At 38.6% G+C, this 280873-nt stretch overlaps 9 protein-coding genes across 16 annotated transcripts; 7 read left to right on the top strand and 2 right to left on the bottom strand.

Annotated features, from left to right (window-relative positions):
• Positions 1-6438: 6438 nt before the first annotated feature.
• On the top strand, positions 6439-61298 carry pbx4 (pre-B-cell leukemia transcription factor 4). Of its 2 annotated transcripts, XM_039686226.2 has the most exons (10): positions 6439-7671; positions 13099-13200; positions 16100-16173; positions 38385-38629; positions 40523-40713; positions 40814-40949; positions 45032-45188; positions 50979-51079; positions 57086-57172; positions 58474-61298. In XM_039686226.2, the coding sequence occupies exons 1-10, from the start codon at positions 7487-7489 to the stop codon at positions 58564-58566; spliced, it is 1371 nt and encodes a 456-aa protein (XP_039542160.2). In that variant the 5' UTR covers positions 6439-7486; the 3' UTR covers positions 58567-61298. The 2 variants fall into 2 exon arrangements, with proteins under 2 accessions (XP_039542160.2, XP_039542163.1); XM_039686229.2 differs by lacking the exon at positions 50979-51079 and having other exon boundaries at positions 6442-7671.
• A 5376-nt stretch (positions 61299-66674) lies between these two features.
• Positions 66675-71923, bottom strand: lpar2a (lysophosphatidic acid receptor 2a). The gene is made up of 3 exons (XM_039687817.2): positions 71778-71923; positions 70428-71354; positions 66675-67102 (listed from the first exon to the last, which is right to left on the bottom strand). Exons 2-3 carry the CDS (start codon positions 71179-71181, stop codon positions 66771-66773), a joined length of 1086 nt encoding a protein of 361 aa, XP_039543751.2. The 5' UTR covers positions 71182-71354; positions 71778-71923; the 3' UTR covers positions 66675-66770.
• A 2529-nt stretch (positions 71924-74452) lies between these two features.
• On the bottom strand, positions 74453-80295 carry unm_sa33314 (un-named sa33314). Its single transcript, XM_089128040.1, has 6 exons — positions 80289-80295; positions 78508-78696; positions 77728-77856; positions 77568-77611; positions 75643-75760; positions 74453-75554 (listed from the first exon to the last, which is right to left on the bottom strand). The coding sequence occupies exons 1-5, from the start codon at positions 80293-80295 to the stop codon at positions 75665-75667; spliced, it is 465 nt and encodes a 154-aa protein (XP_088984166.1). The 3' UTR covers positions 74453-75554; positions 75643-75664.
• A 3173-nt stretch (positions 80296-83468) lies between these two features.
• brd4 (bromodomain containing 4) lies at positions 83469-159554 on the top strand. 3 transcript variants are annotated; one of them, XM_039685692.2, is made up of 20 exons: positions 83469-83600; positions 93610-93758; positions 135366-135735; positions 137605-137742; positions 137834-137969; positions 140386-140750; positions 140834-141199; positions 141293-141421; positions 143325-143546; positions 143702-143922; positions 144071-144450; positions 147569-147679; positions 147791-148177; positions 150598-151299; positions 153940-154034; positions 154159-154315; positions 155384-155520; positions 155634-155839; positions 155922-156189; positions 159419-159554. In XM_039685692.2, the coding sequence occupies exons 3-20, from the start codon at positions 135496-135498 to the stop codon at positions 159485-159487; spliced, it is 4329 nt and encodes a 1442-aa protein (XP_039541626.2). In that variant the 5' UTR covers positions 83469-83600; positions 93610-93758; positions 135366-135495; the 3' UTR covers positions 159488-159554. The 3 variants fall into 3 exon arrangements, with proteins under 3 accessions (XP_039541626.2, XP_039541625.2, XP_039541623.2); XM_039685691.2 differs by lacking the exons at positions 83469-83600; positions 93610-93758 and adding an exon at positions 110603-111102 and having other exon boundaries at positions 155384-155514; XM_039685689.2 differs by lacking the exons at positions 83469-83600; positions 93610-93758 and adding an exon at positions 110603-111102.
• A 4813-nt stretch (positions 159555-164367) lies between these two features.
• Positions 164368-165707, top strand: pet100 (PET100 cytochrome c oxidase chaperone). Its single transcript, XM_089128785.1, has 4 exons — positions 164368-164526; positions 164747-164833; positions 165023-165055; positions 165616-165707. The coding sequence occupies exons 1-4, from the start codon at positions 164500-164502 to the stop codon at positions 165703-165705; spliced, it is 237 nt and encodes a 78-aa protein (XP_088984911.1). The 5' UTR covers positions 164368-164499; the 3' UTR covers positions 165706-165707.
• A 3459-nt stretch (positions 165708-169166) lies between these two features.
• stxbp2 (syntaxin binding protein 2) lies at positions 169167-189704 on the top strand. The gene is made up of 19 exons (XM_039686258.2): positions 169167-169279; positions 170130-170179; positions 170270-170351; positions 170799-170875; positions 171010-171085; positions 171175-171278; positions 174721-174875; positions 174956-175040; positions 177370-177500; positions 177964-178071; positions 178148-178205; positions 179973-180038; positions 180135-180215; positions 181817-181958; positions 182046-182152; positions 184152-184250; positions 184332-184420; positions 188603-188763; positions 188980-189704. The coding sequence occupies exons 1-19, from the start codon at positions 169243-169245 to the stop codon at positions 189051-189053; spliced, it is 1782 nt and encodes a 593-aa protein (XP_039542192.2). The 5' UTR covers positions 169167-169242; the 3' UTR covers positions 189054-189704.
• Positions 189705-191405: 1701 nt separating this feature from the next.
• Positions 191406-204647, top strand: LOC120489013 (uncharacterized). Its single transcript, XM_039685641.2, has 11 exons — positions 191406-192758; positions 192908-193031; positions 195637-195812; positions 196235-196411; positions 197717-197837; positions 197944-198104; positions 198745-198885; positions 200705-200846; positions 200940-201259; positions 201342-201380; positions 203935-204647. Exons 1-11 carry the CDS (start codon positions 192732-192734, stop codon positions 204334-204336), a joined length of 1830 nt encoding a protein of 609 aa, XP_039541575.2. The 5' UTR covers positions 191406-192731; the 3' UTR covers positions 204337-204647.
• Positions 204648-205817: 1170 nt separating this feature from the next.
• On the top strand, positions 205818-218195 carry xab2 (XPA binding protein 2). Its single transcript, XM_039687216.2, has 19 exons — positions 205818-205971; positions 206374-206522; positions 206599-206722; positions 206830-207027; positions 207185-207319; positions 208761-208925; positions 209188-209332; positions 209417-209568; positions 209642-209761; positions 209838-209969; positions 211918-212049; positions 212137-212250; positions 212342-212504; positions 213245-213435; positions 213524-213646; positions 213729-213900; positions 217460-217586; positions 217701-217807; positions 217916-218195. The coding sequence occupies exons 1-19, from the start codon at positions 205936-205938 to the stop codon at positions 217975-217977; spliced, it is 2547 nt and encodes an 848-aa protein (XP_039543150.2). The 5' UTR covers positions 205818-205935; the 3' UTR covers positions 217978-218195.
• An 861-nt stretch (positions 218196-219056) lies between these two features.
• camsap3 (calmodulin regulated spectrin associated protein family member 3) lies at positions 219057-278022 on the top strand. 5 transcript variants are annotated; one of them, XM_089128784.1, is made up of 18 exons: positions 219057-219564; positions 243867-244132; positions 259542-259682; positions 263523-263609; positions 263843-263875; positions 265137-265275; positions 265357-265496; positions 268165-268258; positions 268384-268429; positions 268567-268631; positions 268805-268877; positions 268968-271008; positions 271100-271221; positions 273541-273824; positions 273918-274011; positions 274098-274210; positions 275661-275779; positions 275898-278022. In XM_089128784.1, exons 1-18 carry the CDS (start codon positions 219432-219434, stop codon positions 276198-276200), a joined length of 4293 nt encoding a protein of 1430 aa, XP_088984910.1. In that variant the 5' UTR covers positions 219057-219431; the 3' UTR covers positions 276201-278022. The 5 variants fall into 5 exon arrangements, with proteins under 5 accessions (XP_088984910.1, XP_088984909.1, XP_039542234.2 ...); XM_089128783.1 differs by having other exon boundaries at positions 219058-219564; positions 271097-271221; positions 273544-273824; XM_039686300.2 differs by having other exon boundaries at positions 219060-219564; positions 268841-268877; positions 271097-271221.
• The last annotated feature ends 2851 nt before the right edge of the window (positions 278023-280873 follow it).

Raw genomic sequence — 280873 nt, 5'->3', positions numbered from 1 at the left:
GAGGGCCTTTTAGCCTCCTATTATGTTTGTTCTTGTGACCCCTTCCCCCACACACTTCCATCCCTTGTTCTCTATTCAACACAGCACAGGGCTGCTGAGCAAGAAACAGGCTTAGAAGATCTCTCCACTTCACATCCTCTCTGTTTATATCACATTTCCATGCCCACAAGACTAAACACGACCTGCTCTGAACTTCCGTGGCATAATAACAGTATTTGAGCTCGAACAAAGCCACGTTCACTCTCAATACTACGTCCACTGTGATCAAACACAGGCGTTTGGACAATCCCGAAAGAAAAGCTTTAACCGTTTCATCCTCAGCTGCTGGAAAACCAGGTCATTTTTCTCTGGTGTACATGTAGGCTGATTTGACTTGGCTTGTATTTAGTTTTCTCTGTTAATGTATATGGAGGTGGTTTAGCAGGAGAGTGGGGTTAAGCGTCAGAAGCACTGGGGGTGGCACAGCAAGAGGGATCGATTCTTATTTAGATGAAAATGAGGCTCAGCGCTTGTGGGCCGAGGGTGCATCTGCCTCAAACAGCTTTAAGAAGAATACCTATTCACAGTCAAGAGGGGGAAACACTATTCTCATGGTGGCAAATACTTTTAAATTAAATGTCTATTGACAAGGATTAATCTATGCACGTGGTGTGGTAGTTGTCTACGTTCGTATGGAGTAGAAATCAAATGGTCCTTTTGTTGCTGGGGATATTAAATCATGCTTTGTTTTCAGTTTCTGTCAGGAACTGGTTTGTATTGTTGTAAAAAATGTGATGAGCAGAACAGGTTCTTCATTAAACAATTAAAATACATTTCTGTATTATGCAAAATGGACATTTGGTCTCTTTACGGCATATAATCTACACACATATATATATATATATGTTTGACCCCCTTTCACCTTAATTATACGTGGCATTGATTCAACAAGGTGCTGAAAGCATTCTTTAGAAATGTTGGCCCATATTGATAGGATAGCATCTTGCAGTTGATGGAGATTTGTGGGATGCACATCCAGGGCACGAAGCTCCCGTTCCACCACATCCCAAAGATGCTCTATTGGGTTGAGATCTGGTGACCGTGGGGGCCATTTTAGTACAGTGAACTCACTGTCATGTTCTAGAAACCAATTTGAAATGATTCGAGCTTTGTGACATGGTGCATTATCCTGCTGGAAGTAGCCATCAGAGGATGGGGACATGGTGACCATAAAGAGATGGACATGGTCAGAAACAATCCTCAGGTAGGCCGTGGCATTTAAACGATGCCCAATTGGCACTAAGGGGCCTAAAGTGTGCCAAGAAAACATCCCCCACACCATTACACCACCACCACCAGCTGCACAGTGGTAACAAGGCATGATGGATCCATGTTCTCATTCTGTTTACACCAAATTCTGACTCTACCATCTGAATGTCTCAACAGAAATCGAGACTCATCAGACCAGGCAACATTTTTCCAGTCTTCAACTGTCCAATTTTGGATAATTGCCTCTTTTTCCTATTTGTAGTGGAGATGAGTGGTACCCGGTGGGGTCTTCTGCTGTTGTAGCCCATCCGCCTCAAGGTTGTGTGTGTTGTGGCTTCACAAATGCTTTGCTGCATACCTCGGTTGTAACGAGTGGTTATTTCAGTCAAAGTTGCTCTTCTATCAGCTTGAATCAGTCGGCCCATTCTCCTCTGACCTCTAGCATCAACAAGGCATTTTCGCCCACAGGACTGCCCCATACTGGATGTTTTTCCCTTTTCACACCATTCTCTGTAAACCCTAGAAATGGTTGTGCGTGAAAATCCCAGTAACTGAGCAGATTGTGAAATACTCAGACCGGCCCGTCTGGCACCAACAACCATGCTACGCTCAAAATTGCTTAAATCACCTTTCTTTCCCATTTTAACATTCAGTTTGGAGTTCAGAAGATTGTCTTGACCAGGACCACACCCATAAATGCATTAAAGCAACTGCCATGTGATTGGTTGATTAGATAATTGCGTTAATGAGAAATTGAACAGGTGTACATGCATGCATGTTTATATATAATGCATATATAATGTATGCAGTATACACGCGTGTATCTATGTATGTGCATATACTGTCTATATATATATAATGCATGTGTTTGTACATTTATATATATAGTAAATGTATATTGTATTATATGCAGTATACACAGAATATAAAATATAATATATAATACAATAAAAACGGTAATACATTACTGAAATATTTTAATATATTACAAAAATAATTGTATATATGTGTATATATACACACACACACACATGTAGTGGTACATTTTTCCACTGGGCCACATTGTCCATCATTTAGGAAATGAAAGGAGAAAGATTGAAAAAAATATAGATTTACAATTACTCAAAATCTCACTGTGCGAAAGCAACACTATGATAACGAGTTCAGGTTACAGTTTGTTCTCTAATATTCTCATTCTCACTTCAGATTGATTAGTGTTAGATTGTAGCCGAGAGATCCGCTACGCGTCAGCATAAACCAGGACCACTTTTGTCCCATTCCTCTCTTTGCACACACATCATCAAACTCCCATTGAAATGCTCCAGGCTGAGTCTCTCCCCGCCATGTATCCCAGCAGCCATTCGTCTGAGAAGCCTGTCTTTTCTCTCTGAGTGATGAACTGCCCCAAAACGTCCACGTTTGCAAAAAAAAATTGGGACCACTTATTTTTAATCTGCTCTGTCCGTGCACTAGCTAAAACACATTGATTTAAATAAAGGAATGTTATACTTAGGCATTTATATGGACAGACATGAAAATATGATTAGATCATGAATAGGTTCATTTAAATTTACTTTGTAATCAAGAAAATAATCTTTTTGAACAAGTTCTCTTTTCTCCAAAAACAATCCTCTTACACTCTAAAAAATGCTGGGTTGTTTTAACCCAACTTTGGGTCAAATATGGACTAACCCAGCCGTTGGGTTACATTTTTACATTACATTTTTAACCCAACATTTCGGGTTTGTCCATATTTGACCCAAAATTGGGTTAAAACAACCCAGCATTTTTTAGAGTGTAACATATGAATTTAAAAAACATCATTTTCTTAGACTACACATCTACACATTTAGATTCAATTTAAAAATTAGAAATCTTAACTCACTCCATATCCAACCCAATTGGTTTATTAATATAATTTTAAATGCTTTTAAGTTTTAAAACAGCTTGAATGTAACTCTACACCCCTGCCTCATTTAGTATATGTGGTTCTATGAATATGCAAATGAGCCCCGCCTCCACTCCCTCACACCAGCTCAGAGATCCACTGGTTGACGATCACACGTTAATCTGATTGGTAACAAGGTAGTTTGTGACACCAGAAACACCAGCGAATCAACATGGCATCATGACTTGCGTAAACTTGACTTGAAAGTCCCGTGTTATCTATACGCATTTTGAGCTATGCGCGTATGTCTATGCCGTTAAATGTCCGAGTGATTCCGTGTGTATGTACACTACACGCCGTTAAATTCCCGAGCGAAACGAAGCAAAATGTAGATCTACATCTGGGGAAACAATATTTTTTTTCCTAGGATGGTACGGGAAGACTCATAAATGCTATTAACTAGAGCCCGACCGATAAAGGATTTTGAAGGCCGATACCGATACAAATATAAATCCGATATTCCGATATATCGGCCGATATTTTTTTATTAAATATTGTTGGATTTCACGCACGTGTATAAGAAAAACTAACTTTTCTGCGCAAGATACGTTTGATACTTTTTCTCTATGTCTAAATGTTCACTCCTCGCAACTATAAGTTACGTTTTACAATGCAGGGACTGTAACTAGAGATATGCTAGTTATAAATACGGTAATCATTACTTTATTTAGGCAGAAAAAGTTCATTGTGGTTTCCAAGCTCATTAATGTTAACGTTAGCGGTCTTCCACTGATGATAGTGGCATTAGCTAGCTTTGTGGTTAGCTAGTCTATAATTTAGCAAAAGATAACATCATACTGCAAATTATAAAACATAGATTTTCAATATAACAGGCCAATGAGAGATGATTGAAGCGTGTTTCGTCCATTTTTATTTTATTTTTTAAATATTCATTTATCGGCCATTATAACTGCCGATACCGATATTATGGAAAATGCCTAATATCGGCTGATAATATCGGCCGGCCGATATATCGGTCTGGCTCTACTATTAACCCCAGTGACGGGTAGGTTTAGGGATGGGGTTGGGTTAGGTCATATATTTATACAGTAATGTAACGTTAAGTCAACGGCGTTCATAAACACGCTGAAAAGCGATTATGCGTGTTGATAGCACGGCAAAAATGGAAATACGAATTTGCGTGTCATACATACGCCATTTCATGTGATCATTGACTTATGAATTTACACTTGGGTTGTCTTAAAGCGCATTAAAAACACCACATAGACATATAAACAACATTAAAAGCTTGATTTTCACCACAGGGGGACTTTAAACCATATCAGTTCCTTGAAGCATTCCTTGTACATTGATGCGACTCAAAAACCTATAAAAAACCTCAGACTTTAATGTTGTCAGAGGATATTTTAAAGTTATAGTTCACCCAAAAAATAAACATTGTCATCATTTACTCACCCATTCTGTATGTCGTTCCAAACCTGTATGACTTGCTTTCTTCTGAGAGACATAAAAGAATATATTTTGAAGATTGTTTTTTGCTGCAGGACAAAAGCCATGCGTAATTCAAAATGCAGCGAAACCAACCCATGAGAAAAATCAATATTGAACATTCCTTCATATTAACAGTACATTTGGACCCTATTTCTACAGGCTTTTCTTTGAGTGCACCTGTAGCTCCTAATTTACCCAAAGACGTGTTTTAAAGCATTGTGTCGGGGAAAATAAAAGTAATGTATTGCGTTACTCCCTAAAAAGGTAAATAATTACATACTTTTTATGCAAAATAATGTGTTACGATACTGCCACGTTACCTGGGCTGGGCTGTACTGCTTTATAATCCCAATTTTTTTTATTTTTTGCATTTTTGGCTAATTTAGACGCCCTTTAAGATCAAAAGTGACATGAATAAGCACCAGGCTGGACTTTTTGCCATTCTGGATCACAGAAGAAAGTTCAACCCTCATACTTCAGCAATAAAAACTCAAAAAAATGTGATGTTTACCTAAAGTCATTTTTGCTTATATTATTATGGTTGAATTGGATTAATAAAGGTTAATAAAGTGAGATTAAATACATTGTGTTATTTAATATATTTAACCATTGCAGATTTGCATTACACTGTTCATTTTGTTCATTTAGAGGAATTGTGAATCTGTTTTCGTGCTGAATGTCATGATCACATTTAGTCTACAACAACCATCACGTTCACAAAGAACGTCTCCGCATCTCCTGATTTCACTCAACATGGGGACAGAAGAGGTGTCAGTCTAAGAATTAAGACAACTTATTTGAAAACCTAAAAAAGTAACTTAAATTTAGTTTTATATTTAAAAATAATGCGTTGCTTGTCACTTGAAAATGTAATCTGATTATGTTACCTGTAATGTGTTTCCCTCAATACTGGCAGCACTATCAAACATTATGAATGTTGGTTGTACAACCATTCAGACAGGCCTATGTTTGATTTGCATAGCTATTTCATTTGAGTAATGGAATAGTTTGTGAAATACGTTTTAAGACATTTTGGTCACATTTATGGGTTAATTATGCTTTGTAAGATACACTGAAATGCTGATAATAAAACTAAACCCCTAAGTGTCTTCATATATTGCAGGTTCCATTTCTTGGTTTAAACCTCCCTTACATAAACTTACCACGGTTTCACTACAGTAATGCTGTAGATTAATTCTAAATGTAAGCTATTAGGGGAAGAAGGGAGTGAATCCATAAAGGCTAATTAATTCAACTATGAAATTTTAATAATCAAAATTCCACAGCTTGTGTAACCGAAACCAAATCACAGCACTACAGCGCCAGCCATTGTTTCAGCTCTGGTTACTATGCGCCTAAAAGTACAAATGCCATAGTTCAGCTGTGGTAACTATACAAAGTCGCTTACATGATGAAATTACAGCATGCGGTTTGTTTGAAAGAGAGAGACGCGTTTAAAAAAATCTGTGAAATATTTACAATGCTATGATGCACTCTTCAATACCCCTGGTGTTTTGTAATACTCTTATTTGTTAAAATTGAATGTGAACTATGCTCTATTATTTATTTATGTATTTATTTTTGTTTTGGTTGTTTATGTTCTGTTATTGTCTGTATGTTACCTTTCTGCAATAAAAAAAAATAAAAAATAAAAAAAAAAGAGAGAGAGAGAGACGCGCAAGTTGTTTACTTGCCTAGGCGCGTGCGTGCGCGTCACTGGCGCCCCTAGAGGCTCCACACAGTAGCGGCTCTTTTGTGCGCGATGATGACGTACGCGCTCGTGTGTAGTAGCGTGAACGCGCGCAGTGGTGCGCTCGCTCAGAGGGGGAGAAAAGAGCCGCCGAGGAGGGCAGAAACACAAGAGAGGGGCAGTTTTTTTTTCTACCATAGCACCGCGGCTTGGGGAACAAACCAACTGTGTCGAGTTGGCTGGCATGGAGCTGAGCGTTGCCGTTCTGAGCCGTTTCGAGCCGTCCACCTAAAAAGCCGGGGCATTTCGGGGGCAGTTTGCTGTTGGTCCCGGGGGTTCGTGGAGCCCGTGTGAATCTGTTGCTAGCAGCGCTCGAATGCTAGTTAGCTCCGCTGCTAAGCAGCTAGCCAACACTGCGAATCAATTGTGTCGGAGATCTCGGATTTACGTTTAAAAGCGCTCGCGTTCGTCCGCTGCTCTCGGGATTCGTTTTGACCGTTGAGTTTTGTCTTTTTCCCAAGTGAGGAGACGTTAATAAGCGAACGCGTGAGTTTCTATTTCGATTTATTTTCAAGCAGGGACTTTTTTTTTCCTCCTCTCTATTAGCTTGTTAGCCGCTCTGGTTGGTTTAGTCCAGCTTGTTAGTAGTGTCTGAGATTTCTACTGTAATAGCTGTCAGCGACAACAGCCTCTTGACGAAAAGCCAGATTGTTGACATGAACGGTTTTATCGCGGACTGCGAGTTGTTTAGAGAGGCGATACTTTGAGATGCCGCGCGTGGGATACTTCATGTTTCCAGGGACGCTTTTATTTTCTTGTTAGACTGCTTTATGGGAGTGCTAGTGTGCAGCGTTTTGCTTTAGACAATACTGGTTTTTGCAGGAATTGCACGCGGTCTGATATTTTCTTTTCCCCCCCATGCAAACTAGTTATTCACCTTTTCCCATCAATCGCGCATCGTTTTGATGTGGTTAAATCCCACATTCCAGTCGCGCTCGCGTTGTTTTCTTTATCTAACGTTAGTGATTCCTTGAGCTCCACGGCTGTATTCACGCTGCTTGTGGTACATGGTCACCAAGACAGATCGCTGATACAGGTTTTCATTGGTTTGCGGTCGGGGAAACGGCGAGATTCGGCTTTAAAGTATTATGGATGAACAGACCCGAATGCTGGCTAGCATGGGCGGACTCGGCGGACTCTCTCAAGCCGACGTGGGTGACCCCGATTCGGTTCGGAAGCAGCAGTCCCTCGGTCAACCGCAGCAAGACATAGGGGATATTCTCCAGCAGATCATGGCCATCACCGACGAGAGCCTCGACGAAGCCCAGGCGAGGTAAGACCTGTGAGAGGATAGATAGATAGATAGATAGATAGATAGATAGATAGATAGATAGATAGATAGATAGATAGATAGATAGATAGATAGATAGATAGATAGATAGATAGATAGATAGATAGATAGATAGATAGATAGATAGATAGATAGATAGATAGATAGATAGATAGATAGTGTGCAATAGCAGCTGGACACAATCTTCACCTCATTGCTTTAAATGCAGTCAATCTAAATAGCGGCAATTTGTCTCCTGAAAATCGTGTGATAAAATGTCTTGCACCTTTTTCTTAATTTAAATCATATTTTATTGCATTGTCCCTTTTTAATGCAAGTATAACACAAGCTCACTTAAGGACTTGTTTATTAAGATTTCTACCAGATCATGTAAATGTTATAAATCTTGTGTGAAATCAATGGGGGTTTTCCCCCCTGTTTGCTTGGTTTTTGTTGTGTACTGTAGATATGCAACTCTTGTTTTTTTTGTAATTCAGTTTTTGCCAGGAATATAGCCACATGGCATTAAAGAAAACTATACTGATACTTTTCTTAATTTACGTTTGCGCATATTCTCATCTCACTAGAACTTGGTATGTTAATAGAGAAAAAAGTGTGTTCATTTATTTACCACATTGTTGGATTTTACCATTTCAAGTTAAGTTCTAAATGAATTGGCATTCGGGGGGAAAAAAAACCCTGAATATGCCTTAAATGATCGGTTCATGAGCAATCCGAACTTTCTCGTTGAAAGTTATTATAATGAAAAAGTTTTAGTACTATGAGTCCTTGTATTTGTAATCTCAATGCACTAAATATGCTCCAAATGGATAATGGGACTATAATTACTAAAACCTAAGGATCCAAGTCTTTTCCCCCTCCTAAATGGGGCCAAAAAGGTTTTAGAGGTCAACCAATAGGTTTGTTATCAGGAGCCCATGGGCTCTGTGAAGCCATTTGGTCTTCAGCGTGCGTCTGCCAGATTGAGGCCCCACTAGATAAATGAATTGGATTAATGTGCTACCTCGTCATTAGCATAGATAATCAGCGCGCGGTTAATTAAGTCATCGCCGTCAAACAGTGTCAGACTTAACCTCGAGACGAAAACACCCGATAGGATTGACGACTTTCCCGCCTTTACCCGCAGATCCTCCTCGGGTACAGTTCAGTGTGTTTCTATTGACCGCACTGAAATTGATCTCTTATGGATCGCTAGATTGCGCGCTGTGACCTGCGATCTGTTGAAAGGTCAAGCCGAGCCACGGATCCCGCACAAAAGCTGCCTTTTAATGAGGGATCGTATGTGCGCGTATGCCCTGTGATGTGTCATTAGCTTGTGATTTTCCACCAAGCCATTTGACCACCTGGTTCTCTTAATTAATTCACTTCTCTTTTACCCTCCTCCTCCTCCCTGGTGTTCATCCTTTTCATTGTGTGTTGGGCGCAATCAATTCTCCTATAATGCGTGCGCGTGTGCAGCTGTCCACAAATTGTGTTTCTATTAATGAGATGGAGGGTCGCTACTCGAGCAACTTAGAAACCCAGCGAAATTGCCTTTATATCTATACCGCATTTCTTGGGCGATATTGTGTGGTGACTTTGTTTCCCTTGTACAAAAGAATGATGAGTTGAATGATGATGTTGTGATGGGTGTGCATGACTGTTTTAAGAGGGGTTTTAGGTATTTGGTTGAAAATAAAGCGATCAGCGGTCTTAAGGAATAGGGAATTGTTCACCTAAAAATTACTTTTTCATTTTGCTGAGTAATGAAAGTGAACGGGGTGACCAGCAAGCTCAAAAAATGATAAAGTATAATAAATGTTGTCCATGTGACCTGTGCTCGAATCTCGAAGTCTCATGAAGTCATATTGCTTTGTTTGACGAACAGACCGAGATTGCAAACTCTCCAAAATTGTCATGGATGCCTAAAAACTATGCTTCTTGTAATAACATCAAAATTAAATGGTTTTGTTAAAGCCAAAAATATTATTGTCTACTTTTTTAGTAGGGGTGGGGAGTCACAGTGTACCTCACGATACGATACAAGGCTCATGATACCGATAGTATCACGATACAAGCTAGACAATCCTATGATACGACATCTGTCTAACTATGAAAACACAATGCCTGTGAAAAGGTTCTTTAAGTGCGAAATGTTTTTCAGTCTGTAAATCAAATTTAACATTAAGTAAATAAAAGATTTTATACTTTTTAAAAGCTTAAACGTTTCGTACACTTACACCTTTACCCGCTTATCGACTTGTTGTTTTATATAAACCTGGTACATTTAAATTATATTTACCAATAAAAAGCACAAACGCTCCTGTGTGCATCTGTGTAATTGACCTATGGCTAAGCAACGCCCCCAAACGTGATGAGCCAATCACAGTGCGCATAGCTAACCCAATACACTCGGACATTCTCTGCTTCCACATCCAGTTTCTTTGGTTTTTATGGTTTTTTTTCTTGTAATTTAAGTTTATAATGGTCAAGCGGTGTGCATGGGGTACATGCTACTCCGACACTGTCGCCCAGCCTCTCGGGGTACTAGTGATTTTTTTTATTTTTTTTTTATTTTTTATTACTCTTTCCTAAGCCACATCTCAGCTGAGATAAGTGTCTGCTCTAGTCTGGATTAAGTAATGCAATTAAGCTATGCAGTAGACCACAACACCAACACAAACAAGGATGTCTACATCTGTTCTAAGTTAAGTCAACAACGTATTTGAACGTTATCTTTAACATCTCTAATGTAACGTTAGCCTACATTACAAATTGTTAACGTTAGCTTCTAGCTGCATTGTACATCATGTCACTTAGCTTCATTAACGTATCTGTAAATAACCTAGATAACTAAATGTTAACAATGTTGTGCTGAATGAGTCATGTAAATACTGTAGCACCAAACAGAGATGGCAACGATATGCGGTTTATCACGTTTACACTGTGACCTGTAAATTCTTGCCTGGAACTGAATCGACCTTCTCAACAATAAAAATTATTAATATAACCCTTAATGCATAGTTAAAGCCCTTTAGGTGACTTCAAAATGATATATAATCTTTCTGTCTCCAAAAATCATCAATTGCCTCCAGTGAAATGTCTCCTACTGTGACAGTCACCTACCTGTCCCCGATTGTTGACTGTTTGTCCGAGTGAGTGGAGGGGGCGTGGCTTAGCCATAGGTCAATTGCTCGGTAAATAGACCTTATTCAGAGCAGCGCCATGACAGGTATGAAAGTGAGGCTGTGAGGGATAGACTTGCCGTGTTTCCAATGGCATCCGCTGTAAAAAGCTGAATAAAGCTCCTAGATTACTTACAATTTTCCACAGCTTACTTTGTCGGGAGTTTTTTTGTCAACTGACATTTCTTAGAAAGATGAAAGTGTTTAATGAGCAGAACAATCCGAGAACACATTAAATAACTGTACAGCCCATTGAAGAGATGCAAGTCTATCCCTCACAGCCTCGCTTTCATCAAAGATGGCGCTGCCGTGAATAAGGCGTATAGCGTCAAAGATGTCTCTTTACAACCTATTTGTCCCATCAATAGTATAAAAGCAGAAGTGTGTTAAATGTGGCTTGGCATCTTTTATTTTAGCACTAGCACTGCTGTCCGCCATCCTGTTAAACTCTTTTTCGTAGGCTAGTTAACTTATGTTCACGTTAACTCTACGTTAATATGGACAAACCCAAATGTTGGGTTAAAAATGTAATTCAAAAATATACTGTTGAAAGTGAAAGTTGAAGATTTTAAATTAAATTTGTAACCCAACATTTGGGTTTGTCCATTTGTGTTAAAACAACCCAGAATTAGCATTTTGCATAATTGCAGCCTTTTTTATTCATTAAAATATCAATATTTGGCGCCAGCGTATAGGTTCCCCGTATCGCATTCGCACAGTGAAGGACATGGATATATCGTCATATCAATATTTTGTCCCTAGTTTTTACCATATACAAAACAAGGGTACATTATGCTGACTTGCAGTTTGAAATTGACAATGTAGGCCTAAAAGTTAGGCTCAAAAGAAGGAATACCCTCCGTTCGTATAACATGAAACATTTCATTCAATTTTTGAAGGGGAGTCCGAAAATGTTTTTTTTTTTTTGGTTAGTTTTGTTGCAAGGATTGTCATCGTACCCAATAAAGATAACAAAATAGTTTTTTAAAAACTAGAAAATAGGTAGAAATGCCTCCTTAATCTATGCAGATGCTATTCTATACTGAAAGGTACATTGCAAAAATGTTCTCAAATCTGGAGTCTCTGCATCTTCAAACTGGCGTGAAGATTTGCCACAGCATGTGTCATGTTAATGATGCCAAACTCTATAAATTCTTGTCTTTCATAGCTGGTCATGGCAAGTTTAAATATGCAGAATCAAATTTGAGAGGAACGTTTTTGAACCATATGGAAAAAGGCGGTGTAAATAAACATTGTTCAAAGCTGAGTAAATGACAGAAACGTGTTTTCTTTTTTTGGTGAACTATTCCTTTAAGCTTAATGCAAGATATGGATAGTGATGGACGTAAATGCATTTTCTCTTTAGTCACTTCTTCTCTGTCACTGATATTCTACAGTTATTCTTGAGTATAAGCCCTTGCCACCTTCAGTTATGAAGCAAAGAAGCCCTTCGGTGCTTCCGCACAGACCTGAAATGGTTCAGATACCTGAGAGAAATATGCATTATTATTTTGTCAAGTGCGGGATGGTTTTAGGGCAGATAAGCCAGCTTCATTTGCGGAGTGGAGAGATTGTACCTAGTGCGGTCAGCAATCTTGGACATTATGAGACGTATTGCTTTTCTTTTTAATAAACAGATTTCCTTTATTTGATACTAATGAAATATGCACGGTTGTGGTATCTCATTAAATGGATTTGTGGCTCATCACAATGCCTCTTAAATTAATTGGTATAATGTGTCCCAAACCTGCATTGCTGAGTGGAGGCACGTGCATTGCTCAGAATTGTGCATTGCTGGATTGCTTATTCATGGCATGCTCAAAAATAAGTGTAATGCACATTCACAAGACTTGCTTTGCATTGGTAGATAAGGTCAATTGAATTGATTGGCTAGATTACATCAATCAGAAAAGAGCTAGCTAAGCATTTATAAAAGCACTTTCATGCATGCGTCCTAATTCATTAAGTAGGTTTGTATTATTTATAGATGTGAGATTTCTTTGCCTAGTTAGGGTTTTTGTTTTTCGACATCTTGAACATTTTCTTTTGGCAAAAATCAGACTTGTTCTGATTCCATATACTTGATTTCTGTTTTCTATTCTTCTCTTGATCTGCATTATTTACTGTGGGGGGTCTCTGGTCCCAGTTTAAGGGGTGGGATGTCATCGGTGGGACGGTGGGGGCAGATGCCAGCGCTGTCTGTGCCTGCCGCCCTCAGCCTCTCACCCTGTTGCCCTGTGTCCAGATGCTGGCCAGAGGAGGCACCGGCGCAGTGGACCCCACAGAGGGAGGGGGAGCTGGGGGGGAGCACAGCAGGGTGTGCCCTGCCGCTCAACTTCCAGCACAGGTCAGTACAGGAGCGCATGAGCACCCCCTCCTCTTCTCTCCCCCATCATCCCCTCCATGTTGATGACAAAGAGAAAAATGCACTCTCATACAGTTAAAGAAGCACTTCAGTGGGGCTAAACCTTTTGTTTTTATTTGAATTATGCGATTGCTTCTTAAAAGAACCAAATTCAGACCCTTTTGAATTGACCAAAATGTGAATCAAGTTCTTTTTTGCATTCACGTTGTCCCTGGTCCTAAAAATGGGCTTTTAGTCGGGGCTGTTTTAGTTGTGATTAGTCTACTCTTCAATAACCACTTCAATGTTTTATTGATTTTTTTTTTCTTTTTTCCTCCCTTTACATTTTTATTTATTATATCCTTATTAAATTGAATAATAAAATATTCAATAATAAAGTAAGCAGCTCAGATGATGCCTACATTTTCACAGGAAACTAGGGCTGTCAAACGATTAATCGCACCCAAAATAATAGTTTGTGTTTACATAATATATGTGGGTGCACTGTGTATAATTATATATACATACATATACAAAATAATTATACACAGTCCACCCACATATATTATGTAAACACAAACTTTTTTGTATGCGATTAATCGCAATTAATCGTTTGACAGCCCTACAGGAAACTAAATTAAAACATTTCTTTTGCTGTTTATTTAACAATAGATTAAAAATATGCCCCTCGTTATCTCTAGAAATGAGAATAAGTGACTTATCTCCTTGTTTGTTTCATTGCATGTCATCATTCTCTTTGCATAGTAACCTTTAATGGCCAAAATATTTCTGATTATGTGCATGAGGAGGTAAAGTAAACCCGATGGACGCCTTAAAGTAAAGCAAACTCAAAACGCCTCATGAGATGGTTTTCGTTTTAAGATTAGTTTGTATAAAAGCCACATATATTCACCCACTCTTAGGCCAAGAGAACCAAACGCTCTTAGATTTCACATAATACAATTGATAAAAAAGATCATCCACATGTCACATCCCAGGAAAGATTTTGGTTGCATCAGTTGTCTTTTCATGATCACCCATCCATTGAGACAAGTTTAGGTTTGTGCTTGTACTACCAGTTGTGATTCCTTGATGTTTTTGTGTTTGTCTTGCTCATATTTGCAAAAAGAAAGAAGCGATCTATTTTTACCTTTAAATGTTTGTGCGTCTTGCATTGAATTCTACATACCTGAAATATTTGGGTGTGAACGCATCAAAGCCAACAAAGAAGATTTTAGGCTGCGAATGAAGTCTTGGAAGCTAACTTCAGATTTACTTCAAGTTGGATAATACTCAAGACAATTGGAAAGCAGGCAATGTGATAAGACATGCTAACTAATCAACGCTAACCGATTCAGCATTGCCCAAGCTTGTGCCGTTGCCCATTTCCAACAAAATTACCCAATGAGTTGCACTGTGTGTCATCAGCTATAAGGCCTCATCCACAAAAAACAATCTTTTTTTGGGATTTCCCACGTTATCTGTTTGCCTCGGAGCAAAAGGGAAACATCCTAACTTTGTTTAGTTGCGGCCAACTGCAATATTAGGTAGCGAGTGCTGTTGAGTTCAGGACTTTCTCATAAAAGATTATTCAGGGTAGTTGGAGGGCTGAAATGCATTGCATTTTTTGATATGCAATGCCGAGAGAGTATTTTTAAGTGTGTGTCGCATGATTTGTGGGTTTACCATTTTAATCCCAGCTGTTAGTTGGACGGCTTTAACGAAAACACCTCGATTATTGGCATTTGTTCGGGGTTAACGATGCTCCTAGAAAGCATGCTTCATCTGCTCTCTAATACAGTAGCGCTGAAATCTGGCTGCGTGTAGATAAGCTTCCCCGGCATCAGAGCTCACCGAGCCTGGAAATAAAGTTTGCTGATGGGAGACTGCCCTGAAATGATCGATGATTGGATTTAGCACATATGATTCTGGCTTTGAGAAGAATGTTTCCTCTGCGAGACAGAGGGTCCTCGCTTGTTTTGATATTCTCCAGACCTGCTCGATAAATTAAGCACGTTCGGGGTGTAAAAAGGGCTGGATAATACCATTAAAGGGTGGAATGCTTTTCCCTGAAGACAAATGAGGACCACGTGTCAGTTACTCATTTAGCCGGAGTGAGCCGAGACTGCTGCTGTATCTTCTCAATCTACAGACACTGAGCTTTTTAAAAGACTCGCGTTTTAGTGTGTCCATTACGTCCTGATTGATTCTTGAGTAGATGTTTGCACCTGTGATTGTAATCATATTCTGCTGCGAATGTTAAAGGTTGTTGTTGGTATGTCTTCAATAACCATAAATCCTCTGGTTTGTTTGGCAGCGAAACGACGTGTGCTTTAAATTGAGACTTTGAAGAGTCTATCATTAATGATTCTCTAAAAAACAATGCTTAACCAATAGCTAGAGAGCAGAGTCAATGAAAGGATGGCGATTGAGAGCACTTGATATGCTCAAAATTCGCAAAAATGTGAAGCCATCATTGGGTTTTGTGTATGTTTTCTATTGATCGTGGCAGCAGTAGTTCAGCAAATGAAGTGTTGTAGATGCATGTCTGTTGAAATGTTGTAAATATCGTGGTAGATGGGGAACTGGATTTTGCACATTGTATTTGGAAAATTTTTGTGCCATGACCTTATTTGAATAATTTATTTAGCCTATCAGGCACTCAAATAACACACGTACACACAAAGTATGTAAATAAATGGCTCTGTCATTGGCCTTGAATTTCCCTCTACGGATTTATTTCTTATTGGTAGATTTCAAAACGGACAGAAGGGCAATTTGTTAATTGGGCACAGATGCCAATAAAGTTAAAATGGCCAAATACTGATCGATTGGTCGGTCTTTCACTGTTTGAAATGAAATCTAATCAGTCTCTCTCTAACGCTTTCCTTCTCTCTTCCAGAAAACACGCACTGAACTGCCACAGAATGAAGCCGGCTCTCTTCAGTGTTTTATGCGAGATCAAAGAAAAAACTGGTAAGTCGTTCGCTTGTGTCGTCAAGCCGCACTCCCACATTTCGAGGAGATCTTTTTCATTACGCTGTATTGATTCTGCATTGACCATATGCAGAGACAGGTGTTTAATAATCATCAGTCTGAATGTATCGAGTCCCCGTGCTTTCTGCGTCAGTAGGGTTCCTCTGGGCTTTCCAGGTGTCTTATTGTATCGCCCACTGCAATCATTAAGTGTCATAGCAATGGGTTCAATGTTTACAATGTGTGAGATCTCACTTGAATGCATTTCAGAGCTTTGAACTGGCAACAAGTGCATCTGCTTCACTCTCGTTGTTGCTTTCTCATTGTGAACCCAGTCCACACCATCCATCCCGGTCCGAACAGGTAACGGCTCTCGCATCTCAACTCGGAGATCCACAGTGGTCAGTTTTCTGGCAGATCTGCAGCTTTCCCTGCTCAAACGAGAGGCTGACAAATGATTAAATATTTATGGAGGTGTTGGCGTTGTCTTTGTGCCATGGTTTCTCTCGTTTCTTTCCTGTCATATCCTGCAGCTTGAATCCATCTCGGGTTCTGTAACAAGCATGCTCATGTGGAATTACAGTGCAAAAATGATGTGCAACGGTCTGTTTGTGGCAATCTGTCAATAACCCAGTCTTACTTTCCTATAATTGGATGCAAGTAAAGGGTAGGCTAGAGGAATGGGTATTGGGGGTTGTCCCTGTTGCCAAGGCAACCTGCTGTCTTATTTACCTAATGTCATTCACTTTGATTTTCACATTTAGCCTGCCAGTGGAGAAAGGGCCGGGGAGAAATGCAGCACTAAATGGAAGGTGTTGTCGGCAGTGCAGACAGGCGAAGTTAATGGTCAGAATTTTTCCATATATCACTTCGGTTATCGCCAAACTTAATCTAGAATTCGTGTTTTACCCTGAAGACTTCGGCGTAAATGAGCTGATTTACTAGATGACAGGAACAAGGCCATTAGTGTCTGATCCGAGCCGTGGTTTTGCGTTTAAGGCCTGTTTGTGGCAGTTTCGTTGCGACAGGATTATTTTTTTGCACCAAAACTTTGCAGTAAATGATGGAATCCTCAATTCAGTTATATGTAATTTATATTATATACATGTAATATCTTGTCTGAAATCTATTAGGGGTGGAAGAAAAATCAATTCACATATTAATTGCGATTCTATCTTCTGCCGATTCACAAATTAAAAAATCGATTTTCTTTTTTACACTTCTTTAACCTCGCAGTGTATATTAAAAAAAAAAAGTACCTCGGACACAGCCAAAGATGCATGTGATCTCGAGTTCTCATTCACAGCTTATTGCGCTTGAATGGTCAAATACACAAATGATTATGTAAAAATGCACACCGTGTGAAGTATTGACATAAATGCAGTCTGTTATGTCCTACGTGAACACAAACAGTTGGGAGCAAATCAGTCGTTTAACATTATATTAGATCGGTGCATTTGTTCTTAAAGGGACAGCAGCCTAAAAATATGTTGCTGACTGTTTTGTGAATTGAATTTTTTTTAAAAAAAACAGAAAATCACTCACTGTTTTTGTCTGAATCACTTTTGTATCTTAATTATGAATAAATTAAATTTAATCGTAAAGACTCAATTTATATACCATCTAGTGAAGACTACTATTTTATTTTTATGTTTGATTCAATCACACATCTGTTAGGCTAAATAAAATGAGGCTACTATATCTGAAAAACTAAATTTAATTTGTGTATTTTTTCTATTTTATTTTCCCTATTGTTGATTTATTTTCCAGCATTATATTTGCAAAAGTTTTTATTTTTGTATCAAGGAATTTATTTACAAAGTAAGCTGCCTTGCAGTCATTACACACACGACTGGTAGTCTTCTGTAATAAAGTAAGTTAGCTTAAATGACATTTGTTTTATAATAATGGGTTGACTAAAATAACAGTTTTGGGGGAAAAATTAAACCAGATCCCACCTGCGCATATGCAACTTCTTTCCACTTGACCCATACGTATGAAAATATCTGAGACCGAGGCCGTGAATTCTAATCTCTATCCCCCGGCGGGGGAAAAAAAAGTTAAAATTTGTAGTGTGGGAAGACTCTGGGTTTCCAAAAAACGAACGTGGGTTGTCCTTGAAGATGGATAATCAATTGTGTCCAGAAATGTGGACGAAGAGTGGCTGCAAAAGGAGGAAGTACCTCGAACATGTTGTCCCATATTCGCGAACACCATAAAGTTGAGTGCAGATTAAGTTAATTCCATTTATAACTTAAGGCCGTATTGTAAAAAAATATAGCTGTGCAATAAATCAAATCACTATATGCGTGCGTCTATGAATATACAGCGTAAAAGACTGCTATATTGAAATCTATATGTTCTGTGTGTCTGTGTGAATGAATGTGCAGCGCTGTTTTGCCTAGTAGCCTACATACTGGAGTATGTGTAACGCTCATGGTGTTTAAAGCGTCTGCCGTCTCACTCACTATACGAGAACATATCCAGAGCTGCTCTGAGAGAACTTAATGAGCATTTCATAAGTTTATTTATTTTAGTTTATGCTGCTATGATAATCTCAGGAAAATATAAACAAACATGGCCCTGGACTTTTTGTTCTTCCATTTATGCTGTCCAAGAGGAAGGCCAGTTTAATCTAAAGAGAAATAAGTTATTCCTTATTTTGTTCAAATGGGAGATGTGCAGCTTTGTTTGTATTTTTTCAAAAGGTAGACTCGTATACTTCATATACTACTTTTTTGTTGTTTTTATCATTTAAAAAAGTTTGAACTATATGTTCAACCAAAGAAGATCTGCATTCATTCATTTAAGGGCATTGTAGCTGATGATGATTATGATAATGACTGTTTAATAATGGATACCGTGATATTTTCTGAGACCATTATCATACCGTGAAAATCTTTACCTGTTACGTTAGGGATGCATCGATATGAAAATGTTGGCCGATACCGATATATTGGCCGATAAATCTAAATCCACATTTGTATATATTTTCGAGAGCCTGATTACAAAAACAAAAGTCTCATCATTATAATCCATGTCCCAAACACACACTTATAATGTTCCCATTGACTGTATTTTCACTGTATTTTCATTTTTTGCAGTGATTCCAATCCTATTTCAGGCAATTCAGAATCATCTTGTTGAACAGTGCGCATCTGAAGCTTCTCAGCTGAAGGAAATAATATTTTATTTATTAACTTTAATATATCAACCAGATTTCCTTATCGGGCCGATAATGATAACATTAAAAATGATTATTTATCGGCCGATACCGATATGGTGACCGATATATTGTGCGTCACTAGTTACAACTCTATTTATATCAATTCGATTTTTTTTCTTCTTCGAGACTGCAGTCAAATTGGAAAATAAATAAAACCCTAAACAAAATCAAATCTGTGCATAAATCTGATCGATTTTTAATCGAAATGTGAGGTACCGAAAGAAAATTCGAAATGTATTTACAAAAAGTTATATCTTTGATTTTTATTTATTTAATAATGGAGCCAAATGGTTTTCATAATGTTGCCTGTTCTACATTGATCCTATGAAGCATTTCTTGTGCTTCTGTTCACTGGTGAATGTTTAAATAAGTATAATTTAATGGAAACCATTTGGAAAATTCAGGAATTTTGCATCCAAAATCTATGGCAACAATTTTTTAAACATAAACGTTCTTGTATTATAATAGGAATAATGCGTAGTAGGGCTGGGTAATAAATATCGATTTCTTGATACTAATCGATTCTCATTTTTACGAAAACCGATATCGATTCTTAAATCTCAAGAATCGATTAGTCATCCTGTTTCATTACAATGAATGGAACATTGTATCGCGGCTGCGCGCATCCAAAAAATCGCATTAATCTTTGTCTTTGGTTACTATTGATATGAAACAAATTTCAAATTACGTCCATTTTCTTTAGAAATTCAAAAACATAAATAGCGTTTTGGCGCTGTGGCGTGAGATCCCTCTGGCGCAGCTCAAGAGAATACCAGTCGATAATACCAGTCACAGCGCCAAATAAACATGAATGAGCATCTGAAAGTGTGTTAAAAGATAGAGTACAACTTATCGAAATCAATATCATGTCACATTGATTCGCTCAATCAGCGTTTCAACCGAGGAAAGACGTCAGTTGAACAGCTTGTAATCAATGTCATCGTCATATTTACCTCAGAAAACCCACATAAACTCGTTCGTCAGCTAGAGAAAATAACTCTTGAGAGGAGCATTTTGCTAAATATACACCATATTACATATGCATTATAATCTTAATGTTCTTCAATATTTAATGCATATTTGAATAAATCTGGCAAGTTTCTATGACAGCCACCATTTAAATGTTTCTATTTTATATAATCTTCTTATTATAAAAATAAATAAAAGTGTAATTTAAGTGTTTGTAGCTACAAAACAGTTCATTATTACCTTCATATTAGGCTAATGAAGCCTAGTAGGCTACAACTAGAATCCCATAGTTCACAGCATTAGTTAAGAGATTTGATTTCCTTGAGAAAATTTGCCATTTATTGGAACTGATATCCAAAATAATCAATATTGAATCGAATCCGAATCGAATTGTAAGCTTGTGAATCGAAATCGAATCGAATTGTGAAATTTGTGTCAATACCCAGCCCTAATGCGTAGTCTTATTCATTGTATGCGTATAGATTATATCTTTTTTTGTCTTGTGCAAATTCCGAAAAGAGAAGTAACCATAAACGTTAGGTAGAATGTGAATCCTTACATTTCTTATCTATGGTATTGAGTGATTGGTGAGATCGAAACACATTTACAAAAGTCAGTTTAGCATTTGAATAAAAGCACAGGGTTGTCTCGCACTCTCTGTGCGATGGAGAAGAGATGTATTGTTTTGCTTTAAAATCAGTTTGGACTTCTAAACAGGCCTCTGAGTGTGCTTGTGTGGTGGATGGTGTCCATCATGGTGATCAGCACGTCCCCTATATATATATATATACCTGCACTGTTTTTCTCCAAGACTCCCCGCTGCTTTTATCTCCTGCCTCTGGAATGTGAATTAAAGAAGGCAGCCTCCTCTTCTGCACATGATTGTAGTGCTGATCAGTAGTCTTTACATCTGTTTTCTACAGTCTCGGTGTGTCTGCCTCGGTCTCACTCTCTCTCTGTCCTACACCGAACAGCAGGGATAAAAGCAAGCTGGAGCTCAGGCCTTTCCCTGGCGCTGCGGTCTTGTCCTCTCCTCCTCCTCCTCCCTCCTGATGCCTTGCTTCCATTCTTGAAAGAGAAGTCTTGCTCTGAACTCGGGGCTTTGATATGGTAATGGAGGTGGAGGGGAGGGTTAGGGAAGAGTGGGGGAGGGGCGTTGAATTCCTCTGAGTGCTGCTGCAGTTGGGAAGATTGTTTTTTATTGTTAAGGAAATGTTCTGCTCAAATGCAAGTCACACTAACCCCCCCTCAAATATTTCCATCTGTTTAACATAAACTTCATGTGCGTGAAATGTAAGATTTGTTAATTAATCTCCTTAGAAACAAATTAAGAGAGAGAGATGAGGTTTCTGAGCCAATTGTCTCTCCGGTCTTGTCCCTCCCCCATAGACTTAAAAAAAAATGGTTGCAGCAAGTTGATTCTCACCCTTTCCGGCACCCTGACTTTTGTTCTGGCGGCCCAGCTCGTCGCAGAGGTCACAAGCTTTTGTACGTTCTGTTTTTACTGGTTTTTGAATTGTAAATGAAGCGTAGCCAATAAAATTATAGGTAGTTGACATGAAACATGTACACGAGCCGTTTGGTTTTTTCTTCACCTTTAAGGTTTAAATGTATATAACCACAGTGAAAATCTGAGATTCAAACAGTTGTTTGAGTAAAAAATGAATTTAACAAAAACATTTGTGAGTATTGATCATGTGTTCTTGCCTCTGTTGAAGCACAAGATGCCCTTTTGATCATTCTCTCAAGTTACTGCAGATAAACAACAGGTTTACCCAAACGTCGGCGTTCTGAAATGATAATTCGGGTTACTTTTCCAACTTTTCGATTGTAGATGGGCCTAATATAACCGAATTACAAAATAGAACAATTATAACTAGTGGTCTCAGATCCTATTAAACATACTACGGGAGAAGTGTATATTTTATTTGCTGTTCCCTTGCATATGAACAAAAATTTAATGTCCTCTCTCAATATAATGTCCAAAAATCGCATGATCAATTATTAAGAGAAAAAAAGACCTTCAGAACAGTTTAAGATTAAATGTGTCGTGTCAATGACTTTTCGCACCGGGACGAATTTCGCGCACGTGATATTCACCTATGTTTAACGCCTCGTGACTAAACAAAGGGCACCAATGTGAGAGTACACACCGACGCGTAAATGCGTAAAAGCGTCATTTTTTTTAAAAACACCTAGGGTTTGTTTTTTTTAGTTTGGCGCTTTTGCTCACGTGTTTGGAGCTCCTGAAGTTACAGTAAAACACAACTTGGGGCCGCTTAAACACAAAACGGTCTTGCCAAAAAAAATGCTGGCGAATAACGCGCGCTGATATTCGTCCCGGTGTGTACGGGCCTTCAGACTGCAGGTTACCCAACCACCCAAATGCACTTTCTTGTGTCCTTCACTTACTGTTGAGGGACATATTGAACCGAATTGTACCATGCTGAGCTTAATCTTGCATTGTGAATTCATGTTGCTGAAGGATTCATGGTTGAATCTCTTAGCATTTCTACAGCCGTTAACTCCCTTGCTAATAGCTTATAATAGTGAAGTCATGTGATGTTTGTAGAGTACCTACCAGAAGAACCGGCCAGGTCAACTTTACCCTCGGTGCGTTGTTTCTTCTATTAAAATCACAGAAACAAATGCATGATTTGGCAGGACTAAGAATCCAATGGCCTCAAAGAAACCTAGCAATGCATGAATTAAATATGAGTTTTATTTTTTAATGTCTGAATGTGGTTAATGGTTTGTAAAACCATGTCTAATAGGCTTTAAAAGGACAAAATGTCCAGTATCTCTCCAGTGCAATGGTGAGTTATGACGTGTTAACATGAAATAATCATTTTTGGTCTCTTGAAGTACTTTTTTACTTGTGTTTTTTTCTAGTAACTAGCAACTAGGCCACATAAGAGTGGTCATAAGAAAAGTTTTAGATTCCAACTGGCTCAAACATATAAACTTGCCTTAGTGGTGTTTTACATGATGCATGATTTGGAGATGCCAGGCTTGATTGGTAACTTACCCTGTCAGTTTAAGTAGCAAACTATTCAAAGTGATCAAACAGTATGGCACCAACAAATGCCTTTCCAAGTAGCCTATTGAAAAACTTTACCATCAAGCTAGCGTGTAAAACTTGGAGATGGTTTGCATGTAGTTCTAAAACAAGCCCGTCTGGTTCTGACAAAAGGACTCAAATTCTTGTGTGTAACCAGCCTGTAGGATTTACATAACTCCAGTTTCTCAGTCTGGTCGGCCAAAGACCTAATTAAGGCTTTTTAATTATCATTCATTTTTGAAAGACCTTAATTTGAACCCTCTTGTAAAATTTTATGAGTTGTTGGAAATCTCTTGACTCGTTTTACGAGACAGAGCCTGCAGGCCTATGGGTAAAAGAGCCGGCGGAGTGTGAGACTTTTTACAACTTAAATAAACTGCGACGGAGATAAACTCAGACGAACCGTTACTCTAACAAACTAAACGTTTGTGCACCGCGACTAAAGCAATCAAGCTGGCCCCAGAATTAACGGCAAAAATGTCTGTTTTGAATATTTATAACAGGCAAACGTATAAAACTAGCATCCCGAACATCATCATTTGGTAGTGTCCCCTCCATTTCATTCGACATTTCTTGTGTGGCGCTCTGTCACTCAATCTGTTTTTCTCTCCTCTGTTCTAGGAGTGAGAAAGATAGAGTGTGAAGGGGGGAGAGAGAGAGAGAGAGACAGCGATAGAGAGAGATTGATGAGGCAGTAAGAGCAGCAGTAATTACTCTGTGTCCATTCCCCACGCCGGATTGGCAGACGGCTAATATCACACAGACCCCTGGCCCTGACAGGCGCCCCCCTTCCCCCCATCACAAGGTCCAGAATGGTGGGGGGGAGAGAGCGTCACCCCGAACACTCGGCTCTGTCCTAATGCTGTGTGGGCTGAGCGTCTTTCCTCTCATTACGTTGTTCCTCGAGGAATCAAGCCTTTTCTCAGGACTGGACAAGCAAAATTGGATGGTGCACTTGTGAATGCAAGGAAACGTTTAAAATGCGTCCAGGCCCTTCTTCGAGTTGATCAGCCCAAGTGCTTCCTCTGCTCTAATGGTTTAATTTATTGGAAAATGCAATTTGAAGATGACATGAAATCTTAATTGACCCTATTTACTAAATGATTGTGCCTGGTCCTATTGTGCACAATTCATCAGTGTGTGATGTTCTCATTTCATCAAAATGCAGTAATTTTACGCTTTGCATGTGTGGGCAGCAACGTTTCTGCTGACGTGACCAAAAATGTAAATACGGGGAGAAATTATATGAAGCATTAGCATTATAGACCAGTGGCTCGCGACCTTTTTGACACCAGTGCTTACCTTTGTTCACAACTATTATATTTAAAGGCCCCATTGCTTTTCCAATACTTTGTGATTTACTGGACGATACGCTTGGCTCAGGAGACGATGCACAGCATTGAGTTTAAATGAGAACGAGACGATATTTTTAAGAAACGCAACACTATTTCAGAAATATTCAATGAGAAATGAAAGTCTTTTAGTCACAAAATGCATTTTACTTAACTAATCTAGGGCTGTTACTAATGATTATTTTGGTAATTGGTCAATAGTTTTGGCATTTGAGTAATTTTTGTGGCGATTAAAAATAGACCTGAGTAGCCTTTTAAAATGACTTAAAATACATATATTATAATAATGAGACAATAATTGGTTTAAGTATCGAAATCAAGTGATTTTATGGTTTTATTGAAAAACACTGTTTATAATATTATGGATATTTAAAAAAAATCAACTTGTTTACGTTACGTATTATAACAAATGCCCTGCAAAGGGTGCCATCAGCCTGATGATAGTTGTTACACTTAACAGAATGATAAAATATTTGTTTAATATTGGCCAAACATTAATCTAATTAACATTTAATCCACTGAATCTTTAATATTTGGCCACCTCTTAATGATAGAAATGCAACATGAACATGTGGACATGAAAACATGCAAACTCAAAGCGAGGGTTTAAACTTTTATTTTCAAATTTCAATGAACAACATTTCACATATTTAGAAACATACTGCTGTGTTCCCTTGTTAGTGTAGGCGTATAAATAATAGCTCTATGCTATATTATGATTTTAATTGTTTTAATTGTATTGCCTTGAAAATGATCTAATAATGCAGTTCATGGATTGACAGCTTTTCACCTCAATAAGAAATATCATCATGTTTTAATTTCGCAAGAGTCACACCCCTATAATATGCCCTTTGCTTGAATCAGATTATTTATATATACCTTTCTCCACCCATGGTTTGACACACACTTGTACTGCGGTTCATCTCAAATCTGATGATGCATACATATTTATATTATGGTTTGTTGAAAATAACTTGTAAAACAGACTATCTATCGATGGCTTCCCCTAAAAATGTATCCTTTAATATGACCAGTCATTTACGCTGGTTTTTGAATTGGCACTTGTGCAGGTGAGACCTGACCAGCACACATTGCTAACTGTGTTTAAACAAAACTCATTTAAGCCTCGCCACTATAGTGCAAGAAGACACAAAAGAGGAGTCGCACACGGAAAGCCATGCCTCAGGGTTTACACGACACTTTTTTTTTTAGTTGAAAACGGAAAACTTTGTTAATTTTGCCCATTCGTTTACACGACAACTGCGTTTTGTGGGCCTGAAAACTCGCGCAAGTGCAAGATTTTGAAAACGATGCTTTTACTGTCTCCATGTAACACAAATGTGAATTTGTGAAAACGGTGACGTCATGCTTATTACGTGTTAATGGTAATCAAACGATAAAAGACAGAAAGAAATCACTCACTGCTCTTTACTGAATAGCTTTTGTGACTTTAATGATTCATATTGATTTAATTTCTACAGTGAAGATTATATGCATTTTATTACTTTATTTAATTTATGTACCTGAAAACTATTTACCTATTTTCTTTTTTATTTGAGAATAGTATGCCGAACCATACCCAAACCGTGACCTTAAAACCGAACCATGAGTTATTTGAACCGTTACCCTGGTGTGTGTGTGTGTGTGTACACAAACACACATCTTGCTTTTAAGTTGTTTGTTCGTTTTTAAACTAATTTTATCTTTATATTAAGTCATTTTAAAGCCTTTTGTTCGACCCCATTCTCCTGGTTGAGAGCCACTTCTATATACTGAATATTTCCTCTAAATATATTAAGTTTCATCCAGAAACATATCCAATTAGATGTTTGTGTTTTGAATGCTGTTATCTTTAATTAAATATAAAACAAATAAAAAAAAACAATTGACATAATGCTAACCAAAAATGTTGCGTTCTTATTTTTAAGCACTATGTGAATACATTTTGCCATCCACTTACTGAACTTCAGAATTCAGAGAGACTGAAGATCAGAATTCAGTTCAGTAGAACGTAGTTTTCGCTCTATTGAACACCCCAAATTTGTGTTGGGATTAAGCGCTCAAAAGGGGAGCGACAGCCGTATTTATCTGCGGTGTGTCAACTCATGGAGATGTCCCTCAGTCTGCTGGTCTAGGGAGCAGTGTTTGAAAGAAGCCCATGTCTCTTTAATTAAAGATATGTAAATGTGGCCTCAGCTGGATTACATTAGCTGGCGTGGCTTTGGTGGGGTGTAGAGAGTCAGAGCCCTACACCTAATCCAGACTAATTAAGGATTAATTACAATTGATGGGAGGCTTCCATCCCTGTGTGGAGGTCCTCACTGCAGTCTGTGACTAATCTAGAGCACTGGAGAAGGGATTTGAGCAGGGGTGATCTGTCAGAGTTTGCTCCGAGCTCCTCTCACTTTAAGCTTCTCTCGAGGGAGGGAGTTTCGAGTTTCTACGCATACCATTTGGATTGAGGCATTGGCCTTTTGTTAAGCTACAATAATCTGTTTGTCTCACGCGAAGGTGTTAATGCAAACTCGCTCTATAATGTAGGTTAAGATGGACACACAGGTTGCTAATACCCCAAGTATTCACCTTCGAGTAATATTACTTTCATAAAAATGGGTGGGCAAAATCCTTAGACCTAAGTAGTTTTTTAAAGGGTTAGTTTGGTATTTTACAATTAAAGTCCATTTTAAAGGAGAACTCTGGCGCAAAATGAACCTTTGGTCTAATAAAACATCGGTACCTAGTCGACCGTTCTCTGAGATTTGTTTTCATGATAATCGAATGTAAAGAGTTTAATCTCTAAAAACTGTTTAGTGTATAACGTTAGTAAATGGGGGCATTGACTAAGTAAAAATAAATCGCTAGTTTATACCTCTAACAAGGGTCAAAATAGCCCCACACTAACGCAGTAACATAATGAGGGTCCATACATGCAAAACGAAGCATTGAGAACGTTGTAAGTGTACAGACCGTTTAATAAGAAGATATTTCATAAAGACAGTTCACTTCGTGTATACAGGCGACGCCATCTTTGGAAAACAGTCTCAAGTCGAATCACAAATGCCGTTCATACAGTTCAGAAGTTCGCTTCCCCCCCCCCCCCCCCCCCCCACCTACACAATGGTTGTATATGTGCACTGGAACAATCATTCATAAAACACATTAAACTTTAGTTTACAAAGACGTGAAACTCACCGAGTGGTCTGGGGTGTTGCTCACACAAAAATCGCTGCAAAAGATGCTTTCCAACTAGGGCTGTCAAACGATTAATCGCGATTAATTGCATCCAAAATAAAAGTTTGTGTTTACATAATATATGTGGGTGCACTGTGTATAATTATTTTGTGTGTGTGTATGTGTGTGTGTGTGTATATATATATATATATATATATATGCATGTATGTATATTTAAGGAAAAAAAAATTATATATAAAATATTTATATGTATGTAATATAAATTATATATAAATCTATATACAGTATATACATGAAAATATTTCTTAAATATATACAAGCATGTGTGTATTTATATATATATATATATATATATATATATATATATATATAAATTAATTGTACACAGTGCACCCACATATATTATGTAAACACACACTTTTATTTTGGATGCGATTAATCACGATTAATCGTTTGACAGGCCTATTTCCAACAGGTTTTATCGCTTATTCTTCAATAAAACCAAATTTCCAAATGTCCAAATTTCAAGAAACGATCTCAAAACAGGGCTTTAAATGTAAAATATCGAACTAACCCTTTAAATAATTTGGAAAGAAGTCTCATATGCTCACCAAGGCTACAGTTATTTGTTCAAAGTACAGTGAACCAGTAATATTGTAAAATAATTTTAAAACATGGTTTATTCCTGTGATGCAAAGCTGAATTTTCAGTCTTCAGAAGTTTTCAGTGTCACATGATCTTTCAGAAATCGTTGTAATGGTGGATTGCTGCTCAAGAAACATTTCTGATCATTCTCGTGGTTCATACTTTTATAGATGATGATTATTTGACTCAAAAGCAGCATTTATTTGAAATAGAAATCTTTTGTAATTTTAATGTTTACCGTGACAATCAATTGAATGTGTCCTTGCTGAACTAAAGTATTAATTACTTACAAAAACAAACCGTACTGACCTTGATGACTATCAGTGAGGTTATTTTGACTTGGGCCAGTAAACAACCATCTAAAATACCTTTGCAACTTCATAACTTGTAAAACAACTCGGAAGTTTCAATGTGTTTTGCGTCATGGTTTGCGCCTCACCCTCCTGCTTTCTTCGCCAACATTTCCTGTCCTCTTTTCACTTTCCTATAAATAATAAAAGGGCTAAAATTACATTAAAAATGTAGTTTTATGGTTGCATGAAGAGCACTAGGTGACGCAGTCGAATGCTTCAGCGCTGCAGCTTGTGGCAGTCTCGTCGTCGTCGTCGCCTTGAACATGCTGTGCCGTTCACCTGTACACACACGGTACAATGCAGTGCTCTGTCTGTGTGTCTGTCAGCCTGAGCTGCAGTGGGCGAAGGTTAGTTTACACTCCCCCTCAGTGCAGCCAGCCGCCACTCTCCCCGGCCCTGTTTGCCTCTGTCATATTTCTCGTTCGCTCGTTATAAATGGGAGCTGCGCCTCTGATCTATTGCTTAATTGCCACCTAATTTGCATAACAGTGCAAATTAACGACCTCTCAAATGAGCGTTCATTTTTCACAAGGTCTTTAGGAGCTCCTTAAGAGGCGGTGCTAATTAGCACAGGAGGCAGCTGCGCTGATGAGCCAGGGAGCGCGCGCGCGAGAGGGGGGCGTGTCGCTAGGACGAATCGCCACAGCAACAGCCTTCCTCCTCCTCCTCTTCCTCCCGGAGTGAAGTCATCCGCAGAGGCTTCTTTTGTCCCCTGTGCGACGTTTCACCTGACCGCGTCGAGCTCGCGGAGGTGGGATGGTGTGTGTTCTCACCTGCGTGATCTTGTTTGACCGGTCCCTGCGTGCCTAGCGAAGCCTGTTGTACCGCCGCTCGGCTCTGTGAAACGCTAGTTGAGTTAATTAAGAGCTGATAAATGACAAGTTGGAGCAGACGCCGTGTTTGCCTAAGGTAGGAGCGCTGTTCACACCCTAATCACATCCTCCTGTGTTGACGCTGACCAATGGCCGCTCCTCACAGGGCGTGAACGCACGTCTGCCACCAGGTGCGCGCCACTGGGCGCCGGTAAATAGGCCCCCGCTTAACCTGAGCTGCTTACAACAGGAACATACTGGTGGATTTTGCAGCTTTATCCCACCTTGGCACTCACTCAAGATGCCCTCCTCTCGTAGTTTCTCCCGAGAAACCTTGCACTATTCTCGTCACATTGGATTTCTTTTGGTTTCTGGGTTTGAATGCCTCTCTGGTCGTGTTTTGTCTGTGTCGGGTTAAGTTGCTTAAGTGATTTTGCCAGTTTTCTCTGAACCATTAACCCCTATGCACTGGCTGTCCGTAAGCCTGTTATTCAGCGTTTATTCTGACGTTAGTGCTTGTTGTGGGCTCTTTTTCTAGCTTTTACCCACAACACAGCTGAAGGTCTTCATAATTTAAGTTGGAATGCGACTTACATTTTTGTGCTTAAAAAGGTCTACGTTTACTCTGATTGTTATTCCTGTTATGCAGCACCATTTGAACTCCAAGTTAAATATGCATGTGTTGTAATTTCAGTTTCAGAAATGTGCTTTGGTCAAGCTCAGGCACTTAATAAATGAATGGAGTGCATAACCAAGTCAAGATGTGAGGGGGTCATCTTGAGTTTCATTTTGAAGTAAAACATTTCTGTCACTTTATCACCAACTAATCCCATAAAACCTCAGTTTAAAGGAATATTGCAAAAGTTAACGAAATGAAAATTGATGTTGAGGACGCAGAAAAAAAACTGTTTTTGAAAGGAGTCTCTTGTACTCACCAAGGCTGCGTTTATTTGATCAAAAATACAGTAAAAACTGTGATATGGAAGATTTTTGCAACTAAAATGAACTGTTTTTTTATTTAAAAATATTGCAAAATGTAATTTATTAAATTTTTCAGCATCATTACTCCAGTCTTCAGTGTCACATGATCCTTCAGAAATCACTCTAATATGCTGATCTGATGCTTAATAAACATTTCTCATCATCAATTTTGAAAACGGTTAATATTTTTGTGGAAATACCTTTCAAAACGATAATTTATTTGAAATGGAAGTCTTTTGCAACCTTATAAATGTCTTTACTGGCTCTTTTGATCGATTGAATGCGTCCTTGCGGAGTATTAAAATAAGCTTTTGAACGGTAGTGTAAATTGACTATTTGTATAGGTGGAATAGAATGTATTTGTAGTATTTGCACTGGACGTTAAGACGTGGATGTGACGGGGACCTGAAAACGTATCGCAAAGCAGGAATGACCCTCGTATTTCACTTGGACTAATGGCACTGCAGTGGTTTGTGTTTTGAAGATAAATTCCCCTTATTTATATCCCACTTAGCTCTCAGGTTAGCATGTTTGTTTGCGTCCATGTGGGCGTGCTTTTCGGCGCGCACAGATCCCTCCCCCGCCGCGTTCGCCGTCCTCCTTTTGATTTATTGGCTGTTGCGGTCAGAGCGTTGTCATTTCCTAAGTGTCGCCCCACACTCGTTTGCAGCCCACCGCGATCATCTTCGACTCGTCCGACGCTTTCCTTTCCCGTCCTCTCGTTCTCGGCCTCCCTGCCCCCTCTATTTTTTCTCGTTCTGTCTGCTCTCCTCCTCGCTATTTTATCTCCTCCTGTGACTCCCTTTTGCTGTTTTCCCCCCACAATTCTCCTCTTTTCTCTCTCCTTACCTTCTCTTCCCCCCTTCTGCTCCCTCGCGCTCTCCCAGTGAAAGGCTGAGAATACCCAAGGGAGCTGATGCAATTAAAATGCTAATCCTGTCTGTCTACAGAGAGTGGTAGAGGGGGGGCTGACAGCATGAGGGATTGCGGCTCACATGGAGAACTCGACTGAAATGGAGAACAGAGGATGGGGGGAGGTGGCTGGGGGCACGGAGAGAAAAGGAGGCGGGGTATGACGGGAGAGCGGCCCAAGCCAAAGGAGGAGGGAGGGTGAGCGAGCGAGAGAGAGAGAGAGAGAGAGAATGTGTTAAGAGGTACAGAGAAAAAGACAGACGAGGCCCGAGCAAAGGCAGCCAACGCAGCCGTGATGGACTGTTTCTCCAGTAATGCAAAGAAAATGGCAGCATTAATGTACTGCTTCCAGCAGTGAACACAATACCTTTGTCTGCGCTTAACTCGTCACCTGTGCCGTACCTGGCCGCGTTCTGCGCCTGATTATGTATGCAGTCGAACCCAGCTGGGCGCTCTGAATATTTCATACGACTCGCCAGCTCTGTCTGCTAATGCCTGGACGTCTGCTGGCTTTTTCCACTCGGCCTCTCTTTGCGCGTTTTTTTTTTCTTCACCGACCCTTTACAAATGAGGGAATTCCTCCCCTCGAACGGGAGGGGCGCGCGTCGGCGTCGATCATTCATAAATTTAATGGAAGGATATTAGTGCAACTTGGACAGATGCAGCGCATTAAAATGTACATTATCTCATTAGCATGGCGGTGTGTTTGTATTAATGAAGTGTGCTAATTGAAAGATTTAACAGGCCGTCTTTATTAATCTTCTTAAAGCCGCACAAACATTGAGATGCGGTGGCTTTTCTGGTTAATATGGTCAGGATGCAGAACGTAGCTGTAAGCGTTTACCGCCAGGCTATTATAAAACGTATCCAGCCGTATAGTGAAATCACCACTTTATTCATGGATACATTATTATGGGTTTTAAAGTCAAGGTTGGTAATAAATCGAAATATAAAGGGGTGTTGGAAATTTAAAGGGGTCCATATCATCTAGTGCCGAATGTTGTGTAATTATCAGTAATCACGGCTTAATTGAGATAATTAGGCTGAAGAAAAGGCTGTATGCTTGAGGGATTCGGCTGGAGGCAGAGCTCGTAATGGATATTGTGGGTGATACTCTTTAGGGAGGTGGTAAATTTCACTCTATTGATTGTGGGGCTGTGGTCGTAAAAACAACAACCCTCCCCTCACCCATCATACCACACACACACACACACACACGGTGAGTAGGGTCACAATCCAGGACAACAGAGGTGCATTTTGAGTTTAGGCTGGACTCGTTACACAAGGACGTATTACAAGCGTACGTTTTGTTACTACGGCACTTAACAAACAAACTCTTCAGGGCAGTGATGTCATATTATATGTGATCGTTAGCTAGCTATAAACATGTCAGCGATTTTACGCAATTGTTTTCAAACTGTTGCTTCGACCTGAAAATGGTTGAAGGGAAAACTAAGAGGCAGAGCACTATAGCGCCCATTGTGGCAATTCTGAGAATGTCTTACAATAATTTTAATAATTATGGAAATAATTTACTATCAGAAGGAATGACAAAAGTTTTTAACCCCTTAACGGTCACGTCCCACAGGTGGGACTCTTGCCGTTATATTTTTAAAACAATAATATCCTAGAAAAGACATTAATATTGACAAACTATATATCATTTGAAAGCTTACAATCTCTAGTTTTCATATTTGGTGACTGATTTTCAAAATAAATTACACAGGAGCCATAATTTATCAATTTGCAACAAGAATATTTTCATACTCATAAAGTGTGTTCAGACCTTTATTTTAAAAGCAATGAAAAATCATGAAAAAAAGGTAGAAACCTCAGTTTTTCATGCCAAGAGTTTGAAAGATTGCATGCATTCAATTATTATAGAAAAAAGGTCTGAAAATGTTTGAAATATTTAGAAAAAATAAATAAATACACCATTTGTGATGTGGCAGGAAGCTTTAACGCACATGCGTGTTCTTTGTAAGTGTTTCTTAGAGGTTGAATTCATATCAACATCTGCCAAACTTCCCATACTACTACTGAATAGGATCTCTACTTCATAAATTGTATGAAGATTGTGGAAATGATGGTTCATATCACTCAAAACACATATGGAAATGTAGGCGCCCTTATATGGGCAGTAATGGAGTCTGGTTGTGCCCTAGTGGAAAAGTTTGGTACTGCGCCCAAACAAAATCTCACTGAAAGCTCATTTTTTGAGATATCAACCTAAAATTTTAAACACAACTTGTTCAGATTTTTGGCTTTGATTTTTCTGCAGTTTTAGAGTAGCCCAGGTTTTGAAAATATATATTTTAAATAAAAATATGAATAATTCTTTTTTTTTTCATTTACATTTACAACTTCAATAACTTGTTTTCTGTTTCACTTTCTTAATTTATTTCACTTTGACAAAAATCTGTCAAATGTCTTCTTTAAAACAAGACCAATTTGACGTCTATATTCCTTGAATTACAGCCATTTAATTTCGAAATGTGCATTTCCATGCCTATTCAAATAAAGGGGGGGGTGACAGTTAACAGGTTAATGGAAATTAAAAAGTAAAAAAAAAAAAACATATTTGTCAACATATTTGCTTTTCTCTCTTTTATTTTATTATAATAATTTAAATAATTATATAATTTACCACCAGATTGAGTGACACGTTTAATAAAAATACAAAACAGATTTGTTCTCCTCTTCTCTTTTATTTTATTATATTAATTTAAATAATTATTAATATAATTTACCACCAGAATGAGTGACGCTGTTTAATAAAAATACAAAACAGATTTGTTTTTCTCTTTTATTTTATTAGTAATTTAAATAAGTATTGAGATAATTTAGCACCAGAATGTCAGGCTTTAAAAAAAACTGATTTGCTTTTTTCTCTTTTGTTTTATTTTAATAATTTAAATAAGTTTTGAGAATTTACCACCAGAATGAACGTTTTTAATAGAAATGAAAATTCAACAGATTTGTTTTTCTCTTTTGTTTTAATAGAATAGTCACTTCAATATATTATACCGCTACAATGAAATTGCTAATAATAAAAATGAAGAGAAAAAAAACCTAACCAGGGAGAGTCAAGGGAATGTATGAACTTCTTATGCAACAGTGTTATTCTCTATTGTCTCTGTAATAAATAGCGCACATGTAAGCAACAGTATTCTCAAACTTTGTTGGTGTTAGTCACCGAAATAATCCTACGGCCGAGTTCACTTTGAGTCAAACTTAATGTACTTGAGGAAAAAGTGTTCTTCCTTTTTGTTTGACTTTGGGGAGTTTTGCTGGCTGAAAAAGAGAGAGGTAAAGAGGGAGGGATGGTGAATCGGGGTCATTAGTTCAGCCGGCTGGGTCTGCTGCATTCCTGAGCTCGGAGAGGGGGAGAAATGAAAGATGGAATGTGACTTGGAGAGAAAGAAAGAGGGAGGACCTGAGTGGAGGGACCCTGAAGGGGCAAGAGAGAACAAGAAAAAAAAAAGAGCGCTTGCCAAGGGAAAGAAAAAGTTTTCAAAAAGTACGAGCCGAAGGGGGAAAAAAAGACTGAGAGCTGGAAACAAATTCTGTGCTGTTATTGGGGGAGGGTAAGAGCTGAAGTCATTAAATGTGTTATCAGTTAAAGGGAGGATGGGAAATACAGCTTTGATTTCAGTGGGGATGGTACAGACAGAACATCCACAGATGTAACCTCTGATCATTTCCAACAAATGGCCTTTTATTTGCACTGTTTGTGTTTTGAAAGTTTCTCAAACAGAACAAACCCATTGCACTAGTCTGGGCACTGAAGGATCTACTGAGCGGTGAGCGGACACCCGAAATTTCGGACATTGAGATATTCCCTTGAGCAATGTTAATAGGTGAATTTGTAAATTTTGGTGAATCGTAATTTATTCACTCGTGTTTTATTATTATTTTCGTTTGCTTGCTTGTTGCTTGAAGTTCAAAGTGAAACATTTAGCAGAATGTCCAGCTTTTTTCCTCCCCATACATTGAAAGGGAATGGTGTTCACGACTGTCCCTGATTCCCATCCACTTTTGCTATAGAGAAATGGAAGATATTCTGCTAAATATCCTCCGGAAAGAAAGCTTTTCAGGTTTGGAATAACACAAGGGTGAGGAAATGATGACACACTGTAACACATTTGTTTGCTGAACTATCCCTTTATATATTCATTGTTCTTTCAGAACAGTCACTATATACATGCTCACTTGTGAAATACTTGTTTCTAGGGCTGGACGATGTGGCGAAATATACAGTATTATCACGATATTTTTGTCCATATTTATCGTTATTTGTTACGATATTTAATTTAATGATGCTATCCGTTTGAAGAGTATACTGATAATGATGCGTGAAGAAACCAGAAGGTTCAATACTGTATTCTGGACAAATGTGGGCAAAATAGTTTTGATACATTTTTTAAAAATACTTCCCTTGATCTGAGCGGTACAAGACTTGGCTACTTTTCCTAAGTTTGCCTCCTGCACAATTTTTTTTTGACTTAATTCTACAATGTTAAGTGGGTGAAAAAAAACTCCTTAATCTTGTATTTGGGTCAAAAATGGGCACCCATAGAAATGAATGGGAAAAACTGTCATTTAGAGCATTGTAAAATAAGCCAAAATAAGACACCAGGTGACAGAAAAGTCACTTCATCTTTAGGTTTTAGCTCTAAGAACTTATTGGAATTATATTTTAATATAGTTAAAAAATTAAAAAATAAAAATAAGCATAATTTACATAGAAAATATGATACTTTTTGACGTAAATACATTCAAAAATACCCCCAAAATAAAAATAAAAAAAAACACCATAAATGGATAGATAAAACTTTAGCGAAGACAGTGATATAACATTTATAATAAATAAAAATTAGGATCACACCTGAGTCCTCTGTGCCCACATTTGTCCACAATAATAGGATTAATGGCTATAAAGTGAATACGGTTTGAGGGCTATGTATATAAAAAAAAATAGAACAACATAATGAAATATGACATGGCTTGGTTGACAATATAGTTTGTTATTAAATAATATTGATAAATAAGATCTAACATTTTACTTCTAGCAAACATGCTTTATCTGCCTTGACAAAACGATGCAAGTTAGCTTGGCTCGTAACTTCTTATAAAAAGCTGTGACTACTATTGCATCAGATTTATTTGGCAGGGCAGCAAACGTTTCAAGTGTTTGTAGAGGTACAACCAATTCAGCAAGCGGACCACAAAGTCCCTGGCGCGTTTAGGTATTCAACTGACAGGTAGATAATACATTAATTGTGTACTGGTTTTACATATCTCAAATGTTTTAGAGGTAGATATCTGGTTAAAAAGTGGCCGCTGGGATGGTACCAACAAAAAGATTTTGAGTATCACCGACCGACGGCATATTTTGCAAACTGTCGCTTTTCAGATATCCAAAACACTTCCATATAATTAACATTTTACCTTTTTTGTCAACAATTTCCTCCGTTTTGGAAGATAGTGCGAGTTCACTTTCGTGTCCGTCAGTTTCTTTACATACACTTACTTCACTGCCGCTAGCTCAAACAGTGCTCTGCTAGCAAATGGGTGCGTGGGCGTTTTATCACCCAGCCCTACTTGTTATTTTATATATAGGCCCTGTTTACACCTGGTATTAAGATGGCGATGCTTAATACAGGTGTAAACAGGGTCTAAACCGGTTTGAGCTTGTCCACTTTCTACCACTTCCAGAGGTAGTCAAAAACACATTCGTAGTGTAAACTCTCATTTGGTCGAATGTGTTCGAACAGCCGAGAAAAGACCGTCTGCTCTCCGCATATTGACCTGATGGGTAAACATTATGGGAAGTGCATTAGCCAGATGGAAAGTTTGCTTTGAGAAACGTACCAAGCACGATGTTCTCTCACCATTGCTGATTTCTAACACACACACACACGCACAGCGTTCGGCTGGTCTTGCGACTGTCAGAACAGAAACAAAAGCTGATGCTCTCCATCTGTTTTTCCATCGTCTCCAGTCGTGTTCAGATGTAAATTGCCTAATTTTATTTTGTCCATTAGATCAAAAGATCTAAAAGATCATGGACCGTCTTCTCAAAGAAATCAGGACAGAAGGGGTTGGAAGCGGACGAAAGAGACAGATTAAAACACCAGGTGTAAACGGGTGATTTCCTCGTCTACTTGTGATTCGATTGACCAAAACGCATCTTAATACCAGGTGTAAACTAGGCCTTGCTTAGAAAGGAGTTAATGTGGAATTGGCATTTCTAGCACAATCTCGCAAACAACTGAGAGTCGTAAAATTGGCCTAAAGCAAAGACAAAGACCCTCTGGCTCATGTTTTCCTGTAAGTTATCTTTATTACACTTTGCCCTCAGACACTGCCCCAGCCTTACTTGTACATATGTACAGGAGTGTAGACGGTGCTCGTATGGGTGCGTGAGCGATGGGCCCATAACAGGAAGTTGACAGAGGTCTTGTTTTAATTCAGTGCCGGAGAGGTGTGTACCCATGGCTTTTTGTGCTTATAGTGACAGCACATGCTCTCCTATTATTGGACCCCTGCCACTGAGGTACCATGCTGCCCTCTGCTGGCCGAACCACAAATTGCACACTTAATTTGGAAGCTCTACCAGTTTCTGTGGCATAGAGAATGAAATGGCATTGATTCAACATGGTGTGACGTGACCAGTTTCTGAAAGCTCAGTTTTGTCTTCTGCAGTGCTGAGCATCAGAGGCGTACAGGAGGAGGACCCCCCGGACCCCCAGATCATGCGTCTGGATAACATGCTGCTGGCCGAGGGTGTGTCTGGGCCCGAGAAGGGTGGCGGATCAGCGGCGGCGGCAGCAGCTGCGGCAGCGGCCGGAGGATCACCCAACGACGGCAGCATCGAGCACTCCGACTACAGAGCCAAACTCGCACAGATCCGCCAGATCTACCACTCCGAACTAGAGAAATATGAACAGGTGAGAATCAGACACCTACCTGGCCCTTGTTTTTGTGTAAGATATTTTTATTTCTCACTGGTGGCGTGATAATGGGAGGGAAGTTATTTTCTGCGGATAGTGTTTTTCATTTACATATTTGCACTACCGTTCAATAGGGAGTCGGTAAGATTTTTTTCTTTTCTTTGAAAGAAATTAGTAGGATGCATTAAATTGATCAAAAGTGACAGAATTTCTTTTGTGACATTTATAATTGTCTTCGCTATTTTAAATAAATGACTGACTTTTCAACTTTCTTTTCATCAAAGAATCCTGAAAAAAATGTATCAAGGTTCCCATTAAAAATATTAAGCTGTTTTCAACATTGACGATAATAATAATTGTTTCTTGAGCAGCAAGTCATCATATTAGAATGATTTCTGAAGGATCATGTGACACTGAAGAGGGGAGTAATGATGCTGAAAATACAGCTTAGCAAACTGATATTGATATTTTGATCATATTTTAAATTTATCAAATGTATTTTGCAAAACTGTTTCACTGTGTTTTTGATCACATTAAGTGTGCATGAGAAACTTCATATCGACACCAACATTTTTAAACGTTGTATATTTGTACCAGTTCTGTCAAGCGATTAAAATCGAATCTATCTAATCGCATTAATGCCATCGTTGTCTATTCCAAATGTCCCTTGATTTCTCTTGGTCACATTATTTTTTTCTCATTTTAATGCTCTCATTAACAGGGAAAAGTGGATTGTCTTGTTTTGTGCTAATGTTTTTATTATTGAAAACCACATTGGCATACTGTAGTGTTCAATTTCACACTAACATTCTCACTTGGAGCAAATAATCTCTCACACAATGCAACACTGTCCATTAATAAAAGGGAGAAAAAAAATATTTTGTCACAAACAGCCCTTTCTAAGGGATCAAAACAGGGCGACACAAAATAAAATTACAAAGTGCACATGTAACATCCATTGTCGGCTGGCTTTGACGAGGGGGTGGAGAATTCGCATCAGCTGTGTGTGTGTGTGTACTTGGCCATCTAGTGGTATTTCAGACTGGACGTGCTGCGACGATAGCTCAGTTCACAACTACAAAACACAGATGACGATGGTCTTGTCAATGGAAACATTTGTCAACTTTTTAAAAGTTAAAGTCGGCGTGAAACGAAAGTTGAGATTGTCATTTTGTCCTTGTCGTGATGTACATCCGAGTGAAACGACTTCTTAAATTAGAAAAACTTGTTAGGCAGGGCTTGATTTCGTCCTTTCGGGAATTGATCGGATCGTTGGAGGTTGGGCGTTGCAAATAAAATGGTGGCGGTCTCTTAGAGGCAGTGCACCGATAGCCACACCCTCATCGGATCTGGCCACACCCTTTCGCCATTCCACGTGACCGAAATAGAAGAAAGGTCGTTTCGATGGGGGAGGGAAGGGTGACGTTTTTGATTAAAGATTATAAGGGTACATGAATTAAAAAAAATAATGACGTGCACAGATATACAATTTATAATAAACACTAGAATATCACAAATAAAAGAAGATTTGTCAAATTTGATTTCACACCGACTTTAAGTTTTCATTCAGAATATTATTGCCTTCCATTTCTGCGTCTCGCGCTCTTCATCCATTCAAAATTTAACATGCTACTCTTTGGCCTGTTTGCGGCGTGCCTGTTTTGTTTTCGGTCTAGCTAGATCCGGTGTCGTGTTGTAGTTTTTCTAACATTACTAGTTGTTGCAACAGCATGTAAAAAAAAAACTACAAAGTTTGCTAGGCCAAAAAGAGCGTTAATCTCGCGATTAAAAAAATTAAAATGGGTTTGCGTTATCGCCGTTAATAACGCGTTTAAACTGACAGCACTAATTTGTACATGTGTAATGATCCTGAATTGTGTTTGATAACAGGCCTGCAGTGAGTTCACCAATCACGTGATGAACCTGCTGAGGGAACAGTCCCGCACACGGCCTATCTCACCCAAAGAGATCGAGCGCATGGTGGCCATCATCCACCGCAAGTTCAGCTCTATCCAGATGCAGCTCAAGCAGAGCACCTGTGAGGCCGTCATGATCCTCCGCTCTCGCTTCCTCGATGCCAGGTGCGTGTCTCTGTGTTTGTCTATTCCACTAATTATTATTATTATTAACCCCCGTATCAATGAAACACTCGCCTGATTTCTCCACTTACTGTGTCCTCAGACGTAAGAGACGCAACTTCAATAAGCAAGCCACAGAGGTGCTGAACGAGTACTTCTACTCTCACCTGTCCAACCCTTACCCCAGTGAGGAAGCCAAGGAAGAGTTGGCCAAGAAATGTGGGATTACTGTCTCTCAGGTAAGGCCACTGCAAAATTTGGAATTTTGTTATCCAGTTTTCCAGCAATGGAGTGTAAGAAACCAAACGAAATGTCCTGGAAAATAATTAGTTATTCTGACCCATTTTTCATTTTAACTGAACCATGCAACTTTAACTAGGTTTTCATAAAATATAGAAATGATGTCGTTAAAGTCAATAAAGTTAACGTTGCACCATGTCTGAGTATCATCTGAGTATCAGGATGCAACAAGCAAAGCTCAAAGGCATATACAGATCATAATCTCTGCTTTCAGCATCATTTCCGTTTCCAATGAGTAGTTATTGATGGTAACTATTGATATTATATTGCAAAGATAAACACTTTTTGCACATATTACAGTGTCATCATTTACTCACCCACATATTCCAACACCATACTTTTTTTTTATGTCTCTTCGATAAACAAAAAAAGATATTTTTTGGATAACCTTTATTAAAGAGGACTCTGTCCATAAAGACATTTTTAAAGCAGTACTTATGAATTGAGTGATTTTTATATAATTAACAGATTCCATTTAAGCTTTTATTCACATATAAACATTGTTGGAGCACATCATATATAGTAAACGGAAGCTCAAACTTACTATCGTAATATCAATTGTAATATCTTCATTTGTGTTTCAAAGATAAACTAAAGTCTTATGGGTTTGGAATGACGTGAGGGTGAGTAATTGAAGAGAGAATTGTCCTCAACTGCATAGTTGAGTTGTGAACTTGTGCTGTGTTCACATCGTGACAGACTATATAATAATTACATGTTTCCTCACTTGTAATAATCGCTCATGTTTGTTGAACTCATAATTACAAGTTGGAAAGATTTTATGACAGCTCTGTCTCCTCCCACGTAACTGGTGTCAAAACAACTAAAACAGCGACAGCGACAGCTTTAAAAGTTAGAGTAGGCAACTTCTACACTTTTCTGTTTGATATGGGATTAGTGTGGACATTTTCACTTACAATAGAAGGAAACATTGAATCTAATGTTAGATAGAATTTGTGTGACCAGATAAGCTACTGCGATCATGTACAGTTGACATTAGACACAGTGCTCAGCATAAGTGCTAAACACACCCATGCTAAAGTTGACTAAAAAGAGGAATACACAATCAAAATCTAAGGCCGTGTGTCCACCAAAGTGTTTTTCCACGTGCCTGGCGTATGTTTTCAATTGTTTTCAATGGGAGCGCCACATTTTTTAAACGCCATGAGCGTACCGAGGCGCTGAGCGTTTTTTTTCACGCTGAAGCGCCGAGCACCCAGCGTTTTTTACTGGTCGCTGGGAGTTGAAAAATGTTCAACTTTGGATAAAACGCAGCGCTCATCACTGTCACTTTTTATCCAGCCGTCCAATCACAGCGTAGGAGGGGCGGGACTAACACCACACCGACCAACTGTCACAACATTCAAACTGCTGCGGATATTCTGTATCATAGCAACGAAACGTCTCAACGGAAAAAACGCTGCGTTGCCAAAACGCTCTCAAGCGCCCAAAGCACAGCGTCTTCAGCAGAGCGTCTTAACGTTTTCAGCTGGCTAAAAACGCTTTGGTGGACACATGGCCTTAATGCCTTAATTAAAAAATGAAGAGAAAATCCTAACTTTAAGGACACCAATTTTCTTTGTGAATGAGTAATGTAATGTTCTTCCTTAAAATACAGGGGGCATAAGTCAGTACATGGCATGGTTTTATTTCAGTTAGCCTAATGGCTGAATTGATTTGCATTGAGAGATGATTTAATGGAAAGTACCCCATGCCAATCTCTAGGTGTGGTGAATGGTGTGTGATGATGTGCGGATATTTTAAGTCCAAAGGCTAAGGGAACTTTATCAGGATGCACAGTGTCCTGGATCCATGAAATAACCAGCCTTTAAAAATAAAAATCTGCCTGACTCTATGGGAATTTAACATAGGGGTGTCCTGGCTTATGCACGCTGTATATTAAGGGCGGAAGAACTTTTATTTATTTACATTATTCGTTCCCAAAGAAAATTAGTGTCCTTAAAGTTTGGATTTTTCCACTTTTTTTAATTAAGGCATTAAGATCAATTTCCAAAAGATGATTTCTTTTAGTCAACTTTAGCATGGGTATGTTCAGGAAAGGTGACCGAGCCTTTTCGATAGCTGGTCCTAGGGTATGAAATAATTTACCTCTCGCCATCCGCTCCATCTCCACGTTGCATTCTTTTAAAACTGCTTTGAAAAAGCACTTCTAAAGCTTGGCATTTAACTCCCACCCAAGAAGAGAGACCTAAATATATTAATTTTGTGTTGTTTGGTTTATCCTTTCTGTTTGGTTTTATTGTTGGAATTGTACAGCACTTTGGGCTGCACTTGAGGCAATAGATATGTGCTATATAAAAAATAAACTAAACTAAACTTATGCTGAGCACTGTAAATGGATAGCTAGCTACATAATGGCATAATAAAACATTTTGATTAAACCCGCCAATAAATAATGATTTTGTTTACTTGATGTCACACAAAATGATTTTACATGAAATAAGTCTTATTCAAAGTTTCCAGTGTATGAAGCTATGGTGGAAATAAGGCATAGGAAGCACTGAACAGGAAACGTTGCAAAAATATTCATAAAAACAATCATAGTTAGGGGTTGGTAAAAAAAAAAACAACAACAAAAGTTTTTATTATGCTCACCAGGGTTTCATTAATTCGAAGGAAAAAACAGGACAAACGGATAAATTGTGAAATATTATTACAATTTAAAGTAACTGTTTTATAAAATGTAATTTATTCCTGTGAGTGATCAAAGCTGCATCATTACTCCAGTCGTCAGTGTCACATGATCCTTTAGAAATCACTCTAATATGATGATTTGATTTATCATAAATGTTAAACAGAGGTTCTGCTGATATTTTTTGGAAACGGTGATACATTTTCTTTCCAGATTTTTCAAAAGAACAGCATCGTTTTTTAATATACTTTATTTGAAATCAAAATATTTAGGCCCTGTTTACACTAGAACGCTCGCGGGTGAAAACGTAAAAATGTTTAATCGGATGTGCCTTTCGTTTACACGACGACGGAATTTTTGGGGCTTAAAAACGCAAAAAAGTGAAAATCAAAAAAGCTCCACCGCCGCGTTCCCGTCTAAAGGGTAAAAACGCAAAAGTCTGCTTGACAGTGAAGGTTGTACGCAGGCGCACTGACTTCACATTGCCACCTAGCCACCTGGAGTGCACACTACATCGAATTTCACACACTTTTGCGTCACCATATGCACGCGGATTTACCACCTATAACACTCGTCTAAACGCAGAATTAAAAGTGATAACGCAACACCACTTTTGCGTTTTCTCTTCAGATCGTTTCCGTGTAAACATAGTAAAAGACATTTATGATGTTACTAAGGCTATCACTTTTGATCAGCTGCATAATTAGGGATGCACGATATATCGGCCACATTATCGGTATCGGCCGATAAATTATTATTTTTAATGTTATCGTTATCGGCCCAACAAGAACATTTAGCCGATATCTAAAAGCCGATAACTAATGTATTATTTCCTTCAGCTGAGGCACTTTAGATGTGCACTGTTCAACATGATGCTTTTAAATTGCTTGAAATATGATTGAAATCACTTTAAAAAAGGAAAATCCAGTTAAAGTGCAAGTCTGCCATATCGGCTACACAATATTAAAATAATTGTGTTTGTATCTTGACTTTTTTTATAATCAGGCTCTCAGAAATTGTCCAAAAATTTGGATTTAGATTTATCGGCCAATATATCGGTTATCGGCTTTCAAATATAAAGAATTATCGGTTATCGGTATCAGCCAAAATTGTCATATCGGTGCATCCCTAGTTAATTTAAAGCAGTGAACAGTAGAGTAAACTATGCAGTTGAGTGAACATTATGCAGTGGCATCTGAAGGACAAATACATTTTCATGCAGATATTGAATTTCTGCATAGAGGATAAGCTTGAATCTTCAAAGGTTGCGATTAATGAACATCTTTTCTGCATAGGACTTGGTAGTGTTTTATTAGGCGTCGCTCACTGTGATGAAATCGTCGTCTAATTGGAGTGGTTTCTCCTCAGGTCTCGAATTGGTTTGGCAACAAGAGAATTCGGTACAAGAAGAACATTGGTAAGTTCCAGGAGGAAGCAAACCTGTACGCCGTTAAAACAGCCGTGGACGCTGCCAATGTGTCGGCACAGGCCAGCCAGGCAAACTCTCCAGCAACACCCAACTCAGGTAAAGTGCACAGCAGCCCTCCCGTCATCTCTAGACGACAGTAAAACCACACTGAGCTGATCACAATCTCACTCCTGCATTTCATCAGACTACTTTCTCACACTACATGTCTCATTTTCACTTGTTTTCCTGTCGTCCAGTCTGTTCTTGTCTGCCCATCATAAGATCTTTCTTTGTTTTCCAGTCATACGGATAATGCTTGTTTGTTGGTATTTGCACTACGCACTTGCTGGAAATATAAGATTTAGAGGATGTTTTTCCGGGTTGCGCTGCTGCAAAGTCGACCCGATTGTATCCAGGCAACAAATGTTTTGTAAACATCTGCAGGAAAAAAACGTCACGGTTCTGTTTTCTCTGGGCCGTGACGGTATATTGGTACACACCACGCGACAGCAGAAATGTTTATGAAGGGTGTTGGTCGGCACAACTTGAAGCAGAGTTTAGTTCACAGCTTTCAAACAACGTCGCAACATTAATGTAGAACTGTAGAGGGTAGTTGATGTGTGGTCACAGGTGTGTATGTGTGTGTGTGTGTGTATATAGCAAAACTGTATCAAACGAGGTTCATTCAGGCAGAATTCATCCCAAAAGCGTTCATTTGTTATGAGTAATCTTGTTTTGTTGTGCATCCATCATGTTACAAAGAAAAAAGCCTACTCATTTGATTACGATCAGAATAAAATGCTTACTAAAAAGATGTCTTGTTAAATTATTGCAATATTAACTTAAAGGGATTGTTCACCCAAAAATGAAAATTACCTCGTCATTTACTCGCTCTGATTTGAAAGAAAATGAGTCCATATAAGGCCATTGAATAGGTGCCGCTCGTTTGATGCTTAAGAAACCCCACACACAGTGATCATGACGGTTATCCATACGACCACACCACAGTGGATGAGTCAATGTCTTCTGAAACCATATGGAAGGAGTGTAAAGACAAATAATTTTTAAAGGAGTAGTTCACTTTTGAAAAAACCTTAGCTGATAATTTACTCACCCCCATGTCATCCAAGATGTCCATGTCTTTCTTTCTTCAGTCGAAAAGAAATAAACAGGGTTCGTACGGGTGCTTGAAATCCTTGAAAATGCTTGAATTTTGATGTTGTGTTTTCAAGGTTTGAAAAGTGCTTAAATTTGGAAAAAATGCTTGAAAGTGCTTGAAATTGTAACTGTTTCTTTCACAACAAATACCTATCTGACTGAATATTTTGTTTATTAAATGGCGAAATAAATAATGAAAATGAAATAAATCATTTGCTGCGGCCCGAGCGCGTTTGTTACCGGCGCCCCCCGCAGCGTTGGCCTGGTTTCACACTCAACTTGATTCTATCAAATCCTGGTGCGTTTGCGTGCATCTTACGTCAACACAAACGTGCACGACGCATGATAGAAAACAGAACACGGGTCAATATATTGTGTTGTTATTATGCGCAGCTGAGTGAACAACAGGTTTACTGTGTATCGCATTTGGCTCTCTGCTGCTTGCAAACGAGACAGTGGACTTCTAATAATTTGTTTGCCTGAGTCCACGCGCTATATGTGTGTGCACTGTAGACTTACTCTCGCTCGTATCCAAGGTAAATCATCAACACTATCATCCTTATACATGTGTTTTTATTTTACATCATAATCAGCTAAAAGTAAAACGCATGCACAGGTCACTTTACTAAGTGCGCACCCGAGTCCTGTCCGTGATTCTTTCACATTCACGCGAACCGCGGCACGGTTCGGGACCAGCCGAACTCGGAGCACCTCCTCCAGGTAGTCTCGGATCGGGACCTGAGGCAAAATTACTAAATATGCAGCGCGAATTATAAATTTCTAACTCTAAACAATTGGCCTCTGAACCAGCTGATAAAATCTTCATTTGATTCGATCCGTGATACAACCTGACGCTCAAATGAACCGATCGCATTTTACTGATGCAAAGGACGCGCGTGCACCGTGATCTTGGTGTTTCAGTGTGTACCGCGGCTGTTGTAAGTTGTAACATATTAAATAATGACGCAGTTACAAGGTGTGTATAATATAGGGGTGTATAACTGCTTAGTCAACATTAACAGTAGCTGCTGTATGGTTTTCATACTGCTGCTCTCCTTCTAGTCACTTCTGAACTTGACACAACTGATTCTGAACGTCTCTTGAAAGCTCCAGGTGACGGGTTGCCAGATATCACAAAAAGAGCAGAACAAGGCCCTTAAAAACGAAGTATAATAAGCAGACATGGCAAAAAATGTACCGGGGAACACATTTAAACATAATAGTATTGCTAATATTGTCCTACCAAATTAAAAGGAAGTTTCTAAATTATTATGAATAGAATAGTTCAAAATAAAATATTTAGATATTATAAACTGATTGATAAGGTAAAGCAATAACATGAGATTGAAAAATGATTCAGCAACACTTTATTTAAAGTTTAATTGCACCTATGAGTTGTATATTGAGTGCCTATGAGCACCTATGAGTGTTGTAATATCAGTCAGTTGGGGGAAGTTCTTCTAAAAGTTAATGTTTTTTCACTATATTTAGCTATCAAAATAGTTTGCCAAATAAATTATTTGCCAAATAAGAGTCAAACAAGGAAAATAACTTTTCATTTCTGAAGTATTTGGGTTTATTTAGTATACAAAGCCCTTTATGATGATTTTTGGAGAATAACTACATGTATAAATAACTATAACGTGAAATATATCGTTACCGTAAAATAAAATTAAACCGTGAAAAATAAACTGTGAAACAGAATTTTCGTCATACCGCCCACCCCTACTGCATGTCATTTGGATCAAATCCTCTAACAACATTTTGAAAAATAAAACCTGTGTTTTGCTTCAATATCTGATCCTTCTGCTATTACGAAACACAATTTTGCCTGTTTATTTCACACTATCTCTTTTAATGTGGAAAAACCGCAAAATAATATTTTTTTACTATGTATTGGTTTGTAATTTACGGTGAATAAGGTCCTGGAAAAAACTTTAAAATTGACCTTGAAAGTGCTTGAAAAGTGCTTGAATTTGACCTTGGAAAAGGTGTACGAACCCTGAATAAAGGTTTTTGATGAAAACATTCCAGGATTTTTCTCCATATAATGGACTTCAATGGGAACCAAACGGATCAAGGTCCAAATTACAGTTTCAGTGCAAACTGTTCAAAAGACTTCAGGCGATTCAGGCGATGAATAAGAGTCTTATCAAGCAAAACGATCACTCATTTAAAAAATAAATAACAAAGTTTAAGTTTTATAAGCTCAAATGCTCGCCTTACTCTGTTCTGTGATGCGCGTTCGTGACTCTCCTGTTCGAACTCATTTATCAAAATGAACAAATCTTTTTTCGAGTCAATTTGTTCGTTTCGTTCGTTGAATGAACCAAATGACTCCGAAAAAGATTTGTTCATTTTGGACCTTAATGAGTCCATTATATGGAGAAAAATCCTGGAATGTTTTCATCAAAAACCTTAATTTCTTTTCGACTGAAGAAAGAAAGACTTGGACATCTTGGATGACATGGGGGTGAGTAAATTATCAGCAAAAGTTTTTTCAAAAGTGATCATGACGGATATCCATATGACCACTGTGGATGAGTCAATGTCTTCTGAAACCAAACAGTAGGAGTGTAAAGACAAATACTGTTTAATCTTTTTAAACTAAACCATTGCTTCCAGTCTACTGTCATACAAGCGTTCACAGAGTGTCGTGAAGTTAGTGTGAGAAATCACGGTACTTCACAACCCACTTACGTCATGTGTCATAATGTCCTTCTCACGAATGCTTGCATGACAGACCGAAAGCAATGATTTAAAAAGCTACAAATATAAGTGGTTTTCCTACACGGACCGTTCCTTTGGCTTCAGAAGACATTGATTCATCCACTGTAGTCGTTTGTATTACCGTCACAATCTCTCTGTGTGGTTTTTCTAGCATCAGACAAGCGGTGCACATTCATTTGCATTATATGGACTCACAGATGATGGTTTATCTTCCTAAAAAGTGTTTATCTAAAAAAAAATAATTCATATGGGGTAGGGGTGTAACGGTACACAAAAATCACGATTCGGTGCGTACCTCGGTTTTAAAGTCACGGTTCGGTACGTTTTCGATACAGCAAAAAGAAAGAAATGCCAGAGAAATTTCCTATTTGTTTAAGGAAAAATATTTTTAAATAAGTGTGTTTTCCTGGATCTTGAAACTTTCAGGTTTATAAATGGGGGTCATCTTTGAAGGATGAACAAATAATGTTTTGGTCATCACATTAAAAATAACATTTAAATATATATTTATTTATATAATATTTGAATTTTGAAGTGCTGGAAAAAGATGTGTGAAGTACTTGAAAGCATTTCTCTATTCCAGCCAAACTGGTTCCAGTTAGTGTTACTATATTAAATCCATGGTGAATGTTGCTGGTCTGTGGACGTAAAGTACTAGTTCATTCACGGCACAATGTTTCTCCTGGTTTCCACGTCAGCGCTGTTTGATCTAATAGAGATCTACGGTTAAAAACGGAGAAATGTGAATGCATAGATCTCGCAGCGATGTTATTACCTCAGTGGCGAATTCAAATGTTTTCTTTACCGGATCTCTTAGCGCGGTGTGGTAACAGTGTTGCTTGATCGAGATCGGCTCGCGCTGCACAGATGTTGCTGGTCCGAACTGATAAACGATCCGTGAAGCACATAACGAGTAGCGCAGTTTCGTTCTGCTTTCATTACGCTTGCCATTTGATGTTGCGCAACGTTGTGTTGGCCGCGTCAGCACGAATTTTGCCGGCAGGAAAAATGGTCCAAGCAATCGTTCGGTTTGTATGCGTACCGAACCGGAAGCCTCGAACCGAAAATGGTTCAATACGAATACATGTACCGTTACACCCCTAATATGGGGTGTCTTGAGGGTGAGTAAATGATGAGAGGATTTTCCTTTTTGGGTCTCAGAGGACACTTATTTTAGCTCAAAGGGGTTTGGCTGGAAAAGTTCGGAGAATCCCCATGTTATAGTATTTAATCAGAATTGGATTGTCGTAATATAGATAGGCATGACCACATTGTTGTTAAGTTATTTTTTTATATAATATTTCCATCACGTTATATAAAGTAACTCACACCCTGATGGTTTAGCCTCTGGCCATGTGAACATTCACTTTCATTTCTGGTTCTGCATGATTGTTTTCCTCTAATCCTGTGGCGGTAACCCCCTCAATATTTGTCTTTCCGTTGATAACTAACATTGCCTCTTTTCTTGGCTTTGTTTGGATTATCAATGCTATGTTGGCTTCATGTTTGTAGTTTTATTTTCATATTCACATGTGACACATCCACACACACACACTTGGTTAGTGTAGTTGAACCTCTATTTGCTCAGGAAGCAGAATGGAGAAGGTAGGTGATTTAACTTGGTATTGTCATTTTTTTAACAATTCTCCGTCACTGCATACATTTTTTTTAAGCCTCACCTCCACATTTCCTGTTTTACATCCTGCAGCCAGCTTACCAACAATGCATTACATCATCTAGAGGAAGTAGGATGTTGAGTTGTACAGCTTCATGTAAAGGACCAGTCCACATAGCATATACTTTGTTGCTTCCCATTGTTCACCTGTTTTGTTCTGTCGTCTCTAGTCGGCGGATGCAGTTGAACTGTTTATCATGGCAGTCTTGAATTTGGGAATGTGGCTTGTCCTGATTTTCACGTCTTGCTCAGCCACACACAAACACACACACACCACTGTAGGCTTTTCCAAAACCAACCCGGGCAAAGTTGCGTGCCTGATCGGCTGCGTATATTGCCTGCAGGGTCATCTGGGTCGTACACCCTTTCTCACACAGGAGATGCCTACCTCGGGCTGCGGTCACTCAACGGGGATGGCGTCAACGTCACTCCCGCTGTGCAGCAGGTAGGCACTGAGGACGTCCCCTCAATGCCCTTCCTCTTCCTTACCTGCTCCTAGTGTAGTGCTCTCCTCCCCCCTCCTCAAAGCTACAGCCCCAACCCATGACATCCGCCTTAGCTCCCACCCCAGAGCGCCTCGGCTCAGTCGGACTCGTGGAGTCCTGAGCGTAGAGCTCTATCCTCCGCCATCTTCCCTGTGTGACACCGCTCAGTTTCATTTCTTCATCAGTCATCAACAGCTACGTCCTTTATCCACTTCCTGTTAAATGAATGAGTCACATCAAGACCCCCATTAGGGCTCAACAGAAAGGATGCACTGATGCCCACTGAGGGCGTTTTTACACTGGGCACATTTGCTGCGGTTTGTTTTGTTCCCGGCGCCCGCCAGAGCGTTGGTCTTGTTTAACACTCAACTTGATTCTGTTGAACCCTGGTGGATCTTACATTAGGGCTGTCAATCTTCCTCTATAATACTATTCGAATTCCATTCCTTATTTTTATGTAATATTCGAATAATATTCGAATATTAAATGCTCAAATTTATCCTATTATTAATATTTACGACATTACACATTCTTATGGATCGTCAATGCCACTATAGCCTGTGGTTGTTGTTACACGTTCGGCCCACTAGAGGGACATCTAACATTACTACAATAAACATTTAGGGGCTGTTTACATCTGGCCACTTCATGCGTTTTCTCAGATCAGATAGCTCTGATTTATCAAAACGATTCCATTTACACCTGCTCACGTAAATGTGTTTTTGCAAAACAGATATAAATCCGATCTTCAATTCCCGCGCTATATACAGATGTAATGAAGTGCACGTCACCGAAAGCAACAGATTTGAGCTGCATTTTATTGATCGGCTAATTTCAAAATCAGCAAAGACAGCAATAAGGGAGAGTGGCAACAGCCCTGGTAATATCATTTGGTTCCTTTACTTTTAATGAAGATGATAGTGTTAAGCGTCTGCGACTTACTTTCACTTTGATTTGCGATAGATTGCGGCGTGTTGGCTTGATGAAATGGGGCTCAGATTTGAGGTGATGTGATCGTCATATCAGTTCCAGGAGTCTCCCGCATATTGATAGCGTCTCCCTGATGGCCGCAAATTAGTTAAAATCTCCCGGAATTTGCGCATGACATACATAGCGCGCGGCACGTGCATGGCAGAGAGGGAGTGAACAAGAACTTGCGAATGTGCCACGCGGAAAGCTAGTCCCGCGCTCTCCTATTGTTAATAAGAAGGCGATAAGGGCCCGTTAACACCTGGTCACTTCGGAAGTATATTTATTTTTAAATATATATAAAAGCAGTATTCGAATAGTAACGTTAGTTAGCATTCGAATAGTATTTTTTTTTTTTTTAATATTCAAATTATATTCGAATTTTGGAATTCATTCCAACAGCCCTATCTTACATCATCACAAACATGCATGATGGAAAACTGTGGGGGTTTTTTTTCTGAATTTGGTGAATTCAGTGCCAGTGTAACCGAACTCTGACAACCTCCTACAGGTAGTCTCGGGTTCGGTACCTCGGTACTCTTATGACCGCTTTCACGTTACCAGTTTTTCATGCGAACCGTACCGCGTTCGAACTAAACTGCCAGTGTAAAAACACCCTGAGAGTGTTTAGTGTCAATGTTTTGGAACAGTCACTCGCCCCATCACACTAGTATTGCACGTCCCTCATAAAGCCAAACAATTGATGTTTTGTAACGCATCAAACTATTTTTTTTTACAAATAATGCTAATTGAAATATCACTGAGGTGAAGTTATCTCGCTGGATAATATGGATTAGGTGTAAGTTTTTTCTTTTTTTTTTTCTTTTTTTTTTTAAAGGAGTAGTTCACCTTTAAAAACCTTAGCTGATAATTTACTCACCCCCATGTCATCCAAGATGCCCACGTCTTTCTTTCTTCAGTCGAAAAGAAATAAAGGTTTTTGATTAAAACATTCCTGGATTTTCTCCATATAATAGACTTCAATGGGAACCAAACGGTTCAAGATCCAAATGAGAGTTTCAGTGCAGCTTCAAAGGGCTTTAAACGACTCCAGACAGTGAATAAGGGTCTTATCTAGTGAAACGATCACTCATTTAAAAAATAAAAAAAGTTTAAGTTTTATAAGCACAAATGGTCGCCTTGCTCTGTTCTGTGATGAGCGTTCGTGACTCTCCTGTTCGAACTCGTTCAACAAAATGAACAAATCTTTTTTCGAGTCATGACTCGAAGGGTCCTAGATAAGACCCTTATTCATCATCTGGTGTCGTTTAAAGCCCTTTGAAGCTGCACTGAAACTCTCATTTGGACCTTGAACCGTTTGCTGCCTAATGAAGTCCATTTATATGGAGAAAATCAAAAACCTTAATTTCTTTTCGACTGAAGAAAGAAAGACATGGACATCTTGGATGACATGGGGGTGAGTAAATTATCAGCAAAAGTTTTTTTTAAAAGTGAACTACTCTTTAAATTAGTAACAATTTGTTTGCTTTATATTTTTTTTGTAAATAGAATTTGCTCTTTTTATATGTTAAAATAGTAATTGTCATTCTTTTTTTGTGTGTGTGGTGGGATGAGTACAAATATCCACAAAAAAAAAATCCTTAATTTTGAGTCCTGTACATATTGTACTGTTGATTTAGGGGCCGTTCACACGGAACATGTTTTTGCGTTTCACTGCGCTGTTGGCAGAGTTTCTATGTACATGGGTTCGACATCACTGTTTGACCACATAACACGGCATTAAAAAACCGAGAAGCTCAAGTTAAAATGTCACAAGACCTTGTCATAAGATCTCGCAAAAACGGCTTCTGTGTGGAAGACCCCCTAGACCATATTTACACTCACCCAATTAGTTTTTATTGTTTTTATTTTCATGTGGAAAGGATCAAATGTGCGTGTAACATAAATCCATATATATGTGGTAATGTTCTGAACACTTATTTCTGATTCTCTTGTTAATTATTTAACTCCCAGCACCCATCATTGCTGTGTGACATTGACTAGGTCTGGTTTTAAAATCAAAATGTGTGTGAGCCACTAGAGCGAAGAATGGATCACTTTACAAGAGTGTCCCAAGATGGTGCAGCACAGAGCAGTTTAGACTAAAAGAGATTGTCCACTCAAAAATGACAATTGATTGACCTATGGCTAAGCCACGCCCTCAAACATAATGAGCCAATCACAGTGCGCAGCTAACCCAATACTCTCAGACATTCTCTGCTTCCACTTCCATTGAAATGCATTGCAGTTAGTCAGTTTTCATTAGTTTTTTCTTGTCATTTTAAGTTTAAAATGGTCAAACCGTGTGCATGAGCTCCGACACTAGGTTCCCGAGAGGCTGGGCGACAGTGTGTATTTTTTTTTTACCCTTTCCCAAGTCACATCTCAACCGAGATAAGTGTCTGCTCTGTGATTTATGCGGTAGACCACAACACCAACTAAACGCGGATAAATTAAACAAGGATGTCTACATCTGTTCTAAGTTAAGCCAACAACGTATTTGAACGTTATCTTTAAAATCTCTAACGTAACGTTAGCCTAACATTAGAAAACATTAACGTTAGCTTCTAGCTGCATTGTACATCATGTCACTTAGCTTCATTAACGCATCTGTAAATAACCGAGATAACAAACGCTAACGATGTTGTGCTGAATGAGTCATGTAAATACTGTAGCACCAAACGGTGATTGCAACGATAAGCGGGTTATCACGTTTACACTGTGACTTGTACGTTTTTGGCTGAAGCTTTTAATTGACCTTCTCAACAATAAAATTATTAATATAACCCTCCAACGCATAGTTAAGGCCCTTTAGGTGACTTCGAGACAGAGGTGGGGGACTCGAGTCACATGACTTGACTCGAGTCTGACTCGAGTCACAATTTTCAGGACTTGTGACTTGCTTGATTAAAGTACAAAAATGACTTGACTTGACTTTGACTTGAGAACAAGTTACTTGAGACTTGACTTGACTTGAAGTGGAAGACTCGACAATGACTTGAACATATAATAAACAAACAGCAATACAGTTAATTAAAATATATATTATGACGTCAGCATCAATATATCGACATCTGTGCCTTTACGCTGCTCAATTCAAACCGCGCCAAACGGAAGTTCCGGGAGTCTCACGCATATTGATAGCGTCTCCCTGATGCCCGCAAATGAGTTAAAATCTCCCGGAATCTAGAGCGAGATACTGCGCGTATAACATACATAGCGTGCGGCGTGTGCACGGCAGAGATATGGGAAGCCAAACAAACCAAAAGTGGGACGAGACAGCGGGGCTTTACAGAGCTCGTGCCGCGCAGACATGTCATCTGCACGGTTCAATGATCCGAGCCGCGCAGCCGATTCGTCAGCGCAGCGCGGACGTGTTTCCTAGCGACCCTCAATAGTCAGCGCTGTACTGACCAATTTAAAGCAACGCAAACCATATGCTACATACTACATGCAAATAAATGTACAATAAAGAAACCCCTCCTTCCTTACAAAGAATTGTTCTCTACTGAAGTTTAGGAGTTAATTATGGAGAATTCCATAATTAAAACAATCATTTGTTAATATTTATGTAAATTTAATATATAATATACATAATATTATTTAATATGTAATATTTATTAAATATAAAATATGTTAATATAACATATTACCATTTTTATTTTATATTTATTTTAAACATATTTTAAATATGTTAATATAACATATATTAACCCCCCCCCCCCCCCCTAACATTACATTCATTGAGATATACCTCCCTGAAATGAATTCTTGTAGGTTGGGATGTCTGTATATGCAGCATAGATATATACACGGCTGTGCAGCTGCAAATGCGTTTTACATATAGGTTTCAGTAAATCGAGGAAAAGGAGTTTCCGAAGACATTTGTTGGCTATGATAAGAACAACTACTGAATTAAAAAAAAAATTGCATTTTATATTCTCATACATTTCATACATTTTATATTTTACATTTATATAAGATATAAGATATTACATTTTAGATTTCATACATTTTAGACCGTTTCAATTAAATTGAATTAGACAGATTGGATTATACATCTTAGAATCGATACATCTTAGACTCTGAACGTTTTGTGTAAACAACACAATTTTATTTTATTTTCAGATATTAATGTAGCACAGAAATGCATATGATTAATATAGCAAATGTAAGATACATAATATATGTATAAAAGTTAATCTTTTCTGTGCAAAAATAAATATGTATCGAAAAAATGTACCTCTATTTATTTTAGTAGTGTGACTTGACTTTACTTGAAACTTATCAGGACTTGACTTGACTTGCTTAGGGTGAACCCTTGACTTGACTTGACTTGCTTGATTTATCTGAACTGCGACTTGAGACTTGACTCGAGACTTGATGGTTAAGACTTGAGACTTGCTTGGACTTGACCATGTGTGACTTGTCCCCACCTCTGCTTCGAGATGATATATAATCTTTCTGTCTCCTTTGAAATGTCTCCTACTGTGACCGCTGCCATAGCGCCTGTCCCCGAATCTTGACTGTTTGTCCGAGCGAGTGGAGGGGGCGTGGCTTAACCATAGGTCGATTGTCATCATTTACTCACCCTCATGTTGTTTCAAACCCAAAAGATCCATTAAATGTCCACACAACAAACATTTATGCTTCAAAAGGTCATGAAAGACAACATAATCCAAGTTTAATCCAAGTCTGAATAGACTAACGCTTTAAATGATGAACAGAGGCTTAAATTAAAATACAAACATGAAAACTGAGTGAACTATTCCTTCAAATACATGTAAACCGATGGGACGTGTCAGAATATCAGATGTGTGATATTAGGGACTGATGATAGATATGAGGCTGCATTGATGCATATTCAGACTCATTACACCTTTCAGTTTGTTAATATTTGATTTGTCGCATGTCTCTTTTAACATAAGTATGGCAAATCTAATGTAATGTGTTGCTTGTTTGTGGTTTGATACTCATGTGAAGTCTGTGTGCTACAGGGGGATATCCTGCACCGTGCTACACACCTGACGGCAGGCTATGAAGATCTGTCAGGAAGTCCTCTTTACACCCCACACCGTTTAGACGTGAGTGCAGCTCTTACACCCATACACACACTCTCAAGCTAAAAAACTATAGAAGAAATGGAGGAGGAAACCACTTTGGGGTTGCTTGGGGTCTATTGTGTATGACCTCATGTCTTCTGCGTGCAAACGGTGGCTTGTATGTTTCCTATTTCTACATTAAAAACTGCAATAGGAAACTTGTAGTGGTTAATAATGAGAGTTAGATGCATCTGAATGCTGCATGTTCGGCTAAAGTGAGTTTCGTTGGAAAGAGCGTCAAAGTACTATATTTCATCTATAAAGCAGTTCTGCTGAAAACAGTGACGTCATCGCTCTTTCAACATTATCAGTGCAGTAATATCAATAACATTGTTGAATATTAAATATCCCCAACTATGCAACCCAGAGGCGACAGTGGCAAGGAATCCGAAACTCCATCAGGTGACAGAAGGGAGAGGAAAAACCTTGATGCATTCAATCGTTTGATGTTTTGCATCTATTTAAACTAAACTTTTAAATCATCGTGTATAATCTTTAGTATAAACAAGCAACATTTGCATATATACAAGGACTTGAACTTAAAGGAGTAGTTCACTTTTAAAAAAAGCTTTTGCTGATAATTTACTCACCCCCATGTCATCCAAGATGTCCATGTCTTTCTTTCTTCAGTCGAAAAGAAATTAAGGTTTTTGATGAAAACATTCCAGGATTTTTCTCCATATAATGGACTTCAATGGGAACCAAATGGTTCAAGGTCCAAATGACAGTTTCAGTGCAACTTCAAAGGGCTTTAAACGACACCAGATGATGAATAAGGGTTTTATCAAACGAAACGATCACTCATTTAATAAATAAATTAAAAATTTAAGTTTTATAAGCACAAATGCTCGCCTTGCTCTGTTCTGTGATGAGCGTTCGTGACTCTCCTGTTCGAACTCGTTTATCAAAATGAACAAATCTAGGACCCTTCGAGTCATGACTCGACAAAATATAAGACCCTTATTCATCGTCTGGTGTCGTTTAAAACCTTTTGAAGCTGCACTGAAACTCTCATTTGGACCCATTGAAGTCCATTATATGGAGAAAATCCTGGAATGTTTTCATCAAAAACCTTAATTTCTTTTCGACTGAAGAAAGAAAGACGTGGACATCTTGGATGACATGGGGGTGAGTAAATTATCAGCAAAAGTTTTTTTTTTTTTTAAAGTGAACTACTCCTTTAATGACTCCTTTTTGTTTTGCTGTGGAAATTCATGTTGAAATGTCTACAGTGTCATTGCATGTTTCCTCACCTCATCCTGTTGTTGTGACTCTCTCCACAGGCTAACAACAGCTGGCAAGACAACACCAACCCTTCCTCCATCACCTCTCCACCAGGACCTCCTGGCAGCATCCACTCCGACACCTCCAGCTAATGCAGCTCGCGATACGCCACACACGCACACACACACACTGACACGCAGCATCTCATCATCCTGTCTCGCCTGTTCTCACAGCTTTCGTCCTTCACTCTAAAGGTCTTCCATAGTCCTCGTTCCTCTTCATGGTGTGCCAGGGTTCTTACGCTGAACCAGACTGACAAACACACACACACACACGCTCCTCTCGTGCAAAAGACGCAGAACGTCACATTTGCTGTGGATGAGTCTGAATAAACCCCACATCCTCTTCAGCAGTCTTTGTGTGGACCGTTTCCGCCCAACTCCACGTTACCTTTCCCGTTCCGACCCGTCATGATGGGGATTACGCAACAACTCCCTCCTTGCTTGTACCAAAGTGCTGTCAACGGTTGTCGCACCTTCCGCTCGTCGAAGAACAACCTCAGACAACTGACCCATGAGAACGCCATTTAGTCTGCTTTTTAAATATGGTTTCCAAAATCGCTAAGCGAAGCAAGCGTTTCTCTCAAAACAATCTGTCCTGCATTGTTCAACGTTGTGTTAAGCACAAATCCCATCAATCACGCTTTGAGCTGGTGGTCGGATGGAGAGGAATCCACCCGTGTAAAGGTACGCCGGATATTTGAACACTTGGGAGCGGAGGAGACGAAGGGCGATTGATTTCACGTTTCCTCGCTACTTGTCCACTTTCTCAACAGATGTTGACATCGACCTTCTTGTTTTTAATAGTTTAGCCAGTGTTTTTTATTATTTTTTCACCCCCCACAAAGATGCACCAGCCACCAAATAAAAGACTCGACAGGAACTCAACCTTGTTTGGGGGGAAAGGGGTTGGACGGATAGCTGGAGTGTTTGTTTAGATTGGGAGTGGGACATGGGGGTGGGTGTTTAGAAATATTTTTAAAGGGAAAGAAAAAAAGATATTCCACTGTCTTCCATGCATGTAGGGTGTTGAGATGTTTTAGTGATTCCATTTAGCCTAACGTTTGGTTTTGTTTTTAAAAAAAAAAAAAAAGATACTATAAAAGGAGGGGGGGGGTGTGTGTAAGTAAACAGACCAAATAAACAACTCCAGAAACAAAAAAACGACACGTCATACTGCCCGAACCAGCACTTCCAGCTGGCGTTTGGTTTCACTAGGACTTCCGTGGTATTTTATCGATCGCACGATTTCGTAACAGGCATCCGTGACACACTGACCACGATACCCGAACCTTTCTGAGGAGGCCATGCCAATAATTCTGACTAGGAGAAGCTTGTTACTTTTGATTAGCCGTGTGCGCCACGGCTGCTCACGTTACTGTGTTGTGTGTACGGGTGTCTGTTTTATAAGGGTCGGGTTGTCTCGTCACTCGCTCGTGCTTTTGAACTGATTGTATTGTACGTGCAATTGAAAGCACCTGTTCCTTGGTAAAGCATGCTGTCTTTTTATTTTTTTATTTTTTATTGTTGTTGCCTACAATTTCACTAAACAAAGGAACTCTTTTGTTTTTTTTTTGTTTTTTTAGTAATCAGTTGACATAGCCAAGCAACAAGGGCTTTTCTCCTTTCAAATTTAACCAAAAATAAGCACTGGATGTGTCGTGATTTGAAACAGATGGACTAAAGCTGGTAGAGGAACATCAAATGAATTTCTATTTAGTTTTTTCCAGACAAGACGGACGAGTTGTTTTTGTATCCCCGCTTTTTTTTTTTTCCTCTCTCTTCCCCCCCCCCCCCCCCCCAAGTTTACCTTTAGTCACGGAAGCACCAGGGCGTTTTGATAAATGAATGGAAATTCTATATATTACACAAAGGACTTAATAAGATTGAAATGTAAATTGGGGTTTTGTTTATATGTACACATGGAAAAACAAACTCTGAGGAGCTTTTCAAGCTATTATTCAGATCATTGTGTCCTCTATAGATTACTGCTAGTTCTAAACATTTCACATGGATATCTCCCAACTAATGCTATTACTACACCAAATTTCGTTTTTTTGTTTTGTTTTCTATCAGTCATCTATGGATGTCACTGTACAGATTGTGGAATGTTTCAGTGTATTTTCTCTTTTTGTACGCTTTTATTTTTTTGTTTGTTTTTTTTATCGCTGGGGGTTTTGGATTCGCTCATGAGCGAGAGTAATATTTGTTAGTCTTTGTAATATTCATTTTAGCGTTTCAGTTACATTTTATTGGGATCGGGAGTCTCGAGTTATTGTTTTTGTGTGTGGTTTTGTCCGAGCTGGTCGCATTTGTTTTGAGGTTGCTATGAAAATTCCCTCACACTACGAAATTGACAGATTGAGACGTTTTATTGGAGTACATGTAACAGATTGATGATTTTGAACACTACATATCTGGTAGATCTGGCTGAAATGTCTTTTTACCCCCATGACCTGTTTTACTTAAGTGAACCGATAAACTGTTTGCCAATTTGTGATTATGATCTGAGGTGGATTCCACAGCACCTTATCAAATGCCATCAGTGTTGTTTTTTTTCCTTTATTTTTTATCATTATTTTACTAGAATTGTAGTACACTCTTCCTTCTGTATTTACCATTCTCTCCCTCCTCTCTACCTCTCCTCTCTCCATTTCACTTGTATATAAACCCCACCATTTTCAGACTTGGTAGTCTGTATAAACTCCTTTTATACCTCAACTTTAGAACTGTTCTAGTGAGAGAGAAAAAAAGAAATATGAGAAAATTGTAGTGTTCCTTATTAGAAAAACAAAAACTAATAAAATAATCTAGTGTGCTTTTGAGCCTGTAGTTTTTCCTTGTTGCCGTTCATTACGGGTCTATTTGCATGTTACGATCGGTAAAATGATCTCGTTATGGCGGTTATGAATGAGCCAGCCGGTTTTCTCGCCGCCATGTCTGAATATTTATACGACGCGGGGACAATAATATGAGGATCACAATAAATCAGACCTTTTCTCCTCATCTCAAATTGATTATGTGCTCTGTAAATGGGGAAATGAAACAAAGCCCAAGTAAAATTAGAAACACTGCTAAACAAAACAGCATGGAATCAGTCATTGTTCCAGCAAGTCTGTGTTTCATGATCGTTAGAACCGCGGTTATCAATTACATTTTACATTTCATCTTGAAAAACGTCTGTAAAAAGTCACTTTCAATGCCAGAGCATTTAAACGTGGTTGCTAAGATTGTTGTCGAAAGGTTGCTTGGTTTCTACACTTTGCATAATGCGTGCCTGGTGTGGCGGCTTTGGCTCATCCACAAAGAACAGTTGGGTAAGTGATTTTGCCAAGTCGACGAGACGCTCACTGCACCCGAAATTGGAGACTTCCCTCCCTAATAGTATGCAAAAAAAAAGTAGGCTACACCAAAAGAGTGGTGCATTCAAGTCGTCCCTGATAGCACACGTACATCACAGAGACGTCTATTTGATGTAATGTTTACATCTGGAAGACGTATATTTTTTAGAGTGTTTGCACATCTCCAGTACGTCTATCCCAGATAGCACAATGGTATTTGATGTCCTATTTACATCTGGAAGACGTATTTTAGGACGTTTTCTGTCAGATGTCAAATAGATGTTTATAAGATGTCAGTTTAACATGCATTCTAAATCATTACATCTTAAAGACATCTAAACGTCTATTTGACATCTGCAGGAAACGTCTTATAGACGTCTTGCATATGAGCAAACACTCTTAAAAATACGTCTACCAGATGTAAATAGGAGATCAAACAGCCTTGTGCTAAGTCTATTTGATGTGATATTTACATCTGGAAGACGTATTTTTGCTCATCTGGGATACGTCGATAGGATGTTTCCTGTCGGATGTCAAATAGACATTTATAAGATGTCAGTTTAACGTGCTTTCTAAATCATTACATCTTAGAGACATCTTCTAAACGTCTATTTGACATCTGACAGGAAACGTCCTATAGACGTATTGCAGATGAGCAAAAATACGTCTTAAAAATACATCTTCCAGATGTAAACATCACATCAAATAGACTTGTGCTATCTGGGTAGGACATTTCCTGTCAGATGTCAAATAGACGTTTAGAAGATGTCTTTAAGATGTAATGATTTAGAATGTATATTAAACTGACATCTTAAAGATGTCTGTCAGATGTTAGTAAACAGCAGATGCTTTCCAGATAAAGTGATCTTTAACAGACATCTTGCAGACGTACGTATACTATCTGGGGTTTTACAAGTTGGGAAGTCGTGTTAATGACTGCAGTCACCGATATTATTATTTTTTTGTGCTGGGAATTAGCTTATTTTATTTTAAATTAAAAGCCTAATGACGTAGCTGCTAAATATCTCTAAATGTGGTCCGCCATGTTTCTGACACACCCCAACTCTTACACGATAGGGGTTAAAGAAAATTACGAGCTTCCCGCTCGTATTTACGACTTTGTGGTGGCATTCATGATGCGCTCAACCCGTAAATACAATCTTTTCAACCTGACTTGAATACACCACTTGTCCGATCCTTCGAAGGTCAGACCGAGCGTTGTTGAATGGGGCGAGCCTACAGAGGACTGTTCTTGTCGCCTAGCAACTGTGAGGGCTGCCGTTGACGACCGGCAGTAACGTTTGTTTTGGACATTTTTGAAAGTTATAAACTGTCTGAAAACATTACGGGGTTCACGAACTGTCTAAATGTGTTCACCATGGTCCATTACTGTATATTCCCAGATAGCACAAGTCTATATGATGTAATGTTTACATCTGGAAGACGTATTTTTAAGAGTGTTTGCTCATCTGTAATACCTCTATAGGACGTCAGATGTCAGTTTAACATACTTTCTAAATCATTACATCTTTAAGACATCTTCTAAACGTCTATTTGACATCTGACAGGAAACGTCCTATAGACGTCTTGCAGATGAGCAAACACTCTTAAAAAATACGTCTTCCAGATGTAAACACACACATCAAATAGACGTCTCTGTGATGTATGTGTGCTATCAGGGGTATATTCACATCTTAGTAAGATCCCAGCCCAGATAGCACAAGGCTGTTTGATCTGGTAGACGTATTTTTAAGAGTGTTTGCTCATCTGCAAGACGTCTATAGGACGTTTCCTGTCAGATGTCAAATGGACGTTTAGAAGATGTCTTTAAGATGTAATGATTTAGAAAGCACGTTAAACTGACATCTTATAAACATCTATTTGACATCTGACAGGAAACGTCCTATAGACGTCTTCCAGATGTAAATAGGACATCAAACAGCCTTTTGCTATCTGGGATGTCAATATTTGAACTGCATTAAACTTCTTTTTGTTTGTTTGTTTGTTTGTTTGTTTGGTGGTTTACATTTGTATCATATTTGAGGCAAGGCTGTGAAGGATCCATCTGTTTCCTTCATTGCATGAAAAACTAATGAAATGGGACAGCCTTCGAATGGGGCCTTCAAAGGATGGAGCCTCTGAATTGGGATAGCGCCATATTTTTCAAAAACAGTAGCGCTGCGTTCGAAATTGAATACTTTCCTACTATATTGTATGCAATAAACAGTGCGCCAACAGAGTAGTATGTCTGAATCAAGCGTGCCGCACAAGCCCTAAAAAGTGAAGCCAAAGTGTCTCGATCACCCTCCCGGTGAGACTGGTCCTAGTACCCAGATAGCACAAGGCTGCTTGATGTCCTATTTACATCTGGAAGACGTATTTTTAAGGTTGTTTGCTCATCTGCAATACGTCTATAGGACGTTTCCTGCAGATGTCAAATAGACGTTTAGAAGATGTCTCTAAGATGTAATGATTTAGAATGTATGTTAAACTGACATCTTCTAAACGTCTATTTGACATCTGACAGGAAACGTCCTATAGACGTCTTGCAGATGAGCAAACAACCTTAAAAATACGTCTTCCAGATGTAAATAGGACATCAAACAGCCTTGTGCTATCTGGGTATAGGTCATAAACCCCGCCTCCCCACCCTGATAGCACGCATACGTCTGCAAGTCTGTTAAAGATTACTTCATCTGGAAAGCATCTGCTGTTTACTAACATCTGATAGACATCTATAAGATGTCAGTTTAACATACATTCTAAATCATTACATCTTAAAGACGTCTTCTAAACATCTATTTGACATCTGACAGGAAACGTCATATAGACGTCTTGCAGATGAGCAAACATTCTAAAAAATACGTCTTCCAGATGTAAATAGGACATCAAATAGACGTTTCTGTGATGTACGTGTGCTATCGGCGTATGTTATTTAACAGCACGTGAGACCAACTAACAATTCAATTACACTTCAAATATCTTTTTTCCAAAGATGGTTTTCTGTCATTTACTATAGTTTCTATCACGCTGATTTAAGTTCAAGTGTTTGTTTTTTAAAGCAAGTTTGTTTGTGGTCAGTTATTTGATGCGGTGGTGTGATGTCATGATTGACAGGTTCTCTGAGCAAAGTAGTCACTGAAGCACCAACAGACTTTTTTCGGGATCTTCGGACTTTCGGACAGCTTTAAATTTAATATCTAAATTTCTATAATTAATTTTAAGAAAGTGCAGGAGCGATAGATAAGTGTTCACTATCCCATGAGGCCACAGGAGAGTATTTATGAATGGAGGTGAAGCGATGCAACTGACGCTGTTGGTGACCGTAACAACCCAGCTGATGTAAAACATTGAAAATGTAATACTTTTTTACCAAATCAAGTCGAATGTTGTACTTAGTATGCAATTTCATAACGAAGGCAAAAAGCATTGTATGGCCATAATGAAGCCAGTCACATGACACGCTCTAAGTGGTTGACCAATCAAAGCAGACTGGGCCGGCCGGCCAACCAATCAGAGCAGACTAGGCTTTTCGGAAAGGCGCATTTAAAGAGACAGGATCTAAAACAGCATTTCAAGAAAAGAGGTGCTGCAACAATGTAGAATATGATAGAAATGTTTTTTGAACTTTAACTTTCATGTAAATCAGAGGTCTCAAACTCGCGGCCCGCGGGATGATATTTTGTGGCCCCCTACTTGATATTAAAGTTTAATGTTAGTGCGGCCCGCCGTTGCGTTTGCCGCGTTTTTTTTATTATTATTATTTTTATCCCTTATGGGCTACCATATGTAGTCTCGTGACAGCTTACCGTAGGTTTGTTGTCATAGACAACCACGAAGTACAAATATACTGCGCCTGGAAAAAATGAGCGCGTCGCTTCAATTATGAGCGCGCTCGGCGCTTGATGCGCGCCTATTTGAAACCTAGGCTACTTGAGCATGCAAAATATGTGAGCGCGATATGTGAACAGGCATAAGGCGAGCTACCACCACCAAATCAGGCCACAGCTACTGATAGCTCGAGCGACGTGTTGGATAACGTTACCCCTGCTCTAAAACAATGAATGTGAGAATAATCATTTTGAGCTTGTAATATGTGTTGTGTCTGAACGCGTTCAATGACGATAGTTCATAAACTCGTTCATATTTTGGGCGAACGTGAACTGAACGTAACCTACTGTATTACTGCCTGATGAACGTTACAGTGAACTCGTTCATTCAAGTGTTTGTGAACCGAGGAGCGAGGAGGCGTCGTAAGATCATTTAAAAGGCTTTTATGAGGTCGGTGAGGATGGGGAAATCTTACATGTCTGTGCAAACTTTGCCCGTCGATAAAATGATTGTTATCTGTGGTTGTATATGGGCTGTGGCAATAATAATAGCCTAATAATAAAAAAGAAGCTCGCAGCAAAATATGGAAAAAAAGAACTAGTTCATTTTAAAATTTGTGAACTGAACTTTGAACTAGTTCATGTAATACTTGATGCGGCCCGGCCTGACCCAGACTCTATCTCCAGCGGCCCCCAGTTAATTTGAGTTTGAGACCCCTGATGTAAATGTATTCGATCATATTTCAAAACTTGTTAGTGAGCATAATTATAAGGGCACTTCACAATGAGAATCTAAATTTGATTAGAAACAACTGCACCACACTGTCGGTTTTAGACTTGGTATTTTTCCTGATCCGTCAGATCTCATTCCCAACAAAACAAAATGGTCCAAAAAGGGCCATTTTATGAATATTAATGCTTGTGCTTTGGGAAAAGAAAAACTTCCTGTGGGCAGCAGAGCAACTAACTGACTCAAAAGACCACTAATACATCTATTGTTAAAGAGACAAAAACACGCACCAAAACAAGCTTATCAAAAATGAAGTATTTACTCTTTGTACACGCTGTGATCATTTCACTAAGCAAATACAAAGTCATTTATTTACAACGAGAAATTCTTTTTCAATCATTTCAATAGGCTTTGTTCAGAAATGGGCTCTAAACTGGTGGAGTTATAGTTGTTTTTCTCAGGGGGAGCCCCTGTTTTCACAGACTCGAAGCGGATGCCAGAAGGCCCCTCATGCTGGCGCATTCTTCTCCAAGGGAAGCAGAGAATGCGTTTGTAAGTGTTCCTTATGTCCTCGTCCCGAAACGAGTAGATGATGGGGTTCATTAGAGAGTTACACTCAGCCAGAACCAGGCAGTACTTCTCATATTTAAGAACCTCACATTCACTGCAACGGAGACCATCCAGTAAGAGAATCATTAGACCCGGCGTCCAACAGATCACAAAGGCTCCTGTAGAGAGAAAAAAAAAAAGCGTTGATGTGAAAACCACCGCAGCCTGCAAAGTGCAAACCAAATATTACAACACCATGTGAGACGCTTTATAGAGTAATTTTGAAATGAGACATTTCGCGACATACAAAGTGGAATTGTCACACACACACACGGACAAAGTTTCAAATGATTCGAACGTAATGTAAAATTGTCACAAACTAACAATGACCAATATTTTTGCCAGCATTTCATTTCTATTTATAAAGTTTAGGGTCAGTAAGATAAGATGAATACTTTTATTCAGCAAAGACGCGTTAAAGTTGATCAAAAGCGATGGTAAAAAAAAAAAGAACTAAAAATGAACATAAAAAATCTAAAAAAAATTCAATTAAATTTAAAAATATATTAAATTATAGAATAGTTGGTTAAAATTGATATTTAATAATGTAAAAAAAATGTATTATATATATATAATGCATTAAAAATGCTGTAAATACAGCCTCTAATAAATACAGCCTTGGTGAGCAGCATAAACACACACAATGTATGCAGCAATATGCTTAATCACACACACACACACACGCATATGATTTATGCAGCAAAATGTAATAAAATTATTAGTACATGTAGATATGAACATTAACCGAGATCAATAAATGCTGTAAAAATGTATAATAACTAATGCATTAAATAATGTTATACCATGGTATGGGTGAATACTCGATTCTGATTGGCTGCAGGGTGTCCGTTAAAAAGTGATAGAGGACACCTAGTAAAGTAGTTCTGGTGAAACTGCCTGTTTACCATTCGAAATGAATAAATAAATGCGCTGCCTACAACGGCTGTGTGAGTAACCATAGCAACAGGCAGTCACATGCTCTATCATCTAACGTTAGATATTATAGCCTAATACAACAATGAGCGACTTCGTGCTATTTCTTTTAACATTTATGGAGACTATGGCAACTTTGACGACTGGTATGCTGCTGAAGAAAGAAAAAATGTAAATAAAACGGAGAAAATTACACCGCTGCTGCTCTGCTCCATTGAACTCTATTGGTAACGACGTAACTTGCGACCATAGTTGGATAACGATGCTTTCGGGAAACGCACCCCTGAATGAGACCCTGCGGGAGTTTTACGCAGCTGTCCAGACAACCAAGGCAGGAGAAGGCTGAACGTTACAGCGTTTCAAGCCTAAGGAGCCTGAGGCAAATCCTCTCTTTGATCTGATTAATTTATTGCCCTTTATAACGTTAAGCGCAAATCGCTGGAGATCAGAGCTAATTGTTTTTTTATTGTTGTTTGATTAATTGTTTTATGTGTAATAAAAAAAAAAAACTATGCCTACCTTTGTGTTTCATGAAAAAAAAAATGCATTTGTGAAACTGAAGGGATACGAGCTAAGCGGACTATATATCCGGTTGCTAAATAAACAGTCAGGCAGGCAAGGCAAGTTATTATTTGTAAAAACTAGATTTAGCCTAATTAAAATATAAACTAATGTTTTATTTTGCAAGTGACCATGGTATAAGCGGGTTAATGCCCTCCGAGGTGTCCATTGTCAGGTTTTAATGGACTTCGGCGGAGGCAACCGTCCTCCGCTGCGCGTCGGCCGGTTTACGCCTCGCCGTCGTCCATTAAAACCTGACAATGGACACCTCGTCGGGCATTAACCCTTACTTATACCATGGTATGGGTGAATACTCGATTCTGATTGGCTGCAGGGTGTCCGTTAAAAAGTGATAGAGGACACCTAGTAAAGTAGTTCTGGTGAAACTGCCTGTTTACCATTCGAAATGAATAAATAAATGCGCTGCCTACAACGGCTGTGTGAGTAACCATAGCAACAGGCAGTCACATGCTCTATCATCTAACGTTAGATATTATAGCCTAATACAACAATGAGCGACTTCGTGCTATTTCTTTTAACATTTATGGAGACTATGGCAACTTTGACGACTGGTATGCTGCTGAAGAAAGAAAAAATGTAAATAAAACGGAGAAAATTACACCGCTGCTGCTCTGCTCCATTGAACTCTATTGGTAACGACGTAACTTGCGACCATAGTTGGATAACGATGCTTTCGGGAAACGCACCCCTGAATGAGACCCTGCGGGAGTTTTACGCAGCTGTCCAGACAACCAAGGCAGGAGAAGGCTGAACGTTACAGCGTTTCAAGCCTAAGGAGCCTGAGGCAAATCCTCTCTTTGATCTGATTAATTTATTGCCCTTTATAACGTTAAGCGCAAATCGCTGGAGATCAGAGCTAATTGTTTTTTTATTGTTGTTTGATTAATTGTTTTATGTGTAATAAAAAAAAAAACTATGCCTACCTTTGTGTTTCATGAAAAAAAAAATGCATTTGTGAAACTGAAGGGATACGAGCTAAGCGGACTATATATCCGGTTGCTAAATAAACAGTCAGGCAGGCAAGGCAAGTTATTATTTGTAAAAACTAGATTTAGCCTAATTAAAATATAAACTAATGTTTTATTTTGCAAGTGACCATGGTATAAGCGGGTTAATGCCCTCCGAGGTGTCCATTGTCAGGTTTTAATGGACTTCGGCGGAGGCAACCGTCCTCCGCTGCGCGTCGGCCGGTTTACGCCTCGCCGTCGTCCATTAAAACCTGACAATGGACACCTCGTCGGGCATTAACCCTTACTTAACAAAATTAACTCTTATTGTAACAAGAGAAGTAATATATTTTCCTTTACACTTTGAGTGTGTGCTCATATCATACACTTCTTAAGAAACATATTGAACAAAACATTTGTATTTATTAAGTGATTATCAGTGTTTTCTTAATTTATAAATATCACCACATGCTGTTTTACAACCTGAACTAATCTTTCCTTGTCTGGCTTTATATTTGAAGATATTTATTATAGACCATTTTATGTTACGTTTTTAATATAACTTCAAAATGTCATGTTGACTCCCAATTCAAGATACTCTTTAGAATATTTTCAACATATTTAATTATTCTTCAGAATAAGTGTGTAAATCATTCTCTACTATATCATATAAAGTATAGATTTCATTTGATTTTTATGGACACATCCTCAAAATAACACAATGTGTTAACACAACCTACAGCCTTAGGGCAACTTAAATAACCGATTCATGTTCTAGGTACAAAAACAAGCGAGTGCTTGACAAGCAAACCGGTTTGGTTAACTTGTTTTGGGGGTTGACAGACTTGTTTGTCCTAAAAACAAGTTAACAGTACTCCTACTACAGTTAGAGATACCAACAACAACAACAAAAAAAGGTTTTAGGAGAGTTTCACTCAGATGGAGTAATCTCCCGAAGCCTACACAAGAGTCAAGGCCTTACCCAGAATCATGGACATGGTCTTCATGAGGCTGATAACGGTCTGGTTGTGCGTGGGCAGATCCGTGTGAGGCGACATCAGCCGATTCCGGCGGCGGACGTAGATGAAGATGTGCGTGTAGACGGCCACCATGATGAAGAAGGCCAGGAGGTTGAGGACGGCCCAGAACACCAAGAAGCTGCGGGAATACAGTGGCGCTACCGTGGAGCAGGTCGACAGGTCACAAACACAGTTCCAGCCCATGGTGGGCACCAGACCCATGACCACGGCCACCAACCAGATGAACACGATCAGCATCACCACACGCCACTTGGTCATGGTGCTGTGCAGCTGCATGGTGAAGATGGTCTGGTGGCGCTCCACCGCCACAGCCAGCAGGTTGACCACAGAGGCGGTCAGGCTCATGTTGATCAAGGCCCCGCGGACGAACCACTCTTTGATGGACAACTTGATGGTCCACGGCCCCGTGTGGAACACTAGGTAGAAATACGAGATGCCGGCGAAGAGGTCAGCGGCGGCCATGTTCCCAAGTAAGTAATAAATGGGAAAGTGGAACTGTCGGTTAATGATTACGGCCGTTATGACCAACATATTTGCCAGGATAATAAAGATGCAAATCGGGAGCCCGAGACCGACCACCACATAGTCGTGCGCGCGCCAGTCAGCGCTGATGTTCTTGCCAGTCTTGTTGTAGAAGTAGTACACAGGATTGTCATAAGCCTCGCAGGTAGAGTTGAACAGCATTATTAGAGACATTCATTCATTCATGTAAATCCCTTGAGCTGTTCAGTTGTCGCCAGTTTGGCCAGTTCTCCCTGATGCTGTAGTCCTAAAGATGCGACTAGCCACCATTTGAAATTGTGCTTTTACATGTCAAAAGTGTGCCAATGTTGCTGCTTACAAGGCGTGTCTTTTATTGTTTTCCAACCCTAAAACACAGGAAGCATGAGGACAGCATCGTTATTTGTCCGTACAAGTCCAAGACAAGTGGAAAAGTTAATCTTTAACCAGGGGAAATGATGGTAACCAGATTAACATTGGACACGCGAGCACTAACAAATGTAAACATTAAAAATTAACCGCAAAGTAAACGTTTGGCCCCATTACAATCACAATTACTCAAATTTAAGCCTACTTATCGAATCGGTTTTAGAGAACGGGAAGTAAAACTGGTTGCGGTTAATGAGATGTTTAGTGAAACCTAGACGCCGACATGTCTTGCAGAAACACGCGGAATTTATTGGCCCCTGCAGCGTTAACTTAGCCTACACTGTACAGTTTGGCTTTGTTGTCACTAGGCACAAAAACAACTACTACTTTCTTCTAAAACAACATTAGAGAAACACACTTACCGTTGCCAAAGTTTCAGAGCAAACAAAGAAAAGACACATAACAGCAGCTGTGTGTCGATGTTTTGGCACTCGCCGCCGGAAACGCTCATCTGGCGGAGGAGTTCGATGAGAAATCTTGATCTTCGAGAGGAACAAGAGAAGACTGAGATCTGCAGATCAGATCACACCTCCCTTAAGCCTGATTTGACGGAATCACTGCCCCAAGACCCAATGAACACGAGACTATTGTTCAAAACCTTTGACGACAGGTTTAGAAACCAGATAGTGGATTCATTTCCCAGAATTTTGCAAGACAGCGTGTATGGCAAGCCGTTTTTATAATTATTCATAACAATTATGGCTTATCATGTCACGCTCGTGTTACAGTGTCGATCTTAACGTTTTTATTAGGGTAAAACAAGGCACATCTTGTTTTAAAATAAAAATGAGCTTTTTATTAATCCCTAAATGATTGGATAAAAATATTGATGTTTTTATTGAACATTGATGGAGTAACAGTTTGTGTGAAAATAAATCATAAAAGGGGGTTGTTTGTTTAAAAGTATTTACCCAAAAACTTAAAGGAGTAGTTCACTTTTAAAAAAAAAACTTTTGCTGATAATTTACTCACCCCCATGTAATGTCCATCTATAGTCGAAAAGAATAAAGGTTTTTGATGAAAACATTCCAGGATTTTCTCCATATAGCCTAATGCACTTCAATGGGAACCAATCAAATGAGAGTTTCAGTGCAGCTTCAAAGGGCTTTAAACGATTCCAGACGATGAATAAGGGTCTTATTTAGCGAAACGATCGCTCATTTAAAAAATAAATAACAAAGTTTAAGTTTTATAAGCTCAAATGCTCGCCTTGCTCTGTTCTGTGATGAGCGTTCGTGACTCTCCTGTTCGAACTCGTTCATCAAAATGAACGAATCTTTTTCCGAGTCATGACTCGAAGGGTCCTAGCCCTAGATAAGACCCTTATTCATAGTCTGGTGTCGTTTAAAGCCCTTTGAAGCTGCACCGAAACTCATTTGGACCTTGAACCGTTTGGTTCCCAATGACGTCCATTATATGAAGAAAATGCTGTAATGTTTTCATCAAAAACCTTAATTTCTTTTCGACTGAAAAAAGAGAGACATGGACATCTTGGATGACATGGGGGTGAGTAAATTATCAGCAAAAGTTTTTTTAAAAGTGAACTACTCCTTTAAATGAATACTTGTTCAAAATAATTACTTTAGCGAAGTTTGTACAATTTTCTGTTCATTTTGATAAAAAAAATAATTCATTTTTGTTCAATATATTGATGCTAAAATATGTTGATTTAAAATAAATAAATAAACAAAAAGATTCTGAAAGAATCTACAAGATCCCATAATAATTTAACACCCGTTTTACCATGTCATGTCAACAAGTGGAAAAGTCATTTAGCTGTTATTATCATGTTAACTATTGTGCGTCAGTTTCGCCCCAACAGCAAGGCCACCTTTTACACCAAATCCCATCGTTTTACATATTCCTCTTTTATTGAAAAACTGTTGATTCTGAAAAACTGAAAATCATTAAGACATGTGTCTCAAAATATATTCAATAAGTTCATTTCATTTGCTACTTAAACCTACAACACAACAAATTAGCACAGAATCCACTTTGCACTGCTGTCTGCGATCGCGTCAAGGATCCGCCAAATTTCCATGTGCATCATGAAAAGCATCTAGTGGTTTAAAGGAAAATCAAATCAAAGGCGCCCTTTACCCCATTGCGCCTTTAGTTCCACTGTGCCCTACAAATTGACTAGTCACTAGACAGTATAACATATTTACTACACTGAAATGAATAGTTGATATCTGAACCACAGATCCTCAGAATTCAATAAACAAATCCACTACTTGCTACCAGTAAAAACTGAATGTTACTTAACAGGATACTTCTGGATTAAGCTTTGTAGTAGAAAACCTGTTTTTCAAATTACCATGCTTTTTACCCTCATATCCCCCTGAGAGGAGAGAATTATGTATTTTTTTGTCTAGAAAAAATCCTCAGATGACGCAAAAAACGTCGGAGGATTTTTTGTCCAGAGGCTAAAGACTACAGTCAGTAGGGGCTGTCCCGCATGTTCTCAACCCGCCCATAGAGGGTGTGATCTCACTCACATAATGAACACATAGTGTCAGACATCTTTTTTTGGAAGCTAAGCTAGCAGGCTCTTGTTCTGTGGAGAAAACAGAGTAGTAGGGGTTACCATCCTCTTTTTCCCAGACATGTCCGGCCGTTAGACTGTAGAACGCAAAAGCCGAATCCCGGACATTTTAGGCGATCTCGAATTCCCGGGCAGACTCGGAAATCACAGAAACTCACTAGTAGCCTAGACTTGTTGTTTACCTACTGCGCTCTGTTACCGGTAGGCGTGGCCTCCAAGGGCAGCAAAGCAAGTGCATTCTGGGAGTTGTTGTCTTTCATCCACATAAGCCAAAAATGGCTTTTCTCAGTCTAAAAATCTCCAAATTCATTTCTTCTAAATGACCCATTTTAAATACACATTCATCTCTCCAGAGGTGAAGTATACCTTTAACTTATAAGTATTTGGATAGTGACTACAAGCTACTTTTATACTGTTATATGGCTTGCCACATGAGGTGAGTACATAACGAAAGTCACAGAGAAATTGATTTCACAATAATCACTGTAGGACTTCACAACAAAATGAATTTTTATTTACAATTATTTTCTAGACGAAACAGAAAACGAAAGCACACAAAAAAGGTCAATTTAGTAGAATGTCCTGCTCAGACTGTCTGGCTCCAAATCATCATAAAACCATCATATAAGTACCATAAAAGTCTTACAAAAGTAATCTGTATGACACATGCACTATAATCAACGTCTTCCAAAGCAATATTTTATGTGTGAAACAAACTTAAAGTTTGAGCAATCAATTAAAATAAATGTTAACGATGACAGACTAAAATGGCCTTTAAAGAATCTCAACTGTATTGTGCAACAAAGGTTTCTGTTTTTAACTGTGATAATCATAATCATATGCAGTATGCATCATCCTCAAGAATCTGGGTTTATTGGCATCACTAATGCTGAGATAATTAAACACATTGAGAAGTTAACATGCCGTCCAAAACTCACATACTAAAAAAACAAAAAAACGGGACAAGCATATCAGGCATTTTGATGTGGTTAAACTGTATTTAGTCACATTCAATTGTAGGAAGTGACAAGCTACATAGGCTATTTTTGATAACTCCGTTGGATTTTCAGTTAAAGAAAAAGGAAAGACGCTATGGCATAGTTATGATATATTATAATATATACCATCCTTGATGTCCTCATTTGTCAAAGAGTCACATAAAATGCATTATTATATATTCGTAGTTTCAAATATTTACCGATTGTAGAACATACATTTCCTCCCTTACCTTTGTTTATTTAATTAATAAAAGGCAAATCAGTCTAAAGCCACATAGTTTTTTTTTTCAGTGAAAATCTGAAACCTTGTCGGAGAAAAAAGAAAAATTTGTCATTGCGCCAAGTGATCCAAAGGCAATCAATGAGTGTGTTTTATGATGTCTTTTTCCAGAACAAAGTCCCATATGAGTTTGTTGACTATCTCAGGTTGATCCTGCTGAAGCCAGTGCCTGCATTCGGGAATCGTGTGAATGACGACGGGACCCCTTACGTAAGCCCTCGTTCCACCGGACATACCCTCCACCAGTATATTGTCTGCCTCACCCCAAATTAACATTCAGGGCCCACCAACTTCTTGATGCTTGTACAGAGTGTTACTGTAGAAAGACAGGTACACAGTAACCACTTCAAGCAATGCACTGCAGTATAAGCTCAAGTGTGCTGGAAGTGTGCTGTGTTTTAAACCTGAGGAGAGAGCGGAAGTAGCTCAGAGGGGCTGTGAGACCTCCAGCTGGGACTCCGTCAGTCTGCTGGCTTTGTTCTTGATGCCCACGTTCGTGCCACAAAATAGACCTCGAACCAACTATGCACAGTGTTGGAGAAAGTTACTTTATAAGCATTATATTAAGTTACTCCCTTAAAAAAGTAACTAGTTACTTTTTAAAAAGTAACTAATAGTTACTTTTTATGGAAAGTAATGCGTTACAATACTTTCGCATTATATTTTCTCATTTGGGCTGGGTTTGCTTGTTTGTTTTTATTTTTAAAAGTAAATGTAAAGGACCAAAAGTTACCAAAAGTACAAAAAAAGGAAATGAAAATGTAGGTCTTTACAGTAGAGGGCGCTGCTCAAACAAACCTTTCTGGGTCACAGAAGAATAGGGCGCAGTAAAAGAAATTCAACTCTATTACTTCAGCAATGAAAACAAAAAGATGAAACCCAAATGTCATGTAAATCCGAAGTCATTTTAGCTTATTCGTATGGTTGAATTGGATCATCGAAGACATTGGATTAAATACATGAAGTATTTTTGTATTATTTACATCTTTAAAGGGATAGTTCACTTTGAAATTATTTTTTTGATATATTTTAGCTTACCTCAAGGGCATCCAAGATGTAGGTGTCTTTGTTTCCACAGTATTTTCAATTTTGATATTTTTTAGGTCAAACCGTTCGTGTCTGTCAGTCATATAATGGAGGTCTATGGTCACCACCTCAAAGAGCATGCACAGAGAAGTCCAAATTAAACATGATTTAATGACTCGTAAATGTAAGTACACATTGATGGCCTAAGACACGAAACGAGCGGTTTGTGTGAGAAAACAAACAGTATTTATATCATATACCACAGCCACAAACCGCTGTGGTTATAAGGGAATAGGGACCCTCAGATCACTTGAACATGACTGTGGTTACAAGAGGTTACAAATACTGTTCGTTTTCTCACACAAACCACTCATTTCGTGTCTTAGTCCATCAATGTGTACTTCCATTTACGAGTCATTAAATCATGTTTAATTTGGACTTCTCTGTGCATGCTCTTTGAGGTGGTGACCATAGACCTCCATTATATGACTGACAGACACGAACGGTTTGACCTAAAAATATCAAAATTGAAAATAGTGCAGAAACAAAGACACCTACATCTTGGATGCCCTTGAGGCAAGCTAAAATATATCAAAAAATTAATTTCAAAGTGAACTATCCCTTTAATAGTAATATTCTGAGTTTTTCATTCATTTTGAGGAATACTGAATTCTGTTTTCTGAAAACACAGAACTTGTGTTAATTATGTGAAAATGTAACATATTAAGTTGAAAATTCAAAAGCAATGCATTCTTTTACTGGTTACTTGGAAAAAAAAACGGATTATAACTCGCATTACTTATAATGAGTTACCCCCACATGACGGAAACCAGCTGTAACTATAGGTGCGTTCCATTCGACAGGGTCCCTACGCAGTGTTCACTGCTCCCTACTCCCTGAACACGGTATATCATTTGAAGTGGACTTCACTGACTTCCTGTGAAGTGATGTATCGATGTTCCCTTATTCCCTATGCAGTTTGCAGTGCCCTTCGAACTGAACATGTTCGTTCCCTTCGAATTGGAATCTCACTAAGGATGGCGAAATACCCTGTGAAGTCCACTTCGCAGTCCATTTACAGTCGAATGGAATGCACCTCCTGAGACTGGGGATAGGAAGTGAACCCAGAACGTGTATTTAGTGTTTCCTGTTGAAAGAAGTGTCGAGACATAAGCAGAAACTGTTAACCACAGAGTCAAGCCGTTTGAGCATCAAGAGTAAAGGTTAAAAGTTTTCACACCTTAAAATATTCAAGAGACAAAACAAATTCGGGCAGCAGCGGTAACTGTTCAAAGAAACATACATGTCCTGAGCGCAGCAGCTGAGATTGTCTTCTCAAAACTGCATCTGGGTTTCACAGAAAGAAGTATAAATGGCCTGTAACCACATTTCAATTTCACTTCAGATTCAGAGTCAAAGCAGTACTTAGAAAAAGAAGTGAAACAATGACCTGTCTGGGATACCCAGCCATGAGGCAGGGTGAGGGGCGTTCATGACGATGAGGAGCTGCACCATGTCGGGCCGCTCCAGTGCAAAATGCCATGCCAGCATCCCACCCCAGTCATGGCCCACCAAGATACATCTCGTGTGACCTGTGAGTTAACAAATCCCAAAGGCAGTTTATTTCTCACACTGTGATCAGTGTTGGGTGTAACTAATTACTAAGTAATTACTGTAATTTCATTACTTTTCCCTTGAAAATGTAAAGTAAGGGATTACTCTTCATTTATCTGTAATTTAATTACAGTTACTTCTGATGTAATTTAGGTAAATACTATATATAGATCAATCTGATCTCACAGCGATCCGTATGCATTTTATGAGGAATCTAAATATGACGACTGCACTCGTACAAATTCGTATGAATTATCGTAAAATATGTAGGCTATGAAAAAAGTGTGAAATGTCATGAGATCAGACATAAAACAATAGTGGGTTTAACATTAAAATGTAGCCTATTGTCTGATGCTAAAAAAGTATGTTTTTATAATGTAACCTTCTCCACCATGGTCAGTTTAGGGATAATTCATGCAATTTTATTATTTATTTGAAAGAATTAAAACAGATTCATGTCTATCCTTGTATTTTTCAGCTGGTTGAGATTGATATGGGATTTTGAAAGTAATTAGTAATTAAAAGTAATTACATACTTTTTAGAGAGAGTAATTAGTAGGCTACGGTAATCTAATTACACTGTTGAAGAGGTTTAGTTACTAATTAATTACTTTTTTAGAGTAACTTACCCAACACTGACTGTGATTTAGTCAGGCCTACCCAATTCATCGATGGTGTCTCTGATGTCATGAGTGTCTCCAGTGAGTATTCCTCCAGCCGGTCTGGTGCGTCCGACTCTCCACAGCCGCGCAGATCTAGCGCCACCGTGTGGTAATGACTGCTGAATTCATTTATTTGGTAGCGCCATGAAGAAGTACCTGCAGGTCACACTGATACCCTAGAACACACAAACTCGCTACACTAGTGCTCAAATGAAACTATTTCTATTTGTAATGTTTTTTGAAATAAGTGTCTTATGCTCATTATGCATTCATTTGATCAAAAATACAGATAAAAACTGCCATATTATGAAATATAACCACAATTTAAAATAGTGGATTATAAAACTTGACTTAATCATCTGATTGGATCTCCTTCCTGCATCAATTATGATGTAATAAAAGAATAAAGACATGTATATTTTAACCTATAAGCACAGCCAGACAGTATCGGAGTACATTTACTTGAGTACAGTATTTAGTAGTTCACTTTTTAAAAAAAACTTTTGCTGATAATTTACTCACCCCCATGTCATCCAAGATGTCCACGTCTTTCTTTCTTCAGTCGAAAATAAATAAAGGTTTTTGATGAAAACGTTCCAGGGGACTTCATTGGGAACCAAATTGTTCAAGGTCCAAATGAGTTTCAGTGCAGCTTCAAAGGGTTTTAAACGACTCCAGGCGATGAATAAGGGTCTTATCAAGGACCCTTCGAGTCATGATTCGAAAAAAGATTCGTTTGAACTGGAGAGTCACAAACGCTCATCACAGAACAGAGCAAGACGAGCATTTGAGCTTATAAAACTTAAACTTTTTTATTTTATTTTTTTAAATGAGCGATTGTGTCGCTTGATAAGACCCTTATTCATCGTCTGGAGTCGTTTAAAGCCCTTTGAAGCTGCACTGAAACTCTCATTTGGACCTTGAACCGTTTGGTTCCCATTGAAGTCCATTATATGGAGAAAATCCTCGAATGTTTTCATCAAAAACCTTAATTTCTTTTCGACTGAAGAAAGAAAGACATGGACATCTTGGATGACATGGGGGTGAGTAAATTATCAGCAAAAGTTTTTTCATCTGCAAAACATTTTTCATAAATCCATATAGGACGTTTCTGTATATGTAAGCACTGTGGCAGTAGTAATGCAATATTTAGAAAATGTACTCTTGATACTCAATACTTTTAAAAACAATTACTTCAGTACTTTTACTCAAGTAGACACCTGACTGTAGTACTTTTACGTACTGGAGTAAAATTCAGCAAGGGGTACCTTTTCCTCAAGTAGCTAATTAAGCTGTGTACTCAGTCCGCCCATAAGAAAACAATATGTAGAAAACACTTTACAAAAGTGATTACAGCAGCATATGTACAATTGTAAATAAGCAGAAAGGGAAAATGAATTTGTAACTAAAGGAGACCCCAGAAAGCCTCTAATGCTGTTTCTTCATGGATTCCCAGAGAACTGGTGACTTCTTGTGAAAAGTGGTGACTTACTGGTGACTAATGAAACCTCAAGCCTGAGCTCTGAAACGTAAAGAAAGACCAAAAGAAGTTACAAAACGTTATTTGATAGTAAAGAAAGAAAGACATAATTTGGTGAAAGATGGCAATATTGCCATTTGACATAGACTGTAACATCACAGGGCTTGTGTGTCCCGTTAAAAACAAAGGAATGTGAAATATATAGTGAACGCCGTGTTCTCTTTTTAAACACAGGTGGCGCAAGAACACAAGATATTCGTTCATTCACCTCTCATTACGACCTCGTACAGATTACGTTGTTTTATGTTTTTAAAGGCATCAGATAAATTGTTGTTCACATTTGTTCATTATGAATCATCTCACCCTGCCCTTCAGATATGCATGGTGACCAAGTGCAGGGTCTTGGAGGCAGTCTGGGGGTTTCTTTCGGATGGTCCATTGAAAAGTTCTAGATGGATCCCTAAATCCAGTTCAGGCAATTCGGAACAAAAATCAAACAAGCAGTGATTCCAGTTGTGCCATACACAACGATATAATACACCAAAGAGAGAATCCATAAACTTAGCCGAGTTGGTAATAAAAGCAAGTCCATCAAAGAATGGCTCATGGTGATTACTCTGAGACATGTCAAAGAAAGCACAGGCTCGGTGTTGCAACTGTCCCTCGAGCCGAGGGTCTTAAGTTCAGCTTTTAAAATACACAACATGTGACTGTGTGGAAACAACTGTGACTGTCGCTGAGCTATTTTTGTAACACAAAAAAAATTGTCTGGGAGCTTGACTTGTGCGTGAACCGGAAGTTGTGACCTACTTCACTTCAGGATTATGATGTATAATGGAATATAATGAGAGAAGTGCATGAGTTTCGCGTTTGGAATAGACTGAAAAGTTCTAAAAGTTCCATTTCGTTCCATTCAGCTCGCTGTCAGTGTTCCCTGCATTCTGAATCTGACTGACAGTTGGAGGAATGTTCTACACACACACAAACAGGCCATCAAACTGACGTCATCAGCGGAGGACGGCCCTTCTAGAGGGGACGTAGCCAGAGCCATATGGCTATTGAGATATATTATACATATCTCTATATATTATACATATCTCTCTCCATGACTCTGGACATAGCCTTCCTTTTCAGATTTTGTTCAAAGATTACAAACAGATATCTCTTGGGATAAAGCATGGAAATTACCAAATAAGTTTTGTGTCAATAACAAAATTAAAGAAATGTCTTACAAAATACTTTACAGAATTTATACTGCTAAACATGTTTTGGAAAGATTTAATCTTAATATTTCGTATACGTGTGAATTCTGTGCACTAGAGAAAGAAACAATTTTACATTTGTTTTTTTCACTGTATTTACTCAAGATTATTTTGGAAAGATTTAGAAACCTTTATAACTGAAGTGTATGATGGAAATTTGTGTTTTTGATGTGGCAGAGAGACAATTTGGAATGTAAAGAACAGCATATTATACAGTTATTTATTTTATTAGGAAGATACCACATAAAAAAGAAGTGGGCTCAAGGTAAACCAAATTTTCCACATTTTATAAATGACTTTAAATTATAGGTACATCTTTTGGAACAAACTAAAAACAAAAAAGCAATGAAAACATGTAATGCTTAAAACACTTGATTTTATGTAATTTTCTATTTATTTATTTTTCTCTCTTTTTGGCAGTGAATGTAATATTGTGAATATGTGATACCTCTGTTCTTAAGGCATTGAATAAAAAAAAAACAACTATAAACTTCCAACTAAAAATTATAAAAAAAAGATTACAAACACAATTTGTGTTTGTGTGTGTGTGTGTGTGTGTGTGTGTGTGGGGGGGGGGGGGCAACGGTTAATTTAGAAGTAAATGCCTGTATTTGTTGTCAAGTTGACATAGAGACAACTGATCAACTTTTTTTTCTTTTTACTTGTGTTTCTTTAAATATTTTTTGGGGAACATATGTCTTGTTGGTTGAATCAAAGATTCATTCACTGCCCACTTTTGCTAGGAAACATATTATCCTTGGAATGCTGTTAGACAAGAAAATAAATGCATTTTTTATCAATGTAATGTTGGTTCTGGGCAAATTTTTCTGTCATTAATGCAAATGTATGAAGACGAAACCTTATTTTTCTGTATCTAAAAGAGACTTGATTTGTAATTTCTTAAAAAGGCCCAGAAGAGACTCATTACAAGAGACCTTGATCTCTTATACGATTAATATATTAAACTGATATGTGCCTTGCTTAATAAACATTTTCCCGTATTTACCAATGCCATTGTAGATGTATATTCTGTTTTTCTTCTGTTCGTGGTGTTAAAAATGTGTGTGTGAATCAACTTCATCACAAGACTAGTAATGTGCATCAACGAAGTAAAAGTGCATGACATTTAAGGGCAAATTCCTTGCAATTAAAGTTCCTGGCTTTAATTGCAAGACACTATATAATGTAGCCTACCAACATATTAATGAAGTCATGTAGTTTTGTACCAATAGCCTAACTCTATTATTATTATTATTATTATTATTAAAACATTATTAAAACATTTAATACTGGCTATTATTAAAACATAAGGCTATTATAACATAAACTCAACTTCTCCTTATAAAAATGATCGTAGGTGTTATTTACCATAAATGTTAATCTATAAACAACATAGGCTACTTAATATTAAAGTATACTAATATAATACCACAAAATAAACTGAATAAACCCCAAACAAACTTTTCTCCACTGAGTAAGAAAGTGTTCTTATTTGTTCTCTTTCTCTGTCTCGTGGTGTGTTCACTTATGAGTCTCAGTGCCAATTTCATAATCCATTGTAGCCTATAGGCTACACATTACGCCATGTTCCTACTCCGTAAATAATAAATGCACGTCCTTAAAGTGACAGTTCTCCCAAAAATGAATTTTCTCACCCTCAAGTTTTTCGAAACCTGTCTGAATTTATTTCTTCACTTGAACAGAAAATAAGATATTTTTAAGAATATGGGTACACAAACAATGATGGTTGACCATCGACTTCAACAGTCAATGGGGTCCATCAACTGTTTGGGTTAAACAGAAGAAACAAAATTCATAGAGGTTTGGAACAATATGAGCGTGAGTAGCCTAAATGATGACAGAAATTTCATTTTTGGGTGAACTACCACTTTAAATGGGTTTTCTATGTTACGACACATTTCAGTGGAGGCCAAAATCAGTCAGAGCTGTAAAATGAATATTTATATATATACAGGTAACGCTTAATATTTTTAATATTTCATAAAATGAATAATATAATTACTAAAGGTATTTTAGAGCGGATGTGTTTTTTATTTAAATATTTATATTAGCACATATTTTATTGTTCTCGTTACTTCAGAGAGTGTTTAAATGACACCGATCAAAGGGCAAACGGAAGAGATCGGACTTGAGAGGGGTTTTAGGTGATCTTTCACACGTGTGACAGACAGGAGCGCTCGCTGTCCTCCCACGTCCTGTGCGTCCTCCGCGCGCATGACGTCACCGACGTCTCGAGCTGTTTGTTCTGGATTGTGGGAGAGAAAGAGCCCGCGCGCCCTCACAACAAAATAAAGAAGGTAAATAAACAAGCAGCCTTTACACTTATGCAAAGCAATTATATTTTATTAACGGTCCCGGCATGTGCTGCGTCCTTTCGTGTAACGGTCAAGCGCGCTAATCAGCGCTGAAATGATTGTCTGGTGCGCGCGCGGTGAAAGCGGCCTGTGTGTCGCCGAATGCTAACGCTAGCTGCTAGGAAAGACAAACTCATTCATGACAACGGGTCAGTCTGGATATCATTTTGCTCTTGGGCTCGTTGCATGTGTGTTTTAGCGTTGAATTACTACACCTACATCGCGTGTGCGTCAAAGAAAGCGAGTAATGCAGGGCCCCGAGGTTGTTTATTAGCATTAGGCCGTTGGCTGGTTGAAGCTAGCACAGCATCGCATCCCTGCTCTGCGCAGCTTCGCTAAAATCTCACGTTTCCCTGTACGGGAATGCTTGTGGATTTAACGTAGAATTGTACGAGAATGTACGTACACTGACGCACGGTCAGATTAATTAACTCGGGGTTCATTTGATCTACGCTCGTTTCAAGCGTCTGACATTGACAGATGTGTATTAATGTGGACCGTGGTTGTTTCACGCTTTTGGTCTGGGGTGAGAGTGTGTGTTTTGATCGTGTGCACACACACACACACATTGAGATACGTGCACGACACCGGACGAGTCCGTGTCACACACCGCTAGCATTGATAGCGGGTCGGAGGAAATATGTGGCTTATTTTAATGCTTTTAAGGCCTATTAGAGTGCCGTAACCTCATTAAACCCTCCTAGTAAATGTTTTAATTCGACATGAACTCGTTTAACGTTAATATAACAGCATGGCCTCGGTGTTTAGCCACTTTGCGTGTTAAGGACTCATCCGAGCTGCCCGCAGTCGCCATTTTGTATTTGCTTCTCAGTCAGTGTAACGGAGAAACACACAACCTGGCTTTACGTTTACTTGAAAATGTGAGCGAGTCAATTGACATTTGAATTAGATTTTTACGTGGTTGGTGGTAACATTATTATTCTTATAGTAAAGTGTGTTTTGTTTAAAACGGTGTCGATGATAGAGCTCTTGTCAGTCGCGTTATTAGCCGCGCAGCGCTTTCGGTTTGCCCTCAGAGTCAGTGAATCTTCAGATTTTGTTGCAGAAATATAATTTAAATGATTATTGCGCGGTTTAGATATTCTGAATATTAAATGCAGCCAGTAAACACACTTTGTTAAACATGTAAACTTGTGTGAAGAGCAAATATTTGTGGTATGTTTGTTTACTGACATCATAGCTCTGTGATTGACAGCTATGACTGACAGGTTGCCTTGCGTGATTTGCTTTTGTGTTCGGGTGTGATTTTAGTTACTTGGTAATTTTGGTCGCTTATTAAAGGCACCATGAAATCAAAAACGACTTTTTTATGGGATATTGCAAAGAAAAATAATAATAATTTATTAATGCACACATTTTTTTTTTTAATTTATGTATCCTGGTAATCTATAATCGAAATAACTTGCAACTATATCTTTTCTCTGATGACTTGTTTACTGGCACTAGTGCGGAACAACCCATCACTCACACAAGATCACAGCAATAGCAAACCACAATGATTCATTCAATTCCTGATGGATAATATCAAGTCGTGTTTTTTTTTATTTTTAGTTTGTTTGGGGAGCCGTTTCACTCGGATATGCGTCACAATGGGGAAGAAAATACTATTGCATCTTCAATTTCATGCTGATTTAAAGTGATTTTTGGGAGTAATTTTTATCACTTTGAAGTCGAAGAAATGTGACTTCTCCACTGTAATCACTAATCAATCATGAAATGGAGGTGCTATTTACGTAGTTCAAGTACTTAAATATCTACTTATCTCAAACTGAGCTTGTTGAAGGGCCATTGTCCTTCAGTTTGGCTTTAACTCGCCTGCCTGGAAGTGTCTAATCTTGAAGACCTTGATTAGCTGGATCAGGTGTGTTTATTAGGGTCGTTGGAGCTAGGCCGGTCACAATAACTTCTTTTTGTTGAGTGATTATATTGTTACTGAAATAGTTGCGATAAACAATATTGTCATTTTAAGACCACTTCATGCCCCTTAATATATAATCATAATAAAACAACACTAATACAAGTAGGCCTACACAAGTTCAAATTTCTCCCTTTTAAAAAAAAATTAAGAATATTTAGATACTGGTCTTGCTCTTGCACATGTTTACATAGAAAAACAATGGAAAAACGTGTTCTCTATGAAGTGGTGAAAGTGCTCTGTTTCGCGCTGTCAGGTTTATATTTGCACCAGAACAGTGGATGCTGGTTTTAAAACTGAGTGAATTTACCGTCTGTTATTGTCAGTAAAACATTATAGTACCTCGAATGACATCTGTCAGTGTCCTCTCTGTGTATGAAGGAGCTGCCTGAGCCCCGCTTTTGCCTCCAACATGGAGAGCTGATAATATGACAGAGGTAGCGCAGTCCACAAAATATTGGTGACGTTAATTTTTATGTAAACAATGGTCATTGTATTTGTGTCACCAAAAATTAGTCAGGTCCACAGAATTTGGCATTGAGTCAAACACACAAACTCACTCTTCATTTAAATATTCAAAGCATCAAGGGGAAAATGACAAGTCAAAGTAGCTTTGCAGTGTTATGGATTACTTTTTGTGATCAGCCAAATGTGAGACCTCCTATGAACAGTGTCAACCAGCCCCCTGACAAAACACCCCTATCATGAGCCTCTTTCGCACTGGGTATTTCTAGGAATGAGCCGCCAGAATGGTTCTCCGAGAACTAAGTGTTCCCATAGGGCCATTTTCCTGGTTGTAGGATTTCTGAAGTGACGTAAAGGCAAGTTCACACTACATGATTGTAAAACGTCGGGCTGGACTGTGCGGTTCACACTACATGACTTGCTCTCAGTGAAATCGGGAGTGTTCAAGTTGTTTAGCCGTTCACACGACACAACGTGATTGATCCACAACAGGAGGTAACTCATTATACGAGTTGAAAACGCACTACATAGAGATACAACCACGATCGGATGATAAGAGCAAATCATTTGTGACTCTAATGAGAGCTGTTTCAGTACTATGGTACGGTCTAAATCCTGAAAATAAGTTGACAACAACTCTGTCACCCAACGATTCTATCTTGTCTACAAACCACGCAATGATTTGCTCTGAGAAAAAAATGCAAAAAAAGAAAAAATAAGATTTACCCTGTGACCTCAACCCATGCCTTGCTCTGATTTGCTGTAGCTCATGATATCAATGAGGTTGAAGTCGTGTGATAGCTCTGGATATCTAGCATGCTAGATTTTTTTTCTGGTCTCTGTGACGCGTCTGTGAGCGTCTTCGCTGCGTTGTTGGCTCTTTCATACTAACAGATTGGCAAGCGTTCACAGGGCTCCAGACTAACTTTACTAGGAGCGCTGTTGCCCTGACTGAAAATTTTAGGAGCGCAAGCAGAAAATTTAGGGGCACACCTTAAATCAGCTTGCAATGCAATTATTCTAATTTCCCCCAAAATAACTGTAATACTGACATTCTTTAATAATAAATACACTTAACATTATGATATGCTGTTTTATTTTAAATTCACAGGGCTCCAGACCCAAATTTGAAAGCAGCACCTCCTCAAATGAGAACTCGCACCAAGTTCTATAAAAAAAAAATAAAAAATAAATCTGGTAGCACTGGGGCTGATAATAAATCACTAAGCTTAATTTAGGGTGTAGTCCATGATATTAACTTTAGTTATTATTATCATTCATAATGTGTTAATATAAATTTTAAAAAAAGTAGTGAAACATGTATATGGATTGAAAAGAGCCAATAAACATGAATATTTTTCATATTCAATACATTTACAATGGTATTATTATTATTTTTTTTAAATAAATGTTTAAATAAGAGTTTTCCAACATCTCAAAATTTTTCGTTTTAGGACAAACTTTAAAAAATACAAAAAAATAAAACATTTATATATGATATTATAATTATAGTATTGAAGTGCTGGAAAAAGATGTGTAGTAGGCTACTTGTAAGTTTGACTATTTCTTCCACATTATCATATTTATGGTTGGTTAAGTTACTACGTTAGCCTAAATCTAATGGTAAATGTTGCTGATCTGTGGACTGAAAGCCTTCTATAAGTGTTTCTCCTGGTTTCCACGTCAGCGCTGTGTGATCTGATATCTATGGTTTATAACGGAGTGTTTCTCACTGGATCTCGTAGTGAGGATGTTATTAATTCTGAGGTGAATTCAATTGATTTCTTCGCTGGATCTCCTTGTAACAGTGTTGCGTGATCGAAATCGGCCCGCGACTGGCAAGTCTGGGGCTTTATTTTACTGTCAGAGGTTCGGGTCGCTGCTGCTGCTCCATGGTCGTAATTTAGGCCAGCCCGTTCTCATCCTTTAACGTCATATAGAACGCTATATGCAAAAACGGTGTATTACTACGCACATGGCACCCTTTATCGTTAATATAACACGCGAACCCAAGACGTCATAAATCCTTTAGCGTGAATATGACACGCACACCCTACCCCACTCCTAAACTTAGCCCTCACAGCGCGTGTTATATTAACGATAACTAGGGTTGGGTATCGTTTGAATTTGAACGATTCTGATTCCTTGTTTCGATTCCGGTTCCTAACGATTCTCGATTTCGTTTCTTTTAAGAGGCAGGGTCAAAAAAGTTTAGCTAACCTTGCTAACCAACGGTCTTTCTGAAGGAAATACTCCTTCTGTCACAAATACTTGTCACAAATTTTGCATTTTGCCGAGATTTCGTTAATTTTTAGAAAAGTGAAGCCGCACTTTGGACCGCCGACGTAAGCTACTCATGTTTGACTCGCGCGGTTATGCCAAGACTTCCGGTAGACGCTTCTTCGTTGGTGTTGTTCAGCGGTTTCTTCTTCCGCTCGGCGGACTGTGAATATCGAAACTAGGAATTGAAATTTTAACTTTTGAACGATTCCGGGAAAAACGAAAAGTTAGTCCCGGTTCCAATCGATACTCGATACCCAACCCTAATGATAACGGGTGCCATGTGCGTAGTATAGCGCCGTTTTTGCATATAGCGTTCTATATGACGTTAAAGGATGAGAATGCGTTGTGTAGGCCTATGAGTAGCGTATTTACGTTCCACTTTCATTTTGTTTGCATTCGCTGCTAGGTAACGACTAACGAGTCGATCGATAGATCGCTTGTTGCTCAGACGCACATTACTACTTCACTTTGCTGAAATGAAAATAGCGGCAGTAGGACGTCTGACGTAGTCAGGCTAGACGCACATAGCAGGTTGTGATATTTGTCTCCGTCTCCTTCCCACTGACGTTTACGCGCGCTATTCTTGTCACGGATTCATTGACGCGCCGCTTCCACGCTTAACCATGCGTTTAACGTGTGGCAAATTTACTGATCGCGCATGTGCGACTGGATATAAAATTCAGTCACACACTCTCAAATTTTGGTCGCAGTCTGGAGCCCTGGTTCATCGTCCACTAATCCCCCTCGATTTGCACACGATAACACCCTGACCTGTCGGCGAGCTCAACGATTTGCAAATCAGGCTTAAAATCCTGTAGTGTGAACTTGACTTAAGCCGCGCTTATGACTTTTATTTTGACTGCGCTGTGTTCCCATTCTCGGTCAACCACTAGTTTAATTGACTGACTTTAGTATAACTAACACACAGGGACGGTAACCTCTGTACCTTTCATACTCATAGGCTGAGTGTCTGTACATCGCCCTTAGGCAGCATGAAGTGCAGCGAGATAGCAGGGGAGAGGTCAGGCTAGGGGATAAACACAAACAGCATTAGACGTGTCTTAATGTACACATGACTCTAGGTCAGTGTTTTTTGCTTGGTTGTAACGTTACGGTGATCTTGTAGAGTTCTGCACACTCCTCTCTCTGTGTGTTTGTGTGTGTGTGTGTGTGCAGGTCTGGTTGTTTTTCCTGCTCGTGGTTTTTGTTGCCATAGAAACTCCATCTTTGGCCTCATTTAGGATGTGACCTCTGCTCTGAATGAGGGGAACAGGAGTGAATGGATTGGAGAAGAGAAACAGAAATTTCCTTATCTGTGTTTCTTTCTTTCGTTGCATTGTACATCAGAAATGCCAAGTTATCCCGTATTTGATGGCATTTAGTATCACTGAGACACTATTACAGTTTTTGTTTTATTTCTTTTTATTGTTGTAGTTTAATATTTAGTTTTCTGTTTTGGTAATTTTGTGTCTGTCATTTTTTTCAGTTATTGTTTTTTTTTTTTTTAAATCTAGTTTTTGTTAGTGCTAAGCATATTGGAAAACTGTTGCGATATATTTTGTTTTTCCACACGATATGTATTCTGATAGGGCTGGGTATCGATTCACATTTCAATTTCGATTCGATTTCGATTCGCAAGCTCTCAGTTCGATTCGATTCTCGATTCGATTTTCGATTCTCGATTCCTGATTTGATTCTTGATTCAACTATAATGAAGATGTAATAAAAATCCTATATTTATAATTTATAAAAAAGAACAGTGGACATAAGTTTACTAGTGGTTAATTAATACAAGAAAATTAAGAGCCATAAACCTGTATATAAAACTCTTTTTATTTTAGGTACACTAAATGCATACAAAGATTTTGATGCAATATGCAAAAAAGAGTCGCACAGTCGCACAGAACAGTCGCACAGCTTGATCAAACAGTATCATGTTATTTTATGTTTAAGATAGATAAATATATAAATATTTAGACATTTTTTACATTGATCTTACCTAAATGTTAATGTATTTTTTTTGTTAAGAGTTTATGTATGGATGCTTGATTTCAATCTTTGAATTAAATTGAAAAAAGTAGCACAAATAAATACAATAGAATAAAGACAAAAATTAAGAGACATTTTGGGGTAGTTTTTTGGGTATGTCAGAAATACTACAGAAAATGACTAAAGTAATCCAATGTAAAATAACACTGGATAGTCTTTTTAGTCCAGACTGAATTAAATACAAAGGCTATTAATTCTGATTGCTTACAATTATTACTATATTCTGTTGTTATGACAACAGAATTAATGACTGACACAAATGGCTGCGTTCACTTTAAGAACTAGTGCGCGAATCCATTACTGTTTCATAAACTTTCTGTCACACACGTTTAATGCTAATTTAAGACATTACCGACTGTCTTTAGGAGGTTACTCACCAAGACTAGAGTTTTGACATAATGTCGCGTGTTTTAACTGTTAAAGTGATATAATCCAGGGATAAAACTTTTGTTTCTAGCGAGCTGTTTGTGAGGCAGATTTAGGCTGTAACGTTACTGTGCACGCAGTGAGACATCTCTGAGAGTGCGCGAGCACGGGATAGTTTAACATTGCTTGTAAAACTTAAAAAGACGTGAAAATGATAAACGTTAGTTACGATCATAGGTTACGATGCAATGCTGGCCCGATTGTTAAGTGAATATTCTGTCATGTCCCGACTCCTAAACGCGTGTGTGTATCGACAGCTGCAGCGCTTAGCGCTTGCCTAGTGCAGAGAGACGAGAAGATGCAGCACCGCGTCCGCGAGCCCTTTATATGGAAAAAAATCGATTCGTGGCCGTTGAGAATCGATTTTGAATCGACCACATTTTAAAAAACGATTAATCGAAAAATCGATTTTTTTGCCCAGCCCTATATTCTGATATGAATGTTCAGGAATTTTCACCAGATGACAATCTGTGTTTGGTTGATTTTCTTGAGGAGTGCACAAGAACAAAGCTGAAACATTACTTTTTTTTTACTCGAAGATGTTTTAAACAGAAAAATCCTTTTAGGGCTGAATTATTTAGGAAAAGCTCTTTCTTTAAGTTATAAATAAAATAAAGATAACTGGAAACACTGCAACTAAACCCAAAGAATTCACAAGATTTCTAAAAAGAACTTTACTGTACTATTCTCTTTACAATGGTATGTAATATGACAGTCCCAATCATGGTAATTAACGTTGTGCATTGCTGTTTGAGCTGCATGCGCTGGAGGTGATCACTGAAGTGCTTTGCCACCGCGCTAATTAACTTAACCTAACGCATTCTATATGACACACCAAACATTTATACATTAGTGCTGTCAAACGATTAAAATATTTAATCTCGATTTATCACATTAATGTCGTAGTTAACTCACGATTAATCGCACGTTTTTATCTATTATAAAAGTCACTTTTTCTTTTTGTCCCATTATTTTTTTCCCCTCATTTTAATGCTCTCATCAACATGGAAAAGTGGATCGGCTTGCTTTGTGCAATTTTTTTTTTTTTTATTGAAAACAACATTGCCATATACTGTAGTGTTCAATTTCACACTAACATTCTCACTTGGAGCAAATAATCTCTCACACAATGTAACACGGTCCATCAATAAAGGGTGAAAGAAATACTGACAAGGTCCTGATATTGATGAGGGGCGGAGAATTCGCATCATCTGTGTGTGTGTGTGTGTTTGCTTGGCCATCATCAAGTGGTGTTTCAGACTGGACGTGCTGTGATGATGATCGCTCAGTTCACAACGATAAAACACACAGACCACTTGGTCTTGTCAATGGGACAATTTGGCAACTTTTGGCCGGCTCGCAAGCTGAAACGAGTGTGTGCGGCACAAAACGTCCTCGCGCTGCACTCTGAAACACATTCATTTCAATGGCTTGCGCCGTGCAAGGACGTTTTGTTGCTTCTTTGACCAAAGCGCAAGCGTATGTAGACCGTAAACAAAACAAACGGCTTTGTGTGGATGACGAGCGCGAGACGCCAAAATGGATCAGGACGCATGCCGCGTCCTGTTGCAAAAGCATGTGAAAAAACTACAAAGTTTGCTAGGACAAAAAGACCGTTAATAAAAAAAATTAAACGGATAAAAAAAAAAAAAAAAAAAAAAACGCCGTTAAAATGGGTTTGCGTTAAAGGGTTAGTTCACCCAAAAATGAAAATTAAGTCATTAATTACTGACCCCCATGCTGTACCAACCCCGTAAGACCTTCGTTCGTCTTCGGAACACAAATGAAGATATTTGAGATATATATGAGTTTATTCGACTATTTCTTTTCTTCCTTGTAGGCCAGAACGAGACTTCCTTATAGATTTCCACGACGCATGCGTGAGAATTGCGATCTGAAGTAGTGTAAGCTGGTGTGAGCAGATCGCAATTCTCGCGCATGCGTCGTGGAAATCTAAGGAAGTCTCGTTCTGGCCTACAAGGAAGAAAAGAAATAGTCGAATAAACTCGTTGTTTTTGTTTGTTTTTTCGCACAAAAAGTATTCGCGTCGCTTGATAAACATATAGTTGAGCCACTGTAGTCACTTGGGATATTTAAACATTTTCTTCATTGACTTTCTGGGCCGTCAAGAGGCAGTCCCTTAGGAGCCAATGTGGTAGTTATACAGCTCTCAAATTTAATCAAAAATATCTTCATTTGTGTTCCGAAGACGAACGAAGGTCTTACGGGGTTGGTACAGCATGGGGGTGAGTAATTAATGACTTAATTTTCATTTTTGGGTGAACTAACCCTTTAACAAGTAATGCAACTATTCGGTATAACATGCAGAATTTTAATTTTGGAGTGAACTATACCTATACCAGATTTAAAAACATATTGCATTCGAATATTCAGGCTCATAAAAATCTAATATTCGTTCATTTAAATGCCGTTTAACGAAAAAGACCATTTCTGATCAATCTTACGATTAGGCAATATACACAACAAGCTTACAATATAAATACAAGAAACTTGTCAACTTGCTCCACATGGCCTCCCAGTGCATTTAATTAACGGCGAGTTTGTGCTTGGGGTGCCACATCTTTGAATGCACTATCAGAGCAAAAGGTGTCTTTCATAATGAGTGATTTAAATTTAATTTCTGGAAGGCATCAGGGAAGCTGCAGCCGATTTGATCGTGCGTATCCGTGGATGAGAGTTGGAGGTGGTGAAAGAGTGCTGTGCTGCTGTTAAATGTGTGAAGACTTCAAACAAGTCACTCATCTCTGTCTGTCTCTCTCTGTCTATCTACAGCAGTGACCCTCGTACCGTGTGATCAGCGTAGCCTGCGCCTGAGCTGGTGACTTCTCTCTGGACCGCGTGAAGGCAGCTCTTCTGCTGAGTGCTCTCAGTGAAGATGTTTGCGCTCAGATAAGAGACTCTTCGAACGAGAGACGAAAAATGTGAGTCAATAACCTGACAGCTTCTTCCATTCAGTCCCGTCATAATTCCTGCCGGGTAATAAAAGCTTAATCTCCAAATAATGTCTGCCAAATAGGCTAACGGCTTTATAAAACGTGGGGTTTGTGTACGTTAGATCATGATCACGTCTCTGTAGTCTGAATGCTTTTATTACATTTTTCACAGCAAAAAATATTTACTTTGAGAGGCAGTACTGCAAAACATGGTGATTTGGTGTCTCGCAGGGTTGACACCACGTCACAACAAAAATGTAATGTATTAAATCAGTTAGGGCTGGGTAAAAAATATCCATTTCTCGATTTTAATTGATTCTCATTTTTATGAACCGATATCGATTCTAAAATCCCAAGAATCGATTAGTCATCCTGTTTCATCCCACATCCCATCCAATAAATCGCAAATTGTATAAATTGTTACTATTGATATGAAACAATGTCTCAATTTCAAACTGCGATTTTCTTACGAAATTCATAATTACTGTTTTGGCTCAAGAGAAGCAGCAGCGCATGATCTTCTCTTCCGCCTTAATATCAATAACAGTGTGAAATACACATGAATGAGCATCTGAAAGCGTGTTAAAAGAGTACAACTTATTGAGATTCGTATCATGTCACATGGAATCGCTCTATCAGTGTTTAGAAAGATGTCGGTAAAACAGCGTCATGTAACGTCACGTTTACCTCGGAAAAACCATATCCAGTGATCATAAACTCGTTAGTCAGCTATATGGGGTATTGCAGAACATGCATGAAGTTGGATCTTCACCTTCAGCAGAAAGGACTTGAATGTTGATTCATCAGCAGTCAGAAACAAACTAATGAGATGTTATGTCTTAATGTGATGACAGCCAAATAAATGCATGCACAAAATATAATAATAAAAACAAGTCTCTTAACTAATGCTGTAAACTATGCGAGTCAGTTGTAGCTTATAGACTTCATTAGCCTGCTTGAAGGTAAAAATGAACTGATTTGTATACAAACACTTAAATTACACTTAAATGTTTTTATTGTAATGAAGTTAATGAAATATAAACATTTAAATGGTGGCTGTCATAAAAACTTGCCAGATTTATTCAAACAATATGCATTAAATATTGAAGAACATTAAAAACTATAATGAATATATAATATGGTGCATATATTTAGCAAGATGCTCCTCTCTAGAGTTAATTTTTCTTGTGGACTAACGAGTTTACGGTTTTTCTGAGGTAAATGTGACGTTACATGACTTTTTTACTTGCGTCTTTCCACGGTTGAAACACGGAGCAATGTCTCTGTCTCTCAAAATGGGTTGGACAAGGCTCGCGTCGAAACTTCATTCTCGCGTTTAGGAGTCGGGACATGAAGGAATTGTCACTTGCACAATCGGGCCAGCATTGCATCATAACTAAAGTTAATCTTTTTCACTTATTTTTAAGTCCTATCAGTTTAAACATTCAAGCTGAGAGAGTTTATGGTATTGGGAGGGGCGGATTCAGAACACAAGACAAAATAAGACACCGGTTTTACTCGATTGTGCTATTTTGGTAATAATTGGGAGCCGAAATCAAAATTCAATTAATTGCACAGCCCTTCATTCATCAACTGAAAACAGCATGACTAATCGATTCTTGGGATTTAAGAATCGATATCATTCATAAAAATGAGAATAGATTAAAATCGAGAAATCTATATATTTTTTTTACCCAGCCCATGTGTAAATAATACAATATACATATAATAATTTATTTTTGGTATTTTTTTCAAGACTTGTATGTGTTGTAGCTGTTGACGCACCGAACCACGTGAAGTTCTACATCCCCACTGTATTTTTAGAACAATACATTTTCTTATATAATATCAAGAAACTTTTCGCAAAGCTTTCGTGTTTCTGGCTGTGTCTCGCTCCTGCCCCGCTGCGCATATTTCTGAGGAATCCCAACTTTAGAAACGAGTTGCAGAAGCTTATTTTTAACCGTGTCCCTGATCTTTTCAGGCTGAACTTAATCATTTGTGTTGCGCATTTCAGTGTGGATCTTTTTTGATGGGTCTTCTTACAATTGCTTTAAAAATAGACTTTTTTAGAAGTTTAAAACTGTACTTTTAAATGTCAGTGATTTTGCAGGTTGGAGGAAATGCTCATCGCTGACAGTGTAAATCTTAAGGATCAGAAAGAGGGTGCAAAATGTTTGTAAAAATCAAAAAAAGAAAAAAACGTAAGTGGGGGAAAAATGAATGATGAATCTGAAAGCTATAGTGTGTTAGGACCAACACTTAAAGATCAATCTTTAAAACATGCTCGCCCGACTCATAATTTAGGACAGAAGAGAATAAATCTCTTTCTCAGTTTCTCAGTGTATAATGTGGATATGTTTGTTAAATGCACAGTTTCAGGACCTGCTGAACTGTTTCCATCTTTGCTAAAAATCCTTTGATCCCCCCTCTTGTTTGGGAGGGTTTAGTCTGTTTGGTTTATGTATCCTCAGTTAACTAAAGTGCACTTTTAAATTGTATGGCAAATAAAAACAGTGTAGTTCCCAGTACAATATAGTAATCATGCTTGAACGGACGCTCATCCTGTTATTATCTTAGGCTGATGATCTATAGGTTAATGCCCAGTGAAAGTCTTAAACTATTGCATCTATGTGAACATTGATGTAATGGGAGATTGTGCTCTGGATGTGTGTGTCATAAAACCTCAAAAGTTTAAGGTCGGTAAGATAACATATAAATATATATATAATTTTTTTAATCACATGGCAGTTGCTTCAATGCAGTTAGTGGTGTGGTCCTGGTCAAGACAAACTCTTGAACTCCAAACTGAATGTTAGAATAGGAAAGAAAGGTGATTTAAGACATTTTGAGCGTGGCATGGTTGTTGGTGTCTGAGTATTTCACAATCTGCTCAGTTACTGGGATTTTCACACACAACCATTTCTAGGGTTTACAAAGAATGGTGTGAAAAGGGAAAAACATCCAGTATGTGGCAGTCCTGTGGGCGAAAATGCCTTGTTGATGCTAGAGGTCAGAGGAGAATGGGCCGACTGATTCAAGCTGATAGAAGAGCAACTTTGACTGAAATAACCACTCGTTACAACCGAGGTATGCAGCAAAGCACTTGTGAAGCCACAACACGCACAACCTTGAGGCGGATGGGCTACAACAGCAGAAGACCCCACCGGGTACCACTCATCTCCACTACAAATAGGAAAAAGAGGTAATTCTCCAAAATTGGACAGTTGAAGACTGGAAAAATGTTGCCTGGTCTGAGTCTCGATTTCTGTTGAGACATTCAGATGGTAGAGTCAGAATTTGGCGTTAACAGAATGAGAACATGGATCCATCATGCCTTGTTACCACTGTGCAGCTGGTGGTGGTGGTGTAATGGTGTGCGGGATGTTTTCTTGGCACACTTTAGGCCCCTTAGTGCCAATTGGGCCTCGTTTAAATGCCATGGCCTACCTGAGCATTGTTTCTGACCATGTCCATCCCTTTATGGACACCATGTCCCCATCCTCTGATGGCTACTTCCAGCAGGATAATGCACCATGTCACAAAGCTTGAATCATTTCAAATTGGTTTCTTGAACATGACAATGAGTTCATTGTACTAAAATGGCCCCCACAGTCACCAGATCTCAACCCAATAGAGCATCTTTGGGATGTGGTGGAACGGGAGCTTCGTGCCCTGGATGTGCATCCCACAAATCTCCATCAACTGCAAGATGTTATCCTATCAATATCGGCCAACATTTCTAAAGAATGCTTTCAGCACCTTGTTGAATCAATGCCATGTAGAATTAAGGCAGTTCTGAAGGCGAAAGGGGGTCAAACACAGTATTAGTATGGTGTTCCTAATAATCCTTTAGGTGAGTGTGTGTGTGTGTATATATATATATATATATATATATATATATATATATATATATATATATATATATATATATATATATGTATGTGTGTGTGTGTGTGTGTGTTTGTATATGTGAACTTACTTTTCAGCAAGGATGTGTTAAATTGATCAAATAGCAATAGACCCCTTTTGCGCTGACGTCACGGCGCTAGCTGGAGTAAAAACAAAGTGAAAACTGGAGGCGGCCAATACAAACCAGCACAGATTCGGCTACATAATAAGGAGCTTATATTATTGTTCCTATTATTAAATGTCATCTTGTTGTGGTGTTTGGTCCAAGAATTGATGAAAAATTAATATGCTATATCTGGAATTTTTATTTCTAGAAAATATTCACATCATTAAAATCGCACTGTGTGTAGACGGCTATGGGTCGGCCAATCTGGTTCCGTCCGTTAAAGATAACTTTTGGAAATAACAATCGCGGTCCTGGACACTTGAGTGACCTTACACATTAAGAGAAAATCGGATTTTCTCCAGTCATTGTTAAAAAAACAAACTAACAATACTTACTAACTAGTGAAGCGGCCAGAGGGATCGTTCTGCCTCCACCTAAGCTCCGCCCACAAAAAAAGTCACCATGTTTACCAACTAAAAAAGGGGTCTATAACATTTAAAATGATCATGTGATCATCAATGATCATCACACTGAAGATTGGAGTAATGATGCTGAAAATTTAGCTTTGCATCACTGGAATAAATTAAATTTTTAAATAAAATACAATACGAAACCCTTGTTTTAAATCGTAATACCCCAAGTAACCCTAAACTTTTGAGTGGTAGTGTATTTCAAATCACAAATAAAATCTTGCACTACTTCCGTCAGAAATGGTTTAAGATAAAATCGCACTAAAACAGTCTTTTTCAGGCTGCTCAAGTCGAGTGCTTCAGTGTAAACAAATTAAGGAAATTGGCCATTTACAGTCTTATTCATAAATGTACAAAACTGCACTAGGCAGCAAACATTTTCTGCTACTCTTTAGGGCTGTGTTCATGAGTGTTTGTTTGGATCTGCGTCAAAAATAGTTGACTTGTTTCTGCTTGTGCCCTTTTGAAGAAGATCAGTGTCCTCCAGAGGACGTGTGCTGCTGTGAGCGAGTTGCGACGGGTGTGTGCAGCGCAGCGGCTGTTTGACAGGAGACAGAGAAGGGTCAAGGTGTCTGTTGGCGCTCTTGTGTGCCAGTGTATGGCTACTGTGTCAGCGCAGGGCACACCGCCGCACACGACAGATGTCTCTTGTGTGCCACAGGAGGCTTGCTTTAGGAGCAGATGGGGAAGAGTGGAGAGCTTTTTTGAGTGTTTCACTCAATGGGCCACATGAAAGCCTTTCATTGTCTTGTTTTTTGGGTATCATGTACTTCCCTCTTTTCTTCATGAGCTTACTCTCAACTGCTTTACCATATAGTCTCCCTGATACACACATGCAGGCAGAGCAGATTACTTGTCCCTGTTCTCTCCAGCCAGGTCCCTGTTGGCTCGGGGTTCTCAAACGTTCAGATGATTAATGGGCTCAGAAATCTGAAGGCGCGCTCTGCCGCCGCCGCCGCCTCCTTCTCATCCATTCCTCCCATCCCCCTTGTTCTCCTCACTCCCCTACCCTCCCCAATCCCATCCGTGTTTGAATGCAGGAACACACACAGAAACAGCCACCAAATGCTGGTGAGGGTCGTCCCAGCCTCTCAGAGTTGTGCTTTGTCACTCGGGCAGCTGCTGTATTGTCTCAGGCGGTGTTGGGGAAGGCACGTGCTCTGGGTGGAGGGATTGCTGCTGGTTGGCCAGGCTCTGGCTGCAGAGGGCTTCCTGACAGAATGTGAAATTGGAGGATGTCTCTTCCTCCCCCAGCAATATACACAGCCTAAAGACATAGAAAACGTACAGATTTCCCAAACACACCCCCACACACTTAAAGGAGTGGTTGAGTAATGGGATGGGGCAATAAAAGTGAGTGCAGATGGTCAGGCTGGATAGTTTTACCTGGAATGTGAGCAATTAAGGTCAAAGGTTAGGGTTCCTGTCCCCTCTGGTGGGTTAGGAAGCATGGTTTGTGTGTGTGTGTGTGTGTGTGTGTGCAGAGGCCAAATGTCCTCCCTAATTGAGAGAGATACCTTCATAATCAGTTTGTGAAGACGTTTGTCTTCACTATGTTCAGAAATCAGCCAAATCTGAAATTGCTGTGGTCTATCTAAAAATATTCAATTACGATTATTTTTTAAAATCGGCTTTGAATGATTCAATGACTCATTCATAGATACTTGTTTCATTGCTGGATAAATCTTTTTGAATGAATGATTCAATGAAAAATGGAAATTGTCACTTGTCGCCACCTACTGGTGTAATGTAATTTAATACAAACTTCAAGTTATCACAAAGTATCAAGTTGCTTTCAAAGGTGATTTACTCGGAACACAACCTTTGGCATTAGCACTAGATTCGTTTGCACTTCGTCATAATTCGCGCAGTTTTTTCTTTTACTGCAATAGGGCTGCATTACACTCTAGCGCCACAGCGCAGTAGCGGTCAAATCACGATATTGCACGCCCTTTCATTAGGTCAAGTGAGATCAAACGACTACTCGACAAAGATATTTGTCAACAATTTTTTTTATTGTCGACAATGGCGACTAATCGTTCCAGCCCTAAAGTGAATTCGTCCCAATTCGCATACTATCCGTCCTAAATGGTATTCGAAAATAGAACTAGTCCGTCCCAAATCGTGGTATGTTGAAATGAGTGTTTCAAAGAGACCCGGATGGTCTCTATATCTGGTCAGAATCCGAAGTGCAGATCGATGCACACTCTAACGGCTGATATTGCCCACAACCCATCGCACGTTTAACAAATATTCGGTTACAACTACAAACACGAGTGAAAAGTGTAAAAATAAAGAAATAAATAAACTACTGACATGGACGCGTGAGTCTGGCAGTTGTGTTGAGGTTTAAATAAAGGGGTTTGAGTGATTAATTATCATTCTCTAACCTGACCAATGTATTTATTCAATGGTGGCTACTTGGGATGGAACGCTACATGTATACGTATTGAACCGAAACGGTACGGGCGTCATGGTTCGGTGCACAAATTTACACGGAGAATACACGGTATAAAAATAAATAAAACTTGCGTACACTTATACGTTACTTGTTCGATACGCAGGTTACCATCGGCTAGCTCTGAACGCGCGTTCACTTCAAACGTTGGCTAACTTGGCTTTGTCTGGGCATCCTTGCTTTGGACTAGCTTCGAACTAGACGCGAATTTGCCGCTCTATTCACGTTTGGTGTGACCATTCGTCATATTGTACATTCGTCATATTCCTCGGTGCACTACTCTTACACATTCTACATTGATTAAAAAAGAAAATCGAATGTGTTTTTAATGGTAGTATTATTTTATTCCGAAATCAATTATTTATAATTCAGATGAGAATAATGTTAGATTGTTAATTAATAATTTTAATTAAAATGAAAGAAAACAAATATATTGATCTGAAATATAGAAAAATAATTTTAAATTAATTCAGGTACAATTACCAAACGCAAGGTATCGCAAAGTATTTTTGACTTTTATTCATTTAATTAATAAACGAATTATATAAAACTATTGTCAGTGCACTACAAATAAACTGGTTCTATGCTTTTATTAATAAAACTTATTTAAAAAATACAGTGCCTTCCGTGTACCGTTCCACCCCTAGTGGCTACATTATATTGCATCTGCAGCAGCATTGAACTGGAACTTTTTTTTTTTTTTCTCAATTCAATTGTTCAACAATACAAGCATTTTCAAAACGTTCAGAATCAAATGTCCAAAGTTCAATTTAACTAGTTTCAGGTGTTTAAGTCTGAGGTTTTTTATATTCAAATGTCCTTGTTCGGGCGCCACTCTATAACGGTGGTCGCCGCCCTAACACAAATAAAGAAAACTTTGTGCGCCAGACAGGATAAAACCTGTCAATTTAAATCAACCCAGGATAGCCAAAAAGTAACCACCTGTTACATCACAAAATTATAGTAATAATCCCAGAAAAATGGTAATAAAAGGGATATTTATCCGGAAATTATATACTGTTCTTCATAATAATAATAATAGTAATAACACAAAAAAGAGAAATGGAAATAAATAAACTAGCGGTAGCAGATCTCTTTTTCGAAATCCGTGCAGAAAACCTCCGTGTCATGCACATTTGCAGGCAAGAAGCCGTTAGATCGCATGACATCTTCAACACTTGGATAGGATTGGCTCGTCTTCAGAACAGCTCAAGATCAGTTTGTCTGGAAATGCAACGAAATCCGCAACGCACCAGACTTAAAACACCAGAAGCAACAGATTGAAAAGCGACCGTCTTTTCCCGTTAATACATTATGATCCCAACTTGGCACACGACTCAACACACACACAAACGGATAACACCTCTTTTCAATTCAATTCAATTTTATTTCTATAGCGCTTTTCGCAATACATATTTTTTCAAAGCAGCTTTACAGAAAGTGCATTTCAGAAATGTACATGGAAAATACATTTAGTTAATCATGTAATAATTTAGGGCATAACATAACACCGGCGTTGAGTCGTCTCTTCTTTTCAGGTACAACCCACTTCCTTATATTCAACTTCCTTCTGTAATTAACGTTAATTGAAATACTCCACCCATTTACGCAAAAAGGAAAGTGAAAGTAAAACAAACAATGTTGTGACTCGTGGCACAGATTTTCTTCACTGTCACATCCTTTTGATTCTGGAACAATTTGCATGTATAAATGAAGAGTTCAGATGCAAAAGCCTCTAAGTGCCATTTGAAATTTTCTTCTAGAATGATAGTTTTTATCAAGCTTGTATATTTAAGTTCAGTGATTTCACTTAAATGACAATGATAATTACCTATTAATTGTCATTTAAGTGAAATTACTGAACTTAAATACACAAGTTTGATAAAAAATCATCATTAAAGAAGAAAATTTCAAATGGCATTTAGAGGCTTTTGCATCTAAACTCTTCAAATGTTTATAAAAATCCCATTTGTTTTATTTCATATGTTCGGAAAAAAAGTATGAAGATAAATACTGTAGCTATTCTTGCGAATATTTATTTTTAAATTACTTTAATTATATTCACTTAAAGCTTTTTCAGTCATCTTGGGTACAAGTTTTGAAATTTTCCTCTGGACTCAAATAAGAGTAGATTTTAAGATATATTTTGATCAAAAAAGCCTTATAAATATTGATATATAATATTATATATATATTGATATATATATAATTTTGATATATAAATCTTGGTTGTAAATGAAAAGCTTTTGACTTATTCAGCTTTGATAGTCACTGTAGTGTCTCTCTTTTTTATGTCCCCTTTTGGCATCAGTTTTTTTTCCGTCTGACCTCCTACCAGTTACAGGCGTTCACAAACCTGCACTTTTCCCTTCCACTGTTCTCTCTCTCTCTCTCTCTCTCTCTCTCTCTCTCTCTCTCTCTCTCTCTCTCTCTCTCTCTCTCTCTCTCTCTCTCTCTCTCTCTCTCTCTCTCTCACTCTCTCCACCCGTATTTCCCCTCCACCGTGTGTGACTGTAACCACTGTGTAACTGGGTGGTCCTCAACTGGATAGAAAGTGATAGAAAGTGAGGTAAAGGTGGCAGAGAGAGAGGGGGTGGAAGGAAATTAGCCTGAGTCACGATTGTGTGTGTGTGTGGACAGATGGTGGGATGATGCCATCAGGGGAGGAGAACGTTGATGTAGTCTGTAGGTATAATAGGGAGTGAATGAGAGGTTGTCCCATTCTCACACAAACATTGTGTAGTTCTGTGCCAAAAGGATTAGTTCACACAAAAAATTAATTGTGATTTACTCGCGCTCCTGTCATTCCAAACTCCTGATTTTTCCATTCAGTGAAAGTAACTCCAAAGCATCGTACACTAATTAAGTTGACTTAACTTAAAATTCCAGGTCAACTTGTTTGTTTGAATGTAAACTTGTAATGTTTTCTTGGTGTATCTCAAAGAATGTGGGTTTATTGAAAAAGGTGTTTTGCTCTAGTTAACATCAAAACAAGGTTATGAAATAAAGCTATAACTGCAGGCTTGAAGTTTTGTTCTGACTTTTAATAGAAACCAGCAGCAAAAACTCTCTTTTTATATTTGGAAATGGAAATATGAACAATGTCAAACACCACAACCATACTCCTTAACTAGTAAATTAATACGACTATTAGGGCTGTGAAACGATTGATCACGATTAATCGCATTCCAAAATAAAAGTTTGTGTTTACATAATATATATGTGTGTAGTGTGTATAATTACTTTGTATATATAAATACACACATATGCATGTATATATTTAAGAAAAATGTGTTATTAATATATCAAATATTTATGTATAATATACATTTTGTATAAAGTATATACATGCAAAAATTTCTTAAATATTATATATATAAATATATATACACACACACACACACACACAAAGTAATTATTCACACTAGTACACACACATATATTATGTAAACACAAACTTTTATTTTGGATGCGATTAATCGTTTCAACGATACCAAAAAAGCTCAAAGTACTCAAGTCCAAGGCAAAGAGAAGGCTGAACTGAAAAGAATCTGCAGATTACAGGTCTGAAGCATTTCTGAAAACCTTGGGTTGTCATTATCTTCAGTTACAATAAGAATCCACACTTTTATTCCCGTCTGTCTGTCTGTCATCAAGTGTCCTAAAGTAATAAAGAATAAATCAATATCACCTTACATTAACCCATCAAGTTTTTTTATTTTCTTTTTTTTCTTCATTTGAAGCATAAGACATTCTAAACATTATTTGTAACATTCCTCCCATCCAATAAATTGAACTTTTTGATATGAAACAAGCTGATTTAAAATTCTGTCACTTATTATGAATTTCAAACAATTCATATAGTACTGGCGCTCTTTAATGTGACATGATACACACATGAACTGATCATCTCTTCCTCTTTACTACTAGTTATAGCACATTTATATTTATATACAGTGCAAATGACTGAAATTGATCATTTATTATCACGTAATCATGTTTGATGTGAACCATGTAAAGATGTTTAAAAAAAACAGCTTGAGAACAAAGATTTTCAATAGTAACCTGTTTAAGAATGCAATCATTTGTTTTTATGATTTAATTTTATAATCATTAGTCACTTGATTTATCACGTATCCATATTATTATTATTATTTGATTTACATTTATTAATTTTATAATTTAATTGTTATTATTATTATTATTCATGTAATTGTTTTATATTTTATATTACTTAAATTACTTATTTCCTTGCTCTCGCAATGCTTAATGTTTAATCTTATGATTGTGTTGTTTGAAAATGTTTGTCTTCACGAGTTGGAGATAAAATAATGTCTCCATTTCAAGGTTTTTAACGTCACCGGACGATGTTTTGAAGCAGTAAATATCCAATGTTTCTCACTGCTTCTGCTCTTCCTCGGCTCTCTGTCAAACTCTTGTTTCAAAGAGTCAAACTCTTGATCTTGGGGCTGATAGAAGACTTATATCTTCTGGCAGGGATTCTGCACCCCTTGGTTGAATATATATAATATTTTTGGCATGGAGATCCATCCGATCTAACATTTTGAGACTGTTTAACACATTGTTACTAAATCAGTTTTGAATTGATAACCATAAATAAATTCGCTGTCATGAGGACTTTTAGTCACTCATGGTTATGTTGTCGAGGCTTTCAGCAGAAGAATTAATAAATCATACTCGCCTGACATGTTTTAAGCAGTGAAGATAAATCTTCATGGCGAAACAAGGGAAGAATCTGCTCTCTGAGATTGGAAAGAAAAGACATGATGAATGGATTTGAAATGTAGTGCTCTTTTGTGTTGCATCTAAGTTCTTCTTCCTAAAAACAGTCTAGTCAGCTTGTGTACACTTGAGGAATATATTGCCTTCAGCTTCCTGCAAATAAAAATGCCAAAGGGCTCCGATAAATCTATATCTTTGAGGTATAACTTTGTCTCCTGACTGTGATTAACAGTTTACCTGCTGATAAAGATTAGGTCTGAGTAAAAAAAAATGACGAACCGATACAGATTCTTAAATCTCAAGAATTGATTAGTCATCCTGTTTTCATTTAACAAATGAATGTAACATTGTATCGCGCATCCCATCCAATAAATCGCTATAATCTTTGTGCTTTGTGACTATTGATGCTAAATAAAGTCTCAAATTACATCCAAAAACAAAGACTGATGAGATCGCTCAAGTTAAGCAGCAGCACATGATCTTCTCTTCCGCCTTAATAGCAATAACAGTGTGAAATACACATGAATGAGCATCTGAAAGCGTGTTAAAAGAGAGTACAACTTATCGAGATTCGTATCATGTCACATGGAATCGCTCTATCAGTGTTTAGAAAGATGTCAGTAAAACAGCGTCATGTAACGTCACGTTTACCTCAGAAAAACCATATCCAGTGACCATAAACTCGTTAGTCGGCTAGAAAAATTACCTCTAGAGAAGACCATTTTGCTAAATATATACACCATAGTGCATATTCATTATAATTTTTAATGTTCTTTGATATTTAATGCATGTTTGAATAAATCTGGCAAGTTTTCATGAGAGCCACCATATAAATGTAAGTGTTAACTTTATTGTAAAAATAGATAAGTGTAAATTTAAGTGTTTGTATAGCTACAAATTGGTTAATTTTTACCTTTTTTGACCTTTTTACCAATATTATAGTGGGCTAATGAAAGGCTGATTTATTCTTTTCTTTTGCGTCGGATTTATTCTACGGCGAACCTTTACACTATAGACTACTCGTGGGTTTTCATTTATACTTTTGCGTTGTTGTCTGCGTTAACTCGCAATTACACATTCAGAGGGAGAGTGTGAAACCCGGGGAGCGGTTTTAGCAGATCAATCACTGCACTTATGGTTTTGGAGAGGTGCCCGTCAGGGTATGCCAAAGGGTACACGTACTACGGCGAAGTTACGGCATAAGTTTGATACAGAAGTATAAATTGGGCTGAAGCCTATAGGCTACAACTGACTCCCATAGTGTACAGTATTAGTTAACTGTCACCGTCCCACAGGTGGGACGTTTGCCACTATATTTTTAAAACAATAATATCTTAGTAAATACCTTAAATAATATTGACAAACTATATATCATTTGAAAGCTTACAATCTCTAGTTTCCATATTTGGTGACTGATTTTCAAAATATATTACAGAGGAGCCATAATTTATCAATATAAAACAAGAATATTTTCATACTCATAAGGCGTGTTCAGACCTTTATTTTAAAATAGCAGTAAACATGAAAAATCATGAAAAAATGGTAGATACCTCAGTTTGTTTTCATGCCAAAAGTTCAAAAGATAGAATCCATTCAATTATTTTGGAAAAAAAAGGTCTGAAAAGTTTGAAATATCAAGAAAAAAATAATAAATTCACCATTTGTGACGTGGCAGCTATCTATGACTTACATGCGTGTTCTTTGTATGTGTTTCTTAGAGGTTCAATTCATATCAAAATCTGCCAAACTTCCCATGCTACTTCTGAATAGGATCTCTACTTCAGAAATTGTATGAAAATTGTGAAAATAATGGTTCATATCACTCAAAACACGAATGGAAATACAGGCGCCCTTATATGGGCAGTAATGGAGTCTGATTGTGCCCTAGTGAAAAAGTTTGGTACTGCGCTCAAACAAAATCTTACTGAAAGCTCATTTTTTGAGATATCAACCTAAAATTTGAAACACAACTTGTTCAGATTTTTGGCTTTGATCTTTCTGCCATTTTAGAGTAGCCCAGGTTTTGAAAATATATATTTTATGTAAAATATGAATAATTAATATTTTTACATTGTACATTTCCATAAACTCAAACTTCTATAACTTTTTTTCTGTTTCACTTTCTTAATTTATTTCACTTCTACAAAAATCTGCCAAATGTCTTCTTTAAAACAAGACCAATCATATGTCTATATTCCAAAGCATTCTTGAATTACAACCATTTAAGTTCGAAATGTGCATTTTCATGTCTATTCAAAAAAGGGGGGGTGACAGTTAACAGGTTAAAGAATGGTATACGATGTTAAAAATCGGTCAAGACGGTAGGGAAGTTTTAAAAAACTCATCCCGCCCCTCCACACACACACACACCCCTCCCCTCTGTGCTACCTGATCCCTGAGCTATGTCACGTGTGAGTTCACGTCAACGCAAGACAAGCAACACATGAAATGTTCTACCTTTTTGAGTAATTGTTATAACAGCAAACAGCGCATCTTGTTCAAATTCCGATCGGCTCGAACAGAAACCGCTAGGCATACTGAAATATATTCAAGCACTTCAACAAATATAATTACTTTGACCCGCGATCGGCGATGCTAAACGGCTAACATTGCCAATGCCGACTGGTAGCATGAGCATGTTGTCAAACTGATAAAAAGCTATTTCTGTAACACACTTCACGACATAAAAGTATAAATATATGTTTGCCTGCGCAACAAAAAGTCAGCCGTGTCAGCGTCGGTTTTCAGTCCCAGATCACCCTGAAGCTTTCTCCCAACGGTCAACGGTGGTCCCTATATTTATCCTACTTAGTCCGGCGTCACATTTTTTTTTTATCTCCGCTCTTTCCTCCACTTTCTCTTTCGTCCAAACTTTACAGTAGGGGCAAGCAGGGGCCGTTTGCTGCTGTCGTTTATTTTTATCCATTGCTGATATGACGCTACTTAGCCTACCTAGCTACCATAGAATACCATAGAAGGAGGGGGCGGGGTTTGGGTGCGGTTGGGTTGGAGATGCGTGCGCCAGGCGGAGTTTAAAGTGGAGCTGGTGATTGGATGAGAGCAGCTGACCAATGTGAGCTGTCCGGCCGCACAGCTTACATTGGTCAACTTCTCTGAAGCTGTACAACCAATAGAGTGAATGGATTTTTTTCATTCTTTTTTCTATTCATAGGATTGTACTATATAACCATAACCAGCATATAAACGAGGTTATTAATAATGAACAATCTTTGAAATCGTATACGCTAGCTTTAAGAGATTTGTTTTCCTTGAGAAAATTTGCCATGTATTGTAATCCAAAATAATCAATATTGAATCGAACCGGAATCGAATTGCAAGCTTGTGAATCGAAATCAAATCAAATAGTGAAATTTGTGTCAATACCCAGCCCTAAAAATTAAGATCTTTCGTCTATTGTCAAAAAGTAAATACTAATAATTGCTATTCTTGCTCTAGAATTTGAGTTTCTCCTCAGGCTTTTTAGGGGCTTTCGCACTTGGTAGTGTTAGGAAGTTGACTATAGGAACTAGCCACTAGTTCCCCTGAGAACTAATTCCCCCAATGCTGCAGACAACAGGTAAATGCCATTATCGCTGTACACTTACTTCACTGCTAGTTCCTATAATGCTGGGTTAGACCCTTATCTGAAGTGGGAGCTAAATTAGTTCCCCCAAAACGAGTGTCTAGAACTAAAATCGTTCCTAGTTCCTGCGGTCCGAACACACCAAAAAGTGAAAAATTACTTTATTAATAAATATAAGTATTACTAAATGTTAAAATTTACATGACATCAGATTAATACATGCTGTGGAAGTATTGTTCATGTTTACTAGAGTAGTTAACTAATTTAAACGGATGAAACCTTATTGTAAAGTATTATCTACAAAAGCTTTGTGTGATAAATAGACCTGAATTAAATTGCAACTTTCTGAAAATCTTCTCAAACGTCATTTGCACTTTCAAACATCAATGTTTCAGTGAGATCAACAGAGTGTCTCCTGTTTGAATATGCAAACGAGTTGCAAGGAATTACAAATGAGTGTTATTTACCGTGTCCTTTACTCTCACAAATCTACTGCATTGCTTCAGGCGACTTCTAATAAAGCGCATGAGTCGTATGAATGAATTATGATGCTTTACTATGTTCCATGGAGGACATCGTCATTCAGACAAATGTTTAGATACGCACGAGGAACAGCGATGACACCGTTTTCATTTTGGGTGAAACTAAACCTTTAAAAAGCCATCATGGCTGAAACCGCTCGGCTCTAGACTCAACACCAAGAACCCTGATGCAAAATGAACAGTCATAGTTTTCACACCAAACTTGAGGCGTGTAAGTTTGTGAATACGGGAATCCCACCAGTACGGGAAAGTAACAGCGTTACCTCAGAGAGAGAACACATGAAAAAAATCCTCCCCTGAGTTTGACACTACAAAAATCAACATCCTATCGCATTTAGCGAGTGGTGTCCAAGGAGTGTTTTCATGTGTTTTATAGAGGTGTATCCCTGTGTTGTCCTCTAATTCATCCTCCCGTGGGTCCACTCGCTCTCCGTTTCCATCTACTCCTTGTAAACCCCTCCCATCTGAGCTTCAGCGTCTCGCGCATCCGTGTAGTTCGGCAAGGAGGGCAGTTTCTGTGCGCCGGTTGGGCAGCCCCAGTGTGGCTTGTTTTTTGTGCCGGTGCAGTCTAGACGTGTGAATGTGTGCGGCGTGTGGAGAGGCAGCAGATAAGACGGCCCTCGGTGTAGTGGGGGAGGCACGCAGGAGATCAGTCTGAAAAGAATGAGTGGGGGAGGGTGAAATGGAGGGAGGAAGGGGGTGGGGAGCTAAAGGTGTGTGTGTGTGTGTGTTGAGGAGAGAGAGAAAGAGGCAGGCAGGAAGAGAGCGAGAGAGGGAGGGTGGAGAGTGCTCAAGCTATTGATGGTGAAAGAAGGGAGGGGTTAGAGAACGAGCAAGCGCCGGAGAGAGCCGAGGGAGGGGTGTGTGGGTAGAGCCTCTTCTCAATGAGGAAGCGCCAGAGCCATTTTCACTGTTGAGTAAGAGCACGCTGTTCTCGGCGAACGAGTGAGAGAAAGAAAGTGCGCATTCTGGGTTTTACTTTGCTCGGTCTCGCTCTCCCCCGCTTTCTGGCGTCCCGCTGGAGGTGGTTTGAGTGAGAGGCCTCGGGTGGACACACAATGGGGCGAAGTGCCTGTGGCAACCGGGCCGTTGTGCTGCTGACGGGGGGAGGGTGTCGAGAGCCGACCGGCGCACAGAGCTAACAGATCCAGCCGGCCTCAGGCCTCTGCGCCTCTCTCTCTCACACACTCGCCCGCCCGCGAGACTGCGATCAGAGGCCTCTCAGGAACCGCGAAAGCTTTTTTCTCAGGACTATGGTGGACTAACTATGGATTAACATGTATTTGGCGCAGTGGATTTTGGGACACATACGTCAGAACTGGAGATTTGAGAGCGAGAGGTTACTGTGTTTTGGGATCGAGTGACGAACTTTTCTTGCCTTTAGTTCCCTTTCTGTTTTGCTTTTGATTCCATATAAATGGATTACAAAATGCATTCCAAGTCCAATGATTTGCTGGATTTTCAGACGCTGGATGCCCTTTTGGAAAAAATTGCACATTGCTCTGTCCCTGTTAAAAGGTAAAACTGATCAGTTTTTTTGTGACTTTGCTTGTCTGAACATTACACAACTAATCACCAGTGTTGTTTGCTTGTCCAGTATCTCTTTTTGTTGCTTTCTAGCTTGTAGTTTACTCCTGATGAAGTTACTATCCATAGACTTTAAGATTTTGTTGTTTGTATTGCTAGTTTTTTTTTATTTTATTATTATTATTTTATAGACGTCACTTTGTCGGGTCAGTAATATATATATATTTTTTTATTTTGTCCTTGACCCTGACTGGGAGTTTTCCCCAGAATGGCCTCAAAATTGTGTTTTAAAGGGTGGCATTGTTGGTAAGAAAGCTAAAAGCCCCGAACAGGCAGCCTCCCGGAGGGACGGAGGGGGTGTGTGAGTAAGCAGGGGGAGGGGGTGGGTTTTTCAGAGGAAGAAGGGGGTGGTGTATTTGTTGTGGCAGAACGAGAGGATTCAGCCGGCTATGATTTAGCAACTTTAGTGAGTTCATCTTAGACTCACTGCAAATAAGCATATTTAAACGATTAGGACATTATTTGGCTTACGTTATCAGATCTTTTTTAGACACTGTCTGAAATACATCTGGGAGAAAAAAAGTTTGTAGATGTTTCCTGATGTTTTTATTTGGCAACATTCAAATGCTTCAAGGTCTGCATTTAATATAGGGCCACTTTTCTCTTAGGAAGTTTGTCCTTGTTTTATTTTATTTTTTTTCTGTGCTGGTCTTAAAAATGGACTGATTTAAGTTCCTAACGTCCTTCGCTTGCTTAACCGACAAAATCCTTCAGGTGTACTTGGCAAAGCAACTCAATTTGCTATATTTTAAATGGATGATCTAGCTCGGTTTCATTAATAAATGAAAGTGACTAAAACACACCAATGAAACTGTACCTATTGAATATTCTTCTTGTAAACCTCTTAGCATAACAAACGGCCTTGGGACTTGTGAAAGTATCACATGCGAGCTGGACATTCCCACCCTGAAGTTTGAGTCGTGAGAGGCATGTGGAACAGTTGCATTGGAAAAAAGTTCTCCAGTCACATTGCGCACATGCCTACCGTGTGCTGCGCTGCCAGTTCGCTCCTGGCTCCGTTCTCCAATAGACATTTGTTAGACCCTGTTCAGAGTCGTTTTAGGTCACTGATCAAAGTGCTAGAACAAACACAACATGGCACAGCAAATGTTTAAGCAAGGAAAAAAACACCTCTTGTTTTGTTTGTCAGAGATGCCCATGGAGTCCCTGCTGATGTTTGTACAGATTAGTTCCCTCCCCGGCGAAAGCAGTTTGTAACTCACGAACACAACAAGTTAGACTGTTTTACTTCTTTCTGCTGGCAGTTGAGGCTGCCGTGTAGCCTGAGATGTAGGGAAGAGAAGCTCCCAGGAGTGCTGGCGAGACAAAAGTGTGAAAGAAGAGAGGGGATGAGGGAGGTGGGACTATTGGCCTGAGCAACTGACTCGGTACAGTTTCATTTATTATTTATGCAAATGCTTTCAAGCAAACAAACCTCCTGCCCCAGTCCTGTACCTAGACCTCCACTGGGAGCCTGGAGCTTTCTGTCCTGAGAAACTCCCAGTAAGCATTAATGATTAATGGTTTACTTTCATTAGGGATGCAGTCATTTTGTTTGCCGTTAGTTTTACACCCTCTCTTTGATGCGTCACGCTTGGGCTTGGCCTGCCTGTAGAACCAGATATCCTGGTGAGCGCGCTCAGGTTCACAGTAACCAGAGCTACTTCCTCCCTCACACACATTCCATAGTGGTATGTAATGATCTGTGTCCAGGTCAGAGGTCAACCTTTATTCCTCGGGGTGTTTGGGGCAGGAAGTTTAATGGTCCAGGACACACTGCTGCAGTTTTTGGGTGTGTTTGACTTGATGCAGCGCTGCGCAGTCAGATCAGTGTATGGCATCCAAGTAGAGCCCTGCACGGGACTGCTTTCTTCATCCTGCGCCCGCCGAATTTCTGACCATTACCGCCCGCTCCCGCAACGTATGCGTTACACTCCCGCCTGCTCCCGCAATATGCATGTCCACTCCCGCCTGCACCCGCAAAAATCTAATCCCGAACAAAAATAGAGATGCATTGATTTTTTTTTTGATTTTTTTTTTGTGTGTCTTCTCCCATTCCGCAGAAAAAACATGTATTTGTATTGATATTATTAAAGAGATTCATGGGGTTGTTTCGTTTCCCTGGCCTGCATGTATTCTGACGCACTGATCAGGAGGATGAATAGTTGCCTAGCTAGGCTGTTGGGGACATCTAAAAGGCTTAGGCTACCGACTTCAAGTACTTTGATTTTGGCTATTGAAGTATTCCGTCATAGGCTTGGTTTTTCCTGAAGTAAATGTCACTGGGGTACCTCCCAATCCCGCATTTTTTTTCCCGCCCGCAGCAAAGTTCAAACCGCCTGCTCCCGCGAGATTTGCGTTGGGTCCTGCTGGACCTGGAGGGACTCAATCCCAATGCTGCCCTCTACATTAAAGTACCACGAGTGCGATTCGAGACCATAGGAAGCCGTCTTCTCATATGCAGCGTTTCAAGTCAAACACAACGTGTGTCACTCCTTGGTGGTCATGGGAGTTCGTTTCGGTTCATAAAGTTCACATTCTTATTAGCACAGCAACCAACCTGGTGTCTGTGCTGTTCTCAAATCCGTAAGGCACAGTGGCACCTGTTGTGTGGCAGAAATATTCGCTGTATTCAGTTACACTTACTTGTTGGTGTGAGCAATGAAGAATTTCACAGTGTGCAATTTCAAATGGACAGTTTGGAAATTGCTGCTAAGTTGTGAAAAGATAAAGAAATTGTAAGGTTATATTTGCACATTTATTGATTTTATTATTTGTTGTGGATTTTAATCAGGCCTGCACTGGAAACATTTTCACACAACTTTCATGTGAACAAATTCAGACTTTTGGTAATGGTGGACTTAACAGACTATACATATATAGAAGTTTTAATGGACATATTTAATTTACTTTTTAACGTCTGCAAATAAAGAAATTACACCTTAAAGGTGCCATCTGGAACTAAAAATCAAAAAATATTCCATATTCCATAACAGATGGGGGCAGTATACCTCCAGAAAATGTGTTGTGCTGCTGCCGCACGCACTCACGTCTTCAAACAACACAAACGAGCGCTGTTTTGCTCTCTTTCTCCGCATATTATTCAAATAATTTGACACGATAGTAAAAGGTCGGAAGACCGCAGTTTCACGTGGAGCATTTGGAGATTTTTAGAGATCAGAGACTAAATGAACAACATCTCAACACTAAATGATGAAGACCGACTCATAGATGCCTGTCTCAAAAACAAGCTGTTGCATTTCGACGATATGGGAAAATAAAAGCCTGCAGGCTATTATTTTAAGTTTACGGTATTCGTTTTGTTCATATTACACTTTTATTGTTAGTTTGAATTAATTTGACAGACAGCATTCGCTGATGTTGATCAACCTAGCGAAATTCAGAGCTGCCAGCTCTCACGAATTCACCGTGAGACACATGCAATTAACACTTAGCAAGCAGGTTAGTTAAGCTCTCAGATTCTGTCAATTTTATTATGCAATTCAAACAATAAATACCGTTTTGGCGCTTGTACATGTTACACCACAGATCCCTAGCGCACGTGAACCGATCATCTCTACTAGCTAATGGAAAAAGAACCCGAACACTGTTGAAAGATACAGTATGCTACAACTTACCAAAATGTATTCCTCATGCATAATGTCAACCAATCATTTTTTGAACTCTTCCCTGAACTGAAATGTAGTAGTGGGCTGTATTTCCACACGACTGACATCAGGTTCAAGTACACACACAAGCCGGCGCGAGCGCGACTCACTCGTGTACTGCAGTTTGGCTGGTGGTAATGTTGCCCGGGCGCATACCGCCTCCCATGGCCGGAACTGGTATTACGACACCTGCCGGGCCGGGGCTAGTCATTTAGCATGCTAATTTAGGTTTATATCTCGGCAGCACTATAACTTGTCAGTTTTTTAATTACATCATTGCACTTATTTCTTCTCATTCTTTTGATGCGTGTAGCTCATTTTTTGGATATTTTTACCTCAATTATTACATATGGCACCTTTAAATATTAGAATTGAAATTTTACGCTTGTACTAAAAAAAACGATTATTATTTTTTGCCTCAAGTATGTTGGGTTTTGAGATGTACTATACTTATCTAGGTGGGTTCTGGAATGGGAAAAATTTGGACATTTTGGACATTTAAACATTTTAAATTTGACGATGAAACAATGAAATTTGTTTATCTGTTATGTGATTTAAAGGGCTTTTGCACTGCCCTACAAAGACCTTAACTCGCTAAAGTGTGGTACTGAGAAAAATGACTTTTAGTTGTCCCACCAAATTAATTCTAGGTAGGACACTGAAAATCTGCCAATTAGATGTTTTAGTAATGACAATGGGCTCTATGCACGGCGGTATTTCCGGTGAAGGTGTAAGGATGCTCGATAACTTCCGCTGATCGTAGAGTCCAATGCAATACCGAGAATTTATGTTGAATTTTATACTCCATGGTTATAATAAAGAAACGTTAGTCACAAAAACAGATAAAACAGACACCCCTCGTTGTGTTTATGCTTCTTTTTAAAATTATATTAAATAAACATAACTATATATAAAATTACATCTAAACGTATGTACATTTCGTTTCAAAGACGGGAGGAGAGTAAATTTTGATGACTCTGCCATAATCCCGTTTTCCTCTGTTCTCCTCCGCTTAAATCTCCACAACCGGAAATGGACGAGCATCCTTGCGTCAAATGCGGAACTTATCCGTGCATAATAGCCCATTATCAAACTTGACTTTTAACCACTGCTTTAAAGTTATTGTACTCTGCCTTTTATTGTCAGCAGAAAGTGAGAAGTCATGCCAAGGCAAAAGGCAGTGACTTCCACATTATCAATATTTGGTTGCTGATCTCCATTAGAAAAATCTTTATAGTAACACCTGTATACAATCTAGTGGTGATTTATTTTGAATGATTTACAATTTCTTATAGACATCTACTTATTGCTATCTTGTGCTTTGGTTGCATTTTGATGGCATTATTAATGCATTAGACATGACAAAATATAGCAATTGGATGCCAAGGCTGGAATAAAGTTAAATAAAATCAAATTACGCTATCAGTTCAACTTAAACCACAAAAATGCCGAAATCATGCGGTAAAGAGCATCTTGGATAAGACTTGATAAACGCATCAAAATCATCATCACTATAAATCAAATCCTCAAGCACATTCGGTTCGGGCAATGGTTTATTGTAGCCTTTATTCATGTTTGTAGGTGTCATGCTCCTTGTACTTTCACGACAAGCACGAATGCAGTGCTTTTCTCCTTGACTCAGTGGGGAGCGCGCTCTGAACGACCTAGACAGACTAATGCATTTATAGCACAACCTTCTGTTTTCAATAGCGGTGGTTTCAGCTGTCTGCCCTATTATTGACGCTGTGATAGGTACAACCTGCTTGTTGTAAACAGCTGGTCTGATGATGTATGCACCAGCACGGCTCGACCGTTTTCAGGGCGGTGCTGAAGGCGCCGGCGAAGTTTTGGCCTTCTGCCTGCTAGATGCATGATTGTTTCAACTAGGTCCGGTACCCGAACTCAGTGAGGGGCTTTATTTTTTTTGTTGTGTTCACCTACTAAGGCTATTTTTCTGTCAACTCTGCATATCCTTCACGATGGATATCACACGTTTGTCGATAGAGACTGCTGCAAATATGCGCATATAGCTATTAATGTTGACAACGCTGACAGAAAGGACCAAGAAGGTAACAAAGTCTCAACTTTCAAATTTGGTCAGTCAAACAAAATTAAACCATAAATAGGCCTACTATTTTGTGGTTATTTAATGTGTTGTGACTAGGGGTGCACGATATATCGAATCAATATCGTTATCGCAATATCACGTTGCTCGATATACATATCGAAAGTGTCGCGATATTTATGCAATATTTTGTTTATGATGCGTCTGGTCCGACATGCACCGTTGCATTTCCCCCGACTCATTTCCTGATTCTCCTTCTCCATAAACAACATGAAATCAAGGAGAGGTTTAACTTTTCATGCTACAGATTTCCCACAGTGATCAGAAAGAACAGGGGAGACACTTTGTTTTTCTCAATATAAAGTCGCTACTCGCTCCAAAGCTAACCGCTGTCACTCTCTCACTTCTCCCTTGCTCTCCTACCACACAGTCCCACACACACACACACTTGCCGGCTCGACGCGCACACCAGCGCACAAGTAAACATCAGGCCACGGTCCACCTGGCAACTTCATGCGTTTTCACTGATCGGATAGCTCTGATTTATCAAAATACGATCTTCAATTCCCGCGCTATATGCAGATTTAATGGAGTGCACGTCACCGAAAGCAACAGTTATGAGCTGCATTTTACGATCATCAGGTAAAATAAGATCAGTTCGTCTATTTACTTTTAATGAAGATAACTGTGAAAAGCATCTGCGACTTACTTTCACTTTGATTTGCGATAGTTGATAGTTTGCGCGTTCAGCTGCTCATCCCCTGTGATGGGTGTTGCAGTTGCGCGCGTCGTCATGGCCATAACATGACAAACCTGTAACGTTCTCATTTTTAGCGTTTTCGGAAGGAGTACATTTTACATATGTGGTTTCAACAACGAGACGCATTTACATTTGTCCAGTTTCGACTGAAATGCGGCCCAGACCACCTCCTGAAGTGGTTTGAGCGATTAGATTCAAATACGTCACGAATGCGTTTCACAGGGCATTTACACCTCTTTTCACGATCAGATAGCTAATATTATCCGGTCAAAGAAAACGCATATAGTGGCGTGTACACAACTAGTAACATGTCCTGTTGTAGACATGATTATTATTTATTTATTAATGCTGTACCAGTCCAATATGACTGTCAGTTGAAATAAATCTTATGTTATAAGAAAACTTGTTTTATTTATTAATCTTTTTGATGCGTTTTCCAATAACTTTTGTAGTTTTACATCCGTTTAAAAATATCGAAATTAATATCGATATCGCAATATTCATTATCGATATCGCAATATCACATTTTTGTCAATATCGTGCACCCCTAGTTGTGACAGATGGCGCTTTTTTTCATTAAGCTAGGCCTATGTGTTTTTAAGGCTTCAAGGTTTTATTGAATGCTACCTCTGACTAAGAATGCATCACTTTGCACTTGTATAGTCTTTTATTTTGGAATTTTAAGAGCAATAAACATGTATTGCAATGTTAAGGAATTCCAAATATTCTGAAGATTTTTTGAAGCAAGTATCTATGATGTTTTTTGATAGATTCTACAGAATAATCAGAATAGATGAGGCTATGATCTTCTTGGATTGTAATACTGGCTCATATATAATTGATAACACTTTAAAGTTATTAGTTCTTCTTGGGAAGTTTCTTATACATAAAGCTAAAAAAGGTCTAACACCCTCCTTTAATTTCTTTTGTAAAGATGTTAAAATATTCCATGACTCATTGAATTCAATCACTAGAAATAAGAAGTGCATAAAAACATCTCTCGAATCATTAAAAAATAGTCTAGAATCTAATGTTTTACTCTGTACAATGTAAGATCTGTTATGTGTTTTCCCCAATATGTGTTTGTCTTATGTCTGATGTAAAATGTCATTGTAAGCTTTTATGAAAGTTGAAAAAAAAGTTAATGAATTCATGTTTTTTTTTTTCATTCAGATATGTAAATCAACATGTATAAATTGCTATTAGTCAATTAATGGGGAGATAATCGGATCGAAATCAAATCGAGCTGAAAAAATTAATCGTTACATTAATTGATGCGCCGAAAAAATAATCGCTAGATTAATCGTTTAAAAAAATAATCGTTTATCCCAGCCCTAGTCTCTTGCCTTTGCACGGCAGTGTAAGACTTGCATTTCCCTTTTCAACATTGTATTAATGTATTCAGACACGTTTAATCACAATGCTAATGCCGTCACATTACAATCTTCATCCTTCTTGTATCCATTGAAGCTGTACAGTTACAAGCTTTTCTTATAATTTTTTTTTTATTATTATGGTAAGATTGACAATTTAACCCTTAGGCGTCTGAGGTGTACTCTGGGTCCTGGAGGTGTTCTGACGTGCTCAGACATTTGTGCTTTTTTCTGTTACATGTGCCATTTTCATGGCTAAAGTATTATTACACTATTCAGCACAAACTCGGCTACAATAATATGTCAGCAGCATGTATGTCAAATTTTGTAGTTTTGAGATAATGACGTTTATACGTGGTTTGTGAAAAAAACTGTCACTGAAAAAAAAAATTGTCACTGAAATAAAGTAATAAAACCAATACTGATTATTTATTCACAAGACTTTTGAAAGTTGTATTACATAATCTAGAGTATTTGCTGAAACTATGTGAAAATCTTCCTGACTACTCATTCAGATAAGACGAAGTCTTTTAAAAATTGTTCGATGTGTTTTGGGGAAGATAGCTTTATTCGGGGAGGCGTTAACCATCCATTAACATTACTGCTTTTCACACCTGAGAAGACAAAGACCCTCCCCTAATGGCCCTATTAGGTGCTATGGGGCCCTACATCAATATAAGGAGCCTTGCACAAAGAATGAGATTTAAAAAAGAATGGCTTTTAGATTGTTTGGATCTATTTACAACACAACATAATCCACAAAAATACACAACAAAAGACAAATCTAAAGACAGAGGCTTGAACAGTCACACTTTGTCATTCCTGAAACAACATACCTGTCATTTCCAAGGTGTTTGATTTTTCACTGTACAGAGTCTCCTGTGAATGTTGAAGTCGGCCCCCATCAGTGGCATCTGGTCCCTGTAAAAAATAAACGCATGTGAACGTGCTGATATCAAGAGAAACTATAGGGCTGCACGTTTTGGGGATAAAATTTTGGTATGATTTACATCGTTTAAAAATGGAGACTTGTGTAATGGTTCACTTGCATCTACAAATGCTACTCCAGATGACTCTTAAGTGGTCAGAAGAGCTTGACTATTTACTACTGCTCTGATTTTGATCAAAATTTTCCCAGATGTAGTATTGCTCAATGCAGTTCACGTCCAAGATTTGTTCCTGGTTAGGGCTGGGCGATATGGCCAAAAAATCATATCTCGATATTTTTTGGTCAAATGGCGATATACGATATACTGTATATCTCGGTACTTTCTACGTTTTCTATTTAGATAAAGAAAATCTTTATATTTAAAATATATATATATATATATATATATATTCACATTCGGCCCAATGATATCCTACAAACAATGTTGATATTGAAGGATATGGAAACAAATATAATATAGGCTATGCAATATATTATGTGCAAAAAGCTTTTGTTTTTATATTGACTAAAGGCTAAACTAAAAATGAAAATAAAAACAAAAGCACAAACTATTATATTAGCCTGCATTTGATTACCCCATTATAATTACTTTCACTTTCATTAAAAATATATACTTGTAGGTTTAAAATTCCACATATGGCACATTTATTTTCTCCAACAAAAAATATTTTAGCAATATGTTTATTTTAGTCAGAATTATTGCGTACTACGTAGTACTATTCACGCGCATGCGCGCGCCGGCGCTCGTTCAAGGAAGCATGAACTTTAGCGGAGATTCACTTGCAGAAACTCGTCCTCTTCTGACATGGACATATTTGTTGTGAAATGGACATATTTGCTTTACTTTCTAACATTTACAGATGGAGAATATACCTGTGAAATGTAAGTTGAGCACTGAGGAAAGCACCACATCTCAAACGCATTAAACAGCGCAAGTATATCTTGTCAGTCAGCAACAGTGTCTGTCAGAGCATTTGACAGGGCGGCAAGCTGCCTTAAACTTGTTAACTATATCAAAGTGATTTTGACGCAATTAATATAAGCTTGTGTCATGTTTAGGACAAATTGTACTACGTAGCCTAGCTACTTTCACTGCAGCAGCTCACACTGCAACCTCCGCTATTTTTCAGATGTGCTCGAGTCATATCAAACTACTGTATCGATATAAACGGTATTGCCTCATTCCATATCGTTTCAAAAAATATAACGATACATCGTACAAACTCGATATATCGCCCAGCCCTATTCCTGGTTTTAGTTCTCAGAATCTGACTCATGGTCACTGTCTACTGTGATGGGGCAAGTTTTTTGGGGGGTTATCACAGTAAATCTGTGTTTTATTAATAATCATTGTGATGTTTAATCCTGTCTGACAACTGGTGTATAGTCTATAGTAGGGATGTCCCGATACCACTTTTTCACTTCCGATACCGATGCCGCAGCGTTGGCTTTTGCCGATACCGATATCAATCTGATATTTTTATTTTAATAAAAATATATAGCACACATATAGTGTGCATTAACTGAATTCATTGTGCAAAATGATTCAGGCGGTAGCGTAGAGTGGAGCTCAACTCTACATTGATGCTGATATCAATCCGATTATTAGATATTTTTATATTAGATTAGATATGAGATATTTTTATATTAGAAGACAACTCTAGTCTACGTTGATGGGCGGAGCAGTGGGAGTGGCCTGTGGAGCTAAGCATTGCAATGCACTATGGGGATTGTTGTCTACAATTCACAAGCATTAAAAAGTAATTTTCTGCCTTTTATCAGCCAAGAAGGACCCAAATTAGAAATTTATGATACTCTTCTACTACACGTATGACCCACTTTCAATACATATTCATGTCTCCACTGGTGGAATTACCCTTTAAATTCCTCAGTATATGTTAAAACTGAAATACACATGTACTAGTATTATCAGCTGTGTCCGTACAGTTTGACAGTCACTTGCTTTCTATGCCTGATGCTCCCCATGTATGCCGTATGTTGACCCAACCCTCAAGCTCTGCAAGTAGTACAATAAAAAGCATGTTGTCATGTGAGGCATCAGAACTCAAGGTATGCGTTTAACACTGTGCAGCGCATTACAAGTTAGTACACCGTGAACTTCTGCACACACTGCTCTGATTGGCTGTGATTCGTAACATCGCCACCGTGTTTAGTGTTCAGGAATCTTCTTGTGTCCGCACCTTGTAATGAATGTATTTTAGGATGCAGCAATTACGTGTTCTAGCATTGTGTCAAAGTTTCAGTTTATGCCACAGTTCATCGGTGTGTCATAGATGTCTATTGTCTTGTGTTCATCACCTAGTCTGTATAGACTAGATTTAAGCAGGCTAAGATGAGTTTTTGTTCTGTGTGTGTGCGTGTACATAATTTGAGACCAATTAAGTTATTGAATCCATTAATGTAATATAATGAATGTTTATTTCAATATCATTGAAAAGTCAACAATAATGATTTCAGATTAAGTTTATAGTTTGCAATTCAATGCAATTTAAAAATTATTTTGAAAATATTCACAGGGTTTTTAGTTTTTCACTGGACTTTGGAAAGTCCAGTGAATGTGTTCGAATCTTTTTTTGGCCGCCACCTGAAAATGAATCTGATTGTTCATGTCACTCACAGTGATGTTTATAGGTTGACTTTGGGATATTTGTTCAATACTACAACAAAATAGAGCTATCACTCTTAGAAGAAAAGGTTCTGTTAGCGCTACGTATTTGGAACTAGGGCTGGGTATCGATTCACATTCGATTTCGATTCACAAGCTCTCAGTTCGATTCGATTTCGATTCTCGATTCAATTTTCGATTTCGATTCCTGATTTGATTCTCGATTCGACTATAATGAAGATGTAATATAAATCCTATATTTATAAAAAAAAGAATAGTGGACATAAGTTTACTAGTGGTTAATTAATACAAGGAAATTAAGAGCCATAAACCTGTATATAAAACTCTTTTTATTTTAGGTACACTAAATGCATACAAAGAATAAACAGGATTTTGATGCAATATGCAAAAAAAGTCAGAACAGTCGCACAGCTTGATCAAACAGTATCATGTTATTTTATGTTTAAGATAGATATAGATAAATAAATATATAAATATTTAGACATTTTTTTTACATTGATCTTACCTAAATGGTAATGTAATTTTTTGTTTATTTTTGTTTTAAGAGTTTATGTATGGAAGCTTGATTTCAATTTTTGAATTAAATTGAAAAAAGTAGCACAAATAAATACAATAGAATAAAGACACAAATTAAGAGACATTTTGGGGTAGTTTTTTGGGTATGTCAGAAATACTACAGAAAATGACTAAAGTAATCCAATGTAAAATAACACTGGATAGTCTTTTTAGTCCAGACTGAATTAAATACAAAGGCTATTAATTCTGATTGCTTACAATTAATACTATATTCTGTTGTTATGACAACAGAATTAATGACTGACACAATGGCTGCGTTCAGAACTAGTGCGCGAATCCATTACTGTTTCATTAACTTTCTGTCACACGCGTTTAATGCTAATTTAAGACATTACCGACTGTCTTTACGAGGTTACTCACCAAGACCAGAGTTTTGACATAATGTCGCGTGTTTTAACTGTTAAAGTGATATAATCCAGGGATAAAACTTTTGTTTCTGGCGAGCTGTTTGTGAGGCAGATTTAGGCTGTAACGTTACTGTGCACGCAGTGAGACATCTCTGAGAGTGCGCGAGCACGTGATAGTTTAACATTGCTTGTAAAACTTAAAAAGACGTGAAAATGATAAACGTTAGTTACGATCATAGGTTACGATGCAATGCTGGCCCGATTGTTAAGTGAATATTCCGTCATGTCCCGACTCCTAAACGCGTGTGTGTATCGACAGCTGCAGCGCTTGGCGCTTGCCTAGTGCAGAGAGACGAGAAGATGCAGCACCGCGTCCGCGAGCCCTTTATATGGAAAAAATCGATTCGTGGCCGTTGAGAATCGATTTTGAATCGAACACATTTTAAAAAACGATTAATCGAAAAATCTATTTTTTTGCCCAGCCCTATTTGGAACCCCTAAAAGGTTCTATACACTCTTAAAAAAAGGGTTCCTCTGGGTTCTATATAGAACCCTGGGGGTTCCATACTTGGCCAATAGAACTTTTTACCCAAAAAATGGTTCTATATAGAACCATTTTGGAGTTCCATATATGAAGCGGGGGATGGAACCATTTCTGGTTCTAAATAGAACCATTTCTTCTAAGTGTAGTACATTAGCTAGTATATTTATCGATTGTGTGTAATATTAGATAATAGTCAAGTCTATGTTTGGTGTTGGGCGCAATTGTATTTGAGAGATTCTGATTGTTTTCCCCAGATTTACACATTCAGTTTTGCTTGGCAAAAACATGGTTTCTTTCATCATGGTTTCATTTTCGTCATTTTCTTGTGAAATACATCACATCAACACCTTAGAAGACTGAGACCCACATCGGTGATTTCTTTTTGTCTGTTTCAGTGAAGAATTTTAGGAAAATATTCTTGCTAAGGATGTCAAATCACAATAAATAACTTGTAGATGTTTCAGCACTAGAGTAGAGAGATGAGGTAGTCAAGATCAAGATTAATCAAGAGTAACGCTTGCAACAAGAGACTGAAACTAGGACTACTGACGTGACTGACTCAAGACGAAGTTATCGCTTGTTTATTAAAAAGGGAAAATTCTGAGCCTGACTTTAATTTGTCTACTTTTTTCATCAACACTTTACACGGACAGAGTTGTCAACTGATAATAACCGAATAGTCTGCTGACTGTTATTCTAAACCTCTTTTAATTTAGAGTTAATTTAAAATCTGCTCACAACAGCTGGATAACAACTCTTGAGTTGTTAATGAAGCAACTTTTTTGTGGAAAATAAATCCCCATTGTGTTTGAATGAATCATTTGGCTGTTGAACTTTCTAAGCGTGTTGAATGAGGTTACAGCACCACACAGATTTGGCGGTTATTGGCCATCTGTGTGCGTGTTCATGCTGGACTAAACTCACGGTGGGGTCCTGTAGTGCTTCCAGCTCCAGTCTGTCACTTAAGTGTGATCTCTTCCTGTATTTCTGATGTGTTTTTCAAACGTCCTCTGTGGGTGTGTGTGTGTGTGTGTGTGTGTGATCGCTCCACTTTCACTGCATTCACAACAGCTCATTTTCATGTTGCTGGTACAAGACAGTTGGCGTGTGTTTTGTCTCACATTGGCTTGTGAATTTCCTGATGTGTTTGTTTAGTTTGGGAGCTCTTCCGTGTCAAACCGTTTGACGTGGTGAATTACTAGGTGAATTCAAGAGGCCTCGTGGGCTTCAAAGGAAAGTTCTGGGCAAATACTAGTTGAGCTGTATCAACATGCATGACATAATTTTGGAAGCGTCAACCTCATTTAATTGCGGTAATGTGCGGAAACCCAGTGTTTGACATGGTGATAATCTCTGTAATGTAAACACACTGGTGCAAACAGCCTATGCTTTTTGATGAACGAGATATAAGCAGCTGTAGGCACATTAGGTTAGGTTACTTTTATTCTACCCATTGGTAAATGTGTTTACAGTGCCATGGCATTCAATCAAACAACACATGAAGACAAGAAAATAAATACTCATACTTAGTAAAGTGCTCTCAAGAAAGTGCTCTTAAAACATTATGATCTTTCTAAAATCATAAAAGCCCTAATACAACATTTTCGAAAGACCACCTCCTTAACGGTCAGCAGTTGTTGGTAAACTACCATTGACAGTTGTGTGCATGAAAGATAATATACAAAGTGAAGCTAAATACTTTTTTTTTTAATGCCACGACCATGTCAAACAGAAATTGCATATATATATACAGTATATTAGGACTGGGTATTGAGACAAATTTCACAATTCGATTCGATTTCGATTCACAAGCTTGCAATTCGATTTCGATTCAATATCGATTATTTTGGATATCAGTTACAATAAATGGCAATTTTTCTCAAGGGAATCAAATATGTAATATGGTGTATATATTTAGCAAAATGCTCCTCTCTGGAGTTATTTTTTTCTAGCTGACTAACGAGTTTATGTGGGTTTTCTGAGGTAAATATGACGATACATGACATTGATTGCAAGCTGTTTAACTGACGTCTTTCCACGGTTGAAATGCTGATTGAGCGAATCAGTGTGACATGATCCGGATTTCGATAAGTTGTACTCAATCTTTTAACACACTTTCAGATGCTCATTCATGTTTATTTGGCGCTGTAACTGGTATTATTAAGCCGGAAGAGAGATCAGCGCTGCTGCTTCTCTTGAGCTGCGCCAGAGCGATCTCACGCCACAGCGCCAAAACGATATATATATATATATATTTTTTTTTTTTTGGATGCGCGCAGCCGCGATACAATGTCCCATTCATTCAAATGAAACAGGATGACTAATTTAAGAATCGATATCGGTTCGTAAATCGATATTTATTACCCAGCCCTAATATATATATAACATGAATGAACATCAGAAGGTATGTTGAAAGATACTGTAAAATTGAATCTGTATCATGTCTCATGTCATCGCTCACGGTTTCAGCCTTGGAAATGTCAGAACAAGTTTCAAAAGAAGTTTCATTTACCTCAGAAAAGTCAGCAACAAAAATGAGCTCTGAGGACCATTTTGCTAAATATGGGCTATGCATTATTGCATAATTCATATTGTACTTAACCTGTTCTTCAATATTTAATGATTTTATGACAGCCGCCATTTAAATGTTTATATTTAAAAGCGAGTACTGTACCTGATAGACCCCAATTAATCCATATAAAATCATAAATGTAATTGAATCGTAAGCTTGTGAATCGATTCGTAAACTTTGTCAATGCCCAGCCCTATTATTAATGTATACAGTCCAAATGCAATATCTTGCTGTATTGACTTGGAAAATTGTTAAAATACTGCTTTGAAAGCATTTCTTGAAGGCTTAAAAATGTTTTGATGTTAACATTTGATTTTTAAAATAATCACTTAGTGGTTTTCAGACATTTAATCTGTTGTCATGTCCATGTATAATTACAAGGATACCAGACGTGGTATCCTATATTAGAATATCACATCAGTAAGAGTGACGTTTTCCCGTGCACAAGTGTGATATTTATGTTATACAATAGTTAAATAAAAAATAAATTGACATTGTGTGTTAGTTTTTAGACAATGTTATCAATATTGTTTGTTTTCCCTTTATTTCGCCGACTAGAATTTTAAAATGAAACCGTAGCAGAGTCTCAATGCAACAGACAGCGATGATCTCTTGAAGGAAATCTGCGTTTTGAACGAGTCATTTTAACGATTCAATCACTTGCTTCTTTCCCATTTGAACAAATCGGTTGAATGAATGACTCCCTCAACTCGCTTAAGACGGCGATTTACCTAATGGCGGTTTTAGTTTCATATTAAAAGTAAAACGTTAAAATTAGAAATCATTTCACATTTAAATATTGATTTAAAAAAAAAAACCTTATACCTTGATTTATGCAATTGTAAATGGGGTGTATATTTTAATGCCACTTCTAATGCTGCTTCTGCGTCACCTCTGCACTGCAAAGATGGATTTTTGATTGAATGATTTAATTTGACTGCTAACAGTGGTACTGTATAATTATTGTGTAATTAAATATTATTGTATAATTACTGTATAATTGACATAAAACGTGATGCATAACTCTAAATAAGTTTAGAAAGTTTTAGGTGTAAATGCCCCTGGAAATCAATTTAAGGTGGCAAATATTGCACATTAATAATTTCTGTCACTGCTGTGAACTGACCACTGCATAGAATATGAAAAATATAAATATCTCCGCGAGTCTGCTGTCAACAGGCCTAAACCAGCCATGGCACCAGCACAAAAACACAATCAGTAAAATATCAACTAATTATTATCAACGAAACGTTGAAAATATCGAGATATATTGTTGTCAATATTGCACACCCCTAATGTATGGTATTAATTTTGATTTCTTCAGGTCTTAAATAGGTCTTAAAAAGCCTTAAATTTTACTTTAAAAAGTGTGCAGGAACCCTGATTAAAAAACATAACTATATATAAAATTACATCTAAACGTATTAAAGTTTGGTTTCAAAGACGGGAGGACAGTAAATTTTGAAGACTCTGCCATAATCCCGTTTTCCTTCGCTTTAAATCTCCCCAACCGGAAACTGAAGAGAAGACGTGCGTCAAATGCGTAACTTATGCGTGCTTATGCTTACTTATGCATAACAGTTGCTTCATTTGTGATTTTAAGTAGTTTCACTTCATTTTTTCAGTATTCTTTAAATAGAAAGTTAAAAGAACAGCATTTATTTCTAATAGAAATCTTTTTTTAATGTTATAAATGTCTACGGTCACTTTTCAATTTAATGCATCCTTACTGAATAAAGGTATTCAGTTTTTTAAAAATCAAAAAATCAAAAAAAAACTTAACATCAAACTTGTGACCGAGAGTGTAATTAGCTCAGCTTTGTGTGTTACGTATCCATCTATATGAGTTCTGACTGGATTTTTAGGGAGGCTCTGGAAATGTTTCCCTGCAGCAGTGAGTGAGTGTTCATTTACTGGTAACAGGCAGCTTGGCATTCTTTCCTGAGTAGTCACGCTGGCAGATCGTCAGCTCCCTCTCTCTGAGTCTGAGTGAGCTCTAGGGTTGATATAGTGGTCATGTGATCTACCAACTGTTTCTCTCGTCACCATGTGAGTCATCAAGAATGCGGTTAGTCAGACATAAACAAGTGCTTTGTGTGTATACAGATACGTTTAGACTTGGAAAAGAAGCGAAATGCATGGCAACCTGAATATGTCGTGTCCGAGGGCCTGCAGGGTTTTTTAGCTCTGCCCCGGCCTGCCCCGTTTTGGTTGCGTTTCCTCCATAGTTCGGGGTATTTTTAGCTGTGCGTGTACTCGTGGCCTTAGGCTGAAGATTATTCTTGTGCTCTTTGTGTGCCGACTTGCACATGATGTTCCCCATTACGGAGCTGAAAGAAGCAGTGAAGTGAACTCCCACATCCTGAGCCCTCCCGAGACCCGCACCATGAAGGGAAGTGGATGCTGGTGAACCCGCAGACCCACGCATCGGCTACAGGCACTGCCAGATCTAAAAGAAATATATTTACCCTCAAGCGCTTACACTTGAACACTTTCTCACACACATCCTGTGTCACAGACTGTTGCCCAATACCAGGGATCTTCACGCCAAAGGGGACGATTAGCATCTTGTAAATGATTAGTCTCGTGGCGTGCTTCAGAACACTCTGACTGTCCTTGTCTGAGTTTTGACAGCTCCACATTATAGAATAGACTCAGTGTCCCCAAAATGGGCCATTCTGACATTGAGTTAGGCCGTTCATGTGATGCGTGAAAATTTGTGTGGTTTTAAAGAGGTTTGTGTGGATTATTGTATATCTGAGGGGAACTGAAAAAGTTTCTTCACACCATTTAATGCACTTCATATTCTAAACATCATTTACAAAAATTGTAATTGACTTCATTTCGATGAGTCATTCTAAACAACAGTGCACTGGTAGTGGTTTATTTTTCTCAACGTCACTCAAAAATCTTCATTTAAGGAGTTGACAGGAGTTTTAGTTAGGGGTGTGCACGAATATTCGAATTTTCGAATATTCGATCTGTAATTATTATTCGAAAAATAGAATACTATTAGAATTTTACTACGTTGCTTTGCCGGCCATAAATGCAGCGAGTCCATGATAAATCTTAAGCGCTAACTCGCCGTTATAATTAAATGTACTGGATGGCGCGTGGAGTGTTTGAGATATTGAGCTTCAAAGTTTTTGCATTCCATATAGGAAAATGTGTATGGGGAACAAGTTTCTTTCAAACATAAAAATAACAGGGACCCTAAATGTACAAAACACATCACATAATGTAAATAAATTGTCACAGAATAAGAATATGTGAATAACTCAATTTTGACAATGTCAGATGGAACCTTATAATTCCAAAGGGACGAAATGTTGTCGTGTGCCTCGCGAAGTTTGGAATTACTTGAAAATGATCTTACTAAATGAAATTACTTTTTGATCAAATTAATTAATCTGAGTTATATCATCGCCACAATGAGAAATCGCATGAAATCCAAACAGTCGAATGAGGAAAGATGGCTTTCCATCACTGCATCACGACTGCAGGTAAGCGCAGCTGCACCCCGCGTGATCCAAGATGTTGACTTAGCTAATAGCAAAATGATTTTGAGACATATACTGCCTTTAAGTTTCGTTGAGGGAGGCCGGTTTAAGAACAGAAAATGCAAAGTGCTGTTAGAAACTTAGAACACCGTTCTCTTTGCGTCTCTGAAACGTCTGTCAGCAAAGCGCCTTTTCTCACTCGAGCATAAAGTGCTGGCGGCGCCCCTACATGTAGATATTGTTTTTCTCAACATAAACGTGAAATGTTTTGTACGATATCTGGCGCAATCTGTTTTTATTAGGCTTTATTATTTTTCGCTTGAGCATGCTTTTAATAATGCTTTTGTTTTTTTTATATATAGTTTACACAGGCCTACTGTTTATTGTTTTCAACTAAAAGAAAACTTTAATATATATTGTAAGCTTGTTGTGTATATTGCCTAGTTGTAAGCTTGTACAGAAATGGTGACAAAAATGTAAAAAAATTTTACTTAAAAATAACGTATTTTTCGTTAAACGTCATTTAAACAAACAAATATTCGAATATTTGATTTTTATGAGCCCGATTATTTGAATGTAATATTTTTGAAAAATGCCCATCCCTAGTTTTAGTGCATGTAGCTGTGTGTATATATATATATATATATATATATATATATATATATATATGCATAGAAATCTAGACGCACCCTAGCGGCAGCAAAAATTATTTCGCAGCCTGTGTAGTCTAGCAACTCTCCAGACGTTTTAGCTGGAAAAACCGAACTCTGGTCAGGCCAATCACACCGTGTATAGGGTCGGCGGGCTGGCTTAACATAATGAGGACAGAGTTGCGTTGGTTCACTGCTAACTTAAAAACAAAGAATGGCTGCTGCTGGCGAACAGCTGTCTTTCGATAGCGGTCTTTTGACCGCTACTCTGGATGATTTGAACTTAAGCTTTTCTTGAAAATGGCACTTGAGTCATTTTTTTTTTTAAAAGATGTGTTTAGAGTTTTGCCAGCTGGATACGGTAAAAGTTTAATATATCAACTCGCTCCGCTGGTGGGAATCCGCATGGGACTAAGTCGTCACCTTCTTTGTTGCTCTGATTGGTTGTAGCGCTATCCAATTGTGTGCAGAGAGAATTTGAAAGACAACTGTTTATCCCACTCCTCGGATTGAGCCCTGGCAATGAGTTCCCAGATCTAACATCTTGATGATATATATATATATATATATAAATATTAAGGCTGTCAGTTTAACGCGTTATTAACGCCGTTAACGCAAACCCATTTTAACGGCGTTAATTTTTTTATCGCGCGATTAACGGTCTTTTTGTCCTAGTATACTTTGTAGTTTTTTTACATGCGACATGCGTCCTGATCCATTTCGGTGTCTCACGCTCGTCATCCACTCAAAGCCGGCTCGCAAGCCGAAACGTGTGTGTGTGTGTGGCGTGTCTGTTGTTTTGTTTACGGTCTAGATCCGCTTGCGCTTTGGTCGAAGAAGCAACAAAACGTCCTCGTGTGGCGCAAGCCATGGAAATGAATGGGTTTCAGAGCGCAGCGCGAGGACGTTTTGTGCCGCACACACTCGTTTCAGCTTGCGAGCTGGCCAAGTAGTAACGTTACGTTATGCCCTATGATTCTGAATGGAAAGTTTAATTTTAAAAAGTTGCCATATTGTCCCATTGACAAGACCAAGTGATCTGTGTGTGTTTTATCGTTGTGAACTGAGCTATCATCATGATGGCCAAGCAAACACACACACACACAGATGATGCGAATTCTCCGCCCCCTCGCCAATATTAGGGTCTCGTCAGTATTTCTTTCACGCTTTTATTGATAGACAGTGTTACATTGTGTGAGAGATTATTTATAGGCTATATGTTAATGTGAAATTGAACACTATTCCAATGTTATTTTCAATAATACTTTTTCCACTTTTCCATATTGATAAGAGCATTAAAATGAGAAAAAAAATAATGTAACAAAAAGAAATCAAGAGACATTTAGAAGATAAAAATGTGCGATTAATCGCGAGTTAACTATGACATTAATGCGATTAATCGCGATTAAATATTTTAATCGTTTGACAGCACTAATATATATATATATATATATAGTGTTTGTGTTTAAGAAATTGCTTGTTTGTAATTTGGTGAGATGCTGCATTTCTTTTGTTGATTTGTTTTAATTTTATTGTTTTTATCCCAGACATCTTTCATTCTTTTTCATTAGTTTGTGAACCCATGATCTACTTGTTTCTGCTAGGAGTTTTTCTCTGCCACACCACTGAGAAATTAAGTCGTTTTATACTCAAATTATTAGTTAATGGGTCTGCTTCAGGAAAAAACAAGCATGACGAATTTTGTATAAATAGTAATTCTTGTGTAAACTGTTGCATGATGAGTTCGGTGCAGCGGTTTACATAAGGACGGTTTTATGAACAACTTACAGGTTTGTTTTGCTAAAGTTTCACGATTGTGACCCAATGAATGGCATGATTTAAGGGTCTAACAAAAACTAAAGAGGACATGAAATGAAGTGTTTCAAAGTGAGAGAACACTTGGCAGCTGCTGTGCTGTAAAATCATTATAACACTATTGTTTTTATTACAGCCAGAGCTTCTGTACATTTAAAGTCTACCACCTTTTTATTGTCCGACCTGCAGCGGTTCAACCGCAGAAAAGTACACTGGAGGGCACTTTAAGCCTGGGTCCCTTTTGCCTCATCTTGCTGTAGCAAATTCTGCTTATTTTTGCTAAGTCTCAGTCATTTTGAATGATTCAGGAATGGAAGTCACCGTGGACTCATCGTGACTGAATACATTCTGCTGTATCATGTTTTATGAAGACTTGACAGGAGACAGAGCAACTGTGCCAACGAGTCACTACAACTCTTGTGTGACTGTGAGATGCATGCTGCAGGGGAATAGCAGTCTGTCCACACATTTTATCAGATGTCATAACACGTTCCTCTGATGATCCTGTTTTCTCATTTTTTTAAGCACAGAAACGTCCAGTTTCGCTCTGAATGATCCCATTCTGATTATTTACGGCTGTCTAAACCTGAAACGTTTTTCAGTTGACTCACCCGAGTCATGCTTCCAGCAGTAGTTATGATGTTTAAAGGTTCCTCTTAAAGCCGTGAGCCTGTTGAGAGATTAAATACAAGGCTCTTGAGAGCCGTATGAGGTCATGTGAGGTTTCATTAGCAGGAAGTGTAGTTGCGGGGATTGCCAGATTGCCGGGGCAGTGGTGGGTGTGTGATTACTAGAAAGGCAAAGACATTTTGGTCCTCCTTTGGTATCAATTACCCGGCTGACCTTTAACATGCTTCAATCGAAAAACAACTGGCTGAGGAGCAGGAATTGATTGTTGAGGTGCAGGATGGTCTGCGGGAACAAATACGGTTTCAACATAAGCTGTACTCTGCCACATTACTCGGAGGCTTCGTTCGGTCATGGGGTCACCTGGGCAAGTCGTGTTGATGGGCTCACACAATGCACTTCATCTCTCTCTTTCCCCGACTCGAACACAATTATCTGATCATCTTGCATGAGCAAAGCACTAGTCATCGCTCAGCTCATAGTACACTGTGGTGTATTTTTAGATTAAATCATACTGTTAGTCATAGTTTCATGCAAATTTGCAAGCTGTATGGCCTTAAATTGTAAAGCAACATGTAATTTTCTTTGTCAATTTCAGTAGTTGATACCAGTGCCAACTTTTGCTGTCGTCACTACAGATTGTCAAAACTTCATGTATTAATATTCAAAGTAGTAAGCTTTGGATTTAAGTCACCAGTTACTAATAGAAAAAAAGCACAGTAGATGTTTTGGGTATCAGCAGAACTAAGTATTCAGGTTTTAACGTTAAAGTCAGCATGAAATTAATATTTTAAATGCATGTTATTGGTCTTTTTGTTTTTGATCTCGTCATTTTCAATCGATCTCGCAGCTCAATCTTCCTGTGAAATGACAGATTGATCTATGGTGACGTGTGTCAAAGTTCTCCAATCATTTCATCCACTTAAAGGAGTAGTTCACTTTTAAAAACACTTTTGCTGATAATTTACTCACCCCCATGTCATCCAAGATCCACGTCATTCTTTCTTCAGTCGAAAAGAAATTAAGGTTTTTGATAAACATTTCAGGATTTTTCTTCATATAATGGACTTCAATGGGAACCAAACGGTTCAAGGTCCAAATGAGAGTTTCAGTGCAAACTGTTCAAAGGGCTTTAAACGACACCAGATTATGAATAAAGGTCTTATCAAGCGAAACGATCACTCATTTAAAAAATAAATTAAAAAGTTTAAGTTTTATAAGCTCAAATGGTCGCCTTGCTCTGTTTTGTGATGAGCATTCATGAATCTCCTGTTCAAACTCGTTCATTAAACTGAACAAATCTTTTTTCGAGTCATGACTCGAAGGGTCCTAGATAAGACCCTTATTCATCTTCTGTAATCATTTAAAGCCCTTTGAACAGTTTGCACTGAAACTGTCTTTTGGACCTTGAGCCGAGCCCATTGAAGTCCATTATATGGAGAAAATCCTGGAATGTTTTCATCAAAAACCTTAATTTCTTTCCGACTGAAGAAAGAAAGACGTGGACATCTTGGATGACATGGGGGTGAGTAAATTATCAGCAAAAGTTTTTTCAAAACTACTCCTTTAAACTCTGCCCCTTTCTTACAATCAACTGCAAGCTCACATTCAGATCTGCCTCAATCGAGTCAATAACCCATGCAAAGAAGCAAGTCCTCTCCCTATGTTTTGTGTGTATCTTATTGGTCACATGCTGCCAAAAGCATTAGTGAACGGCTGAAATTACTGGTCAACAAAAAGGTGGCATGTTTCTGCAGATTACTGTAAATTTGATCACAGTACACATTAATACCTGTGACACATTTGGCTACACTGCACCTTCTTGAAGCAGTCGGGTCCTTTAAAACTCAGTACGGGTCCTTTGAAAGACGTTAATGATTCAGACCACATCCGGGGATAATTCGAGAATCCACGGGCAATTACTTAAGCAAACATGAAGCATTTGAATAATGGGGGGGGGGGGGGGGGGGGGGGGCAGAGAGGATGTGTGCGGATAGTTAAGTGTAATTGAGATGATAGTGATGATTACAGTGATGGATCTGATGCAGATGGCATCGATGTAAATTAAAGAGCTAATGACTATGATTTGCTTCCTTCACAGAGAGTCCAGCGAGGAGTGCAATGGAATTAGCGGTGCTCTCCCTGTGGAGCCCGCGCCTGGCTCGAGACTGAACGAGTGGTGTCCTGCCCCACCCCCTCCCGTCCCTCTGCCCCCGATCCACCCCTTCATTATGGGAGACGGCCTGGACGCAGTGCAGATGTCGGGGAGCAGCAGCAGTCAGGGGCAGCCCTCGTCCCAGGCCCCTTCCCTCTTAAACCCCAATCCCCCAGAAATCGCCAACCCTACTCGGCCCAAGCGTCAGACCAACCAGCTGCAGTACCTGCTTAAGGTGGTGCTGAAGTCTCTTTGGAAGCATCAGTTCGCTTGGCCTTTCCACTCTCCTGTTGACGCCATTAAGCTAAATCTGCCTGTGAGTGCTCTACATCCATTTACAGTCGTGTCATGTCTGTGATGAGCAGGTCCTGTCAGACAGTGATGTTTACTGCAGTTCTTTAGCCACTCGAATGCTGCTAGTTGTCATGCTGGAGCGGGTCCTCTGTCTGATGATGTGCGATTTTATTCTCTGTGCTACGGAGTATGTTGCTACTAGGGCTGGGTATTGACACAAATTTCACAATTTGATTTGATTTCGATTCACAAGCTTACAATTCGATTCGATTTCGATTTGGGATATCAGTTACAATAAATAGCAAATTTTCTCAAGGGAATCAAATCTCTTAACTAATGCTGTGAACTATGGGAGTCTAGTTGTAGCCTACGAGGCTTCATTAGCCTAATATGAAGGTAATAATTAACTGTTTTGTAGCTACAAACACTTAAATTACACTTTTATTTATTTTTATAAGAAGATTATATGTAATTTATACCATGGTCTGGGTGAATACTCGATTCTGATTGGCTGCAGGGTGTCCGTTAAAAAGTGATAGAGGACACCTAGTGAAGTAGTTCTGGTGAAACTGCCTGTTTACCATTCGAAATTAGTAAATAAATGCGCTGCCTACAACAGCTGTGAGTAACCATAGCAACAGGCAGTCAAAGTATCCGTTAACAATTTGCTCTATCAAAACAAACATCTAACGTTAGTTAGATATTACATAGCCTACTAATACAACAATGAGCGACTTCGTTATTTCTTTTAACATTTATGGGGAATATGACAACTTTGACGACTGGGATGCTGCTGAAGAAAGAAAAAATGTAAATAAAACGGAGTAACATCGCAAAGAAAATTACACCGTTGCTGCTCTGAATGAGACCCTGCGGGAGTTTTACGCAGCAGTCCAGACAACCGGCAGGAGGAGAGTACAGCGTTTCAAGCCTAAGAAGCCTGTTTGATTAATTGTTTTATGTGTAATTAAAAAAAATAACAACTATGCCTACCTTTGTGTTTCATGAAAAAAAAAAATGCAGTTTTGAGCCTGAAGGGATACGAGCTAAGCGGACTATAAATATCTCCGGTTGCTAGATAAACCAGGCGAGTTATTATTTGTAAAAACTTGATTTAGCCTAATATAAACTAGCAGCTAATGTTTTAAAAATGTTTTATTTGGCAAGTGACCATGGTATAAGCGGGTTAATGCCCTTCGAGGTGTCCATTGTCAGGTTTTAATGGACTTCGGCGGAGGCAACCATCCTCCGCTGAAAGATGCTCATTCATGTTTATTTGGCGCTGTAACTGGTATTATTAAGCCGGAAGAGAGATCAGCGCTGCTGCTTCTCTTGAGCTGCGCCAGAGCGATCTCACGCCACAGCGCCAAAACGTTATTTATGTTTTAGAATTTCTTAAGAAAATGGACGTAATTTGAAAATTGAGACTTTTGTCATATCAATAGTAACAAAGGACAAAGATTATTGCGATTTTTTTTTTGGATGCGATACAATGTTCCTTTCTTTCAAATGAAACAGGATGACTAATCGATTCTTGAGATTTAAGAATCGATATCGGTTCGTAAAAATGAGAATCGATTAATATCGAGAAATCGATATTTATTACCCATCCCTAGTTGCTACATAACCTTCTCACAAATAAAACGCATCAATTTACATTTTGTAGTTATCAAGCTATTGTGGGTTTTTGGATAGACTTTATATATTTTCTGACAATTACAGGGTTAAGACTGTAGCCTGACTATTTAAAGTTGAAATTCAAATGGCCCACAGTCAAAAATGTCCTCGATTGAAAGTCTCAAAGCTGCTTGCTGTTATTATAACATCATGAGGCCATTATGTTATGGATTGTGATGCGTCATGCTGACTTTTTGTTACCAACTCTCCGTAGGACTATTACAAGATAATCAAAAATCCTATGGACATGGGAACAATCAAGAAACGCCTAGAGAACAGTTTCTACGTCAATGCCCAAGAATGTATTCAAGACTTCAACACCATGTTTACTAACTGCTACATTTACAATAAGGTACTGGTTCACGTCTCTGCTGCCATCATTCACAATGGACTGAAGTGGTGTGATTGGCCATGTGGTTAATGGTATGTGTCGCCCCCTGCAGCCTGGGGATGACATAGTCTTAATGGCAGAAGCGCTGGAGAAGGTGTTCCTCACCAAGATTTCAGAGATGCCCCAGCAGGAGATCGAGATGACCGCCTCATCCGGCAAGGGTCGTGGCCGGGGCAGGAGGGAGCCAGGTATTAATCTCATACTCTCTCTTACTTGAGGGCCACTCACACTGCTGCCCTTTTTACGTGTCCTACTTGACTCCTGTATCAGCCAGAAGGTCATCTGGGCTTCACGGTCTTAATGTCTCTGCACATTTGCATTAACTTCGGTGTGCATCACCTCAAATCTCCAGCCTTCATTTGAACTGCTGTCAGTGCCCTTTTATCCTGAATGGTGTGATAACTACAACAGAAATGCTAGGTTTACAAATCTCAGATAATCAGATGACAAAACTGCAGTGTGCACTTAGAATAAACAATGTTGTTGTCAGCTGGTGTGGACACTAATATAGAGGGTATGCGCGTGACGTCACCGGAGTCTATAGTTGCTCACAGTAGCCATGTTTCCATTGACACGTTTTTATCCGAATTAAGTGATATCGAATGAAAAATGCCTTATGGAAACAGTAAAATTCGATGAAATTTCATGAAAATCGACTCAAATGAAATGCGTTCGGTCTCATCGGATTTTCTCTTGATCGATATACGGCTAATGCGATAAAAGCTGATGGAAACGTTATTTGCCGAATAAATAATGAATTGCGATTAAGTTTTATGTCCTTTTATGGTTGCAACACGTCAGAAGACGAGTTCATTTCCGGCCAGTCTGTTTGCGCACACGTGGCGGATGTTAACAAAGACAGATGTAAGTGGACAAAGCAAAAAGATGCTTCAACCAAAGGGTTTCCGTGAACCACGATCTCCCAGAACTGATGGAGCGCTGTCGTTCCCAAACCACAGTCACCTCCGCTGTCGTCGGGCATTTACGTGCATCGCATCATCATAGCAATGTTTATAGCGTCGTTGTTTTCTTAGGTTAGTTTTGCTTGTTTTTACGTGGCTTGGTTGAATTGTAATGTATAATGTGGTCTGTTATTTCTTGTTAACAGACTGCGGCGCTGCTAGTATAACACACATTTACTTGTTTATAAACTTGCCATGGATGCAGTTCAGAGACGGAACAGACTATTTTCTTTAGCAGAAGCAATACTCGTTTTTAAATCAATAAACTCGTTTTTTTAAGTCAATATTTTGTGTCAAATTATTGATTTATTTATTTATTTGGTTGATTTATATGTAATAAGCAGGATAATATATAGCGAGGCGGTTGTTATAGCGAATACAACCCCTTCAACAACCACCTCGCATACATTATCCCATACGTCGCTATCAGCTGGCACATAAGCATTATTAGGCTTCAACTTGTGAAATATTGATCATTTGATGGTAGATGGCGCGATCCGTTTTGTCTAACAAAACTTTGTTCGCAAAAGTTTGCTTGAATGTTGTTCGATTCAGTGCGAAAATGAATGGAAACACCTTAAAATGTCTCAAATCAATTCGATATACCAATTTGATCGCAAAACAGCATGTGACGTCATTACGTACAGGTTTTTATTCGCTTTAAAGCCGTTGGATGGAAACACACTTTCACCAGCTTTATCCATTCCGCATGAGTTTTTTTTTAACAGAACTTCAGATAATTCGATTGACAAGTGGATGGAAACATGGCTAGTGAGTGGCAAAAAGACTGAGCGGCTGTATTTGTTGTTAGTGTGAATGTCGCGAAAAACAAACACAACACGTATAAAGTGGGAAAGAGCTTTGCGATTGACTGTACAACTAGATTTGACAAAAAATCGGAGGTATATTTTTACTGATTGCTATAGAAAGAGGAGCAAATGGACAGCTGCAATTCACAAAAACAACTGGACTCCAGTCAGCGAAAGGTGGATTTGCAGTTATCATTTTGTGTCAATATGCTGAATTTAGGTGTAAAACCATACCCATATATTTTGAATTGTTAATTATATATATTAACAACTCATCAATTATATATTTATCATAGCATATTCTGCATTATTGAATGTTTTTTAATAAACACTGACCAAAAAAGTTTTAGGGCTGGACGATATGATGATAGGCTATATGTAACACTGATGTAAGTGATCACCCGCATTTAGACCTACCTATATTGTATTTATATAAAGCATTCACAGGCAATTTTGCTTTATGTTTAGGTATATATTGCTTTTATTTCCCTAGTGTCGAACATAAATGTCAGGCAAACATAAATGTCAGGCAACACGATTCCTGGCTGCATGTCAATATCCATGGATCACTGGATCTTTAGTAAGTTGTAAGGAACACAACATTGAGTCCAACATTTAGTTTAAATTGATAAAATTGTTCGTTTTAGTCGCATTTTCGCAGTTTCCCCTATTAAATCCAGCCACGCGGCAGATCTTTTGCCACTCAGTCAGGCTGAGGGGGGTCGTTCCGGCGGGAAAGTGACGTCAACGCATTCCCTCTATTGTCATCGTTATCTGTGTGAATGTGAACTGGCCTTAATTCTTTTGTGTTCTCTCTTTCTCTACATTATTAGACATAAACCTGAAGATTGGGCCTGTCCTTGAGTCTTCGCCCACAATCCCTCAAACACGTGGCCTTTCCGGTCTTGCCCCTGGGCCACAAACGAGAGGACCACCACTGGGTCCGCCTACTTTACCTCCCCAAACTGCCATGCAAGCCTTGCCCTCTCGAGTGCCCCCTTCGCTCCCTTCGCTCCCTTCGCTCCCTCCCCTCGCGCCTCAATTAGGGCCACCTTTTTCTTTGGGCCCCACTGACTGCAACCCACCGGCCCCCATCTTGACGGCTGTGCCTCCTCCCACCCAAACTGCCCTGCCGCCCGTGCACATGCAGCAGAGCACTGCTCCTATTCTACAAAGCCCCATCCCAATGCCTCCCAAAGTAAGTTGGCCCATAACATTCAACCATAGTGTCAATCTTTGTTTTTAAGTTGTGTCAATTGCAGTACAATTTTTCACCCGCAGCAGAGAAAAAGTCAGAAAAGGAAAGCAGACACCACGACACCTACGGCTAATGACCAGCTGAGCGAGTCCTCGCCCGCCGAGTCAAAGTCAGGGAAGACCTTGCCACGCCGGGATAGTACACGACCAAGCAAACTACCCAAAAAGGAGGCACCGGACTCCCAGCACCATGGGACAGTCGCCCCTGGGACCCACAGCCCCAAGCAACAAGAACAGTTACGCTACTGCTCGGGCATCGTAAAGGACATGTACGCTAAGAAACATGCAGCATACGCTTGGCCCTTCTACAAGCCGGTGGATGTGGATGCTTTAGGGCTGCACGATTACCATGACATCATTAAACATCCCATGGACCTCAGCACTATTAAGGTGAAAATGCAGTCGCTGGATCTAAATCGAAGGACGAGCCTTGTTTGCTCTCCTTGCTTATTTGTTCAGTTTTTTTTTTCTTTGGTTGTGCAGGACAAGTTGGAAACCAGGCAGTACAGAGACGCTCAGGAGTTTGCAGCGGATGTGCGGTTAATGTTCTCCAACTGCTACAAGTACAACCCTCCAGACCATGAAGTGGTGGCTATGGCACGCAAACTGCAGGTACACGGACACCTGCAAAAGACTTGCATGACTCGTTCTTTTTTTAGTCTGACATCTAGTCTGCTTGTCAATATGTACTTTATTTTTGTAAGTGGCTCGCAATAGACCATGTCGAAAGTCATCATTACACTGCAAAGGTGGCACGGGAGCTGAATCGGACATGGCATGTTTATTTATTCACACACTGACTGTTTAATGCTGCTCAAAGGTAGCATAATGTAAATAGCCTACATTTTATAAAGTATAAAACAAAAACAGGAGCTCATTAAAGGGTAGGGCTACAATATTAGGACAAATATCATTGTCAATTATTTTTGTTTTTCACTGGTCAATTTTTTAGATTTTGGGCTATTTGTAGTCAATAACATGTCGTCTTTCAGACTTGTGCTGAAAAAAAGTCCAAAATACACATTTAAGTCTTTATTTTACTACACTTTGTCGGTTTGCGTGCGTTTCGTCTAAATGCTCCGTGATCGCGATCCGCACCCTGTCATCGCACACACCGTTAGAAATCGCTCTCTCTCTCCTCTTCAATGCTGTCGGATCCAAATATCCATTTCCTGTTTATCTGCAACCAATCATGAAAGTAAAATGGGCCAATCCCGTAAAAATCTTTAAAGTCCGTTTTCTCAAAATTAGGTTTTTCTCACACTTCTAGTGACGATTGTCCACTTCTGTAGCACCTACACACGACAAACTTTACAGCTGTTTTCCTAATTATATTGTGAAGGTTTGTTCAGAGGGATTTGTTGATTATATCATTCTTGGCCTGATTTATATGTCATTTTATGCCTAAAAATAGGGTGGAAATCTATTTTTTAAGGCTATTTGCAGTATTTTCTGATTTACAAAAGGAGATATTCATAATCCCCTCTGAAAATGTCTTTTCATTGAATATATCAACAAAATGCAAACATAATGGTTAGATTTTTCACTTCAAAATATATGCAAATTAGCACATATTTAATTAGATATAGCCTGATTAGCGTATTTAAATTAAAAATTACTAGGGATGCACGATATATCGGCCAGCATATCGGTATCGGCCGATATATGTTCATTTTTAATGTTATTGTTATCGGCCTGGTAAGAAAATGTGGCCGATATATTAAAGCCGATACATAATGTATTATTCCCTTCAGCTGAGACACTTGTTGAGCACTGTTTATGTTTTTGAATTGCTTGAAATATGATTGAAATCTCTTCAAAAAAGGAAAATCTGGTTCGGGACAACATGAGCAACGCAAATCTGTCATATCGGCTATACAACACTATATTGAGAACATCATAATAATTGTGCGCTTGGGACATGGATTTAATTGTGAGACTTTTGTATTTGTAATCAGGCTCTCAAAATTAGATAAAAATTTGGATTTAAGTTTATCGGCCGATATATCGGTTATCGGCTTTCAAATGCAAATAATTATCGGTTATTGGTATCGGCCAAAATTTTCATATCGGTGCATCCCTAAAAATTACAGAAAACTTGCAATACATTTTTTTTTTCTCCTTTTTATGCGAGTAATCAAGTTTCATGGTGACATCTGTAAGTTGAAATTTTTGTCCTATTCACCTGCAGTGTCTCGCCTTAATGTCAATTTAATAAAATAAAATTGTGTTTGCTGAAACACTTTCACATTTCACTTTAATCGGGGCTGTCATAATAGATTTTGTTTAATGGTGTAGGGGGTGGGATTTATTTTTGGAGTTTTTTTTTTTGGGTTGTATTTCTGCCACAAGCCGCTGTTAATTTCCTAATTGACAGTGAAGTGTGGAAGTGATTTAGAAATATTCCAGAAAAATTCAGGTGTTCATTATAGAAACTATATTGTTATAATTTAATTTCTGAACTCAGAAAAGAGTCTTCTACTAGAAGATCCTCAAAAGTTCTCTCTTTCTGTAGGATGTGTTCGAGATGCGTTTTGCTAAAATGCCCGATGAGCCAGAGGAAATGCTGGCACCTGCTCCTGCGCCAGTGCTCCACCCGGCTCCTGTAAAGACACAGCCGCCCATGGGCCCTGCCTCGTCCTCAGACAGCTCCAGTGATTCCTCATCGGAGTCCGACTCCTCCACGGATGACTCTGAAGAAGAGAGAGCCCAGAGGTTAGCAGAGCTTCAGGAGCAGGTGAGTTAGATCTTCTTTACTACTTGGCTTTTGCCAGCACGTCCCTGAAGACCTGGCCGAGAGATCGGTCACTATAGATATTGTGGATGTAGATGTGATGCTTTCTACTAAGAGACTGTAATCTCTGAATTTCTTGTTTCTGCTTTGTTGCTTAGCTGAAAGCGGTTCATGAGCAGCTGGCTGCCTTGTCCCAGCCTCCGGCCAGCAAACCAAAGAAGAAAGAGAAGGAAAAGAAGGAAAAGAAGAAAGACAAGCACAAAAGGAAAGCAGCAGTCATGCCTGCACTAGAGGAGATCCTGGAGCCGCCTCCTGCCCTCAAGGTTCAAGCAAAGCCTAAGAGCAAGGACCCTCTTCCTAAGAAGCCCAAGAAGTTGAGGTGGGCTGAGACATTTGATTATTGCAAACTCATTTTAGGCTAGGTTTAATTGCTTTGATCAATTTGGTGATCCTTAGAGTTTTTTGTTCAACCCTTTAACTGTTTAGTCATGGACAATGAGATGTTCTTGTCATCTTCTGCTCTATAGCAAGAAGGAGGGAGGTGGTAAGGCCAGTCGCTCCATGGCTCCCCCAGGCGCGGCCCCACCAATCCTGCAGCCTGTGGTAGGCCTGGATCCTGAGGAGGATCTGGGTCTGACTGGTGGAGCCGCAATGGCAGGCATGGCTGCTGGAGAGAAGTGTAAGCCCATGTCCTATGAAGAGAAGAGACAGCTGAGTCTGGACATTAACAAGCTCCCTGGAGACAAGCTGGGCCGTGTGGTCCACATCATCCAGTCCCGCGAGCCCTCGCTCAAGAACTCCAATCCCGACGAGATTGAGATCGACTTTGAGACGTTGAAGCCTTCTACGCTGCGGGAGCTGGAGAGATACGTGTCGTCTTGTCTTCGCAAGAAGAAGAAGCCTGTCGGTGAGTGATCAAGAGCATCGCTTTCTTTTAACACAGAGGGATGCAAACGGTTAATCGATTAATTGTCGACAACAATTTACTCGATTAAATAAAATTAATTGCCGGCTAATTGAACATTGCGAACGTGACACGATGTTCTCACGCGAAAGAGCTGACACAAACTTGAGGCGGCAAAAAAGAAACCAAACATGAGGCGGTCAAAACGGCGTGGAGTGCATCGATATTGACTACCAGCTATACAGCGTGCTAACCTCAAACCCAGCTGTAATCTAAGGCTACGTCCACATTAATCCGGGTACATTTGAAAACGGGGTTTTCGTTTAAAAACGCTCTCCGTCCACACTAGCGTTTTTAGGCGTTTTTCGATGTTTCAGTGTGGATGAAAAACTTCTAAATTCACTTTACTGCGCATGCGTGAAACTTCACAAAAGCTCACTGAGATGATACAGATGGGAAAATAAATAATAATGTTATCGCACAATAACAGGATAATTTTATTTGGCAAAATATCTCACCATCACGGATCGAATTCAGTCACCATATGTTTTGTCTAAAACGCAACTGCTCTCCTGTTTTGCTGCAGGACAGCAAATGTGAGTACATTATCAGTCATCTTTGCAGTACTGAGCTATGAAGAATAGCACATATTAAGTAACATAGAAAGTAACATATTTTAGCAACAGTGTAAAAATGAATAACACATAACAGGCACAATACCGATAATCATGAATATCTATTGGTACTACATGGATCACATGACTAAACTTACGTCATCGTTTTGAAATACCTCCGGTTTTACTGTCCACACTACAACGTGAAACCTGCGTTGTTGAATTTATCCACTTTGGAGAGCGTTTTCCAAACGATACGTTTTTGTTGACTTAAAACGGCGTCTCAGTACGTTTTCAAACGAAAACGTATTAGTGTGGACATGGCCTAACAATAACTTCGCTCATACCTGTCAACACTCCCGTTTTTTAGCTGTATCTCCCGGTTTGTTATTTTTCCTGGGAAACTAGTCTGTCTGTCACACTTTCATACATGGTGTGTTCACTTCACATAGACAGCAAAAGTGGTGTTCGAGGCGCACGGCACATACAGTATAGTTCAACAGAGCGCGCAGCCCTTAAAGGGTCCACACCTTATTTTCACTCGTTACAAGTTGTATATTTGAGGTCCCCCTCCACCTATATTATAAGTGCTGCTGCTAATGTTTCAAGTTTTTTATACAAGTAGTTTACAGATAGATTATTATATGTAGGATTAATATAGTGTAGGTATGATAAGCCTTACCTATATAGATTTTTATTTAAAATGGATTTTATGATGTTTAATGTTTCACATGCAACAGGTGAGACAGTGCACAATTATTGAAGTATTTTAGTTAGTGATCGACCGATATATATCGGCCGGCCGATATGTCGGGCCAATATTTGCGTTTTTTACGTGTATCGGAATCGGCCGATACTGCGTTCGCTGATAGTTTTTCCCGGCACAGAAAAATTTACTTTTTAAGTACAAATTTACTTTTTAAGTTACTTTTAAAATGAAGTACAGTGTGCACTGTGCACTTTATTATGCTAGTTGCTACTGTGTTGCTATTTCATTTATGCTTATTTATTTTCAGCACTGAAAATTTTCAGTGCTTTTTTTTTTCTTTTTTTTTTCAACCTCATGTTTTTAATATTTGTTACATTGTTTATCTACTTGTTCTTGTTCTACCTCACGTTTTTACTATTTGTTAAATATTGTTTTTTAAAGTTAAATAAATGTTACTTTTGTTAAATCGAGACCTGAAACATTTGTTAACATCATGTCATTTTTATGAAGTAAATTTAGCGAGCAAAATGTTTCGGCTCCAAATATCGGCTCAAGAAAATCGGCAGCCTGTATCGGTCATCGGCTAAGGCTGATGGGAAAAAAATCGGTATCGGCACTAAAACATCCATATCGGTCGAACCCTAATTTTAATTTTCTGTGCATAATTTATTTTGTAAAACTACATAAATGCCATTATTCTGTGAAGTATCCCAACTGTTACAATAAAACATCAATTGAGCAATATAACATGCATTTTTATTCAGTATATAAGCAATAATTAGCTTTTTATGTAAAATAGGCGCTTATCAGTTTATCGTTAATCGATCGGTAAGGTTGATCAACTAATGATTAATGAATTAATCGATAATTTGCATCCCTAGTTTACACCCATTAATGTCGGCCTCTCGTGTCAACCACAAGTACTCAGTTGGATCAGATGATGTATGGCTGTACCTACGTAGACAAAAACTCGTTTTGCATGATTAGGTGGCCCTAGAACAGGGGTTTCCAATCCTGCTCTTTAGTTTGAGCTCCAACAGACCTGCTTGGAAGTTTCTAGTGATCCTGAAGACCTTGATGAGTTTAATTAGGGCTGGAGTTAAACTCTGCTGGAAGGTGGCCCTCCAGGAGTAGGATTGGACACTCCTGTCCCAGAATGTAGTCTGGGACACATTAGCATTGACCTTTCTAATGTGACGTGTCCATTTGAGTTCCTCACGTGCACAGAAGATAGTTTTGAGTAATTGCAAAACACAAGCTACGGTTACATGCACCCAATCTGTAAGATCGTTTTAAAAAGCCTTTACGCAAACACCTCAGTCGAGCCGTTTGAGTTGATCTGAATGAAATTTCGGTCACATTTGAAGGGCTGGTGTAATAATCTGAATCCGAATCTGATTAAAAAAAAAAACTTGTGCTCCTGCACAGTGACATGATTTTATGTGCCACAAGTTTACATATGACTTTATCTTACGAATGTGCTTATGTTTATTTACATCTCGCGTCTTTAGAGCTGGTCAGTGGAGGAGACTGAATAGTTACTACGTTTTTTTTCAAAAACGTTTAGAATACATACGAAGATGAAACAAAGATGTAAATCAGGGTTATACAAACAGAATTTTTGGAATCTGAAATCAGACTGGTTTTAATCTGAATTATGAAAATTAGTGCATGTAAACATCATTGGATCCTTTTTACACTTGGTATTAATGTCCATCACAGGTGATGCAACATGGACAGCATTAAATACAAGTGTCTACAAATTCAAATTGGTTATTTATTGTGTAACATCCTTTAGTCCCAGAGAAGACCATGGAGGCAATGAGTGTTACAAAGACAAAAGGCTCATCATCCGAGTCGGGCAGCAGCAGCGAGTCCAGCTCCTCAGAAAGTGAAGACTCAGAGACAGGTGAGCCCTGCAGCTTGATAACGTCTGACCAACTGGTCTTCTAATGCGTTTGCTATGTGAAATGATCCAAGAAGCTGCAGTACATAAAGAATCTCCTCTTCCCAAACTCAGGGGTGGCGCCTAAGCTGAAGAAGAGAGTGAGGGGTGAAGGAAAGAAGGCTTTTCACCAGGCGGTGTCTCTTGGCATGCCTCAGCCACAGGTTCCCCATCAACCCCTGACCCCTGCACTGCAGCCCAGCGCTCAGCTGAAACCACAACAGCACCCCTCTCCCGCCACTTACATGCCTCCTCCCGTCACGGCTCTGGAGCCCTCGCAGCTCCTGGAAAACCCCTTTGACCCTCTGGCCCACTTTGGCCAGCCCATCATGCACCTTCCCCACCACGCAAATGACTCGTCCTCCCCTGCGCCGCCTCACCTCAACGCTCACCCTCCAGGAGGCCAAGTGTCACCTGAGACGCACCCGTTCCTGAACCAGCATCCCATCCTCCCATCCCCAGGTGAGTGGAAACTTCCTGTTTATTACATCAATGTATTGTCCTAACCTGGTTTGATGGAACATATTTTTTTCCAAATGTATCAGGTCAAAATTGCATTGTTGAGCGAAAAGAAAACCGATAAGTTGCATCTGTGTGGTGGAAATTCAAATATAAGATTAAAGTCAAGCCCACTCGCTAGTAAAATTATCAAACCAAATTTATTTCTGAAAAAAAATCAAACTCAGGGTGAAATCGCCCGCTCCCCATTGAAATGAATGGCATCGTGTCACTTTGTCGCTTGTAGTGTGAAACGGGGCTTTAGAGAGCTACAAAGTGAGCTCCAAGCAAACCAGTCAAATCATTTATTTTTTTTTAGCAAACTAAGACTTTCTAAATTCGTTTGATAAACAAAAGAGCAGATTATCATTAGGCCTTGTACTACTTTTTATCATAAAAGTACATTTTCCGACATTGAGATTGCATAATATGAATGCCCACCTGGCCTTTGTGAATAATATCTTATCTGACTCCCTGAACTCTCCCCGGCATAACTGACCTTGACAGCAGAAAGAATCATTATTCTCAAATCTCTTCTCACAGCATTTGTAGATTAATTTGTACGGCATGACCTCCGTTGAGCAGTGACATGCTTGAAACCTTCAATTAAAACCCTAATGTTCTTAAACAGTTTTTTTAACCATTACTCCTTTACTACTCCCTCTGTCAGAAACATCTTAAAAATGTTTGAAAACCGGTTTTCACTGGTTACACACAAATGACATTTTTCTCATGATTAACTAGTATTGATTGAATACATATTAGCAAAAAAACATTTTTCTTGTATAAGAAGTGTAAAATAGTAAATAAAATGAAACTTTTACAAATATTTTAAAGTGTAAACATGAAAAAAAAAATTCTTATTTTTTCATTTATATATATATATATATATATTAGGGCTGGATATTGACACAAATTTCACAATTTGATTCGGTTTCGATTCACAAGCTTGCAATTCGATTCAATATCGATTATTTTGGATATCAGTTACAATAAATGGCAAATTTTCTCAAGGGAATCAAATCTCTTAACTAATGCTGTGAACTATGGGATTCTAGTTGTAGCCTACTAGGCTTCATTAGCCTAATATGAAGGTAATAATGAACTGTTTTGTAGCTATACAAACACTTAAATTACACTTTTATTTATTTTTATAATAAGATTATATGAAATATAAACATTTAAATGGTGGCTGTCATAAAAACTTGCCAGATTTATTCAAATATGCATTAAATATTGAAGAACATTAAGATTATAATGCATATGTAATGTATTTGTTAAATATGTTATTTTTTCTAGCTGACTAACAAGTTTATGTGGGTTTTCTGAGGTAAATATGACGATACATGACCTTGATTACAAGCTGTTTAACTGACGTCTTTCCACGGTTGAAACGCTGATTGAGCGAATGAATCTGTCATGATACGGATTTCGATAAGTTGTACTCTATCTTTTAACACACTTTCAGATGCTCATTCATGTTTATTCCGCGCTGTGACTGATCTCACGCCACAGCGCCAAAACGTTATTTATGTTTTGGAATTTCTAAAGAAAATTGACCTAATTTGAAAATTGAGACTTTGTTTCATATCAATAGTAACAAAAGACAAAGATTATTGCGTTTTTTTGTTTTTTTTTTGTTTGTTTTTTGGATGTGCGCAGCCGCGATACAATGTTCCATTCATTCAAATGAAACAGGATGACTAATCGATTCTTGAGATTTAATCAATTAATTTTAATATTGAGAAATTAATATCAAGATTAATATTGATTAATATCATGAAATCGATAGTTATTACCCAGCACTAATATATATATATATATATATGAAGAGTTCAGATGCAAAAGCCTATAAGTGCCATTTGAAATTTTCTTCTAGAATAATCATTTTTATCAAGCTTCTGTATTTAAGTTCAGTAATTTCACTTAAATGGCAATTAATAGGTAATCTTCATTGTCAGTTAAGTGAAATTACTGAACTTAAATATACAAGCTTGATAAAAAGGGTCATTTTAGAAGAAAATTTCAAATGGCACTTAGAGGCTTTTGCATCTGAACTCTCTTTATATATATATATATATATATATATATATAGTGGCTTTCATAATACACATTTATTATAAACTCCAAACTTAACTTTAAAGCGTAACTGAAAAGTAAGACTCAATACCCCGCGACTAGTGGGGGAAGTCCATCTGTTCTATTGGTTCGACACCTATTGCCAGGCAGTCACGTTGTCAAACTGGTTCAAAATGCATGTCAAATTCTCTGATTAGCCATATTATTCTCTTTATGCAGCATTTTGTTTTATTTGTAAGTATTGTTAAAAAATTGCCGGCGATCTATATTGACGTCTTCCTTTTTCTATATTCGTTGGTTTACAGCCCTGCACAACGCAATGCCCCAGCAGCCTTCACGACCCAGTAATAGGGCAGCCCCACTACCTCCTAAACCTCCTCAGCAAAGCACGCCCCAGCAGCAGCAGCAGCAACCCCAGCAGACCCTGCCCCAGCAGCTCCAGCCCCAGCAACCACCTCCGCCCCAGCACCACCTCCCTCCGCATCTCCTGCACCCTCCACAGCAGCTGCGCCAGCGGCCGCTCTCCCCTCCCACACTCACTCCCCAGGGCCTGCTCTCCTCCCAGCCCCCACAGATGCTGCTCGAGGACGACGAGGAGCCCGTTCCCTCCATGACCCTGCCCATGTACCTGCAGCACCTGCAGCCCAACCGCCTGCAGCAGCAGCCGCCGCCGACGTCACTGATGCAGTCTCTGCAGAGCAGGTCGCAGCAGCCGGGACAGCCGTCTCTGCTGCAGTCGGTGCAGGTTCAGTCTCAGCTGGGACCCCCGCCGCAGCTCCCCGTTCAGACTCAAGCCCAGCCCTCCCCGCAGCTCTCGCAGCACCAGGCCAGACACATGCAGCACTCGCAGCAGCTGAGCTTCTCTCAAGGCCCGGTGCAGACCACGCAAACGCAGTCTAGTCAACACAAGGTCTCCATGCCCTCCTCGAAAGCACAGCAGATCATCCAGCAACAGCCGCAGCAGCATCACTCTCCACGTCAACACAAGTCCGACCCCTATAACTCAGGTAAAACAACCCCCTTACAGAAAATAGCTGTCTATTAAAGGGTTATTTCACCCAAAAATGAAAATTAAGTCATTATTTACTCACCCCCATGCTGTTCCAACCCCGTAAGACCTTCGTTCATCTTCGGAACACAAATGAAGATATTTTTGATTGAATCTGAGAGCTGGATCAGTCCTATAGACTGCCTAAGGGACTGGCTCTTGACGGCCCATAAAGTCATTAAAGAAAAGGTTTAAATATTCCATGTGCCTACAGCGGCTCAATTATGCGTTTATCAAGCGACGAGAATACTTTTTGTGTGAAAAAAACATAAATAACGACTTTATTCCACTATTCCATTACTTCCTTATGGGCGCATGCGCGAGAACTGAGACGAGGACGTTCTCCTTCGACTACTTTTTGTTACCGGCTGCTCACCGCTTAGGAGTTTTACCGCCCCCTACCGTATAAAATGATGATCCATATATAAGGCGCTCCGGATTATAAGGAACACTGTCGTTTTTTGAGAGGATTAAAGGCTTTTAAGTGCACCTTATAGTGCGGAAAATACGCTAATTGAAAAACGTATGTACAGCGCGCATCTTCCTCTGCTTGTAAACAGAAAGTTTTACACTTCCAGCTATATCAGCACATCATCTTATACGGTAGGGGGCGGTAAAACTCCTAAGCGGTGAGCAGCCGGTAACAAAAAGTAGTCGAAGGAGAATAACGTCCTCGTCTCAGTTCTCGCGAATGCGCCCATAAGGAAGTAATAGAATAGTCGAATTAAGTCGTTATTTATGTTTTTTTCACACAAAAAGTAGTCTCGTCGCTTGATAAACTTATAATTGAGCCGCTGTAGGCACATGGAATATTTAAACCTTTTCTTTAATGACTTTATGGGCCGTCAAGAGCCAGTCCCTTAGGCAGTCTATAGGACTGATCCAGCTCTCAGATTCAATCAAAAATATCTTTATTTGTGTTCTGAAGATGAACGAAGGTCTTACGGGGTTGGAACAGCATGGGGGTGAGTAATTAATGACTTAATTTTCATTTTTGGGTGAACTAACCCTTTAAAATATTAAGCTATCAATGCTGTTTTGGTTTTGAATGGTGTAACTCTTCTAGCAACTATTTACCACATTGTTCAGAATGTAAGACTGTTTTTATTTTCTCTTAGAAATACATTTGAAAAACCAGGTTCGTCTTATATTCAGGGTCTAGACTTTTACATGTCGATAATACACCCGCAACAATACTGCCCTGCAAAGCTAAAAGACAGTAACTACGCAGAGTGCAGAACTGAGGAAAAAGGGCTTTTTGCAGTTACTGTACAAACGACTACCATTTTTCTCCAAAACGACACGCATTTAAGATAAGATGTTTTGTCACATAACAAAGGATGCCTTGAATGTCATAAAAATGGTAATAATTAACGTTTGACCAAAACTGCAGTTACTTCCTTTTTGCTTTGTAGGGCAGAATAGGTGGTGGCAAAAAACGTGTGCCGAGAAATACGATGTCAGATTGGAATGTTAGAAGATCACGAGCGCAAAAAGACAACCTTAAAAAATAGCTTTGTGTGTCCACCAAAGCGTTTGTAGCCAGCTGAAAACACCAGACACTCTGCTGAAGACGCCGTGCTTTGGGCGCTTGAGAGCGTTTTGGTAGCGCAGTGTTTTTTCTATTGAGACGTTTCGTTGCTATGATACAGATCCGTATGATAATGAAACTGATTTCGCAGATAATTTGTTTCATACTAAAATTATTTTTCATCCACATTGTTCGGTTAGCTCTGCTGCTTGATGTCGTTTTACAGAAAGAATGTTGTGACAGTTGGTCGGTGTGGTTTAGTCCCGCCCCTCCTCCACTGTGATTGGACGGCTGGGTAAGAAGTGACAGTGATGAGCGCTGCGTTTTATCCAAATTGAACATTTTTCTACTCCCGGCGACCAGTAAAAAGGCAGGGCACTCAGCGCTTCTGCGTGAAAAAAATGCTCAGTGCCTCGTCACGCTCATGGCGTTTAAAAAAACGTGGCGCTCCCATTGAAAACAATTGAAAAACGCTTTGGAGGACACTCGGCCTTAGAGCCGCGTGACTGTCATGTTTATGTGCCGCGCTGACGGGACTAAACTTACCCCGTACGTGATTTTAAAACTTAAGACGGGACCCAGATTTTAAAACTACAATGCGATCTCTCTTCTACTGTGAATGAAAAACGTTTTTCGCTATGAGATGGATAGCCTAATTGTTATGTTATTGAGATGGGCTACAGGTTATTTTAAATGAGATTGTTGGTATGTTTTACCAGTTCTTGCCATACTTTCAATACAAAATTTTAAAAATGCAGTATGATTTTTTTTTTTTTCTTTATCAAAGTCTTTTTCCAAAAGGTGCATCTTGAAAAAGGAGGGGTCGTCTTATATTCGGAACAGTACTGTATTTGTTTATTATTGTCTATTAAACTGATGATTATCACAGTTTGTGTGTTTTTTTTTAAAAAAGTTGAATTTGCCTAAACTTACGAATTTAAAAAAGCTGCATAGTATAAACACTATATATAAAAGCTTCCCGGACACATCTCCAAAGTCCAAGCAGGTCGTTTGTTATTTGTATTGGACACCATTGCAAGTGTTTTAATTGTGTCTGTATTTTAACAGCACACATGCGAGATAACACCTCTCCGCTCGTGATGCATTCCCCTCAAATCCCCCAGTATGCTTTAGTCCACCAGTCCCCTCCTCAGGCCAAAAAGGTCAGTACCATTTCCATGTTCTTGCATTGACACAGATTCTTTCCAATGTCCACATGGATTAATGCCTGTTGAATAGTTTGTGGTTTTCTAGACGTGGTGTAACTAAAGCTTTGGTTTGCTACAGGAACCGCAGCGAGGTCCTTCAGCTTTGGCTGGCATTAAAGAGGAGAAGCTGCCCCCGTCACCTGTGATGCGTGGTGAGCCCTTCAGTCCAGCCTTGAGACCAGAGCCTCACAAACACCCTGAGAGCAAACCCACAATGCAAAGTCACGGCCAACAGAGTGAGTTTCAAAGCATGCAATTGTATGTTTAATTTAAGCTCACTTTGTGCTTTTATCTTATAAACAATTAAAGGAGTAGTTCACTTTTAAAAACACTTTTGCTGATGATTTACTCACCCCCACGTCATCCAAGATGTCCATGTCATTCTTTCTTCGGTCGAAAAGAAATTAAGGTTTTTGATAAACATTCCAGGATTTTTCTCCATATAATGGACTTCAATGGGAACCAAACGGTTCAAGGTCCAAAAGACACTTTCAGTACAAACTGCAAACTGTTCAAAGGGCTTTAAACGATTCCAGACGATGAATAAGGGTCTTATCAAGCGAAACGATTGCTCGTTTAATAAATAAATAACAAAGTTTAAGTTTTATAAGCTCAAACGCTCGCCTTGCTCTGTTCTGTGGAGCACGTTTGTGACTCTCCTGTCCGAACTTGTTCAACAAAATGAACAAATCTTTTTCCGAATCAATTCGTTCGTTTCTTCTTCATTTGGTTCTTCAACCAAATGACTCGGAAAAAGATTTGTTCATTTTGATGAACGAGTTCGAACAGGAGTGCGTTACAGAACAGAGCAAGGCGAGTTCACTTTTGGAACTTTCTGGAAGTTTCTTTTGAACCTTGAACCGTTTGGTTCCCATTGAAATCCATTATATGGAGAAAAATCCTGGAATGTTTTCATCAAAAACCTTAATTTCTTTTCGACTGAAGAAAGAAAGACATGGACATCTTGGATGACATGGGGGTGAGTAAATTATCAGCAAAAGTTTTTCAAAAGTGAACTCCTTTAATATGTAGGGTTTTTTACATTTACTAAAGTTGTTTAGAAGTATTGCACAAATAGAAAGCTGGTCTAGAACAGAGTATGCAAATGAGTTAAAATTTGTAAAAAAAAAATTTTTTTAAAAAACGCTCCGAACCCCATGCAAAATCACACATCTTCGCTTCCACTACGCACTGCCCACGTTCCTCAAACAGCGAAACATCCGGTTATACTAAATATTAATCTTTGTTCCACTCTGCCAGTCAAATAAAAGGAACATAACTGACTGTTTATGAACCCGTTTTAGGAGCAGATATGAAATCACATGAAAGTTCCCGTCCTGTCATCCGCTCCTCTGAGCAGAGCGGTCCACCTCCTTCCATGCAGGACAAAGAGAAATTCAGACAGGAGCCTAAGACACCCGTGGCACCTAAAAAGGTACAGGTGGGTGGAAGGGACAACTTTGTTTGACTTTTTTCCATGAATGCAACTGTAACATTTCTTGAATGTTATGTTGTTGTTTTCACACCTCGTTTCTCGCCCCGTTTTGTGCCCAGGATGTGAAACTAAAGAACATGGGTTCCTGGGCGAGCCTGGCGCAGAAGTCCACGTCCACTCCCTCGTCTGCTCTGAGGTCCTCCAGCGACAGCTTCGAGCAGTTTCGACGTGTGGCCCGGGAGAAGGAAGAGCGAGAGAAGGCCCTGAAAGCACAGGCCGAGCAAGCCGAGAAAGACCGTCAGCGCAGAGAACAAGAGAAACTTCGGTAAGAGAGCTGAACTTGTCTAATTTGGTCAAAGGTCACTTTTAGCAGTTTCAAGACCTTTTCTTGGTCTTGCTCTCTGAAGGGGACGTGATGAGGAGGACTCAGTCGAGACGTCTCGAAGGCCCCAGGAGGAGTCCCGCAGGCGGTCGGAGCAGCAGCAGGTTCAGGCACCGCCGCCGCAGCAGCACCAAACTCAAACTCAGCCTCAAGCCCAGAACCCGGCCCAGCCGCCCTCGGCCCCGCAACCTTCCCAAGCTCCGCCCCACTCGCCCGCCGCCTCCCAGAGTGCACTTGACCAGCAGAGGGAGCTCGCACGTCGCCGGGAGCAGGAGAGGAGGAGGAGAGAGGCGGTGAGTTACAGCTGCAGCTAGGGCGGTCACGATTCCTCGATTAAAGTCGAGGACCTGATTTTAAATAATTTTTTTTTAAAGTGTCGAGTAAAGGCCAATTTATACTTCTGCGTAGGGTGCGCGCAGTAGGTACGGCGTAGCATACGCACAGACGCGTCCCATACCGCGTACCCTTTGCCGTAGCCTGACGCACACCTCTTCAAAAATGTAACTACACGTCGCGACGACGCGGACCGCAAGATCGGTGATTGGTCGGCTTGGTAGCATCGCATTTCCGCACGTACCATCTCCTCCGACGTCTTCTCTCATTTCTGCCTTTCAGTTTTAATAATTTCACTCAAATTAACTGGTTTTCCACCTCAATAAGCTCCAACACCAACATGATCCGCTCTCTTTCAGGCTTGTAGTAACCTAGCCGCAACTTGAGGAATCTAAACACAGTGGAACATTAAAACCCTCCGCCGCCAACTAGCGTTTCGGAGCAGTACTGCAGAGCAACCAAGACCTGAACGCAGAATTATAAATGCTCACAACGGCGTCGCCTACGCCGTACACTACGGCGTACCCTTGACACAGAAGTATAAATTGGCCTTAACCGGCAAAATACCGCAAGTAGCGCGTTCCACAGATGAGAATCCATGAACCGCATTATTGCACTGTTTTCTAAGGCTACACGATATATTTAAAATCATAATATAGCATTGTGCTATTGTGAAATCACAAAGCCTGCGATTCAGTCAAATAGATATATGCACTGTTTTTTTTTTTTTTTCCACTGAAGCGCGACACTTTATTTACATGCGGGCAGATTACGTGTTAAGTCCCTCAGCTCTGTTCACAGTAAGCGCTGCTCTACGCTAACTCAATCTCTGCATGTGCTGCAAAAAGTTTGTATGTGCCTTGTGGTTCTCAAACTCCATCTCTGCATGTTTTGAGTTTTTGGGTGGTTCTTGTTCAAGAAAGGGGTGGGATGATGATGGCGTAGTGGATAAGACGCATGCCTCTCGTGTGAGAGACCCGGGTTTGAATCCACTGTGAGACACCAATGTGTCCCTGAGCAAGACACTTAAAGGAGTAGTTCACTTTTTAAAAAAAATTGCTGATAATTTACTCTCCCCCATGTCATCCAAGATGTCCATGTCTTTCTTTCTTCAGTCGAAAAGAAATTAAGGTTTTTGATGAAAACGTTCCAGGATTTTTCTCCATATAATGAACTTCATTGGGAATCAAACAGTTCAAGGTCCAAATGAGAGTTTCAGTGCAAACTGTTCAAAGGGCTTTAAAACGACTCCAGACGATGAATAAGGGTCTTATCAAGTGAAACGATCGTCCATTTAAAAAATAAATAAAAGTTTACGTTTTATAAGCTCAAATGCTCGCCTTGCTCTGTTCTGTGATGCGCGTTCGTGACTCTCCTGTTCGAACTCGTTCATCAAATCTTTTTTCGAGTCATGACTCGAAGGGTCCTAGATAAGACCCTTACTCATCGTCTGGTGTGGTTTAAAGCCCTTTGGAGCTGTGTTACGCAAGCGTCCACTCGCACATATGCGACCACATAAAATTTTAACTCGCACATTCTCAAAAAATGGTCTCAGTCTGGAACCCTGACTCCCTCTGCTCACTGATTGAAAGCCAAAGAATACACCACAAACCCAGACGTATGCTGAAGGAAAATGAAAATCGAGCGGAAATGAAAATGGTCTCGGACTCGACTCGGACTCGACTCTCTATGGACTCGGTCTTGACTCGGACTCGACCGTCTCTGGTCTCGGACTCGACTCGGACTCAACTCTCTATGGACTCGTTCTTGACTCGGACTCGACCGTCTCTGGTCTCGGACTCGACTCGGACTCGACTCTCTATGGACTCGTTCTCGACTCGGACTCGACTCTCTATGGACTCGTTCTCGACTCGGACTCGACCGTCTCTGGTCTCGGACTCGACTCTCTATGGACTCGGTCTTGACTCGGACTCGACCGTCTCTGGTCTCGGACTCGACTCGGACTCGACTCTCTATGGACTCGTTCTTGACTCGGACTCGACCGTCTCTGGTCTCGGACTCGACTCGGACTCGACTCTCTATGGACTCGTTCTCGACTCGGACTCGACCGTCTCTGGTCTCGGACTCGACTCTCTATGGACTCGGTCTTGACTCGGACTCGACCGTCTCTGGTCTCGGACTCGACTCGGACTCGACTCTCTATGGACTCGTTCTCGACTCGGACTCGACTCTCTATGGACTCGTTCTCGACTCGGACTCGACCGTCTCTGGTCTCGGACTCGACTCGGACTCGACTCTCTATGGACTCGTTCTCGACTCGGACTCGACTCTCTATGGACTCGGTCTTGACTCGGACTCGACCGTCTCTGGTCTCGGACTCGACTCGGACTCGACTCTCTATGGACTCGGTCTTGACTCGGACTCGACCGTCTCTGGTCTCGGACTCGACTCGGACTCGACTCTCTATGGACTCGTTCTCGACTCGGACTCGACCGTCTCTGGTCTTGGACTCGACTCGGACTCGACTCTCTATGGACTCGTTCTCGACTCGGACTCGACCGTCTCTGGTCTCGGACTCGACTCGGACTCGACTCTCTATGGACTCGTTCTCGACTCGGACTCGACCGTCTCTGGTCTCGGACTCGACTCGGACTCGACTCTCTATGGACTCGGTCTTGACTCGGACTCGACCGTCTCTGGTCTCGGACTCGACTCGGACTCGACTCTCTATGGACTCGTTCTCGACTCGGACTCGACCGTCTCTGGTCTCGGACTCGACTCGGACTCGACTCTCTATGGACTCGGTCTTGACTCGGACTCGACCGTCTCTGGTCTCGGTCTTGACTCGGACTCGACTCTCTCTGGTCTCGGTGTCGACTCGGACTCGAGTGAGGTGGTCTCGACTACAACACTGCGAGTAGCGACTTTATATTGAGAAAAACAAAGTGTCTCCCCTGTTCTTTCTGACCACTGTGGGAAATCTGTAGCATGAAAAGTTAAACCTCTCTTGATTTAATATTGTTTATGGAGAAGGAGAATCAGGAAATGAGTCGGGGGGGAAATGCAACGGTGCATGTCGGACCAGACGCATCATAAACAAAATATTGCATAAATATCGCGATACTTTCGATATGGTGATAACGATATTGATTCGATATATCGTGCACCCCTACTACATGTGCCAATGTTGTTTAATTTAGGGTTTTCTTTTTTTCTCCACCTCTACAGATGGCAGCTACTATTGACATGAATTTCCAAAGCGATTTGATGGCTATCTTTGAGGAGAACTTGTTCTGAAGTGCGAGAGGAAGAGATAGACTGCGAAAACAGAAGCTCACGGATTCCTCTAGAACGAACTGAAAAGCGCAGTAAGGGAAAAAGACCCCATCTGACCACAAGAAACACTGAAGAGGCTGAACTAGCGATGGATAAGCTGAGGCCCTGAGAGAGAGGGAGGCTGTAGCTCTCCTCTTGCCTTAGCAGAAAGAGGGACCCTCACACTGGGACGGCGTTCCTCCTGGATTTGCCATTGTGACCATGGCGGGAAAGAGAGGACTTGTGTGTGACTCTTTAATTCAGAATATGGGAGCAATGGACAATGCGATCGCCGGAGGAATAACAATAACACGTACTGATTCTCTAGTTACGGCATCCATCGACTGCCAGATGTCTGCGGGGGGAATAGAAAACGTCTTTGTTTCCTGTTTGATTTGGTTTCCTTCCCATCGTTTCGTTTTCGCTATATCCCCTCCCCTTTTTCGCGAAAACACGCAGGCAAATGGCAGGATGGGATCGGGGGCACTTAGATGAGAGAGAGAGAGAGGAGGTACAGCTCGCCTTACACCTCTGACAACACAAACAATATTCACCAGGGGCTGTGACAAATGACTAAACATGGTGTGTTTCACACTGTTATCATGTGCAGATTTTTCATTATGTAGGATCTACTGTAAAAAGGTATTTTCTTAATTACTGTTTTTGGTTGGTTGGTTGTATTTTTGTTTTTTCTTCTTCTTTTCGTTGTCGTTTTTCTTTTTTTTTTTTAAATATTTTTAACTCTCTTACCAACACCTTTACCCTCTGATGTCTATGCCAAACACCCATATCCTTTTACGCTGATAGCCGAGACCCGAAACGCTTCACTTAACATGTCTTTCTAAATATATAAATATATTTTCTTGTTCTCCCCACTCGTCATTTAAAAGTTTTAGGTAGCCTTGTAGAAAATAAACCCTAATATATGCATTATTCTGACAAGTGTTAATTGAGGACAGAATCATGGTTTTCATGTTAGCCTGATGGGTCGGGGCGTCGTTGACCCGCGCGAGTATGGTTTAGTTTGAGTATAATTTAAAGAATACTATTTTAAGTGTATTATACATACAGAAGGAAAACGGGCGACTCGTCAGAGCGTCATGCGAACACCAGGCCAAGGCGACGGAGCTCTCAGCTGGTTACTGCATGACTCCTCTTTTCTGTTCACAGATCGTTTTATCACAGCCGCGCAGAGACGACTCCGTGTGCTGTGCTAGATATAACTGCGAAGAGTTTGAAAGAAAAGAAAAAAAAAATCAAAAACCGTTCTGATTTATCATTGTTCTTGTTCGATTATAGTGGATATGTGTTCTAATTCTGTTCTTTGACTCGGCGAGGGGGGCGGGGGGGCACAATTCGAGACCTTGGCGGGTCCTCTGAGTTTTCTCTTATAGTGTTTTCTCCAGTGCCTGTATTGTATTGCGATTCTAGTTGGCATATATTACGTTCTGGGAGGGCGGGGGAGGGGGCACGGTTGGAAAATTGGGGATTTAGGTGCGAGAGCTTGTGTTTAAAAGACAAAAAAGGAACGTAAACATTTTATATTTTACCCATTTACAATATTCAGGTTTAAATCTAGTTTTAGCTGGACTTCTTAAGTATACACACACCGAACAACTAGTTTTCATTTTCTCAAACTGCTAAGAGGACATGCCCCATTGTGTGTGTGTGTGTGTGTGTGTGTGCGTGGATGTATGGAAGTGTGTCATGTGGCTGGAGAGGGTGTTCTTACCCGGAGGTTTAAATCGCAACACTTCATTTAAACGATATTGCTTTGCAAACTTTTTCTTTTTCTTCCTCATGAAGTCCACTTATATAAATATCTATTATTTTTTCTTTTTCTTTGGTTAATTTGGTCTGTACAAGTTAAAAGAAGAGCAACACTTCATTCCTTCAAGCCTTTAAATGTATTTTCTTTTCCATGGTAACAGTTGGACGTTATGTGCCATAGTTTCGGATTCTCCGGAGAATGTGCTGACCTGCAGCTCAGCAGAGAGTTTGCTTTATTCAGGTATTTTGTTATTTTCTTTTTTTTTTTTTTTTTTTCCTTTTTTTTTTTTGGGTTTGTATAACATTTTCCTCGATTACTGTTTGGTATGTGCGTGGGCTATCGAGGTCAATGGTTCAATCTGTTATGATCATGAAATAAACTCATCTCTTTTATAGAAAATTAAAATGAAACCAAAATGAGTCGGACTCCTTTTTTTCTAATTCATCACCGTTCATTTCTACACATGCATATGCAATGTTTTCCATTGTGTTGCTTCTAGGGCTGTCAAACGATTAATCGCATCCAAAATAAAAGTTTGTGTTTATGTAATATATGTGGGTACACTGTGTATAATTATTTTATATAAAAACACACATATGCTTGTATATATTTAAGAAATATTTTCATGTATATACTGTATATAGATTTATATATAATTTATATTATACATAAATATAAATATTTTATATATAATTTATATTTTTTCTTAAATATACATGTGTGTGTATATATATATACACAGAAGATAATTATACACCGTACACATTAAGTAAACACAAACTTTTATTTTGGAAGCGATTGTTTGACAGCCTTAGTTGTCAGTTTTCACTCTTCAGCTTGAGTTGAGATGACGACTCGATGAAAATGGTGCAATGAAACCTCATATGTGCCTTATTATCACTGCTCAGCATCTTATTAAAGCTCAAGAAAATGTTGGGTCATATTTCACACTATAATCGAGAGAAAGTTTGTGTGAGGGGTAAAAAGGGACATTAAAGGGGTAGGTAATTGCAGGGACATTTGGTGTCTTTATTTTCCCCCCCTACTATTTTCAAATGGTTATTTAAAAATATAAATTTTAATAATTTGAGATCATGGATTATGGTCTTATAGGCCATACCATATGTTTTGTTGTGTATATAGGTGAAAATCATGATTTCTTGTTAGTCTAATTAGTGTGTTGTGTCCATAATTTATCATTGTGTCATCAAATGATTATATTTGACTTTAATATTAACTTTATATGGGGTAATATTTAATTTATTCTATTTATAAATGTAATATAATTTTCCCAATTCTAGAACATTCAATTGTTTAAAATAACTTAACATAAATATATTGTTTTACATAGTGTCCATAAAGCTTTAACAATTCTGTTACTGTATCATATTTTGCCTTTAAATTGGTGTAATTATCTCCCTTAATTATGTAAGATACAGGAAGTTGCATCCCTTTCCCTCACTAATAAGATCTGAAGCACTGAAAGGTATGTATTTAATGTATTTTAAACTAAACAGTTATTAAACCAACTGTTAAATTTTTAAACACTGTTAAAACACTGATCAAGTGGAATTTATCACTGTTCACACAGTGGATTGTTTAAAAGCATTTTAATCAGGATTTCATTAGTGCCGTGTGCTCGTCATTTATGTTAGCAAGTGGAGTTTTTAACTAAAAAGATTAAAATGGTCAATTCTGTTATTTTAAAACTCTGTTTGCAAGAGTAACAATGTAGACAAACAATTCAATGAAGAAATCTCATTAAAAAAAATAGAAAGTAACTTGTGTTGACTTGGAAAGAACTGAATTATAAAAATGTAATGTTTTCAATAAGATACTGGAAAGCATTTCTTTTAGTGAACAGTTTTATATTTTTGAAATGCAAAATCTATCTCCAATTATAGAATCACTCAACAGACTTCAAAATATCTCCTTCTGTGTTCAGCAGAAGAAATAAACTCGTACATGTTTGGTACTAAATGATTACAACATTTTCATTTTTGAGCGAACTATCCCTTTAAGATTTCAATTCAGCACATTTAATATACTTTGATTTGGGGTGAAATATGAGCTGGACATTTCTTGGCAGTTTCTGTGAGATCACCACCCCCCAAAAATGTATTGTTATTAACTCACTGGTGTCTTTACAACATGAAAACACATTGCGTTGCAAATAAATAATCTATTAAATTAAAGTAGATGATATCTGAAACTTATGGAAGCTTGTTTCCGCCACAGAATGAAAAATAAAAAGGTAATTGCAACTTTTTATCTCACAATTCTGACTTTTTTTTCTCACAATTGCAAGTTTACATCTCGCAATTCTGACTTTATTTCTCATATTTATGATATATAAAGTCAGAATTGCATGATATAAAGTCGCAATTGTGAGATATAAAGTCAGAATTACGTGATATAAAGTCGCAATTGCATGTTATAAAGTCAGAATGCGTGTTATAAAGTCAGAATTGCGTGATATAAAATCGCAATTGCGATATAAAGTCAGAATTGATATATATAAAGTCGCAATTGCATGTTATAAGGTCAGAAATGCATGATGTAAAGTCGCAATTGTGAGGAAAAGAATTGTGAGATAAAAAGTCAATTATGTCTTTTTTTCTCACAATTGCGACTTTATTTCTGACAATTGCGACTTTATATCTCAAAATTCTGACTTTACAAACAATTTCGACTTTATATCTCGCAATTGCGACTTTATATCTCAAAATTCTGACTTTACAAACAATTTCGACTTTATATCTCGCAATTGTGAGATAAAAAGTCGCAATTTTTTATTTATTTATTTTAATTCAGTGGCGGAAACAAGCTTCCATAAAAACTCGTGTCATTCTCCCTAATATCCCCTCAGGCCATGTCCACAATATAAAGTCATACAGCTTTGAAATAACACGAGGGTGAGTAAATAATGACATCATTTTAGATGAACTAACCATTTAATGTTCTTCAAATATCATTAGATGCGGTTAAACAGAGGTCTTACAGTTTGGTGTCGTGTACTGATGTAAAGTTACTGCATGCTTACATCATCATGTTGATGTGCCAGCATTCATCCAGTCAACGATTGCACGCTGTTTCATAAGCCTGCCGCTGGCTTACGTAAGAATGAAACTGGAGCTGTGACTGCGCGTGTTTAGAGCGGACTTTTATTTTGACATTTTAGAAACAGGAAGTGCTTACATGCGTAACTGTCAAGCTGTAGGACATGGGGGTTAAAATAGAGGTTTTTAGGGTGAGTTTGATTACTTTTAGATTTTTAAGCACCCCGGACTGTCTATATAAACATAGATACATAAACTAAACCACCTCTGGGGAGATAAATAATTCATTAAAAGAACGTGCAGACGCTTTAAACGTCCCGATATTGCTCCTCAGTGCCTGCCTATAAGTTATGTGAATAACCGGTACAAAGTGAATGTATATATGTAGTGTTTATTTGTTTATTTACACAGATGATGGTGTATCTGTCGTTTCCAGTGGCGATGTTTTGGATATCAAACCAAGCCGAGTATTTTGAGGAATACATCGTGAAGCGAAAGGTTTATAATTGCCCTAATATCTTATTATTATTATAGTATTATTCATTTAATACTTTACTTACATTGTTAGGGGATCTCTCTGTTTTAAAATCATTTTCTGGTTTCAGTTGGGAGTTTCTCTTATGTGTGATATTTAGCATTTCCTGTATTCAATTGTGTGATCACAATATATAATTTACCATTTTTCAGAGGGAGATTTTCCCACCTGATGAGAAAATGCGTGTAAGTATTTCCTCTTTAATTGAATGAACACAACAGAGATATTTTATATATATATATATATATATATATATATATATATATATATATACTGTATATATATAGGCAAATGCTTAAGAGTCTGGATCATTATTGCAGTGATTATTATGTTTACTAACATGTTATATGTTTGGTTGGTATCAGTTCTTCTAACCCTAATTGATGAAGTGTGTAGCTTTTCATATCTTAAACACCCAGGAAGACACATCGCAACATTTAATTCTATCAAGAGGTGCATCAATTTTTGGTCAAGATCTTGTATTGTCAATGCAAGAGTCCAGCACTCTGTAAAGTCTCCAGCACATGCCAAAGATGTTCAGTGAATTTAAGTCTAGACTCAAGGGTGCCAAATTCATGTGTGAAAATGATTCTTCATGCTCCTTCCAACTATTACAATCATATACTCTTAAACATTAGCCTCTTTAAATCCAAACATTGCCGGATAGTTAATATTGAGAAGAGAGATGCAAAACCACATACATGTATGCTGTCTTTTACTTGTGCTGTTTGTCATTCTGGAACAGAGGCAAGAACTGGAGGATTTCAAACAGCGCATGAGGAACCGGAAAGAGCAGAAGATGCTGAAACAGATGGCCATGGAGTCTGAGGAATGACTTTAAAACAACATCACAACCTTGAGATCAAGCCTTCATGTGGGACATGGAAACACTGTAATGCTTCTCTCAAAGTGTCAAACCATATAGTACAATCTTTATTGTTTCTGATTAATAAACGGGTGGGAAAATGTATATATTTTTTGTAAATATATGTCTTTAAACAGTTACAATTGAGTGGTTGGACTTCAGTGTGTGTGTAACTACTTGGTGAATAAAGAAGATGTTTGTTTTTGCTGTTAATTTAAGTTTTTTTTCTCAATTTGAAAATAAAATTGAATCTGCTGTCATAATTCTATTATACATTTGGTCATAATATATTTTCATGTTGAAAAAGAGTATTATTTAAACTGCATAAAAGATGTTTGCTTAATGGAGTAATGTAAGTTCAATTATGCGAGTTCATCTAAGTCGACAGCATTTATGACATGATGCTGATTGCCAGAAAAATTATTCAGGCTCGTGTTTTCCTTATGTTTAAAAAAGCAAAAATGAATGTTTCTGAGACTCTTACAATGGGAGTGTATAGATTTTTAAAACAAATATGAAACTTAATATATTTATCAAATGATTTAGATCCATTCTTATGTTAAAATGTGCATTTAAGATGTAAAACTGTTTAAAGCATAATTTTTTTTATACTCATATTAGTGTTTGGTGTAATGCATTGTAGATATGATTCTAGATATTACACAGTAACTGTTAGCAAGTGAGTTTTGTTCACACTAAAATCATAATAGCCTACATATAGGTCCGGTTTCACAGACAGGGCTTAGTTTAAACCAGGGTTAGGCCTTTGTTCAATTAGGACATTTGTAGCTGTTATAAAAGTGCCTCAGAAAGAAAACAAAAACATGGTGTTCACCTTAGGACGTTCATATGCGCGTGCACGAAATGAAACGCGCGCTTTCCTAATAGCGTAACATCTGTGGGGACCATGTAGGCTACAGGCGCACATACTTTTAAATCAAGACAATGATTATATAGGCTATTGTATTTAAAATGTTGATTGGTTGGACATACTCGTCAATATGGATCCCTCAGTAAATAATAACCATCAACTATCAAGTACTGTTTTATCATTTAAACACAGTGACATGTTTGCAAGCCATTTTAGCTTTTATTCATTCAAAGGATGCTTTTTTGATATCAATAATTAAGTTTTTCTTATTTAAAATGTGAATTCTTGATATTAAGAATGTATTTTTTTTTTCTAGTAACAATGTCTTTTTCTGAAATCAGGAAACATAACATTTTCGTTAGGCCTACTAAGGAGGGATTGTATATGGGAGCCGTGTGGGGTGACTGTGTGGCAATGGCAAATGGTTTACATGGGTCATGTAGAGCCCTTAACAGAATTTTGCTGCTTAACAAGTATTGAAACATTAAAATAGATTATTATTGAGATTTTTACCGCTTATAGGCTTCTGTTTCATGTAGGTTCTGGAAACACTGTGCAACGCTGCCTCCTGGAGGAATATAATTACTTTGACAACAACAAATATCCCAAAGGCATTCAATTAGTTCTGATGAGGTCTCGATGTACTTTCCCCAAGGTCAAGGATGTCTCTCTCTCTCTCTCTCTCTCTCTCTCTCTCTCTCTCTCTCTCTCTCTCTCTCTCTCTCTCTCTCTCTCTCTCTCTCTCTCTCTCAGAGAAAGTAGATCGGGTTTTCTCTCCGATCATATCAGGTACAGTAACTAAACAAACAACATGTTCCTGCTCAACCATAATGAATAGATGTTTCAGTGTATCTCTAACCAGAACAGGTGTGTCCCGGGCCACAGAGAAAACTAAACTTGATTAATAAAGCAATAACCTCCTCACTCATAATGCACTTAAACTGGCAGTTACTTCAATTGTAAACAAACTATCAAGATTGAATAAGGACTTAATGCAATCAGACAGATATTTTTTTCCCAGCCAAAAATGAATATAAAGGCCATAAAACCGGATAATAAATCCTGTATATCAACCTATATCTGTGTGTTGGTGCTGGAGCAACAGATAATGTTATGCTGGAAGTTTTTGAATTGACTAATTGACTAATAATCTGCTGTCAGCTTCAGGTGTTTTGTGCAAGTGTGCAGAGACAGCGAACCTAATCTCTCTCATGGGTTTTGTTTTGTTAATTTTACACATCGCACTAAATGCTGATTTTTTTCGAAGCTCATAGGCAAACTGAGGTAAATCCTTTTGGGCTAATTAGATTCTGCTTTGAGAAAAAATGGAATCGGTAAAATAATTATTAAAGGCCTAGCAAATTACATTGTACAAAACTTGTACAATGAGAGTTGTTCATGAAAAGTAACAGCGAACCTAAATGCTATGTTTTCGTCTATTACACAACACTCGAGGCTGCCGAATTAGCAGTTCCATGCTAGATGGTGTGCTGCTAAACGAACATCTAGTGTCTGTCTGTACACCATTTTAAGCAATACAAGTGTAATGGAGGCCAGTTAGTGAGAACTGTGCAGGTAAACCTCACTCCCCCGATCTCAAGAGGCGCACTTGCGACTGACGCTACAGACTGCGGTTTTTAACGACCTTGTTAGCGCACACGCCTCGCGTGCCAGAGATGAATCCCGCTTGGAGTGGGGCGAGTAGGACCACAGGGGTTGCATTGGTGCCGTGACCCAAATGGGAGTGAGGTTTAGGGGGGTGAGTGTAATAGAGGCCAGATAGTAAGATAGGTAACCTTCAATCTCTAACCACCAATCTCTAATCTATAACCATTTCTCTTCCTAATCTCCTCCATATCGCTTTAAAATATCTGTGCAGAAATCAAAATGGGTTGATATGTTTTCTGGTCTGTCCCATCTCGCACATTAGACCTGCTTAGCTTCAGTCTCTATTCATAATATAGGGCGCAGGATTAGATTCTAGAGAACATTTGATTGGACAGAAAATCTGATGAGAAGCTGAAGTGCAGAGTGACGTCATCAAGTGAGAGACTGTAAGTTTTGAACTCTTATCTTCTAAATGCAAATTTTTTCGTTGTTTTGGAGAACACTAGCTTATAAATAACATTGAGGCTAACATATTCATACTAAAAGTTAAAAAAAAACTTCAATTTTGATTTCATGAGGACTTTAAAAGTCAACTGACTGTGTTTATGCAACTAGCCCCAGTATATAACTAGATGGAGCCTAGTTTATGATAATGTTGCTGTTTATTTTAGTTTTTAATTAGTTTAAAAGAAACCATAGTTTCTATAATTATAAGTATTGGTCAAGTCATAGCAAGGAGACATCTTCAAGGACTTTTATTTTGAACTGTCTCTTCCGGGTGTTCTCCTCCGTCAGGGTGTGGAAGAGTTTGCCTAATTTATGATAATGTTGCTTATTATTTTAGTTTTTTAATTTGTTTAAAAGAAACCATAGTTTCTATAATAATTATTGGCCAAGTCATAACAAGAAGACATCTTCGAGGACTTTTATTTTGAACCGTCTCTTCTTCCGGGTGTTCTCGTCCGTCAGGGTGTGGAAGAGTCTGCCTTCACAGCCCTGCTGGAGCCTGTCAACAGGGAAGTGTCAAGATGGCCCCGAGTGGACTAAAAGCGCTCGCAAACGAGAGTAAGTTTGATTTAATCTCACAATACGGCCTTTAAAACCTCTACTGACATTAAATATATATTAGTTAAGTGCTTAAATATTCCTATATTGCCCTGTCATTTGATATGTAACGTTAATCATAGCAACAGGTGTACAGTGAGCGCTCAATCATAATGGACCAAACTTCCGTATGAAGCTGCTCAAGTTTTTACAGAAACATGAACTTTAATTTAGTACAAATTCAGCAAAGATTAACGACTTAACCCAACACGTTTAATCCTCAGAAATGTCATTTATGTTAATGGAGGGGATAATTGACTTGTTTGTAACGTTACTGCACGATTTAAAAGGTGGTCTTGTGATCAACATCACGCCGGACATTATAAAAACACAACAGGAAATGTCAGTTTTTCCATTTAACTTAACTCTTGAGAAAATGCACAAAACCCTACACAGTATTAATATATTAATATTAATATACTGTTGCGTATCACCAGAGTTTTATGAAGAGCGCATTATAAATAAAATGTATTATTATTATTTACATTCATTATAAGCCTCTTACGTCACGTTTCCTCCTTGTATTTATATATTTATATTATATATTTACTCACTCACACAAATGATCCTCACGTCATTTAAAACCCATAAGATCTTAGTTCATCTTTGGAACACAAATGAAGTACCGTCAGTTATTTGTTTCTTATTTCTGGTAGTCCAGAAAGACATTTAACCTGTTACAGCAGCTTATCATCATAATACGCATCTTCGTAAATGCCTTAAATATCCTGATTTTCCATATGTATGTGTTGTATTAAATAAACACTATACATGAAGGTCTCTAACCAGACTACACTGCATTTGTCTGTAGAAATCCTCAGTGGCGTCATCAAGAGTGTGAAGAAAGATGGAGAATGGAAGGTAATAATATAATATTAGGACAGTAGACTGAAGTTATGTAGTTGTTAATCTGTTGTCAAATGACTTTGTATCTTTGTTGTGTTTATTTAGGTTCTCATCGTGGATCACATCAGTATGCGGATTCTGTCCTCTTGCTGTAAGATGTCTGACATTATGGCAGAGGGCGTTACAAGTGAGTATGTTTTATTTTTCACTATGAAACACATTGACTCTGGTCAATTTTAACATTGAGCTCATTTTTTTTTTTTTTTACTTTTGGAGTGCTGTCAGTACAGACAAAAACGACAAAAATCGGTGTGGCCTACACCGTGTTATCGTTTTTTTTTTTTAAATTCGCACCCTGTTGACTTCAATGGGGCATGTTCTAAACCTGCTTTTAGCCTCTTAACATCCTTGATTTGTCATTAGGAGTGCACAGCCATTTGAGCCGTGTTATTAAGAGTGACCACGGTCAATCTGACTGCAGCACTCCAAATGTACAAAAAAATGAGCTCAATGTTAAAATGACTGGAGTTCTCCTTTAAAGTCACCAGTGTCAGATACTGGTTATCCTATGAACCACTAGGTGCAATCTTGACCTAAGAACACAAAATGTGAGCTGTCCTGTTTTTCTTCACAGTTGTAGAGGACATTAACAAGCGGAGGGAGCCGATCCCTAGTCTGGAGGCCATTTACCTCATCTCCCCTGTGCCAATGGTGAGCCATCTTTTTTAGCACACCTCGTACAGTGGAAGCGTCAACATGTTGCCTAGTGTTGTTAACTTCTCTTTTATAATTTTTGTTAACATGGTCTTAAGCATGTGGAAATGATCTCATATTTGTCCTTTCAGTCAATTCAATCTCTAATCGGTGATTTTCAAAGAGACAGCCATACATACAAAGCAGCACACATCTTCTTTACAGACAGTAAGGCTTTTCATTTCACTATCTTGAATACAGTCTATTATGGTTGCCTACTCTGGATTTGTGTATTAATTATATTGTAAATTGCACAGCTTGTCCTGATGGGCTTTTTGCTGAGATCGGGAGGTCGAAGGTTGCCAAGGTCATCAAAACCCTGAAGGAAATAAATGTGGCTTTCATTCCGTACGAGTCTCAGGTGCGTGTCAGAACAACAAGCACCTACACTACCGTACAAAACATTACTGTAATATGCTGATTTGCATTTTCTTGTTGTTATCAGTGTTTGCTTAATAGACAGTTCAAAAGAACAGCATTTACTTGAAAATAGAAACTTTGTAACATTATAAATGTCTTAATTAGAGCCAGACCGATAAAGGATTTTGAAGGCCGATAGCAATACAAATATTTTTGGTTTTAAAATCCGATATTCCGATATATCGGCCGATATTTTTTATTTGTTTTTTTAAAATGGACATGATAGTCACAAATTTTGTCATGCTTATTTGAGTTAAGAGAACTGATGCGGATGTTCTTTTAATTGTTATTCAAGCAATGTATGTCTCGTGACCAACTCAACGAGTGTTGCCAACAGGAACGGTGTAGAGTGCCCTCTGGTGGACAAACTATACAACTCCAACACTCATGACATGGTTCAAGCGTGTTTCGTCCATTTTTATTTTATTTTTGAAATATTCAAATATTGAAATATCGGCCATTATAACTGCCGATACCGATAGTTTGGAAAATGCCTAATATCGGCCGATAATATCTGGCTCTAGTCTTAAAGGGTTAGTTCACCCAAAAATGAAAATTAAGTCATTAATTACTCACCCCCATGCTGTACCAACCCCGTAAGACCTTCGTTCGTCTTCGGAACACAAATGAAGATATTTTTGATTAAATTTGAGAGCTTTATAACTACCACATTGGCTCCTAAGGGACTGCCTCTTGACGGCCCAGAAAGTCAATGAAGAAAATGTTTAAATATCCCAAGTGACTACAGTGGCTCAACTATATGTTTATCAAGCGACGCGAATACTTTTTGTGCGAAAAAACAAACAAAAATAACGATTTTATTCGACTATTTCTTTTCTTCCTTGTAGGCCAGAACGAGACTTCCTTATAGATTTCCACGACGCATGCGCGAGAATTGCGATCTGCTTTACACCAGCTTACACTACTTCAGATCGCAATTCTCGCGCATGCGTCGTGGAAATCTATAAGGAAGTCTCGTTCTGGCCTACAAGGAAGAAAAGAAATAGTCGAATAAAATCGTTATTTTTGTTTGTTTTTTCGCACAAAAAGTATTCTCGTCGCTTCATAAACATATAGTTGAGCCACTGTAGTCACTTGGGATATTTAAACACTTTCTTCATTGACTTTTTGGGCCGTCAAGAGGCAGTCCCTTAGGAGCCAATGTGGTAGTTATACAGCTCTCAAATTTAATCAAAAATATCTTCATTTGTGTTCCGAAGACGAACGAAGGTCTTACGGGGTTGGTACAGCATGGGGGTGAGTAATTAATGACTTAATTTTCATTTTTGGGTGAACTAACCCTTTAACTTTCACTTTTGATTATCTTAAATGTATGTTACTATTTGTTCGCTCAAAATTAAGTCGATACGTCATCAATCCTTCCTCCGAAGCATGTTTTTGTCTTAGCCTGATTCATTGTGGTTGGCTTATTATTATAGGTGTTTATATTTTAGACCTGACGGGAAGGTTTTTTTGCGGGAAATTGCGTTCAGCCGAAGCACAACCAAAACAATGTTCGGTAACGCTTTAATTTAAGGTGACTTAGTTACACGTAACTACATGTACTTACTATAGTAATAAGTACATAATTACAAGTAACTAACTGTAACTCTATCCACAAGTTTCCTACGCCCCATGAGGCCTTGCGTCAAAAGTGGGCGCGACTTCCGGTTGGAAGTAAACAAAGCGCGACTTGACATGCTTGACACTCGTTCATTCAACAGTTGACAGTCATTCAAGTTATAGCGATCCAAACTAGCTAACGATGTGGGAACACAACCTCAACGAAATTCAAAAGGGTGAAATAACAGTACCCTCCGCAGTAGTTGATTGGGAGTATTATAATAACATTATTAATAATCAATACTCATCAAGGCATGGTGACAGACAGTTGTGCAAGCTGACAAACAATTAAAATAAAAAATACACACTTAGTCATTGTGCTTTGGAGTTTATTCAGAATTATAAATGAATGTGCTACTTGAATACATTAACTGGCACATTTGGTATTCTGTCAACACAGGCTTTGATCCTGAGTTTAGGTGTAACATCAGTAGCGAACAGCCAATCACATGCTGAGAGAGTTTATAGAATATGAAGAATTTAAACAAATGTACACAGGAAGATTCGTCGTCTTTTGTGAGCTGATGGAAACTACAGTCGTTGGCAGGATCAGAGACGGGCTCTGGCAGGATCACTCTGATTTCGTTTTCAGCTTATGTTCAAAACACTCACGTTTAAGCCACTGAATTAGTTTAGTCCGGTTATACATACAACCGCGAACAGCACATGATGTCCCTGAGCTCCGTAACGACATCTCTCATAAAGATTTGCGTCTTTAAATAGTAAAATAATTATCCGAAAAACAGCTAGCCTCTTCGCTAACTAACACACAAAATACCATTGGAATGCTACTTCCGCCGCCTCGCCGGAAGTTTCACCCACTTTATTTTTTACAGGAGCGCCCCTCGGAAACTTGTGGATAGTAAGTACATGTAGTTACTACATGTAACTACGTCACCTTAAAATAAAGTGGGTAACGTTTTACTTGAAGGGGTGTGCATAAGACTGACATGACACCTTCATAATCATGACATATGAAGGAGGTTTTATGCATGTTTGTGACAACTGTCATTAATTGTCATTCGCTCAGTTATGACATTTTTAATGCAAATATGACATTGTTTGAGATGTCTTTGTTATGAAACCAATACATCATAACCTGTCAGTGTCTTTGTCATGACAACTTGACATTACGAAGACAACACAACCTGTCATAAACATGACATAGCAGATTAATTATCAAACTTAGCTTTATTGGTTAACATTACATTAAACTGTCAGGTGGTTGGTTTTGACATTGGCTGTCATGAAGCCATTATAACTTTTTAATGACAAATTCAATTAGTGCCACTGTAGTTGAGGTCATCTAAAATATTCATGACACAGTTATAATGGCCTCATGACAGCCAATGTCAAAGCCAACCACATGCCAGTTTAACTTCATTTTATTAAGACACTGACAGGTTATGATGTTATGGTTTATGTCAAGGTGTCATAAAGACATCTCAAACTATGTCATATTTGCATTCAAAATATCATTATTGAGCGAAAGACACTTAATGACAGTTGATGTCATGCATAAACCCTACTTCATATTGAAGACATATGTCATGTCATGGTTATGAAGGTGTCATGTCAGTCTTATGCACACCCCTTCAAGTAAAGTGTTTCCTTAAAGGGTTTTCCGCAGAATCCAATTTGCATGGAGTTTTGTATTTTAACGTTACGTGGTGTATCTTTTATGCATCCTTGCTAAATAAAAGTATTTATTGAAGTACAATTCTTACTGAGCCTAAACTTTTGAATGGTTTTTGTTGCAGGTGTTTTCTCTGGACAAGCCTAGTTCCTTCCACACGCTCTACAGCCCAACTCAGACGAACCTCGATGACAGGGCCAGGATGATGGAGGCCATGGCCGAGCAGATCGCCACACTCTGTGACACACTGAAGGAATACCCAGCCATCCGCTACCGCCAGTACGTCTCAAGACTTTGTGTCCTGGTGTAACATGATTAGTTTGAAGTGTAAGTGTGTGAACCAACTATGTTTCTCTAAGGGGCCCAAAGGAGAATTTCACCCTGGCTGAGATGGTGATGGACCGTCTGAACGCACATAAAGCAGACAATCCCAGTATGGGAGAGGTGAGATGTTGGCATATATATATATATTATTATTAACGCCTTTTAATATGTTGTCACACAAATACCCGTTACTTCAATATAAAGTGACACTTCTTGATTGTTGTATCATTTCTTACTCTACTTTCTGGACTATTTTGTCTTCTCTCTGTTTTCTTTTTTTCCTGTTCTCAAATGCCAGCTGGTATTTTCTCGAGGTTCAGGTGGGTGTCGATGCAAGTCTTGCTTTTGCTATCTCCTTGTGTTCTGTTACATCTGTGTTCTTCTCGCATTTTTTTTTTACTTCTAACCCCTCATCTGTTTTCTCTCTGATCCTGATGAAATTTCACATTATTATTAAATTTAATTCCAGTCACAAGCGCTTGTTCTAAAGCAGCTTTACAGATTTATAAATATAATTATAAATATAATAATAATATATGTTTTAATATTTATAATTTAGAGAAAAGGTGAATAAAAATGGTCCCTTAAGTTAAAATCCTCCAGTGAACAAGCCAAAGATGAAGTCCCACCGATGTTGTTTAATTAGATGAGGAAGGAACCAAGACTCAGCTGGGGAAGCCCTCCTCCCCTGGCTGACAAAACCAGAGATTGCGTTAGTTGAAAACTCCCCCAGTTTCACAGACAAGGCTGAAGATAGTCCACGACTAAAATGGATGTTTGAGCTGAAAGTTTAACTGAAAGAAACTTGCACTTATATATATTAGAAATGTCAAGATTGCAATTGTTTTGTCTTAAAGGAGTAGTTCATTTTTGAAAAAAACTTTTGCCGATAATTTATTCACCCCCATGTCATCCAAGATGTCCATGTCATTCTTTCTTCAGTCGAAAAGAAATTAAGGTTTTTGATGAAAACATTCCAGGATTTTTCTCCATATAATGGACTTCAATGGGAACCAAACGGTTCAAGGTCCAAATGACAGTTTCAGTGCAAACTGTTCAAAGGGCTTTAAACAACACCAGACGATGAATAAGGGTCTTATCAAGCGAAACGATCGCTCATTTAAAAAAATAACAATGAAGTTTAAGTTTTATAAGCTCAAATGGTCGCCTTGCTCTGTTTTGTGATGCGCGTTCGTGACTCTCCTGTTCGAACTCGTTCATCAAAATGAACGAATCTTTTTCCGAGTCAATTCGTTCGTTGAATGAACCAAATGACATGAAAAAAAGATTCGTTCATTTTGATGAATGAGTTCGAAACTACTTAAACTACTCCTTTAATATGAATACCAGTTATGTTTTTTTCTAAGGCATGTTTATTAAATAATTTTTAAAACTATGATAATAAAAAGATTTTCTAAGGCATGTATATTACTTGAATATCCTACAAGGCCTAATCCTGGCTCAATCTAAGCTCTGTTTGTGAAACCAGGCCTGTATTTTTTTATATTACAATTTAACAATTTAAACTTATCGCTCAACCTTTTTTGACGTAAAAACACTGTTGATAAATGTGCAAGGAAATAATCATGCGACAAAATTATTATTTAGTTGTTTAACACATTTCTAATAAAAATTAACATGTTTTCAACAAAATCGGTTTCATGGCGGATACGTTTATTTTGGAGCCTGATTATACACCACTATTCAAAAATTTGGGCTCAGTATAATTTTTTATATATATATATATATATATATATATATAGAACGAAATTGATAGTTGTATTTATCGAGGATTTATTAAATTAATCAAACGTGACAGTACAGACATTTATAATGAATGCTCTAAAAGATTTCTGTTTCCAATAAATGCTGTTGTTTTGAACTTTCTAATAATCAAAGAATCCTTTAATCTATCATGGTTTCCATAGAAATAATGAGCTGCTCAACTGTTTTCAACATTGATAATAAAAATAATACATGTTTCTTGAGCATCAAATCGTCATTTTAGTATGCTTTCTGAAGGATCATGTGACACTGAACTGGAGGTTTTCAGTTTTGACAGGAATAAATTACATTTTAGAATGTATTTAAATAGAAAACAGTTATTTTACATTATAATAATATTTCACAATATTATCAAATAATTTAGCCCGGGTGAGCATTAGAAACTCCTTTTAACATTTGTAAAAAATTGATATTTAGAAGTATTTAGTGTAAGAAATTGATAGCTATATATATATATATATACGTATATATATATATATATATATATATATATATATTAAAAGTGACTGACAAGCAAGTAATAAAGGGACAATATGAAAGATTTTTGGACTAAAATATCCAAAAACCACTAAAACAGTGTCATATATTTTGTTGATTTGTGTATTTACACTATCCCAAGTGTTTAAATGCTGTAATAACAGCCTTTGTGTTGTTTGACGGACAGGGCACAGATAAAGCTCGCTCCCAGCTGCTCATAGTGGACCGTGGATATGATCCCGTCTCTCCGATCCTGCACGAGCTCACCTTTCAGGCTATGGCTTACGATCTGCTGGACATCGAGCAAGACATTTACAAGTGTGTGTGATTGTCCACTGGTTTCCATTATAACTTTAGAGCAGTTAAAGGGATACTCCTCCGTTTTTTCATATTAAACTATGTTATTCCCTTAACTAAGACGAGTTGATGCATACCTCTGTCGTCACTTTGTTAGCACTTAACTAGCCCAGTTCATTCAATATGGGCCAATCAGAGAAGCGACCAAACACCTCCACGTTTTCCCTATTTAAATACAGTTACACGAGTAGTGTAACTCGACCAAGGATGGTGACACAAAATAAAACGCTGCGCTTTTCTAAGCGTGTAAAGTGGATAACTATGGCAGAATGAGCACTTGGAGTAATATCATCACTCCGGAGGTGTCTTAGTTAAGGGAATAACATAGTTTAATATGAAAAAACGGTGGAGTATGCCTTTAAACTGACCAGCGATGTGTGAAATGATTAGCGTTAGCCTGAGAACTGTGGCATGTTGCTGGCAGGTATCAGACGGCCGGGATCGGCGAGGCTCGAGAGAAGGAAGTGTTGCTGGACGAGGACGATGAGTTGTGGGTTCAGCTCCGGCACATGCACATAGCAGACGTCACCAAGTAAGAGCCGATCAACCGTTACCTTTCTTACTTGTCCGATGGGCTTTCGTGCTCACACCTTCTGCTTTGTTTTTAGGAAAGTGACGGAGCTGCTGCGCACCTTCTGTGAGAGCAAGAGGATGAACACAGACAAGGTAAACACACATTCTTCGTCCACTGGCGATCACGTCACACCGCACTTCATCCAACGTGTTCGTGTCATCGAGAAAACTAAACTTCTTATGGTGGTTTAAAGTAATAAAATATGGCAACACTTCGCACAATAAGGTTCTGTGGGTTAACATTAGTAAATGTATTATGAATAAGACCATAACTAACACTTATTACAGATCTTGGTTAAAGGTGCGATAGGTGATTCTCTACAGAAATATTTTTTGTTATGCAGGTTAAAAATGTCTCTATGTTAAGCAACCTAACCCTCTGTGGTGTTTTTAATATGACAAACCATATGCAAATTCTTTAATCGACACCATTGCTGAGTATTTTCTCCTTAAAACTGCTGTAAAAAACCCGGTTTGATAACGCGTAACCAATCCCAAACGTTTCTCCACTGACTTTCTATGATGTTCAAAGCATTTCTAAGGATGCGGATTTGTAAAGGCGGCTTTCAGACTCTGAGATGGTGAACAGGAACATGGTTTGTGTTACATTAACAACACATTATTAGCTGTATGATGACGACGTAGTCAAGCAAAAGGCTAATCATATAAATTCCCGTTACGTGTCAGACATTGTAGAGAGCGATGCATAAAACACATTACCTTTCTGATATATCACCTGGATAATCTTCTGAATCAGTTTCTGGTTCAAACATACTGTATATGGCTGAATTAAACCAGTATTTCCACTTGCCATTGTGCAGCGTTTGGTTAAGCGAGTGGATCAGGTGAGGGCGAATTTGCATATTCGTGAGTCTGCGCATACTAAATGAAGCAAGGGTGTAGAGTTACATTCAAGCTATTTTAAGTCATGTAGGAATCATTTTTTTGGGTCATGTCATTTTGGCTATCAAAGATGAGTCTATAAGAGACACAATTATTGACTACAGGGGGACTTTAAATGAGTAGTTCACTTTTAAAAAAGCTTTTGCTGATAATTTACTCACCCCCATGTCATCCAAGATGTCCACGTCTTTCTTTCTTCAGTCGAAAAGAAATTAAGGTTTTTGATGAAAACATTCCAGGATTTTTCTCCATATAATGAACTTCAATGGGAACCAAACGGTTCAAGGTTCAAAAGACAGTTTCAGTGCCGCTTTAAACGATTCCAGACGATGAACAAGGGTCTTATCAAGCGAAACGATCGCTCATTTAAAAATAAATAACAAAGTTTAAATTTTATAAGCTCAAATGGTCGCCTTGCTCTGTTCTGTGATGCTCGTTCGTGACTCTCCTGTTCGAACTCGTTCATCAAAATGAATGAATCTTTTTTCGTGTCATTTGGTTCATTCAATAAACGAAATGACTCAAAAAAAGATTCGTTAATTTTAATGTTTGATGTGTCGTTTAAAGCCCTTTGAAGCTGCACTGAAACTGTCTTTTGGACCTTGAACCGTTTGGTTCCCATTGAAGTCCATTATATGGAGAAAAATCCTGAAATGTTTTCATCAAAAACCTTAATTTCTTTTCGACTGAAGAAAGAAAGACGTGGACATCCTGCATGACATGGGGGTGAGTAAATTATCAGCAAAGTTTTTTTTTTAAAAAGTGAACTACTCCTTTAATATTTGAAGTACCAATAAACAACAAGTGCGCATTCAATACAATTAATCACTCTTCTTTTTCACATGGGTGGTTAACAAACAACATTTTAAATGGAAATATTGATGAAAAAGAATAAACAAATGCTCTCTTTTGTAGCTGATCAATGCTAAAGTGCTAAAGTGATGCGTCTTCCCTCAGGCCAACATCAAAGATCTGTCTCAGATGCTGAAGAAGATGCCCCAGTACCAGAAAGAACTAAGCCTGGTACGACTTTCTTTTCCCCCCTGACGCTTGTGTGTATATATATATATATATATATACACGACGACTTGAACTTGTTGTTGTTTGTGTTGCCGACAGTACTCCACTCATCTGAACCTCGCTGATGCCTGCATGAAGAAGTTCAAGAGCACATTAGACAAGCTGTGTGCGGTGGAGCAGGTCAGTGCTGTCTGCTTATTTCATTTCATGAGTTTAATACCTAATGTTAGTGAAATGTTTTGTGTTGTATAATATGTGAGGCTATACTGTTGTGAGTTTATACTATTTATGGGTTGATTTCAGAGGGTCTGTTACTATCTTTTACTACTAATTCTAAGCTTTTTGTCAGTTTATGCAACAGCTTGTGCGCTGAACTTTGATCTGTTGCAATAAAATAATGTACAGGAAGCTTAATCTTTGAACGGACTTGTACAGCCATCTCCCCGTTTTATGTATAGCAGATGGACAATTTTTCCTAAGTGCATCAATCTGTGTGTGTGGAGGTATTACGGTTAATGTCTGGCTGGTGCCGTTCTTTATGTGCCCTGTTTATGTCACTTGTGGTCTTCCGATGGATAATCTCAACTTCCTCTTGTTTTGATGGAGTCTCACAACTTATAGTATTTTATATAATTGTTATGTACATACAGTATCTACCTCAACATCTGGCGGTGAAGTTCTGGAGATTTTAGCTACATTTTGTATGTAAAAAAATTAGGGATCCACGATATATCGGCCACATTATCGGTATCGGCCGATAAACGATCATTTTTAATTAATTTTTAGTAGCCGATATCTAAAAGCCGATAACTAATGTATTATTTCCTTCAGCTGAGGCACTTTAGATGTGCACTGTTCAACATGATGCTTTTAAATTGCTTGAAATATGATTGAAATCACTTTAATAAAGGAAAATCCAGTTAAAGTGCAAAATGTGCAGCACAAGTCTGTCATATCGGCTACACAATATTAAAATAAGAACGTCATAATTGTGTTTGTATCTTGACTTTTAATGAGGAGACTTTTTTTATAATCAGGCTCTCAAAAATTGTCTAAAAATTTGGATTTAGATTTATCGGCCAATATATCGGTTATCGGCTCTCAAATATAAAGAATTATCGGTTATCGGTATCGGCCAAAATTATCATACCCGCGCATCCCTAAATTAATACACAATTATTAGTGTAGATATGTTTTACTGCAAAAGTAAAATATTTAAATGAACATTGTGAACATCTTATTTATTACTAAAAAGTGTTTCTCTCAATCATTTGTATGATTTTTATGCTTCAAAGTTGTTTAAATGAGTTTAACAAACAAATGGGGCCATCAACATTCAATATTTTTCAGGATTTTTGGTCAGTCTTCCTCCCTCAATCTCTTTAAAAGCTGCGTCCATTATTTTCAGAAGTAATGCAACAAACTGTAAACATACACTACTATTCAAAGGTTTAGGATCAGTAGGATTTTATTTGAAGAAACTGATCATTTTATTTAGGAAGGATGAATGTTACATTGTACACGTCTTTAACTGTCACTTTTGATCAATGTTACTCAATGTTTCTGATTCAAATAAATGTTGCTCCTTTGAAAAAGCAACACAACTGTTTTCAACATTGATAATAATAAGAAATGTTTCTTTAGCATCAAATCATATCATATTAGACTTATTTCTGAAGGATCATGTGACACTTTCTGAAAATTCAGCTCAGGAATAAATTACACTGTAAAAAAAACAGTCTTTCCTGTTCTCAGAAGTGGTTTTGTGTTTCCCTCCTCAGGACTTGGCCATGGGTTCAGACGCGGAGGGGGAACCGCTCAAAGATGCCATGAAGAGTATCGTCCCTGTTATGCTCAACACCGAGATCGAACCCTACGACAAAATCCGCATCATTCTGCTTTATATTTTCCATAAGAAGAAGGGTATGAACACTCGCATTTGCGTGTAACTTTATTGAAAGCTGACTGCTCTGAATGAATTAAGCAGAACTGACTCATCCTTACACGCAGGCATTGGTGAAGAGAACCTCACAAAACTCATCCAGCACGCAAACGTGCAGAAGGACAGTAACATCATCACCAACATGCAGGTCCTGGGCTGCCCCATCATCGCTGGGGTAAGATGAGACGCTCTAATATCTGAAAACAGGCCCATGTGCAATGTGTTGGGCTGATGCTTGGGGTAATCTGCAGAATGGATTTAACTATGATAAAACACTGAGAGAAATCATCACACTGTAGAAATGGCTGTTAAAGGAGTAGTTCACTTTAAAAAAAACTTTTGCTGATAATTTACTCACCCCCACGTCATCCAAGATGTCCATTTCTTTCTTTCTTCAGTCGAAAAGAAATTAAGGTTTTTGATGAAAACATTCCAGAATTTTGTGAACAGACAACTGAACACAATAACCTGTCATTTACTAGAAGTTCTCAAGTCAAGTCAAAAGTCAAGTCAAAATGTATTTCAATAGCACATTTTTGTTGTATAGCACAAAGTGCTGAACATTAAAACATTGAGCATATAAAAAGAAAGCATAAAAAGAAACCTTGCAGCATACAAAATATAAACACAAACACATTAAATACAGTAAAATACAGTAAAACAGACAGAATGCTAATTTCTACAGTCTATTTTAAAAATGTTTAATTAACTTTAACTATTTTTGTTTTTAAATATGTTTGAATGAATGATTCAATTACTCACTCCTAAACACTTGTTTCCTTACTGGGCAAATCAGAATTTTTGAAAGAATCTCTTCATTGATAGCCTGGTTAAAACTGAGTTGTAACTGAGTTATGGTCTGGCAAAGCATCTTATACAAATCATTTCCAGAGGGGCGTCACCAACGGACGTCGCGGATAGACCTGAAACCAATCAGAGCGATGAAGGAGATGACGTATGCAGAAACATCTCCGAGTGTTGTTCCTATGGTGGTGTTCTTTGCTCGGTTTTTAACAAAAAGAGAACGTTAACATCACTTAAAAAAGAAGCGATAGCTGATTCAAACGAGTGGCGGCGGCATCCATCTTTGTAATGTAGGCTACATAATCCCACTGCTGTCGTCATCATGTAAAGCCCGCCCCAACGTTTCTGATTGGTGCCTCGATTTTGATGGATAGGAAATAGGCTTGAATGAGCTCTTTGCCAGACTTAGCATAGACAGTGAAAGAAATGGACACAGCGACCCCATTGATTTCAACAGAGAAGACTGAAGTTCGATTATTGCACTTCCTGTCTGATGTCTGAGCGACTGCGCAGGCTCAAACTGAGCGTGACGACAGTCTGATAGTTGTAAATCTTCTAGTAGCTGTGCCAAGACAAATCTGAATCACCTAATTCCTCAAAAAACGTTGTTGAAATATTTTGTCCCGTTGCTTTTATGGACTCTATCTCTTACTTTGTGCCTCCATGTCCCCCCGATTGCCTCATAGACAGTCAAAGATTGCCTGCGAGCTTGTCCTCCTGTTTATACGGTAATGTCTCTATTGTGTGACAGAAAGTTGCGTGGTTATGACGCAATCGTTAGCATATTTTTTACAAAAACGGATTCTACGAGGCTACAAAGTAATGGAGCGTTTTATACATTGTCGTGTGTCTTTAGAAATAAATAAAGGACAAATGGAATCTTCAAACGCCTCAGATGTAAAGTTATTCGCTGTCAAAATGATGCCAAAATGAATGGGAGTCAATGGGATGCTAACAGCAGGTGAAGTTCTGCTACAATGGCGGCTCCCACAAGGCTTCAACTTCCGCGTTTTCCCAGGCTACTTCATTGAATGATTCAATGACAAATACATTTTTAACAGTCACTTGTCGCCACCTACTGGTGTAACGTTGGAATTGATACGATTGTTATGTGAAACTGCTCTCTCTGGCTCAGCTGCAGCGCAAATGCAAATGTGTAATTAAAAGACAGGTCAATCATTGAGGAATAAGAATCACTTGGATTTTTTTAATCGAGATTGCCATCTTATAACGATTAATCGTGCAAATTCAGTGTATTTGAATATATATATTCAATAATATACACTGGAACATTACATATACAATATATGTATATTACAGGAATATTACATATACAATATTCAGGAACTGTTCTCTGTCCTGTCTTGTAGGGCACTAATTCTGGGAAGACTCTGCCCGACAGGAAAGAACGCACAGAATCCACATATCAGCTCTCCCGGTGGACGCCCATCCTGAAAGATGTGATGGAGGTCAGGAAACGCTGTGTCCGTAAGATTTTTTTAGTCCGTAAGAATGTAATGATTCTTATTTAAACTCTGCTTGCTCTGCAGAACGTCATTGATGACAAGTGTGACAGGAAGCTGTGGCCGTTCCTGTCTGATCCCGCCCCCATCACCACCACCACATCGACTACAGTCAGGTACCTGCTGCACTTCTCACACACTTGCGGTGCCGAAACGGCCCCATGCTTATTTGTGTTCACGCTCTGCTTCCAATTACAACGCTGAAGTGATTGACAGTTAGGGAGCGCGCTTGGCTTTATGCATATAATCTACTCGCTCTTTGAATAAAAGTTTTATCTTTCATGCTGCTAAGAGGATCAACGGCCAGTTACACTGGAGAGAAAACCGCTTTTAAATGCAGAGTGAATCCGCTGAAATGTGCCTGATATCATATGACTCATATTTGCCTAAATGATTGAAATGCCTTTTAATTTATAGAGACCTCTAAGTGTCTGGAAAGCCATATGGTGGGATTTTATAAAAACTGCATAATTATGCACATTTGCTCAAAAAATCTTGTATGGGCAGATTGTAGTGCTGGGTGGTTTAAAAAAAAAATTATATCATGTTTTGTTTTGTTTTTTCAAAATTGAGCCGGTTTTCCGGTTTATGACGTTTTTTTTTCATGCATAATCAGGTGTTCAAAGCTGTTCAAAACAATTTATAAAATTGTTATTTCTTAACATTCTAATAACATTATAACCAGGAAATTAAAATACGACGAATTGAACATTCTAATGACGTTTAGTTATAGTTATTATAGTTGTATACGTTATAGCCAAGCAAGAATGTTAATGCAACGTTTATAACGAGAGAACTGAGCGTTCTTATAACGTTTTGAATAACGTTCTTATAACCAAGAAATAATGTTAATTCAACGTCTAAAAACAGGACATTCCTAAAACATTCAGAAATTACGTTTTTATAACTTAATGTGAACGTTATGAAAACGTTTTTACCTAAAATTGTTATCTGGGGAAGAGGAGAGATTCACGATTGCACTGAAGACGTTTTAAGCGCAGGATTCTGTGAGCGAGCCCAGAGAAAATAGACCTAAACTGTGTCCGAAATCGAATACTTCCCTACTATATAGTATGCGAAAAACAGTACGCGAGCTGAGTAGTATGTTTCCGAAATCATAGAATTGGAAAAACAGTGGGCGAAAAGTACCCGGATGACCTACTACTTCGGCCGAGATTCTGAAGTGCGCATACGATGGACACTTTACTATCCCATGATGCCACGGGAGAGGAGTTGTTGTCATTATATTTGAAAATGGCGGAGACCGGAGACGCGGCTGTAACGTTAGGAGATAAACACAGACACACATGCGTATCTCTATTGATTTATTCATGTTTATTTATCGATGGTAATATCACAAGCAAATAAATGGCTTTTTCCTTGCCAAAAATCAACATGTCATTGTTTATAAGGGTTGTGTGTGTGTTTTATGAGGTAAAATTTATTAGGTAAATAAATGTTATTTGAGAAATTCCGCAAAAGACGTGATCTGCGAGCAGCTGACCGACGCCTCCTCTTGATTGTCGGCTCGGACGACGTAAAAACGCAGATGAAAACGGAAAGCAGAACTAAAAACAGCGCGAAGTTGGTGCAGTCACTGGAATGGGCTCTTCAAATTTTCGCATTCTTGTGACAGCGAATGTCACGCGACAACAACATGGCGCATGTAGTGCGTCCGGACTCATTCATACTACATATAACATACTTTTTTAAGGGTAATTTAAATATACCTACTCCCATAGTACGTGATTTCGGACGCAGCCCTATTCTTACAAGAGCAGCGTGTATCTGAGAGCGCGCGCGGCACATTATATTGCGTGCGTGAGAAGAGAGATTCGCGCTCGCGCATTATATTAATGTACTTTCGCACTACAATAGTGCGCTCTCGACATTTGACAGGAGAATAACGCCGCAAAATTAACCCGCAAAATAACGCCGCAAAATGAGTTCTGCAGCATCCATCTTCCCTGTAACGTAACACCAGAGCACTGCTGTATAGAGTGCCGAAGTGATGATGTCACTTTGTAGGACAACTCGGAAGTAGGGATGCACCGATATGACAATTTTGGCCGATACCGATAACCGATAATTCTTTATATTTGAGAGCCGATAACCGATATATTGGCCGATAAATCTAAATCCAAATTTTTAGACAATTTTTGAGAACCTGATTATAAAAAAAGTCTCCTCATTAAAAGTCAAGATACAAACACAATTATGTTCTTATTTTAATATTGTGTAGCCGATATGACAGACTTGCACTTTAACTGGATTTTCCTTTTTTAAAGTGATTTCAATCCTATTTCAAGCAATTTAAAAGCATCATGTTGAACAGTGCACATCTAAAGTGCCTCAGCTGAAGGAAATAATACATTAGTTATCGGCTTTTAGATATCGGCTACTAAAAATTAATTAAAAATTATCATTTATCGGCCGATACCGATAATGTGGCCGATATATCGTGCATCCTTACTCGGAAGCTAGCGGCGCATGGGTTCCCTCGATTGAAAAGCTATGCATTTTCCCCATCAACTTTTGGAAAATAAGATCTGTGTTTAACAAAGCGTTGTGACCCTTAAACGTTTTGTCTATCAAGATAATCTCTACAAGTTAATCCAAAATGTATACATTTTGAAGCATATATTAAGTTTTTAAAAACACAAGCAGACACAATAAAGTTTAAAAAACCACAAGCAGGTTATAACTGTGTGTTTTATGTCAGATCAAAACGTGAAAATATTTAGAGGTTTTGTTCACCACAGACCTTATTTCAGGCAATTTAGCAAAAACCGATACAAAAATACCGAGCGAGGGAACCGGTAGTGCTAAAATGCTAACTCACTTCCGCGTTTTGGCCTACAGAGTGACGTCGTAACTTCGGCACTCTATACCCTCGGCCTCGCATCCGCTGCTTAGAAGTGCAACATTGTAAAGGGTCCGTCTGAAACAGTGTTGCGCCGCAGCGAATGACATACGTCGGTATGGCGGTATATTAATAACAAAAATATACACCGGTTTTCGGTATGAGCCGGTATGCCACCCAGAACTAGCAGATTGGTCATGTGTTATAGGCAAAAGTTGTGTATTCTTCATGTTGGCCTGTGTGTGTATTTTGCAGAAATTAAATCAGTGCTGCTGTAAATGAGCTTTGCTGGTTAAACGACTGGTCATTTTTTAAAGCTACACTGTGTGATTTTTACCCCCATCTAGAGGTGAAAAGGTATATGACCATCCAGCGAATATTAGTTTCTGTTCAATTCCGATTTCGTTTTAACTCCTATGGTGGCCAATGTAGTCCAAGATTAACATGGCTTCCAGTTCGACCTCGTGAATGAGTGTTAACTCAAACGTAAACGCGAAAGGCGAAGCTTGAATTAACGGGTCTGTCCCTCTTTGGCTAATGTACTTTCAAGATGGAGGGTCAACAGGGTTAACATTATAAGACAGAGTACAACATCAATATAAATTAAAAATCCTCCTCTCTGGTTAAAATACAGAGAGGAGGATTTTTAATTTATATTGATGTTGTACTCTGTCTTATAATGTTAACATGTGCTCAATGTTTCCTTACCATCGTTGATATATTGTCCATTACCATCGTTGGTATATTGTTCATTACCATAGTTGGTATTGTTTATTCTTCTTAAACTGTTTGATAATGTTGTTATAATAAATTATTGTGACTGTGGTAACGCCACCATGATACAACCTATGTAAACAATCCGTGACCAAAGTAAACATGAAGCTTAATGTATTAATCACCAAGTGGTGAACTGGGGTGGGATTAAATAAGTTTTCTTCTTCCCACTCCCTTTCAGGTAGAATTCGATTTGTTTTGTTTGTTGTTGTTTTTTTTTGTTTGTTTTTTGTTGTTGTTTTTTTGTTTGTTTCTTGTTTTTTTTTTGCACTGTATGACTTAACAAACATTTTGTCTGCCTTGTACTTTTGTGCCATTGCCTGAAATAAATAATAAAAAAAAAAAAAAACATGGCGATCGACATTAGAACCCCTCACCCGCCACATATATTTTTGAAAGAACTAAGTGTTTTTAGCTAAAAATAAACTAAAAGAGTTACACAGTGTAGCTTTAAGCAAGCGATCCATCATTTAAACGGTTAATCGTGGCAGCCTTATCTTGTAACAATTGCTACTTCAGTCCTACTCTCTGAATATGAGACGAAACAACATAATATGAGCACTGTGTTAAAGGTTTTGCCTCAAACTCGACTGATATCGCGAGACGTCTTTCACCTCGACGTCAAATCAAATTCTGACGTTACTCTTGAACCCTACTCCAGCAGCGCACGGTTTGGACACTGGCACAAGAACAAGTCTGCCACAGAGTACCGCAGCGGCCCTCGCCTCATCATCTTTGTGATTGGCGGCGTGACCCATTCTGAGATGCGCTGTGCTTATGAAGTGACCCGGGCCACCGAGGGCAAGTGGGAGGTTCTGATCGGTAAGAGAAGATGGACTTCTGCAAATGACCGAGGTCTTCAACCCTCTTCCTGGAGACCCACTGTCCTGCACAGGATTTATCCGATTTTTAGTCCGATTTGATGAGGGTTGGAGGAGCTAAACTCTCTGGGACAGTCAGTGGGTCTCCAAGAGCAGGGTTGAGGATGCCATTGTCTTCAATGTTGTCTAAAATGTCAAATATGCTTTTCTTCTGCAGGATCATCTCACATTATTACTCCAACCAGCTTTCTGAACGACCTGAAGGATTTGGAGAAGCCTGCAGCCGTTTAGCTGTACATCCCCGAAGAGGTTCATCCCACTCTGTGAAACCTGATACTCTGAAGTTAGGATTCTCGTCAAAAGACCTTTAGATCTAGCCTATTTGCTTTTAAAGTTGTCATTTTAATTACCCAAGCTGAACTGGTGGTATATGTATGTGTATATATATTCATGCTGTTGATGACTGATGCTTAATTTAAAAGAAAAGAAATATATCTATGAGATTATATATGTGAAATAGCTTAGAAATGTGCGGATTAAATCGTGCCTCGCGCCCTTTGAATATCAGTCGTATCGAGTTCTGATGTGATTTGAAGACTTCTTTGGACATGCTGTACCACCTGACTTTACTTACTGCCTCACTGCTACTGTAAAGCTGCACAATGTGGAAAAGGAGAGTTTGCAAGATAAGCCTGCTTATGGTACAGGCAGTTGTCCATTTCTGATTTCCAGTCAGGTTTTGTTGTATTTTCTGCCCTTGTTTTGGTGAAGGCATGAAATGTTTTATCTCAGTATAGGTGTCTTTTTGTTTTTCATGCTCTGAACTTGTGCACTTTTTTCGTTTATTGTTACGTTATCACATATCGGTGGATGTGGTTCACTGGCTCTTTGTGTCTGTTGTCTATTTGTTAACAGTTCTAAATAAAGTTTGCGTATAACTCATTCTAGAAAGAGATGCTTGAGCAGTGTTGGGCTAACTCAAATTGATTACTTTTTTTCAACTAACTAGTGCTGCATTAGTAAATTTACTTTTTCAGCCTAGAATCTAGGCTAATGTGAGCATTTACTCATATCACTAACACACAAACGGATTCAGTATTGCTCAAGATGAATATAACAGTGAAATGCAAACTCGGAATATTACACAAGCGTGCAATAGTTAATAACACAAATATGTATTTAATCTCACTTTATTAACCAATGCCTTTGATGCTGACATTCGATGATCTGATTCAACCACACCAATAAGCGAAAATGACTTCAGATTTACGTCACAGTTGGGTTTCTTTTTTTTTTCTTTTTTTTTTTATTGCTGAAGTAATAGAGTTGAACTTTCTTTTTACTGCATCCAATTCTTCTACAATCCAAAATCTGATAGCATGGTAAAAAATAAGTAAATAATGCACACGGCTAATAGTTTGACTTCCTGAAGCTGCAATTTGTATTTTCATTGAAAGTTAAGTGTTTAATTTCACTGTTGATTTGTTAAATAATAGTAATTCATTTGTGGTTAAAGCAGAATTATGTTACTTTTGAAATTTTGCTCTCGGGGTCCCCCTACAGTTGGGAAACAGTATTGACTTCTACTACTGTCGTAACATCTGTCATGGAAATACACACGTGCATTTGTTTAACTTGACAGGCGATACCCCCGAACTCTGCAGAAGGAAGGAGTTCTCACATCTTGGGCAGACTCCAGCGTTGCGAGTGAAATGTCTTCATCCCAGGTACATTGGCATTTCAGCATGTCTTATGAATAGTTTAATGGGCTTTATTTTTTTCAAACGTCAAAAGCCAGCGTCGTTATAGTAGACTATTAGCTACTGTTTTATAAAATGGTTATGCTAATTCAATTGAATGTTTGTGTGGTAGATATAGCCATATCGTCAATATTATAATATCAGCTACCATAGATGAATCTGCAAATTTAAATAATCGATTTGCATTATAACCTGAGGCAAGACACTTTCACCAGAAAAATAAATAACAAACATGACTATCAGCCTGCAGACATAGGATAGTTATCCTGACCAATTATTGTGTCCGTCTAATTTTTTTTTTTTTTACAAAAAGTACATTTTCCTGTTATAATGTATAATTTCCCTTTAAAAATGCTTACTACCATATTCTATTTGTACGGTCAGCCAGCTGAAAAAGAATAACAGAAAGTTTCAGTATGAGGAAAGGTGTACTTTGACAAGTCATATTTTATGATAATTTTTACTTTTCACACCGTTTAAAAAATAAAAACAGTAGTCTACAGTATACAGTAGCTACTCATAACTTAGAATTGTATTATTGTATTTCATACGACTTTAATCCACATTCTGTGATCAATTCGCGCTACGGTAGCATTTTTCTAGCCTGGCTGCACCCTCCTACGCACTTCCGCTCAATTTCATTTTACTTCAGTGGAAATGAAATGAACTAGAGTCTGGTTGAACCAGGCTAGCATTTTTCGACAAGGCAGCAAAAATCGACAGTGTGTTAAGCGCCCTCAAAAGGAAGCAATGCAGTCTACACTGGATGCAGCGAGGTGCGAAATACATTTCCAACAGTAAACTGTTTGCTAGCCTGGTTCACGCTCTGTTTCTGACGCACTTCACATTTGGTTTTACTCGCTGCATCAGCCATGACAACATTCAGAGGTTAAAAAAAAAACGCTTGTTGGGCTATCGCGTCAGAATTTGAGGAAGTGTGGGAAGTGATGTATGCCGTAAAGCAGTCGAATTTTGTAGTTCTTTTTGTGCTCGGGTTCCTACCAAGCGTCAGCATTCTAATCTGAAACATGAAGCCTACCCGGAAGTGCGAAAAACTGCAATACATCTAAAATCCGCTAGAGGAAGGTCCCAAAAGGGAGCAAATGTTACCCCATGTTAAAATGTCTGTTTTCACAGCATTTTTTTACAGTTTGGTCCCATGGACTTTTATTGTAATCTTCAATATGTTCCGCGTTCCTGACAACTGTGAGGGGGGTGAATTTTTTCTGACTCGTTAGTTTAGATCGTATTTAGATATAAAATGTATGGCAAATAAGGGCGGTTAACTTTGATTGACAGCTGATAACGGGCTGCGCCGAGAGGAATTTGACGTCTCGGCCATGATCTGACACAACACATCATACCGCCTCTGTATCCTTTTTGAACATTTGCATTTTGTATTTCCCAAGATTTTCCAGTATGGCGCCGCCCATACCCCCCATAAACAGCCTCAAACCCGTTCTTCAGAGAGTCTATGGGTGACGTCACAGCCGCTTTGTCCATATTTTTTACAGTCTATGGTTCCTACCCGCTCCCCGAAGTTACAGAGTGCCAGTAAAAGCGATACAGACACTGTCAAGCAATGGCAGACCTGTCATTCAACCTATTGTAAGTCGATGTACCATCTCAAGTGTTTTGGAAAAGTACTAGGTTGAAAAAGCTACATAGTGCTGCTTAAAGAGTTTCACATCCTATTTTTGTACATATTTGCAGCTAAACTTCCTGTTGCTCCACTCTTGGTTGAAAATCCTTGAATTTGATCCTGAACAGAATAATCCAATGTTTGTGTATTGTCTGCTGGTTTTTAGAATTCCATTAATCGTTTCTATAGAGTTACCAAACTAAACACAGACTGATGGTATCAGGAAGTCTGTTGATACTGATGTCACTGCTCCAATAATTGTCCCCCATGATAAAAGATCATCGCTGCATGATAGAGAGGATTAACTGTTTTTATCTGGGATTAAAGACTGCCCCCATCTAGGTTTCCTAATGGGTGCCGGTTTATATTCAAAGCTTAAGACCTTCTAAAAGCACTCCATCCATCCATCCTGGTAGAGCTTTACTTCAGGCTGGAGAGAGAAGCTTGCTCGCAAGTTTGTACACAAGTAGATTGCACTATGACTGAGATTTTAATACTTGTTCTAAAGAAGTATGCATTGATATTTGTATCTTATTAAGAAGAATATACAGATGAACATTGTAGGAGATGACGTCTGTGGAGGACAAAATGGAGGTATTGTTTTTACATTTCTAAACTTTTGACCCTAAACTTTTCTGCTATATTTTATTATTACTTCATTGATGTGAAACAATATTAACAGTGTATGTTTACTGCAACCTGTTAAGAATGTTCAAATTGATTGAAATGTTTGGTCTTGGCAGTCAGTTTCAGGGGAACAGGATCAGTTGTTTTCCCTCGTTTGTAACGCTCAGCGTGGAAGATTAGATGAACAGCGATGCACATTGGGTTCAACTAAACCTCAACAACTTCATCCCAACAGCCCAGGTCAGATGTCTTTGTCATTTTGGTAATGGTAATTTTTTTTTTTTAAATGGGCATCACTCTATTTACATAGTTGATTAGTCACAGTACATTAAGACAAATGCTTTTGTATTTCATGTTTTCTAAAATGCTGTCAAATCGTTTATTCACGATTAATCAATTCTAACATAAAAGTTTGTTTATATCATGTGTGTGTTTGTATATATATATATATTTACACACATAAACAAAAACTTTCTTGTTAGATGCAATTAATCACGATTAATCGATTTGACAGCACTAGATGGAAATGAGGCATTTTTGAATAAATATGAACTAATTCACATACATTTCCGTATCAGAAATATGAACATTGGATAAACCTTGGTTCAAATTTCTTTTTGTTGACATATTAGAGTCATTGGTTTTTACAGAGGGGATTGTGATATCTCTTTTTTACGGAGCTTCTTACAGAGCCCTTAAAGTGACATGGTGGAGGGAAAATTGTAAATGCAAATACCTTTGCGAGTGAGTGAAAAAGTTTACGAATTAACGCAAATTTATTTGCGAGCGAATGCAAAAGTTTTCGAGTGAATGGAAATGTTTGCGAAAGGAAGGCAAATATCTTTGCGAGCAAATGCAAATACCTTTGCAAGTGAGGAAAACGTTTACAAACGAATGCAAATATCTTAAGGCCGATTTATACTTCTGCGTAGGGTGCGCGCAGTAGGTACGGCGTAGCATACGCACAGACGCGTCCCATTGCGCGTACCCTTCGCCGTCGCCTGACGCGCACCTCCTCAAAAATGTAACTACACGTCGCGACGACGCGGACCGCAAGATCGCTGATTGGTCGGCTTGGTAGCATCGCATTTCCTCCTACGCATTTCCGCACGTACCTTCTCACGCATTTCCATCACTGTCTATGATTTCCACACGTACCATCTCCTCCGACGTCTTCTCTCATTTCTGCCTTTCAGTTTTAGTAATTTCACTAAAGTGAACTGTTTTTCCACCTCAATAAGCTCCAACTCCAACATGATCCACTCTCTTTCAATCGCTATTGCTTGTAGTACCCTAGCCGCGAGGAATCTAAACACAGTGGAACATTAAAACTCTCCGCCGCCAACTAGCGTTTCGGAGCAGTACTGCAGAGCAACAAGACCTGAACGCAGAAGTATAAATGCTTATAACGGCGTCGCCTACGTGCGTAGCCAACGCCGTACATTACGGCGTACCCTCGACGCAGAAGTATAAATTGGCCTTTAGCCAGCGAATGCAAAAGTTTGCCAGTGAATGGAAAAGTTTGCGAACAAATGCAAATATCTCTGCGAGCGAATGCAAAAGTTTGCGAGTGAATGGAAAAGTTTGCGAACAAGTGCAAATATCTTTGCGAGCGAATGCAAAAGTTTGCAAGTGAATGGAAAAGTTTGCGAACAAATGCACATATCTTTGCGAACGAATGGAAAAGTTTGCGAGTGAATGGAAAAGTTTGCGAACAAATGCAAATATCTTTGCGAGCGAATGGAAAAGTTTGCGAACAAATGCAAATATCTTTGCGAACGAATGCAAAAGTTTGCCAGTGAATGAAAAAGTTTGCGAACAAATGTAAATATCTTTGCAAACGAATGCAAAAGTTTGCCTGTGAATGGAAAAGTTTGCGAACAAATGCACATATCTTTGCGAGCGAATGGAAAAGTTTGCGAACAAATGCAAATATCTTTGCGAGCGAATGAAAAAGTTTGCGAACAAATGTAAATATCTTTGCGAACGAATGGAAAAGTTTGCGAGTGAATGGAAAAGTTTGCGAACAAATGCAAATATCTTTGCGAGCGAATGGAAAAGTTTGCGAACAAATGCAAATATCTTTGCGAACGAATGCAAAAGTTTGCCAGTGAATGAAAAAGTTTCCGAACAAATGTAAATATCTTTGCGAACGAATGCAAAAGTTTGCCAGTGAATGAAAAAGTTTGCGAACAAATGTAAATATCTTTGCGAACGAAAAGTTTGCGAGTGAATGGAAAAGTTTGCGAACAAATGCAAATATCTTTGCGAGTGAATGGAAAAGTTTGCGAACAAATGTAAATATATTTGCGAACGAATGCCTAAGTTTGCCAGTGAATGAAAAAGTTTGCGAACAAATGCACATATCTTTGCGAGCAAATGGAAAAGTTTGCGAGTGAATGGAAAAGTTTGCGAACAAATGAAAATATCTTTGCGAGCGAATGCAAAAGTTTGCAAGTGAATGGAAAAGTTTGCGAACAAATGCAAATATCTTTGCGAGAGAATGCAAAAGTTTGCGAGCGAACGGAAAGTTTCTCTGCGAAACGCAAAACATTCACGAGAGAACGCAAAAGCATTAACAAAGAATTTTTCATCCCGTCTCATATTTTTTCCTTCACCGTGTCCCTTTAGGTTCTCCATAGTGCTGAACGACTGCCAGCAGTATATTAATCAGAAAGTGTTTTTCCAAACTCACAAAAGTTTGCGAATGAACGCAAATCTTTGCACGAGAAAACAAAAGTTTTGCGAGAGAATGCAATTTTTTTTTTTTAAATTGAACAGTGCATGAAAAAGCACAGGTTTTTTCTGTACTGTGTTCATGTCTCTTTGTACAACACTTCGGCAGATGGCGATGACTTTTTTCAGTACCTGGTCAAGAGTCAGAGCCAACGATTAGATGACCAACGAGTGACGCTTAGTTCACTGCCAGGGATGGAGGCATTCACCATGAGAGATCCGAAAGACAGAAATGCACTGAAGACAAACTTTGATCAGTTTTGCAACATGGTCAGCAGAGCTCATGTGAGTTTTCCAGTGAACTTTGGAGGACATCCTATTAGTAAAACAAAGTTTATTTGGAGCATGTTTTACAAGAAAATACGTTTTACTATTTCAAATAGTATTTGCCATTTCTTAGTAATTGTGAAATTTACTAGCAATTTCAGAATTTTTAGTATTTATATTAGAAATTTAGTAGCATTTTATTTTATAGCCTTGTTCTGCATTCTTATTATAGTAGATAACAACCACTTTCAACAAGTTCTAGCCCTGAACTTACCCATAAACCTAACCTTAACCCATGTACTTATTTTACCCAGTACTTATAACATATTGTAAAATTAAGTGAAAACGAAGAAAATCCTGCAATTTATTTTTGATTGTATATACAGGAAAGAATTGAAAAGAACGTTTTTTTCCTTCAAATTTCTTAATCTGCAATGTAGAGTTTCAGGAAACAGATCCCTCCCAAAAACACCCTTTCCCCCGAAGCCCCGGACTCTGTGAGAAGAGCGAGCTACAATCCCCAGACTCCTGCTGATTCAGACACTTACAACACGCTCACAACCAGATCAGCCTCATTCAACCCCATATCAGACAAGGACAGAATGGAACGTTTTCAAGTGAGTATGAATGACATACACTCACTTAAAGGATTATTAAGGACACCTGTTCAATTTTTCATTAATGCAATTATCTAATCAACCAATCACATGGCAGTTGCTTCAATGCGTTTAGGGGTGTGGTCCTGGTCAAGACAATCTCCTGAACTCCAAACTGAATGTCAGAATGAGAAAGAAAGATGATTTAAGACATTTTGAGCATGGCATGGTTGTTGGTGTCTGAGTATTTCACAATCTGCTCAGTTACTGGGATTTTCACGCACAACCATTTCTAGGGTTTACAAAGAATGGTGTGAAAAGGGAAAAACATCCAGTATGTGGCAGTCCTGTGGGCGAAAATGCCTTGTTGATGCTAGAGGTCAGAGGAGAATGGGCCGACTGATTCAAGCTGATAGAAGAGCAACTTTGACTGAAATAACCACTCGTTACAACCGAGGTATGCAGCAAAGCATTTGTGAAGCCACAACACGCACAACCTTGAGGCGGATGGGCTACAACAGCAGAAGACCCCACCGGGTACCACTCATCTCCACTACAAATAGGAAAAAGAGGCTACAATTTGCAAGAGCTCACCAAAATTGGACAGTTGAAGACTGGAAAAATGTTGCCTGGTCTGATGAGTCTCGATTTCTGTTGAGACATTCAGATGGTAGAGTCAGAATTTGGCGTAAACAGAATGAGAACATGTATCCATCATGCCTTGTTACCACTGTGCAGGCTGGTGGTGGTGTAATGGTGTGGGGGATGTTTTCTTGGCACACTTTAGGCCCCTTAGTGCCAATTGGGCATCGTTTAAATGCCACGGCCTACCTGAGGATTGTTTCTGACCATGTCCACCCCTTTATGGCCACCATGTCCCCATCCTCTGATGGCTACTTCCAGCAGGATAATGCACCATGTCACAAAGCTCGAATCATTTCAAATTGGTTTCTTGAACATGACAATGAGTTCATTGTACTAAAATGGCCGCCACAGTCACCAGATCTCAACCCAATAGAGCATCTTTGGGATGTGGTGGAACGGGAGCTTCGTGCCCTGGATGTGCATCCCACAAATCTCCATCAACTGCAAGATGCTATCCTATCAATATGGGCCAACATTTCTAAAGAATGCTTTCAGCACCTTGTTGAATCAATGCCACGTAGAATTAAGGCGAAAGGGGGTCAAACACAGTATTAGTATGGTGTTCCTAATAATCCTTTAGGTGAGTGTATATTTACAGTGGCCTCAGATACTGTACAAATCTTTCAAAACTTCCTACTTACAAAGTACAAAAGCCTGTTATTCTTGTTCTTAATCCATCAGGGTGAGCAGGACCAGATGTTGTGTCTAGTTAGTCAAGCACAACGTGGACGTATGGATGATCAGCGCTGCTCCATTAACCCCTTATCGCCTTCACCCAGACATATGGATAACAGCCAGTCAGGTCAGTCTGTAATAATAAAGTGAATAATTCAACAAATGCATTATAAAGCAAACCAATCAGAGAAGTTTCTTTACTAAGTGCATGTTTGTATACACCACCTAAACAGATCAAGATGTGGAGAATTTCTTTAAACTCATTTCTAACACCCAAAATCGACGGTTCGATGACCAGCGGGTGACACTTAAGCCGTTGTCAGGAAAACAAACACCTTCTGGGATGACAGCTGAGGAATCAGATCAACTCTTCAACATGGTCTCCAGAATACAGGTGTGTAATGCCAAGTCTGAAAGAAACGAATGCTTTTATTCAGCAAGCATGCGTTAGTGGATTAAAAGTGTCAGTAAAGACATTTATAATGTTACAAAAAATGTCTATTTCAAATACTTGTTATTTTGAACTGTCTATTCATCAAAGAATCCTGAAAAATCACAAATGTTTCTTGAGTATCAAATCAGTATATGGGAATAATTTCTGAAGGATCATGTGACACTGAAGACTGGAGTAATGATACTGAAAATTCTGAATATTTTCAGAATTTTAGTCCATGTTAATGTATTTATCTGTCATTATTTATGCAGCTTAATTTGTTGTTAAATAGATACATTTATTGTTAAATATAATAAAAAGTTATAGTATATTTTCTTAGTGCATTAAAAATCATGGAAAATGTGATGAAACGACCCCTTTGAGATACATTTGTTAGACCATGCACGGCTCTAATAAGGGCAAGAGCACAAATATAGGCCAGCAAAAAAGGGCTTATTTTACGATCTCAATCAACATTTACTAACGCTCTCCTGTTTCCATAACTGGCACATGCACAGAGGTAGAAACCTGGGCCGAATATCATTAATTTAAAAGCACTCTGTGATAGCAAGGCACGCTTGTATTATTTTCTCTCTGGCAGGGCTCTCGGATGGATGATCAGAGCTGCTCTGCTCCCAAAATCCAACTGGGGTCTCCTGCCCCCCCAAGGAAGTCTTATTCTCAACCTGTATCCCCGACTAACCCTCCCAGGAGATCAGGATCATTCAGTCCTTCCTCTGAGGTGATTGATATACAGTGAGGAAAATAATTATTTGAACACCCTGCTATTTTGCAAGTTCTCCCACTTAGAAATCATGGAGGGGTCTGGAAGTGTCATCGTAGGTTCATGTATTTATTCGTATGATCCAGAGGCAAATAAGTATTTGAACGCCTATATTTCCAATGCTATGAAGTTGATATATTTTGTTATTGTTTACTTGCCTTTGTAATGACTTGTAGCTCTCAGATTAGTTTGCACAATATAACGTTTAAACGCCAATGATGTACTAAAAACAGTAACGTTTTTCCTTTTGGTTTTTGAAGATTTTCACGTACAGACGACAACTTCGATTAGTCAAAACGATCCCCGTTCACACAGGTCCATTAAAACGACTAAAACGCTGTATTATTCATGCCAGGCCAGTAGTTGGCGATGTCGCCAATTGACTGAACATGTAATAAGCATGATGTCACCGTTTTATTACAAATTCGCACTTTTGTAGTTTATACAGAGACGATGACTTATCATTTTCAAAAACGTGTTCTTTGAAACCCGCTTTCAGAAGTTTGCATTTTCAGCCCTCCAAAACACCGCTGTCATGTAAATGAACGACCAAAATGCATGAAAAACTTTTAGTTTTTTAGTTGAAAACAGTGTTGTCGTGTAAATGGCCCCTTTTGTGTGAACATTGCAAAAGTGTAGCAAACCTTTCAGTTTTCCAAATAAAAACTAAAAACATTTATGGATTTAGCATTTTGGCCGTTCATTTACACGACACTGGCATTTTGGGTGCCTGAAAATGCAAACTTTTGAAAACTATACTGTTATAGTCTCTGTGTAAATTACAAAAATGTGAATTTGTGAAAACAGGCTGCACAATTAATCGCAAACGCTGCGATTATTTTATGCGCAGCTTGTCGGTGCAGTGCGGCTCATCGGTAGTAAACGCTGCTTCATCTGAACACCAGAGGGCGTCGAACGCAAACACGCCAAATAACGCCTAGTTCACACTACATGATTTTAAGCCCGATTTGCAAATCGTTGAGCTCACGACAGGTCAGGGTGTTATCGTGTGCAAATCTCGAGGGATTAGCGGGCGATGAACGCTCGCCAATCTGTTAGTATGAAAGAGCCAAGAACGCATCAAAGACACTCGCAGACGCCTCACAGACGCGTCGCCGAGCCCAGAAAAATGTCTAGCATACTAGATATCCAGAGCTGTCGCAGTCGCTCGACTCAACCTCACGTGATGTCATGTGCTACAGCCAATCAGAGCAAGGCCACCAGGTAAATCTTTTTTTTCCCTTTTTTTGCATTTTTTATCAAAGCAAATCAAAGTGTTTGCAGCACTAGTTTCTGTCTGATATTCGTCCATATTTGCGTGTTGTGTTCTTCGCTGGGTATTGGCGCTGCAAAAGTTTCGTGTCATTTCCGGGTCATTTATCGCGTGATTTTTCGTGACAAAACGTGGTTTGTAGACGAGATAGAATCGTCAGGTGACGAGTTGTCAACTGGTGTAGTGCGTTACCTCCTGTTGCGGATCAATCTCGTTGTGTCGTGTGAACAGCTCAACAACTTAAACACTCCAGATTTCACTGAGAGCAAGTCATGTAGCGTGAACCGCACAGTTCAGCCCGACGTTTTACAATCATGTAGTGTGAACTAGGCTTAAGGAACACCTTTCCAGGAAATCCCTACTAAGGGCATCATACTATCTGTATTTGAATAAACAGAAGACTGAAACGCTTTGACTAATAAACACACGACTGTCTGCTGGGAATGCCTCTGAAAATCATAAATATACATTGATTCATGTATTGTTTCCTTTTCTCTGAATCAGGTACAAAATTGTATCGATCAGGACCAGTTTTTTTCCCTGGTGTATAATTCCCAGCATCGGCGAATGGATGACCAGCGGTGCTCATTTGATCCCTTTAAAAAACCTTCCCCCTCTCCAAATACCCCGAACGCTAATCCCACAGGTAGGCCTCACTGAAGTCGGCTCGGATAATAATGATTATTAATGGCCGAATTACTGTGATTTTCACACTGTTCTACTGGCTTGTTGCATACAGCGGAAGATGCGGAGGACCTTTGCAATCTACTGGCCAACTTTCAAAGAGGACGACTGGATGATCAACGTGTGACACTTGGCTCATTGCCAGGCCTCCAGCCCTCCAGAATAGAGACAAAGAGAGAGAGGAATAAAGCAGCCCCCCAAATCATGCTGACCCCCGCGTCACCTGCTGCACCAAAAAAAGTTTGTCCCAGTCCGTCCTGTCCCTCTCTGCCCGTCTGTGACTCGGACACACCTGGCAGGCCTCCCGCCAGATCGCCCTCATTATGCCCAGCGTCGGATAGGGAGAGATTACCGTATGATGACATGTCGGCGCAGGTGAGGGACTTTTCTTTCAGCATGTACTGCATCCATTTTTGAGCTGAGTGATTGATATTAATAGCACATTCGTGTTTTACAGATATCATTTCAAATTTCCATGCGCTTCCCTCCACATCAGGTAAGTGCAGTAAATGACCATGAAACGTGTTTTTCAGAATGAAAGAATTTTAAGTGAAAAGTTATTAAATGTGTGAAACAAATGAATGTCTTCACAAAGGCAGCATGAAATGAAGATTTACCATATCTATATTCTAAATGCAGTAATTGATCTCACTGTGAACGATTCAAGTTTAGCTTGTATTTTTTATTTTTTTTACCTCATAATGTTTAATCAAAATGTGCCATAACTCAATCTTTTGGTGAAAGCGACAGACTGCTCTCTATGCAGGATTTATCCAATTGTTTAATCTGTTTAAACCCTGCCTCTTTTAACGCCCACATCTCACAATCCAATCAACAATAGAACCGAGTCCTTACATCTTATTATTTTTCCATAATCCTAAATAAGTTTCACTCGGATGTCGCAACATAGAAGACTAATCTGTCTCTAACTTTAATACCTAATAATACTTACGATATGTCAAATAAAAAAATCTGTATATCTGTGCTTATATTTAATAGCCTAATTTTTATGTAGTTATAAACACATAAACATAAAACGGGAATGAGTGGATCTCTGAGCTGGAGTGAGTGAGTGGAGGCGGGGCTAATTTGCATAATCATAGAACCGTGTATACTAAACGAGGCAAGGGTGTTGAGATACATGAAGATTTTTTTTTTTCAAGGAAAAAACTTTTCAATATGTCATTTTGGTGATCAAAGAGGAGTTTTAAGGGATACAATTATTGACTACAGGGCAAGTACAAGTACCTTCAAGGAAGTGCTAGACATGAGCTGATCTTGCAGCTAAAAGTAAACTTAGGACTTAAAGGGTTAGTTCACCCAAAAATGAAAGTTCTGTCAGTATTTACTCACCCTCATGTTGTTCCAACCCTGTAAGACCTTCGTTCATCTTCGGAACACAAATTAAGATATTTTTGATGAAATCTGAGAGCTGGATCACTCCTGCATATCCATAGGCTTCTTGAGGGATTGAAACTTGCCGGGCTTGAAAAGTTATTAAAGACATTGTTAAAATAGTCAAAGTGAGTCGTTATTTTTGTTTGTTTTTGCGCACAAAAAGTGTTCTCGTCACTTGATAAAGTTAAGATTGAGCCACTGTAGTCACTTGGACTATTTTAACGATGTCTTTAATAACTTTTCGGGGCTGGCAAGTTTCAATCCCTCAAGAAGCCCATGGACTAGTATGCAGGAGCGATCTTAATATCTTAAATATCTTAATTTGTGTTCCGAAGATGAACGAAGGTCTTACGGGGTTGGAGCAACATGAGGGTGAGTAAATACTGACAGAACTTTCATTTTTGGGTGAACTAACCCTTTAAATATTGTTTTCCATGTTCCAGACAGCTACTTATTCATAATCAAAGTAATACTCCAAGGCACTCGAATTGTGTATGCACAAGTTTCCGAGGGGCGCTCCTGTAAAAAATAAAGTGGGTGAAACTTCCGGTGAGGCGGCGGAAGTAGCATTCCAATGGTATTTTGTGTGTTAGTTAGCGAAGAGGCTAGCTGTTTTTCGGAGAATTATTTTACTATTTAAAGACGCAAATCTTTATGAGAGATGGTGTTACGGAGCTCAGGGACATCATGTGCTGTTCGCGGTTGTATGTATAACCGGACTAAACTAATTCAGGGGCTTAAACGTGATTGTTTTGAACATAAGCCGAAAAAGAAATCAGAGCGATCCTGCCAGAGCCCGTCTCTGATCCTGCCAACGACTGTAGTTTCCATCACCTCCCAAAAGTCGACGAATCTTCCTGTGTACATTTGTTTAAATTCTTAATATTCTATAAACTCTATCAGCATGTGTTTGGCTGTTCTCTACTGATGTTACACCTAAACTCAGGATTAAAGCCTGTGACAAAATACCAAATGTGCCAGTTAATGTATTCAAGTAGCACATTCATTTATAATTTTGAATAAACTCCAAAGCACAATGACTGTGTATTTTTTATTTTAATTGTTTGTCAGCTCGCACAACTGTCTGTCACCATGCCTTGATGAGTATTGTTTATTAATAATGTTATTATAATACTCCCAATCAACTACTGCGGAGGTTAAAGGGACTGTTATTTCACCCTTTTGAATTTCGTTGAGGTCGTGTTCCCACATCGTTAGCTAGTTTGGATCGCTATAACTTGAATGACTGTCAACTGTTGAATGAACGAGTGTCAAGCATGTCAAGTCGCGCTTTGTTTACTTCCAACCGGAAGTCGCGCCCACTTTTGACGCAAGGCCTCATGGGGCGTAGGAAACTTGTGGATACAAAAGTTAAAAAGCCTTTATTAGATCATGGCTTTTGTCCATAAAATTGGTGACAGATACACCTATACGTTACGGCTTATGCCTTCGTCAGGGTGTGCTACTTGACTGAACATTAATGTCTAAATGCAGGGGTTCTCAACTCTGGCCCTCGAGGTCCACTTTTCTGCAGAGTTTGGCTCCAACCTTGATCAAACTCGCCTGCCCATAACTTGCTAGTAATCCTGAAAACACCCATTTTAAAGTTGTGTTTGATTAGGCCTGGTAGTTTATTTTTGTGTCTCCTTCAGACGCACGGAGAAAACAATCAGCCGTGTTCATTCCCTGAAGTCTTCCTCACGATCGGACAGCCAGGGGAGACTATAGTGCTTCCTCTCAGCCCTAGGCCCGGCGGACCAATCGCTCTCAATGTGAATCCACCCAGAAACCATCGCTCCAGGTCTCCATCCCCTCGCCGGTCTCCTGCCAGAAAGACACGTTCAAGACCCTCAACTCCACACCCAGGGGACACGGCTAGTCCAATCAGCCCACATGAGGACTACTTCTCTCTCATCCAGAGAGTCCACAGCGCTCAGCTGCAGAAGAGTAATGGAAACAGCAGAGCAGAGCCCAACAAAGAGGCGAGGAAGGGGAAGGGAAACAGCAGTGGAAGGAAAGAGAAAAAAGAGGGAGACAAAGAAAAGAGAAAATAAGACACTTGTTCAATGTATGTGTTTCACATCACCCGGATGAATACCTGAGTTATGTTGGTTGAGTAAACTGACTGACTGGAATTTCTTTTATTTGCGTGTCTGTATTAAGTGAAGGTGTAAATGTGCAGTGTTCAGATAATGGATCACTGGATCACATGGACCTGTTTTTCAAATTACATAGCGTTACTACCAGCATTTGTACTTTAGTATACTTAAGTTATTACAGAAATTATGTTTAAATTAATATACTTAAATGCTTTTCTGTACACTTAGTTCTATGTTAACTTCAGTGAAATAAAAATGGATTATAGTTTAAATTGATGATAAATGCAATCAGCTGAACTTAAGTGAAGTGTTTTTTTAGTTTTTTTTTTTTTTACATAGACTAGGACTTAAAGGAGTAGTTCACTTTTAAAAAAACTTTTGCTGATAATTTACTCACCCTCATGTCATCCAAAATGCCCACGTCTTTCTTTCTTCAGTCGAAAAGAAATTAAGGTTTTTGATGAAAACATTCCAGGATTTTCCTCCATATAATGGACTTCACTGGGAACCAAACGGTTCAAGGTTCAAACGTTTCAGTAGAAATATCAATTCATCTTTTTTTTTTTATGCCAAGGTATTAAAAATACAAGATTACAACAATATACAAACTGCACACATGCAGGAAAAATAATGAAAGCAATGCAGCACATGCATAGCCTGTATGTATACTCATAGGCTATAGCTACATAAAACAAAAGCCTTTTTTCCAATCAATATGATCAAATAAATTCATCCAATATGAAGCCACATATGGAATTGTTACAAGCTCTTTTTGAAAGAGTGATCTAATTCTAATATTAAGTGACGATTTATTTGACAGAAAGCATCATTTTTCTATTGGGTGTTCAAATGGATCTAACAGAGGAAAAGTGTCATCTAACGCGTCCTTTACAATGGAAAATTCCTTGGGGGTTACTGGGAAATTGAATTTACATAAAAACTCTTCATAATTTAAAATAAATCCTTCAGAATCCAGTAACTGGGAAACAGTCTGCACATTTTTCTCAAACCAATTACTAAAAAAAAAAAAAAAAAAAAAAAGATTTCTTCATATATACAATATTTTGATTGTTCCAAATGAAATAACGGTGAGGGGAAAAATTGTGTTTAAAGATTAAAGACCAAGCAAGTAGGCTAATGCTTGCTTATGGAACTTCGATAAGTTGTAAGGGACTCTAGCAATATTATAATTGCAGACCAATAAGAAAGGGAGACCACCTAATTTCGAAAAATAGTAATTAGGGATAAAGTTCCAGATTGAATCTGGATTACATAAAACTGATATCAATTCATCTAGGTTTTTCAGAGTATTGAAGCCATACTACTTTTCCCAAGTACACCCAAAAAACGCACTGAGGCTCCCCCTAGAGGAGACGCCCTGACACAACATGCCTGTCCACGGCACTGTCCACCTCAGCCAATAGGAAGCGACTTCACTCGGAAAGGGCGGGGCGTTTGTATTCAACGATCTCAGCACGTTGGGAAAGTGTTTGTTTTGTCAAGAATTTCAAGAGTTTTTCGCACTATTAGACGGATTTTCTCTTGCTGACGAAAATGCCGACTTTAAACGGAAAGACAGACGTTATATTCGTAAGTATTTGTGTGTCTTAAATCAGTTTCGTGACATTTAACCGAGCCTGTTGTCAGCTAGCTGTGGTTAGCTTGCTAACTTCGAGAGTATAAGATAATAACTTTACGTCAAAATAATATTTGAAGATTGTTGTTAGAAACATCTGTGATTTGTTACCTGTCAAACATGTCAAACATCAACTGGAGTGTTGTTGTCATATTTAACGTCATATTTACTAACAAGAACAGTAGTTAGCATGTATGTTTGGTATTGTTTACATTAGAACAATTATGATATAATGATCGAAATATTTCTTGTTCCCTTATATAATATATAACCATTTCTCAAACTTGACTTTATCTTTTTGGGGTTGCTTGAGCATCTGTGTTTTCATAAAGCTCATGTCCTTGTGTATTTTGCAGGAAGATGATGATTTGCCTTATGAAGAAGAAATCATCAGGAATCCATATTCAGTAAAGTGTTGGATGCGTTATATCGAGCACAAGCAAAATGCTCAGAAATCAGTGCTCAATATGATCTATGAAAGAGCTTTAAAAGAGCTGCCTGGCAGGTCCGTACATGTCATCTTGTTCTCTCTTACATTGCTTGATACACATATAAATGATGTATGTTTTTTTTTCTGTCAGTTACAAGTTGTGGTACAACTACCTGAGAGAGAGGAGGAAACAGGTGAAAGGCAAGTGTATCACAGATCCAACATATGAGGAGGTGAACAACTGTCATGAAAGAGCACTTGTGTTTATGCACAAGGTAAAGTCGACATTTCATGCATTTTCACGTTTATTTGGCGGCAGCACCGTCTGTCAAAGTTACTTGATGGATGCACATTAATCTTCTTTTGTTCTCTGTCTCCTCAGATGCCGAGGATATGGATCGACTACTGTCAGTTCATGGTGTCTCAATGCAAAATCACACGGAGCAGACGGACGTTCGATCGGGCGTTACGAGCGCTCCCCGTTACCCAGCATCCTCGAATCTGGCCCTTGTATCTGCGCTTTGGCCGTAACTTGCCTCTCCCAGAAACAGCTATTCGTGTTTTCCGTCGTTACCTAAAGGTAAGGGACGGACATTATGCTGAATACCAAATACACGCTTGATTTTCTGTATGAGTTGACATTTCAAGCCTTGTGCTGTACGATTTCGTTCTGCTTGCTGTCTTGCCTTGTTTCTAGAGATCTCTACAGACTTGCTTTTCCTCTGTCCTGTGTGTAGTTGTCTCCTGAGAATGCAGAGGAGTACATTGATTACCTGCGTTCGGTTGGACGTCTGGATGAAGCGGCACTCCGACTGGCGGCGGTGGTCAATGATGAAAACTTTGTTTCTAAAGAGGGAAAGTCCAATTATCAGGTCAGGAAATACCTAATCACACATGTGCAGTGTAAATATAATACTTTTGTTCAAATGTTTGGGGTTGGTCAAAAAATTCTATTTGAATATCAAAGAAATTTAATTTAACATAAATGTATTAAAGCTGAATTTTCAGCATCATTACTGCAGTCTTCTGTGTCACATGATTCTTCAGAAATCACTCTAATATAATCTGATTTGATGCAGAAACATTTGTTATGATTAGAGCCCGACCGATAAAGGATTTTGAAGGCCGATACGATACAAATATTTTTGGGTTTTAAAATCCGATATTCCGATATATCGGCCGATATTTTATTTATTTATTTGAAACTGGACATGATAGTCACAAATTTTGTCATCCTTAATTGAGGTAAGAGAACTGATGGGCATGTTCTTTTAATTGTTATTCAGGCAATGAATGTATCGTGACCAACAGGAACGATGTAAAGTGCCCTCTGGTGGACAAACTATACAACTCCAACACTCATGACATGGTTTAAGCGTGTTTCGTCCGTTTTTATTTTATTGTTGAAATATTCATTTATCGGCCATTATAACTGCCGATACCGATAGTTTGGAAAATGCCTAATATCGGCCAATAATATCGGTCTGCCGATATATCGGTCTAGCTCTAATTATGATTATCAATGATGACGGTTAAGCTGCTTTATTTTTTTATTTTAAGCATTCTTAGTTGAATAGAAAGTTCAAAAGAACAACATTAATTTGAAATGGAAATGTTTTGCTACATTATTAATGTTTTTATTATCACTTTTGATCAATTTAATGCATCCTTGCTGAATAAAGCTATTAATTAAAAAACATATTAAATCCAGGACAGTCCAATAAAATATGGCTTGAGGTTAATAATATAAGTAGAATGCTCTTTTATGAAGTTATTTCACTTAAGGACTCATATAGTTAGATTATGCCTGAAAAGGTTTGTTTTTTATCATACGTTTATGATTTTTTTTAAATTTGACTTAGTTTTATTGTATTTATGTGATATTTGTATTTTTGTAATTTAATTTTTGCCATGAAAATACCCTTAAATGCTGACATGGCATTAAATAAAACTATATATCTTACCCCAAACTTTTGAACTATTTTAATAATGGTTCCTTTATTAAATGATGTATGATGAAATCTGAAATTGGTCACCAATTGATTAGAGTATTTTGGCATAATTCATGATGGAAGACAAAAATCCTGAAGACACAAATGTAGGTTAAAATTGCAAAAAAAAAAAATGGCATTCATTATTATTAAAGTCCCTAATCGATTCATTCAATCTTCATTCTCAGATCAATGCATTGTGATGCATCAAAGCATTTGCATCTATCTTTATATCCATATAAATTCAGGTTTGTGAATTATGCACCATGCAAATTCTCCATATTTTTACAAGAAAAATAAAAACCTGAAAATTCAATTACAGCTTTGGCACGAGCTCTGTGACCTCATCTCACAAAACCCCGACAAGGTGACCTCACTAAACGTGGGAGCGATTATCCGAGGAGGTCTCACCCGCTTTACTGACCAGCTGGGCAGACTCTGGTGTTCTCTGGCGGATTACTACATACGCAGTGGACACTTTGAGAAGGTAAAACTGTGAAATCTGAGGGGTCGTTTACAAGACACGTTTCCAACTCTTTATACATTTTGGCCGTTCATTTACACGTTTGACATGATCTGAGTGAACAGGGATCATTTTGACCACCTTGTTGTCTGTAGGCGAAACACGCAAAGGAAAAATGTTCCTATTTTAGTACTTTGTTGTCTTGTAAATGTACCCCTTAGACTCTTGAATATACTAACTCTGTTCACTCACAGGTTGACACATTAACTATCTTTTTTTTTTCAAGGCGCGAGATGTATATGAGGAAGCCATCCTAACCGTAGTCACCGTGCGAGACTTCACCCAGGTTTTCGACAGCTATGCGCAGTTTGAAGAGAGCATGATCGCTGCCAAGATGGAGACCACATCGGAACTGGGACAAGACGAAGATGGTGAGAGATTTTTTTTCTTACAGACCTTTCCGGCAAATAAGCCTTGATGTTGGTCTTACAGAAATGCTGATTTCCCCACTGTAGAAGACATTGACTTGGAGTTGCGATTGGCCCGTTTTGAGTTGCTGATAACTCGACGGCCGCTCTTACTAAACAGCGTGCTGCTCCGTCAGAACCCTCACAACGTTCACGAGTGGCACAAGAGAGTCAAACTCTACGACGGCCAACCCCGACAGGTCAGAAACGTCATGTTTAAATTAGTCGATATTTGTCTCGATGTGACTGATCCTATGTTGCTTTGTCCTGTAGATCATCAACACATACACAGAGGCTGTGCAAACAGTCGATCCTGTGAAAGCCACAGGAAAGCCTCACAATCTCTGGGTGTCCTTCGCCAGATTCTATGAGGATAACGAACAGCTAGATGACGTACGAAACTTCCCATCGATAATTACTTGGCACATTACTGTAAACTGATGGCTAACTATTTGACTTGAACTTCAAGGCTCGGACTATCTTCGAGAAGGCCACGAAGGTCAACTACAAACAGGTGGATGATCTTGCTGCGGTGTGGTGCGAGTATGGAGAGATGGAGCTGAGACATGAGAACTATGACCAGGCTTTGCGTATATTAAGGGTGAGAGACAGTGTCACACATTACCACTAGTGCTTTAGTGCAGCGATTCCCTACCGTGTTTCTACTGGTACTTCTGCTGTAATGATGAGACAGCTGTAAAACCTGTTATTAAACATAAACTAGGAGTGTCAATAGATTCAAATAAGTAACCAAAATCGATTTCATGATTCCAGAATTTAAAAACACTATGTTCCTCAATAAAGGCAAGAGTTGTTGAGGGGAAAATTGACGTCACCTTTTATTCAAACATTATTTGGTAACACTTTACTTGAAGGGGTGTGCATAAGATTAACATGACACCCTCATAACCATGACATGACATGTGTCTTGAATATGAAGGAACTGTCATTAATTGTCATTCGCTCAGTTATTACAGTTTTTTGAGATGTCTTTGTTATGACACCAATGCATCATAACCTGTCAGTGTCTTTGTCATGACAACTTGACATTACGAAGACAACACAACCTGTCATAAACATGACATAGCAGATTAACTATCAAACTTAGCTTTATTGGTTAACGTTACATTAAACTGTCAGGTGGTTGGTTTTGACATTAACTGTCATGAAGCCATTATAACTTTTTAATGACAAATTCAATTAGTGCCACTGTTGAGGTCATGAAAAATATTCATGACACAGTTATAATGGCCTCATGACAGCCAATGTCAAAGCCAACCACATGACAGTTTAACTTCATGTCAAGTCGTCATAACAAAGACATCTCAAACAATGTCATATTTGCATTCAAAATGTCATTATTGAGCAAATGACACTTAATGACAGTTGTCATAAACATGCATAAAACTTCCTTCATATTCATAATATATGTCATGTCATGGTTATGAAGGTGTCATGTCACCCCTTCAAGTAAAGTGTTTCAAATTTGTTAAAGATTTTGTAAGTATATTGCGTTATTGTGCTTGGAGTTATTTGTAGTAATGCAATGAGAAGTTCTACCAACTTCATTTTTGACCAATCTGTCAAAATTTATTAAATAAAAACTAGGCCTGTCAAACGATTAATCGCGATTAATCACATCCAAAATAAAAGTTTGTGTTTACATAATATATGTGGGTGCACTGTGTATAATTATTTTGTATGTACATAAATACACACACATGATTGTATATATTTTAGAAATATCTTCATGTATATACTGTATATAGATTTATATTATATATATATATAAATATCAATATTTTTATATATAAGTAATATTTTTTCTTAAATATACTTGCATGTGTGTGTATTATATATATATATATATGAAGAGTTCAGATGCAAAAGCCTCTAAATGCCATTTGAAATTTTCTTCTTTAATGATGATTTTTATCAAACTTGTATATTTAAGTTCAGTAATTTCACTTAAATAACAACTAATAGGTAATTATCATTGCCATTTAAGTGAAATTACTGAACTTAAATATACAAGTTTGATAATCATCATTAAAGAAGAAAATTTCAAATGGCATTTAGAGGCTTTTGCATCTGAACTCTTCATATATATATATACACACAAAATAATTATACACAGTGCACCCACATATATAATGTAAACACAAACTTTTATTTGGATGCGATTAATCGTTTGACAGCCCTAATAAAAATACAACCTGTGTCTGTAGGTTTGCTAATTTTGTCAGATGAATACCTTAAGTATATATTAATATTAATACCTTACCAAGTTTAGTGTTATGTTCTTCCCTCATATTTAAACCATTTAAAAAAAAAGCAAATTTTTCTCATATTTTGATCATTTAATTGAATTTGTAGGGTCATTGAGAACATCACTTTTGGCCACTGCTTCTATTCATTATTTTATATTATAATATTTGAGGTCATTTTGCCGCCCGGTTTCTTTGCAATAAGTGATTGACTTGGAGATCAGTGAGAATTTTCATCTCATCAAACTTTTTTCAGATGTTGACAAACCTTTTTCTTCTCAGAAAGCAACAGCGATCCCCTCAAGAAAAGCAGAGTATTTTGACGCATCAGAACCGGTGCAGAATCGAGTGTATAAATCCCTGAAAGTTTGGTCCATGCTTGCAGATTTGGAGGAGAGTCTTGGCACATTCCAGGTATGCGACTGACTGTATTTACCAAGTTGGATTTAGCAGTAAGACTCTTGCAATGTTGTGTGTTAATGGAACTGTTGTTTTTGTCAGTCCACAAAGGCGGTGTATGATCGCATCATTGACCTCCGCATCGCCACACCTCAGATCATCATTAACTATGCCATGTTTCTTGAAGAACACAACTACTTTGAAGACAGCTTCAAGGTAATGAAATTTAATCAGTGAATTATACATTTTCGCTTTAGCAAACATGTTTATTTATTCATCAAATCATATGATTTAATTTTGATTGTAGGCATATGAGCGTGGCATTGCCCTCTTTAGGTGGCCTAATGTCCATGACATCTGGAACACGTACCTCACTAAGTTCATCGACCGATATGGAGGCAAGAAGCTGGAGAGAGCACGAGACCTGTTTGAGCAAGCGCTGGATAGGTGTCCTCCTAAATACGCCAAAAGTAAGAATACAGAAAACACATGATTAACTGCATTCATTCCATTTGATCAGCTCTAACCTTTGGAAATGAACAGCGAACTCTGTTGGATATAAAAACCAGAGCCGGCCCGAGGCATAAGCGAACTAAGCGGTCCTGGCCACCAGGGGGCCCCCTAATTGGGGTTATTTTTTATTTGTATTTTTTTTAGATTACTTAAACAAGTGACATAAATCAAGGAATTAATGAATATGCCTGAATGAATCATTTAAGACAACAAAACTCTGATTTAATGATCAATATACCTGCCTACAAGTTACAACTGCTGCTGTGTCTGCCAGCGTTTAAGTCATGCGCATAATCCTTTAGACACCACAGTTGAGAAATTATATTATAAATTATAAAAATAATTATTGGCCAAATATTTTTAGTTAATTAATATTTTCAGTTTTGTCATAATTTTAGCAAATCATTTCTTTTATATGTTTTGAGACAGTTTTAAGACTGTTCAAACTTTTTTTATTTAAGTAGGCATCTATTTTTTTTTATTAAGTATTAATTTTGTTGTAGCCTAATACATAACCTAAGTGTATTCATTTATAATGTATCATTATTGCGTGACATTTGTGTCAATAATCGTCAAACACAGGTGACTCCGCGTCGTGGGAGGGGCCCCCAAATCAAATTCTGCTTAGGGCCCCCAAAAGGCTCGCGCCGGCTCTGATAAACACCCAGGTCCTGATTTAATTTGTGTTGTTTAACAGCGATCTACCTGCTGTATGCTAAGCTGGAAGAGGAGTACGGTTTGGCGCGACATGCCATGGCTGTGTATGAGAGAGCCACTTCGGCTGTAGAGCCAGAGGAACGCCATCAGATGTTCAACATCTACATCAAACGGGCAGCAGAGATTTATGGAGTCACTCACACAAGAGCGATCTATCAGAAAGCCATCGAGGTAAACCACTCCGCTGGTGTCGCTTTAGAAGTCTATCAGGGTTTATAACGTGTTTTGTGCTGTAATGAGTTAACTTGGTCTGGTGCAGGTCCTGCCAGATGAACACGCCAGAGACATGTGCCTGCGCTTCGCTGACATGGAGAGCAAACTTGGAGAGATTGACAGAGCGAGAGCCATCTACTCTTACTGCTCTCAGATCTGTGATCCCAGGGTAAATCTTACCTCACCATTCCACATTACTTTGGTCATCTTGTCTGTGATGCTGGATTTTACCCCTACCATTTCTCGAACAGTTGACGGCTCATTTCTGGCAAAGCTGGAAGGAGTTTGAGATTCGCCACGGTAACGAGGACACCATCCGTGAGATGCTGCGGATCAAACGCAGTGTGCAGGCCACATACAATACACAAGTCAACTTCATGTCCTCTCAGATGCTCAAGGCAACCACTAATGCTACTGGAACAGGCAAGTTTCATTCATTAAAAGGGTTATGACATTTCAAATTAGGCTTTTGACATGTAAGAGCATTAAAACAGTTTCATAGCTTTTGGATTTAGCATAAAGCTTTGTAATAGTAGAAAACCTGTAGTATTTTTGAATTACTGTGCTTTCCACCCTCATATCCCCCTGAGAGGAGAGATTTATGTATTTTTTTTTGTCTGGAAAAAAATCCTCTGATGACGCAAAAATCGTCATTTTGCATCAGCGGAGGATTTTTTGGCCAGAGGCTAAAGACTACAGTCCGTAGTAGTGGCTGTCCCGCATGTTCTCAACCCGCCCATAGAGGGTGTGATCTCACTCACAGAATGAACACAATAGTGTCAGACATCTATTTTCTGGAAGCTAAGCTAGCAGGCTCTTGTTCTGTGGAGAAAGCTGAGTAGTAACTTTAGGGGTTATCATCCTCTTTTTCCCGGACATGTCCGGCCGTCGATGTCCGGGAGTCAGCTTTTGCTTTCTGCAGTCGCCATTCATTGTTTACATGCACAGCTTTTGCTTCAATCTAACTGAATTCATTTTGATTGGTCAATCTGAATGTAATGTTTACATGAATGCTAAACAAGTGACCGGTTGATAGGGCTGGGTATCGATTCACATTTCAATTTCGATTCGATTTCGATTCACAAGCTCTCAGTTCGATTCGATTTCGATTCAATTTTCGATTCCTGATTTGATTCTCGATTCGACTATAATGAAGATGTAATACAAATCCTATATTTATAAAAAAGAACAGTGGACATAAGTTTACTAGTGGTTAATTAATACAAGGAAATTAAGAGCCATAAACCTGTATATAAAACTCTTTTTATTTTAGGTACACTACATGCATACAGAGAATAAACAGGATTTTGATGCAATATGCAAAAAAAGTCAGAACAGTCACACAGCTTGATCAAACAGTATCATGTTATTTTATGTTTAAGATAGATATAGATAAATAAATATATAAATATTTAGACTTTTTTTTTTACATTGATCTTACCTAAATGGTAATGTAATTTTTTGTTTATTTTTGTTTTAAGAGTTTATGTATGGAAGCTTGATTTCAATCTTTGAATTAAATTGAAAAAAGTAGCACAAATAAATACAATAGAATAAAGACACAAATTAAGAGACATTTTGGGGTAGTTTTTTGGGTATGTCAGAAATACTACAGAAAATGACTAAAGTAATCCAATGTAAAATAACACTGGATAGTCTTTTTAGTCGAGACTGAATTAAATACAAAGGCTATTAATTCTGATTGCTTACAATTAATACTATATTTTGTTGTTATGACAACAGAATTAATGACTGACACAAATGGCTGTGTTCACTTTAAGAACTAGTGCGCGAATCCATTACTGTTTCATTAACTTTCTGTCACACACGTTTAATGCTAATTTAAGACATTACCGACTGTCTTTACGAGGTTACTCACCAAGACCAGAGTTTTGACATAATGTCGCGTGTTTTAACTGTTAAAGTGATATAATCCAGGGACAAAACTTGTTTCTGGCGAGCTGTTTGTGAGGCAGATTTAGGCTGTAACGTTACTGTGCACGCAGTGAAAGACATCTCTGAGAGTCCGCGAGCACGGGATGGTTTAACATTGCTTGTAAAACACAAAAAGACGTGAAAATGATAAACGTTAGTTACGATCATAGGTTACGATGCAATGCTGGCCCGATTGTTAAGTGAATATTCCGTCATGTCCCGACTCCTGAACGCGTGTGTGTATCGACAGCTGCAGCGCTTGGCGCTTGATTAGTGCAGAGAGACGAGAAGATGCAGCACCGCGTCCGCGAGCCCTTTATATGGAGAAAATCGATTCCGGCCGTTGAGAATCGATTTTGAATCGAACACATTTTAAAAAAACGATTAATCGAAAAATCGATTTTTTTGCCCAGCCCTACCGGTTGATGTGCATTTTAACATTGGTTAGAAAATTCCCGCTCCTCCAAGAGAGATACGAGACCGGAGCGTCTCATAGGTGTTTATAATCTGTAATCACGCCACCGGCCTTGCACCGTTCTCGCGCGGCCCTCAGTCTCGTCCCGCTCGCCACAGTAAACATAACGAATGGCGACTGTAGAACACAAAAGCCGAATCTCGGACATTTTGGGCGATCTCGCAATCCCGGGCAGACTCGGAAATCATGGAGACTCACTAGTAGCCTAGACTTGTTGTTTAACTACTGCGCTTTGTTACGGGTAGGCGTGACCTCCAAGGGCAGAGAAGCAAGTGCATTCTGGGAGTTGTTGTCTTTCATCCACATAAGCCAAAAACACTTTTCTCAGTCTAAAAAGCTCCAAATTGTAAAATAATTTCACATTTCTTCTACATAAATGACCCATTTTAAATACACGTTCATCTTTCCAGAGGTGAAGTATCCCTTTAACGTCCTCCTCGTGTAGAAAAAATAAAAGCATTTATGGAATCAAGCTTCAAAAAATGGTTTGTTTGGGTATTGTGACTCTGACTCTAGAGCAAGATATCGACAAATCATTTTACACCATCACACAATTAACCCCGCCCACTGGTGTTCAGTCGGTTTAACACATGTCAAAGTAAAATAAAACCCATTATAATCACTGACGCTGTCTACACTGGATACCGTATCCACCTTAGTGTTTAACATAGGTGCAGGCGTGACCATTTTTATTTAAGTAATGCGTCATCATAAAATGTTTTATATGGAAATTCTCACAACACTTACTCTTGTGCAATAGAGAGTGGGCGTTGACACTGTGTCCTATGCAGTGACATAATCACAACATTGGCCGTTTGCTGACAAGCCTTAAAGGAGCCGCCCCTTAAAAACACATCAATTCAGACAGAGGCTTAACCTTTATTAACATATACGAACCTCAAAGAACATATTCATATTTAAAGACTTTTAATTTTTTAATTTTCCTTGCTTTTATTTTGTGATTATTTTAATTCCTTTGTGTAAAGCACTTTGAATTGCCATAGTGTATGAAATGTGCTATACAAATAAACTTGCTTTGCCTTGCCAACTGGAGATCAAAATTGATTGAAAAATGTGTCTTTATAAAAACAGTTGATCTTACCACACTAATAACTGGAGTGGTGTTTCAGTTAGCTAAATTTCAAAACATAAAAAATGGTTTTGTTAATTGAATTAAGGCTGAAATAAAATGAAATTGAAATATTAGACAAAACTTTAAGTACTCAAGCTTATAACGATATGTTTAGGTTGAATAAAGTTAAATTAAAGCTACAATGTATATATAATTAGAAAAATAAGTGACATGCATAATTACTAAACCTTTTAAATGAAATGTGAAAATATATATAACAATTAAAGCTAGTTAATGAATAAATTCTATAATCGTATATAAATGACACCTGAGTGGGGCAGAATCTAGTTATTTTCTAGAATGACAATCTATGTTTGCCATGTGAAATTTATGTGGTAAGCAAATGGGTGTTGGGAGTAATCCACAAATCGAGGTTATGTAACAGCATATTATCATTATCCAGTGTGTGTGTGTGTAAACGTTTGTGTTGTGTGTTTCAGTGTCAGATCTTGCTCCGGGAGAGAGCGGAGTGGATGACATGAGGATGCTGGAGCAGAAGGCACATCAACTGGCTGTAGAGGCCGAACAGGACAAACCCAAACCCAAAGACAAGATCCTTTTCGTCAGGTGTGCTTCGTCAACCAATCAGAGCACAAGCCCGGCTCAATGGCTTATTCAAACGATTCTGCCAAGTTTCTATTGTGCTATTTACATCACTTGACATTTGTTTGATTTGTACAGAAGTGACACCTCTCGCAGTGAACTCGCCCAACTGGCCAAACAAGCTAATCCTGACGAGATTGACATTGATGATGATGATGAGGATGCAGAAGATGGGGAACCGGATGGTTAGTTCAGATGGAACATGATTGTTTGTTTTTTTGCTAGATACTCGAACACTTCATCAGCATTGTGGGTGTTCTGTTGCTGATCCATTTGCATGTGTGTCATTTCAGAAGTCCAGTTGGAGCAAAAGACTGTCCCGACTGCTGTCTTCGGAGGACTAAAGGAGGACTGAATATGTTGCTGTAACCAAGAAACGGAGAAAATTATTAGCAACATGAATTATGTAAATGGTTTGCTACACTTTGGCAATACCAATTCAGAACACATGGTGTCACTCTTTGCAGCATTTGTATGCTTTCCTTTTTTATTTTCATGATGACATTGGGTAGATAAAATGTTAAAGCGCTGTTTTTCCTCTGTCTACTGTACATTAAAAGATCAATCCCCATGCATGACATCTACAAATCGTTTGTTATCAGATTCCAAGTCTCTGAAGGCTTTGCCCATCGTTGCACAGACACATGGGTGGAGCTGTTGAATCTGAATCATGCTGTGGTTTCACTAATATGTTAGTGTGGCACATCTGGTTAATGATCACTCTGTCTCTTTAAACTTTCATTTTGTTCAAGTTTCTTATTCTGTGTGTTATGGGATATACATTTTTTTTTTTTAAAGATGTTCGAGGCTGATTATATCAATAAGCATAATAAATGCTGGTTCTACTACAAAGCGAAATGGAAAACCAAAGAATGAGAAAAAGCTAATTCACTGTGCCTCCCTAATTAGATTAAAATAGTTCTGTGAGTTAATCTTCTTACAAAGTTACTGCAGTGGTCTCTCTAACATCATGTGACCCGGACCTTCAGTGAACTCACGGCTGTACTCCTGAACCAATTCTCTGTGAAAGTGCTTACATTGTTTTGGTGATTTAAGAGGGTTTGATAAAGCCTGCACTGGTTTACGACAGGCCGTGGCCTAAATACAGGTTTGTCGACATATGTTGTTTTATTAAATATAGTGTGAAGCAAAATTATAGGCCATAAGTTAACTTTGCAACACAATAGCTCTTGAAATAGAAAATCCTCCTAAGAAACAATAAAACTCATGCTGTTAGCACTGCAGCCGGTTTAGCATTGTAATGCCGTACCATTTATTTGAACAACGCTGTTCATAATGACTAATATTTCCTCTTCGCACTCTTCTGGGCAAGTTCTACCTGTCCTGCACCTGTTTCCATGAGTTAAAGAGCCTTCCTACCTGCTGCTTGAGTTCACAAGCTTAGCCCCGCCCCCTCAGCGCTGTCTCGCTGACACCTGATTGGACGCCCGGCGGGATGATTGACAGGAGTATGGAGTACCTGGAAATCAGTCCGGAGCGTATCAGCTAGAGCGATGTGGACTCTGAAGCGGGGTCGAAAATAGTGAAACATCCCCTGGAATATCGCTGAATTTGTCGCTCCGATAGACTGAAACAGCCATATATACCCGTCAGCTGTACTGGATGTATTAAAAAGAAGACCTAAAGAGGAATAAATTGTGAATTACTTTATTTTTTTTTTCCGCCGGAACGCTAACGTTACCAGAATCATCGGCCGTGCTGTGGTCGCGTGAAAGAAAAGGATGAGCGTTTGATTTTTGTTTCATTTCTCGCCTCTGTTTTTCCCGGCCCGTCTGTTTTGGACCTGCTATGGTGGACTCGAATGCAATGAAGAAGACTTTTGTGGTCCCGGACATAAAGCCGTTGGATCAGTATGACTCGAGCAGAGCCAGAATCTGCGCCAGTGTCGGGTGGCTGCTGGCGAGGTCCTACGGCAATGCAGGTATGATGTGGCCGTGTGTCAAACCCTAGTGTTCTACCTTTCTAGAGTGCAATTTCTTCTTCTGAGTCAGCTGAACATGTCTAGGCAGCATGAGAGCCTCAAAACTGCGCAAAAACAGCAAAAGACAGTCTAGCTAGGCTGCTGGCTATGTTTTGAGACGCAGCTCATTGAGTCTGACACATTTGTGGTAACCTTCTCAAATCTCCTGTTCTATCTCACCTGTCTGTTTTGAGAGCTGCCCGTTTGCTCATTGTTCAGTGACTGCGGAGGAAAGCATGTGTGAAGGTGAACAGTGTGTAAACTCAGCGTTTTTCACAACACAAAGACCATACGAGAGGGGGAAAGCTGTTGGTTGTGTCCCCAGCAATGTCTTGCTATACGATATGCGTTCAGTCTGGCTCTCTTAATTAATTGAACTGAATAATAGTCTGCTAAAAGGTCTAAAAGTGTGCTTTTTTCCAAACATTGGACACCGAGAACATGAATAATCTGATGGGATGTTTATAATACTAACAGAAACTACAAAAAACACTGTATCAAATATAGGGGTGGATTCATGTTGATTGATTGGGTCCCATTGAGATGACTGGGGAAAAGTGTCCCAATCAACCTGAATTCACCTTTAAGTAAAATACATAGGCCTATACAAATAAACTACATGAGACAGGATCATATTTGCCCGTGATCGTTTTCCATGAGGACTTTAATCGCACGTGCTTAATCCTTTCAGCAGACATGGTGTTGTCTGGGAATTATGATGTTATGATGTGAAGAAATGTAGTAGTTTTGACCTTAATATGAATATGAACATGTATCATGGGAGCGCGTGCTCTGAACGCACATGTGTGTCATATACGCCCAATATCACGAACCCCTTTGTTAAAGGGATAGTTCACTTTGAAATTAATTTTTGATATGTTTTAGCTTACCTCAAGGGCATCCAAGATGTGGGTGTCTTTGTTTCCGCAGTATTTTCAATTTTGATATTTTTAGGTCAAACCGTTTGTCTGTCAGTCATATAATGGAGGTCTATGGTCACCACCTCAAAGAGCATGCATAGAAAAGTCCAAATTAACATTTACGAGAAAAACAGAAACCCCTGAATGGTCTTAATGTTTTTGTATATAATCTGCAGAAGGTGTAGGAGCATAAAATGTTCGTCCTGTTAGCGTATGTATTTCCACACCTCTGCTCACCTGCTCACACAGACATCGCTCGTCATTAGCGCGTTTAATGCTATACAGAGTTACACAGACACTAGTCACGAGCACCGTTCCTGTGTTACAGTTCCTCCTGAACCAAAACAACCAGTTTATGCTGTGTTCACGCCATAACTACTGTAATTCGAAAGAGATGGCATTGGCAACCTGTGATGTTATACTCAGTATCATAGGCGAAATTAATCTGCAGCAGTCAGATGCTACAGGTCCGAGCTCTTTTTGTTGTTTATGTTCATTATTATTGTAATATTATGAGCTTTGAGGTAGTTTAACTCAATCTTTCGTCTCGTGACGTTTTGCAGACTTTGCTGTGTGTGTTCATGTGTGTGTTTTGAAGGAGGCGTGGCTTTGGAGAAGCTAAAGGGAGGGTGGGATCTTATGCTTTCAAAGCTAGCTTGCTATTGCTAGCCTCTCTGAAAATTGCCTACCCTACCTTTAAGGCAAGACACCATCACCATACTTCACTACTCGGCTCATCACAGTACATTACTGTGTATTGCAGGTTTTCTAAGATGTTATGTTAAAGGAGTAGTTCACTTTTGAAAAAGCTTTTGCTGATAATTTACTCACCCCCATGTCATCCAAGATGTCCATGTCTTTCTTTCTTCATTCGAAAAGAAATTAAGGTTTTTGATGAAAACATTCCAGGATTTTTCTCCATATAATGGACTTCAATGGGAACCAAACGGTTCAAGGTCCAAAAGACAGTTTCAGTGCAAACTGTTCAAAGGGCTTTAAATGATTACAGATGCTGAATAAAAAAAATCCTTGAATGTTTTCATCAAAAACCTTAATTTCTTTTTAACTGAAGAAAGAAAGACGTGGACATCTTGGATGACATGGGGGTGAGTAAATTATCAGCAAAAGTTTTTTAAAAAAAATCAACTACTCCTTTAAATATGCACTCATTTGCATGAATTCCCTGTAAAGAAGTCTGAACATTAGATAAAGCAGGTTCAAATTTCTTGTTTCATTTTGATGGCATGTTAGAATGGATATTACAGAAAGGGAATTTGGATATATCTTTATATCACTCCATAAGTCAGGAACAAACTCCTCTTTAAAAAAAAAAACCTTCAGAATAACTGTAAGGTCTAGTGTGTAGGGCCTAAGTGGAGATTTCTGGAGAAACAACTCAGTTTGAGACCGTTTGAAGTGTATGCTAATAATTAAACACACTTAAATGTCTATTGTAATTAAACACACTTAAATGTCTATGGATGTTTTCTGTAAGTAAAATAGCCCAAAATCTTAAAATTGACCTGTGGATGAATGACAACAACAATCGTTTTATCTGTAGAGTCTTGCCTTAAAAGAAATGGTGACCTGTCCCAGTGTCTAAAATTTGCTTCACTTTATATAAAGCAAGATTCGTCCATATAATTTGTCAGCTTATTTTATTTCCCACAGTAGCGACGCAACAATGCAGCCTTACTTGCGCCCTGTTGCGCTTGTATAGTGACATCAATATTGGTTATCGGGTTTAAAAAAAGGCCGTCACTCTTTTTGTTTCTAGGCCTTTTTTTCAGTGTGTAACCTCTGTGTTTCTCAAATGCAGAGGAGGATGGCCTCGCTGTCAGATCCTGGCCTGAGAATTGAAACGCACAAGATTTGGTTTTCTTTTCGGGTGCTGCAGACGGGCTAGTGTGAGTGTGTTTGTGGATTGTTTTTAAAAGCCTCTTTGTGTCCACCAAATGAGCCACCGTTAATTCAGATTGAAAGTCTGCATTCCTGTACTTGCTTTAGTCCTTGTGTTGAGCCCATTTAGAGTCGTTTTTAGAAAGACTTTAACGGTTCACATTACTCATAACATTTAATTCTGAAACGGGTGGATAATTAGAAGATAATTAAAAATGTTTTGTGTTGGCATGAGTAATGTAATATGCAATCTTTAGTCTGTAATTTCTGGTTTCGATGGAGTTTCAATTGTGTGACCTCTATATTATTTAGGTTCTTCTATCTAGAGCATTAAATTTATGGCATCAGGGAAGTCAAAAATATCATAAATAACCTTATATAAGCTATATAGAGCTATGCTGTTTTGTTTCTGATAAGATATTTCTGCTTGAGATTTGTTGCTTAGTTGAAGGAAATAAACATTTTATTACTGAAAAATATTGCTAGAAATAGTTCATTGTAATTAAAAATGGTTTGAACCCTGTGTTTTTGTGCTTACAGTTTCCCACCGTTAGCTTAGCAACATGATAGCAGTTGGGTTCCAGGAGTTGAAATCCCATTGTTTTTAACCATAGGGAAACTTCTTTTTTTAATGATGACTTCTAAACCTTCTGAGCCACGAGGCTGTAAATCAATGTTATATGCTTTTCTTACACTTATCTTTTTGAAGTATTTGTGTACGTTAAGATCTGACAGGTTAATTTAGGATTTTTCACAAATTCATATTACAGAAGCAAATCTTAAATCTTATTTGTAGATAGGAAATCTTAAAGGGATAGTTCACTTTGAAATTAATTTTTGATATGTTTTATCTTACCTCAAGGGCATCCAAGATGTAGGTGTCTTTGTTTCCACAGTAGTTTCAATTTTGATATTTTTAGGTCAAACCGTTGTTGTCTGTCAGTCATATAATGGAGGTCTATGGTCACCACCTCAAAGAGCATGCACAGAGAAGTCCAAATTAAACATGATTTAATGACTTGTAAATGTACACATTGATGGCCTAAGACACCAAACGAGCGGTTTGTGTGAGAAAACAAATAGTGTTTATTTAGTTTTTACCTCTTTTAACCACAGCCACATCCAAGTGATCTGAGAGCGCGGGCGTTTCTGCGGTACAAAAAAAATTACCCAAAAGCAGGTACCGGTACCACTTTTACACAGTGCAGTGGGAAACCAAACAAAGCCGAGTCGAGCTGGTACAGTGTAGTGGAGAAGCTCCTTTAAACTCTGCATTTATTAAAGGGGACCTATTATTCCCCTTTTTACAAGTTGTAATACTCTGGTGTCCCCAGAATGTGTCTGAAGTTTCAAGTCAAAATGGCCCCCAGATAATTTTATTATAGCTTGGGTGTGGGTGTGAGCAAAAACATGCCATTTTTGTGTGTGCCCCTTTAAATTAGAGCCCGACCGATAAAGGATTTTGAAGGCCGATACCGATACAAATATTTTTGAGTTTTAAAATCCGATATTCCGATATATCGGCCGATATTTTATTTATTTATTTTAAACTGGACATGATAGTCACAAATTTTGATATGGTATTGATATTGATACTCATGACATGGTTCAAGCGTGTTTCGTCCATTTTTATTTTATTTTTGAAATATTCTTTTATCAGCCATTATAACTGCCGATACCGATAGTTTGGAAAATGCCTAATATCGGCCGATAATATCGGTCTGCCGATATATCGGTCTGGCTCTACTTTAAATGCAAATGAGCTGCTGATATTTGCCCCCTTTTCAGAAGAGGGCGGAGCCTTTACAGCTCATGCTTTGGGATACTCTGGCAACAACAAAACTGGAGAATGTCACGCAGCCAAAATGTCTGAAATTGTCAGTAGCGAGGTTCAGCCTTACATGTTCGAACTGGAGTCGGACACTGATTGAGTGACTCAGTCAGGATGAAGTTACAACTTTTAGAATGCAACTGGACGTTTCTGAATGGTTAGTCAATAAATTTAAGTTGATTCAACTCATTGTTCAGAAACATTGTTTGTGCAAATCCAGCATTTAGCTGATCCTCGTTTGTGAAGCAGTCTGGCATAAAATGATTTGCGCAAATATATATAACACTTCGACTTTCTTTGGCTCGTTTCCTTCATAAATTAAAGATGCCGGGAGTCTATGGAGACTCTTATGTGTGTTGGTACATCCAATGTTTGTGTATCTCCAGCTATACAGTGAGGAAACAGAAACGACTGCGGCTCACTCAGGACGGGATCTATGCTGCTAATAGGGCAAATTGTAAACGCTTGTTTGGAGAGACTGTTTATGATTTATAGAGATTATAAAATAAGGAGTGGGTGGATCTTTTACCAATATAGGCCGGTTGTTTACATACACTGTGTGGACACACACATAAAAGTGAATTTTGCATAATAGGTCCTCTTTAAAACTTCCAGGTTTTCTCACAAAATGTTCCAAAATGATTAACCACCACCACACATAGGACCTTCCCTGAGTGTGAGAAGCTGAAATCTCGATAATTCACCTGGTTGATGTATAATTACTAGGTTCCAGTGTTGTTTGTCTTCACTCCCTGCATCAATAGCAGAACGGTACGACCACACCCGCTGGTCAAAGTCACACACAGCCCAGCCAGAGAGAAATCAGACCAGATTAAAGAGGCTTGGCTGGATTTCAGCGTTGAGATGTGTGTGTGTGTGCGTGACCTCAGACCTCTGATCCAGCACCGCACTCGTTTTCCTGCTTGTACCCGATGACATCATCACTCTCACGGCGAGTGTGTGATGTAGCCCTCGTGTTCATTTCAGAGCCCAGGTCCCGCGCTGAGCTGTATCTCTGCAGTCAACCCACGCTTTTAAGGCACACTGTGCTGCTAATTGCTAATTTTTAATGTGTTTTTTGGCCAAAGCTTTACTCTGGATGAAGTGGGTTCAATAAAGATCTATCTTTGGGAGTGCTGTCCTAGATGCAGGAGCTTTGAGTTCAAGTACAGCCTGAATGCAGATGACGAGATTGAGACAAGGCAAGCATGACTGCTGCTGTTTTGTTGCATGCGTTTGTGCATGAGGACGTAAATTATCCCTCAAATCACGCAGCTTGTTAAAGGGAGAGTGCCGTTGCTTTTCTAAAAGCTGGAATCACTATAAGACTTCTCAAATCTGAACAGATTTTAAGGTGGCTTTCACATCGAGCTTGTTTGCAAACCCAGCAGACTGGCTATTACTTTCGGCAACTAGCGTTTAGTCATCCACACTGTAAAATCGAGGGGAAAAAACTGTGCAAAAGTCGTGTGTTGTATTCATACGATTTCTCCTAGAAGCATCAAGCATGATATTGGCCATACTTTCGAAATGAAGAGGATCTTGGGCATATTTTTTTTTAATCCAAATAACGGTAAAATACTGTAAAAATGCTAAATTGGTTAACAGAAAGTTTCTGTACTATACACGGTAAATAACTGTGATATAATTTTACAGTAAAATACCGTTAAATTTACAGTTTTTGAAAGTGAAAACCCCCAAATCGTATAATTTACAGTGAAAAAACGTAAATTGACTTGACACTTCACATTTGATGAGTTTTTGTTGAAATAACTGTGGTTCCTCATAGTTTTATTGTTTTTTTTCTAATCAGTTATGTACATTAGGGTTTTATATTACATTGAATGTTGTTAAATTAATGTTTATTGCATTTTTTTAATTTCATGTGTGTTACCACCATGATGGTGTTTAATGTCTGTGTGAATGACACTGTGCAGCTTCTCTTTATATACGTATTTTATGTAAGTATTCACTTGTGATGAGGTGTGATTGCTCATGTAACTCATCACTGCTGTGATGATTGTTGGTTGTCAGTGTATTACAATGGTCTAAAACAGATATCAATATGCCAATAAGTTGGTAAATCAACATTTTTTCAGAAAATAAAATACGGTTTATTTCTGTAATTTTTAAGTTAAGTCTGTAAAACCATTACCGTTCCTACCGTATTTTAAACGGCAAAGTTCTGGCAACCACAGCTGCCGGTTTTTTACCGTAAAAATTGCGGTTTTATTTTTTACAGTGTAAAAACAGTAAAGAACTCAATACTTAATGTATTTGCTGTGTGCCCATAAAAGGATTACATGCAGAGATACTAATCTTGTGCAAAAAATGAAGTGCTCAGTGCATTTAATTTTTGGATTTATGAAAATGAGTGCATGTAAACTTACCTAGTGTGTTTTTTTTTATATGATAACTATGTGAACTGATGGTACAAATGACTTTCATACTGTGAGCCTGGATGAATTTGGCTGCAGTCCTTGGAGCTCTGTCCTAGTTGTAAGAGATTTCAGTTCAAGTACAGCTTGAACAAAAATGATAAAATAATCTGATATACTGGTATCAAGCAAGGGTTAGTATAGGGTAAGCCAAGCGTACATTGATACTGGTACATCTAGCCCCTTTACGCACATTTACAGTGATAGCGTACACTGTTAAAACGAATATGCTTTATCTAATCAAAATAATTGTGGCAACAAATTACAAGCAATATTATTAATTAAATTTAACAAATTAGAATTGAGTAATAATTAATCAAATTAATTCCTTAAAAGTTAACCATGTAAAATGAGTTAACAACAATAACCAAACAAAAAAACATAATTGAAGTCACCATTATGGTGATCAGTGTTTGTTTTAGGATTGTTTTAAAATTGCGGTTTTCTCCTTCAGTGATTCTGCTTGTTAACGTCAGGTGTCTTCAATGTTGGCAATATAATATAAATAGTTCTTAATCTTTGACGTCTGTCTGTTATTTAAATATTTTTGTTAAATTTTTGGGTGTAAACTTTACTCGTTTTACATGGTTAACTTTTTATGGAATTAATTTGATTAATTATTACTCAATTATAATTTGTTAAATTTAATTAATAATATTGCTTGTAATCTGTTGCCACAATTTTATTGATTAGATAAAGCATATTTGTTTTTACAGTGTAGTGATAGCGTGTTCTTCATCCACAAATGTTTTGGATGGCCTGTGTTATGACCCGGTAGACTCGTTCCTCTGTAATGGTCTTGTGAGCGTTTTGCCTGTGTTAGTCATGCTGGAATCATCAGTGTGTCACTGCGGTGACTCAACAGGTGATGTGGCCTTTTTATCATGTTGTTTAAGTAATTACTCGATGAACACGCCCTTAAAATCTGAAGTCATGAAAGCTATTATAATGAGATCCCAGTGTCGCCGTCTTGTCGTATTACAAGTGAGCTTTGGACACACACTTGCATTTTCTTTTTGGTTTGCTGAGTCAGCTTGCTGTGTTGGTGTTTGTTAGAGAATAGAGATATGAAGAAGGCTTTGTTTGTGGGCATATGCTGGTCAAACACGACCACAGCCTTCAAAGTAAGTATTGTTTTGTTGCATGAGGACGTAAATGATCCCCAGTGAGAGTTGCTTTTCTAAAATTTTTCTGAAGGCTGTAATCACTACACAACTTTTTTTTTTCTTTTTTTTTTAAAAAGGAGTAGTTCACTTTTGAAAACTTTTGCTGATAATTTACTCACCCCCAAGTCATCCAAGATGTCCATGTCTTTCTTTCTTCAGTTGAAAAGAAATTAAGGTTTTTGATGAAAACATTCCAGGATTTTTCTCCATATAATGGACTTCAATGGGAACCAAACGGTTCAAGGTCCAAAAGACACTTTCAGTGCAAACTGTTCAAAGGGCTTTAAACGACTCCAGACGAATAAGGGTCTTATCAAGCGAAACGATCACTCCTTTAAAAAATAAATAATGAAGTTTAAGGTTTATAAGCTCAAATGCTCGCCTTGCTCTGTTCTGTGATGCGCGTTTGTGACTCTCCTGTTCAAACTCGTTCATCAAAATGAATGAATCTTTTTCCAAGTCATTTGGTTCATTCAATGAATAAAACGCATGAATTGACTTGGAAAAAGATTCGTTTATTTTGATGAACGAGTTCGAACAGGAGAGTCACAAACGCGCATCACAGAACAGAGCAAGGCGACCATTTGAGCTTATAAAACTTAAACTTTGTTATTTATTAAATGAGTGATCGTTTCGCTTGATAAGACCCTTATTCATCGTCTGGAATCGTTTAAAGCCCTTTGAACAGTTCGCAGTTTGCACTGAAACTATCTTTTGGACCTTGAACCGTTTGGTTCCCATTGAAGTCCATTATATGGAGAAAAATCCTGGAATTTTTTCATCAAAAACCTTAATTTCTTTTCGACTGAAGAAAGAAAGATGTGGACATCTGGATGACATGGGGGTGAGTAAATTATCAGCAATTTTTTTTGAAAAGTGAACAACTCCTTTAAGGTGGCTTTCACATCGGGCTTGTTTGCTGCGGTCTCCCCATATCGCTGGTCTCGTTTAACACTCAACTTGATTCTATCGAACCCATAATCATGCATGCCGCAGGTGAATATACTGTGTTTAAAATTAATTTGCTTATAATGTGCAGAAATGTGAACGGCACTTGCATTGTCATTTACTGTAAGTCACAGGACTTGCAAATTGACTCTTTTAAAGTTCATTTGTTGATCTGTTTGGACTCACTCTGCACAATGACTTATAATAATAAATCATTATCCATCTTTCATCCCCTGCATGTGTTTGGCCTTTTTATCATGTAGTTTAGGTAATTACTTGATGAACACGCCCTTAAAATCTGAAGTCATGAAAGCTAATAAGCCTTCAAAGAAAGAAGTTAATTTGAGAAGATTTGGAAAAGAAAGCCTTTTGTTCAGGAACATTACCTTAAAAGAGAGCTTGTCTGGTAAAAGGTTATCCTTTAACATCATTCATGTTTGTGAGACTAAAGGCATTAATACATGTCTTTTTTTTTTTACATTATTAAAAATAAATGCATTTATTTGATGTTAAATACAGTAAACAAGTCAGATTGTGTAACATTTTTACAATTTAAAATAGCTGTTTTCTATTTGAATATATTTTTTGCATGTAATTAATTTATTCCTGTGATCAAAGCTGTATTTTCAGCATCATTACTCCAGTCTTCAGTGTCACATGATCCTTCAGAAATCACTCTAATATGATGATTTTTGTGGGAACTGCTAAAAAAAATTACAGGATTCTTTGAATAACTATTTTTTTAAATGTGAAACAGAAATATTTTGCACTATTATACAGTAAATGCCTTATGTGTTGTTGCTGAGAAGTATTAACTTTCTTTTCTTTAATAAAAACTCCTTTCTAACTCCAGACTTGTTTACAGTATGTAGTGCACATACATATATAAGTAGCCTACACATTTCAGTCCAGCTTATCCTGTTGTGAAATGTAAAGAATGTAGATTCCACAGTAATATGTTAATCTTAAAAAGACTTCATGTTTACATGTGTACATGTTAAGAAGCCGGTTTGGTGATAGAACATATCTTTAAACCTGATACAAAATCAATGGAAGTCAATGCAATGTCCTCCTCACTAGTAAAACTTAACCCTCAGGTCCTCTTCGTTTCGGAGTCACACTTGTTATCCTCCCGGTCAAAAGTGACCGGACACCTGAAAATTAAATTTCGTGTACATATCTCTATGGAGAAGCATCTGAATTCCCCAGATGTGTATGAACACTTTTTTTTTGTGGATTTGAATATATAGTTGAAACAATCTCAAAAACGATTTTTTATTAAAAAAATGTAAAAAAATAAATAAATAAAAATTTGTGAATTTTTGTGTTTTTGTCAATTTCCCATTCATTTCTTATGGGTGTCATTTTTGACCAAAGACCACAAGTGTGACTATTTTTTTTAAGACCACTTACCATGCTCGGATCATGACCTCAATTTTTTTTTGTATTCACATACATAATGCCATAAAAGTCACCAAGTTTCGTAACGGTCCAATGAAGCTGTGATTTTTAAAAATTCAAAACATACTTTTTGTAATCAAAATGTATTGGTGTGTTTGTGTATAAAAGTGTGTTTGTGTGTGTGTGTGTGTGTGGGTTTGTCTGTTTTGCACTCTAGATATTGTAGAGTGTCACCCCTTCAATGCTGAGCACTTTTTTTTTTAGAATTGTGGCCGATTTATAGATTGCACGTACAAAAATCAGAGAATTTTTATTTAGTCGATTTCCCATTCATTTCCTATGGGTCGGTCATTTTTGACCGAAGACCACAAGTGTGACTATTTTTTTATGACCACATAGCATGCTCGGATCATGACCTCAATTTTTTTTTGTATTCACATACATAATGCCATAAAAGTCACCAAGTTTCGTAACGGTCCAATGAAGCTGTGATTTTTAAAAATTCAAAACATACTTTTTGTAATCAAAATTTATTGGTGTGTTTGTGTATAAAAGTGTGTTTGTGTGTGTGTGTGTGTGTGGGTTTGTCTGTTTTGCACTCTAGATATTGTAGAGTGTCACCCCTTCAATGCTGAGCACTTTTTTTTTTAGAATTGTGGCCGATTTATAGATTGCACGTACAAAAATCAGAGAATTTTTATTTTGTCAATTTCCCATTCATTTCCTATGGGTCGGTCATTTTTGACCGAAGACCACAAGTGTGACTATTTTTTTATGACCACATAGCATGCTCGGATCATAACCTCAATTTTTTTTTGTATTCACATACATAATGCCATAAAAGTCACCAAGTTTCATAACATTCCGATGAAGCTGTGATTTTTAGAAATTCAAAACAGAAAAGTTTTCGGTCAGAAATGACCGAAGAACACCTGAGGGTTTATCTAAGTTAGATATGCTCATGCTCTTAGTTGACATGTGCCTGGTTATGGATCAGTATCAGTAGGGATGGGTATCGTTAAGGTTTTATCGGTATTACTACTCTTACCGATACCGCTTATCGATCCGGTACTTTAACGGTATTCTTATCGGTTCTTTTTGGTGTTTTTTATTATTTATTTATTTATTTATTTATTTTAAGAATTAAGAACATAATTAAACTTTATATTTTGAAATGTAAAATAGAAAAAGCAAAACGAAGAAAAATATATTTTTGTTATGCAGCAGTGTGCAGGCTTTTTTTGTTTTGTGCCTGGTTATGGATCAGTATCAGTGATTAATTTTTTTTTTAAAGCACATACTAACATTTTTTTATGAAGCAGTCTTGTCATATTAAATGGATTATTCCTAACCTGAGAGGCCAGTTAGACCAGAGCATGATGGTCATGAAAGGTCTGTGTGGTCCTCTGATTGTGCCCGCTGGCTTTTAATTAAAAGAAAAACGGACTTTAATGCTCAATGTTCCCATGACAACCCTCTTCAAATCTGAGGTTGATCCTTCTCTGTAGTGTAAAGAAGCTTATATTGGAAACAGTGGTCTTATGATAGAGATCATAAAGGTGTTGATGCTCTTTTGTTGGGTCACGTCACCGCATGAACTGTGGGTGTGTGGAGACACTACATCCTATTTGCTGATGTCTCTCTCTGCAGACTTCTATGTAAAGTGTCTGTTTGCTTTTTGAGTCCTGCTCAGCTGACTTAAGCTCAAACCATTTTAATGAGCGATCGTCTCCTTTCGTTTATTGATTCCACGCTTCTGTCCACTGCCACCCTTGAGCCAGAGCCCCTGAATCTCTTGACCTTTCACCTCTTCATTGACTAAATGGTGCGTGTGTGCGTGTGAGAGAGAGCAAAAGCAGATAGTGTACGTCGAGGAAGACCAGGGTGATATGGGTAATGTTTACACATTTAGAGCTGATGTTTGCTGTCATAATAGTGTCTAGTACATTGGTAGTGGTTGTCATCTGACCTCTCTTTCCTTGTTGATTGCTTTTCTTCCACTTGTGATGTTCCTTATCTAAACCATTGCCACAGTTACATGGACACATCCAAACATTGTAGACATTAACGCTAAATAAAGTGATCGGGTTGATAGGCGTTTATATTTCACAAGCTTCAAACTGGATTTGATCTTTTGACATGCGCGCACAGTGCACTGAGTTTCCCGCTGTTTGTGCACACTATCCATTCTCCTTTTCTTTGTTTTAAAAAGATGACTTAATATTGATCTCGAATTTCGAGTCCTGATTAGGAGACGACGGGCAAATGAAGCCTTGTACCGTGATGCCTATATTTATTAGGGATGTCCCGATACCACTTTTTCACTTCCGATACCGATACCGATGCCGCACCTTTGGCTTTTGCCGATACCGATATTAGTCCGATATTTTTTTTTTCGTGGTCCGACGTGCCGTATACGGCCCACCGGGTGGTTTATAGGTTTAACTTTGTGAAAGACAAAACAAAACAAACACAAAAGTAAACATAATACATATCTTTGGAAAGCTGAGAAACTCGTGATTCGAACGACGTAAACCATTTTAAGATACAATCAACACAGCGGGCACAATCTGTCTCTTTGTCAGACCACCAACAGCCAAAACAAACCAACACAAACTGGAAGAAACTCACCAATTAGCCATCTGTTAGTCCACATTCCAACAAAAATGGTTTGGTTTCACTGTAAAGCGTCCATACAATCCAATTTGAAGAAGTTTTTAGTCCAAAACAATTGTATATATGAAACATCCATGGAATGTAAATAGTAGCATTTCGCGTTAGCCGACAGCGCTATCACAACTTCGACGCACTAATGCTACGTTCACACCGGACGCGAATAGGGCGTCAGGCGCGAATGATTTCAATGTTAAGTCAATGCAAGAAAAATTCCTGCGGCGCGAATGAGGCGTGGAGCGCGGCGCGGAAGACGCGAATACGCCTCATTCGCGCGTCAAGTTGGCGAGAATTGAGCGTTGTGCATTCACGCGTTTGACGCGAATTCGCGTCTGCCGCCCGAGTTGAAAAATCTGAACTTTGGCGTGAATTCGCGCCGCGTTAACCAATCAGGAGCCTAGCTGCTTGCTCACGTGGTGAAGTGTCTGGATGCTTCAATAAATTATTTTGTTAATATGACTAAATGCATGGTGGGATTATGCACAACAAAGCAAATGTTTCATCACTTAAAACATTATTTCTATATGGAGACATGTTCATTTTGTATTGAATGTTATTCATTCCATATCTAGAAATAGTATTATGTTGTAAAGACAATCAACATATGTGCATAAATTCGTGTCTGGACGTGAGAGAGAGAAAAAAAAATCACAGGACAGGTTAATAACTTTTGAAGGCTGGCTCTATTTATTATCAAAACAAAAATAAATGACAGCTAGATTAGATGGATGAGGGGCCGGGCGAGGGTGATCCTCGCTCAGATGCGGGACAACAGGTCATCAAACTGGGCGCGTGACAGGCGGAAGTACCGCTGACAGCGGCCGTCATCCAGCGCAGCTCCTGGAGCGAGCAAATGGTGAAACTCGCCAAACGGTTCGGCTCCGAAGGGTCCGGTGGACACAAATATACGGCGACGATGATCCCCACGCCGCTGTTCTGCTCTCCAGAGCAAATACAGAGCGGTAACTCTCTTGATGAATGCTCGGTCGACATAAAAACAATGACCGCCAACGGATTTTGATTCTGACGCGCGTCACGCGCGTAAATTTCGCTTCAAACTTTACGCGCGCCAGTTTCGCTCTTGACACGCAAAGCGAGAGTGATTCTCTGCGCGCGTGTGCGTAAACACAACAATCATCACGTGACAGGCTGCGCCGCTAAACTGGATATCGCTCATATTTTTTTCTCCCCTCCGATCTCCGATCTAGCGTTCTGGGCCGGTATCGGCGCGATACCGATGCCGTGGATCGGATCGGGACATCCCTAATATTTATCAAGCAGTAATAAAGCCCCTTCACAGTCCCAAAACAAGTCGCCTGTAGATGAGTCCAAACAAGAACTGGTGGGACTTCACAGACGATGAGTGGATGGAGAATTTCAGAATGACACAATAATAATTTGACACTTTTGCACCATTTTTATGTCATGAATGAAATTTAAATTGGCTTTGGTCAATTCGTTCCGATTGATGTGATGACATGGGACTTTTTATTCTGACTGCCCTACTAGTCCTATTGCAAAAGGGCCCATGTAAATGGAGGTAGTGTGTTTTACTAACTGAACTCTGATGTTGCTAACTGAGCTACGATGTTGCTAACTGTGTTACGGTGTTACAAACTGAACTCTGTTACTAACTGAACTAAGATGTTACTAACTGAGCTACGATGTCGCTAACTGAGCTACGATGTCGCTAACTGAGCTACGATGTCGCTAACTGAGCTACGATGTCGCTAACTGAGCTACGATGTCGCTAACTGAGCTACGATGTCGCTAACTGAGCTATGATGTTACTAACTGAGCTACGATGTCGCTAACTGAGCTATGATGTTGCTAACTGAACTATGATGTCACTAACTGAACTACGATGCCACTAACTGAGCTACGATGTTACTAACTGAACTCTGATGTTGCTAACTGAGCTACGATGTTGCTAACTGAGCTACGATGTCGCTAACTGAGCTATGATGTTACTAACTGAACTACGATGTCACTAACTGAACTACGATGTCGCTAACTGAGCTACGATGTCGCTAACTGAGCTACGATGTCGCTAACTGAGCTACGATGTCACTAACTGAGCTATGATGTTACTAACTGAGCTACGATGTCGCTAACTGAGCTATGATGTTACTAACTGAACTACGATGTCACTAACTGAACTACGATGCCACTAACTGAGCTACGATGTTACTAACTGAGCTATGATGTTGCTAACTGAACTGTGATGTTGCTAACTGAGCTACGATGTTGCTAACTGAACTGTGATGTTGCTAACTGAGCTACGATGTTACTAACTGAAATGTGATGTTGCTAACTGAGCTACGATGTTGCTAACTGAACTGTGATGTTGCTAACTGAGCTACGATGTTACTAACTGAGCTACGATGTCGCTAACTGAGCTACGATGTTACTAACTGAACTGTGATGTTGCTAACTGAGCTACGATGTTACTAACTGAACTGTGATGTTACTAACTGAACTGTGATGTTACTAACTGAGCTACGATGCCACTAACTCACAAGGCGACGCGCCTTGTGACGTCACATGGTGAAACGGCTCGATTTGAGATGGGAAAAGGAGATTAAAACAAAAACACTGGATGGATTTTTATCATTAAATACACATTACAGTACAATCAACTTGTAAAAGTGCATGTATACCATTATATGACCCCTTTAAAACAAATGCAGTCTTGGTGTGAGCATAAAAAACATTCAAAAACCCTAGTACCAACCCCAAACTTTTGAACGGTAATGTACATCATATTTAAGTTAATTTGGGATGGTTTTAATTTAACCAGATCAGAAAAATGCTATTCAGCTAACTGCTTTAGGACTACTTTAAATTGTGAGTAGTACGGTAGCTTGTAATTTGATAAGCTACAGTTCCAAACTAGCTTCCCCAGCACTGCTGTCTGTCTGTGTGTGTGTGTGTGTGTGTGTGTGTATCCAGCACTTGTCCCATTAAATTCTGTCCTAGTTTAGCGTCGCCCTCTCTGTTTTCAGGTATTACTCTCCCATCTTTTCTCTGAAAGTGCAGTACAGACCAGTCATTCATTGACTGCCAGTCCTACAGGGAAATGAAGCCCTATCAGCCACCCTCATCTCGCATTGCTGCAGCTTTTGCATCCTGCTTTGCATTCTGGGTTTGAGCCAGTGTGTCACCCAGTTGGTGGGCAATGTGTTGCTGCCCCCTTTATTTTACTCGTTATAATTTAATTTAATTTTTAATTTTTTTTTCTTGGTTGCCGAGGTCACATTGCACTATTGGATAAAATTAAGTGCTGCTTTATTTTTTCCTCATCCCCATTGAATCCAGTTTCACTCAAAGATCCACTACCGAGCATCGGTTTGAGCTTGGTATGTTTAAAAAAAAAAGGTTTTGTTGTGTTTATGGGTGTGCGATTATATCTTCTATGATGATGTCATGAGTATTGTTTTAAAGATGTGCAATCTGACATGTCTCAATCTAGAGAGTGCATGCATACACTACGTGATGCAGTCAAGGTTATTCAGATTAGTAAGCTTGCACGTTTACAGTGCACGCAAAATACATTTAGATTAGAATGCCCCAATGTTAAAGATAAAGGCCAATTTATACTTCTGCGTCGAGGGTACGCCGTAGTATACGGCGTTGGCTTCGCACGTAGGCGACGCCGTTGTGAGCATTTATACTTCTGCGTTCAGGTATTGGTTGCTCTGCAGTACTGCTCCGAAACGCTAGGAGGCGGCGGAGGGTTTTAATGTTCCACTGTGTTTATATTCCTCGCGGCTAGGTTACTACAAGCAATAGCGACTGAAAGAGAGTGGATCATGTTGGAGTTGGAGCTTATTGGGGTGGAAAAACAGTTCATTTTAGTGAAATTACTAAAACTGAAAGGCAGAAATGAGAGAAGACGTCGGAGAAGATAGTACGTGTGTAAATGCGTGAGAAGGTACGTGCGGAAATGCGTATGAGGAAATACGATGCTACCAAGACGACCAATCACCGATCTTGCGGTCCGCGTCGTCGCGACGTGTAGTTACATTTTTGAAGGGGTGCGCGTCAGGCAACGCGGAAGGGTACGCGGTATGGGACGCGTCTGAGCGTATGGTACGCCGTACCTACTGCGCGCACCCTACGCAGAAGTATAAATTGGCCTTAAGGGGGCAAAATACCTCCATTTGTCTTTTATATGTATGTCATTTAATAGAGGCCTAGTTAATCAATATCACACGAAGAGTGACGTTTTTTTTTCTCTGCGAATATCAGCACGATTACAAATCTGATATTGGTTTTATACAACAGTTCAATAAACAAGACATTACGTGCCTTATATTTTAGATATGGTATTGCCCACGGTATTGTGCTTCTGAGCAACAGTGTTTTCTTACTGAATGAACAAATCGGTTGAGTGAGTGATTCAATGACTCCCACATTAAGACAAATGCGTTGTTCTTGAATGAATCAGCTGTTTGAATGAATCTGTTGATGACTGCGTTAAATTACTCTGTGTAAATGCGTCTTTAAAGATGCAGCTTCTGCATTGCAAAGATGATTGTTGTCGATACTGATTTAATTTGATTGGTAACAGCCCTGTTGTGTCTTGTTACTCTAATTTAATTTATTGATTGAAATGTAAGAATTTGTTCCAAAAGATGATGCATACATTTTGTATCTGGTGAAATACTCTAATCATATGCAAAAATCACTGGTGCACCTCGTGTTCTCAAATGCACGTTGAACTGACAGCATGTGCAGAGGTTGAGCAACACTTTTACTGTGAATTGAGCCTTTCTCTAAGACTCGGAAAGTACTGCTTCACAATCTGCTTTCATGTCGCACTTCACTTTGAAAAAACAGCTGCTGCAGACTATAAACTTAATTAAATTGTTGCCTATTACGATTTCATAAGTGCACAAAGCCATTTCGCAATTTGGATTTTAGTTTGACTGATGCTTTACCAAAGCTTTTACAAACTTTATCATGTAAAAATATGTTCAGTTCTTTATGAAACTGGCGAGACAGATTATAGTTACTGGGGAACAATACTCGCCAAATTGTACATTTATTTAATAAAGAATACAATTTTAAATCAATGTTACCGCAATTTAAATGAACTACTTTCTATTTTAATATATTTTTTATGTAATTTATTCCTGTGATCAAAGCTGAATTTTCTGCATCATTACTCCGTGTCACATGATGCTTCAGAAATCATTCTAATATGATGATTTGATGCTTAAGAAACATTTTTGATTATTATTTATACCATTAATGAAGTTGTACAATAGTTGTACAACATTTTTTTCAGAATTCTTTGATGAATAGATAGAAGAAAAAGGTAAATACTCACCCCACAGTTTTGATTAGTAGTGTACACCCATAATACGCTGATTTCATGCATCCGCCATTTTGAAATGGCTCCGGTGGGAAGAAAACCGGCCTTTAATCATAGGAGAGTTACGAATGTGATGGCATTTTGTTAGTGTAGAAATTAGTTATTATAAAAATGTACATACATTTCTTTCATACTTTAGACTATATACAGTGAAATTCATTTATAAATAAAACTTTTTTATATATATAATTCAAAACGTAAAAACGAACTATATACACTACATATCCTATATTGGATATTAACATCCAATAGTGTAAATCGCGGCAGCAGCTTCAGGTTGGTTGTCCAAGCAAGGCATTGTTGTCTATAGCCCCTTTCACACAGAGCGGTGATCGCGGGAAATTGCTAGAACGCCTTCTGTGTGAACGCAAACACAACCCGGGATTTATACCGGCATCGATGCCGGGTTGGGGACCTAGTAACATTGCCGGAATCAGTCCCGGAACACGCGCTGTGTGAACAAAAGCCAGGACCAATGCCGCAAGGGGTGTGTCATAGTGCGACTCTGTTGCTCTTAGAAGAAAGTTTGTGTTCGTCATCAACAAAGAAATGACGAACAAATGTCTGCAAAACTGGAACGAAGCAGAGACCAGGAGCTCCTCACTATCTACGCTGAAGCTGAGATCGTTCAACAGCTTTGTGGAACGGTATGCGCGTAAACATGTTTTCGACGCGTACATTACACGTCTCATCCTGACGTCATGCGTCTTTCCGGGATCTTTCCGGGTTGTGTGTGAACGGACTCACAGAATCTCTGGCAGTGTGAATGAACCGAAATCAAAAATCCCGGGACAAATGCCGGGTCACATTATCCGTGTATTTTCCGGAATTTCTGTGTGAAAGGGGCTTATCTGTACTTCTGGGGCTCTTCCCACCCGGAGCCTCGCTTTCGATTTCAAAATGGCGGCTGCGTGAAATCAAGCGTATGGAAGTAAAATGTTTCATGTTGACTTCAATGACACGATGAATCGGTGTTCCTGGTGGCATGAAGCTCTGTGTACAGGTGTACTATTATGATTCATAGTGTAAATGTGTTTTAAAAGTGATCGGCATCTTCAGGATAGGTGGGAATATAAGATCAAATGCAAACATTGTTTGTTTACAGTGGTATTGCATAATTTAGCTGCTCCTATCAGAAGGTTTTTGTCCTCTAATGTGTCCTAGTAATGCTCCCACTACTTGTTAAACGTGGATGTGGTGGAGAGGTGCCATTCTTATTGTGGATTCATGATTGGCCCTGAATGTGGCAGAACCAGTTCACAGTGGGCGTGTGAGGTGGTGTACATTTCAAGTCTGCGTTTGCGTTTCTCAAGGTTTTGTGTTGTTTGGTGCTTGTTTACAGAAACTCTCTCACACTCCTGCCCAGGAGCGGTCTCCCTTTTCTGTCCTATCACAGGTGTGGACATTCAAATTCAGACTCTCTGCTTGACAAACTATGACTGTGTAAAAGAGTCATTTATTGTGTGAAGCACGTACTGTATGTGGATCGCTGTCCTCCAGTCGACGAGCCTCAGATTACACCTCACTTGGTCTGTCTGTAGGGCCCTATGGAATATTTCTTTCCCAAATTTCATTAGATTTTTTTTCCAGAAACTTTCTCTGTATTTGGTTTTATCTTTTATGTTTAAATTAAATTTTAGTAAAAAAATAAATAAATAAAGCATATCTAATGTAGGGCTGTGAAACGATTAATCACACCCAATATATATATATATGTGTGTGTGTGTGTGTAGTGTGTATAATTATTTTGTATATGAAGAGTTCAGATGCAAAAGCCTCTAAATGCCATTTGAAATTTTCTTCTAGAATGGTCATTTTTATCAAGCTTGTACATTTAAGTTCAGTAATTTCACTTAAATTGAAATTAATTGAAGTGAAATTACTGAACTTAAATATACAAGCTTGATAAAAATGATCATTTTAGAAGAAAATGTCAAATGGCACTTAGTGGCTTTTGCATCTGAACTCTTCATATATAAATACACACATATGCATGTATGTAAGAAAAATGTCTTATTAATATATCAAATATTTATTTATAATGTTAATTTTGTATAAATGTATATAAACTACAGATGCATATATTTCTTAAATGAATACATACATGTGTGTGTATTTATATATACAAAATAATTATACACACTAAACACACATATATATATATATGTAAACACAAACTTTTATTTTGGATGCGATTAATCGCGATTAATCGTTTCACAGCCCTAATCTAATGAAACCTTATGAAACCTTATAATTTTGAAACCTTAATGTACAACACTCTACTGAAAGTATAATAAAAAAGAGACATAATTAGGGCCCTACATAATCCATTTTTATTTTAATTTATTTTAATTCGGGCTGTGCAAAAATGAATTGCGATTAATCGCATCCAAAATAAAAGTCTGTGTTTACATAATATATTTGTTTTATATTTATTATATTTATTTAATATATTTATTACCTATGCATGCATGTATATATTTAAGAATTATTTGCGCTTAAATTCTCTCTCTCTCTCTATATATATATATATATATATAAATACATAATCTATATTATATAAATATTTTATATATGAAAAACACATTTTCTTAAATATATACATGCATGTGTGTGTATTTATATATACAAAATAATTATATACAGCACAGACAAATATATTATGTAAACACAGACTTTTATTTTTGATCCGATTAATCGCAATTAATTTTTGCACAGCCCTAATTTTAATTTTAATTTAGTTTTCCATTTTAATTCTTTAATTTTATTAATCAAAAACATCAAACATAAAAAAAAATTCATGAAAAAAATACCATTTAAAACAATTTTATTAAAAGAGTAAAAAAATCTATGTATTTTTCTTTATTTTTTACTCAAATTCTCTGTTTTCTGTTAAAAAATTTCTGGAATCCGTTTTAATGTTTTAATAACATATTAATCAAAAGCAGTTTTTATCAGTTGAATTCATTAGACTTCAACAATTCAATAATAATACATTTTTTACAATAAATAGGGCCCTATGAAATGTTTTGTGCTGTCTTTTTTTGTACTTTTTATGGATTTATGATATAATTATTGTAATACGAGTTTATTATCAAAAATGGTGGTAATCAATTCAAGACGCTAATAATCCAACTAATCTTTTAAAACGTAATCAAATGAAAAAAAATGCTGGGTTGTTTTAACCCAAATTTGGGTGAAATATGGACAAATATTGGGTAAAAATGTAATTGAAACATTTAACCCAGTGTCTGAGTTTGTTCATATTTGACCCAAAGATGGGTTAAAATAAACAGACCAGCATTTTTTAGAGTGTTCCTTTAATTTGTTTGCCAAAAAGTGCTGGTTTACTGCTACAATTAAAAGATTGTAAAAGATTGATATTAATTGTGTGATCTTTTAAAATTAAATAGTTTAAGATCATGATTATTAGTATTACTTTGATAAGCACAGTAGTAATATATTTGTGCCACTTAACATTGATTACTGAAATCAAGGCTGTGTGTGAGAAAGAGAGAGCCAGACAGGGTGGATCTCTCCTATTGTACGGCACATCAAACGCTCTGCAGACGTCGCACACCTGCCTCTTATTGGCTCCACAGACCTCAGCCCTGAACTGCTTCGCTTTTGAAGCCATCCCGGTGTGTGTGGCTTTCTGAGACTGGGCTCTGTGTGTGTGTGTGTGTGTGTGTGTGTGTGCTCAGCTGTGGTGCATCCTGGGGAAAGTGATGTCAGTGTTGCCCAGAGAGCCGATTATTGGAGAGGCAGCGAGTGGAAGCAAACCACCAATTAGCAGAATTGGGACCAGGAGTGTCTTCACCATCTCATCTACTGAGTGTCTGTGGTGTTATGGGCCTGGCGACATGCGTGTTCGCGTGTGTGCGGTTTGTTGAACTCTTGCTCTGCTCACTCGATCAGATGATTTGGGCTGTAGGGCATTTCGTCATCACTAGACTTTACGTGTCTTCCCAGGTTGTTCTAATGTTGTTAACGAGTGTTTATGTACACTGCCATTCAAACGTTTGGGGTCAGTAAGATTTGTGTCCTATTTCAAATGAATATTATTCTTTGAACTTTCAATTTTTTTCAAAGAATCCATTACAAACATGCATTGTGGTTTCCAACATTGATAATACCTTACCTGAGTATCAAATCAGCATATTAATATGATTTCTGAAGGATCATGTGACACTGAAGACTGGAGTAATGATGCCATTTGATTTGCCATCACAGGAATAGAATGCATTTTAAATTATATTAAAACTGAAAATTGTTATTTTAAACAGTAATACATTTATAAATTATTAATAAAGTAATACAAATTATTATAAATGTATAAATTATTAATAAAGTATTAATTTTTTAAATAAAATGCATTATTATTAATATTACAAATAAATGTTGCCTTGATGTGCTTAAGATCGCACTTATATCTAGCTGACCCCATACAATAAAATACTGATAAATAAAAAAGTAATACAAATTATAAATGTATAAATTATTAATAAAGTATTATTTTTTTAAACAAAATGCATTATTATTAATATTACAAATAAATGTTGCCTTGATGTGCTTAAGATCGCACTTATATCTAGCTGACCCCATACTATAAAATACTGATAAATAAAAAAGTAATAAAAATTATAAATGTATGAATTATTAATAAATTATAAATTTTTTAAATAAAATGCATTATTATTAATATTACAAATAAATGTTGCCTTGATGTGCTTAAGATCGCACTTATATCTACCTGACCCCATACAATAAAATACAGTTCCTAAAAAAAATCAAAAAAATCACTTCATTATCAAAATCACTTCAAAATCACTTAAAATAATAAAATTACTTCCTTGTAAAAACACAAAAGTCATGTTTAGACTGATTATACTATTTAAAAGCCCTCGGGACATGTAAATGCCTTAAACGCTGTTAAAATTGCATGCAAAAGTATACCATGATAGCAGCTGAAAATTTACATCTGTTGATCAGGCTTGCCATCATGACACAACCTATTTTTTGGGCTTATTATTAAGCATAAAGATTGCACATGTAAATTCTCTTAGAATTACAATATTTAATTATAGCCAGTTTTATTATTTAATTATAGCCTACATTTGACTTGTATTGCCCTAATAACTTTAGAAAATCATGAAAATAAAAAAATGACATGACAACTTATCGTTATAAAATCATTATTTATTTTATTAAAAGTTAAGAATTCAGGATTCTTTATTAGTACCATAGCAACGCTCAACTTCCGCTGGCTTTTCGCAAGAGTTTTTTTGAACGCATCCGGACACGATTTTCTTCGGCCACGTTTCGGACCCATTTGCATGCGATCTGCGAATCTCCATAGGAAATGAATAACTGCCGGTCATTTCGGAGCCGTGTCGGAACTGATTTCAACTGCCAGTGAGAAGGCGGCTTTACACATTGAGTATTTTAGCACATGTGAGCGCTATACGGACGAATCAGCACTTCTATGATAGATTTTAACCTGTTGTATATTGTACCACATAGGCTACTGTTTTAATACGTTGTGTACAGTATATACCATGTAGTATGCACTCTGAAACATGTCCTGTTTCTCTCTCTTGCCTGCAGAGAACGTTCCAGTGGAGCTGCGAGAGCCGTTCTACTGTGATCAGTATGAGCAAGAACACCTGAAGCCTCCCGTCACGCGCCTGCTGCTGTCACCTGAACTCTACTGCCGCGCTTACGGCCTGCTCCTGGGGGGAAGCCCGGGGGCCGAGGGGCCCCCCAAAGACATTCCAGCGCTCCTACAGGTCCTGGGCAGGAAGGGCTTGGCACCCAAAGACCAGAATGCCCCAGTGACCGAGGCCGAGCTCCAACTGAAGCCCATCAAAATGGTAAGACGTATGTGTGGAGTCAGCACATTCCTGTCTGAGTTATGTGCAGAGCTGAGTTTCATTAAACAGCCATATGGAGTTGATACAGTAGCTTTTGTATTTCAAAACCCAGAACTGCTAATTCGATGCTGTCGAATCGAATTTCAGCCTCAAGGGCTCTCATGTGCACCACATTAATATCCTTCCACTAATGAACCGCATGGGAGACTCGACTATCAATCACGATTGATTCTAATGGTAGCTAAGGTAAAGAGTTGATAGCCCAGTCACATGACATTTATGCAGTGTTTTATGCAATACTCATTGTTTCAAAGCAGCTTCACATTAATTAACAGGAAAATAGCAGTGTTAATGAAGTAAAATTAATCAATTATGAAAAGCAGCAGCTGAACAGAAGATATATATGTTGATTCAGTTCAGTTCAATAACTGTCAATGTTGCATCAATTATGATTTAGTTCAATAAGTGTCGAATATGCAAAGTTAGTGTCCTTATCCAGCTCCAATTTTGTTTTCTTCGGATAGTGTCAGCGCAGTTAGATAAGTAATATTGGTCCCACTTTATATTAAGTGGTTTTAAGTACTATGTACTTACATTGAAATTAAAAATTCAATACAATATAGTTATTGTGTACTATTTTGAAAATACCTGCATGTAATTATAGCTGTAATTAATAAATGTAATTATGTTTGTATTGTAATTACACAGTTGACCCTTCCCTTACACCTTAAAGATGAACTGAACTGAAATTTGAGAAAAGGTGATATAACAGATGTATTTTATTTATTCTCATTGGTACAATTTTTAAAATGGCAGAATTTGTTAAAAGGGATAAAATGGTACATTAAAAGTGTTGTTTTTGTTACACGGGCGCCGCCATGTTGGATTTCAACGTTCGACTACGTCACTGGCATGGTAAGCCACTCCGCTGCCTACCCGCACCAGCAGAACAGCTGTAGCTTGCAAACAGTCTGAGGCTAGCTGACATGGCTGAGGAAACAGATTTTTTAGCGACACACTATTTAGAGATGTGTACTTTCGTCAATGAGTACATGAAACGTCTGACAATGCATGAAATGTTTTATTTACACAAGTTACAAGTTCAACACATCACGTTAACGTTACTCGAATCCTTGATATTCGGGTGAGGCGGAAAAGATCCCTGATGTATAGTTTACTGTAAAGGATGGGATTTTCTCCTTCCTAAATGCACCCTCGCCCATAGAGTGAACTGCCAGTACGCTGTTAATCTAAACAATCTGAGAAAAGTGTAACAAGTTAGCCCAGCCGTCACCTATTCGTAAAATACCCTGCTACTTATGGGGCGCTCGCGTCTCAGCTCGGACATCCATTAGAGACAGCATAGCCTCCTTCAACACGTTTCTCTCACCGAACAGCATCCGAAATGAACGGTGCATGGTGATGCATTTTTCGCCGATCAATAAATGTCCATGTTGACCTCTCTGCAACAGATCGTCTCCGTGCAGTGTCTATGCTCCACAGCGCTCGCGCCCACAGTCACTTTCCCCCAAACGATCCTGTACTGCAAGTGAAGCCTGAAACTGATCGTCCTCCATGTGGTGGTAGTCAGACACTACCGGCCTGTCCCTCACGGGCTCAAATGCGTAATCCATGCCGTTAAAAGTGCTCATTTTCGTCTGTGTATACAGGACCTACAGCTGTTGTCTATGGCGCTCCGCGGGTCCTACCATGCCAGTGACGTCATCGGAACTGCCAGCGCAAACAAGCGCAATTTTGCGTTGCTTAAAAAAGCTATATTAATATATATTTTAAAAAAATGTTTAGTGTAATTTACTTTTAATTGTCATAAACAACACGTTTTCAACGTCGAAATTTTTCAGTTCAGTTCATCTTTAACCCACCCTTAAACCGACCCATACAACCACACCTGACCCTAACCTTACCTGTATCACACCTCAATAGCAGCAAAAGTGTTTTACAATACAACCTGAACAAAATAAGTATGTAAGTACATAGTACTTAAAGCCACTTAATATAAAGTGGGACCGTAATATTAATATTTATTCATTTTCTTTTAAATCCTGATCCTCTAAATACTATTCGCAGTACACTTACGTATTGAATGAAATGGATTTTAACTATTTATTAAAGGGCCTATACAACCTGGTCACTCCATGTGTTTTACTGGTCGAATAGCTATCCGATTTGTTCAAACTGTTCCATGTACACTTGACCCCTTAAATCTCTGCAAAATTAAAGCTACAATACCTAAGATTTTATGCCACTAGAGGGCACTACATTCAAAGCAACAACAACGGCTTTGCTCGATGACGCCGTGGAGGAACGCGGAATGATGGGAACTGTTGTTTTCAACTCCACCGTGGATAAATCAGTCAGACGGGAATCGAAAATTAGTTGTCATGGATGAGGTAAAGTTCGATTTCTATAACTGTTGCGTTTAATGACATGCTTGTTTTTCATTAAACTGAAATAACCGCAAGAAAAGTAAGGCTTAAAAGTAAATTATTTATCACAGATGTTAAGGGAGAGCCGGGACGGTTGAAACACTTTTCAGATAAACGTCGTTTTCTAAGATACAGCCAACAGTTCACATTCCGAGAAGTATTCGCGGTGAATGTGACCTTACGATTTTTCACATCATATGCATAGACAACAAGACAGTCTAACAATAATACTCATTGTTTTGCATCGTTTACTGACATGAAATTTGAATACAGAACACGTGTTACTCACCTGTCAAGTAAAACACGTGCAAGATCAGCGTCTCTTTCTAGTTAGAGTTTTTCACAAAGTTCTCTCCATTTAGGAAATGCCACACCGATGTTGAGCTGGTTTTATTTCTCTTGTCCCAAATTCTTCTTGGGTCGTTTGGTTGACCCGTTCGTTGACGTTTGCGTTTATGAGACTTGTCTTTGTCGACAGGACCAGGTGCAATCGCTAAAGAATAATTGTGCTCCATTCCATAACAAACGCGCAAAACCAGCTGACGTTTGTTGCTTGATAGACGCTAACGCACTACTACAACTTCTGCATTTGTCCAGGACTACACACAGTACGAGCGGAAACCGAGGTAACGCGGATATGACGCGATTTACTGGCGACTCCCAGCTCACCCCTACTCACACGCCCCGTTTCCTTGGTTAAAATCTCGCCATTTAAACATTGTTTGAAACATTTGGAATATTGTAAGTTATCATCTTAACTAAATATATAACACTGGCCTTGTGATTTTGGGATATTTTAATGCAAAAATCGTAGGTATTCCACCTTTAATATAAATCTGCACTATAAAAGAGTTCATGTCAACAAAAGCAACAGATATGTTCTGCATTTCATTTATATCTGCTAATTTCAAGATTAAAGACCGGAAAAGGAGAGAGAGTGGCATTAGCACTGGTAAGGTAATTTAGTAATTAGGCTTTTAGAAATCGTATCTGTGTATTAGATCAGTGTATTAAAGGGTAACTAAACCCCTGGTCAGAGCCTGACTCCACCCACTGGCAATATTTGAAAATGCTGAAAAAGTGGGCAGAGCCCAGCGGAGATAGAGAGGACGAAATAGATGCTAAAACACTCTCCTGATCATTTTCAATACTCACAATACCAATTCCTGACTCCCTACAGTGGTTTTTACCACACAAGATGGTTTTTATCCCGCCAAGGGCGTAGCTCGCGTGGTGAGCTGAAACCTGCGTACCATCCAATGGGAAAATTCTACTGCAGTAGCCACCGTTCAACCTGAAGAGGGCAGCACTAAGACGTTTTTACACCATATATTGTAGAAATAAAACACTTTTTAAACAAATATCAAAAAAGTTACTCGAATCAATGACTGGTATTAATAAAGATCCATTCTTACAGATCATTAACTAAAAAAAGTTGGTTTAGTGTTTAGTTGCACTTTAAAGTGAAAGCAGTGTAATATGTACAGTGCCTACTGCTATATATGCTGCTAATATGGAAAACTGAAATTCACTCAATGCTCTTGAGTGAATAACTTTAGTAGCTTTAATAAGAATATGTTTCTTTCTTGAATGCTGCTGTTAAATGATCTGGTGAGGAAATAAAAATGGCAGACTGTACAGCTCACTCAGGGCGGGTCTTAACTAATAGGGCGGAGTCCACCTGCAGTTGTGGGCGGGACCTGCACAATGTGACACACATTCTAGAATCTGCAAAAGGTTTGTTCTGAGACACTGCTTATGATTTATGGAGATTAATAAAAGAGGAGTTGGTTGTGTACATGCACTGCCGACACACATTTGTTCAAACACCTTGTAAAAGTGAATTTTGCATAATAGGTCACCTTTAATGTACTGAAACTGGAGGACCAAATTTAAAGGGATACTCCACTTTTTTTGGAAATAGGCTCATTTTACCACTCTCCCAGAGTTAAACAGTTGGGTTTTACCGTTTTCGAATGTATTGAGCCGATTTTTTTTTTTTTGATATTTAAAAGAATATCAGTAACTAGAGAGTTTCTGGTCTCGTTGACATCCATAGTATATTTTTTTCCTACCATGGAAGTCAATGAGACCAGAAACTGTCTGGTTACTGATATTCTTCTAAATATCAGAAAATCGTCTGAATGGATTTGAAAACTGTAAAACTCAACTTTTTAACTCTGGGGGAGTGGTAAAATGAACAAATTTCCAAAAAAAAGTGGAGTATCCCTTTAAATATGATTTTAATTGATGACCCATGGCAAAAAATGTTGTCTGGGTAGGGACCTCAGATGTGTGTGTCTCAAAACCTACTGTGATTTATTGAGCATGGGTGACTCATTACAGTCCACCAGTTCAGATCAATAGGAAATCAATGCTGATTTGGCCTGCCAAAAGCCAAAACCATTTCACCTTCTTGGATCGGGACGGTGGGGGATGGTTTCATTGCAGCACTGGGGGATGTTTTCTGGAGGTGAAGGGGCGACTCCTCTTTATGCTTGATTTCCAGGGATTATTATTGCACATAAAGGATCTCCCCCTCTCCTGCAATTCCCCTGAGTGGATCCAGCTGTAAGGGACGGCACTGTTATTGAGTGAGCCTAAACCCAGGTTCACTGCACTGGGGTGGGTGGAGAGGCACAAACGAGGGGCTGACACATAGTGGCAGGGTCGAGGGATCAGGCCTTAAAACAATAACCAGACAAAAGACAGCAGACCCTGTACTGATGTAGCACTTTCCTCCCTGTTTAGATTTAGAGAGGGTCCTTCTCACAGTTGGATGGGCTTTAATGGACATCAATGGAGCGTTTGATTCTCCTTGAGCTTTTTGAGTTCTTCTAACCAAGAAACAAACTTGGTGAGAGACATCAGTGTTGTCAAATATAAATTTCATGATTGGTGCAGCAGTGATTCCCACTTGCTCATTTCTCTGTGTCAGGTCATAAATTTGCCAACATATTGACGAGGGACTACAAATTTTGTTTTCAAATAGTTTTAAGAAGTTGTGAGAATTTTGGGTATGTCACAATTCACCTTTGGCTAAGCCCCGCCCCCCTTAGTTACTGTTGCTACATCCGTCAAACTTCATCTGCGCTCTGCATGGCTTATGCTGTAACAGCTCTTCCTGCTGAAATGTTATCAAACTTTTATAAAGCAGCAAATAAAGTGTCCGATAGAAGTAGGCAAAAGGGGCTGCAATATGTGTTCGAAGGCTATATTCAAGACATACAGGTGAAACGCAATCAACAACAAGGCATCCAAAATAGAGGCAAAAGCATAACGTTAAGTTACCGGCAGGGCCTGAAATTAACACCCGACCACCTGCCAAATGCGGGTGAATTTTTCTATTGGCGGGTAACACTGTCAATCTACCTGCCACATTGGCAGGTAGCCAATGAGAATTGAGTGATTCATTAGGATTCATTAGGAAGTCCGCCATTGCGTTTGACTTTAGCTAAAATGTGGTGGCACATTACTAAGGTAAAGAGGCCAGCTGAAACAAACAGCCAACAAAACGATGAGGATGAGAAAAAGAAAAGTAAAAGAAGACATTTTAATATAAAGTGGACAATTGGCGGCAATGGCAAGGTTCGTGAGCGGCTGATTCATGACAGCGACTGTTGTTTCGTAACGTTCATGCGATCAGAAGAAGATGAGGCCCTTTTTTGACTACGTTTGGATGTGCGAGTATTAAACTGTTGGTGAGCTGGGATGAGATAATGTAACGCTGACGTAGGCTACAGTACAATGACAGTTGCACAGATGTGTGTGCGTGTGCAACTGTGCATGTTGGGAGTTGGGAACCAGTGAGAAAATATCCGGTACCCGGTAACTTTACCAGTTAAAAATATTTATTTAGTTCATAGTTTCTGAATGCTGTAACTAAAGCTGTCAGGATCTGTCTACGTGACTAAATCAGCCATCAACACAGCCGCGTGTGATTTGTTTACATACGAGCTGCGGTAGGTCTATCTGTTGAGTATATACTATATATATGTTGTGTGAGTGTCAAAATCAATGAATAAAAAGATTTTTTTTTAAAATGTTTGTTCTTAGAGTTATTATTAATACTTGACAGCACTTAAATGTGTATTCTTACAAGTGAAATAACAATATTGTGAAATTCCCGGGGGTTTTTTTATTTTATTTTTTTTTAAAGGAATTTCACAATATTGTTCTTTTTACGAGCCATTTTTTGGCTGAGGCAAAAAAAAAAAAAAAAAAAAGTGGCTGGTAAAAAGTCTCTGTGGCAGGTGAATTTTTAAATCCACCTGCCACAGTGGCCGGTGGTCGAAAAAGTTAATTTCAGGCCCTGGTTACCGGTCACAGTCAAAAAATGAACCACCGCATTTCCTACTAATCGAGACGGAGGCTGGGACTAACAATATCAGGGAGCAACACTGTTCATGCAAAGCTGGGTAGGTCTCTATTCACTTCTATAATCGTTATTACAAAGCAAACGGACTACACGAGTATAACGTTGTATATATTAGCAGCGTGTGCTAGCGTATCAACAACCGGTATGAGAACCGAAATCATAACCTAAAACATTATAAAACGGTCTAACTAGTATAACTTCACACTCACAGTAAGGTTAGAAGTAAAAAAAGATGTGCTTGTTGATCTTTGCTGGGTTTAGCTGACTGAGGACGTCCATATTTAATCCAAACACGACACTTGTCACTGTCAGGATTTGACTTCGGTTTTGGGAAGGGTTTTTTTATGGTTTATAAATGTGTCCCACAAATTTCTCATAGATTCATTGATTATAAGTACAGTGTTCATACTGAAGACTTTGCAAGAGCTTAGAAAGGCTGCATTTTTTTTTGCAGATTTAGCAAAGGGAGACCCTGATTACAGCCCCACAAGTCACACCACTTCATTTTGTTTGGTTCCATTCTCCGCAGTGACCCAATTCTTGCTTTGTCTCGCCCCCGTTATACCCATTTTCAATTCGGTGTAATTGTTTCCAGCCTCGGTTCTCCAACAGAGCCACCTCTGAGTGCTGAGCTTGCCTAATATTGTGTGGTGCTGGAGGCAGGTGAAGGTTCAGCGCTCCGCTGCTTCTGTCTGGGGCTCCCGGCTGCGGGTCCCCTGCTGGTGTCGTGATGCGCTGCCTGTGCTCTGGGCTCATCTGATTCTGTCTGGCTGCTTGTGGTGCGCTTGCCAGGCTTGGCTGTGGGGGCGGCTGGCTGGATGCTGTAGCAGCGGGATGAAAGTGGGTCATGATGTAGTATTAGGATTGAGGCGCAGCAGTGCGAGTGAGCCAACCCCAGTAAACGGCTTTGGAGTCTGTTTTAGCACTGACTATGCATCAAAACTCAACACATCAGCATAATTCCTGCATGGAAAGTAGTGATAAATAACACTTGATGTTCATACGCTAATAGGTCATGGGCAAAGCCACACTTGTAATGCACTTGCATGGTATTAATTTATAATTTTTTTGGACATGCACCTTGGTATTTTTTAGGGATGCACCGATATGACACTTTTGGCCGATACCGATAACCGATAATTCTTTATATTTGAAAGTCGATAACCGATATATTGGCCGATAAATCTAAATCCAAATTTTTAGACAATTTTTGAGAGCCTGATTATAAAAAAAGTCTCCTCATTAAAAGTCAAGATACAAACACAATTATGACGTTCTTATTTTAATATTGTGTAGCCGATATGACAGACTTGCGCTGCACATTTTGCACTTTTTTAAAGTGATTTCAATCATATTTCAAGCAATTTAAAAGCATCATTTTGAACAGTGCACATCTAAAGTGCCTCAGCTGAAGGAAATAATACATTAGTTATCGGCTTTTAGATATCGGCTATTAAAAATTAATTAAAAATGATCATTTATCGGCCGATACCGATAATGTGGCCGATATATCGTGCATCCCTAATTTTTTTATATGGTAGTTGTTCATTAAATTAAAGTCCCATGCTGGCATCTTTACGTAATTGGTGAACTTTGCAACATTGACACTTACTGATCTGAATTGAACTAAATTGAGCTGACAAACACTATTGTCTTCTGTAGAGCTGCTTTAATGATGAAAATGCCGTCATTTCATAACCGATGAATATTGCAACAACACTTATTTTCCCGTTTATTTAGGTAAAGCTCTGTATATTATGAATCACTATACAACTAAATGTGACTTGACTTGATGCAAAAGCAGTTTTTTGTTGGGTCCACTCTGGAATAGGGAAGACGTAATCTCTTTCGAATGAAGAAACATCTGGAGACGCATCGCTCTGACCTCCTGGTTCGCTGTTCACCTCTCTGCAGGTTTGACATTTTCCGCTCGGATGCGGTGCAGAGCCCAGCCCCCATAGAGGATAAAGATCTGTGAAGATTAGTGATAATCTGTGATCCAGACTCGGCGTCATCATCCAGATGAATAATAACAAACCGACATGTCACCTCTCAGTTATGTAGAACTGAATCGAGAGATGACGTTTTCATTTTTATTCATTTTTTGTTTTATTTTTACACTGAGAATTGCCCACAGATGCATTGATTATAATCTGTAAGGATTTTTTATCTGTTGTTACACATGTGTAGTTCCAGGAAAGCCTCAAGTTGCTGCTGCTGTTTTGTTTTGTTTGAGGTTTTCGAGGGGAAATCATGTAATAAATGCTGGAGTTTGTGTAACCTGAACTGGTCAGGGGGATTTGGAAGTTAGATTATTGCCATGTACTGTACTTCCTGAAGTTCCTGTACAGCTGTGAGACTAAAGGAACTGTAGTGTTCAGTGTTTTAGCAATGCTTTGTGCTCTACTCCTTGGTCATATGAATAACACATTTGATTTCCACATTAGAAATGTTTTCAGTATACAGCGCGTGTTTACAGAATGAGTTTACACCATTATGGCTGCCAGGTCTTCCTGTAAACCCCCCCCCCTGCGGTGCCCCTGGCTCTCTTATCCTGCAGTTTGTGGGACACCGAGGGCCGGGGGTTAGAATAAGAGTCCGTTTTCCCCCACTGTTACAACCACCACAGTGAACTTTGTTTTGCTGTGTCCTTCCAGGAGAGTATTTTGGCAGTTGTCGCTGGACTGCCCCGGTTTGTGGTGACAGCAGAATGTCATTAAGGGTAGCTGGTGTGTTACCTCAGGATTTCCAGCCTCAGCGCTCCAAGCTGTGGTGAGGTGCATTATGGGTCACACTGGTTGTTATGGTGATTTGGCAGGCTGGTCTTGCTCTGTCTTCCACTGTTGGTCCCGCTCCCCTCTCATTAGGGGAACTTGTGATTCGGCTTAGCGAGTCCTGGAGTGTCGGGACGGGAAATCCAAGCCCCCCCCCCCTCCTCACGTCTCCTCTCGCTTTCATTCCTCTCTTTTGTCGTGAACCGCTCTCCACTCCCTCCTCGGTATAATTACTAACACCGCATAACAGTGCAGAGCTTGTGACCTCTGCAGCACGGTCTGTAGTTTCTTACTGCTCGAACAGAAACTGCATTAAATGTGTGTTTTTTCACTTTTTGGGCGTTAATTCTGTGAAAATGTTTTAACATTGTATAAAATAGGGCTGTAGTGCACTCTTACTTCCAGCTAGAAGAATGGTAAAATTAACCAAAATATACAATAAATGTATGCACTACTGTTTAAAAGTTTGAGGTTGGTAAGGTTTTTTTTTTAATGTTTTTAAAATAAGTCACAACAAGGCTTTGTTTATTTGATCAGAAATATTATATTATGAAATTATTACTGTTAATATAATTATTACTGTTAATATTTATATTATTACGATTAACAATATGAATATATAATTGTTTGTTTTATATGCTGATTTGGTGCTCAGGAAAAATTTCTTATGTGAAAATATTTAAGGAAACTGCTATTTTTTTATTAATAAATAGATTATTTTTGATGACTAGAAAGGTCAAAAGAAGTGCATTTATTTGAAATTGAAATATTTTGTAACATTACAAATGTCTTACCTTCATCATTTTTGATCAGTTTATGCATTCTTTTTTAAATGCATTCTTTTGTATGCATTTTTCCCAAACTTTTAAAACTGTAGTCTAAATATATATAAAATTTTTTAACATTTTTGTCCACACTACTGCGTTTTTCCTTTAAAAATGGAGAATTAAAGCGAATTGGTTAAATAGATTAAAATCTCCTTCCAGACCAGCATTTTTATCTGCGTATTAGAATCATGATGAGAATTGATCTCCGTCCACATTAAAACGACTGAACGCGGATCACATGACCATTTACCAACACTGGGCATGCTGGTGTAAACAGGAAACGGGTCATGTGATGGGTGGCTGACGAATTAGGGAAGGACACTTCATGACTGATGACAACCAGTCATAGAGCCGAGCATGAGCCTCTGCGTCATCGTTTCTAAAGTCCTCCGTTTTGTCCCGTCTTCACTAAGGTCCTGTTTACACGAGAACGCTCGCGGGTGAAAACGTAAAAATATTTTATCGGATGTGCCTTTTGTTTACACAGCGATGTTTTGGGGGCTTAAAAACGCAAAAAAGTGAAACCACCCTCCAGAGTGGAAATCTTTAAAACGCTCCTCCGTCGCTACTAAAGGGTAAAAACACAAAAGTCTGCTAGACAGGGAAGGTTGTACGCAGACGTGCGGATTTGGTGTTGTTGTGTGGCAGTGCTCCACATTGCCACCTAGCCGCCTGGAGTGCACACTACATCGAATTTCACACACTTTTGTCATCATATGCACGCGGATTTCCCACCCATAACCCTCGTCTAAACGCAGAATAAAAAGTGATAACGCAACTCCACTTTTGCGTTTTCTCTTCAGATCATTTCCATGTAAACATAGCCTAAAACGTCCTCCGGAGATTCAAAACGCAAACCAGAGCTGCAGCGTTTCTGAACTTCTCTGTTTTAGGTCTTCGTTTTTTTTTTCTGTTTTAGTCTGGACGGGAGGTCCGAACGTAGCAAAAGGTCTCCGATTTTAAACGAAAACGCAGTAATGTGGATGGGGCCTAAGCTTCTTTCTTTGTTGCTTCCATCTCCCTAAACAGTGTGTGACATCTGCCCATGAGCTTTTGTTGTTTCCTCGGTCACACTGTTGCTAATTTTTGTTATTTTTATCGCCACTGAAAACGACAGTTCCTTTATCGTCCCGTTTCAGTGTGCACCAGAACATCTGTTCTTAAACCGGCCCAGAGATCAGCTGAGGCCCTCCCACTGTGGCTTATCCTCAAACACGGGCCCCCTTGCTGAGCCAGTCACTGGAAGCCGAGGTATAAATGCCCTCCGACAGAGCTGCTCCTCCCTCAACACTGCAGAGGTCAGCACTTCAGTTCACGCTCGAAAACACACCACCGTTTGTCTCTGTACTGGACAGGATAAACGCATTTATGGGTGGTTGCGAAGGATGAAATCTGCCTGTATTGGTTGGTACAGATTAGCATTAGCTGTGTATGGTAGAGAAGTGGCCCACATCAGGGAATGTGTTCCTCTGACCTCTTTGACTGTTTGAGAGTTAATGATTATAGCAGACTAAGCGTGGCCAATACGGGGAAAAAGCCAGTGAAGACATTCAGGTGAGGGCGTTTATGTTCACGAAACGGCAATGGATAACACAACCGTCGAAGGCAACGTATCGTGCGTTCTATTGATTTTTGTCCGAGTCTTTTGTTTTCATCTTTAAAAGCATGAAAAATGTCAAATGGCACTCTGAAAGCATCTGGCGTTGCTCCAGCTGATAGAATTATTAAGTTTGGCCTTGTTTGTTTCAATAAACCAAGAGGAAATCTGTTAGTTTTGACCTTGAAAAATGTCCCGTCTTTACTGAAAAAAAAAAACTCACCCCCTGGCTTATTTTGACTATGGAAAGAGTGTTCTCTCATATTGACTCAAATGTCCCCTAGTCTTAACAGAGTCGCTCTGTGATGCTCTATGGATGAGTGTCAGTCCGATTTTTATCCAAAATCAAATAAGTTGTATGATTATAATATGATCTATCATCAATCTATCTGTTATTCTGTCTGTCTGTCAGAATTAAGCTTTAGGGACATTACATTTTTTTTTTGTTTGTTTATTAAATTCAGCATAAATGTAATTATTAATACTTTGTATTATGATAAAATATGACTCTGACTAATTTTGTGCAATTAACCTGTACATTTCGTATTGACCAGACTGGCACTCCTAGTGGTTTGGGCCGTGGGTAGTAAACGTCCTCCGGTCGAAGTGTAGAGTAGTTAATGGCTTAACCTTCGTATCGCAGCCAAGGCGCTCTGACTGAGCTGATAATGTGGTTGGGGTGTTTTTAATGGGCTTGGGCGTGAGCGGCCTCACTTTAATGGGCTGGGAGGATGAAGAACAGCACTCATCATCTTTGTCCGCTGTAGGTTATCGTTTCTTTTACAGCATCAGGGATGTTGTTGTTATCGGACGCTGTCAGTGAAAGGAAGATGGGTTTGTGAAAAGGGGTGAGACGCTACCAAAATATTAATCGTTGATTGACATCAATAAGTATCACGATTATTAATAGAAATTTCAATACCACTGGAAATTATATAAGATATGTGATGTGATATAATTATTATTATTTGTCCCAACTGATTCCATTTTAACTGTGAAAACTAAAAGAATTATGACGATAATTATGCTTTCGTTGTTATTTTGGGTGTTGGATCTGTCATTATTGCATCTTTGTTGGTTTTGTGTGTTTAGTATCATGCAAGCAGAATTAGTATTAATAGATGATAATAATAATAATAATATTAATAATAATAATAGACAAAGAGAGAAAAATGTGTTATAATTGAAGGTAGATTATATCTGGTTTGGGCTAGTGTGTATATGTATGTGTGTATGGCTGTGCAAAAATTAATTGCGATTAATCGCATCCAAAATAAAAGTCTGTGTTTACATAATATATTTGTGTGTGCTGTATAGACCATTTCACAAGATGTAAACAACACTGGTCCAGAAGCACTTCCTGTTTCAGTTTTTTGACACTACATAAAAGCTGGGATAAAATACAACCAACAGAACATTTAAAACTGAATCAAAAAGTTAAACAAACATCTTTAAGATGTTTTCTTTACATGTGAAATAAAGAAAACAGTTACAAACTGAAACAGGAAGTGCTTCTGGACCAGTGTTGTTTACATCTTGTGAAATGGTCTATATAATTATTTTGTATATATAAATACACACATGCATGTATATATTTAAGAAAATGTGTTATTCATATATAAAATATTTATATAATATAGATAATGTATTTATATATATATATATATATATATATATATATATATATATGAAGAGTTCAGATGCAAAAGCCTCTAAGTGCCATTTGAAATTTTCTTCTAGAATGATGATTTTTATCAAGCTTGTATATTTAAGTTCAGTAATTTCACTTAAATGGCAATGATAATTACCTATTAATTGTTATTTAAGTGAAATTACTGAACTTAAATATACAAGTTTGATAAAAATCATCATTAAAGAAGAAAATTTCAAATGGCATTTAGAGGCTTTTGCATCTGAACTCTTCATATATATATATATATATATAGAATTTAAGCGCAAATAATTTATAAATATATACATGCATGCATAGGTATTTATATATACAAAATAATTATATACAGCACACACAAATACAATATTATGTAAACACGGACTTTTATTTTGGATGCGATTAATCGCAATTAATATTTGTATATATATTATATATTATATAGGGACATATAGGGATATATATTATTATAATATATATATACAAATATTAATTGCGATTAATCGCATCCAAAATAAAAGTCTGTGTTTACATAATATATTTGTGTGTGCTGTATATAATTATTTTGTGTGCATTTTACCAACATAAAATGACAAACAACAGAAAAATTAAAGGAAATATATATATATATATATATATATATATATATTGCCTTTAATTTTTCTGTTGTTTATATATATATATATATATATATATATATATTTCCTTTAATTTTTCTGTTGTTTGTCATTTTATGTTGGTGAGGTCATCTAATTTGTGAATCTTGTTTATAGGAATGGGGTAGGAGTTTATAAGATTTTTTTTCTCCTGTTCTTTTTTGTCATGGAATGTACTTTGTGTTTGTTGGATTTGTTAAATTGTTCTTGTGGTATTTTGTGTTGCATTACCATGAAAAGAGAATAGAAAATAAATGAAATGAAATGAAATACACCAAAATGCCCAGTTTGACCGACAAAACACACACACAGACGCCTCATTGACCATGTGCACAAATTCACTCAAATTCTTCATTTAGCATTCGCAAACAGCTGCGATTTATTTTGGTATAATTACAATTGACTTGTAGTAAAACTTGGTACCAAAGTACCAGTATTGTTGAAAAGTTCCCTTTGTTGGGAATATGTTTTGCACCCTCACATTGAGAAACCGCCACACACACACACCCACACACACAGCAACATAAATGTGGAATGCTGGAGTTTGGATTTGCAGTCCCTATTGAGCGGTTCTGCAGCACTGCCCTGTATCCTTGAGTCTGTCATACATGACTCATACTGCAATATATCAACGAGAGAAACGGAGGGAGGGGAACAATACTGCTGCAACACTTAAAAAGAGAAAAGAAACAACAGGAAGTCAGTTCTGAATATTGATCCATTCCTTGCTGCTTACTTGCGCAGGGCTTCAACATTGCGTTATGCAGCAAAACACAATGCACAAGCATATAAATCATGGCACGTTATTTTCTTTTGCTCCGAGTCATTCACTTGGTGTACTGTATCTCTCTCTCTCTTGAGCGTCACCCACACTTTTGCAGAAAAATATCTATTCAATAGAGACTGGTCCTGCATCATTAGTAAAGGCCTTGCTTTCGTAGGCTGTTCTGAATGTTACCAGACAGCGCGATTACATTAAATGCATTAGACCAGTGTTCGTAATGACAGCTGTGTTTCCTCCGTGCTCTAACACTGCTGTTTGTCTCCTCTGATTCGTCCAGAGTGCCCACTTGGAGTTGATAGATGCCTTAATGGCGGTGGGTGCCATGGAGACGGTGAGCACAGTCTTGGCAAGTGGCGGATCAGAGCTGCTGGGTACAGATGCAGCCTGGGACAGAGCCCTGCTTTACTGGGTGAACACGGTGAGTTTTGTATAGAACCACAGCCACACACTTTCTGGTAGCTCAAACAACTCTCATAAACCCACGGAAGCACATTCACACATCATTTAAAAGAATAGTAAAAACAAAAATGTGTACCATCATCATGTACTCAATCATACTGTCATACTCAATCAAACCTCTATGACTGACCACAAAATATGTTTACCATAATATGCAATATTCCAAATGTCTATATCCGTGAATAACACTAATGCCTGGTTCAGATTACACGATTTTTTTTTGTCTGTTATGATAGTCACTGTGACAGATTATGCGATTTTGACTCCTAAAATCTTGTCGTGTCGTGGACAAGACATGTCAGACTACACGTTGCTTCCTACACGTTGCGTCTTTAACGAAAGGCACACTATACGACAGAGCCGGCTTCAGACCGCTTTTAGCAGGGGGGCATTTATTTTCAATGGGTGGGCACTAGGTAGGTATGGGGACTTTTTTTCCGATATTAGATATCCTATATTTATTATTGCTACTGCCTTTTCTGTTAGCTATTAACATGAAGTAATGCAACCCACACAATAAACACATAAAACATTACACATTGTTGCAAGACGAGCGACTCTTAAGAAATTTGATCAAGGGTTAAATAGGCCTATACAAAAAAAAAAAAATTGCAAGAATTCGTAGCCTTAAAAAAGCATCATGTAGTTACCTTTATCAAATAAAACCTTTAACACCTTTAACAAATAAAAAACACCCACAACATACACAGATATTATTCTACAATTTCCATTTACAAGAAAATATAGGCTTAAACACCTGTTTCTCCACGGTGGGAGTGAGTGACATTTCAGGACAATGGGCAGCGCAAAAACTAGGCCAACTAAACTATTAGTTTCATCGCGTGACAACACATAGTGAACATTACAGTACATGCCAGTTAGCCTAGATAAATAGCTACACTTACGACTCGGACTCGACTGTCTTTGGTCTCGGTCTCGACTACAACACTGCACGGTAGAAGCACCAAATACCAAAGCCGGGCTGTCGTTGTCTTGCTGTATGGGGTAATCGATGTGTAAGGAGAAACTGTGGTATTGAACCATTTTCTAATTTCCATTTTTGGAGAGTTTTCATCTGTTTGCTTTGTTTTGAATGCAGGAAGATCGCGCGGTCGCACCAACTGAAAATCATTTCATTCAAGAATTAACGTGCGTGATTGGGAGGGCGGCAGGGGGGTTTCCTCACAGCGTCACACTGGTTTTTATGTTGGCTTTATTGTATTTTCACTTTTCAGCTAATGAGCCGTTTGTAGACATATATTTGTACTATTTCTCACTGAAATGTGAATTAAATTAAACTGATATTATTTTGTAAATTATATCATAATTCAATTTGGGGGGGCACAAAATACATTTGGGGGGGCATTGCCCCCTAATGCCCCCCCATAGCGCCGGCACTGCTATACGAGAGGATTTAACGAAAGGCGAAACTAGTAGCGAGTGACTTCCGGAAACGAACGTAAAGTAAACAAACAATGGATGAAGCGGTGAGTGTTGTAAAAAAAAGTAAAAAAAAAAGAAAGAAAACCCGACTATGGACACGTTCCTGGATTGCTCGGCATTGCCTTTTCAGCGTGAGAAATACTCTGTGAGCGTGTGAACTGGTTGAATTGCGTGTGTCTCACGGCCATTGCGTGAGACTTGAGAAACCTGCTCGAAGAGGACAGTATGGGCTGTCAATCCTCCAAAGAGAACTTGAGGTAAAATATTTGTTTTCTTATATATTTTTACTTCTAGTTTTAACGTCAGCACGTTTTGAAAGTTGTGTACGGAAAAGCTTGTGCTCCTGTTGGTCAACCTCATACATGTGACGGAACCGTCGTGAACGACTGTTAAAGAAATTAAACATGCTAGTCTTTTTGTCGTGATGTCGTGAAGCATCGCAGACGCGACGTAGGTTGTCGCCCACTATGACCCACTATACGAGATGATACGATCGAATCTTGCGTCCCGACGCCCGTTGTCGTTTACGAATCCCCACGACACCCTATGTCAAACGGATCGTGCCAAAATCGGGCTAAAATCGTGTAATCTGAACCAGGCATAAGTCTCTAAGAAATAAATCTCACACTAAGCTATCACATTGATTCAGAAAACTTGGAATATAGTCAAATTAACTTTTATAGTGCTTTTTTTTTTGTCTTTTTTGGAGATATTCATCTCCATTCACTTTAATTGTGTGGAAAAGCACTTAAAATATTCGATTGAATATTCTGTGTTCCATAGAGGAAAGAAGGTCAAACAGGGTTGGAGCAACATGCAGAATTTTTTTTTTTTTTTTTTAATTTTCATATAATACAAATATAACAACTTCAACCACGCCCCCCCAAAAAAATAACAATAAAAAAAATAATAATAATAAAATAAAAAAATAAAAAATAAATAAAAACTAAGAATAAAAATAAAAAAATAGCAACAACATTAGATAATGTATAACATGCATAAAATAACAATTACAAAAGATAAAGAGAATGACAAAAATAAGGTTAAAAGTCCAGAAAGTTACAATGTTCCTTGTAATAAAATAGGGCGAAGAGAAGGTTCCAAAGCATCCAGATATGGGGTCCAGACTTTGTAAAACTGGCCTGTTTTCCCATGTAATACGTAAGTAAGGCGCTCCAGGGGGATCAACTCAAAAATGATCTTGTACCATCCTTTAAGGGAAGGAGATTTATCACTGATCCAATTAACCCTTGTGCTGCATTAGATTTTTAACACCGTTGAGTGCATTAAGGACCAAAAATGGCCACATATTAAACATTGCCTAAAATATTATATATTATATTATTATTTTCCACTTTTACCAAGTTAAATCTTTTAACCAGCATCAGTCCTCATCATAACTACCAAATATGTATTCAATTTCAGGATTTTAACCCTTTAATTACCAGTTTTGTTTGCGAAACCATCGATTTGTATAAGAGGAAAAAACACAAATTCAATTATTTTCAATAAACTAAATGCAAAGAGAAAACTTTAGATTTGGATTATCACAGTCCCACTTTGCAAAAAATCCCACTTAGCGCGTTAGAGACCAAAAATGGCCACCTATTAAACATTGCCTATTGCCTAAAATAAGGTGCATTTCCACCCATAGGGAATAAATATGTAGTGACGTCATCTGGTGGAATACACTATATAATGCAAATATAATGCTTTTGCTTCAAAATGAAAGGATGTTTGTGCAAAAATCATGTTTCATGTATTACTGACAGCCTCAGATTTAAACAACGTTTTAATGGGTTTCAATGGGCCATTTTTGGTCTTTATGGTGCTGAGTGTTACTATTTGATCTACACAGTGTGTGTTATACATATTTTGCAAAATGGGATCACATTTTTTACATGTATCCAAAAAGTCACAATTTTGCCAAATTTCATACCATTTGCATTAAAACAGCCAAAATGGTCAAAGAAATTAAACTGCAAAAGACCAAAAATGTCCCTAATGCAGCATAAGGGTTAAGTAAAATATTTTCCTGGCAGAAAAGGAAACAATATTATACAATTTCTTATTAGCAGATGAAGTAATGCAACTATTTGGTATAACATGCAGAATTTTAATTTTGGAGTGAACTATACCTGTAACATTTATATTTGACTTTTTACAAGCATGCGAACCCATAATACAGTTCACAACATTATTGGTCCTAAAATAGAACCTTGTGGAATACCTTTACAAAAGACTGGGTGTGGTCTTCAGAAAATAAAGTCACATGGACTACTTTGATGTTTACTTTTGATTTCATTTCATTGTCATAACTCATAAGATGTTTTTTGTCTTGTTTTTTTGTGTGTAGCTGAACCAAAAATTGAAGGAACAAACAGAAGGTACACAAAATGACACCTCTCAGCCTAGTACTGAACCACAGCCTGTTCAGCCTTCGGTAAGAAACGCTCATAAACAAACATGACTTCAGACTTGCTCACAAAAAAGCTCAAAGTCCACATGTGTACACTAACTTGACCCCTACACTTCTACAAAACAGTCACTCATTTCCTTAGCAGCACTGTCTTTTTCCTCAAGGTCTACTTTGCTGTCAAAATACCTGTCCTGTCCTCTTGCTGCTTCTCCTCCTGCCTCTTTCTCTTCTCATGTTCCTTCACTTCTTTCTGACAGTGTCCCACCCGCTGGTACTGGAAACTTGTTCCTGTAAGTCTCTCTCTCGTCTTCCATTCCACCCTACTTTCCTCCATTTTCCTGTCCTAAATCCATATAATGCTGTCCTATTTCGCCCCCTGCTGACTGCAAAGGTTACGTAGATGGAATTTGATTCCTTAGACCTTTTTGGGCTCAATTTTAGCAAACCCCCACATGTTATAACATTGGCAAAAAATACATACGATAATATGGTCAAATATTGGATTATTACCAGAATCATTTTGAATCATCATCATTTGCATTACAAAAAATAAACCAGATATAAACATGGCATGACATGTAAATTCAGGTTAGGATACCATAATATTTGGTGGTGAAGTGACTATAGTACGTGTCTTTGTGATCTGCTAGTGTATGCTGTGTGTATCAAGGGGAAAAGGTCTTGGTGTATCAGGTGTTGTCTGTTCACACAGCTGCCTCTGTTCTTTGCTTTGACCTGTTGAAGACTGAGTCTCTTGAGTGTTTGCTGTCCCACTTCCCATTAGCAACGTCCTTCGCTTTTTCTCCATTTAGTCTTCATTAGGGATGCACGATATATCGCCCACCATATCGGTATCGGCCGATATTTGTTCATTTTTACGTTATCGTTATCGGCCCGATAATAAAATTTGGCTGATATATTAAAGCTGAGAAATAATAAATGATTTCCTTCAACACTTGACACCTGAGACACTTAAGATGCGCACTGTTCATCATGATTGATCTTAATTGCTTGAAATATGATTGGAATCAAAAAGGAAAATATAGTTCGGCTATTCGTATCGGCTACATGAAATTATAATGAGAACTTTATAATTGTGTTAGGGAACTGATTTTAATTGTGAGACTTTTGTTTTTGCAGTCAGGCTTTCAAAAATTATATAAAAATTAGATTTAGATCTATCGGCCGATATATCGGTTGTCGGCTTTCAAATATAAAGAATTATCGTTATCGGTATCGGCCAAAATGTTCATATCGGTGCATCCCTAGTCTTCATGCGCTGTTTGCATGGATTCTCTCAGCTTTTTTTTCTGTTAAACATTGTCTCTGATTGTCAATTGTATGCATTTTTCATTTTTAGTGATTGTATCTTGGGTATGGGACATGATGTTTCCATCTCTGTTTTTTGCACTTGCATAAAATGGATGACAGTTTTGTAATTGTGGTTTAATGCAAATGCTGTCAATGCAAAACGAACAATTTCACAATAACAATAAGCAACATAGCACTTTCTCCATTATTGCTGTTCAACTATATTTTTATCTTGTTCAGATCCGGTACAGGAAGGACAGGATGCAGTCTAAGCTTAAACCTTGTTTTCCTGTGGTGAATGAAGTGAAGGATCTCTCAAACGGATGTGCCATTGCTGCTGTTATTCACCATTACTGTCCTGGTCTATTAAGATTAGAGGGTACGGTCACATCTCAAATCTGCGTCTGTCACTGAATAGATGGGTAAGAAATTTATGTCAGTTCCGTCCTTGTCTTTTCAGATGTATGTATGAAGGAGTCCATGTCTGTGGCTGACAGCCTGTACAACCTACAGCTGATTCGAGAGTTCTGTGAAAGCTGTTTGAAGAACTGCTGCCCTCTAGTGTTGGAAGATTTACTCTACAGTCCAGCTAAATTAAAGGTATAAAGAAAAATAAATTAAAACACGAAGAGGAGAGGGAACCTGAATAGTCTAGTTCAGTTAGTAAAGTAACGGCAAAGTATACTGTGCTTTTAAGTATGAGGTAAACTAGTGCACAAAAAAATAAAAAAATAATGCAATGGTAAATCAGACACTTTTAAATTAGTCTTTAGAGCAAGCAGGAACAATGACCAATCCTAATGAGTGAGGTTTAAGCGGTTGAATCCACAAATGTTAGAAGTGCTGAAGAAAAATCATCCATGGCTTCTATTTATAATGTGATGGGATCATTAAAATAGTTTACTTTAAAAATACTGGTAACACTTTATTTGAAGGGGTGTGCATAAGACTGACATGACACTGTCATAAACATGAAGGAGTCTTTATCAATGTTTATGACTGTTGTCATTAAGTATCATTCGGTAAATTATGACACTTTTAATGCAAAGTTGACATTGTTTAAAATGTCTTTGTTATGACAACTTGACATTAACCAAGAAATCATAACTAGTCCAACGTGTTCCACTTTACTTGAGGTAAGGGGAAATATTAATGACACTGTCGTTAAAGCATTTGACAGTATAATAACCCTTAATGACATCTTTATAACTAGTACAATGTGTTCCACTTTACTTGAGGACAAGTAAAATATTCATGTCACAGTTATAATGGTGTCATGACAACCAAAGTTAAAACCAACCAGCTACATATGACAGGGTAATGTAATGTTAACACAAAGCTAAATAACTTCTTTAAGTTTGATAATTAGACCTGTTATGACATATTTGTGACAGGTTATGATTTCTTGGTTAATGTCAAGTTGTCCTAACAAAGACATTTTAAACAATGTCATTTTGCATTAAAAGTGTCATAATTTACCGAATGACACTGAATGACAACAGTCATAAACATTGATAAAGACTCCTTCATGTTCATGACAGGTGTTATGTCATGTTTATGACAGTGTCATGTCAGTCTTATGCACACCCCTTCAAATAAAGTGTTACCAAAATACAAATAGAAATAGTGCACCGTTCAAGCATCCGTCACGTGCAGTCACAGAGTAGGCTCGACGCAGAAGAATATCACAGAAATCTTTTATAAACACTCAAACTAAGAATACTCAGGAGATCACAGAGAAACACTGGAGAAAACAACCACTGCACAAACAAGACCGAACAAGGAACTGAGGGAACTGAGGGCTTCATTAACTAGGGAGTGATCATTAACTAGAACAGAAACCCATGCAGGATTTAGTTTTTCTCAGTCGCTTTTATGCATTTCTCAAATCATTCTCAATAGAGTCAGTAAAAACAGCAGCACACATTGGATTACCTGCAAAAGCCTGTAACGTACTCAAAATCTTTAGTTCAGTATTTGAATTTGTCAATGAACATATCAGAATGAAACGTCCTTGTGTCTTTGTTCACAGACAAGATAGTCAAAATGCTTAGTCATGTTGTCAATAAAACACTGCACTCTATTAGTATTAGCTGATGTAACAGTTTGGATGACATTCACTGTATTATGCCATATATTCATTTTAAAAGTACAAATGTACACTACTGTAACTGTACGTGAGTTATTGATTGAAGCAGACTGGATAGGATTCACTGTTACTAGTGGTCTTATAAAAAACCCCAAAACAAAACAAAAAACATTACAATATTATTGTGATATAGAAAATAAAAAGAAATATGGGCAAAAAGGTGAAAATACAACATTAGAAAGGCAAACACAAGCAAGAACTTTGCGTTTGTATGCAGAACTGTATATGAAGAGTTCAGATGCAAAAGCCTCTAAGTGCCATTTGACATTTTCTTCTAAAATTATCATTTTTATCAAGCTTGTATATTTAATTTCAGTAATTTCACTTAAATGGCAATGAAGATTACCTATGAATTGTCATTTAAGTGAAATTACTGAACTTAAATACACAAGCTTGATAAAAATGGTCATTCTAGAACAAAATTTCAAATGGCACTTCATATATGCTTTCCAATTGAAGATTCATGAGCTATTTCAGAGAACTGGTTTCTCATTGGTTGATATACATTCTCTTCATTAGTGAAAGTCAAGATTCACCTGCACAATTCATCAACTCATGGCACATTTACAATAGATAGTCTAATAGAAATGTGTAGAAAATATGGCTGACAGTTTATGACCTCAGATGTTATTAGGGGTAAGACTGTTGCACAGAGAACTATTTAATACATTTTGAGCAACATGGCATTAGCAACTGATAAGGAAACCGCAGTAATTTGCACATAATCATTTGCATGAATGTACCAAAGCAATCGCAATTTGATGAGCAGAAGTGACTAGATGATATGGAGGTTGAACGTAGTTTTGAGAATTTGATTTCTGATCTGAGAAAAGCACCAAAGCCACTGAGAAAAACTGTAATGACAAGGAGATTAACGAAGGATCAGAACTCAACCAAAACACAACATGCATGTTACAGCACCTGTGATCTGCTGTTTTGAACTTGTGATCTTGAAGCTCTAAAGCCACTTTATATAGGACCGAGGGTATGCACATTGTAATTCACTCGAGAAAATTAGGTTCATCCTCCCATTAATGTTGATGATGGACTAGATGCTAATTTAAAAGTCTGTATTCCGGATGTATTTTATATGCAGTGTTTTTTCCTCTCTCTCTTTAGACAAACATACTGAGCTTTCTGGCAGAGCTCTTGTATTGGTTTGAAGTCTCAAAGCCAGAGTTTGTTCAGCCCTTGCAGGACACAGAGCTGACTGGTTAGTATTTCTTGAATCTTGATGAATGAATGTCTCATTTTCCTATAGCTTTTAGAGTTTGATTATCCCGTAACAGTCTGTTAAAAAAAGGATGTGCAAGATAAAGTACTCTTCTATTCTTGTAGAAACATCTGGAAGGAACAATAATGGCAACAGTGGGTCCAGCAATAGGTATAACAAAGTTGTTTTTCAGAATACCCAAAATTATACCCGATCAGGTTTTATGATCTGAAATTTCAATGTTTTTAAAAATGATATAAAATCAAAGCCGAAACTTAACAGCAGGTTATTTGTCCGTTATGTGCCAGTGGTTCCCCCTCTATCTTCAAAAAGCCTTTTCTGCCCATCTCTTCCTCTGTGACTGCAGCAACAGGTGAGGAAAACACACTGTCTCTGTGTCATTCTGTCCCAGGTCATTGTGTGTCTGTTCCATTCTTTGTATTGTGTACGTGTACACGCTGTGTTTATTCTTGTTTGGTAATCACATGGTCTGTGTTTGCATGTTGTATTTGTCACATGGTGTGTTTGTGTCGTCTCTATGATCAGGATCTCTGACTCAGTCTACCTCAATGTCTCATGTAGAGGCAGCAGGACGAACATGGAATAAGAAACCTCTTAGGTAAGGTTCCTCAATGTCGTTTTATGCATTTTAGGACTTTTCTTAATACTTTCTGAAGGCATTCATCTTTTTTTCATGACCGCTCTTCAGCCGTCCACTCTCCTCTGCGGTGTCCTTCAGTATCCCTTTTGGTCTAGACAGTGATGTTGACATTGTGATGGGCAACCCTGTTATAACCCGATCTGTCAGCTCAGACAATCTCAACCCTACTGGTCAATCCATGACACGTGTCCCCTACACACCTCCAGAGGACCTCAGCCACTTCATGAGTAAGCCCTCTGGGCCCAATGGCCCTCAAAGAGCTTCCTGGGCCACTCGGACTCGTCCTATGCTGGCAGAGGAGAACGGCATTGACGAGAGTGAGACAGGAGAGCTGCCAACAATTGAAGAGGCACTGCAGATCATCCACAATGAAGAGAAGATGGAACCTCGTCTTCACCCTGACGGGGCTCCCGATGGTTTCTTTCTGCATTCTCCAGATGATCCAGCAAGCGCTAGACGCAATGGCAGCCCAGTGACTCTCAGCTCTTCTGCCCCATCCCGCTCAGGAATGCTCTACCATCGATCCTCAGGAGTCCCACCAGAGCCCAGTCGCACCAGACACCCCTCAGAAGGATCCAGAGATGACGACTCCGTCTTAAGAGATGGAAGCGTTGATTCGGATGCCTCGGAAGATCTTCCAAAAACCCATTCAACCCCTGCCACACCTGCTTCGGGCCCTCGCATAACTCGATCGCGTGGTGAAGAGACACCGGATAGCGGCGTGAAGATGACCAATTTTGCTGAACGGAAGAAGAAAATGGTTCCAGAGCAGGTACGAACCAATGAGCCACAGGCCTCACAAATGACTACATGGGCCAAGAAATCAGAGGAGAGTCCCAGTAAGAGTCCTGCTCTCAGCACTGAAATGTCAGAGCTGGGGGCGAGGCTGGAGGAGAAACGGAAGGCCATTGAAGCTCAGAAGAAGCGTATAGAAGCCATCTTCGCCAAACACCGGCAGCGGCTGGGGAAAAGTGCCTTCCTACAGTTAAAGAAGGAGCAGGAGGATGGGGATGGCGAGGAAGGGCATCAAGGGGAGGCTGGCACCTCCTCCATAGAAGATGACCTCAGCCGTTTGGCACTGGAGGAGAAACTGGCACACTTGGAGAGTGAGGAGGAGCAACAGGAGGAGCAGTTGAAAGAGAGGCCCTCGATAGAAGAAGAGGGAAATATCAAGCCCACTGTCCAACAGGAAAATCCAATTGAGAAAGACAAATCTGGAGTAGGAATTCCTGGAGGGAAAGGCACGGCCCCATTGGGTGATTACAACAACGCTGTTTCTAAACTGAGCGCTGCTCTCAATTCTCTCCAAAGTGATATGCAGCGCCTCTCGGAGCAGCAGAACCAGCTGATGAAGAAGAAAGCAGCTCCTAACCAGGCTTGGGTTATCCCACCAAGCTCCAAACCCTCAACGACTGCACCTTCTCGCTTGTCAAGGGAGTCCAATCGTGATCTGCCCTCTACCACCTCCTCTCCTTCCCCATCTCGCAAGATTTCAAGTCACACCGCTCCTCCAAAATCACCTGCGTCCCAACGTAGGGCACAGTCTGCACCTCCGAAGAGCCCCAAAATGCCTCACCATCCTAGACCTGCAGAGCTCAAGACGCCAGTTTCCACTCGATTCATAACTGCCCCTCAAAGTGTGGAAAACATTCCTCACTTAAAAAGAGTGTCTCCGTGGCAATACAGGGATCAGAACTCATCCACTTTCAACATAGGTACATCCAGTCAGAGTGAGTCCCGCTCGGCGTCATCCCTGTCCAGACCAGACGACAACTTTTCAGACACCGGTTCCAGTGAGGACCATACAATCTTCAGTATGGACCTAGAGGGTGGATTGTCACAGGTTCTACCCCAAAAGGAGCGTCGGGGTGTGGGCAGCAGCTCAGGAGCTCCTTCCGAGTGCTCTTTTGAGAGTGACGTTCCTACAGAGGCTTTCAACGGCAAGCGCAGCAGCCTTATCGAGATCTCACTCTCCTCTCTCAAAGCATTAGAGGGTGAAGAGGCAGATCCGAGCCAGGATATCTTCTCAGACTCAATGAGTGACCAAACAGAGCCAGAAATGAGGGGTGGAGTTGGATTCTTCTTTAAGGTTAGGGGAGAATCAAATGTAAACTTGGTTTAGATGTTTAGCCTAAAAGGGGTAGCATTCATTTAACTGTCTAAAACGGTCTCTGTAGCAGGATGAAGCTCGACCTGAGGATGAGATGGAGAAAAGGAGAGCTGCATTACTTGAGAAACAACAAAAGAGAGCAGAGGAGATAAAGAAACGAAGACAGGAGCAAGAAAGAGAGCGGGAGGCAAGGTGAGGCTTAAAAACATAGCTTTGGAAAGTGACCACGATGTGTTGTATAAATGAAACCACAGATCAATATACTTATTGAGGAGGTGTATGTTTTTACTTTCTAATAGTTTAGCTTTGCTGGATTATAAAACCTTATCTTAATAACCTTATCTTAATAACCTTATATAAATGTGAACACGCCTACTGAGAGTGCTCTTTATTTAAACGCAAATGATCTGAGGCAATCGCTGTAAACCTGTTAACGCCCACATCAACTCGATAAAACTCATCAAGTTTAATCAGATTCATGTACTTTGTCGTCTTGCGATGCTGTGAGGAATAATAATAGCGTAATAGTAATATAATCCTGGAAAAATTTACCTCAGAAGTGCTGGTTTCGGTTTAATTTCAAGGAGCAACGGATCCAGCTGAGGATTGTAAATAGTAAGTTGTTTGTTTAGTGTTTTGTTCTAATCGCAATATAGTGAATGTAAATCGCAACAAGACTGTTTAAATATGAATCGCGTGTCGATGTGTGAATGAACAGCAAAGATGCCCGCTGTTGTTTACTACAGGCAACTTAACATGCTATTTTTATATGAACATGAACACTTCTACTAGTTTAGCTTTCCCAAACTATATTTCTATACTGCGATGAGTAAAAATGGACTAAAATATGTTGAAATAAAATGTCTTTGTGTAAGCAACGTATTAAAATGCACATTAACATTTATATGCCCTATAATCATATATCAAAAAAAACGATATGTTACAGATGAAATATGAATGTTTAGACAAGAGTTTTGGATAGATTATAAAAGTTTTTTTTTTCAGTAAAATAGACTCATCAAATAAGCTTTTGTCCGCCAATTACTGCTCATATGTTAAATATATAATATGGGATGTTTTGTCAAAAATAAAGTTGGTATATTGAATCATCAACTAAGATGTTAGTGTTTGTTCCAACTTCCAATTCAAACTAATGAATGCTTAACTTTGAAACGAGTATGATAAAATGTATGCTTTTTACAAAGAAAGATTGCTCTTGAAATATTGTTAAAAGTGTAATTGTTGTTGATTTATATGTGAAAACTATTTAATAAAATAGCACAATATATATTTACATGGTAGGTGTAAAAAAAATCTTAATGGGTCAATATAAGCCTTTTCATTGAATTATTGTCTATTATTAGTGACAAATTTGGGGAGAGGATAAATATTCCTAAACTTTCTGAAAATACAGTTTGAGAATTAAGTGGACAAATAATAGAGATGTTTACCTGTGATATTATACAATTTGTGTGCATACAAAATTTGTAGAAAAAGACAAGTTTTTTTCAAATGTTTCCAACTCTAACTTTGAACCAATTCTCTAGAATGGCCCATATAGCCTATTTGAATAGGATTTGTTTCCAGGTATGACTGTGTACTCCAAAATTTACTTCAATCTATGTAGAGTAGGCAGGATGATTTTCACAATACTTTGAAGCAAAATCTCTACGCGAAAACATCATTATTCAAAAGTCTTGTGGACGCATACTTAGTATGTGCTTTGTGGCCTTATTCAGACATTATTCAAAGATTATTCTCTCAAAAATGCAAACATATACATGCATGTTGCTCACATATTATGGTAGCCCTGTTTGTGCTGAATATAATGTAATTACACCTTTTCCATTTAATATGTTTATAAGCAAATGAAAAATGCACAAATGTCAGGGCATGTCAAAACATCCCAAAAACACCTTAGACCCCAGGTGGTTCTTGGAGGGGTCTGGGCCATAAGTGGAGACAATGCCAAACTGAAATAAATCATTAGTTATAACAGTGTTATAACCTTAGTAATAATAGCATAAAGAGTATTTTTTTGCAACTGAAAGCAGCATACCCCAAGACTTGGGGTGGTTTCTTATTTCTTTGGTTAGAAATGTCCTTGAAACAACCAAGAATAACCTACTGCATAGCAGCCCATGGAAAATCACTAAGAGCACCTTTAGCAACTGCATAGAAATTTCCTGGCCACCACCCACTAGCAGTGTGGTGGTAAGTTTTGTTTAGGCAACAAAATAATTATGCATTTCATCTCAAACAAGCACACTTGATAGCCCAGTTTGAAATACAAGGCTTGGACTAAGCCAGGATTAGGCCTTAGTTCAATTTAAGTAGCTTTTATAAACATGCCTTAGAAAAAGATATTACTGGTGTGCATCATGAGACAAAACAATAGCATAGACATATGTTAAGATATGAGATTTAAGCCTTGTCTGTGAAACCAGGAGATTATGTGCTAATCCCTTTGCAACATTGTACCCTTATCAGTGCTGTCTTCATATGTAACAGCAGGCCGTCTTCGGTGGATGAGCCAGGTAGAGGAGAGGAGAGACCCAAAACTCCATCTACCCCTCCGCCTTCCCGCACCCCTCCGCCAGATGGCACTCCTCAGCGGCGTGGAGACTTCACCCGCCAGGAATATGAACGGCGGCATCAGCTGAAAATAATGGAGGATCTGGATAAAGTCCTTCGTCAGAAACCCACTACTGTCAGAGGTGTCAAGAAGCAGAGGCCCAAAACGGTGTTCAGAGACGACTCGGACCTCTCCCGCAGCCCTTCCAAAGGGTTTATGGGCAAGTCTTTGGTCATCTGGAAGATTATTTCCTTTCCATTGATATTGTATTAAAGCCAATGTCATGTATTCATGTACCCCTTTTCTCTTGCAGGTTCTAGATTAAATAAAGTGTACTCCCATTCATCAATGAATCTCTCCTCAATGGCTAATGACAGTGGGACGCTAACTGTCAGAAAATCTCCAAGGTAAACCTGGCCTGGATGTATTCTGGTGGGAAAACACCTGCTCCTTCTTTGTGACCTCACCTCTGAACATGTATTCCTTTCCACAGTCGTTCTCATTCACCATCCAGACTGCTATCTCCAGGCCGTTTTGCTGCACAGAATGGGGACTGGGAAAATGCATCTACTATATCGTCTCCAGCCTCCATCCCAGAATACACTGGTAAACTGTAAAAATGATATGATTTGCAGAATTATTAGTGGTGCTTCTAAGGCACTTCTAACTGTGAGGTCACATCGGACGCGAATATCGCATCAAATTCGTGCCTACCGCGTCTAGTTTGACTCTTGACCACTTTGTGTTAAAGGGTTAGTTCACCCAAAAATGAAAATTCTGTCAGTATTTACTCACCCTCATGTTGTTCCAACCCCGTAAGACCTTCGTTCATCTTCAGAACACAAATTAAGATATTTAAGATATTAAGATCGCTCCTGCATACAGTCCATAGGCTTCTTGAGGGACTGGCTCTTGCTGTCCCCGAAAAGTCATTAAAGACATCGTTAAAATAGTCCAAGTGACTACAGGGGCTCAATCTTAAGTTTATCAAACGACGAGAACACTTTTGTGCGCAAAAAAACAACAAAAATAACGACTTTATTTCAACTATTCGTTTATTTCTCCCTCTGCGCGAGTCAGGTTACTAGTTTAATAGCGTAAGCTTCTGTTATTGTACGTCACACGCATCACACACACATGACCAGCGTCGGCCAATAGTGAGCCTACAAGTGACGTAGCTCTACGCAATCACACTACGTTAACTGACTTACAGGCTCATGGAGAAGGAAGTGAATAGTTGAAATAAAGTCGTTATTTTTGTTGTTTTTTTGCGCACAAAAGTGTTCTCGTCGTTTGATAAACTTAAGATTGAGCCCCTGTAGTCACTTGGACTATTTTAACGATGTCTTTAATGACTTTTCGAGGACAGCAAGAGCCAGTCCCTCAAGAAGCCTATGGACTGTAAGCAGGAGCGATCTTAATATCTTAAATATCTTAATTTGTGTTCCGAAGATGAACGAAGGTCTTACGGGGTTGGAACAACATGAGGGTGAGTAAATACTGACAGAATTTTCATTTTTGGGTGAACTAACCCTTTAATTCGCGCGTCGAGTGAAACTGATGCGCATAAAAACAAAAGTTTGAAGCGAAATTTACGCACGTCAGAATCGAAACCCGTTGGCGGACATCTTTTTTATGTTGATGGAGCATTCATCGAGAGAGTCGATGAGTCGCCGCGCTCTACGCCTCATTCGCGCCGCAGGAAATTTAATCCGCGTAACGCGTCTTTGCATTGACGTAACATTGAAATCGTTCGCGCTATGCGTGTCCGGTGTGAACGCACCATAAGAGGTCTTTGAAGAAACTCACGTATTAATTTTAGAGAGCTACCTATGGGACACAGTTTGAAGATAAATGACACCTGAAATCCTGCAATATTGTGGTCTGCAAGTTTTGCATGGGCAAGAACCATTCCCTGAAAATTAAGTTATTTTGAGTTTTACGGTTATTTAGAGTAGGTCATGTGATCGTGAACTTGCTTTCTCTTGTTGAAGCATCCGTTTGTCAGGGTCACAATTCAAGCATTTGTATCTTAGCAATGAAACTTCCGTTTCAGGTCCTAAACTCTACAAGGAGCCAAGCTTCAAGTCCAATAAGTTCATCATTCATAATGCCATCTCACGCTGTTGTTTGGCAGGAAAGGTCAACGAACCACAGAAAAACAAGATTGTAGAGGTGAGTAACCTATCAGTCACCATCTGTAGTTCACTCTGGACTCTCATGACACATATTTGCATGGTGCATTTGAATGCATGATGTAATGGTCTCACAATTCTGTTCTTGTCTGCAAAAGGAATTGGAGAAAAGCTCTGCAAACCATTTTCTCATCCTCTTTCGGGATGCTAGCTGTCAGTTCCGAGCGGTTTATACCATGAACCCTGAGACGGAGGAGATGGTTCGGCTTACAGGTATCGGCCCGCGGATAATCGGTCCCAATATGGTGGAGTCCATCTACAAGTACAGCTCTGACCGCAAGCAGTTCACGGCCCTCCCGTCCAAGACCATGTCCATGAGTGTGGATGCCTTCACCATTCCAGGCCACCTATGGGAGCGCAAGCGCCCGGGAACCCCAAAGAAGCTCGGGACCCCAAAATAAAGCCTGCTGGAAATGCAGCTATACCTGAGCTGGCCATGTGACCCTTGGTTTCTGTCCTGACTCCGGCAGTGCAGAGAGGTACATTGGAGTGCATGCCAGAAGAAAGAGTTGAGGCCCAAAATCCTAAAATAAAGTGCCCTCAGAGGTGTATAGCTGGTGACTGTGTTACTACAGGTCAAGTTACAAAAGATTCAATCAGAAATCTCCATTGCCATTTCCTTCGGGGTAACTTAAGTGAACTCAAAAGTCATATTTCGAAGAAAGTGGCCTGTAGGAAAATTATTCTTGGCATTTTAATGTTAAAAGGCTAGATGAATCTTCCAGTCTCATCATTCAAGGAAAATGAATGTCCCCCACAATAGAAAGAAAAAGACTGTCCTCCAGCTCCTACCCTTCTTTACTCAATGAACTGGATCCTTTGGTGTGATTCCCCGGATGAAATGGGATCTTTGCTCTTTGATGAATGCAGGGCACAAACCAACACAAGCCTTCTTATCGTCTGTTTTATCGTCATCAGCCTCTCAGTTTTATGGGACTGAATGTAGAACTGTACTACAAAGGGGCACAGCCACTCACCTTTACGTCACGTCATAAAAAAAGTCCCATGCTGCTGTCCGTCTTGCTCCCTAATAAAATCTGCCTTGTCCTTTCGCCTTCCTAAAGTCAGCCGTAGACACCTGGATGTTTGTTTTCTTACTGCTAACTGGATTACTCAAGCTTTAGGAACTCAGGAGAGCATGTTAAAGACCTTCCCCTTTTCTTTAAGAATGAACGAAAAAGCAAAAAGATGCCAGAACCTGCTGTTGATTTCCATTAATGATACTCAACAATAACAACAAAAAAAAGAGAAGTCTTTTTACTCTGTTTAGCTGTAACTGGAAATATAATGTAAGTAAAAGATCAAGGCTGGTTTAGTATACTGTATATTTGAATGCTGTTTATTGCTGATTCTTTAATTTTTGACGATGATTTGTATATTGTGGAGATTTGTAAGCAATGAATAAGCTACCCTGCTGCTTCACTTACTAGAGCGGGATGTGTCGGTGTGAATGAGTGTGTGACAGAAAGAGACGGATGGCGAGAAACAATAAACGTAAATCTGACTTCAACTCTCACTTATGTAGCCAGAGCTGAGTGATCAAGTGATATGTAGCAGCAAATAGTGATATAAAACAAACACTAACAGAAAGTGATGCTGCCCGGGTGTCTGCAGCCTTAATGTTGTTTCTATGAACATGATCGTGTCCAAACTGTCTAACTTGGCCTTATTTGTTTCATGAACGGCTTGAGTTGTCTTTTTGTACGAAAGGGGCATTTAGTCTGTTTCTCTTCATCAAAGCACTAACTGATTCAGTCAGGCCACTCTCTCCTGTCTTTGGAGAATCAGATGAAGTACTTTACAGAGTTGCCGTAAAGATGTACATATTTTTGTAAAGAAATCATTTTTGAAACGGTCGATTTACATGTTTCTGTGTCAAATGAATGGGAGATGTGTGTGTGTAGGTTGCATGTGTTTGACTGTTGGGTGAACCATGATGGTTAATGTAACTGGATTCTGTGCAATTCTGTAGAACGTTAGGTGTATTTATTGGGTAAGGATGAGCTAGAGTTTTCTGTTTAGTTTCAGATTTGATTATTTATGTTCTGGCAAATGTGGTGATTCACTTGTTCATTTCAGAAAGCACATTTATGTTTTGTTTTTTTCCTTTTACTGTTTCCATGTTCATGTTAGTAGATTTTGTTTTTCTCCCAAATTCTATGATTATGGATCGGTCCCAAGTGACAGGATTAGAAAAATAAAATCATTTTTACGTACTCTCAATTATTTCTCATCATCACTGAATTTTATTGAGTTCTATCAGTTATATACAGTTGTAATCAATTATTCAACCCCATCACAAATCAGTTTTATTGGCAAAATTTAGACTTTTTACTTTTCGCCGCGTTTTCACCGCAGGAACTTTCCCCAGGAACTAGGAACTTTGGGGTGGTACTCGGTGTCTGAATGAAGGGTCTGGGTCTGAATGAAGTCCCCCCCCCCCCCCCCCCCAAACGGAAGTTGAAGCCTCGCGGGAGCTGCCATCTTGTAGCAGAACTTCACTTGCGTTAGCATTCCCATTGACTCCCATTCATTTTGGCATCACTTTGACAGTGAATAACTTTACATCTGAGGCGTTTGAAGACCTCATTTGTCCTGTATTTATTTCTAAAGAAACACGACAATGTATAAAATGCTCCATTACCTTGTAGCTTATGTTATGGCCCCGTAGAAGCAGTTTTAGTGAAAGTAGGCTAACAATTGCGTTATACCCACGCGACTCTCTGTCGCACAGTAGAGAGATTACGGTATGGACAGGAGGAGAAGCTCGCGAGCAATCGGGGAAACGTGGAGGCAAAATGACAAAATAGTTGATCAGAATACCTAGCAAAATTGTCTCCTGCTCCTCGCTCATGGACCGCGCCTACTCACACTCTCTGCCTCTGCAAGTTTCGGAAGGGAATGATTCAGATTTCTCATGCCACAGCCACTAGAAGACACTCTCGTCACATCTACGTCGTCAAGCTCTGTTTGAGTCTGCGTGCCAGGGACAGAAGTGCTAAAATATCGCCAAAAACGGGCTTCAATCGTGTCAATGGAGTTCCAATGAGATCGCTCTGTCCACTTCTTATATTGTCTATGCTGCTATGCTATGAGGTAGTACATTTTCAGAGTTCGGGAACTTTCGGAGTGGGACTTTGGCACTGAACATGCTGATTGGTTCTTACCACTTGTTCTTTCTGCCCGATTGCGCGTGTTTGTGGCTTTTGTTTGATTTGTTAATTGCAACCAGCTGAATTGAAATGACTCTACCCAAATGTTTCAAGCGGGTTTCAAAATTTAGACTTTCGGCTGTTTGCAATGAACAGATAAAACAAAAGTAATTGAAATGGCTCAACACAAATGTTTCAAGTTTACCCAAATTCAACTGAAAATGCAACTTTTAATGACTTCTGCAATCTCAAAATTATTCAACCCCTTCATGGCAAGCATCTTTAATACTTGTTCGAACACCCATTTGCAGTTAAGACCTGCTGCAAACGAGATGCACGAGACGAGACAACAGCCTGTTGTCAACAGAATCTCAGCCCATTCCTCATGAGCAGTTCAGTAATATTCTTGGGTTTGTGTGCTGAAACCGCCACATTCAACTCCCACCAGAGATTTTCTTAGGGGTTCAAGTCAGATGACTGTGATGGCCACTGTAGAATCTTCCAGGACTTCTTCTGAAACCAAGCCTTGGTGAAATTTGAAGTATATTTGGTATTATTGTCCTGTTGGAAGGTCCAATGACCCCCAAGTTTCAGCTTATTCACTAACGGCATGACGTTTTCTCCTAGGATTTCCTGAATCCATCTTGCCTTCCACATGCTGCATGTTTTTATTGCCAGAGGATGCAAAGCGGCCCCAGAGCATCTATGCTTAAAGGGTTAGTTCACCCAAAAATGAAAATTAAGTCATTAATAACTCACCCCCATGATGTACCAACCCCGTGAGTTCAAGAGATTTCCACGACGCATGCGCGAGAACTAAGTTTTTTTTCTACTACTTCTTGTTCAGTTCTCCCGCATGCGTCGTAGAATTTTCTTGAACTCTCGTCTCAGGCCCAGAAGGAAGAAAAGGAATAGTCAAATAAAGTCGTTATTTTTGTTGTTTTTTCGCACAAAAAGTAGCCGCTGTAGTCTCATGGATTATTTAAACATTTTCTTCATTGACTTTCTGGGCCGTCAAGTTTCGATCCCTTAGGCAGCCTATGTAGCAGTGAACCAATTTAATCAAAAATATCTTCATTTGTGTTCCGAAGATGAACGAAGGTCTTACGGGGTTGGAACAGCATGGGGGTGAGTAATTAATGACTTAATTTTCATTTTGGGGTGAACTATCCCTTTAACTGTAGACAGAGTGTTCTTTTCAGCATATGCTTCATTCTTCTTCCTCCAGACATACCGTTGATCCATAAGATTCGTTTAATCACTCCACAGAACTGAATCCAGAATCAGCTCTGTGGATTATTTATTTGACTTTTCTTTTGCATTTATGTCAGTAGTGGTGTACATCTTGGAGTTAGTACACACCTTACGCCTGTCGCCATCAAGTCTTGCTGCAGGTATTTTGCAGTCACTGGAGGGTTTTTCTGATCGTGCCTTCTCAGAAATCTGGTTGCAGTCGTTGATAGCTTCTTTATTTACCACTATTTAACTTTGAACTTGCAAACTATGCTTCCAACGGTGTCTCTAGGGTGCCTTGGCTATCTTTTTCTATCCTGTTCCTTGTTTTAAGGTGAAGATGACATCTTCTCTTATATTTTTGGACCGTTCTTTTGACTTTTTGACATTTCTAACATGCAGTCAAACGTGACACTCAACAAACCTCGCCAGGTCCGATATTTCATCTGTTCTAGCTCAAGCACACACTAATGAAGCCCTTGATTAGTTGCATCAGCTGTGCTTGAGACAAGACCTGTTTTGCAGATTTCTGCTGTTGTGGAGAGTCTATTCAGCGAAGTTGAATAATTTTGAGACAGCGCAAGTCATTAAAAGTTGCATTTTCAGTTGAATTTGGGGAAACCACTTGAAACATTTGTTGTGTTGAGCTATTTCAATGACTTTTGTTTGATTTGGTCATTGCAAAAAGC

The sequence above is a fragment of the Pimephales promelas genome, chromosome 3, assembly GCF_988280905.1.
Source record: "Pimephales promelas chromosome 3, fPimPro1.hap1.1, whole genome shotgun sequence".
NCBI lineage: Eukaryota > Metazoa > Chordata > Actinopteri > Cypriniformes > Leuciscidae > Pimephales > Pimephales promelas.
This window is presented reverse-complemented; position numbering and strand designations above follow the sequence as displayed.

Excerpts from the sequence above, each read along its gene's own strand:
- brd4 (XM_039685689.2), top strand. The coding sequence starts at position 111,002 with ATGGATTACAAAATGCATTCCAAGTCCAATGATTTGCTGGATTTTCAG. Across the intron at positions 143,923-144,070 it reads AAGAAGCCCAAGAAGTTGAG|CAAGAAGGAGGGAGGTGGTA; the intron begins GTGGGCTGAGAC and ends TCTGCTCTATAG. Across the intron at positions 155,521-155,633 it reads TGGCACCTAAAAAGGTACAG|GATGTGAAACTAAAGAACAT; the intron begins GTGGGTGGAAGG and ends TTTTGTGCCCAG.
- pbx4 (XM_039686226.2), top strand. The coding sequence starts at position 7,487 with ATGGATGAACAGACCCGAATGCTGGCTAGCATGGGCGGACTCGGCGGA. Across the intron at positions 40,714-40,813 it reads TCTCGCTTCCTCGATGCCAG|ACGTAAGAGACGCAACTTCA; the intron begins GTGCGTGTCTCT and ends CTGTGTCCTCAG. Across the intron at positions 40,950-45,031 it reads GTGGGATTACTGTCTCTCAG|GTCTCGAATTGGTTTGGCAA; the intron begins GTAAGGCCACTG and ends GTTTCTCCTCAG.
- stxbp2 (XM_039686258.2), top strand. The coding sequence starts at position 169,243 with ATGGCCCCGAGTGGACTAAAAGCGCTCGCAAACGAGA. Across the intron at positions 180,216-181,816 it reads AGCTGTGTGCGGTGGAGCAG|GACTTGGCCATGGGTTCAGA; the intron begins GTCAGTGCTGTC and ends TTCCCTCCTCAG. Across the intron at positions 181,959-182,045 it reads TATTTTCCATAAGAAGAAGG|GCATTGGTGAAGAGAACCTC; the intron begins GTATGAACACTC and ends CCTTACACGCAG.
- unm_sa33314 (XM_089128040.1), bottom strand. Across the intron at positions 77,612-77,727 it reads TCACCCTGCCTCATGGCTGG|ATGCAGTTTTGAGAAGACAA; the intron begins GTATCCCAGACA and ends TGTGAAACCCAG. Across the intron at positions 75,761-77,567 it reads AGCTGCTGCGCTCAGGACAT|TTGGTTCGAGGTCTATTTTG; the intron begins GTATGTTTCTTT and ends CACTGTGCATAG.
- camsap3 (XM_039686298.2), top strand. The coding sequence starts at position 219,432 with ATGGTGGACTCGAATGCAATGAAGAAGACTTTTGTGGTCCCGGACATA. Across the intron at positions 268,430-268,566 it reads AACAGTGGGTCCAGCAATAG|TGGTTCCCCCTCTATCTTCA; the intron begins GTATAACAAAGT and ends GTTATGTGCCAG. Across the intron at positions 268,632-268,804 it reads CTCTGTGACTGCAGCAACAG|GATCTCTGACTCAGTCTACC; the intron begins GTGAGGAAAACA and ends CTCTATGATCAG.
- pet100 (XM_089128785.1), top strand. The coding sequence starts at position 164,500 with ATGGGGGTTAAAATAGAGGTTTTTAGG. Across the intron at positions 164,527-164,746 it reads TTAAAATAGAGGTTTTTAGG|ATGATGGTGTATCTGTCGTT; the intron begins GTGAGTTTGATT and ends TTATTTACACAG. Across the intron at positions 165,056-165,615 it reads CACCTGATGAGAAAATGCGT|AGGCAAGAACTGGAGGATTT; the intron begins GTAAGTATTTCC and ends ATTCTGGAACAG.
- lpar2a (XM_039687817.2), bottom strand. The coding sequence starts at position 71,181 with ATGTCTCTAATAATGCTGTTCAACTCTACCTGCGAGGCTTATGACAAT. Across the intron at positions 67,103-70,427 it reads GACCATGTCCATGATTCTGG|GAGCCTTTGTGATCTGTTGG; the intron begins GTAAGGCCTTGA and ends TTCTCTCTACAG.
- LOC120489013 (XM_039685641.2), top strand. The coding sequence starts at position 192,732 with ATGACGTCTGTGGAGGACAAAATGGAG. Across the intron at positions 195,813-196,234 it reads ACATGGTCAGCAGAGCTCAT|AGTTTCAGGAAACAGATCCC; the intron begins GTGAGTTTTCCA and ends TCTGCAATGTAG. Across the intron at positions 197,838-197,943 it reads TATGGATAACAGCCAGTCAG|ATCAAGATGTGGAGAATTTC; the intron begins GTCAGTCTGTAA and ends CCACCTAAACAG.
- xab2 (XM_039687216.2), top strand. The coding sequence starts at position 205,936 with ATGCCGACTTTAAACGGAAAGACAGACGTTATATTC. Across the intron at positions 207,320-208,760 it reads AGGGAAAGTCCAATTATCAG|CTTTGGCACGAGCTCTGTGA; the intron begins GTCAGGAAATAC and ends ATTCAATTACAG. Across the intron at positions 213,436-213,523 it reads TCTATCAGAAAGCCATCGAG|GTCCTGCCAGATGAACACGC; the intron begins GTAAACCACTCC and ends GGTCTGGTGCAG.